This window comes from Heloderma suspectum, chromosome Z (genome assembly GCF_057233095.1).
Source record: "Heloderma suspectum isolate Gila_16-S chromosome Z, 16-S_ref, whole genome shotgun sequence".
In the NCBI taxonomy this organism is placed as follows: domain Eukaryota; kingdom Metazoa; phylum Chordata; class Lepidosauria; order Squamata; family Helodermatidae; genus Heloderma; species Heloderma suspectum.
Window position 1 is genome coordinate 8,592,355 of NC_139476.1, and position 223,867 is coordinate 8,816,221.

The 223,867-nt window shown below is 45.9% G+C and overlaps 2 protein-coding genes across 4 annotated transcripts; both read left to right on the plus strand.

Moving 5' to 3' along the window:
- The first annotated feature begins 7,600 nt into the window (after positions 1 to 7,600).
- UNC13A (unc-13 homolog A) lies at positions 7,601 to 197,437 on the plus strand. The gene is made up of 44 exons (XM_084825659.1): positions 7,601 to 7,622; positions 39,540 to 39,569; positions 41,270 to 41,369; positions 45,448 to 45,565; positions 46,654 to 46,777; positions 48,054 to 48,127; positions 49,246 to 49,279; positions 59,060 to 59,095; positions 64,731 to 64,941; positions 67,049 to 67,174; positions 76,977 to 77,753; positions 84,429 to 84,549; positions 87,646 to 87,695; positions 92,074 to 92,152; positions 99,608 to 99,679; positions 101,691 to 101,910; positions 107,593 to 107,820; positions 108,892 to 109,033; positions 110,985 to 111,154; positions 112,707 to 112,822; positions 113,403 to 113,566; positions 118,346 to 118,496; positions 126,330 to 126,398; positions 128,692 to 128,781; positions 129,580 to 129,714; positions 133,090 to 133,223; positions 134,150 to 134,235; positions 139,000 to 139,126; positions 141,122 to 141,218; positions 142,021 to 142,164; positions 143,086 to 143,169; positions 146,345 to 146,422; positions 152,106 to 152,194; positions 153,909 to 154,061; positions 156,004 to 156,127; positions 168,549 to 168,587; positions 172,575 to 172,604; positions 179,802 to 179,858; positions 182,255 to 182,335; positions 183,500 to 183,647; positions 185,438 to 185,494; positions 193,707 to 193,799; positions 196,249 to 196,408; positions 197,146 to 197,437. The coding sequence occupies exons 1-44, from the start codon at positions 7,601 to 7,603 to the stop codon at positions 197,435 to 197,437; spliced, it is 5,532 nt and encodes a 1,843-aa protein (XP_084681785.1).
- Positions 197,438 to 205,448: 8,011 nt separating this feature from the next.
- On the plus strand, positions 205,449 to 221,007 carry DOHH (deoxyhypusine hydroxylase). 3 transcript variants are annotated; one of them, XM_084825975.1, is made up of 5 exons: positions 205,449 to 205,673; positions 212,165 to 212,497; positions 213,862 to 213,938; positions 217,960 to 218,197; positions 219,432 to 221,007. In XM_084825975.1, the coding sequence occupies exons 2-5, from the start codon at positions 212,224 to 212,226 to the stop codon at positions 219,746 to 219,748; spliced, it is 906 nt and encodes a 301-aa protein (XP_084682101.1). In that variant the 5' UTR covers positions 205,449 to 205,673; positions 212,165 to 212,223; the 3' UTR covers positions 219,749 to 221,007. The 3 variants fall into 3 exon arrangements, with proteins under 3 accessions (XP_084682101.1, XP_084682103.1, XP_084682102.1); XM_084825977.1 differs by having other exon boundaries at positions 212,206 to 212,497; positions 219,432 to 221,001; XM_084825976.1 differs by lacking the exon at positions 205,449 to 205,673 and adding an exon at positions 211,751 to 211,897 and having other exon boundaries at positions 219,432 to 221,001.
- Positions 221,008 to 223,867: the final 2,860 nt, after the last annotated feature.

Sequence of the window (223,867 nt, forward strand, 5' to 3'; positions counted from 1 at the left end):
ACCAGTTTTGATAAGACCAAATTTAATAAACTGCAGCTGGTCATTCATGGAAGGCTTCCCGAAATAAAAATGTCTTCAGGAAGCACCGGAAGTGACACAATGTTGGTGCCTGCCTGACCTCCAAAGGCAGGGAGTTCCACATGAAGGGGGCCACCACACTGAAGTCTCTTTTCCTGGTGGACTCCAGCCGGGCCATGGGTCCATGGTGAGCCACCAGGAACATGCCTTTCGATGACCTCAGTGACCGGGCAGGTTGGTAAGGGAGAAGGTGCTCTCTCAGGTATCCTGGTCCCAAGTTGTTTAGAGCTTTGTGTACTAGTACTAATACCTGTTTTATTCAATGTTTTCTCTCAGGCCTCTGATGCAAATATTAGGCCTGTGGCTTCTATTTTCCAGGGACTCAAGTCTCTCCTGTAAGTTTGCATGTGATCAGGCCGGGCTTGTCAGTGTCTTTTGATGTCTGATCCCCAGATCTAAGGCCTTGCTTGCTGTCGATTACATTTCTGTCAGCTTGTTTCCTACCTCATCCACTTTTTCTTTTAGCGGTTTGATAGCCAATGACCAATCTTGCCAGTTGATTAAACTGGTAAGCTATATTAGCCATTCGATTTGCTGCCCCTCCAAGTTTTTGGCACATTTTTCCCCATTCACAGGTGGTCACCGTCTTCCTTGTCTAGGCCCCAGTTAGTGGTCTTGTTTTTAAGGTCAAAAAAGGAGGTAAGCTGGCTGGCTTTGTCTGATGTTGTGCTCAGCTGCATCTCTGAGATCCTTCTGTTATTAAAAGTCAGGTTTTGCCACTCTTTAAGTTCGTTTGCCAAGGTTGTATTTTTAGATGAGACAGAGAGATCCGACTTGGGGCACAATCTTAGCCCGATAACATCTCCCCCACCCCCATTGTGCTTTCTCAAACAAACACCTCTAGCTGAAATACGCTTGTGAAAATTCTTACACTCCTATAAACATTCAAATTAAAATAATAAGAGGCTTTTTACTGAGCTCTTTTGGTTGTGTTTTTTTATTTTTTATTTTTAGGATGGGATGTAAAGAAGTGAAATTGGCACACCAGTGCACAAATTCTGAGGCACTAATGCAAGGGTATGCAAACTTTTGGGGGGCCAAGGGCACATTTGGCAATTTGAGAAACTGTTCCGGGTACCCCCACAAAATGGCTGCCGTGGGAGGCATGGCAAAGGTTTGTGAACCGCCCAGAGGTAGTATAGACATGGAACAAACAAACAAACAAACAAACAAAAATAAATAAATAAATATAAAGGACAAGAAACTTGCCTCAAAGACGAAGTACAAAGTAGAGGTGTAGGTGTGAGCCTCAACATGCCAAACAACTCATTCTGAAACCATAGCTTTTGATACCAACAGAAACCTATTTCACAGCGCCCCAGCTACCCATAGAAAATGTGTTAATTTTTTTTAAAAAAAGAAAAGCGGGAGGAGTAGGGCACCTTGTAGGGTACTGTGGAAAATAACTAAGGCAAGGCCATGTTGTCCCGGCTTTTTTTTTTGTGCCAATGTGGTAGATTCCTCAAAAGCCTATAACTATTGTCTTTGTTTCTTTCGTACAGAAGAAGAAACTGTTAGGACAGTAGAGATAAGTTATCTTGTCTCCACAGCAACTCACCCCAGACCTAAGAATCATCGTCCTTGCAAAAGTTGCAGGGCTCTGAGAAGAAGCCGAGGGTGGTGGTTCAGTAAAAGTGCAGTTCATAATGAGCAGACATGTGCGCTAGGCTTGGCTGATGTCACTTATGTAGCCACGCTATGATTATAAATATAACTGGTGAGTGTTGATCTGGGCTGCCTCTGAGTTGATAGAGCTGCCTTCATTGTGCACGAATAAACTCGAGTTGAATCTTACTCGCGTGTCCAGAGATTAATGGGAGGGCAGCTGGGCACGGACCTCCAAATTAGGGATGGCAGAGAATTCTGCCACGGATTCCAGTGAGGATTCCGGGGGGAGGGACGGAGTGCCTCCCCCCCCCCATGAACACAATCCACGAAAAGGTAAGTGACTTTTGTACATCCCTACTCCAAGTCCAGTTTGGACTTTTACCACAGTACTCAGGAAGGTGTCCATGTCTGTGGGCACATTGGTGCCCATAGACATCATATTGCCTGCTTCTGCACTATCATGGAGGCATTTTTAAAACCTGCAAGTATCTATCCAAACTGTTGCAAAACACTTTAAACTTCAGCAGTTTATGTCGAAAGTGACTGTCTTGGATGGTCACCCCAGTACCTCACTCGGAGAAATGACCATTCTCGAAGGGAGGCATTGTGGGTCGAGATGACCCTGGATAGTGCCCGCACCACTGTTTTGCCACCATGGCAAAAAAGTGTTCATTTATAGTATTTTTATTCTGCTCAGGCAAAAAGGCTCCTGGAGATGCTTATATATCATCAGTAAGTCTGTGCCTGCAAGCGTAAAATTGCTACCACAAGACATCGTGACAGCCACCAGCTTGGATGGCTTTAAAAGGGAGCTAGACAAATTCCTGGAGGAAAAGGCTATCAGTGGCTACTAGTCCTGATGGCTATGTGCTACCTCCAGTACCAGAGGCAATCTGCCTGTGTTGATGGGGAACATGGGTGGGAGGGTGCTGTTGTACTCATGTCCTGCTTGTGGGTTTTCCATCAACAACTGGTTGGCCACTGTGTGAACAGAGTGCTTTCTATGACCTTTACAGGTTGTTCCACAATGTTTAAGTTTTTAATCTCATGTTATGACTCCCTGGGGGGATTCCTCATCAGAGGAAGAGCTTGAATTTTGGAGCCAGTTGTCACCAGGGATTAGGCTGCCTCAGAGAACCCCAGGACTGCCCTAGACATTCGTAGGCCCCCCAGGGTGATGCCTTTAGATCTGCCTCCTTGAGAGGCAGAGAGCTCAGCTTCTGAGATGGAGAGAGATGCTGCACCACCACCCAGTCCCTGAGAACACCTAGAAATTCAGGCGAAGACAGTGGCCAGATGAAGGAGTGCCTACTTGCTGAAGAGGCCTCTTCAAGAGTAAAGCCCTCCTCGTAAGCAAAGCTCTCTTCGGGAACAGACTTCTGACAAAGTGCCTCTGATGTGCTGCAGCTGAATCTTGGGTGGGGCTCTGGAAGATCCATCTTATAAGCTGGGATCTGCTGCTTTCTGAAACAAACCTTATTTCAGCTCCTACTACCTTGAAACTTTGCTTCCTTGGTCTTGCTTCTCCTTGGACTGGTCTCTTGTGCTGCTGACTCCTGGCTTCCTGATAAGGCCCTGACTTTGACCTGCCCCTTTTTCTGGCCTGGTAGTACTGTGCTTTAGACCTTTTGCTTGCCTCCCAACCTTGCTAAATGGATTTGCCCCTACTTTGCCTCCAGACCAAGCCTGAACTAGCCAGGCAGGACATCCAAGAGAAACAAGTGGATTTTTCATTTATAACTCATTTATTTGAATTCCTATTCATTTTTATAACTGAATGAACAGAACTTCTTTGTTTAGTATTTCATTCATTAGGGATTAATGATTAGGAATGTCGGAGTAATCTGTCCAGGGGATGAAGTTCACTGACCTTTCATCAGCTCGGCCCACTGGACTTTGGCTTGCTTACCCATGAGCTGGCCTGACTCAATCTGCATTGAGTCAGGCCACCTTCCAGATTTTCAGGTTTTAGTTTTTTTCTTAAATTGGCATTTATGCAAATTGTGGCTGCAATTTGTATAATTTGTGCAAATTGCAGCCACAGTTTGTGCAAATTGTAGCTTCAATGTGCTTCGTTTGTGCCAATGGCAGCCATACGCTGCTTAGTTTATTATTTATTTATTTGTTACACTTATATCCTGCCTTTTTTCCTCTTAAGGAACCCAAAGCAGGGTACATTATCCTCTTCCTCTCCATTTTGTCTTCACAACAACAAGCCTGTGAGGTGGGTTGGGCTGAGAGTCTGTGACTGGCCCAAAGTCACCCAGTGAGCTTCCATGGCCGAGTGGGGACTAGAACCCGGATCTCCCAGCTCCTAGTCCAACACTCTAGCCACTACACCACACTGGCTTTCACGCTGAGTTGCATAAAAGAGATGGGGTCCTTCTCCCCACACACCACCCTTTTCTTCTTGCTTGTGCTTGGCATCATCCAATGGAACTGGTTGGCAGTGGATTCAGGACAGGCAAAAGAAAGGACACCTTTGCACAATTTGTAGTTAACTTATGGAACTCTATGCCACAAGATGTGGTGATGGACTCTGGCTTGGATGATTTTCAAAAGGGTGATGAGGCAAATTCATTGAAAGAAGAGAGGTCTGTCAATGGTGATTAGTCATGATGGCTAAATGGAACATCCACATACAGTGGCAGTATACCTCTAAAGCCAGTTGCTAGGGAACAAGCAACTGTGCGGGAGGGCTGTGTTGCCTTCATCTACTTTCTGTACTTTATCTACATACTTCTGTACTTCATCTACATACCCGTTGCCATGATCTACTTTCAGGTGTTTGGGATGGAGGCATCTGGGGCCACAGTGGGAAGCAAGACTAGTTGGATGTTTCATTTCATCCATCAGGGCTCTTCTGTTCTTTACATTGTTGCTGCTTGGTTTACTGTTTGCTTTAGTTGCTATGTTTTTGTGGATTTTATACTGATTTTGTATACTGTTTTTTTGTTTTATACTGTTTTTGTGGATTTTATACTGATTTTCATTTCTATACCTCCCAGTAGCCAAAGCCGTTGTGGTCAGTTCGCAACCATTAAACCATAATATACAAGGAGATGTGCTATAGAAGTTTAAACCTCAGTATAACATAGAAGCGAAAGCCAAAATAACACCGAGCAGCAATACAAAGAAACCGAAAACGAAAGACTAAAATGCCTGGGAAAAGAGGGCCTTCATCCTACGCCAGAAAGAGGACAACATAGGTGTGAGGTGACCCTCTCTGGGAATATGTTTACATGTTTTTTAAAAAATATTGTAATTATGTTGTGTGAAACAAACAGAGGGCTGTTTGTTTGTTTGTTTATAGTATTTTTATCCCACTGCTCAGCCCCCCCAAAAGGCTCCTGGAGCGGCTTACAATCAATGAACAAAGAAGACAGTCCCTGCCCCCAGGCTTACAACCTAAAAAAGACACGACACACAAGGAAAGGCGATGGGGAGGGAAGATGTGGGGGGGATTATGTAGACTGGTGGGCTGCCCCCGCTGCCCCCTCTCATCTCCCAAAGGAGGGGCAGTCCAATGATGTTCCCTTTACCTGCTCCTGTTTCCCTCACTCCTTCTTCTATGTATAGCCCATAAAGGAGCATCTTCTCCCTTACATTTCTGCCCAAATGCTAGGACCATCTTCAGAGACTCTTTCCTGGGTGCTGCCACCCACAATATTGCAATGAGTGGCTACCAGGTAAAGAGCCTTTTGAGGGGTGGCCCCCATCTGTGGAATACCCTTCCCACAGAGATCTGCCTGGCACCTTCACTGTATACATTTAGATGCCAGGTTAAAATCTTCCCCTTCCAGCAGCCATTTAATCTTTAACCTGTTGTTCTGATCATTAACTTTACTGCAGGCTCTTTGATGGTTTTAATGTTTTAGGGTTTTAATATGTTGATATTTTTTATTGTATTTATTGCTTTGGTGGTGATTGTATTGTTTTGGCTTTTATGATTGTAAACCTCCCCGAGAGCATCAGCCAGTTGGGCAGCACATAAATAAAACAAATGCAAATACTTTAAATGAATAAGAGTTCATGAAACGTGGTTCTTCGGGCAGGCATTTGGGGTGGGTTAGGGTATTTTTAGAAATATGATGTTTTAATGTGGAATTTTATTGCTTTAAACTGTTGTACTATTGTACATCGCCCATAGTGGCTGGGTGACCAGCCAGATGGGCGATTAAGAAATTTAATAAATCAAAAAATCAAAAAATAAAATCAAAAAATAAATTCACTTAGCTGTGGATATCAGGGCCGGCCCATCCATGAAGCAGGGTGAGGCGCTGCATGAGGTTGCGGAGCTGGAAGAGCGGGAAATTGTGCCACTCCCTTGTCCCAGCCCAGCCTGGACAGCCCACCACCACTACCCGCAGGTGCTCTAGAGAGCCCTGACAGCTGCTTTTCTGCCACGGTATTTGCCACAGTGAGAAGGTGGCCAATGGGGCTGTTCAAAGCACCCTTTGTTGCTACAGACTTCAGGAGCTCTCACGAGATATATTGGCCATATCCCGTGACATCTTGGCCATGTGCTGAGATCTTGCGAGAGCCCTGGAGCCAGAGAGATCTCATGAGAGCCACCATATGGCAGCAAAGGAAGGGCAGTCGGCTCTGTGGGTAGTGGCAGGAGGGAGGATTGCTGGCGGTGGAAGCAGTAACACCAGCCATGCCAGCAGGGGTTTTGTTTCAGGCTGCAAGAGAGCTCACGCTGGGCCGGGTGGATAGCAGCAAAATGCAATTTCTGTTTCTTCATTGTGTGGCCATCCAGATGTTGCTGGATTCCTGACTCAGCCCCACTCAGCATGGCCAATGGCGAGGCATGATGGGAAATCTCCTCCAACAGCATCTGGACAGCCACAGTTCCCCCACCCTTGTCCTACAGTTTACTCAGTGAATAGTCCTGTACTGGAATTGACTGGACTGAGAAGGGCTTATTATATTGCACGCCCAGGCAATCAGAAGGATTGCATTGGGAGCCATTCAGAAAATTAGAAGTTGCTGCTACTGGAGGAAAAACATTGAGGACAGCAGAATACTTTCCAGTCCTCTGGGTTTAGGGATGAAGAGGTTCCTCACCTCTCACCTCGCATTCTGTTCCTTTACCATTTGGGCATTCCATTCTATGTTGCTGCATTCCACTAGTTTAATCAGGAGAGTTTCTGAAATTAATGCCAGCCTGCGTAGTTTGTTGCAGCTTTTAGTTAATTTGCTTCTCCTCTCCCACTAATATGCATTGATGAAACACCGCAGCAAAGCAACCTCAAGGTGACTGCATGTACGATTGCATCAAGGTCTTTTAGTGCTGTGTCTTGCTGATGTGCACTGGTAAAACACTGCATGAAAAGTACCAAGACTGTGATGTGGGGTAGCGTTTTATCAGTGAATGTGTACACATAATTCACGTGGTGATGGGAAGACAAAAAGGAATGCGTGGCAGTTTGTGCTAAATTTAGAAACTGTGAACAAATGATGGAGGATTCCCAATGCACCGACAAGATAATTGGGAACTCCAAAATCTGAGGTGAAATTCAGAGGAAGAGAATTTTGGAAGCCTCCCCGATTAAATCGATGTTTGAGCAGCAATCCTTGGAGAGGCGTCTACCCAGCCACAGAGGGTGCCTTTAAGATGCAAAATCTCAGCTGATCAGGTGGTCCTTATAAATCCCCGCCTTCTTCTTGCCTTTCTCTCCCTCTCTCATCATCCTGACGTCAGGAGCTGTCCACGGGCCTTGGTGCTGGAGCAAAATGGCTGGCTGCTAGACACAAGGGCCAGCAGCCAGCAGTGATTCAGAGAAGTATGCAATTTCCCAGCACGCAACAGCGCACATCCTTCCTTTCTCAAGTCACTCCCCAGCTGAAAAGCCACACTGTCAAGCCAGATTTGCAAGAAGAAGACGGGGCTTGAGAGACAGAGAATACCATGTCTTTACTTTGTGTTGGAGGTAAGAGACCAGATCCCCAAAAGAAAAGAAGTCTGTTTTTTTTAATAGCTAATGCAGATGCGCCTTTCATGTTTGTGCACCAGATTCCTTGATTGTGTGTGTATATATAGTCCATGCCTGTGTGTTAATTGGTAGGTTCTGAATGAAGGTTTTGTGCTATCAGTGTCAGTAGAAAAGAAGGTCTGGGAAAGAGACAGTAAAGCCAGTATGTCTGTGGTGTGGATATATTCTGCCATTGTCGAGGAAGACTTGCCTTGTCAGTATACATTTATAGGCAGGGCGCTTGACAACGTGGTCCCCCTCTGTCTATCAGTGGAACAGAAAGCAAGATGCTGGGGTTATTTGGGGGGCATGTGAAAGGAAGGCTTCCCTCCGCCCTCCAATTTTTTTCTTGAATGGGTGCTATTTTAGTAGAGCAGGTTGAGGGTGTGGTGCATTTGTGTGTGTATGTGTGCGCACAAGAGAGAGAGAGAGAGTGTGTGTGTGTGTGTGGTGGAGGAGACTCATTCTGCTTTGAAAATCTCATTTAGATTTTGCAAGGAGCTGGATTGCCTGAAGGGATCAGGGTTAAATCTTTCACTTTTGCCAGCTTATCCCTTGGATCATTTTCACTCTCAGTGAGATGGTGAATTAATTCCACCCCTCCTTTTTCCCCCCCTCTCACTGGTGAGGGAGGAGGGGCACTTTTGCACCTTTTTCTTTTCCAAATGCACTCATAAAAATGAACAATTGGTCAGCCCTTTGAATCCTTTCCCACACTGCCCATTTCTCCTATTTAAGGTACATGTTTATTCCTTCTCTGCCATCATGAAAGGAGGCTTTATTATTGTATTTATTTTTTAAAGCATTTTTATCTTGCTCCTCACCCAAAAAGGGTCCTGGAGCGGCTTATGTCAGTAAAACAAGACAGTCCCTTCCTGCAGGCTTTCAATTTGAAAAGACACGACACACAAGGAAAAAGGAATTGTGAGGGAAGAGGGGGGAAATTTACTCTTTCAGAAGGACTGGTGGAATGGGAATCTGCTCATCTGACTCAGTATAGTCTCAGTTTAAGAAGCAATTCTCCTCCCATATATATACAGCGTGATTGTATGTAGGCTTTTGTGTGTGTGCACATTCTCTACCTTTAAAACAGTACTAGCATTAACACCCATTCTAATTAATTGTATTATGTTATTCATTGCCACCAGATGTTGTGGCAGTTCCTAGCTTATATGGAGTTAGGATAAGGATTAAATCTACTGTGGGAGAGGTCTGTCAATGGCTACTAGCTACGATAGCGACATGGAACCACCATGTGTAGCAGCAGTATATCTATCGGAGCACCAGATGCTGAGGGCTGAAACAAGGGATGGCCGTGGTCAGCTTCACACTCTGCAAGTGAGCTTTCCTAAAGGCATCTGGTTGGCACATCGTGCTTGCCCTGTCTGAGTGAAACCATACCCACCGGCACCCCTAGCCACAGGCCTGGCATTGGTGTGTCCCTCTAGCCCCCTGAGGAAGGGGGTGTGCCCACTCCATTCCCTTGAGGCAGGCAGGAATGAGTGAGAATCCATATTATTCTATCTCTCAGCCTACTGATCCCCCCCGGCTTCAAACTGTATGGGCTACAATGCCATGTGCTGGTTAGGGATGTCTGCCCCCTAGTCACTGAAGTGGGTACTGCAGGCTTCATGGACACGTTAAAATTAATTAATGCATTTAAAAAAAAACAAAATAACCCTGCGGTGCACACCCCTAGGGTGTCTTTAGTATGCATTGGCATGCATGCCAAGTTCCAGGTGGTTAGGTTTCATGGTCTTGGTGCTATGGCATGGACGGACAGACAGGCACCCCCCCCATTGTTATTATAGAAACTGAATTCTCTACCACAACATGAGATGACAACCACTAGCTCACATGGCATTTCAATGAGCTTGGCAAATGTATGGAAGAGGGGTCTATTTATTAGCCATGAAAACTGAATGGATCCCCCATATACAGAGGCAGTCTACCCCCGAATACCAGATTTATTTATGTATACCCTTCCTCCAGGACAGCATGCATAGTTCCTCTTCCAATTTTATCCTCACAATGTCATGTCAGTGACTGGCCCAAGGTCAGCTCATAGCTGAGCAGGGATTTGAATCCCTGTCACTCCAGCCTTAGTCAATACTCTAACCACTACCCCACACTGGCTTTGTGGTGATCAATAGTGGAGGACAGTTAACACCCTTGTGCCTTGCTTGTGGACTTCCTGGAGGCATTTGCTTTGTGGTTTTAATATTTGTGAAGTGAACTGCCCAGAGAGCTTTGGCTGTTGGGTGTTATAGAAATGAAATGAAATGAAAGAATGAATGAATGAATGAATGAATAAATAAATAAATAAAATTCTGCCATTGCTGAAAACAGAGAGGCTGGACTGGTGGACCTTTGATCTCATCCAGCAAGGCTATCCCAAAATATTTAGCACAAAAAAAAGGGGTGGGGAGAGGATTCAGGGCAGGAGCCTGAAAGGCATATGTCAGTTAATCTCGTTGAACATTTATATTTATTTATTTGAAGCATTTTTTCCTGTTCTTCACCCAAAAAAGACTCCAGAGCAGCTTACAAGAATGAATAATTAGGCAGTCCCTCTCCTCAAGCTTACGATAAAAAAAATCACAAGACACAAGGATTGGGAGGAAGGGGGGGAGTAGCATGATGCTGATGCTGATTCATTTGCCCAGATGTATGGGTACAGAACAACTGAACTCAGGTTTGCACTGCATCTATTGTCCTTCAGGGCTGGCCTGTTCTTTCCTGGCCTGTTCCTCTTCTCTTCTGTGGTTTCTCTTGTCCTTTTGAGTTCAGGCTTAGGGCTTCTCCACACAGAGGTGTTTATCAGGGCTTCAGCTTCCAGATTCTTCCAGGATTAAGCTCGCCCTTCACATGTGCTTCCCTTCCACTCCTTTCCCCCCCTTTATCTGCAAGCTCTATATGTTTCATTTATACAACCACTAGATGGCACTGTGGTCTAGCTCCTCTTATTGCAGGATTTCCTCTTTTCATGGAGAAATGGAAAATGGATGTTTTTGTTACCACGTTATTTCTGTTTCGAATTAAGCTGCGGAAATGCTTGGAAAGTACGAAAGGGGCACTGGAGGTTGACGACGTCATGTAAAGGACCCGCGAACTTCCTCAAATGACCAATCTCAATCGCAGGATAAAAGCTCCATGTGGAGAAGCTCTTGCTCTGTTTCTCCCCTTCCCCTCGGGGCAAGATGTTTCTTCAGACACCCTTCCAGAAAGTTGCAGTTACACAGGACCTGCAATCTATAGGGGAGGGGCTCTAATTCAGTGGCAGAGCACATGCTTTGCAGGTACAAGGCATCTCCAAGGTTGTTTGTTTTTTAAGAATCCTGTAGTGGTGCGAGTATAAGACCCTCCTCTGCCTAAGACCCTGGAGGGCTACTGTCAGAGTAGGCAGCAGAGGGCTTGGTGAATGAAGAGCTTGACCTGGTATAAAGCAGCTTAACTATGTACCTTCCATTCGGTTGAAATATTTAGCTTAGTATTGAATATATGATGTAAGTGTATGTTTTAAAACTGAGTCTGTTGAAAGCCCCGCTTCTCCATTAACATGTCCTCCACATTAGCCTGTCTCTTCAGAGCATTGCATTCTATGCTCCGCTCCCCACCTTACCCAGATTCTCCAACTACATCATCTTCATTCACAAGCTGGGCCTATTAGGGAACAGCCATTGGCTTTAAAAAAGAAAAAAAAGGCAAGCACACATAATCAATGGAAACCTGCTGTTATAGAAATAGCAAAGAGGGAAATATAAGGAAACCTGCAAATGCTGCTCACAAGGGACCCATTGCAAGCTTGGGCTAAAATCCCCCCCGCCGCCCCCGCCGCTGCTTTCCGACATGATTCTAGTTTTTTAGCCTTGTTTCCTTTCCTTGCTACTGATTACAGACAGAGGTAGTATAGGAAGCAGCATTTATATCACGGGAAGAAAGGTCGGTGCGGGGGGTGCTTAATGAAATGCACAAGCCCCGATTCCATCCTAATTTTAGTCAAAACGTACCCCTCCTAAAAACAGATGCAAAAGGCTCTGTCACTAATGGTACGTGGACCAGTTCTCCTCTTCTCCCTCCACTCTTATAATCTGGGCACTGGTTTTCTGATCCCTATTCTCCATGGATGATCACCCTGAATATCAGGCCTAAAGAATTCTTCAGATCCATCCAATCCATAAGATGGCGAAAGGCTGGTGTAAAGGTTTGAACTGGGAATGGTCTTCTGCAAACATGAGTTGGACACAGTGTGCCCGCCTCATCTGAGTGAAACTGTGGCTTGCTGAGCCATGTGTATTTGTAAGAGCCCCGGGGCCAGGCTTGCAAAGAGAAGCTCTGTGTGAATGTTCATCCTTGCTCCAAACATATAAATCTGAGCTGCTGGACAAAGACAGGTGTGTCACAGCCTCTGGAGACAATCGCTTGCTGGGAACAATTTATGAATGAGCTACAGATGGATAATTCCAGCGAGTTGGTGGCAGGGATGGCACAGTCGGTGTGGCTATTTCAGTGGTACCCCTTCAGAAAAGGTGGTTCTATTTTGTCCCTTTTTAAAATGCAGTGAATTCTGGCCTGTATGTTGTTTATCTCCCCCAGTCTAAAACCCTAAGGAGGGATTTTTGCAGGGATTTTCACTTTAGGAGAAATTGCTCAAGACGTTCTGAATTTTATGTATTTATTTGGATATTTATAAACCACCCTTCATCAAAAGATATCAGTACACCAGCCTGCTAAATATCTGCGATTCCGCACAACAAGGGGGCAGTAAGTTCCCTGTTACACACTTTGAAACTGGTCTTGATTTCACTTGTATAGATTTTCATACTCGCCCTAAGCCAGAGGTGGGGAACCGGAGGCCTTCCATGTGCTGGATTCTAATTCCCATCTGCCCCAGCCAAGTGTGATGGGAATTGTAGTCCAACATCTAGAGTGTCTCAGGTTCCTCACTCCTGCCCTAGGCAGTGAGGCAAAGTGCATTTCTGGAGTCAGAGTGACGGTAGCAAGCTTTACCCTCCATGTTTTAGACATCTGAAAGATAAAAGTTATATTTCACAATATTTGTGTGCCATCCTAAATGTATCTTCTCTGAAGTAAGTCCTATTCAGATAGAGTCCATTTTCAAGTAAGCATGCGATGCCACCTTATTTTAATTTCCAATTGATTACATTATAGCTCAATTATAATATGCCAACTGCTGACAGAAGTGCATGTGTTTTCTCACTCATGAAACATAGTGGGAAACCAATTTCATTTGCCTGTGAACAGGGCTGTTTGTCATCTTTCCCTGTCCCTATCCCACCCCCGCCAAATGCCTTTAGCAGTTCTGTGATGGCTAGAAACTCAACAGATGCAGGTTTCCCTGGCTTGGTGGTGAAGTAATGGGGGACTTCACGTGGTAAGCTCTGCCTGCGCCATGATGCTGTTAATAGCTCAAGGCCTTTATCACAGGGCTTTTCTATCACAGAAAACTGGCACTTGCTTGTCACTGGCCCAGAAAGGAGCCTATTGTCTTGCTTCAAGCTCTGAAGTTCTCTTCCCCACCCTAGTTCCATCACTGGCAGAAGAAAGTGAACTTGATAGAAGCAAAGGAAGTTGTCTTGTATGGAGTCAGATCATCAGTTGATTTTATCCAGTGTTGCCTACGCTAACCGGCTGAAATGGTGTTCCAGGGTCGCGGAAAGGGCCTTTCTCAGCCCTGCCAGGAGATGCTGGGGATTTATTATTATAAATCAGAAGCTGCCTTATACTGAGTCAGCTAGCTCAGGATTGTCTATGCCAGGGATAGGTAAGCTTCTGGGCCTGTGGGCACATTTGGAAATTTGCAAAACCGACCAGGGCACAACCATAAAATGGCAGCTACAGGTGGGTAGTCACAAAGGACAAGTCACCAGCCCAGAGGCGTAAGAACAGTCCTGCTGGATCAGACCAAAGGTCCATCTAGCTCAGTATTCTTTTCACACAGCGGCCAACCAGCTGTTGACCAGGAACCCACAAGCAGGGCATGAGTGCAACAGCACCCTCCTGCCCATGTTCCGCAGCAACTGGTGTGCATAGGCTCACTACCTCTGGTACTGGAGGTAGCACACAGCCATCAGGACTAGTAGCCCTTGGTAGCCTTCTCCAGGAATTTGTCCAACTCCCTTTTAAAGCCATCCAAATTGGTGGCCATCACTACTTCCTGTGGTAGCAAATTCCATAGTTTACTTATGCACTGTGTGAAGAAGCCCTTCCTTTGATCTGTCCTGAATCTCCCACCAAGCAGCTTCATGGGATGACCCCACTAGGTTCTAGGGAGAAAAATGTCTCCCTCTCCACATCATGCATAATTCTATACACCTCTCTCATGTCTCCCCTGATCCTCCTTTTTTCCAAGCTAAACAATCCCAGTGGTTGTAACCTTCTCTCATAGGGGAGATCTCCAGCTCCTTTCATGGGAAATTAAGATAGCAGCAGCTAAAGGCTCCCACTTTGCTTTGAAGCAATCCCTGCTGCCAGTAAGAAAATATAAACATATTTTTAAAATCAACATTGGGAGGGGTAGAGTGTCTCAGTGGTTCACCCACAGAGCTGCAACACGGGGGGGGGGGGGGGCTGCCTGGCCAAACAACGTCAAGAAAACCCTACTGGATCAGACAGAAGGTCCATCTAGCACAGCATCCTTCTTCCCACAGTGGACAGCTAGATGCCTCTGGGAAGCCCACAACCCAAGCCCTCTCTCGTAGTTGCTCTCCCCAGCAACTGATGCTTGAGAGGGAATTTGCTTTGAACTTGGAGGGTGCATAAAGCCTTGAGGACTTACTTACTTACTTACTTACTTACTTTATTTATTTATTTATAACATTTGTATACTGCCCGTCATATTGCTTGGATTTCAGGCCAGTGAACTACAAAATGTATATCATAATCAATAACAATAAATATTATTAGTAGTATTAATTATTATTATTATGCAAAATATATCATAATACAAGATCACAATGAGAAGACAGCCGATAAAAACCTTAAATGCAAATTAGGATTTGCAACATATTAAAATGCCTGAATAAATAAACATGATTTTGCCTGGTAAATGCAAAAGCCTGGTTGACTGGTGAGCAATGAACTGAACTGATTTTGCCTGGCAACCAGAAGTTTGCAATGTTGGCAACAGGTGGGTCTCTTTGGGGAAGACACTGCATAACTGAGACACCACTTCTGAGAAGGCCATTTCTCCCTTGTAGCTGAAAGATGTGTTGGGGGTGCTGTTGTGCTCATGTCCTGCTTGTGGGTTCCGGGTCGACAGCTGGTTGTCCACTGTGTGAACAGAATGCTGGACTAGATGGACCCTTGGTCTGCTCCAGCATGGCTCTTCTTATGTTCTTATGGTGTACCTCTGATAAAAGGGACATGTGGTGAAGGACTTCCACAGAAAATCTCAAAGCATGGGCATGTTGGTATGGGAATAAGTGCTCCTTCAGATATTTGGATCCCAAGCCATTTAGAGCTTTAAAGATAAGTACCAGCAACTTGAATTGGGCCCAGAAGCAAGCTGAAGTTCCTTTCATAGAATAGTAGGGTTGGAAGGGGCCTATAAGACCATTGAGTCCAACCCCCTGCTGCTCAATGCAGGAATCCAAGTCAGAGCATCCCTGACAGATGGCTGTCCAGCCTCGTCTTGAACACCTCCAGTGTGGGAGAGCCCACCGCCTCCCTAGGGAATTGGTTCCATTGTCATATTGCTCTAACAGTCAGGAAGTTTCTCCTGATGTTCAGCTGGAATCTGGCTTCCTGTCACTTGAGTCCATTATTCCGTGTCCTGCACTCTGGGGTGATCGAGAAGAGATCCTGGCCTTCCTCTCTGGGACAACTTTTCAAGTCCTTGAAGAGGGCTATCCTATCTCCCCTCAGTCTTCTCTTCTCAAGGCTAAACATGCCCAGTTCTTTCAGTCTCTCCTCATAGGGCTTTGTTTCCAGTCCCTTGATCATCCTCGTTGCCCTCCTCTGAACCCTCTCCAGTTCATCTGCATCCTTCCTAAAGTGTGGCACCCAGAACTGGACACAGGACTCCAGATGAGGCCTAACCAGTGCTGAGTAGAGGGGAACTAGGACTTCATGGGATTTGGAAGCTATGCTTCTATTAATGCAGCCCAGAATAGAAGTATAGTTTCCAAACCATGTGACATACTAGTTTTTAAAGTTGGTGTGATATGCATTCACCTGGTTATACCAATAAAACATTCTGGCAGACGTATTCAGAACTAGTTGAAGGTTCTAAGTGATCTTCAAGGACAGTCCCACGCATACTGCATTGCAGTAATACAGCCAGACTAGTAGCCATAGATAGGCTTACCCTCCATGAATTTGCCTAATCTCCTATTAAAGTCGCCTAAGCTAGCAGCCATTAGGACATCTTCTGGCAGTGGTGATGCATTCTTTCACGTAACCAACATTGTGATCTGTAAATCCGGATTCTGCAAGGCTTCAATACCCTCCAATGTTTGCAGATGAAAATACGGACATGCTTGTAACATCCCTCTTCTCTTACCAAGTCCCTGTTACATGATGCTGAAGGCTGTCTTCTAGCTCCTGGATGCCATGTTGATTTACATTTCAACAGTCTTTGCTGCGCTATTTTTAAAACCAAGTCGGTATTTTTTCTTTGGGTAAAACTAAGAGACGCTAAGAAAACACAACTTGTCCTACTAATCTGTTCTCAGCAACTGAAAGCGACTGTAAGAAATGGCAGTACATTAGTATTCACATGTGTTCTTTGACATTCATGTGCATTAGGGACAAGGTACATCCCCCCCTCACCGCCCTCTTCAGCAGTTTAACTTCTGGAGAGCCAGAGGAAGAGCTGAGCTCTGGAGAATGCTGCAAGCAGCTCACTCCCGACATTTTCTTTTAACAGGTCATCCCTTAAAAGCAAAACTTGGTGTAGTGGTTTATTGGAAAGGGGTCAGGCCATATCTAACCTGCCATTTCTTGCACATTCATGACCAGCCACTCACAGAAGTTTGTGGTCCATCACACGACATCGTCATCCTCCAGTGATTTTCCTGCCATTTCCCCCTGCCTATCCCGCGTTATCCCCAACCAGAAAAAAATGTGCCATTTTTTCAGCCCGCACAGCAGGAGTGCTATCGCCTGCCTGTGTACGTCTCCTGCAAAAAAAACTCTTTGTTTGGGGTTGTTTGGGGTGCAGTCATGATGACAAGGGCAGTGATGTCAGGAATGGTGGGCATGTCAGAATGCTGACCTGCCGCCATGACTAAATGCAATGCACTGACTTGCTCCCGACTTCAGTTGCTTACCCCACAACACAGAATGGCCGGCGTGCCAGCATTCCAGCAGTTTGCCAGGAAACCAGTGCCTGCAAGGGCAGCATTCAGGGAGTTCGGTGGCAGTTCCTGTCCTTCCACATTGCGTGTCAATCACAACCCAGCCACCAATAATCTGTGAGGAGAGGGAAAGGGGCAGGAGCCAGGGAGGAAATTTCGCGATGCCCCCAGTGTGTGTAATGGCTTTTCGCGGAAAAGTAGTCAGCTCGTGAAAACGTAAGGAATGGAATATAATGAGATAGAAGCAACTGTGTAAAGGAGCTTGATCTAATCCTGCAATGAAACTAGATGGAAAAAGCCCCGGTATTGAAGCGGATTTCTGCCCCCGTGTGATGAACCCACAAGAAATAGGGGCTGGACCAGGTTCATCAGGGCATTTGAAATATACGGCTTCACCCCAATCTCGCCCAGGACATGACCTTCTAGATATTTATTTATTATTCATTTTATTACATTTCTATACCACGCAATAGCCAAAGCTCTCTGGGCAGTTTACAAAGATTAAAAACATTAAAAATGTTGATTTTTAACATCCCTCATCCCACTGCTGCCCCAACCCATTGCATTATGCTTTCTCTCCACGCTGTCTGCTATAGCTTTGCTGTCTGGCCCCTTGTATTTGAAATGGAAAGTCAGCAACTTTAGCTGTGGAGGTTAAACCCAGTCCACTCTGATTCTGTTTCCCATGTGTGCTGCAATCATGGCCTAACTGAAACAGGTCAGTTGCTGCTCTCTGCAAGCTCCTTTCCTTTTCCTGCTAAGCTTGGAGGGCAGAAGGGGTCCCATTCTCCAGGCTGAAGTTGAGGCTGCTTGGATATCATCTCCTGTCAGTCTGCCCTCTCCCAAGCAAATGGCTATTAAGCACTGGAGAGCTGCCCCCCCCCCCAGACCACAAATGTCTGTGAAATAAAAATGCATTTAATCAGCTTTGTAATACACGCAGGGTGATACATTTAGTTGTTGCAGTGTTCTGAAGTTAATTGTCAGTGCTATTTTTGTCTTGTTAAAATGTTTTGTCAGTGGGAGATGCTAGAGTTGTTAGCTTCCTCTTCAGAGTCTCTAGAACAGGGGTGGGGAAGCTGTGGCTCACCAGAAGTTGCTGGACTCCAATTCCTATCAGCATAACCAGATGCCAGGCAGGATGGGAGTTGGAGTCCATCAAGATCTGGAGGGCCCCAGATTCCTCACCCCTGCTCTAGAACTTAACAGTGTGATCATCTTAGGCATGTCTAGTTAGAAGTAAATCCCATTGAGTTCAATGGGACTTACTCCCAGGTAACTCTGCATATGATTGCAACCTAAATCTCTGAGTAAGAGAATGGATATGCCTTACTTCTAGTTGCACATGCATGTCTTGTACGCACCCACTTGGCTTTTAAAGCAATGGGAGAAAGGCAATTCTTGAATAAACGAATGCAGCCTCTGTCCTTGGGTATGTGCATGAATGCCTTGGGACTTTTGTGTGGGCTGGCTTGTCTGATTCTTCCTCCCCCCCCCCCAACTCCTTGCACACACTTGGCACTCATGATTTCAAAAGACAGTTTATTCGGTTCCCTTCTCTGTGCAATGTGGGTTGTTGTTGGAATGAAAAAATGTACTTCGAAGAAGCGCTTTTGTGTGGATCGCTATTACGGCTGCTGTTGTTGTGACAACATGCACAAGGATGGATTTTGAATGTTCTGAGAACTTGCTGCCAGCACTGGCTGTGTGTGTGTGTGTGTGTGTGTGTATGTTGTTTGGCTGTTGAGTCTAAACGAGGCAGTGAGTCAATCTATGCCTCTTTCTTGAGTGTGTGTGTGCGTCTGTGTCTGTAAGAGCTCCTCCATGTAATTTATGTGTCTGTGTGCTGTAAAAGGGGAAGCTTGTATTTGTATTTGAGTTTTCTACCATGGAAGACATAGAAGTCTTTTGCTTCCAGGAAAGCATGGAAGATGATTTCCACTAAAATATTTCTATTTATTTATTTATCACATTTATATCCCACCTTTTTTCATCCTTAAGGAACCCAAGGCGGCTTACATTATCCTCCTCCTCTCCATTTTATCCTCACCACAACAACCCTGGGAGGTGGGTTGGGCTGAGAGTCTGTGACTGGCCCAAAGTCACCCAGTGAGTTTCCATGTCTGAGTGGGGACTAGAACCCGGATCTCCCAACTCCCAGTCCAACACTCTTGCCACTACGCCACACTGTAGTGCAAAATGTTTTTGCAGTATTATTGGACATTGGTGACTGTGTGTGTGAGTGTGTGTGCATTGTGTGTGTGTGAGCTAAGTATTGGGGGCACAGTAGGAGGTTCATTGCAGACGGCTACCCCAGGACCCAACACAGCCTTGAGCTGGCCCTGTCTGTGTGGTTCTGAGAATATCATCAACAGTGGCAGCATCATGATTTTGTGTAGTTGTGTGACACCCCACCCCCCCACTGTTCATTCATGATTCTCTGTGGAATGGGAGTTGTTTCTGGAACCAAAGAACGTGGGTCCACAGGAATTCTTTTGTGTGGCTGTGTGATTTCCCCACCCTCTCCTTTACACGTAGAATCTTAACATTCCTCTGCCTCAGTTCTTCCTTTCTGTAGAATGGGTTGCTGGCTGTTGGGGATTCAAAGACTGTTCTGTCTCCGGGGTCCCCTTGGCTCCACTTCTGCTGACCTGTCCTCCCCCTGCCCCCAGTCAGATTGGCTGCCAGCCTCTACTGCAAGCCAAGTTGCCTCCATCCTAGACTTGTGCTTTTTGTACTTAAATGCAAGACTGTGAAGGTTTGAGGCCTACAGAGACAAAGGGAAAAACGGTCAGGCTTAGATGCCTGGAGCTTTCTGTTGGGAGGGAGTAACCCTGGGAGGAGGAGTTTTATTTCTCTGGTTAAGTTTCTGTTTCAGTTCCACTGTAAGTTTCATTTCTTCCATTTGAAGCAGCACTTTCAGTTTTAAGGGAGGAGGGTACATAAAGAGAGGGAGAGAGGGAGTAAGGGCAGAGACAGCCAGAGCCTGAAGAGAGAGCAGAGTCTGAAGAGTGAGCAGGAAGAAGCAGCCTAGAAAAGGCTAAGAACAGCTAGGGTAAAGGAACTTGCATTTTACAAATTTTATTTTCTTTTAATGCCTTTTGTATCACTCAGCTCTATCGTGTAATTACCTTTAGTTGTAATTTGCTTTAAATCTACTAGTAAACTGTTGTGGTTAAACCCTGTGTCTAGAGTGTCAGTCACTCCCTGTCCACAGCCTAAACCCCATGTTACTGGGCAGGGGAAGGTAAAAGAAGGAAGGTGGTATACTTAAGGAGGCAAGAGATCCTTAAGGAGTTGCTCAAGGGGTCCAGCTCATAAGGAGAACCCTGACAAAGGCTTTTATTTCTGTAGAGTATCCTTCCTAGCTTTGTGTCATCTGCAGATTTGATAAGCAACCCCTCTATGCTCTCATCCAAGTCATTTGTAAAAATGTTGAAGAGCACAGGGCCTAGGACAAAGCCCTGCAACACTCCACTTGAGACCACCCTCCATGAGGCTACCCAGCCATTAATTAGCACTCGTTGAGTACAGTTGCTCAACCAGCTGTGGATCCACCAAATTGTAATATTGTCCAACCCATATTTTACCATCTTGTCAGCAAGGACATCTTGGGAAACCTTGTCAAATGCTTTCCTGCAATCATGAGATAGTCTATCAGTGGCAAAACCTATGGTGATTCATGAGTTATGGTTGAACTGAACACACAATCATTTTTCCAGCTGCAACGCCAGACCCCTTGCAAACCACAATGTGCCACGGGCAAAAGGACCAGCACGTGTGTGGCAAGTGACAAAGGGCAGGAGCCCACTGGAATGCAGACGTGGCTGTTGAACCACAAGGCTCCGGGACCTACCAGGCAACAGCCTTGACCTGTGAGATATTATGCCCACCAAGTCAGAGTTCCCCCCTCATTTCATGTGGATTAAGAATTTCTGAGTTTCTGCTTCTGTAGCCTTCTCTCTACCTGAAAATCAAGCTGCCTATAGTCTTGGAGCAGTGGAGGGGTTATCAGCCTGAGTGATAGTAAAGTAGCCCTTTTTATTGTTTTTAGCATTTCTTGCCAGCCTCTGCTCATTCTGAGCCTTCACCTTCCTGACACCATCCTTACAGATCTGGGCAACTCTATTGTCCTCCTCCTTGATAATATGTCCCTTTCTCCATATCCTATACTTGACCCTTTTGAGTCTCAGCTCATCAGAGAGCTCTCTATGCAGCCCCACAGGCTTCTTTGAAATGTCCCCTGTTTTTCTTTCTTGTGGGAATAGTTTGTGATTGTGCCTTCGGTATTTCAGTTTTCAGGATCTGCCATCCCTTTTGCACCCCTTTTTCCTTCATGACTTCTAGCCATGGGTTCTCACTCAGCTGCTAACTGACCTTTTTGAAATTGGCTTTCCTGAAGTCCAAGGAGCACATCCAATGAAGCTCAGTTTTCACAGCCCCCTCTGTCACAAATTCCAAGATGACGTGGTCACTTTTCCCTAGGTGACACAGTCACTTTCCCCTACCATTTCTTCCCTCATGCTCCTTCTTCCACCTTCTGAGGGATGAAGTTGTCAGCAAGACAAGTCAAAAACTTATTGGATGTTCCATTCTTTGCAGAGTTAGATTTCCCATTTCCAGCAGATGTCAGGTTATTTAAAATCCCTCATTACTGCCATTGCTGGCCTCTGTGAAAGTTTTGTGGAGAATGTTTGGATGTCAGTAGCATCCCTAATTGATGGCAAGAACCTCAGAAACCTTTGACTGCAGGTCTCCTCCTAGTCAGTTCTCGTACAGCTATCCTGGAGCTCAATAGTTAAGTTTAGATCAGCATTTCATATCCAACAACCCGTCCTGCTGCTCATTCTTCTTTTTTAAAAAATAGTGTGGATGTTTTATAACAATTTGTTCCAGGCTTAAAATGGATCTAACATGTTCCTACACCAGGAGGTTTGTTTTGATTTGGCTTTGAAATCTGTCCAGACATTAAGTGGAGCATGTGACTTGCAGAAAAAGGCTGGATGGTATCAAAGACTAGCAAAGGCTTGTGAGGTTAAACACACACACACATGTTTTATTATCACCATCATCATTATCAACTGGTGCTGTCGCACATTTACAATTAGGATGCATTGGTCCAAAAGAAAAGAAAAATCCATAGTTGAGCAACATCTGTATTATGACCAAGCAAAATGTCACAAAATAGTGAGGAATGTTTTTAGTTCACCAGAACTCTTCATCAGGGTGGATGTTAAGCAAAGCAGGGGTTGGGAGAGAGAAACGCTGGCTTGATGTCGAAACCCCAATTTATTTATTGCATTTATATCCCACCTTTTTTCCTCCTTAAGGAACCCAAGCTGGCGTGCATAATCCTCCTCCTCTCCATTTTATCCTCACAACAACAACCCTGCGAGGTAGGCTGGGCTGAGAGTCTGTGACTGGTCCAAAGTCAGCCAGTGAGCTTCTGTGTCCGAGTGGGGACTAGAACCCGGATCTCCCGACTCCCAGTCCAATACCTTGCATTTGGTCTCTGTCTAAAGATGGAGCATAGGAGGAGATAGCAGACTTAATCGAATTAGTCTTCAGTAGGCGCTATGCAAATTTCAAGTCACACCTAGGACTGCTGGGACAAAGAAACACACAATTTGAAAAAGCACCCTCTGACCTGGAAGTAGTTTCCTCGAATGACTGATGTGTGGGTCTCTCTCTCGTCTAGTTCCTCTGGGAAATACTTTCTGTTCAGGAATCCCATTCAGGTATTCTTCAGATGTTACCAACCAAATGTTCCTGGTGAAGAGCAGATTCCATCACTGTCCCCATTATATTCCTTTGCCACTCCTCTTCCACTTGCTTAAAAAAAAAAAAAAAACAATTTCCCTCCAGTTGTGAGCTCCAGTTCTTTCCCCATGCTGAGTGGTTGGAGGCTGGGAGGGCTTTGGATTTTTCAGATCCAGAGTATTGCATTTTTTGCATTTATTGCATTTATACCCCGCCTTTTTTCCTCTTGCAAGGAACTCAAGGCGGCTTACATTATCCTCCTCCTCTCCATTTTATCCTCACAACAACAACCCTGTGAGGTGGGTTGGGCTGAGAGTCTGTGACTGGCCCAAAGTCACCCAGTGAGCTTCCATGGCTGAGTGGGGACTAGAACCCGGATCTCCCAGCTCCTAGTCCAACACTCTTGTTCAGTTCACATTTTAATGCAAATTTGCCTTATTTCACACTTTCGAACCATAATGTGAACTGATACCCAGTTCTCCTTTAAAATTCACAGAACTGAATTCACACAAAAATTTTCAAACAGAAATTCACACAAAATTCTCCAAACTTTTCAGAGTAGTTTTCTGATCAAAAAGTGTATACAAATATATGTATTTTAGGGAAAATACCTTTAAAATGCATTAAATTACAAAAACTGCTTGCAAACAATGTATATATTATGCAAAAATTCATGTATTAGGAGAAATGTGCACAAAAATGCTTATGAATTTTCATGCAAACTTTAAAAAAAAATTCCCAAAGTTTGGGACGAACTGGACTTAAAATTGGAAAAATGAGAAATGGAGAGAAAGGGATATTGGCAGATTCATACATCCTTAATCCAGAGCTTCCCCTGCTCCACTCACACTGCACCCCCAATCCTCTCCCTTTCCCTCCTCCCCAATGTTGGAGCTCCAGTGTCGAAGAGTTGCGGGGCATGGATCTTTCTGCAATGGCATGGTTTCTTTCCCCCCAAGATTGGACTTCCTCTGAGATTTAAACTCTGTCTCCAAGATCAGAGGGGAATTTCTGATCTAACCTGCAGCCCCTGGGCTGTTACTGTTTTGGAATTCCACTCTTCCTGCATTCCCATTTAACAATTCCAGTGGAACTGGAGCACACACAGTTTGTCAGAGTTGTCAGTTAATTTGCATACCCCCCCACCGATTATTAGTGTGAAAATATGCACAGATAAAACAATGCAAAAAAAAAAAAGAATCTTGATGCGATTGTATGTATAATTATTTATTCTATTTTTATCCCACCCTTTCCCTTATTTTATCCTCACCACAGTCCTGTGAGGTAGGTGAAACGGAGAGACAGTGACTGATCCAAAGTAACCTGATGAGCAATTTTTGAAAAAAGGCTAAGTGGGGACCCACACCCATGTCTTCTTGCTCCAAATATAGTTGGCTGGTTATCTTGGTAAACAGGATACTGACCTAGATGGATCATTGGTCCAGACTGGTATGTTCTTCTGCTTAAAAGTTCCAAGTGAGAAGAACTATCAAGTGTAGCTTCGTAAAATGGCACCACAAAAAATACCATGTGTCATCTTTGATTTAACTGCTTTGTGTATAGATTCATAGAGTTGGAAAGGATCTCAGAAATCATCTAGGCCAGAGATGGGTAACTTGGGGCCCTCCAGCTCTTTTGGCCTACAACTCCCACCATCCCTTATGACAGTGGCTAAGCTGGCTAGGGCAGATGGGAGTTGTAGGCCAAAACAGCTAGAGGACCAAGTTACCCACCCCTGATGCAGTCCAACCCCCCCCCCCTTCAATGCAGGCTCCGCACGTTAGGGTTCATCTATAGTTTCCCTGACAGCTGGACGTCCAGTTTCTGCTTAAAGACCTCCAGTGAAGGAGAACCCATCAGTTCCTGAGGCAATCTTCATACAATCATAGAATAGTAGGGCTGGAAGGGGCCTGTAAGACCATCAAGTCCAACCCCTACTCAGTGCAGGAATCCAAGTCAGAGCATCCCTGACAAGTGGCTGTCCAGCCTCGTCTTGAATGCCTCCAGTGTGGGAGAGCCCACCACCTCCCTCGGTAATCTTTCATTAACTTTCTTAGCTGCTGCATCGCTCAGCTTCTGATCCACTGTGACACCTAGGTCCTTTTCATATTTACTGCTGCCAAGCCAGGTCTCCTCCATCCTATACTTGTGCCTTTTGTACCAAAATGCAATACATTTAGATCAAAGAATCATAGGGTTGGAAGGGGCCTCCAAGACCATCAAGTCCAACCCCCTGCTCCGTGCAGGAAGCCTGATTCCCAGGTGGTCTCCCATCCAAGGACTAACCAAGGCTGACCCTGCTTAGCTTCTGAGATCAGACAAGATCAGGCACATCCAGCCCTTTGCTCATCTCTGTTGATTCTAATCTTGTTAGATTCTGCCTCATGTTCCAACCTATCTTGATCCTTTGGAATCTTGATCCTGTTTTCTATTGGGTTGGCTACCTCTCCTAGCTTCGTGTCATCTGCAGATTTGATAAGCAACCCCTCTACACCCTCATCCAGGTCATTTATACAAATGTATGCGTGTGTTTCCCCATGCCAATGGGCATACACCATGGAAGCAAAACTCAAATGGAAGATTGAAAATAGGTCAGCAAATGTGAAGGACAGAAACTGGCAGAAAGAGGAAAACTGAACAGAAGGAGGGGGTATCAGAATGAATTCATTACATTTATCTCCTGACTTTCATCCAAGGCACTCAATGTGGTATTCATGGTTCTAAGTTCTTCCAGAGATGACTTAGTGGATAAAGTAGCAGTTACAGAAACTCTGGGGGAAAGCAACCATGTTATACTTGAGTTCTTCTTGGTTCTAAGGGAAGCAAAAGCCGAGTGTAGTCAAATGCATACCCTGAATTTTAGGAAAGCTGATTTTAATAAACTCAGAACAATGATCAGGAAGGTCCTATGGCAAGCGACTCTAATGAGAAAAGGAGTCCAAGATGGGTGGGAGCTTTTAAAAAAGGAAATTCTCAAGGCACAATTACAAACAATTCCAACAAGAAGAAAAGGTGGAAGACAACAGAAGAAGCCAATGTGGCTTCACAAAAAGCTTAGGGATGACCTGAAAACAAAAAAGGACATGGAAAGAAGGCCAAGCAACAAAGGAAGAGTACAGGCAGGTAGCACAGAATTGCAAGGATGGCTTCAGGAAGACTAAAGCTGAGAACGAGCTGAGGTTAGCGAGGGATGCTAAAAGCAACAAAAAGGCTCTCTTCAGATATGTGCATAGTAAAAGGCAGAGGAAAGAATTGGTGGTTCAGCTATTAAATAAGGATGGCAAAATGATAACAGATGATAAGGAAAAGGCAGAGGTGCTCATTTCCTACTTTGGCTCAGTCTTCTCCCAAAAGAGGGTCTATGACCCCCCGGGCAAAGGCAAAGTACAGGCTGAAGAGGCAGGATTGCAGCTTGAGATAGGCATATGGTCAAGGAACACCTAATTACTTCGAATGAGTTCAGATCTCCAGGGCCAGATGAATTGTATCCTAGAGTAATAAAGGAACTGGCAGAAGAACTCTCAGAACCGCTGTCTATTCTCCTTGAGAAATCATGGAGGACAGGTGAAGTGCCAGATGACTGGAGGAGGGCTAACGTTGTCCCTATCTTCAAAAAGGGTAAAAAGGAGGAACCTGGGAACTACAGACCAGTCAGTCTGACATCAGTCCCTGGGAAAATTCTGGAGCAGATGATAAAGCAATCCATCTGGAAGCACCTTGAAAACAATGCAGTGGTTACTCGAAGCCAGCATGGATTTGTCAAGAACAAACGAACCTGATCGAACCTGAACAGACGAACCTGATCTCATTTTTTGATCAAGTAACCTCCCTTGTGGACCGTGGGAATGCTGTAGACATCAAATACCTCGACTTCAGCAAAGCTTTCGACAAAGTGCCCCATGATCTCCTGATAAGCAAACTAGCTCAAAGTGGGCTAGATGAAACAACGATCCGGTGGATCCACAGAATCGGACTCAAAGAGTGCTTATCAATGGGACCTTCTCAAACTGGGGAGAGGTAACGAGTGGGGTACCGCAGGGCTCAGTCCTGGGCCCAGTGCTCTTCAACATTTGTATTAACGACTTGGAGGAGGAGGTGCAAGGAATGCTGATCAGATTTGCAGATGACACAAAACTGGGCGGGATAGCTAATACTTTGGAAGACAGAAACAAAATTCAAACTGATCTGGATAGACTGGAGCACTGGGCAGGAAACAACAGAATATAATTTAACGGGGATAAATGCCAAGTTCTGCACCTAGGAAAAAGAAACCAAATGCACAGTTACAAGATGGGGGATACGTGGCTCAACAACACTACAGGCGAGAAGGATCTTGGAAATGTTGTCAATCACAAGCTGAATATGAGCCAGCAATGTGATGTGGCTGCAAAAAAGCCAAATGGTCTTTTGGGCTGTGTTAACAGAAGCATAGCTTCCAAATCCTGGGAAGTACTGGTTCCCTTCTACTCAGCACTGGTTAGGCCTCATCTGGAGTCCTGTGTCCAGTTCTGGGCACCACATTTTAAGAAGGATGCAGACAAACTGGAGAGGGTTCAGAGGAGGGCAACGAGGATGATCAGGGGACTGGAAACAAAGCCCTATGAAAGAGACTGAAAGAACTGGGCATGTTTAGCCCTGAGAAGAGAAGACTGAGGGGAGATATGATAGTGCTCTTCAAGTACTTGCAAGGTTGTCCCAGAGAAGAAGGCCAGGATCTCTTCTCGATTATCCCAGAGTGCAGGACATGGAATCATGGGCTCAAGTTGCAGGAAGCCAGATTCTGGCTGAACATCAGGGAAAACTTCCTAACTGTTAGAGCAATACAACAATGGATCCAATTACCTGGGGAGGTGGTGGGCTCTCCCACACTGGAGGCATTCAAGATGAGGCTGGACAGCCATCTGTCAAGGATGCTCTGACTTGGATTCCTGCATTGAGCAGGGGGTTGGACTCGATGGCCTTGTAGGCCCCTTCCAACCCTACTCTTCTATGATTCTATGATTCCCCTTCCTCCTATTTTTTTTCTCACAACCCTGTGAAGTAGGTCAGGCTGGGAGAGATCAGTAACTGGTTAAAGTACAGAAAGCAGAGCATAGGAATAAATGGTAAATTCTCCCAAGTAAATAGTGGGGTCCCACAGGGATCTGTATTAGGACCAATGCTTTTCAACCTGTTCATAAATGATCAGGAATTAGGAGTGAGCAGTGAAGTGGCCATGTTTGTGGATGACACCAAATTATTTAGGGTGGTTAAAACAAAAAGGGATTGTGAAGAGCTCCAAAAGGATCTCTCTGGGAGAATGGGCATCCAGATTGCAAATGCAGTTCAATGTAAGCAAGTGTAAAGTGATGCACGTTGGGGCAAAAAATCCCAACTTCAAGTACAGCTTGATGGTATCTGAGCTAGCAGTGACTGACCAGAAAAGAGATCTTGGGGTTGTTGTGGACAGCTCAGTGAAGATGTCAATTCAGTGTGCAGCCGCTGTAAAAAAAGGCAAATTCCATGTTAGGCATAATTAGAAATGGGATTGAGAATAAAGCTACCAGCATCATACTGCCCCTATACAAATCTATGGTGTGGCCACAGTTGGAATATTGTGTACAGCTCTGGTCACTACACCTAAAAAAAGATACTGCAGAGATGGAAAAGGTGCAGAAGAGGGCAACTAAAATGATCAAGGGGCTGGAGCATCTCCCCTATGAGGAAAGGTTACAGCTAGGGATGTCAGAGAATTCTGCCACTGATCTCGGTGAGGCCAAATGCACCCCGAAATTTGTGGTGGAATGGCCTGCCACCCCCCCCCACCCCCCCGTGGATCCCCCCCAGGACGAGACTTACCTGGGGTGGATGTTCCGGGCAGCAGGGGCTCCGGTGGCACCTTTGGTGGAGGTGGCTGCGGCGGCTGGTCTTCTGACCGGCCGCCGCCATTTGCAGTCTTGTCTTGTAAAAAACAACAACAACAACCGACGTGAGAGGCTACGTAAAGATTTACGTAGCCTATCATGGCTGGGTTAAAAAACAAACAAACGACGAGATAGGCTATGTAAAGATTTACGTAGCCTATCACGTCTGGCTTAAAAAAAAAAAAAGCGTGTAATTTGTATTCCCCTTATTTTCACCGTCTTAGTCTATGTAAATATTTACGTAGACTAAGACGGCCAAAAATAAGGAATGCAAATGGCGGCGGCCGTAGCCGCCGCCATTTGTGTACGCGCATTTGTTTGTTTTTTTAAGCCAGACATGATAGGCTACGTAAGTCTTTACATAGCCTATCACGGCTGACTTCAGGGACGCAAACGGCAGCGGCTATGGCCGCCGCCATTTGCGTCCCTGCTAGCCAGCGGCCGGATGTCCGGCTGCTGGCGGAGCTGGCCAGCGGCTCCGCGGAATCCCTGCAGAGCGGAGCCAGCCAGCCAGGATTCTGGGGGGGAGGCTCGGAGCGCCTCCCCCCCCCCGGTGAGGATTCCGGGGGGAGGGACGGAGCACCTCCCCCCCACAGCAGAACCCGGTGGAGCCAGGTAAGGGGAGTTTCGTACATCCCTAGTTACAGCAGCTGGGATTGTTCAGCTTGGGAAAAAGGAGGGTCAGGGGAGACATGGTAGGGGTGTTCGTGTACAGAATTATGCCTAGTGTGGAGAATGTGGATAGGGAGACATTTTTCTCCCTCTCAAAATACTAGAACCCGGTGGGGTCCTCCCATGAAGCTGCTTGGTGGGAGATTCAGGACGGATAAAAGGAAGGGCTTCTTCACTCAGAGCATAGCTAAACTATGGAATTTGCTACCACAGGAAGTAGTGATGGCCATCAGCTTGGATGGCTTTAAAAGGGGGTTGGACAAATTCCTGGAGGAAAAGATTATCAATGGCTACTAGTCCTGATGGCTACATACTACCTCCAGCATCAGGGGCAGTGAGCCTATGTACACCAGTTGCTGGGGAACATGGGAGGGTGCTGTTGCACTCATGCCCTGCTTGTGGGCTCCCGGTCGACAACTGGTGGGTCACTGTGTGAACAGAATGCTGGACTAGATGGACCATTGGTCTGATCCAGCAGGGCTCTTCTTATGTTCTTAAGCTGCATTATACAACTTCCTTTGCACCATGCAGCCTCCTTCCCTCCCGGAAGCTGTGGCTAGACAGCCAAAATTGGCTGTCTATCCAAAAATGCAGGGTGGCCAGAGCACAGAGGTGAGGATTGCCTCCATGCTATGGCTGCCCTGCATTGGATACTCAGCAATCTGACTATGTTAATAGGATTGCACCATAAAAGACTGATATTACAACATTGGAAGGATAAACCTTTACCTCCTACAATGCAATGGACTGAGGACCTAACAACACTTTCAACTTTTGAATGGGTGCAATATAGACACCACTTGCGAATGGGAACTTCTATGGATATTTGGTCCACTTTTGTTGAAGTTTATGTAAAATTCTTAGAAAGCCATGTTTTTCATTCATAATCATGTGTGTGTGTGTGTGTGTGTGTGTGTATACACACATACACACACACATTTCATGTGCATGCCTTGTGTCAAGGGCTCCTTGGAGGCCTCTCTCAGTCTAATCCAGTAGCCAAGTGCAGACACAGACAAAGGGATTCTTTTAAAAGCTTTATTCCTCTTTTACAACTTAACAACTCTACTGTTAGCAATTAGCTATGAGCAGCAGAGTACCTATGCCCCAAGTTGGAACAGTTGGTCCCCGTTTGAAAGGGAATCACTGGCAGACCCTGAACTTAAGGGCTAGGGAGAGTCCCTCCCCTTTTCCCTTGGATCCTCTGGGCGCAACCGTTGTTTGCGTGCCAACCGGGCACTACGCCTCCTTTCCGTGCCCTCCATTTGGCGCCGCTGTCTGTGTCGGCGTCGCGTGTCCATCAAGTCTGCTTCCCGCGCTCTGTCACTCCCAGGACTGGTATCTAAGCTAGGAATGCTGGTGGGAGGAATCTCTGTCAGCTGTTGGCCTTGGGAAAGAGGAGCGTGCTCCTCTCCCAGGAGCAACTCCTCTTCCTCAGAATCAGAACTACTCTGGGATTCTATGGGCTCAGTGTCCACCCTGACACCTTGAAATTGATGTATTCAGACTTATGTAGCTACATTTTTTCGTTCCCTCTCTTTTGTTTTATTGAAATTTCACAACAAAATTTAGTTTTAAAAACAGAAAATTTAAAAATGGAGCAAATAGAGGTTTCCTAATATGTAGTTTCTACTTTGGAAAGAAGACCCATTAATTCAGAATGCCAAAATGCTTCAGTTGAGGAGAATTTTAGAAGCATCCCAGATTGTCCCATTAGAACATTACCTTTAAAGCCCTGAGACATAGATGTCTCCCCACCACTGCTTCTCCGTGTCTGTGTTAATCACTCACGCATGTGCGCATGCACCCCCCCCCCAATCCCAATAAATGGAGCTGAACTAGGGTGTAGTAGGGAGGAGCTGGTGGTGATATTTTCTGATGTACACAGGATGATGTCTCACCATGTCAACAGAGACAGTGTTAGAGCTAGAGCACCTGTTTCGTAGGTGGCTGCTGATTTCTCTCTGCTCCTGACTTCTCGCTTTGATATCCTTCCTCCTCTTGAGAAGGAAAAGTGGTAGGAAAGGGGGGAACATACACACACAGGATGTTTTCCTGCTTTCTGGAAGCAACATTACTTTACATTTGTCAGTTGCTGTGGTATCATGTGCTCATGTCCATCTGCTGGGAGGCCTGTGGCAGACAGAATAAAGATGGATCCAAAAATATTCAAATGTCTCCCCCAATTTTGGATGTTTCAATTAGCAGGTCTTACGTTTGTGATCCTTCATAGTTCTGTTTTTCAGTTTCCAATTTTTGTACAATTTTTGTACAGAGCACCGTGCCAAAGCTGAAAGGACGCTCAGCTGTGGATGAGTCTGGTGGTGAAAAGAAAGTCCGATGCTGTAAAGAACAATATTGTTTAGGAACCTGGAATGTCAGATCAATGAATCAAGGTAAGCTGGAGGTGGTCAAACATGAGATGGCAAGATTGAACATCAACATCTGGGGCATCAGCGAACTAAAATGGACAAGCATGGGCGAATGTAATTCAGGTGACCATTATATCTACTACTGTGGGCAAGAATCCCTTAGAAGAAATGGAGTAGCCAACAAAAGGGTGGGAAAAGCAGTACTGGGGTACAATCTCAAAAACGATAGAATGATCTCAGTACGAATCCAAGGCAAACCATTCAACATCACAGTAATTCAAGTCTATGCCCCAACCACTGAGGCTGAAGAAGCTGAGGCTGATCGGTTCTGTGAAGACCTACAATACCTTCTAGAACTAACACCAAAAAAAGATGTCCTTTTCAGCATAGGGGATTGGAATGCTAAAGTAGGAAGTCAAGAAATCACCGAGATAACAGGCAAGCATGGCCTTAGTGTACAAAATGAGGCAGGACAAAGGCTAATAGAGTTTTGCCAAGAGAACATGCTGATCATAGCAAACACTCTTTTCCAACAGCACAAGAGGCGACTCTACACGTGGACATCACCAGATGGTCAATATCGAAATCAGATTGATCATGTACTTTGCAGCCAAAGATGGAGAAGCTCCATACAGTCAGTAAAAACAAGACCTGGAGCTGACTGTGGCTCAGATCATGAGCTTCTTGTTGCAAAATTTCGGCTTAAATTGAAGAACATAGGGAAAACCACTAAACCATTCAGGTATGACCTAAATCATATCCCTCATGAATATACAGTGGAAGTGAGGAATAGATTTAAGGGATTAGACCTGATAGACAGAGTGCCTGAGGAACTATGGAGGTCTGTAACATTGTTCAGGAGGCAGCAACTCAGTCCATCCCAAAGAAAAAGAAATGCAAGAAAGCCAAGTGGCTGTCTGATGAGGCTTTACAAGTAGCTGAGGAAAGAAGGGAACCGAAAAGCAAGGGAGAAAGGGGAAGATATATCCAACTGAATGCAGAGTTCCAGAGAATAGCAAGGAGAGACAAGAAGGCCTTCTTAAATGAACAATGCAAGGAAATCAAAGAAAACAATAGAATGGGAAAGACTAGAGATCTCTTCAAGAAAATCGGAGATATTGAGGGAACGTTTTGTGCAAAGATGGGCATGATAAAGGACAAAGAAGGCAGGGACCTAATAGAAGCAGATGAGATTAAGAAGAGGTGGCAAGAATACACAGAAGAACTATACAGCAAAGATCTTAATGTCCCTGATAGCCATGATAGTGCGGTCACTGAACTTGAGCCGGACATCCTAGAGAGTGAAGTCAAGTGGGCCTTAGGAAGCATTAGTAACAACAAAGCTAGCGGAGATGACAGTATTCCAGCTGAGCTATTTAAGATCCTAAAAGATGATGCTGTTAAAGTGCTGCACTCTATATGCCAACAAAATTGGAACACTCAAAGAGTGTTCAAACTACCGCACAATTGCGCTCATTTCACATGCCAGCAAGGTGATGCTCAAAATCCTACAAGCTAGGCTTCAGCAGTATGTGAACCGAGAACTATCAGAAGTACAAGCTGGGTTTCGAAGAGGCAGAGGAACTAGAGATCAAATCGTCAACATTCGCTGGATCATGGCGAAAGCAAGAGAATTCCAGAAAAACGTCTATTTCTGCTTCATTGACTACGCTAAAGCCTTTGATTGTGTGGATCACAACAAACTCTGGCAAATTCTTAAAGTGATGGGAGTACCAGACCACCTTACCTGTCTCCTGAGAAACCTGTACGAGGGTCAAGAAGCAACTGTAAGAACCAGACATGGAACAACCGATTGGTTCAAAATTGGGAAAGGAGTACGACAAGGCTGCATATTGTCGCCCTGCTTATTTATTTTATATGCAGAGTACATCATGAGAAACGCCGGGTTGGATGAATCACAGGTCGGAATTAAGATTGCCAGGAGAATTATCAACAACCGCAAATACGCAGACGATACCACCCTAATGGCAGAAAGCGAAGAGGATCTAAAGAGCCTCTTGTTGAGGGTGAAAGTGGAGAGTGCAAAAGCTGGTTTGAAACTCAACATTAAAAAAACCAAGATCATATCATCTGGCCCCATCACTTCCTGGCATATGGAAGGGGAAGAAATGGAAGCAGTGACAGATTTTATTTTCTTGGGCTCCAAGATCACCGCAGATGGTGACTGTAGTGTAGCCATGAAATTAAAAGATGCTTGTTCCTTGGGAGGAAAGCTATGGCAAACCTAGACAGCATAGTAAGAAGCAGAGACATCACCTTGCCGACAAAGGTCCGTCTAATCAAAGCTATGGTTTTCCCAGTGGCAACGCATGGCTGTGAAAGCTGGACTATAAGGAAGGCTGAGCGCCGGAGAATTGATGCTTTCGAACTGTGGTGCTGGAGAAGACTCTTAGGCCTCCCCTGGACTGCAAGGAGGTCAAATCAGTGAGACCTAAAGGAAATCAGCCCTGACTGCTTATTGGAAGGACAGATACTGAAGCTGAAGCTCAAACCTAATGCGAAGAGAAAAGTCACTGGAAAAGACCCTGATGCTGGGAAAGATTGAAGGCAAAAAGAGAAGGGGACGGCAGAGGATGAGATGGCTAGATAGCATCACCGATGCAAAGAATATGGACTTGAGCACACTCCGGGAGAGAGCGCAGGACAGGAAGGCCTGGTGTGCTATGGTCTATGGGGTCATGAAGAGTCGGACATGACTGAACGACAAATATATATATATATATATATATATATATATATATATATATAATAAACACAGTTGAAAAAGCAGTTTGGGGATTATGTTCTAAAAGAAAATAGGAAAGGAAAATATAAGGGGGTACCCCTATGATCTGCTCAGTTGCAAATTCTGATTTAAGTTTCTCCATTCTAGTCAATGAGTTAAGATCATCTTTGCAAAACGTTGCCCTACTGGCAAAGCCTTGGCAACCTTGCAAAGCAGCTGAGGTCTTGAAAGGGGCCTCAGATTCAGTCCAGCAGTTCAGGTTCTGCAAAGGCTATTTCGATGCACTCACATGTGTGGCTTTGAAACTTGAGGGACCTGATGATGATAATGCCATCTGGTGAGACAGCTAGTCATGCCTACTCATTAATAGCACCTTCTGAGATGGGGAGGGGGTTAACGTGAATAGCAAGCACAGATTTTTGTTTTTTAAGGTTTGTGCATGTGTTAAATGTCTGGAACATCCATTAAATGAGATATGCAAAATATGCAGGGGGAAAGAGGCTGGTCTAAACCAGTTCCTGAGTCACTTCAGAGCGTGGGAGTTCAGCAGAGCTGGGGCAAGTGAGGATCCGTCCTCCCCCATCTCTTCACTTCCCCGAGGCTTCATGGCAGCACAAAAAGCAATGTCACTCCAATGGCTCAGAATTAGGTCAGTGTTTTTCTGGGAACAAGAGAAATGGATTTAACTCAGTTTCCTGGCCAGCTGGCAGATAGCATATGCAAATAGCGCAGGATAGTTCTGAGCCAACAATGGAAATTACCGTTACATTTTGCTGGGAGTCACTATCAGTTTCCTCTGAAGTAGGGATGGGTGAGGATTTTGTCTCAGTGCAATTTTGATAAGAATTTACCAAAGTTCTCCATATTTGGGACAAATAGAATACGAGATTTTTTAAAAAAAAAATGAATGCAGGAGAAAGAGGAATTGACAAAGTCGTCCATCCAGGTTTAGGGTTTTGAGTGCTTAGCTCTTAAAAGTCTGGGTTTTAAGTGTTCGTGCTTAACCATGTTAGTGGTTAATTAGAGTTGTCAACCCTTTTTTCTGACAGGTTCCTCATCTTTATCAGTTATATGGCAGGCAGAACATGGTTCTCTCCATGCTGGGAATAGTTGTATCTACTGAATTTGGCTGGTGCAAATGAGTGACACTTTTGTTCCAGTTTGTTTCTGATAAGAATTCACCCATTTGTACAAAGTTCATGTTTGGGAGAGAAAGAGCTTGAAATTTTAAAAAATCTGAATGCAAGAGAAAATGGAACAGGAAGATTCACCCATCCCTATTCTGAAGGTGAACTTGGAGGCAAATTTTGAGATTTGAGGAATTCCAAGCTACTTTTGATAAGATGAACAGCATCAATTGGGCTCTTCTCAATTCTGCCGAAAGTAACACTTTGGGGCCAGGATTTGGGAGGGGAGGAGAAGGTGGGGTGTGGATTGATATATATATATATTTTTAATCTTTCCACAGACCTCCTTTGCTGGGCAGAAGACATGCCTGATCTTAAGAGGGTTAGGTTTAAAATCTTTTAAAATCAGCTTTTTGTGAAGTTAATCAACATAGAGGCTAGTGACTGAGTTCCCCCAAGCATGACTGGTCTGCAATAAAGTGAGCTATTTCTGCTCCCCCCACACACACTGAGAACTACCTCTGCTAATTCCAAACCAATTAAAATCAGTTTGGGGCGCAGTGGGTAGTATCCATTTAAATCTTGCCATGACAGAATTGCTTCTGTCAGTAGAATGGAGGGGGTGTGGTTTTCCCTCCAGCTGCCCCCCCGTGCCCCCCCCCAAATCTGTTGTGGTGGATTGGGACACGCACATACCAAGCAGATTTTCGGGGGTCTGCAAGAGGGAAGAGAAAGTCCTGTCACACAAGCAGACTTCTGTCCATGCCATGCTAGATTTCAGCCATTATGTCCATGTGAAGATTTGAGGCCTACAGAGGCAAAGGGAAAAATAGGCCAGGTTTAGAGGCCTGGAGCTTTTATTTGGGAGGGGGTATTCCTAAGAAGAGTAGTCTCATTTCCCCAGTTAGGTTTCATTTTGTCAGATTTGAAGCAGTACTTTCAGTTTTGGGAGAGGTGGGTATAAAAAGAGAGATAGAGAGCCAGTAAGAGCAGAGTCAAGAGATCAGAACCTGAAGAGGGAGCAGGAAGAAGCAGCCTAGAAAAGTCTAAGGTCAGCTAGGGTAAAGGAACTTGCATTTTGCAACTTTTTTTCCAGGCCTTTTGTATCACTCAGCTATATTGTGTAAATACCTATTGTTGCTTTAAATTTACCAATAAACTGTGCTGGTAAAACCCAAGTGTCTGGTGTTTCAATCACCTGACATTTACAGCCTAAACCTCACATTATTGGGAAAGGGAAGTGGCTAGAGTGTTGGACTAGGAGTCGGGAGATCCGGGTTCTAGTCCCCACTCAGCCATGGAAGCTCACTGGGTGACTTCGGACTAGTCACAGACTCTCAGCCCAACCTACCTCACAGGGTTGTTGTTGTGAGGCTAAAATGGAGAGAAGGATTATGTACGCCATCTTGATTCCTTAAAGAGGAAAAAAGGTGGGATATAAATGTAATAAATAAATAAGGAAGGAAGGAAGGTGGGACTCTTAAGGAGGCAAGAAGAGATCCTTAAGGAGTTGTTCAGGGGGTCCAGGCCATAAGGGGAACCCTGACAGTCCATAATTGGGGATGCAGTGAGGGCCATTCCCTATTTTAACCCCAAATCCTGTGAGCCTCCATGCCACCTTTCACACCTGCAGGCATCTTCACCTTCCCTTCCATCCACCAACAAGCCTCCAAGCCCCTTCCACCCATTCAACTTGGTCGCTGCTTTGGCCCCAGCAATCAAAAAGGGAGAGAGAAGAGAGAGACAAGTGTCTAAAAAAGCCTTTCCCCTGTGAGCACCATGGCATGTGGTGGAGGTGGGGCCATGGGGCTAAGTTGAATTCTTTTACAGCTCAAATCAATATCAGGCTGGAGACAAGCTATGGCCATGCCAGGCTTGCCTCATACCACTTTGAGGTAGGCGTTATGTCCCCGGAAGGCACAGAATCTTGAGCTAGGGCAGAAGAAGTCTCAGTGGTATCTCTACAAGAGACTTAGCTATGAATCAGAATGCTTCCCTCTCAGCTCCAGCCTGTAATATGGGGATAATAATGCTGGCCTATCTTACAGGTTTCCTGTGAGGAACTCCACAAGCACATGGACAGTAGGGATGGGAGAATCAGCGATGCTCTAGCTCAGCGAGGTTCTCCAGTTTCCACCTCAAAGCTTCGTTCACCTCATTCCAGTTCCTGAATGTGTTTGGGTTTTTGTTCAAAATGGAAAAGTGCACATTTGGGTGTGAATTTTTTTTTAAAGTGCGCATCCAAACACATACTTTCCCACCATTGACTGAAGTGTGAAAATACTTCCCCCCCCCTTCAAAATGTGCATTTTAGAGGGCATTGTTTTTCTGTCGTATGCATTCTGCAGACATGATTGCAAGCTCAAAAAATGCATGCACGTTCACATTCAGGGTTGTGAACAGGGCAAGTTCTGACTTGTAATGAACTGAAATGAATTTCTCATACGTTTCTAATGGATGGTGGGATCTGCTTTCTGTATGCAAAGTGCCCCTTCTCTGCCCAAAGTGGTTAGTGGAAGAAGGAAAGGAGGGCTGTATGACAGAACTCTTGGTTCGTCCTGGCTAGGCATGGGGCCTAGAGAAAGCAGACTCCACAACAATGTTCACAGTCTGTTCTGGGTCATGCTAAGGAAGGCGGAACTTTGGAATGTGCTGAAGTGTTGCCCTTTCTAGCATGCAGCTCCTTCGCTGAGGGAACTGCACTGGCTGCCTATTTGCTACCGGGCCAGGTTGAAGGCATTAGTACTAGTGTACAAAGCCCTAAACAACTTGGGACCAGGATACCTGAGAGAGCGCCTCCTTCCCTACCAACCTGCCTGGTCACTGAGGTCATCAGAGGGCTTGCTCCTGGTGGTTCCACGTGGACCTATGGCCCGATTGGAGTCCACCAGAAGAAGAGCCTTCAGTGTGGTGGCCCCCTTTCTCTGGAATTCCCTGCCCCTAGAGGCCAGGCAGGCACCAACGCTGTGCTGTTTCTGGTGCCTCCTGAAAACAGCACTGTTCAAGGAGGCATTCCTTAATTGACCAGTTTCTTTTGGTATTCTGTTTTTAAAATAGCATAATTTTAATCTGGTGTTCTAATCTTTTTATCCTTTTGCTGTTTTATCTCTTGTGTTCACCACTCCGAAAACTGTTGTAGATATTGAGTGGCATACAAATATTGCAAATAAATAAGGTGTTCTAATCTTTTTATCCTTTTGCTGTTTTATCTCTTGTGTTCACCGCTCCGAAAACTGTTGTAGATATTGAGTGGCATACAAATATTGCAAATAAATAAGGTGTTCTAATCTTTTTATCCTTTTGCTGTTTTATCTCTTGTGTTCACCGCTCCGAAAACTGTTGTAGATATTGAGTGGCATACAAATATTGCAAATAAATAAGGTGTTCTAATCTTTTTATCCTTTTGCTGTTTTATCTCTTGTGTTCACCGCTCCGAAAACTGTTGTAGATATTGAGTGGCATACAAATATTGCAAATAAATAAGGTGTTCTAATCTTTTTATCCTTTTGCTGTTTTATCTCTTGTGTTCACCGCTCCGAAAACTGTTGTAGATATTGAGTGGCATACAAATATTGCAAATAAATAAGGTGTTCTAATCTTTTTATCCTTTTGCTGTTTTATCTCTTGTGTTCACCGCTCCAAAAACTGTTGTAGATATTGATTGGCATACAAATATTGCAAATAAATAAGGTGTTCTAATCTTTTTATCCTTTTACTGTTTTATCTCTTGTGTTCACCGCTCCGAAAACAGTTGTAGATATTGAGTGGCATACAAATATTGCAAATAAATAAGGTATAGAAAAGGTACTGAGGGATCCCTTGAAGTGGGGTGACAAAAGTGACCCATGTGAATCAGAGTTCTCAGGGTATTGTGGAGCCTCAGAACCAGGGGACATGACATAATTCTGTCCAGCTCAAAGACTGCAGAAACTTTCATCTTGGATTAACCGCCTTGTTTTTTCTTTCTTCTTCCAGTCAAAAAAGCCAAGTTTGATGGCCCCCAAGGTGAGTCATATTCTCCTATTCTTCTTCTCCTCCTCATCTTACATGGGAAATCATGCAACCTAGAGCTTGGTTTCCTAAATAAGATTGCCCACCAACCAGTAGCATCTCACCGGTGCAACCAGAAAACAAGTGTTCTCTCAGTTTAACTAGGACTGACTTCTGGGAAGTCAGTGAAGCTCACATTTCATATCTGCCCTGATAGACTAGGTTCCATTTTAGCTTCACCGTTATTGTCAGAGCTGAGTAACAGGCAGCTCTTCAGGGGGAACCAGGAGTCAAGTCATATCAGGGATCAGAATCAGGAATCAGAGTGACGAGGTTGAGCCAAGGACAAGCCAAGAGCTGGAAGAAGTCAAGAGCCAGGAATGGTTATAGTTGCTATGGCAAATCCCAAGCTGAACAAGAAGTATCCTTATACCAGGATGCAGAACCTCAGGCTCAGGGGCCAAATGTGGCCCCCCGTGGATCCCAATCCAGCCCTCCAGGGTTACCCAGATGGCCACATCCCCTTTCTGCCAACTAACAATGGTTTGGTGTTTTCTCAGCTCTTGTGCAGTCTTTCCCCATTCAAAAAGATCAAAATGCCTCTCCTATGGCAGTAAGAGTGTTAAGCTGAAATATGTTTGATCATTTTGGATTTCCCCCCACCCATTTTGCCTTCTGTCCCACGCACCACGGGAATATGCCACACACACCCCTCTAGCTTCTCCAAAATGGAATTCAGCCCAGGGACTGAAAGGGGTTCAGCATGCCTGCTTTATACCTACTTCCAGCTGGGGCAGCCAGGTGGGTGGAGTCACTCCAAAATCTGGGAACCTATCATTGCCCAAGGTGCAGCTGGGCACAGGGAGATCGCTCCCCGATTTTAGCCCTGGAAGCACCTAACCCATCAGGTCCTTCTATGGCTCCACTCTCTGGAATTTTTGTCTAGATCGACAGTGGACCAGTCTTTTTCTGAAGGATCACCTGTTCACTTGCGATGCAAAGTGCAGAAAAGGATAACCCGAAAAGGAGAAAAGCAAGTAAGGGGGGGACATAGCAGAGGTGTGCAAAATTATGCATGGTGTGGAGAAAGTGGATAAGGAAAGGTTTTTCTCCCTCTCTCATAAAACTAGAACCGGGAGCCATCCATTGAAGCTAAATGGTGGGCCAGACAAAAGGAAGGACTTCTTAACACAGCACGTAGTTAAACTATGAAATTTGCTACCACATGACATAGTGTTGGCCACCAACTTCTACGGCTTTAAACAGGGATAACATAAATTCATGGAAGGTATAGATATCAATGTCTGTACATTACCTCCCATAGCATCAGAAGCAGTATGCCTCTCAATACCAGTTATTGGGGAACACGAACACGAGTGTGCTATTGCACTCGTGTCTTGCTTATGGGCTTTCTATAGGCATCTAGTTGACCACTGTGGGAACAGAATCCTGGACTAGAAGGGCTTTCTTACATTTTTATGCCACGGAGGTAGGGATTTCTAAGGAGAACAAGGAATGGGGTCGAAACTGAAGAGGGAGAAGCAAAGAGAGGACAGGATGAATCCTTCTTGAAGGCCAACTGGGATGGTGGATTGAAGAGTAGTTTCCATTCTGATGGAGGGTGCTGTGTGTTACTCAGAAGCTTGCATGCACTTTCTTCTGACAAATGTTGCTCCTGCCCACCATCTTATGTATCACTCTCTCTTTTTTGGTAGAAAAATTCAACACATACGTGACCCTCAAAGTGCAGAATGTGAAGAGTACGACTATCGCAGTGCGAGGAAACCTTCCCTGTTGGGAGCAAGACTTCATGTTGTAAGCTGTGTTGGGCAACTGTTGTTCTGTCAAGGGCTACTTTTCCTCAGGAGTAATCTGTCAGGGGGGGCTACATGCTGGAAAAGTGGGTGGAGCCAAAGCAAAAACAGGGCAATTCTCTATCTTTTCCTGCCATCCCTTTTCTCTTTGTCTCATTCTTTCTGCCACTCCCCTTCTCTCTCTGCTCCCACATTTCAAATTTGCCGTCTTGTAACCCATTGGGTCAGAGGGTAATATAAGACCAGTACAAAAGTCCATAGAGTCCAGTTTTAATTGAAACAAATCCATTCATTTATTGATTCAAAATGACTGAAAATAATATTATTGTATTATTGTTAATGATTGAGATTAATTAGAAAAGGACATAAGGAAGCAATCAATAAAACAACAAAACAACATAAATGGTTTAAGAATGGCATTAGAATGGCATTGACAAAGCAATCAATGCACAACAGAGTTATCAGTTAAAAGAATTCTAACCTTTTAATTGCAACTGAGGATCTAGCTTCTTTCTCCTAACTCCTTCCTACCCATCTGGTTTTTCAGAAAGCATTTCTAAATTTCCTAGCAATTGTAGAGTATTTCACTATGTAAAGCAAAATTCACTGCTACCAATCGGGTCACGGATCCTTTCACCTCCACCAAAGCCAAGCAAATTTCCAGTTGTCTCCAGTCAAGCCATACAGGAGGGGAGGAAAGGGAAAACATCCCAAAGTATCCCAGAGATTAAGGGAGAAGTAGCAATTTTTTATGTAAAGAACAAACTTTTTTGTGCACAGAACATCTTTTATATTGATCAGAGACAGGAGCAATTACCCCTGTGACAAATTTGTCCTTGTCTAAGGATATTATGATACGGGATTTCTGTATTTAGCTGGATCATCAGGTAATGTATCCCATGCCATATTCCCAAAGGGTGACCATGGAATTTGTAAGTTTACAAAATTCCTTGTACTAAAATTAACACTGAATTTTTAAATACAGGACTCTGAGATCAGACGTGTCTTTTCATCTTTTACTTCAAAATTTTAAGCAGTTTTTACATGACTCACATCTAATATAAGGGCATTAAACACAGACAAAAATACAAATTTGTTACAAACAAAACACATTTTCAAAAGTGTTTTAAAAATAATTTAGGAGCATTTCCTTTAAAGCAGTAATATTTCACTCAATAATATTTCTGAGCTTGAAGCAAAATGGAGTGAAGAGGAGTCTGTGAAGACCAATGTTCTGTCCTGTAAAAACAGGTGGAATGTCCTGGAGTTTTTGCATTTTGCCATTCCTGTTTATATGATTTCTCATCAACTTGCTTAGGTATGTTTCCCACAAAACAGAAATTTCTTTAACAAGTAAATTTCTTAAACAACAAAAAGGCTTTCTTCAGCTACGTGCATAGTAAAAGGCAGAGGAAAGAAATGGTGGTTCAGCTATTAAATAAGGATGGCAAAATGATAACAGATGACAAAGAAAAGGCAGAGGTGCTCAATTCCTACTTTGGCTCAGTCTTCTCCCAAAAGAGGGTCTATGACCCCCCTGGCAAAGGCGAAGTACAGGCTGAAGGGGCAGGATTGCAGCTTGAGATCGACAGGCATATGGTCAAGGAACACCTCATTACTTTGAATGAGTTCAAATCTCCAGGGCCAGATGAACTGCATCCTAGAGTAATCAAGGAACTGGCAGAAGAACTCTCAGAACCGCTGTCTATTCTCTTTGAGAAATCATGGAGGACCGGGGAAGTGCCAGATGACTGGAGGAGGGCTAACGTTGTCCCTATCTTCAAAAAGGGTAAAAAGGAGGAACCTGGGAACTACAGACCAGTCAGTCTGACATCAATCCCTGGGAAAATTCTGGAGCAGATCATAAAGCAATCCATCTGGAAGCACCTTGACAACAATGCCGTGATTACTCGAAGCCAACATGGATTTGTCAAAAACAAGTCCTGCCAGACAAATCTGATCTCATTTTTTGATCGAGTCACCTCCCTTGTAGACCGTGGGAATGCTGTAGACATCATATACCTCGACTTCAGCAAAGCTTTCGACAAAGTGCCCCATGATATCCTGATGAGCAAACTTGCTCGAAGTGGGCTAGATGAAACAACGATCATGTGGATCCACAGTTGGCTACAGAATCGGACTCAAAGAGTGCTTCTCAATGGGACCTTCTCAAGCTGGGGAGAGGTAACGAGCGGGGTACCGCAGGGCTCAGTCCTGGGCCCAGTGCTCTTCAACATTTTTATTAATGACTTGGAGGAGGAGGTGCAGGGAATGCTGATCAAATTTGCAGATGACACAAAATTGGGAGGGATAGCTAATACTTTGGAAGACAGAAACAAAATTCAAAGTGATCTGGATAGACTGGAGTGCTGGGCAGAAAACAACAGAATGGCATTTAATAGGGACAAATGCCAAGTTCTGCACCTAGGAAAAAGAAACCAAATGCACAGTTACAAGATGGGGGATACGTGGCTCAACCACACTACGAGCGAGAAGGATCTTGGAATTGTCGTCGATCACAAGCTGAATATGAGCCAACAATGTGATGTGGCTGCAAAAAAGGCAAATGCTATTTTGGGCTGCATTAATAGAAGCATCGCTTCCAAATCCCGGGAAGTACTAGTTCCCCTCTACTCAGCACTGGTTAGGCCTCATCTGGAGTACTGTGTCCAGTTCTGGGCACCACACTTTAAGAAGGATGCAGACAAGCTGGAGAGGGTTCAAAGGAGGGCAACAAAGATGATCAGGGGACTGGAAACAAAGCCCTATGAAGAGAGACTGAAAGAACTGGGCATGTTTAGCCTTGAGAAGAGAAGACTGAGGGGAGATATGATAGCACTCTTCAAGTACTTGAAAGGTTGTCACAGAGAAGAAGGCCAGGATCTCTTCTTGATCATCCCAGAGTGCAGGACACGGAATAATGGGCTCAAGTTACAGGAAGCCAGATTCCGGCTGAACATCAGGAAAAACTTCCTGAGTGTCAGAGCAATACGGCAATGGAACCAATTACCTGGGGAGGTGGTGGGCTCTCCCACACTGGAGGCCTTTAAGACGAGGCTGGACAGCCATTTGTCAGGGATGCTCTGACTTGGATTCCTGCATTGAGCAGGGGGTTGGACTCGATGGCCTTGTAGGCCCCTTCCAACCCTACTATTCTATGATTCTATGATTCTATGATTCTAGTTGTTATTTTTCCCCAAAGTTCCCAGCTATTATTTGGAGTGATATATTTACTTCACAGCTTTTTTGAGGACATTTCCTTAAGTTCCCTGAACAGGATACCACCTGCTTCTCTTTCGTAGGACTTGTCTACTTCTCACAATGTTTCATGTTCATTTATTTGCGTCATAACTACATGTAAGCAGATATGTGGACAGTAGTCCAGTAAGCAGTTATCCATTTCCCAGCTTTCTTATCTGATGCACCTTTTCCCTGACTTTAGGTGGGAAACCTTGCTTTTCCTGAGTTTAGCTGGGAAAATACTGCTACCTTGCTTGTCATGTCAGCAAATTTAGAGGGCAGTGAAAAGTCACAGCATGTCAGCAGAAGTGTTTCTGTTTAAATGCTTTGCTAGAACCAAACAGTTTCAAACTTTATTTAGGAATACATCTTAATATGTCATTTGCTTCTCTATGAAAATCAGCTTAGAAGAGTTACCGCTTATGAGAAAAATGTGGAAGACCAATAACTTTATTTTGGATAAATATTTGCAATGCAGGTTGGTTCAGGAGTCTTGCAAGATGCAAAGGCTTCTCAGGCAAATATTTGTCACACGCTGTCCTTGGTCTTCTACATTTTGATAGTTCTTTATCTAGAGACGATAATGAGAGTTATTAAACAATTTTGATGCTTTCAACTTATTCAGACTTATTACTCTTATACAAGTACAACATTTCCACAACTTCTAAGTGGATCATACACATTAATGGTATTAATCTTTGCAATCCATCCAAATTGCTATGGGTATTTGTTGGTAGAGAAATTGAATGAAACAAAATCCACATCTTTTTTTAAAGATCAGTCTAATCCTGGGAATGGACACCCTGGCACAGGCTGAGGGATGTATGCTTCTCTTGCAGCGAGATTAACCGACTGGATCTTGGCCTGACAGTAGAAGTGTGGAACAAAGGTCTTATCTGGGATACCATGGTGGGCACAATTTGGATCCCCCTAAGCACCATCCGGCAATCCAATGAGGTGCGTATGGAGCCTCTGTCTATGGAGCCTCTCTCCATAGTTTGGACTTGGGACTTTGGGGAGAGAGAACCTCAGTGAATGAGTTCAGTTACTGAGTGGCTATGTGAGCTCCTCGGTGCACATGGCTGATTGTATCCTCACATGTACAAAATGTACAACAGTTTTCCCCAACGTGGTGCCTTGAGATGTGTTGGAATACAACTCCCATCCTCCCTAGTCAATTTCCATGCTGAACAGGGATGATGGTAGTCCGCAACATATCTAGTGGGCACCAGCTTGGGAAAGTGAAGTGTACAGGTTATATCCTGTGTTTTAGTATCCCCGTCTCAAAAAGGATATAATCGATGAGCTTGAAAAAGTAAGGAAAAGAGCCTCCAAAGAGAAGTTGCTGGAGCTTCTCTGCAAAGAAAGCCTAAATAATTTCAGACCCTTTCGTTGAGGAAAAAGGCAACGAAGTGGTGGAAAGGAGGAAGCACTTTCTCTGCTGGGAGAGAATTGGCTGGCTTTGCAACTGCCTGGCTGAATTCAAACCTTCACGGAGGAGAAATCTATCAGGAGCTCTAGTAACAATGGCTATATATTACTTCCAGTACCAGAGGCAGCATGCCTCTGAATACCAATTGCTGGGGAACGTAGGTGGGAGGATGCTGTTGCCCTCATATCCTGCTTGTGGGCTTCCTAGAGGCATCTGGTTGATTGCTGTAGGAGCAGAGTGATCAACTAAAAAGGACTTCTTAGGGCTTCTTCACATGAAGCTTTTATCCTGCTATTGAGATTGCTCACTCATGGAAGTTTGTGGGTCCTTTTCATGACATCGTCAACCTCCAAGGCACATCCGGAGGTATTTCCTGGTTGTTCCATCTCAAAAAGATCTGGAAATAATGAACTATTTAAGTCAGGTTGTTATGCCATTAAAACAGCCACTAGATGGTGCTGTTTCACAGATTTCTATGGAAACTTGAAAATTAAAAACTTCCCCTCTCAGCAATCATGTGGTCGCCGTCTGGGAAACCACTGTAAACGCAGAAAGGCTCCACAATGGGAGGACAGTCTTATGTTCTTAAATCTCTTTTCTCTCTTCTACCCAGGATGGCCCCGGGGAGTGGCTGACCCTTGATTCCCACGTCATTATGACTGACAATGAGATCTCTGGGACAAAGGACCCCACCTTCCACCGCATCCTTTTAGATACCCGCTTTGAGCTTCCACTCGGTATGGCAGCAGCTAGGGGTCAGGGCGTTTCCTCCTCGCCCCACCTAGAAGATTTTTTTTTTTTTAATGTCCATATGCATAATGTACATACTCTCAGTAGTGGAAGGCGGCCCTGCTTTACATGCTAAAGGTCCCAAGTTCAATCCCTGGCATCTCCAGGTAGGGCAGGGAAAGAATCCTGCCTGAAACCCTGGAATGCCACTGCCAGTCAGTGTTGGCTAGGGATGTACGAAAGTCACTTACCTTTTCACAGGTGTGATTCGCGGTGGGGGGGAGGCACTCCGTCCCTCCCCTCGCAATCCTCCCTGGCCGGCTCGGCTCTGCTCTGCGGCGGCTACACAGAGCCACCAGCCAGGGCCGGCCGCAGCCGGAGTTCTGGCCGCAGCCGGGCTGCTGTGGACGCAAATGGTGGCCGCCGTAGTGGCCGCCATTTGCGTCCTGCCAGGCTGCCATGATAGGCTACATAAGTATTTACGTAGCCTATCACGGCAAAGAGCAGGAACGCAAACGGCGGCCACTACGCCGTTTGCGCCGCTGTTCTTTTTGTGATAGGCTACGTAAGTATTTACGTAGCCTATCACGGCAGCCTGGCAGGACGCAAATGGCGGCCGAAAGACCAGCCGCCGCCGCTGCCGCCGCCTCTGCCCCAGGTAAGTTTCGTTCCGGGGGGATTCTGCGGGGTGGCGGGGGGTGGGAGGCCGTTCCGCCATGGGTTTCGGGGGGCCAAATGCCAGTGCATTCAGCCTCACTGAAATCTGAGGCAGAATTCTCTGCCATCCCTAGTGTTGACTGTACTGGCTGCATGGACCAAGGGTCTGACGCAGTATAGAGCAGCTTCCTGTGTTCCAGTAATTTATTAATGTCATGGAATTCCGCTTTTCCTGGTGTAGAATTTTGCACACCTTGATGCAGAATTTTTGCATAGAGGAGTTGTACACACAGACAGTCCATGCAGCTTCTGATACAGCAGTAGCGCTTAGCATCTAAAATGCCACATTATGAAAGAAATACGGGGTATCCCACCTTATTCTCACCTCATCTTGCTATATGTGAACACCATGCCTAAATCTAAGGTGTCTCCCTTACGTGCTGCTCCTTAGGCATTATGGAGCAATTTATTTTTCTTCTTAACACAAGGAAGTATTCAAAAATGCAACCTCCCAGCCATAGCCTCATATGGTACAGTCCAGGGAAGGCCACACCAGTTGATTCTGTTGTTTGATATTATTATATCAATCCCCTGAATTGCCCCCTCACCCTTTCTCTCCCCGTGCAGATATTCCCGAGGAAGAAGCACGATATTGGGTCAAGGAGCTTGAGCGGCTCAACGCCATGCGAGACCAGGATGATGTAAGTGTCCTCATGCATGGGGTCTGTGATTTTAAAATTGCATTATCTCTCCTATCTCAAGTATGAATTCTTCCAAAAATGTCCTTATCCAAATTTCTCCCTAGATTTTAGGGTTCCTAATTATTTGTTCTTGTTTCCAAAGTGGAACCAATGTATTAGGCGCCCTCCATTATGCTATTTTTTCAAATTCCATTTTTTTCCTACAGACTACAGACTGTTCATATGCTCCATTTGCAGCAGCTTTCAGTTCCTTTATGTATTCCACATTCTCTTGACACTAAACATGTAATGTGTATGTTGATAAACCACTGTAAAAAAAAGCAATCTTGGTGTGATTGTACAATTGTAGGAAGATTCTTTTTGTGCAGTGTTTTCTTGGTGCACATGAGCACTTGTGTGCATTGATAAAACCCTGCAAAAAAGCAGTCTTGGTGTGATCGTACAACTGTAGGAAGATTCTTTTTGTGCAGCGTTTTGCTGGTGCTCATGAGCACTTGTGTGGATTGATGAAACCTGGCCTCCAAAACCCCACCCCGAAACTAACAAACAAAAAACTTGATTAAGATTGTATATACAGTTGTATCTAGTTTATTTTTGCATGGTGTCTTCCCAATGTGCAGGAGCACATATGTGGATCAATAAAACAGTTCAAACACATTAAAAAAAAACCCAAACCTGCTGAATAATTTTAAAGGTCAATCCAACCCATCATCCTGCTTCTGACAGCTTCCAGGAAGGCCCCAAGCAGGGCATGAAGGCATCAGTCACCAACACCAGTTCTTGGTATTGAAAGGTAGACTGCCTCTGAACATGGTGATTCTGAATACTTCTCCTGGCTAATAGTTGGTGATTGGCTTACCCTTTATGAATTTCCTTCTCATTCTTTTCCTCTCAGACATCTAATCTGGGGCCATCGCCATGGCTTGCGGTAGCAACGCCTACTCCAAATTAGGTGAATTTTGCTTGAATCCCTGTTTGAGCTCTTGTTGTGTACCTCTGGAATCAGAAAGGACCAGACAGGGCTCAGAGATTGTGCTATTCTCAGATAGAAATTGATGGTTTGATTTTTCTCTCTTCTCTCCCCATAATCCCAACATTATTCATTCTGGGATGACCAGGAGAAACCACTTCCAGTACCCGGCTCGCAGTGCTGTAAGTTTTGGATTTGGTTGTGAATCTTGTGCATGTGATCCCACTCTCCCCACCCCATTATAACTAGGATATGCCTATCGAGTGGCCCCACCCACCCAGCACCATGGATTTGCCCTCTGATGTCCTCCCCCTTTGGCTAGAACATTAAGGAATTGTGTCTCAGTCAGTTGCCTGGGAGGGTTTGGCCAAAGGAGGAGTTGTTAATATTTTGGCTGCTGACAATTCCATCCTTGTTTCTTCTCTCTGTGTCCTCCTATCCCCATTTCTCCCTCTATGTCTCCCCACCATCTTTTGGACTTCAGAAAAGGTGTGAAAGTGTGGGGTGGTACAAAGTATATTGGCTAGAAGGCACTGTTGTTTGTCAGAGACAAAAAGCTGGAGGGGAGGGACAGAGGGAGCTAAAGGGGAGGAAGTTCATTTTAGGCATGGCCCAGTATTGGCCCTACTTCAAAGGGTAGACTCCTTAAAAAAGAACCCTGACAGTTAAACCATTACAACACAGTGTAAGGACATAAGAATAACCCTGCTGGATCCAAAGAGATCCATCTAGCCCAGTATCCTGTTTCCAACAGCGGGCAGCTAGATACGTGACAGGGAGGGAAGCCCACAAGAAGGACTTGAACGGAATCACCTTCCCAGGTTGCTGGTTCTCAGCACTGAGTAATGAGAGGTAGGAATGGGCAAACAACAAGCAATGTTTGAGATAACCAGGATTCTCCAAGCATCACCTGCCGCTCATCTCGTACCAGTTTCCACTTCCTGTTTGCAGTCACTGCCCGCTATATGTGAACAGGAAATTTGCACAACTCAACTAGGGATCGAACGGGAGATTTGTGCAAGTTTCCACAAATTTGCACACATTTCCTAATTTGTGCAACTTTCCTCCACAGAGTAAAGTGGGGCTGATTCCTACAGAGGAAATTTGCACAAACTGAATTCGGAGTCAGGAACAAGGCGAATATGAGCATGTTCAACCATTTACAAATATTTTCAGCAGACACATTCCTGTGGTTGCATCCAGAGCACTGAATGGGGCATGGTCTCACATTTTGTGAGCTGAGCAAACACAAAATTCTCATACATCCCTTATGGGCGGTCATTGCCCCTGTGTATGGCGTTTCTGTCAAATGTTCTGATTAACAGCCGTTGACAGACTTCTCCTCCATAATATAAAAGAACAAAAAAGCCTGCTGGATCAGACCAAGAATCAATCTAGATCCCCTTCCATCCCTGCACCCAGCCATTCCCAATGTCTTAGCCCTCACCGTGCGGCAGCTTATAAATTACCTATCCACCACCATTTTATAACTGATGGTGCCATGTTTCCACCATTCCCTTCTGCAACTACTGCTTCATGGCATTAGTTACATGGGTGATCTTACACAATCAGAGATCATCTTGTGAATGGAATGATTTCTCAGTGCTACATAGCCAGTACATTTTTTTTGTCTACACAATGATAAAGATATCATTGGGCCAGTGAGAGCAAGTGAGAGTCAGGGTTGTTTAAAGAAATAAAACACACCAGTATCCTTATCAGCTCCAAAGAACAATTCCCAAGAGCACTACAGCATGTAACAGTTCAGTCTGTAGAATTTATCCATTAAAATTTTGTTAGTCAATTAAAACGGCATACCCAATTAATCGGGCAACACATTTTAAAAATATATACTATTTTTAGGGTTGTCCCAAGGATTCCTTCTCTCCCTTCCCCTGGCTTTGTTGGATCTTCCTTTGCAACAAAGATTAGGGTGACAGCTTCAGGGGCATTTGGATGAGTGAGCAGGGGTTTGTGGTGGAGGCCCCTTTGAAAACTTATGCTTCAAGGTGGTCCAGGCTCTTCCTTTAAAAGAAAATCCATCTGTTTTTGAAGGTATTCGCTTTTCCGAGTGGTTTGAAAGCCCAGCTATTGCCATGAAAGCCACGTGTATGTCCAAAATGGCTACAAACGCGCCTAGGAGTGATGACACATGATAATGCAGGTGGAGCGGCCATTTCCCGCCCTGTACAATATCCCTTTGGGGTATGGCACATCATCATGTGCTCCCAGAGGCATGTACCGTTACACTTTGAGTGTGTGTGCTGTGGTTGCAACAGCAGCTAAGCTTTCTAGCTGTTTGGAGTGGCTCTTACCTTCCAAAATAGATGTGTTTTGTTTTGTTTTGTTTTAAGGGGCCCTCAGACTACCTCAGAACTGTAAGTGTTCAAAGTTTGCCATGAACCTTTGCCCTGCACACCCAAATGTTATGCTCCACCTCTTATTTATTTATTTATTCATTCATTTATTTCATTTATATCCCACCTTTTTTTCCTCTTGCAAGGAACCCAAGGCAGCTTACGTGATCCTCCTTCTCTCCATTTTATCCTCACAACAACAGCCCTGTGAGGTGGGTTGGGCTGAGAGTCTGTGACTGGCCCAAAGTCACCCAGTGAGCTTCCATGGCTGAGTGGGGACTAGAACCCGGATCTCCCGGCTCCCGGTCCAACACTCTCAGCACTACACCACACTGGCTCCCGGTCCAACACTCTCACCACTACACCATACCTCTTGATCTTCAGGAGGCTTCAGGGAGACCCCAAGAACACACCAGATGCAATTGAAACCATTCAACTACATTCACTCGGGATAGTCCCAATTATTTTTTTTAAAAAATATATAGTTATCAAAACTGAAGGTGGCAGGCACCATCTTAGAAGAGGCATTCTCCCTCCACTCTCACACAGGTGGGAATGCCTCGTTCCAAATGGTGATATTTACCCACCATCTAAGAAAACAAAGTGTGTGTCTTTTTCTTCAAAGTTGTTATTGTATATACACATTTCTGTGGATTTAACTGATTGATCAAGTAATTCATTAAAACTCATTTGTGTAATTTTACCAAGATTTTAGATGCTAGTCCTAGTTTCATGTCCCCCATTAGGCATGGCCCTTTGCCACTTGCCTGATGTCTGGCATCCCTAGTACTGCAGAGTCCCAGGAACTTAATGTCCCAGGAATTAAAACAAGGAGGAGTCAGGTGCAATTTTGCTTCAGGTGTGTTCCATTGGAAGGCTTCTTTATTTATCTATTACATCTATACGGCCCAATAGCCAAAGCTCTCTGGTTGCCTGGAACGGGCAATCTCTATCTTCATGGAGGTTGTGTTTAGTTATCACAACTAGGGTCCATCAGTACATGTCCTTCTCCTCCTCATCCATAAATTTGCCTCGTCTCTTTTTAAAAACTGTCTCAAGCTAGTGGCCAACACCACGCCTTATGACAGAGCGTTCAACGTGTTTTATATAATTTAGAAGCCTTTAAAAATAAGGCTTATAATTTTATACAGCTTAGACCAAGGGAGAGCAGAAGGTGGATCAGGATCTACTAGTAGATCTCTGGGTGATTTGCAGTAGATCAGCAAGGGTGTCTGATTCCCAACTGTTCAATAGCAGCAACTATTGTTGTTTATTTCTGTGTATCTTTCTTTTGCACCTGGCTCTGTTTGGTGAAACTTCGATGGCTTTTTGGGGGGAGGGGGCAATCCCCAACCTTTCTAGGCTGGTGGACCTGTTTAGAATTTTGAGAGAGTTGTGGTCGCTTTCACAAAATGGCTGCCATGGTGGGCAGGGCCAGTCACAAAATATCTGTTTCCCAGGAAGCTAAAAGAAAAGTCACTTGCCCAGGAATCCTAAGTGCAAGGTAGACGTGACGTGAGAGCTGAACTCCAAAACACAAAACTACTCTTTTGAACCCACAGTTTTCAGCTCCAGCACAAATTTCACAGAAGGCAAACTGATCAGGCTCAGAGATAAGTAACTTGACCAAGAAGCTGAGCACAAGGCAGAGGTGGGTTTTGAGCCCCAAATGCCAGATCACATATTTGCCCCCACATAGCACAATAAAATACCCATTCTCTAGAGCCTCATGAAGGCCATTCCTTAACTTCGGGATGGTGCCTCCCTCTGGAGCTTTTAGGCAGAGCCAAAAATTGCTTCCTCAGGGAGAGGAGCTGTCCTACCATCCCAGACCAGCTCTGTCTCCTGAGCTAAATGGTCGAGCTCAGCTGGAGCTCTTAAAAGCCCAGCTCTAGTTGCTTTTCTTAGAGTTTTGTCCTTTCTCGTTGGTTTCTTTTTCTCTCTTCTTTCTCCCCACCCCCTGTCCAACACATCCCAGCAGGGACCGTGGGGGGGGGGGATGCTCACTACAGACAGGGGAGGTGCTTCTACTACTAGGAGAGGGCTGCTTTCTGGGGCCACACAGTGTCCTCTCCGATTATCTCTCTGGCTCTGGCGTACCAGCAGAGACCGGGAGGGACAGGTGGCATCAGGAGCGGCCAGCAGAACTGGCCATGTCACCTCTGGAAAATCTGTGGAGGTCTCTCTCCTCCCTTGCCCAGTGTACCAGCTAAGGCCTTGGGTGCTTTTTCTGGCAGCCTCCAGCCAGTTGCATTCCACGGCTCTTCCGCCTTCTTTCCGCACGCAAGGGGGGAGGAAGGCCTGCAGAGCTCTCCCCCCCCCCCGAAAACGGTGGGAATGAGTAAAAGGACCCACAGCAGCTCAGAAGCCTTCGGTGGCCTAGAGGAGGGGCCTTCGAAAGACTCCAGCGGCGTGGCGACAAAAGGGATGTGCGCCAAACGCAAGGAGGGGGGAGCGCCGTTCCTGTTCACAATGTTCCTGACCTTTCTGGGGAAGGCAACTTGGCAGAGTTCAGCTCCTGGGTCCAGGGCCTTGCCACGCAGCAGATTAGCCAAGGCCTTGCAAAGCCATGGTGCAGGGAGCAACACTTCATGGGGGGCGTTCCCGTTCCTCTTCTCGCTCTACCCACAAAAAGAAAAAGGGTAAGAAGGGCGAAAAGGAAGGCAAACGGAGGGGCTGGTCTAAGCACAAGTGCAGTAAAGACCATGGAAGTAGAGACAGGTCCTCATCTCGATCCCCTTGCTGCTCAGAAGGCTCTCCTTTCTCAGCCTCTCCTTCTAGGCACGTTGCAAGTCCCCTCCTTTCACCCTGCTCCTCCATTTCAGGAAGAGAGAGGGGCAAAGGAAAAAAGAGGCAGCATGCAGGCAGTCAGGCCCTCTTGCTCAAAGCCAGAGATCAACTCGCCCTCTGAGGCTAGTGAGAAGGAAACGGGTGAACTTTCAAAGGAAGACCAGGAGGAGGAGGAATACCAAGCCCACCAAGGCCAACTCTTTCAACCTGATCTTTCCCCCATTTTACCAGCTAAAGCTTCCCGCAGACTTCAGCGAACAGAAGCCCACAAACCTGACAAGGCAGCTAGAGATCAGGCCCAAGATGGGGACAGGGCTGCCTTTCCCCAAGAACCGGCCACCCCAGTCTGTGTCCCCTTTCCCAATTATTTCTGTAAAGTCTAGAAGTCAGAGTGGTCCAGTGCTGCTAAGACAAAACCCATCTCCAGGCTGGTTAAGAAATGTTATACTCTGCCAAGCTAAGATGGTGGAACTTCCAAAGGTTCTAGTAGTTGATGCCCCCGTGACTGCCCTCTCTTCCTTGGCAGTTATCCCGGTGGATTGAGAAATTGGACCTAGGGATCAGTGCAATAAGAAGGTAGACTTAAGGACGTCCAAGCATCAGCGGCAGCCTTCAGAGGTTCTGCCAAGAACTCGTTCTTTTCAAGAGCCATCTTCAGGTGAGCAGAGAGCAGGTGATGACTCCACTCCCAAACCAATGAAAAATAGCTTTAGGAAAACCACTCATAAAGCATCACTTTTGGTGGACTCAGCCCTTGATGCGCTGCAACTCAGAGCTATGGCTACCAACACCCTCACTGGGAGCAACATCTGGCTGCGCAGCTGGGATGTCGATCCAGGCTTTCAGGCCCATCTGGTGAATTCCATCTTCGAAGGCACCAACCTGTTTGGTGGTTCCTTGGAGAAAGTGTTGATCAAGACCAAGGACAACACGTTTTCCCCCAGAGGCTGCCCGGCGGCGGCATCCAAATCCAGATGGAGACACTCCACTGGGACCTCTACTAAAAGGAACTCCACTGTATCCTCAATCCATTCATCAGGCAAAGATCCAAAGAAGCACCAGTCGGCCTGACACCAGAGGAGCTCTGACTGGCTTCCAGATCATGGTATACTGGCTTCCAGATCATGGTATACCTGCTTCACTTCACTCAGGCATGGAGACCTACCACGGTGGACCTCTGAGTGACGGAGGCAGTGACCAAGGGCTATGCTCTGGAGCTGGCTTCCCCATCCAGGGACACATTTGTGGCATCCCCCCAATCTCGGGATCCTTTCAAACATCAGAATTTCTTGCAGGTTATAGATCGTCTCCTATCTATCAGGGCCAGAGAACCTGCTCCAGACAAGGACATCTGCTGTTGGGTTTATTCCATCTTTTTTTTTTGGTGTCCAAGAAAAATCGGGATACCAGGGCCACTTCTGAATCTCAAATGGCTGAAGAAGTGGTTGGCCAACAAATGTTCAAGATTCCAACATTCCAAATACCGGGAAGTACTAGTTCCCCTCTACTCAGCACTGGTTAGAGCTCATCTTGAGTCCTGTGTCCAGTTCTGGGCACCACACTTTAAGAAGGATGCAGACAAGCTGGAGAGGGTTCAGGAGCATATAGTCACCCAAACACACATTGAGGTGAAGATCTGAAGCTCACTCAAGAGGGAACGTTGCTGGTGGCTGGAACCAATGAGACTTGAAGACAGCCAATCTGTGATGCTCCTGGCGAGCATCACAACAGATGCCAGCCTCTTTGATTGGGGAGCCTATCTGGATCACAAGGTTGCACAGGGGGCCTGGTTGGAAAGGGACAAATCAAAGGGCATCAACTGGTTAGAACTGAAAGTTGTCTACATAGCACTTTGGGAGTTTGCAGAAGACATTTCAGGAGCCCACGTATTGATCAGGTTGGACAATACCACAGCCAAGGCATCCATGAACAAGCAAGGTGGGGCCTGGTCTTCATCGCTGAATCATTTGGCAAAAGAAATGCTGTCCTTGGCAGAAACACATCTAAAGTCCATACAGGCAGAACATCTAGCAGGGATATCCAGTCTGACAGAGGATTGGCTCAGTCACACATCCATAAAGGAGTCGGAGTGGCAGTTCATCCCTCAGGTGTTCCTTTGGGTGACATATCAGCCCGCTGGTGGATCTGTTTGCCAGCACAGGTAATACTCAACTACCACGCTTCCTCTCCAGGTTTCACTGTCCTGTGGGCGGCAGAAGGGGAAGATGCATTGGAATGTCCATGCCTGGGAGGTCTCCTATATGCTTTCCCATCCTTTCCACTCCTACCCAAGGTGATACAGAAGATCAGGTGATCTTCAGTGGAAGTGATTCTCATTGCACCTCATTGGCCAAGAAGACCCTGATCCCCGGAGCTTGTCGGCCTATCTCAACAGAGTTGTGGAGCCTGCCTGTTCGAAGGGATCTTTGCTGTAAGGGCACTGTCATGTGGAGTTCTTGAGCCTGGAGGCTGAGAGGCAATGGGTAGAACAGTTGGGAGACTCACCAGAAGTTTTGCAAACACTCCTCTCATCCAGGCAGGCATCTACAAACAAAGTTCACAACACAACTTGGAGAACCTTCCTGAGTCGGTATAAGGCTAATGGTTGGATGCCTTCTTCAGAAGGGTTCACAGAGGTCTTAGAGTTTCTTCAGGCTGATCTTAATAAAGGATTGAGTACTAACATTTTTAAGCGCCTGGTGGCGACTCTGAACAGCATGCTGGGATGTGATGGCAGGGGGTCTCTTTCATCTCCTCCCCATATTAAGAGGTTTCCTAGGAGGGGTGTCTCTGATTAATTCTCTGGTAGTGCACCTTTTCCCACGTGGAATCTCAATTGGGTGTGCACAGTGGTCATGGGGAAGCCTTTTGAACCCATGGCGTCTTGTTTCTTGAAACTTCTCACTCTCAAGACGGTGTTTTTAGTTGCAGTTACCTCGGCCCACAGGGTTTCCGAATTGAGGGCTGCATCTGTGGAGCCATCTTTATGCAGTTACCTCGGCCCACAGGGTTTCCGAATTGAGGGCTGCATTTGTGGAGCCATCTTTATGCATTTTCCATGAGGATAAGGTGATGTTGAGAACTGACCCTTCTTTCCTCCTGAAGGTTAATTCTTTGTTTCACAGGACTCAAGAGATTTCTCTCCCATCTTTCTGTCCCAAGTTGGTTCACTCACAGGAAAAGAACTGGCATAGACTGGATGTAAGGCGGCTGTTACATTTTTATTTGGACAGGACAACTGCCATTAGGAGATCTTCATTCTCTCTTCATCTCCTTCCAGCCTAGTGTTGTGGGACAGAAGGTGTGAAAGGCCAGAATCTCACATTGGTTGAAGGAAGCCATTGGGGTAGCTTACCAGGCATTGGACAAATAACCCCCAGGAGGGATAACGACCCACTCCGTAAGGGGGCAGTGGCTTCTGCAGCGTTTAAGGGGGATTTCCCCAAAACTGACATCTGCAAAAGAAGTCACTTGGGCATCTGTACGTGCATTTACCAAGCATTAGCAGAAGGTCCTGGTGGGTTAGGGCTCTGATCCCTGTTGACCCACCCTGAGAATTATGTACTGCTTTGCTAAGTCCCAAGGTTAAGGAATGCCCTCCGTGAGGCTCTGGAGAAAACAGACATTTGTTTCTTACTGTGAATTTCTGTTCTCAGAGCTCACAGAGGGCATTCCACCCAGCCAATTTAGGGACCAGTGTGGTTTTCAGTGGGAGTGGGCTGTTATGGCTTCTGCCGCTACTGCCGCACATGTGTGGGAGATCGACAGGGATTCCTGGGTTCATTCCTCCCTGTCCGAGTTGTCTACTGTGACATTTTAAGCCTGGGATTTAACCAGATGTTGTTCTTTTAATATCTGTTTTCACGCCAATTCCGGGCGTAGTTCTGTTTTTTTGTCTATTTGCAGGGTGGGGTTGAAGGATTGCTCCGCCGATCCAGTCTGAGATGGTAGGGCAGCTCCCCCCACTGAAAAAGAAGCAACTTTTGGCTCTGCCCAAGCTCCAGAGGGAGGTGCCATCCTGGGGTTAAGGTATGCCCCCCGCGAGGCTCTGAGAACAGAAATTCATGGTAAGAAACAAATTTCTGTTTTTCACAGAAGGTGAACTCATAGTGCTGAGTCCAACACACAAATGAAACATCCACCCACACCAAAAAAAACCCAGGTCAAATACATGCATGTATGTGGACATGCAGGCGGGCAAAACACACGCCACAGATGACCTAACACACGCGTACACAGTACACATACCCCACACAAAAAAGTCAAAACACACACACAGAACATAGGCAAAGCACTCCTTCTTGCACCTCACTACCCCTCTAACTCCCCATCCCCTCTGGCCGCACCCTGGATGGCGCTGGGGGCCAGCACTTTGCTTGGCAGCATGCCAGCCTCCCAGGTTTTGTTTGCTTTATTAAAAGCATCTAAAAATATCAGGAGGGCCAGGGAGTTTGGTGGGCACCAAGGGATGTGTCTGCAGGCACAGTAGTGCCCACCGTATTGGGGACCCCAAGAACATTAGACAAATCTGTGGAGGACAGGTCTGTTGAAAGACTGTTAGCCTTGACTGCTAAATGGCGCCTCCACGTTCAAAGGCGTTCTGTCTCTGAAGATCAAAAGATAGGAACAACTCAACAGGGAGGGGCCATTCCCTTCATGCTCTGCTTGTGAGCTTCTGGACTGGAGTACATCTAGCCACAGGGTTCCCCACCACCACCTCCAATCTCCTCTTCCCTTTGGGGCTAATATTACTGACTATATTTAGAGTTGGCCTGTCTCTTAAAGGGACATGTCTTCTTGGTTTTTTTTTTGTAGGCAACTGGAATTATTTTGGCTGGGGAGATCAACAAAGTAAGTATGCGACCCCCACCCTGTCCCCAAAACTGTGTACAGTTTCCTCCCTTCTCACAATATGGCCTTCTTAAATACCTTCCCTTTCCCTCCTCCTCCTTGGGGTCAAGTCTTGCATTGTCCCCCTTTTTCAGAAGACACACTGAAAACATCTGAGACCCAGAGGAAAGGCAGGTGTTCCCAGAACAGTTAGCAATTTGGGAGCATGCCATCATTACTACTACTACTACTACTTTTACTATTGTGTTCAAATGCTTCACATGCATTATTTAGTAAGTCATAGAATAATAAAATAATCGAGTTGGAGAGGCCCTGCTCAATGCAGGAAACTGAGAGGTACAGCATCCCCAACGAGAGGCTCTCCAACCTCAGCTTGAGGGCCTCCATCCAGAGTAACTAACCAGTTCCATTGTTGAACTGTTCTTACCATCAAAGTTTCTCCTAATGTGAACTGAAATCTTAAGCCCGTTAGATCTAGTCCTGCTCCCTGGGACACCAGAGAAGAAATCTTTGCCTTCATTATTATTATCCTTCCCACCCCCATATTGCAGATGAAGGACTGAGCAGAGAGTGAGTGGCTTGCATAAGGGCACATAGTGAATTCATGGCATGGTTAGATTTGAATCAGGGACTTCCTGGTTCACAGCTCGCTCTCTTAGCCACTATGCTATAACAGCTCTATACCAGGAATGTGATGAATGCTACATAGGGATGTCAGAGAATTCCACCATGGATCTTGGTGAGGCCAAATGCCTGTGCATTCGGCCCCCCGAAATCCATGGCAGAACGAAGCCGCCTGCCCCCCCGCCCCGCGAAAGGTGCGCGAAATGGAGCACTTACCTGCTGCTGTCCACGCTGACTTGCAAATAGCGTAGTGGCCGCCATTCGCATTCCCTTTTTTTTCGCCATTTTAGCCTATGTAAATATTTACGTACGCTATTACGGCGGGAAAAAAAGGGAACGCAAATGGTGGCCACTACTGCTGTTTTTTTTGTTTTTGCCATGATAGGCTACGTAAATACTTACGTAGCCTATGACGGCCTCCGCAGGGACGCAAATGGCTTCTTCATTATAGCCGTGATAGGCTACGTAAATAATTACATAGCCTATCATGGCTAATGCAGGGATGCCATTTGATGCAGGGATGTGTCCCTGCGGAGGCCATGACAGGCTACGTAAGTATTTACATAGCCTATCACGGCAAAAACAAAAAAACCAGCAGTAGTGGCCACCATTTGCGTTCCCTTTTTTTCCCGCCGCAATAGCGTATGTAAATATTTACGTAGGCTAAAATGGCGGGGAAAAAGGGAATGCGAATGGCGGCCACTACGCCATTTGCATTCCCCTTTTTTCCCCCGCAGTAATAGCCTACGTAAATACCAAACAAATAGCGGACGCAAATGGCGGTGGCTACGGCGGCCGCCATTTGTGTTCCCTTTTTTTGCTGTTTTAGCCTACGTAAATATTTACGTAGGCTAAAACAGCAAAAAAAAGGGAACACAAATGGCGGCCGCCGTAGCCACCACCATTTGCGTCCGCTATTTGTTTGGTTTTTTGCTGTGATAGGCTATGTAAGTATTTACGTAGCCTATCACGGCAAAATACAGGGACGCATATGGCGGCGGCTACGGCCGCCGCCACTTGCATCCCTGCAGGCTGTCCAGCGGCCGGATATCTGGCTGCGGGCGGCTGCGGGCAGCCCCGGCCAGCGGCTCCGCGGAATCTCCGTGGAGCAGAGCTGGCCGGAGAGAATTTTGGGGGGAGGGACGGAGCGCCTCACCCCCACCGCGAATGTCACCCTTCGAAAAGGTAAGTGACTTTCGTACATCCCTAATGCTATAACAGCTCTATACCAGGAATGTGATGAATGGATTTGAGTGCTTCCTTGGCTGGTCCTTGACAATGTTCAGTTGTGTCCCCATTGATGGCTGGCCAAAATGGGTGCATATGTGTGCTAAGAATGTCTGGGGCAAGCGAGGATGTCAGTAGGACAGAAGTAGGATCCCATTGTCTGCATAGAAGCCACTCAAAGGTGCTTCAAACAGGCAGTATCGGTCAATGACTAGAATGCATATAGAGGACATCATAGACCTAACACAATAGATGAACTTCTAACATAAACCCAGATTTCCAGTGGAGTCAAGCCACTCATTCATCCAGTGTTGAGTAATGAAGCGATGGTCATAGACGTGTAAGCGAGCCCTTAACTGATTGTGTGGATTGTCTCCACTGAAAAGGGCTGTGTTTGAGTAGGTACTGGGTGATACAGAAGTTTTGTTGTGCTAGCTGTTAATCTGTAACATCTCAGTCATGCAAAACCCATTGATTGATGCTATAGTCAGTGACAGACCATACATGTAGGAAATGCCCCTTGGGTCAAAAAGGAGATGTTATTTATTATTATTATTATTATTATTATTATTATTATTATTTATTCAATTTATAACCCGCCTATGTACAAAGTATAGAGTATGCAAATCCTCTAGGCAGCGTACAATGTTTTAAAAAAAACATTTAAAAAAAATCCAGCAATAAAAACAACACAGCATAAAAACAGTATATAACACTCAACAAAAGGAAAGAGAGTTCTAAAAAGGGAAGGCCTGCCAGAATAATAACTTGGTTCACAGGGTTCACCCCTCCTCTAGGGTATGCTCCCATACCAACCACACAATTCTCCAGTTTCTGTGGGGATCAGTAATTGTTCATAGCTAACCTACAGTGCTTGGAGGTTCTTGAAGCAACATGTTGGTGTCCCCACCCCCAACCCAATCCATCTGAGATTGCTTGCATTCTTCCATTTTGGGGTTGAAAATTGTCCTCTTTCCAGTGCTGCAACAACAGAACAGCTAGGAATTAGCAAGGTCTGAAGGCAGTCTAAGGTCTAAACACTGAGAGTTCCAGAGAAGAGCTAGATAGTCAGGGGAAAACAAGGCAGGAGTCTAGGAGCTGCTGCAATCAGTGTTCCAGCAATTTTGCCTAGAACTATAAGTGCCCCTCCCAGAGCCCCTCCCAGAGCACAGCCGCAGGCCAGCAGTGTCACCTGAGGAATGGTCTACTCACAAGGGAGTCTTCCTTATGAGTGTCCCTTTACTGATGCTGACGCAAGAGTGCCCACCTGAGAAATAAGGACTTGTCGTGAGTAATGGGATATTTGTGAGCAAGACTTTGGGGTTGCTCAGCATCCGCCTTTGATTCAGAGAGAAAGCTATCTGCATCTTGCGGGGAAAGTTCAGCTGCTATTTCCCCCGAAGGCTCAAATTCCCCCTCGTCTGCCTCGAGCTCCCTTGACACAGGTTGTCAAGGTTGCCTCTGAGCATAGAGCGTGGCACAGTAGCTCAGATTCTGAAGAAGAATTGCAAGGCGTGGGGGAGGAAGTTTCCCAGGCTTGTCCAGAGATGGAGACACAGACTCCACAGGCTTCAAAGGGCCAGCTGAACGGAGAGGGCCTCTCTTCTCACACACACATGCACCCACACACCCTGTGAGAGCCAGTGAACAGGGAGAGGTGGGGCTTGGAGAGCCTGAATTCTTAGATGCCAGGCACAGACGCAGAGCCAAGAGAGAGATAGGCATGGCAGAGCTTAGGCGGCCTTCCTGATTGGCCCGGCGTGAACAGCAGCACCTAGAGGCTTCTCTCAAGACAGTGAGATCCCCACCCACCCCTTAAGTTAGGATAGTAGCCCGCCTTTTCTTCAAACGGTGGGCAACTTTCGTAGCTTTCCTTTGAACTCCCTGAAGGCATTTCCTTTGTATACTGGAGTCACTGACAATTTGCATCTGTATGACCCAATGAAGTAAGTGGATTAAAGAGCGTGGATTGAAGCCTTTTTGTCTGTGTTTTGATTTAGCTTTTGAAGTTTTCAGCAGGGGCAAAGGGAATCCTGACAGCAGTTGCTCTTCCATGATGTTTGGCTTGGGGAGCTCTGGGTCATCCGAGAAGGAGGATTCCTCCAGAGCAGGCATGACAAAAATAGCCTAATTTGATGCACTGAGATGTCCTCTGCCTAAACACTTAGACTGGGGAAACGTTCGCCTTTTAGAAAATAATAATCATGTATTGTACAAATTTTCCCTCCCTACTTTGTCCTCTTCCTCGGATTAATCATAAGGCAGATCCCATCCAATCAGGGATCACTGCGCACATACACACACACACACACCCAGCACTCCCTCCCAGGGAGAACTAGCCTGCAGCTTATGACTGAAGAAGTTCCCAGCTTCCCTGTAGGCACGAATCCTCTGGTAGTGTAGCTCAGTGGTCAAGCATGTGACAGATGGTAATCTTTTCCTTAGACTTGCTTAAACATTTACACTCCCAGACCTTCAGTTGAAATCAAGAGAGAACTTGTATTAAAGAGATTATCCACACACAAAAAACCCTGAAAGGAAAGCAAGAAAATAAAACTCAAAGTAAATAAAACATCTAGCTAGCCAACACTGAACTCTTGGGAGAGCTTACTTATGCATAGAAGTCACTTTTGCATAGCAGTACATCCTCTTAGGCTAGAAGAGGCACATGGGTTTTAGAGAGGCAGCATGTCCGGGTGCCGATGGGCCCCAGTTGCCAGAAAAACAAAGGATCCCAGATTCTTTATTAGGTTTGGGCTGGGGCGGGCAGATGGGAGGGAGGGATTGACAGCTCTCATGTAAATCAGTCAACAGGCATTCAGTTACATAGACGGTTTTTTTATCTTACTGGGGCTGAGAGGTGACCTACCAAGGTGTTAATTAAAGAAGGCTTTCCCTGCTCTGCCCCGCTCTGATGCATATTCAGAAGTTTGGGAAAGACATGCTAGGCTAGGATGCAACTCATAGAGGTTGTTACCTCAGCTGTTTACAGGGAGGCTGAACGGACAGCTTGGCCAAGATGCCCTGGGTATTGTCACACTTAGATTAATCATGAGGCAGATCCCATCATATCAGGGATCGCATAGTGAATGGAATGGCATCTCAACCCCACAAAACCTATCTGATTTGGCTGCAAAATAACATCACCGAGGGCAAATCGTTGAGGACAAGTGGTAGTGACAATGAGTGACGGCAGTTTAAATGGATAAGGAAACATTTTCACAAGGGGTGACACACAGCTGGCCAAGGGAGATGGTTTTTCAACGCTGCTGTAAACCCAGAAATGCTAATTATTCGGCTCAGCCGTAAATATATGCAAACTCAAAATGGATGATTGATTCAAAGCTTGCCTGGACTGAAAACAAGGGCCAGTGAACGCTGCTCAAAACTGATCTTCTAAAATTAAAAAGTGACCCAGCTTTGTGGAGGAAGAGGAGAGGGAAGTACAGATAAAAAGGTAACTCTGCGACCACATAAAGGATCAAGTTCTACCTTGCTCCTGGGCATGGCACGGTGCAAGAAACAAGTAGGGATTAGGTTTGCATGCTGAGGGTTTCTCCAGTCTCCCACCTGTACCCCCTCATGTACATTCCCCATGACCCTCCTTTCCCTTTCCATTCCGTTCTATTTATAGCCAAAACATGGGATACACACACACATTCAAGCCCTCCCAGCCTGCGCGCACACGCACACACACACACACACACACATTATAACCCTCGTTATAATAACAGGCTTTGCTGCTTCTCAATCTCACATTGTGGTCCTGGGACCCCCATTTCAGACGACGACCCGGACAGCACCGTTGATGACCGTGATAGTGACTACCGCAGCGAGACCAGCAACAGTATCCCGCCCCCGTACTACACCACCTCCCAGCCTAACGTCTCAGTGCACCAGTACCCCCTACGCCACCAGCAGCGACCCTCCCGGGACTCGTACACGGATTCCATGCAGAGCTACGAGATGGAGTACTCTGACCATCAGCCGATCAGGTAGAGTGGGTGGAACCTGGAACCTTCCTGGGGAGGGTACAAGAACATCCGCTAAGCAGGAGTGTGGCCCTTATTCTGGAAGGGAGGATTTGACTAGGAGTATGGTTTGGATGTTGCAAGGGGCTTGGGTGTTGAGACAGGAGCACCCTAAAACAGGCCATGGCTTCTGGGTGGCTTGTTAACCACCCCAATAACCCACCCTCGCCAGATTCACATGTAACCCCACCGCAGCTTGAAATTCCAAAATGCAAAATGGCAAGATCCACGGGGAAATTCACCCATGATGGTTTGCCGTTACATGTGAACATGGATTATTGATTAGGTCAGAGTTAAAGGGCTCTTTAACGCCTCCCCCACAGTAAAAATGGCAGGAAAGGCTTTGGTGCAGTTCTCCCCTGCAGACCTCACTTACTCGATTCCATGCAGTGGTGCAGTTAGGGCTGGAATGTGGGGCCGAAGTCCTGGATCCTAGAGCCCTGAGACCCCTGAAATGGCCACCCAGAAACGGGTGACCAGGGCAGCAGAAGGCAGCTCCATTTTATTCCTGTAGTCATGATGGTGCTATGACTTAATTGAGTTTAAAATGCAACATTGCACATGTTCAGAGTATCTCTTTTTAATCGGGGTCGGCAAACGGTTTTGGTTTTTTGCTTTAACATATCAGGAATGTAACAGCAGTTGTAACGCATGGAGCGGACGGTGGGGACAAAGAGAAATGTGAGTTGTGTGTTTCACAAGTGAAGTAATACACGTAACCGTCTAGAGCCCACCCCACTCCTCGACAAACCATTAGGTCTGTGGTCTGAAATTCCCTAAACTGCACCACTGTTTCCATGGTTCCATGTTTTGGCATTTGTCTGTAGACTTACGGGAAGAGCTCTGCCACTACTTGCCTTGATGTTCATGCTGAGGAGGAAGGGGTTTAAAGAGCCCTTTGGTGCTTGTCTTAGCTGAAAAGGAAACAGCTGACATGCATAATAAAGTGGGAGAGGGTTGTCAGGGGTAGAAGCTGTGCTGGAGGCCAAACAGGAATTGAGACACTTTGGTCCTCTGGACTGCCAATGGCTGTTAAATTCCTGATCTAACTGCATCCTTTAAAAAACAACAACATCCTACTGCACAGCTATCTATTTGGAACTTCGCTCTTACAATCCTGCACAGTACTAGCATTTCTGACAGTGCTATCAAGATATTCAAACTCCTACTGTTTGTCCTTTGCATGGTTTTCAGTGCCAAATTACTTCCCTGCCTTGGAAGCCACCGTAGATTATTTTTATTATTTATGCATTTCTTAGAAAGGTGGGATAAAATCTAAAGACGTATAAGGAGTTCATATTTGCTCGCAAACTATGCAAGCATGCCCCGTTGAAGCCCCAAACAGGAGTGTGAGCACATGTTTGCTGAAATCATTTGCAAATTCTTGAACGCGTGCTTGCGTTCATCTCGTTCTTGAACATGTGCTCATGTTCGCCTCATTCCCAATTCCCAGCTTGAGTTGCGCAAATTTCCTAATTTTGCACAAATTTCTTCAGTAGGCTGAAATAGTCCCACTTTAGTCTATGGAGGAAATTTGCACAAATGAGGGAATTTGCACAAATTGCAGGGGATTTGTGCAAATTTTGGAAGATTTCTGCAAATCTCCTGTTTGATCGCTTCTCGATTAGTGCGGATCTCCCATTCACACAAAGTGACCAGCGATCGCAAATGGGAATCAGGCATGTGACGAGCAGCGAGGCAGCATTCAGAGAATCCTAGCAAGCTCGAACATCACTTGTTCGTCCATCCCTGGTAAAACCCTACCACCAGCCCGGTAAAGAAACAGTATGATCGTCCTGTTATATAAACTGTCACCTGCCGTGCTGCGCCCTGCTCTGGCCTACAGCATGCACAGCCTTGGGCTGAATTTGTCATGTAACTATTTTGAAAGCGTAGCTCAGTCCGGTGCCCTGGCACCTGCTCCGTGGGTGGCAAATTTTTGTGTGTCCCCCCCGCAAACACACATACACACCCTCTAGAATTCAGAGTGATCTCTGGATGTGACAGGAAGGTGGTCTTGTCTATCTGGCGTTTCGTGTGCTGACCCTGTTCCTCTTCCCCCCTCCGGCAGACGCTATGGTAGCGTAGATTCTGCCGCAAACGGGCACAGCGACGCTGAGTCTGCTTCCGGGTCAAGCAGGCGCACGAGCCGCCAGCCCTCAGTCGAGAGCAGGCGCTCCCTAGACCTATCTGATAGGTGGGTCTCTCTCTTGTCTTTCGCTATGTGCCTTTGCAAAGTAACGTGGTTCTTGGTTTTTTTGCAGCCTGGATTAGGCCGTTAGCATCCTTCCAGCCGTTAGGTTCGCTCCCCGCTGGCCGAAAAAAAATATTTTCTCAAATAACATGGAATTCAAAATCCAGATTTTACAAGGGCTTAGCTTCCCCTGGACAATTTTTCAGTGCCATTTTTTAAGAGTATTTTGAGACATGTGCAGAGTGTTTTCCCTCATTACTGAGTAACCAGAACCAACCACAATGTATTGGAAGGATTCTGGGGCACAGCGCAGGTTTGAGCTCTGCGCTCTCTTTGTTTCTCTTATTTTTATTATTTATTTATTAAATTTCTTAATCGCCCATCTGGCCGGTCACCCAGCCTCTCTGGGTGATGTACAATAATACAACAGTTTAAAACAATAAAATTCCACACTAAAACATCGTATTTCTAAAAATACCCTAACCCACCCCAAATGCCTGCCTGAACAACCACATTTTTAATGCATGGCAGAAGCTCATCAAAGAGCTTTCTTTCTCTCCCCATCTGTGCTCCTGCCTTTGCTGATGCTGAGCCCCTCCCTGAGAAACTGTTGGAGAATTTCTCCTCCCTTGGAGAAATTCAGTGAAATCCCGCCCCCCAGTATCTCTGCCCACATATAGGGTGGAGAATTTAAAGATGACATCTGTGCACAGCTTTAGACTGCTTTCTGACCGCTGTGTTTCAGCTTTGCTACTCCTTCTCGTCTTCTATAGAGCTTCCAGCAGAGCAGGCTGGTGGCTCATAGGGCTGTGAATCCATTATGGGTTGTAGTCAGAACCAGCCAGAACTCTAAAGGAGCTATCCAAGGTGCTGAACCCTGTGGATAGCTTCTTTAGAGTTCTGCTGGTTTGTACTAAAACCAGAATGGATGTACAGCCCCACCAGCCTCCAATGACTTCAAATATATTCCCCGGCAGTCTCCCATCCAGGCAGCTGCCAGGGCTAAAGCTGCTTAGCTTCAGCAACATAATCTGTGTCAGGATGTGAGGAATAGGAACGAGCGCCTTCCCCCTGTGTCCCCCCTCTTCCATTCCTTTACTGTTTGGGCATGTCGCCCTGTGCTTCTGCATTATTTTTGAAATTTATTCCAGTGTGTGCAGTTCGCCATGGTTCACTTCAGTTTACTTGTGCCTCTCGTCCCGCTAACGCATTGATAAAGCTCTGCAACAAAGCAGTGTCAAGGTGCTTTTTGTGTTGTGTCTTCACGATGCACGGATGTGTTCTTGAACACCGGTAAAACACTGCATAAGAGTAATCTTGATATAATCATACATGCAGTGGCATGAACCTTGCTTCTTTGCAGTGTTTCATCAGTGCACATTAATGAGAAAAGGAGAAAACACACAAAGAAACTGAATGTTGTGGAAAGCTGCACATGCACAGCAGCACTCTGTACAACGTTCAGAAATTTAAAACTGGAACAACGGAGAATTCCTAACACACCAGATCCACTTTGAAAATGAGACCGGGTCATCCGGACCTCCAAAAACTGGTGAGAAATCTGGCTGAAGAGAATGTCAGAATGTCATTTCTAGTTGAGAGAACTCACTTGCTCCTCTTGTTTTCCCCTGCCCTGCTCTTTCTTTTCCACCTCTTCAGCACCAGGCCTGAGGCGGTGCAGATGGGCAGCCTTGTACATTTATGAGGGTGCCCTCCCTTGCCCCCCCGCATCCCCAATGCTGGAGGTGTGGTTTCGGTCTAATCCAGCCGTGTCCAGTATCATGTCTGCATGTGCTTCCCATAGTCTCTGCACTTGCTCAGAGACAGTCTGGTTGATCTGCTGTTGTGCATCTTTCACGATCTGAGGCCTCCTGCCCACAGTAAATCCTCTCGCTCCCCTGTCCCTTTTGTGAATCCCTCCCCAATCGGTATGTCCTTTTCTTCTGCAATGTGCTGGCCCCTGTTCGGAGAATACAGAGCATCTGAGAATGACTTAGGAGTTAGGACTCTCAGAGTATGGTGGGAACCCTTTCTCCCAACACTCCCATGAAACTGATTGGAGGGCCAGAAAAGGATTGACCAGAAAATGGGTTGAACAGCTTTGGAAGAGATTTCTGAGAGGAAGATGACTTGTGAATCATTGAGCTGGAAGAGTCTTGTGGTGGTAGAATGAACTGTTAGGGATGCTTTGACCTGGATTCCTGCATTGAGCAGGGGGTTGGACTCGATGGTCTTATAGGCCCCTTCCAGCCCTATGGTTCTATGATTCTATGAGGCTGGACAGCCATCTGCCAGGGATTCTCTGACTTGGATTCCTGCACTGAGCAGGGGGTTGGACTCGATGGTCTTATAGGCCCCTTCCAGCCCTATGGTTCTATGATTCTATGAGGCTGGACAGCCATCTGCCAGGGATTCTCTGACTTGGATTCCTGCACTGAGCAGGGGGTTGGACTCGATGGTCTTATAGGCCCCTTCCAACCCTACTCTTCTATGATTCTATGAACTCTACCGCTCCATTTTAGGGTGTGTGTGTAAGGAAAAGCTGAGATTTGCCCCATTCTCCCTGACATGCTAATGATCTACGTGCAGGGAATTGTACCGGGGGCAGGGGGGAGCATTCCAAGATGGAATGCCCAGTACAGTCTGAAGGGGTGCAGTTCACCCTATCACCGCGAGATTCTACAATCTCATTCTGATGTATGAGTAGAACAGAATGGCTTGGAGAGGGGTGTAGGTGTCAAATCAGTTTCCCTGCACACAAAGATAGGAAGATTATAGAAATGAGGCAATTCCATTTTTTAAAAAGATGTCCTTTTATGATACTTCTCCATAAGTAAGGGCTAGTCTCCTTTTATTTCCCAGTTTGGGGGACTGGCATTTTGGGGTGAGGCTTGGCACGAAATGGAGGGGGGCATGAAAAGGTGATGTGCCATTTGGGGGGCTGGGGTTCTTCACCTTTTTCTTTCTTTAGGTTTGCCATTTAAAAGATGCCACTGCAGCACCTGATAGGTCTGACCATTGAGGCCACCTTCCTGCCCAGTGGCACTCTGGGAAAGTCCTAGTACCTCCATGCTAGGGCCATTCCAGCATGGAAAGACGGGGGCAGCCATCAGAGCTCTGTTCTTCCTGCCATACCACCAAAGTTGCCTGCTGAGCTGACATCTTTTAAATGGTAAAAAGAAAGGAAAAGGCAAGGAGAAGAAGTCTGCCTCCTGCTACCATACTACACTCCCTCCCCTCTCCTAAAACCATTCAGGGCAGGGGTCAAATCATGACTCCCAAACCAGCTGCTCCAATTCGCCACCTGTGAATAGAGTGGCAACTGTTTCCTGGTGCTGCTAGTCCTATACTAGGGTGCAGAACCTCTTTCAGTCCAAGAACTAAATTCCATTTCAGAAAAGCTCTGTGGGACCACGTTCATAGAAAAGAATCATGGAATCATACAAAAGTTGGGTTGGAAGGGGCCTATAAGACCCTTGAGTCCAACCCTCTGCTCAATGCAGGAATCCAAGTCAGAGCAACCCTGACAGGTCCAGCCTCATTTTGAATGACTCCAGTGTGGGAGAGCCCACCACCTCCCTAGTTCCAGTGGTGGGTTGGGCAAAAAATACCCCAAAATATGAAAATACCAGCATATTTTTGCTTAAAGCTGTTACTACCAGTAATTAACCATTAGAAGAGGCATCTCACCCTTTTAGAATGGGGGAAAACTGCACCCTTGTGGCATGCTATAGGGTGGCCTTCCCCAACCTGGTGGCCTCCAGATGTGTTGGGCTACTGCACCTATCATCCCCAGCTAGGGATGATGGGAGTGGTAGTCCCACACATCTGGGGGCCACCAGGTTGGGGGAAACTGCTGGGGAGCAATGTGATATAAGGCCTACCATGTCTTAATTTGAGCCAGACCCATCAATCCAAGGACATTGATATTATTATCAAATGAGCCCTACCAGTGAGCAGATTTCTCCCATTCCATGGATTTGATCTTCTCTGAGTTCCACCTCTTCCTATATTCCCATTTCAACAAGTAGAATGTCTAGATATAAATTCTGGGATAGGGGTGTGCCACATTTCAATTGTTTCTCCACCCCTCCACCTCCATGAGCACATCTATCTTGATTTAACAAAAAAAAAAATCTTGCTCCCCTGAAAAAGTCTTGATGTGATGTGATGTAATTATATTAAGATTCTTTTTGTGTGGTGTTTTATTGAGGCATGTGTGTGCTTTTGAACTTTGGTCAAATGCCGCACAAAAAGGGATCTTTATACAGCAGTGTGTACAACCACATCAAATAATGCTTTTTTTGTAGTGTTTTATCAGCACGTATGCCTCTGCACCATTAATGCAGAAAAAGACAGAAATGAACCGAAGGAACTAAAAGTTGTGGGAAATCACCATGCGTGCACAGCATTTAAGAAATTTAAAAAATAGAATAATGGAGGATTCCTAATGCACTGGTTCCACCGTGGAAACAAGACCACGTCACTGGGAATTCCAAAACCCAGGGAGAAAGTAGGATGAGGAGAATGTCACAAGCAACCTCTTTGAATCCTGGGAAATCACTAACTGGTCTTGGAGTCTTGGAACTATGGTCCCACTTATGAGTTGGTGGAGCCTCTTTTTCTTGGGTGCAAACAGGACTGGCACCAGACTTTAGTGGGTGCTTGGCATGGTGTCGCCTGTGACCCAGTGCCTGTCAGGTCCCCCACCTGGAGCTGCTGCCAAATGGCTGCCATCAGAACACACCCACAGTGCAGCTGCTTGTTGCCATTGCTTGTTGGGTGGCAATGGCCCCTTCTGAGCCCCTGGTCTCTCAGCAGGTACCCAGCTGTGTCAACCTCTGCTGCCAGCCCTGAGGGCAAATGAATGTGGTAGACCTGTCTATGACTGCAATGTCTTTAAAGAAGCAGGGCGGTGTTTGTAGTGCCGTGTTTCTGTGTTCATGGCTGCTTTCTCTTTGTGCGACTGATTGCTGCTGGTTGCTTGGCTGAGTCTGTGGGACCAGCAGAGGGCAGATGTGGAAATGGTGGCTATTGGGAATGGGGTTTGGGCAGTGTGGAGGGAGAGAGTCTAGCATAGCCCTCCCAAAGATGGCGCCCACCAGATGTTTTAGACTTCAACTCCATCAGCTCCTGCCAGCATGGCCAGTGATCAGGAATGCTGTGTCATCTAAAACATCTGGAGGGCAACAGGTTCAGGACAGTGGTCTAGGCATTGTGAGCTGCTCTCCTGTATGTTTGCCATTCATGTATGTGTGAAGGCATAGGCGTGTGCAGCACATTTCATTAGGGTGTGCACCCAGGGTTTTTTTTTTAAGCGAACATTTATTGAAGTCTCAATCATAAAGGGCGTTATTTTCATTCATCAAAAAAACTAAAGGAACGAAAACTTAACTACGTTTTTTAACATTAACAACTAAACTTTAAAAACACCAACTTAAATAATGAGACACAAAATACGAAAAAAAATGTGGCTGCTTATATAGGTCAAAGGATTTTCTAGAATGGTTATCAGAGGGGACGGGAGGACCAATGGCAACGTGGTGCCACAGTAGCGGGGATATGTGCTACGAGCGAACACGGGCTTCCTATACATTTCTATGGCATCGATATTATGCAATTCGGCGCTTATTGCATAATACAGCAATCCATACTTTAAAACTAAAATAGTGTATCATGCAATTAAATTAAAACACAATGCCAATTTTTTTTTTTTTGAGACACCCTGTATGCACATCTGTGTGTGAAGGGATCCCATTCAAGGTTGGTCAGCGCAATCGTTGATCAGTAACTTGATTTACTGGAAGGCTACTTTGAGGATGGGATTATTTTTTTGTTAAAACATGTTTAGGCCGCCTCTAAAGTACCCTTGTATCAACCCTCTCAAGACCATACAGAAGCTAAAAAAACCTTACAAAACAGATACAATAAAAATAACAAAATATGTATTCAGTAAAAGTTCCATAAAAACAGAAATTACCAATAAAAATGCAATAAAAACAGGAGTTAGCAATAAAACTTGCAGCCCAAGAATTAAGGAAAGGCCAGTGAAAACAGGTGGGTCTTCGGAGCTTTCCTGAAGACCTGCAAAGAAGCAGCCTGACAAACCTCTAGTTGAAGCTGATTCCAGAAGTCTGGGCCCACTACCGAGAAGGCCCTCTTCCTTGTACTCACCAGCGAAACCGTCTTGGTCGTGTGCAAGTGACAAGGGCCTCTACTGATCACGTCAGAGTGCAGGCCGGCTGGTGCAGGAGAAGGCAGTCATTCAAGTGATGTGGGCAAAAAGCATTTAAGGCTTTAAAGGTTAAAACCAGTGCTTTAAACTGAGCTTGGAAAGGCAAAACACCATCGATCCGTCCCCCCTGCCCTAGGAATAACAGTCCACTGCCTTGGCCACAGCTACTGTGAATTACAAACCCCCAAGGGCATCCTGACTTTCCCCCCCTCCCACAGCCACCACTTTCCCCGCTGTCTGTACCCTCCAATTCCTCCCCCTAGAGATATCGGAGGAACCCATCCAGGGGTGAGGTTCGTTGGAGCCGGCCCCCTGGATTCTAGCTCTCCTACCTGCAAGCTGGCCTGACTTGCTCTGTATTGAGTCAGGCCAGCTTGCAGATTTTCAGGAGGTTTTTTTAACTGCCATTTATGTAAAATTTAGGCATGATTTGCTGAATTTGTACAAATTGTGGCCGTAATTTGCTTTTAACATGCACTAACTACTGCTGTAATTTGCTTAATTTGCACAAATTGTGGCTGCAATTTGTTTAATCTGCACCATTTACGCCTGTGGTTTGCACAAATTGCAGGTGCAATTTACACAAAAGTAAGCCTATCATGGCTTCAATTTGCACAAATTAAGCAAATCGCGGCCAAAATTTGGGTAAATAACAGAAATTGCAGCCATAAATGGTGATTTAAAAACAAAACAAAAACGAGAAAGTTCCCAGATTTCGGGGGGGGGGCAGCAGGTTGTCTCACAAATGTAAGATGAGCTGGGAGCTCCGGGAAATCCGGCAAGCCCCAAAAGGGCTGGATTTCCCCTCAATGGCTATCCTTACCTCTCCCAGAGATCCTCATACAGGCTGCTCTTTTCCTGATGCAGCTAGGAGAGAGGAAAGAGTAATTGTATCACCATCTGTATCCTCATTTAGGGCATGCATGTGTGTATGTCTGCATGCATGCATGTACACACACATATACAACCCCCTGAAAAGGTTGCACACTCCTGCTTTACTGCTTTGGAAGTTCCCTCTGCACTGCATTCCAGCCCTACATTCCAGTTTAACTTGGAGAACATCCAAAATCAGTTCTGAAATCGGAGCAAACGTATGTCGTTGGCTGCAGCTTTCAGTGAGTTTGTATCTCCCACTGCCCTCCCTCTGTTATCTATGTGCACACATTGATAAAACACTACCAGCAAAGCAATCTTGATGTGTGATCATATGTACAACTGTATAAAGGTCCTTTTTGTGCAGTGTCTTACAGATGCATATGAACACCGCTGCACATTGGTAAAACACTATAACAAAGAGATGCAGTCAAACATATGGTTGTATCAAGATTGCTTTTGGGTAAGGGGAGTGTTTTTTTAATGTACACACATGGACCAAAAGGTAGCAAACCATGCCTGAAAGTACACAATTCAGAAATTTAGAAATGATCCAATGGCAATACAGCAAGTGAAGCATTTTCCTGGTATGGAGATAAAATGATAGGACAAGCGTAACCAAGGGATGGTGCAGGTGCCCGGTTGGGTCTGAAAATCCATCAGACCCCCCCCCCCGCCCCCAAACTTGGCTCGGTGAGCCACCGCCCCCACCCGGTGAGTTGCGCTAGCGACCAAGACTTGCCTGGTCTGTCCACTTGTGCCCCGCAGCTGCCCATCTTCCATGCAAGCCTCTAATTTAATGCAAGATGGGGCTCCATCTTTTTCGTAGCTCTAACGCGGCACACAACAGCAGCCATAATATTGGGGAAATGGCCCTTTTGGACACCATTCTGCTCAACTTTAGATCTACAAAAAAGACAGAGCCCCATCTTGATTTAAAATTGAGGCTCGCATGGGGGATGGACAGCTGCAGGGCATGAGAGAACCGCTCACCGAGCCCTCCAGGGATTTGTGCTTCCTGGCTTGTGCAGACAGGTGGCAATGGCGCCCCTTAGAGCACTCCCCGAGCTTGGACCGGGGTGTGTCCATCCATCCCTAGTCACCTGCTCAACGTCACAGGCCAGACTGTGGTTAAAGATATGAGGGGAGGGGCCATTGCTCAGTGGCAGAGCTCATGGTTTGCATACAGAAAGTCCCAGGTTTAATCCCTGGCATATTGAGGCTGAGGAGCTGGGAAAGAATCCTGCCAGAAACCCCAGAGAGCCGCTGCCAGTCAGCGTCGACAATTCTGGCTACATGGTCTGAATCAGTATGAGGCAGCTTCCTATGTTTCTCAAAGCGCAGGAGCGAGGGTGACCTTATTTCCAGCTAGGAAATGTGAAAAGCTATGAGGAATGCCATATTGTTTGCAGGGTTATTGTCACTGGGACTGCGCAGTGTGCCCCGTTCAGGGATATTCCAGGCCCCTTTCCTTTTAAGAAAAATAAGTCTCTAGGCCCTTTTATCTGCAGAGAGATGGAGGGGAATGTGTTGCCAGTATTCTCCTCCATATATATAGATAGATAGATTAGGCTACCTATATTTATGTTCTGGCTTTGCTACACTTTCTCCATCCTCGCTCCCTTAGACCCACTCACCAGGCTTTATCTATCGTAGGCAAAGCGAAATAACACAGGCTTCAGGGTGGCCTGAGTTTTAGGAATACCATGTGGAGGGAACATAAAACAGTTTGGTGGGGTGTCTGCCTCCATGCAGAGGCCATCATATGTCCCATAAGGCTCAGTTCCATTAAGTGGAGAATTTTCACAGCTCTGGCAAATGTGACCAGACTTTGGTGTGATTGCTGTAGTTCTCTAGCATTAATGACATGGTTGTTGTATGTCTTTATCTGAAGTTATGATGGTGAGGTTGATGGGAGTTATGGTTTCTCCCTCAATACCTCCTCCCTCCCTCCCTCCCTCTCTCTCTCTCTCTCTCACACACACACACACACACGCACACACACACAGAATGGGTATGTTTATACTACAACTCTGAACCAGTTTCAATACATTTAATTCTTCAGGCTCTTAATTAAGGAACTGTCAAAGTTATGGAAACAGGCTTTAATCCCTGTGTCTCCCACTGAAATAACAGCAGTAGCTCTAGGAACAGGCTTTAATCCCCATGTCTCTCAATAAAATAACAGTAGTAGCTCTAGGAACAGGGTTTTACTTCCCATGGCTCCCAATGAAAGAACTGTAGTAGTTTTGGGAACAGACTAGGGACCTTGCATAAAGAAATTCCCAGTACACATTCATAAAAGTGCATTTCCCAGGTCCCTTTGGGGAAAGCTGCGTCAGTTTTAAATGATTCCAAAATGGTTTATAGTTGTACCTGTAATCTCGCAGTGCATGCACCGCCCACATTGCATCTCAACCACACATGTCCCTGTACCAAAATTGGGCTAGGATTGAGGAGGCCTGTGCGTGTGTACGTGCGTGCGTGTAAATTGCACAAGCCCCTTTTCGGTGATGGAAGGGCAGTTGATGTACATCAACCACGTCAAGAGCCATTTTGGTAAAAGGTGGGGTGGGGACCCACGGTGACCTCTGTATGTCCATTTATAAGCCTCTGTGTCTCTCACTCTCTCATTCTCTTTCTTGTTGTCCTCGGGTGCTCTCTCCCTGCTCCCCCAACCGCTCCCCACCCTTGCAGCCCCACGGGGAGCAGTCGCTACGCCTCGTCCGCGGAATTGAGCCAGGGCAGTTCACAGCTGAGCGATGACTTTGACCCCGATGATGTTAGCTTAGATGAGCGGGATGGCGATTCCTATCACTCATGCCACAGCTCCGTCAGTTACCATAAAGACTCCCCACACTGGGATGGAGAGGAGGAGGACGACGACCTCTACCTTGAGGAGGATGAATTCAACGAAGAGTACAGCGGCAACGAGGAGCGCTACCCTGAGGAGGAGATAGCGGAATCCGAATTTGAGTCCTATCCCAGGGACACTTACGAGCAGCAAGAGCAACAGCAGAAGGGCCCGCCCTTGCAGCAACCTCCGCAGTTTGCTCCCTCCCAGCAGAAGCCGCAACAGGCCCAGCAGCAGCAGCAGAAACCGCAGCAGACGCCTTTGTTGCAGCAACAGAAACCACAGCAGGAGGTTCAACAAAAGCAGCAACAGCTGCAGCAAAAGCAGCAGCAGCAGCACCCCGCGCAAACACCGCAGCAAATGCAGCAAAAACCGCAGCTGCAGGAAGCGCAACTGAAGCAGCAAACACCGCAGCAAATGCAGCAAAAAACACAGCAGCTGCTGCAGCTGCAAGAAGTGCAACTGAAGCAGCAGCTGCCGCAGCAGAAGCTGCAACAGCACGAACAGAAACATGAGAAGTTGGAAGAGATTCCCGCAGCCCAGCAGAAGGAGGCGGCCATGGAAGAGATCCCAGCCCAGGAGAAAGCCCCAGAGGAAGAACCCCCTACGGCAGAGGAGAGGTAAGAAATGTGAATGAAGGGGTGGGGCAATTTTATCCTTGTCACTGACACTCTTCAGTCACCTATCACAGAATCGTAGATCTGGAAGGGGCCATTTAGGCCACGGAGTCTGACAGATGGCTCCCCAGTCACTGCTTGGATACCTCCAGCAGCAGAGAGCCCACCACCTCCATAACGGTTTCAATAATTATAATAATTTAATAATTATTATCTTATTATTAAAACTGAGAAATTGTCTTCCTACCAAACTGAGGCTAAACGCAGCTCACAATCAACAACCAAATTGTACACTAGTCAATTTCTTCGTATCTGCTCAAAGCGGCAGTTCACAGAACAACCTGCTCAAATTTATCTGCTCAAAGCAGTTCATAGAACAATCTAAATACAATAACCCCAGATTTTCTCAGCTATGGGTCAGGATCCACCTGTAGATGTCACTGTAGGGATGCTGGAGAAATTCGAGACAGACAGACTAAAGCGAGCTCGGATTTCTAAGAATCCGACCTGCGGAATCCGCTGCAGACCAACCCCCTCAGGCCGCATGGAGTCCATGGATTTCCAGATGAGTTTTTTACTTTCCCCAAATTCACACATATTAATTTTTGGGAAAATATGTACGCTTCTGCTGAGGAAACATGGAATGGAACGGGGGACAATACGCTAAATGTTACTTGCTGAGGTAAATCATGTAAATACTTACGTAAATATTTACGTAATTATTTGCGGGGGGTTTCCGCACAATGAAAAAAAGGCATTCGCATCCGTCTGTGGGCGGACGACGGAACAAAACGCGCCTGACAATCCGCAAAACACAGATGCAGCAGATTTTACACAGTCCGTACATCCCTAGATGTCAGCATCTTCAGATGGGTCTCAATGCTGCAGACTACCCTGTACTTCTTTGCTTGACCACTCTGTGCCATGGCTGCACCATGCACACGGCATAGGCAGATGTGGCAGCAGAAGTTGGTTAGAGAACAAGCTAATATTTGAATCATCATCACCAGGGAATAAAAAGAAACTTGATAAGAGAGGGAAGTTGTTATAGGAGGAAGTGAGTGTACTGTAAAAGCAGCAGGAGGGAGGGATGAAAGAAACGGGCACCTGGGGATATGTATGCTCACATACATACATGCATATGTACAAGTTAAGTGTGAAAGAAGGGGAGAAGAAATGACAAGAGATGAGTAAGATGCATGTCAGGGGCAGAGAAAACCCGCCCCTCACGTGCCTTTATATTGCAGCATAAAACAATATAAAAGATGAAAGCTTAAAGCCGCAATATAACAGTACAACCAGAATAAAAACCTACCAGCAGTGCAGACATTTAAAATAGAGGTTTAAAACAACAGAGCTAAAAGACTAGGAAGCTGAAATGCTAAAATACTGGGAAAACAAAAAGGCGCCGAAAGGAGTACAACATAAGCACCAGGCAAACCTCTCTAGGGAGCTCATTCCACAGCCAGGGTACCACAGCAGAAAAGGCCCTCCTCCTGGTAGCCACCCACCTTGCTGCTTTTGGCAAGGATTTACAGAGAAGGACTCCAGAAGATGATCTTAGAGTCCAGGCAGGCACATATGGGAGGAGGCGATCCTTCAGGTAACCTGGCCCCAAGCTGTTAAGGGCTTTGAATGTTAATATCTGCACTTTGAATCGGGCCTGGAAATGGACTGGCAGCCCGTGCAGCTGGAAAAGTACTGGTGTAATGTGATCTCGTTGGCCAGTCCTTGTTAACAATCTCGCTGCCCTGTTTTGGACTAGCTGAAGTTTCCGGACCGTTTTCAAAGGCAGCCCCGCATATAACGCATTGCAGTAATCCAGATGAGAGGTTATCAGAGCATGGATAACTGTAGCTATGCTGTCCAGATAAACAGTTTTATCCACTTAGAGCAGGGGTCCCTAACTTTTTTTGTGTTGGTGGGTGCATCTGGAATTTTGAGGGAATGGCATTCTCGCAGAAAGGGTGCCATGGAGGGGCTCATTCTTAAAATGGCTGCCATGGTGGGCATGGCCAGTCACAAAACACTCATTTCCCAGAAGGCAAACTGGTGAAACTAATAGAAAAGTTAGCCCAAGAACCAAAATAGAAAGCAGAAGGGGGGGGGGATCTGAGCTTCAAAATACTGAAGCTGAAGCTCAAATATTTTGGCCACCTAATGCGAAGAGAAAACTCTCTGGGAAAGACCCTAATGCTGGGAAAGACTGAAGGCAAAAGGAGAAGGGGACGGCAGAGGATGAGATGGGATAGCATCACCGATGCAATGAATATGGACTTGAGCACGCTCCGGGAGAGAGCGCAGGACAGGAAGGCCTGGCGTGCTATGGTCCATGGGGTCACGAAGAGTCGGACACGACTGAACGACTGAACAACAGCAACAACAAAGGACAGCACTTTGTCACGGCGCAAGCTCCCAGTTAAAAATAATTTAAAATAACCTTAAGAAATTAAATTAAAATCTGGCGAGGCTGGGACCCTGGGGGTCTCCAACAGAGGGGTTCATTGGCACATTGGAGCCTATGAGTACCATGTTGGAAACCAAGACTTAGAGCCTCCGGATCAGCAAATCCTTCCTGAAATGGGGAGTGGGAGTAACGATACCTCCAGAGCCACTGTCTGTACTTAAGCTGAGGAAAGCTGAATTCTGGAACTCCCTGCTACAAGGAAATATTTTTAGCCATTTGGCCATTTTCAAAGAAGTATTAGATATCAATATAAAATGACAGCAGCAACTGCCAGCTGATTATGCCAAACTCTGCCTCCATCTGTCACCATTTTATGACCGGTGAGCCTCAGTTATTTTCAGGTCTGTCCAGTGGGCCATGGGGGTATAAAGTGTGAGATAGGGATGGACGGACTCATCTCCGTCCGTTCCTATTGGGCGATCGACAAGCCGCTGTCACCACTTGCCTGCATGAACTGCAACGCAGGAGCTACGCAACAGCTCAGTGACCAGTGACCACTGCTGTGAGGCCATCCGTTGCCTTACCGAGTTGCCATTGTCCACAGAAAAGGACCCTTTATGCCTGTAATGTTGAGTCATTGCCCCTTTAAGGCAGCCATAGATTCAACATTAGATTTGCGGGAGGAAACGAGCTGCAATTTCTGCATGCGATGGTGACTTGGTAAGGCGACATGGCCTCACAGCACTTCCCTCTAGTCTCCAAGCAGACAGGTGAGCCCCCTCAGTGCACTGAGCGGGGTCCGTGTGCTTGGGCGAAGAGGAGTTTGTCAGATTCCACCCACTCCTCAGACTCACACACCATCCATTAACTGCAGAATCCTAATGTCCTTCCATTGCCCATCCTGCCCAGAACACGGTAGGTCAGCTAGATAGGCCAAGAGGCTCATCTAGATGAAATGGGGGGGAAAGGGAGAATGGGAGGCGTTTTTGCCTCCATCCTCCTTCTGCCCTGCCTCCTGAGGGCTCCAATATTGGATCTCTCTGTCTGTCAAATAGGGAAGTCCGTCATGGGGAAATCCAGCCCTTTTTAGGCTCGTTAGATTTCTCGTTGCATTTGCAAGCTGAGCCGCAAGCTTATTCCTGAAGCCCAGGAATGCTCATGTTCCCCCACACACACTCTACATCAATATTTACGCAAATTGCAAGCAAAATTTGTGTAATTTGCCCAAATTTCAACCATAATTTGCGCAAATTGCAGGTACATTTTGCACAAATTACACATATCATGGCTGCAATTTGTGCAAATTAAGCAAACTGTGGACACAATTTGTGTAAATGTGGTTTTAAGGAAGGAAAAAACCCTAAAATACACGAGCTGGCCCGACTTGATTTGCATTGAGTCAGGCCAGCTTGTGGGTCAGCGAAACAAAGTCTGGGGGTGCTGAGCTGATGAAAGGTCAGTGAACTTCACCCCCAGATGGATTCCTCCAACATCCCTACTATCAAGCTGCAATCCCTTAGGATTTTGCTCTTGATCAATTTATTATGAATGTGTAGTTGTTTATATGATCATATTATGAGGATATATTTGTGGATTTTTCATATTTCTTGATGGTTGTTTAAAACCATTATATATATTTGTTTTAAATGATTCTGCATTATATTATTCCATTGTATTTTGCTCATTTTCATTAGTGCTGTGCCGAAAATTTCTCCCACATTTGTTTTCAAACATTCTCATTCAATTTCATAGAAAAGAAATTGTTTTCGAAAAGAAATTCAAAGGAGGAGAAATTTTGGAGAAATTCTCATGGGTTGGGTTAGTGTTCTTATGCTTACCTTACTTGTGAGGTGGCTGAGGAGTGTGCGTGAGTGTCCTGTCTTTTGTTATGCAGTAATCTCTGTAGCAGCCAGTAGCCTCCCTGGCTTCCCACACTTCAATGAAAGACATCATGACGAAGTAAGACATCATGAGGCAATTCCTCCCATGGGGCTTTTTCAGTTCAGGAAATGCAGGTGGCCTGGGAGGGGGCAGAGTAACGGAAAGATGTGTAACAGAGGGAGAAAGCACACACCGCCCCCTCGGCCACCTCGCGGTGATTCAGTAAGCTCAAAAGTACCACCAAAAGACATTCAAAATTCTGCCTCAGAAAAGTGGAAGCCTCAACACAGTTGATGCTGTTGCCACTTGCAGGAGCCGTGCAAGAAACCAAAAACCCTCAGGAAAAAGGAAAGAAGCTGTGCTGCAACCCCTGCCAGTATTGAGCCCTATCTGTGAGAAACTGCCGGAGAATTTCTCCTCCCCTAGGAGAAATCTGGTGAAATTGTCCCTGCCCACAAATAGTTTCTCTGCCCACACATAGGCTGGAGAATTTTGAGAGGCCATTTGTGCACAGCTCTCATTTTAATCTTTATAAATCATCCAGAGAGCTTTGGCTATTGGGTGGTATAGAAATGTAACAAATGAAATGAAAATCGTATTATGTAAAGCTGTTTGGTGGTTTCCCAGCTTTTGCACAGCTTCCCCCGCCCCCCATTCTAAAAGGCTGAGTTGGGCAGAAAGAGCTTTAAGCTGAAATAGGCTGGTATTTTTGGTGTTTTTGACCCTACCCCCTTTTGGCTTTGGCCCTGCCCCCCGCTGACCCTAATGTAAACAATGTGGTTTAATCGTTTTTTGTTTTTATTTTTAATTAAAAGGAGCCCAAGTAGAAAGACCTGCACATGCCCCCGCTCCGATATCTCTGACAGTCAAGAATAGACAGATTTGAATTATTTATTTCTTTATTTAAAACATTTCCATCCCGCCCTATATCGTTAAGATCTCAGGGCGGCATACAGACAAAATCGGTTTAAACAGTATAAAACAATAAATAATTTAAACAGCTAAAACATTTTAAACCATTAAACAAGCTAATGCCAATTTAAAAACTCAAAAACAATGGAAGTGTTAAAACAGTGTGCAACTTTAGGGAATGCATTTAGCCCCCAAAAGCTTCGCAAAAAAGTCATGTTTTTACTAGGGATGGACGGAACACTTACCTTCCTTTCCGTTCTGTTTCCGTTGGGGGGGGAGGCGCTCCGTCCCTCCCCCCCAGAATCCTCGATGGGGGGGGAGGCGATCCGGTCCTCCCCCCCCAGGAATCCTGCCTGCCGGCTCCGCCCCACGGCCAAGCCGCAGAGCCACCGGCCAGCTCCAGCCGCCCGCAGCCGGACATCCAGCTGCTGGGCAGCCCTGCAGGGACACAAATGGCGGCTGTCGTAGCCACCGCCATTTGCGTCCCTGTATTGAGCCGTGATAGGCTACATAAATACTTACGTAGCCTATCACGACGGGGGGGGGGGGAACCCAGCGTACGCAAATGGCGGTAGCCGCCATTTGCGTACGCTGGGTTTTTTCCCCCTGCTGTGATAGGCTACGTAAATACTTACGTAGCCTATCACGGCCTCTGCAGGGACACAAATGGCGTTCCTGTGATAGCCGTGATAGGCTACATAAGTATTTACATAGCCTATCGCGGCTATGAAGAGGAAGCGAATGGCGGCCGCAGGACGGCCGCCACTCACAAAGCGGCGCGGACGGGAGCAGGTAAGTGCTCTGTTTCACGTGCCTTTTGTGGGTTGGGGGTGGCGGGGACTTTGTCCCGTGCACCTTTTGTGGGTTGGGGGGGTGGGGGCTTCGTTCCGCGACGGATTTTGGGGGTCCGAATGCACTGGCATTCGGCCTCACCGAGATCCGTCGCAGAATTCTCTGACATCCCTAGTTTTTACTTGGCATGGAAATGAAACCAACTTCTGCACCAATCAGGCCTCCAAGGTGAGGGCGTTCCACAACCAGGGTGCCACAGCAGAGAAGACCCTCTCCCATGTCGCACCACAGTGTATGTCTCACACTGGTGGGATGCAGAGGAGGGCCCCTCCAACAGTCCTCAGGCAGGCATATCTCAGTCCTCAGGCAGGCATATCTCAGTCCTCAGGCAGGCATATATAGGGATTAGATGGGTCACTGGTGTAATTCAAGATAAGACAACTTTGTAATTCAGGCTAACCACACACACAAATGTCCTGATCCTGCTTTTAGCCCTTGAAGGTCTAGGCTAATGAAAACTGGGGCAGGGCCACAATACATACAGGAGAAACATGGTTTTGCTAGTCGAACTGTCTCTATTTAGATTCCCTGAGTGTTTAAATACAGCATGGATTCCTGAATAGCTATTTAGTGCTGCTGCCTACTGTAAGTTCTCGGCACTGGGGACTCAGAAGCTGTATATATAGCTCCTTACCTCTGCTTTCTGTTTACAGGGACAGAGCAGAGACTGTGGTCGTGGACCCCAAAGCGCGGGCAAAGGCCAACTGGTTACGGGCATTCAACAAAGTCTGCATACAACTCCAAGAGGCAAGTACCCTCTCCTGCTGTCCCTAACACACGTGAGCTACCTTTGGAAAATTCAGATGAGGGAGATTTGGACTCCTCTCCCTGACTGTGAAGCCCCATCCTTCTTTCCCTGCTACATTGATCCCTGTCCCTCTAGGGACACTTTGGAAGTTTTCTTCATCTGAGATTTTTAATGGATTTTGGAGTTCTGAATTACTTGATTTTTTTTTTTGTAGTAATAGAACTGATGCATCAGAAATCCCCTCGTTATTCCAGTTTTTTCTTTATTTGTTTTTTAAATTGCCAAAGCTTTCAGTTGCTTCAGTTCATTCGTATCTCATACACAGACAGGCACACACATTAGCAAGCACGTTTGCCTTTATAAAACAATGCCCCGCACACAAAAAACATTCCTGGTGTGACTGTAGTATGCATGATGGCATCAGAAGTTTTGTGTGGTGTTTTACTGACACACATGTGCATTGATAAATAATACACCTCCCCCAAAAAAGCTATCTTGATTTGATTGTACAGATGGTTGTGTCAACATTCGTTTTGTGTGGTGTTTTACCAGTGTTCAGGTGCACACATATACACATCTGGAAAACACCACACACACATACAAAACCTTGATGCAAATGTATCAAGATTACTTTTTTGCATTGTTTCATCAAATGCACATGTAATGTAGTGAGGGGAAATGATGCAAATGAGCTGAAGGGACTGAAACTGTAGATGTTCTATTTCCAAAATTAATGTTAAGAAATGTTCCTGCTTAAGCTATAATTGAGGAGTGAATATTCGGATATTTCAGAGCAAATAGCAGGTGAAATTTAAAAAAAAAGACATAAGGGGAGATCTGGTCATTTCTGTCCCTGATGAAAGCCAAGAATGTATCAGATTAAATACTTAGATCATGCCTCCAACAGCACAGTACTATATATGTCTAATCAGAAGAAAGCCCTATTGAATTCAATAGGACTTACTCCCAGATAAGGGTGTATAGGATTGCAGTGTTAATGGGTACTCATTCATGTGCATATACTCTATGTAAAAAAATATCAAACTTCTGCACCCAGACCAAACAAATTCCACAGTCTGTACAAATTACAATACTGGGGCATATTTGCATCTAATTCTGTAGTTCACGTAGCTAGGAGAGAGCTCAGTCTGTTTCCCCATTTGGGGCAGTCCCTTTGTGGAATTGCAGATTACTTACTTGGGAATAAGCCCTTGAACTTACTGTGTTTTGCTTCCAAGTAAACACACATAGGGTCAGGCAACGCATATTTATGATTGGGGGGCGGGGGTTGCTTCTAAATGTTGAACTTGGAATCATCTGCTTACCTTCCTGGCATAGGAACGCAGGGCTAAAGTGGACTCTGTGTTAAATGCATGCCGTCTAGGAGATCCTAACTTTTCCTACTCTAGTGTAAGTGTGTGGGGGCCTGATCTGGATTGGGACCACCATGTGCGAGTAGCTGACCACCCAGCCACTTTCCTCCATAAAGAAAAGAAAAAGCCTACATTGGCACGAAGTATAACTCCCCCCTGTGTGTGGTGGTCGTGATCTGGATCAGGCCCTCATGCTCTTACACTAGAGTAGGGGGGAAGGTTTGGTTTGCCCTAGATGCTACACATTTAACATCACCCTAGGTTTCTCTCTAAGTCAGACTTTGGGTGATGTAAGAACATCTTAGGGGAGAGTTGCACTACCAACCAAAACTCCTATTCAGTTAAGTTAACTCTAATCACTTCCCCTAAAGAACCATGGAAATTGTAGGCTTTCTTTCCTTTTTTTTTTGCAAGGGGAGGGCTTACTAAGATAAATGGGGGTGTCTTTCCATGTGCCCTTTGATATTTTGCCTCTTCCTTTGTGTAGTTCTCTTTGTCGCAAAAAGGTACTTTCCATGCAAAGCCACCAATATTTTCATCAAAGTGCTTCCCGGTAACTCAGCTCACTGACTAATGAGTCAGCCATGCGATAGAAATCCAAAGCATAATGCCTTCCCCCTTTTGCCACAGCTCTATGCTGTGAGTGGGGAAAACTGCATGTGTTGAATTTCTGCCTGAGGTGCCCACCATTTCCATCCCATCAAGGTTATTGCTCTATTGGACCTGACTTGAGTTTGCATCTTCCTACCATCCTGCCTCCTGCCACCTTCCCTTTCGGGCTCCCTCCCCTGTTAATTGAGTTGACCGTCTATAATTTTTTGTCTTGTTTTGTTTTTAGACTCCATCCGCCATCTTTATTCATTTTCTTTTGACCCCAAAGCTGCCCTTCCTGCGACGCCCCTTCCCAATCTTCACTTTTCAGTTGCTCAGAATCACCACCATCTTTGTCTCTGCGTCCCTCTCTGTCCGAGTTGCCGTATGAACACAGGTAAGCAATGCAGCTGTCAGCTGGTCAGAGGCCAGAAATGCCTTTTGCCAGCCTAGGCTGGTTTGCCAGCTGCAACCCTGTCTAGAAAAAGCAGACCTTGTCTCAGTTACACATCACCATCATCATTTCTATATCATTTCTATATTATTCATTATATCCAATTATTATCATTCAATTATTCATTATTCAGTAATAATGGAATAAACATCCATTGTTCAGTTATATACTGGCAGAGATGCGAACAACTATTCAACAAACATAATCTCTTTTTAAAAGCAAATTAGCCCTGTTTCACTTCCATCTTAAACCCTACAGACACTTTGCTAGTAAAAAGGAGATCAGCAGAAATAAAACAAGGGGTGGAGAAAGGGGCCCAGGGGTTAAATATGACCCTTATATCTCTCAAGCAGGGACAAACAGAGAATAAGAATTTTCAGCAGTTAGACCCTAGCTTTCACAAGTTTGGCCCCTTTCATCCTCCCTGAAAATTGCCAAAACGACCCCTCCAATTTTGCAAGATGCAAATGGGGCAGCATTTTTATTTATTTGCTCAGGAACATTTCGGCTCAGCCTATAATAATTTGTGACATTATTAATATAATGTACAGCTAGGCTCAAAGAACTGAAATATTCCAGTCTCTCGTTTCTACTTTTATGAGGCCTGCAGTGGGGTCTCCTGGATGCAAAACCCTATCAGAGGGACTCAACTAACTTTTGCATGTCCTTTTTTGCAGGCTCGAGGTGAAGGAGCTGGGGAATCGAAATCCCTGTGGTTTAAAGGCGGGTGAGTTACAGTTAGGGATGTATAAGAAATTGGTTTTTGTTTGTTTTTCATCAGGACTTTACCCAGTTCACACTTTCCAGACTGAACACAGACTTGGATCATCTGTGGTCGAAGTCTGTACATTTCTGAGCTTGCAATGTGACTCATGGACACACACACCCCCACGCACAAAAAAGTGTTTGATAGCATGCATACATTTCAAAAAGGTGTACATTTCAAAATGAGTACATTTCAGAAATGTGCACAAATATGCTTTAATCATGAGAGAAGAATGCATACATTCCAAAAATGCATACATTTCAAAATGAGTACATTTCAAAAATGTGCACAAACACACTTTAATAATTGGAGAAGAATGTATACATTTCAAAAATGCACACAGTTGATGTGTAGATAATGAAAAATATGCATGGAAATGCACATGGATTTTCATGTGGGGAAAAACAACAAAGCTCACAATCTGATATGGACTCGAGTTGGAACGAGCTTCGAGATGGAATTCGGAGGACTTTAGCAAGCTTGAGTTTTCTGATTTGCATGTCCCTACTTACAGACCTTGCGTGTGGTATAAAAATGAGCGGGGGGGGGCTTTAGATGGGTCTTAGTTTGCCATGCGATTGTGTGCTTCTGGTTGAAGGCTGTTCGTAGGGATGTCAGAGAATTCCGCAACGGATCTCGGTGAGGCCGAATGCCAGTGCATTCAGCCCCCCGAAATCCATCGCAGAACAAAGCCCCCCCCCGAACCCATGAAAGGCACGCGAAACGGAGCACTTACCTGCTCCTGTCTGTGCTGCTTTGCGAATGGCGGCCGTCCTGCGGCCGCCATTCGCTTCCTCTGCTGAATAGCCATGATAGGCTATGTAAATACTTACGTAGCCTATCACGGCTAATGCAGGGACGCCATTTGCGTCCCTGCGGAGGCTGTGATAGGCTACATAAGTATTTACGTAGCCTATCACAGCGGCGGGGGGGAACCCAGCGTACGCAAATGGCGGCAGCTACCGCCATTTGTGTTCGGTGGGGTTTTTTCCCCCGTGCCGTGATAGGCTACGTAAGTATTTATGTAGTCTATCACGGCGGGGGGGGGGAACCCCAGCGTACGCAAATGGCGGCGGCTACCGCCATTTGCGTACACTGGGGTTTTTTCCCCCTGCCGTGATAGGCTACATAAATACTTACGTAGCCTATCACAGCACGGGGAAAAATCCCCAGCGTACGCAAATGGCGGCGGCTACCGCCATTTGCGTATGCTGGGGTTTTCCCCCCTGCCGTGATAGGCTACGTAAATATTTACGTATTATCACGGCTCAGTTCAGGGACGCAAATGGCAGCAGCTACGACAGCCACCATTTGCATCCCTGCAGGGCTGCCCAGCGGCCAGATGTCCGGCTGCGGGAAGCTGGAGCTGGCTGGCGGCTCTGTGGCTTAGCCGCGGAGCGGAGCCAGCCGGGCAGGATTCCGGGGGGGAGGGACAGAACGCCTCCCCCCCCGTCGAGGATTCCAGGGGGAGGGACAGAGCATCTCCCCCCCACCGCGGATTGCCCGGCGCGGAGCCAGGTAGGGGTTTCGTACATCCCTAGCTGTTCATTTGTGACAAGACTGGGTGTGATGAGACAAGACACCCCTCGCTGAGTTTGTGAAGAATTTGTCATTGTCTAGGAATGATCTGAAATGTGATTTCTGTATATAGCTAGCCAATAGACCAACCTTCCCCAGCTTATGCCCTCCAGGTGTGTTGGATGATGGGAATTGTAGTCCTACATAGTCTGGAAGGCGCCAGGTTGGGGAAAGCTGCCATTGACCAATGATTCTGAGCACACTCTGTTGTGGGTTCTGTCCTGCAATATAGACACAGACATTATTTTACAGGACTCAAGCTTGTCTTTCCATCTTTTACTTCAAAATATCCAACAATCTTTCTATGATCATAAGATATGGCAGCAAATGTTTCTGAGTCCCAGTTAGGCTGTTCAAATAACAGATGCTTGAGAGGGAAGCCAAGGCCCAATTTACACTGCCAATTTAGTGCAGAGCAAGAGCACATCAGGGTCGTTCGCAACAGATGATGCCGTCACCAATCTGCAGCAACCCTGCAGCTTCCTTCTGGAAAAGGTGCATTTTTGGAAAGACCTTTTAGTGTGTCTTTTTTCCTTAAAAGCGGCTCCTGCATGGTTCTGCTGCAGTGTGCCCCCATGTATAGAATATATACATAAATTCAAAGTAGTTGTTGTAACAAGCAAAACACATTTCAGAAAAACCTTTCTAAGAACTGATTCAAGAGCATGCCTTTCTTTAAAAAGTAAAATGTCTTCCATGTATAATGTTTCTGAGCTGACCCAAAAGGAGTAGAGAAGTCAAGATGAGGACAGATGTCCTCATCCTGAAGTCTCTCAGTGATATCCCTAATATTTATATGATTACTTTTGAGCTGGCATGTCATGCTTAACAAAGAAATAAAGTTACGCTCAGCGCTATTTAACAATTCACTATTATTTTTTCCCCAAATTCCCAGCTATTACTTGGGAATAATATGTTTATTTCACATCCTTGTTAGTACTGCTGCACAACAGATTTCCTTTAAGTTCCCAAAGGCATTCCATACCCTACCTGCCTGCATCCCATAGCCCTGAGTGGCAAATCTTTGGCCTCCCCCATCACCTTAAAGGTGCCTCAGTGCTCACCATTGTTTTTACCTGTCTGTGTTACTTTTCCCCACACATTCCTACCATTGTGACTAAATAAATTGCCTAACAAATTTAGACACCCTCAATGATGATGATTTACATTTCTGTACTGCTCTGTAGCCAAAGTACTCTGGGCAATTTACAAAGGCTAAAATGTTAAAAATACAATAAGCAAAATTTAAAAATACACACAAACAGACAGTATACAGAAAGGCAGCATGTATCTAAAATCAACTTTGAGCAATCAGCCAAACCATAAAACAAATCCAGGATCGATTAAAACTCATCACAGGCTGCCAAATGCCTGGGAAAGGAGAAAAGATAACAATGTTGGTGCCAGGTGGGCCTCATCGGGGAGATCATTCCATAGAATCATAGAATAGAATCATAGAACAGGAAGGTTGGAAGTGGCCTGTAAGACCATCGAGTCCACCCAGAATTGTGGGGCTACCACTGAGAAGGCCCTCCCCCTTGCTGCTGTCTTCTGTCCCTTTGTACTTCCCTTGGAGTAGGCACCTGGAGGAGGACCTTAGATTTTATTTATTTATTTATTAAATTTCTTAATCGCCCATCTGACCAGTTACCTGGCCACTCTGGGCGATGTACAGTGGTACAATTTAAAACAGTAAAATTATACGTTAAAGCATTATTTAAAAATACCCTGACCCACCCCAAATGCCTGCCTGAATAACCATGTTTTTAGTGCTTGGCGGAAGCTCATTAAAGAGGGGGCATATTGAGCGTAGTGTACACTATGCTGAGCGTAGTGTATGGGTACGTTTGAGCCAGGAGAGGTACTCCATCAGGTATTGTGGTCCTTAGCCATGTAAGGCTTTATAGGTTAAAACCAACACCTTGAATTGGGCCTGGAAACATACAGTGTTTGTCTAATTGTCACTCCCCATTGGGTGGACAGTGTAGAGCAGGCAAAAAACCCTGTCCCCCAAGCCCAGAGTGTAGAAGCTGAGGCTCGGATAGACAAATTCCTGGAGGAAAAGGCTATCAATGGCTATTATCATGGCTATGTGCGACCACCATTTCCAGAGGCAGTGAGCCTATGTTCACAGTTGCTGGGGAACATGGGCTGGAGGGTGCTGTTGCACTCATGCCCTGCTTGTGGGTTCCCGGTCGACAGCTGGTTGGCCACTGTGTGAACAGAATGCTGGACTAGATGGACCCTGGGCCTGATCCAGCAGGGCTCGTCTTCCATCAGCCTGGAAGATGTGGCACATGCAAAATCAGAATTCTCTCCATCTCCCTCTGGCCTTTTCTATGCAGAGGGAGAATGGGGGTGCTGCCCTGGGCAGGTGCCCCACAAAATGCACGAACTTGCCATCTTCTTCCGCAGCCAGCCCTCAGTCTACGGGCAGGATCTGGTGCGGACGGTCCACCAGTGCTTGCTAGCTCAGCCCTAGAAACTAGCCCAAATCCTCACTCCTGGAATCAGACAAGTCAGCAGAGGTCCGTGACTTGTCCCATTCTGGGAGCGCTGATTTGGGCTAGAGATTCTGGTTGCTCCAGCAAGCCCTAGCTCCCTGTTACAGTAGCATCCATTGCTACTGTGCAATGTGTGTCTTCCCCTGCCCCCCGGGTCCTCTCCCGTACCTCTCCCCTCTTTTCACCTCCCTTTTCCACCTTTTCCTCCTCTTCTTCCTCATGTGTTATCTGACTGTTTTTGTCTTTTTTTTTTCCAGGCCTGGTGGCGGTTTGATCATAATTGATAGTATGCCTGACATTCGCAAAAGAAAACCTATCCCCCTAGTTAGCGATTTGGTGAGGTTTCTCTTAACATCTTTCTTCTCTCTCTCTCTCTCCCTCTCTCTCTCCGGCAGCTGCTGGCTTAATCTGCTCTGGAACTGCAGGAATTTTGCTGTGTGTCCCTCTGGAGCCGGGTTAACAGAAGGAGGGATATATCTTTGCTTCCCCCTTTTAATTGAACAGCATCCCAGAGTCTTCTCCCCAGCCATCCCCCAGTGGCTGGAGTTAATCCAATGGTTTTTCCACAACCAGAAATTGAATCAGCAACTGAAACTGAAGTAATGGGATGTGTTGCCTCCATATTTTGTATCCTGAGATCTGGTGTAACTTAGTAGCTGAGAGTGTGGGCTGAAAACTGCTGTAGTTCAAATCCTCACTCAGCCTCAAACTTACTAATGCTGCGATCCTATGCAAACTCACAAGGAAACAGCTGGATGCGCCTGATCTCGTCTGATCTCGGAAGCTAAGCAGGGTCAGCCCTGGTTAGTCCTTGGATGGGGGACCGCCTGGGAATCAGGCTTCCTGCACTGAGCAAGGGGTTGGACTCGATGGCCTTGTAGGCCCCTTCCAACCCTATGATTCTGTGATTCTAAACTTACCTGGGAGTAAGGCTCATTGAACTCAGTAGGTCTTATGTCTGAGTAGACATGCATAAGATCGCACTGTATGTGGCCTTAAGTACATAAGTATTCAACTCAGTGTACCTACAATATCTTTTTATCTGCCTACCCTTCCAGGTTAATCAATCTGCATCCTGTATCTAAAAATAGTCTGAATCTCAAACTATTCATCCTTCCCTTCCTATCAATCCACCATCACCATTCTTTCTCGTACTGAACTGGTGCCCTAAAAATGCTTGTGGTTTCTGGATATTCAAAGGTCTCCCTAGGTATGTGGAGTTATATTAGTTCATAATCTTAAAAAATAGAGATCCGCTCCTCAAAAAAGTGCTCACCCCTGCATGACAAGGACATTACACTCTGTGTTAAGTAGGCCTGTGCATTGCTTCAGATTCGGAAGTCTGAAGCATGGCGGCATTTTGTGCGCCATCCGCCATTTTGTGTCACAGGCCTAAGCAGCAGGGCTCCCCCTAGTGGTGATGAATGGAACTTGCCTACAGTGCCCCTTGTGGTCATGGGGGGCATTGCAGGCTGAGCTCTGCATTCCTTTGCATGGGACTAATATCCCTTGTAATGTCAGTATGTATTGATTAAAAAAAACCTGTAGCATTACTATAAATAGCAACACAATGCATTTCAGCTGACACATTCATACTTTGATACGGCACACTTCAACACCTCCCCTTTTTATGCAAATTGGAAAGTGGGCGGGGTGGATGTGGGGCTGGCATTTGGGGAGAGCAGGGCTAGGGTAAGAGGACTGATTCCAATTCTCCCCGCACACTGGACCACAAGTTCCCCAACCCAACCTTGCATGCAGGGCCAACCCAAGATATTTTGCCACCTGAGGCAGAGCAGGAAACGGTCCCCTCCCAGGTACTATTTGCATATAATATGCACGGCCAGTCCTGTTATTTTGGCTCCCAGGGCAGAAAACACCACAAGCTTTTGTCCCCATTCCTTGGTAGTAAAGATACAACAACAATAAGTTAAATAACTATTAGCTGCCCTTTCATGACACCCCAAATCTGAGGCAGATCTCACTCTGGCTAATTGTAAGGCCAGCCTGCTTACATGGGTTGCTGAAAGGAAAATAATGCATGTGAAGCACTTTGAACCCTCAAAATATTAAAATACTTAAGTGTTAACTGTATATTAAGCATTAAGGAAACAGAGAAGTCTCGGCCCCTGCGCCAAAGTTCAGTTCCCAGAATCCTTCAGGGGATACCATGACAGTTCAAACTGGTATGAAACCAATAATGTAAGTATGGAGTCGAAATATAACTATAGTCACTATGTTACTCCAGATCTCAAATAAGCTGCTGCTGATTATGATTAATTTTTTGATTACCTTTAAATCCAACATCCATAATGGCAGCATAGAATATAAATATTTCTGCAGGTAAACAATTGTTGGGAGAATTTCCTTGCTTAACTCCCCGCACCCTCCAAATTCAGTGAGATACAAAGGCCGAGAAGAGGAGCGGGGGCAAAGACCCTGTCCTCTGTTACCACGGCTCCAGGATGCCATAGTTCATTGAATTGCCTCTGCTTTGCTTTGCTAATACAGCTCATTTTGTTTTTCTTCTTCTATCTTCTTCTCTGTGACGCTGTTCTGCCTATGTTATCCCTCAGGGGAGCGGCGGTAAAGTTTCTGCGCTGTATTGACAGCATGCCTGACATTAAACCTGGACGTAAATCTCTTCCGCTAGTCATCAGTGATCTGGTGAGAATGAGGTTAAAGGGAGAGCACCCTATGAGTCCCTTGCCTTAAGACCCATATCCCATGAGCCCTCTTGGGACCTCTACCGGATTGGTGGTGCAGGGGCATTGGGGTCCCTCAGGAGTTGAGAAATAAAGCAGGCAAGGAAATTCTCTTACCTGGAAAATTTGGAGAAAAATAGGAAACACAGGGAGGGGGAATGTTTTATACTAAGCTTTTCTGAGTTTTGACATCTCTTTCCAGTCTGTTTTGGCAAAAAAAATTGATGTAGTTAAAAAAACAAAACAGCCATAAATTCTGGCTTTATGTTCACCCTCCTCAGGCCATTTGTTTCCCTTTTGCTGGGAGCTTAAGGAATATAAGCCACATACTGGGACCAAAAGATGGAACTCTGGATGAAACTCTGCAAAGAAAGGGGTTATGCAGATGAGGCTGACTTTTTTTCTGAATGGTTCTGGTTGATTTTCATTGGACAAAATAAATTTGCAATCCAGCCTCCAGTGAAGAAGTGTCCCGCTCCCCACTGGGGGAGTGTGCATATGCAATGTGTTTTTATGCATTTACTGTTCAGGGACACGCTGTACCCACGTAGAGGTTCCTTGCTCCACCACGTCTATATGCCATAGTGACGGATATTTAATTAATGTTGTAAAATAAAGGAAATAATATATTTGAGTGTGGGCAGAATGCATTTCCCTTACTCAAATGGTAAACCTCTGTCTGGGCTGTACCAGTTTGGACTGCAACTGGGTGGGGGACACTTGCATACCAGTGTGAATATCATACCATCTTTAGCCTTCCCTTGTCATCCTTGATGATAAGGGGAAGGCTATCAGCACATCAGCAGAGGCAATCTCCTCCCTGTGTTTATGACTTGATTAACCTCCAGGATTGACTCATCCCATGGTTCTGGGTCTAAGACCTGGTTTCGATTAATTATAGCAGCTTTCCCCAACCTGGTGCCCTCCAGATGTTTTGGGCTACAGCTCCCAACAGACCTAGCCAGCATGGCCAATTATCAGGGTTTGTGGGAGATGTAGTCTAAAACATCTGGAGGGCACCAGGTTGGGGGAGGTTGAATTATAGTATGAACAGAGTTTCCCCTTCCCATCTCTGGGAGAGACTGAACTCCTCTCCAAGACTCTAGGGTGGCCTCCTCCAACTTGGTGCCTTTCAAATGTGTTGGTCCATAGTCCAGTACATCTGTAGGTCACCAGGTTGGAGAAGGCTGCTCTAGGGAAAGGAAAGCACTTGGCCATCTGGGCAACCAATGAGCTTTTAAGAGGTTTTGGGATTGGTAAATTGTTGTCATAAGGTGCTGTCGCTTTAAAAGACACTGTACTCTTTGCCCAGTATGGATCCCTCAGTCTTCCTGTGTTTCAGTTTTCCAGCTTTGTCCTGCCACCACCAACACTCCCGAACCTCGCTTCTCCCCAAGAAATAATCCTCCTTTGTTGTGTGAGCCCTTCAACACATGGTTATAGTCATAATAGTATATATCTTGCGCTTTTCCTTGCATGCTGTCCTTATGAAAAAACCCCTTTGTGCTAACTTCACTGAAGGCCATAGTTCAGTGATAGAATACGTGCTTTCTGTGCAGAAAGTCCCAGATTCAATCCCTGGCATCTCCAGTTAAAAGGATCTCATGGGGCAAGAACCTCAGAGACCTTGGACAGCCACTGTCTGTCAGGGCTTTTCTACACCAGCAATTAATTGCATGCTCGTGATTGGTCACTCACGGACATTTGTGGGTCCATTACATGATGTCGTCAACATCCAGGGCCCCTCCCGCACCTTTTCAGGTTTATCCCGCTATAAAAAGACACAGGACTAAATCAGGTCTTTAAAAAAAATGTGTAGAATTGGTAGCCTGTAATGCCGCCGTAGCGCTATATTTCAGCCACTAGATGGCGCTGTCTAAAGGAAAACATAGGGAAAGTGCTGAAACGAAAGGCTTCCATTCAAACCATGTGGTCGCCTGTGTAATGGAGCCAATCGTAATCCTGCAAAGAATCCAGGAGCAGAAAGCCCTGGTAAAGCAGTGGGATTTTCCATTAATGTGGAGAAGCCCTCAGAGCAGACAATATTGGGTTTAATGGATCTGACTCTGTATAAAGCACTTCATTTGTTCATCAGGAGCATCCATAGCTCAGTGGCAGAGAACAGGCTGTGGATACAGAAGGCCTCAGGTTCGGTCCACAACATTTCCAGCTAGGGAGGCGAGAAAAGGCCTGTGTCAGGACTAGGTCGTGGGCAGCACTCTGGAGTGAGTCAGGAGCTGGGAATCAGAAGTCAGGGCCGAAGAGCAACCAGAATCAGAGGGCAAACCAGAATGTGGAACTGTAAAGCAACCAAGACCAAAAGCACAAGGCATGCCAAAGCTCAGATAGTGGAATTCAGCTTGAGCAACAAGATCTGAAACGGAGCCCTTTTATCATCCTTCCTGCCCAGGAGAAGCCAATGGCCAGTCAGTCAGCCCAGAAGATGTTGTAGTGACGTGACTTGTCACATGGGGCAGTTCCTGATGGTCAGCATCTCTTCAAGATGTCAGACTATCATCTTAGACCAGACTTCCCCAACCTGGACTACAATCCCATCATCCTGAGCTAGCATGACAGATGACTGGAGATTGTGGAAGTTGTAGTCCAACATATCTGGACGGCAACCAGGTTGGGGGAGGCCGACTTAGACAATACTTGATAGACCTAATGGTGTTAGACAGCATCATATTGTTCTCTTTTCTGAATTGCCACACTTGTGACCTGTGGCTATACATGAGCCAGATATGACATCCACTCTATGAAGTTAAACAAGAGTCCCAAACAAGGAGCCGTGGGATTCATTGTAGTTCAGTGAAGAAGGCCAAAGAATCTCCTAATGTTATTCTCAGTCCTTGCCTTCAAACTACAGTTCCCATGGCCCTTTGCAGGAACCTGTGTCAGTTATTTATTATTTGTTTATCAGTGATATTTCTATACCACTTAATATAATAAACTCTGCAAGCGGTTCACATATTATGGCATGAAGCAATGAGATGTGTAGCTTTGCATTAATTTGCAAGGCATTAATTCGCCCAAAAAACTCTCTTCTGCACAGTTGTTTGAGGAGGAGAGGTACCCTCGTTTACTACCTTTCGCAGTCAAGGAACCACGGGAATTGTAGTCTCATGTGTGCTAAGATTTCTGCTCTAGAGATCTTGAGCCCTCTAAAGATCTACAGTTCCCAAGGCTCCTTGACTGGTCCTTGATCAAGGAACCCTGGCAACTGTAGTTTTGTGCAGGTGGGCTCGAGAGATCCTGATCAACAGTTCCGAAAGCTTCAGTTCCCAAAGCTTCTTGACTGGGAGCCATGATTAGGCTGACCAGTGTAATAAAGGGGCCCTGGGAAATTTAGTTTAGTGTGACTGAAAATGTCAGGGGTGTTTCTGAGCGCAGGGAGTGGGATAGCAGTTCAGATTCTGAAGGAGAACCATCAGACATGGGGGAGGTGTTTTCCCAAGCTAGTCCAGATATGAGCAGGCCTGCTTCTCAGGTTACAAACATCCAGATAGCTGAGCACGAGGGTCCTTCCTCACCCCACCCCCCAGGAGAGGCAGCGAACAAGAGGAGGCGGGGTTTGGGGAGAATGACCTAATAGATGCCAGACACAGGCGCAGAGCAAAGAGAGAGAAGGCAGGGGTGGAACTTAGATGGTCTACCCAACTGGCCTTGTGTGAAAAGCTGCGCTTAGAGGCTTCATGATAAGAGAGGGACCTCCCCCCCTTAAGTTATGCTAGCGAGACCACCTCCCTCTCCAAACAGTGGACAACTCTCGTAAATTCCATTTGAATCCCCCGAAGGCTGGTACATCTAGATTTGATCTTCCCTCTTCTGTTGTCTGTCTGCCTTTTGGCTGAGCTTCTGCACTTTCCCTTTGGTGCTGTTGCTGCATGCCTCACCCTCTCCCCTGGCACCTTGACTGGATAGTTGGGGGGTTAGGAGATGCTGATGGTTCTATCTCACATGTGGGTACCAAACTTAGGAGTGGGGTAGTTTACAAACCTTGGACTGTGCATTCAAGCATGTAATTATGTGTGATGGTGTTGCCCTCGCTTTAACTGTCCCTGGAGGTATTCTATGTGTCTATAGGAATTATTTTGATTCCAAGTTAGTGGTGGTGGAATTAAGAGTCAACCTCTTGGTCAACCTGAGAAGTTGTGATAGGAATGTGAGGGAAAGGGGCTTAAGTTAAGAATATTTTGTCAAAACCAGGTAGGGCTTAATATGTTTAAGGCTGGGGTGAGGAACCCATGATGCTCCAGATGTTGTTGGAGCCCAACTCCCATTATTCCATGGGGCTGATGCAGTTAAAGTCCAGCAACATCTGGAGAGTTCCAGATTCCCCACTCCTGATTTAAAGGAAAGAGATATGCCCTTTACCTTATCATGGGAAAAGTCTGGAAGGTATTGTTTTCCAGTTTTCCGAGTCATATTAATGCATTTTCCTTTCCTCCCTTCTCACTCATTTTCGGCCACCACATCTTTGCAGGCTATGGTGAGTATTGTCTTTTGATTTACTCCCCCCCCCCAGCCTCTCAAATCTTTCTCCTGAGAAAAATTAGTGGTGGACAAACTCTCCCAGTCTTGATTCAAAATTGACTTGGTTTTTACAAGCTCTTGGTCAACTTTCAGAAAGCTTTTGCCTGTATTCTAAAAAAGTCTCTCCTGGCTCATAAGGTTAGTGCACGAACACTGAAGCACATTACGGTACTGTCCCATGGGAAACTGTAATCTGGTTTCACCTGACCAGTACCCACCCAATAGCACCAGCCATATGGAAAACCACCTGGAAATTCAACTCCCTGTCCCCACCTCACCCCACCCCAAAAAGTGGAAACAAGATAGGGTTTTAGATTTGGATGGGAACAACAACCACATAAAACTTTTGCAAGAAAAATGTCCTTTAAGGATTAAAAAAAAATTGATTAGGTGATATTTTAGTTTTGAAGTGATTTTGAAGTGATTACAATGCCAGATTTTGAGCCCACCCTGGCTAACGGCATGTGAACAAGACAGAATCTCTCCACCACTTTTGGTTCTTCCGCAATGGATTCTGGATTTGATTATTCATTATGCTTCCTTCCAATAGTCCTTGGTCCAGTCCAGGAAAGCCGGGATCACGTCAGCACTTGCGTCAAGCACTTTAAACAATGAAGAGCTAGTAAGTGCCCCAGCCTTTTTAATATATACTGTATATATATACATGAATGTTCTTCTACAGTAGTAGAATTTGGCCTATAGTTGCACTTCAGAGGCCAGGATGAAACTGGACTGGGATAGGATGATGACCAAGCGATGTCGGCAGAAACTAGTGCTGTGCTGAAAATTTCTCCCACGTTTTTTTTTACCATTCTCATTCAGTTTGATACAAAAGAAATTCCTTTCGAAAAGATATTCAAAAGAGAACAAATTTCAGAGAAATTCTCATGGGTTGGGTTTGGGGTTCTTGTCCTCCCTTTACTTATGAGGTGGCTGAGGAGTGTGCGTGAGTGTCCTATCTTTCATCATACCATCATCTCTGTAGCAGCTTATAGACTCCTCGGCTACCCGCACTTCAATGAAAGTCAGCATGAGGAAGAAAGACATCATGAGGCAACTCCTCCCATGGAGCTTTTTCAGTTCAGGAAGCGTGGGTAGCCTGGGAGGCTGCAGAGTAAAGGAAAGATGTGTAAAACCTGGCTGAGAAGACCAAGGCAGTAACATGGGGTGAGATACAATGGTTCAGAATCTACAAAGATTAGAATGGATTAGAATACTTTAACCAAACAATTAGAATTATTCATTGGATCATATTTAGAAGGTGCAATTGCTGTCAAATAAATACTGCTTTTAATCCCAAAGACTTCTATCCTTTTCAACTTGCCTAGGTTGGTTGGTATAACACACACTTACATATTCTCAAGAAGCCGCAGAAGATGCACTTTAAGAAGCAATATAAATAAGATTGAAAGGTTGTCCCAGAGAGGAAGGCCAGGATCTCTTCTTGATCATCCCAGAGTGCAGGACACGGAATAATGGGCTTAAGTGACAGGAAGCCAGATCCCGGCTGAACATAGGGAAAAACGTCCTGACGGTTGGAGCAATATGACAATAAAACCAGTTACCTAGGGAGGTGGCGGGCTCTCCCACACTGGAGGCCTTCAAGGTGAAGCTGGACAGCCACCTCTCAGAGATGCTCTGACTTGGACTCCTGCATTGAGCAGGGGGTTGGACTTGAGGGTCTTATAGGCCCCTTCCAACCCTACCATTCTATGATTTTGTGATTCTAAGATCTGCAGGAGAGGTCCTTTTGAGGGCACCATTACCTGCAGAGCCCCATGTCAGTCACGTGTGAAAGAGCTTTCTCCTGTGCTGCTCCAAAACTGTGGAATACATTCCCCCAGAACTATGATTGACCCCCGTTCTCTTGGCTTTTAGGAAGGGTGTGAAGATGGCATCTTTTTAATTCGGCCTTTAACATTATGTAGTTATTCTCATGTGTTTCCTGTTCTTTATGTTTTTAGTTTTTATTGTGTCATGGCTTTATTGGCAAAGGTGGTATATAAAGGTTAATAATAATAAGTGTCACAGAGAATAGGGATGTAAAGGGTTAAATCAAGATGGGCATCCAAGGGTGCATTGACTCCAGGGAAGCATTTCAGGGGCTGCAGGTAGTGGGCACGCCTCCGATGGCCGTCCCCACCATCCCCTGCACAGCCACCTCCAATCTCCATTCTCCACCTAAAGGATTAGGTGATGGGAAAGATCTCTTTCAGCTTGAGAGATGCTGCCCGTCATATTTGCTATTATTTATTTGTTTATGCATTTATTTAAAGCATTTTTCACCCCGATCTTTAGCTCAAAAGGCTCCCAGAGTGGCTTGCAGATACCAGCAGTGAGACATTCCCTGCCCTCAGGCTTTCAATCTAAAACACAGGACACACAAGGAAAAAGGGATGGCGGGGGGGGGGGGGGGAGGACAAAAGCAAACTCAGGCATTAGTTCTTAAAGTTACTGTTCTTATTTCCAGTAACCTGATGGAATGGCTGCCACTATGACACTAAAGGAGAGCCAAAGACTGCTGGTGTCTCAACAGAGGCTATGCAATATTGGGCTTGAGGGGAAATAGTCCAGCCTGGTATAACAGAGCTTCCCTTGTTCCAACATGTATGTTCTTTGTTCTCTCCCCTCAGAAAAACCATGTTTACAAGAAGACCCTCCAAGCCTTAATCTACCCCATCTCTTGCACAACTCCCCACAACTTCGAGGTGTGGACAGCCACCACACCCACCTACTGTTACGAGTGTGAGGGCCTCCTCTGGGGTATTGCACGCCAAGGAATGCGATGTACCGAGTGTGGTGTGAAATGTCACGAAAAGTGCCAAGACCTCCTCAACGCTGACTGCTTACAAAGTGAGGGTCACCTCATTTGTTCGGAATTGTTTGGAGAATGGGGGACTGGTGTAGGTGGCTGTCGCCTTAAAGCTGAGATAGAGTTCAAAATCAGGAGCTCCTTCATTAACAACAACAACAAAGCAAATATGACCCATAACTCAGGGATGAGGTACCTGTGACCCTCCAGATGTTGCTGGACTCCAGTTCCCATCAGTGTCTGGAGCTGGTTGGGGTTGGAGTGCAGCAATATCTGGGGGGCACAGGGTTCTTATGCCTGTTGTAATTAATAGGGCAAGAATGGCTGTGTGCTGGCAGTGTGTGTCTCCTAGAAGAGATTACTTGTATGGGCTTCTTCACACAGAGCTTTTATCCTGCTACTGAGATTGGTTACTCACAGAAGTTTGTGGGTCCTTTAGATGATGTTGTCAACCTCCAGGGCATCTCCTATGCTAAATGACCTTAATTCCTTAATACCCTTTCTAAAAAGATCAGAGACAATGAGCTATCAAATTACAGCATTTGAGTTCTGCTTGAGTTCCCTCATGAAAAGAGGAAAACTCACAATAAGAGGAGCTAGATCACAGCGCCATCTAGTGACTGTATAATGAAACATATGGAAGAACTCAGATAAGGGCGGGAGGGAAAGAAGCACATGCAAAGGGAGCCCGTTGTGATCCTGCATTTAAAATGGAAGCAGAAAGCCCCCTTTTAAATGCAGATTTTTAGGCTGGTATAAAGATGCTGTAGATGATAGGTTTAGTCCTCAAATTACAGGGGCGCCGGCTCTCTTAACACTTGTTTTTAGAAGGCTATGGGGATCATGATTTGGCTAAAACTGAAGGGAATTAATAAAGCTCATGGACTGGGAGTGAGCAAATGGGAGTTTTGCATAAACCTGCTCTAAGAGGCAAAGGGGTGGATTTGTGGGGTTTTTGAGCTGCATTTGTGACTTGTTTGAAGGTTTTGTTCTCTCACTTCCCCCACCCCTCTAGTTTGGGCATTTGTTCTCTTTCTTTGCCTAGGGTGCTGGCTGGCTCATCTGATTCAACCAATTGTCACTGGGGACAGGGGGAGGAGTGTTCATCTGTTTCTCAAATGTGGAAAAAAAACTTAGAATGGAATTTTGGCTGGTGGGTCACCAAACTCATCCAGCTGCTATAAAAGCCTGTTGCTTGTGGGTGGGGCTACATTGCATAGCGGGGGTGATGGGAACTGGTGAGCTCTGTAGCAAGGGTCTCTGTTTCCTGGGAGTGAGCGTTTGCACTGAGCAAGCAGAGTGAGCAAACCAGAAAGTTTAGTGTGGAAGGCTGAGAGGGAAATGGCAGAGTCGTCTAGATATCCTCAGTGACATCATGGACACCGAGGGAGCTGTTCCGGTGACCTACAGTGTGTGTGCCATGTCGAAGGAGGACTTTGGCAAACTGGAGCATACTGGAGCATGCCCAGAGAAGAGTAGCCAGGATGGTGACGGGTCTTGAAGCCAAGTTCTATGAGGAATGGTTGAAAGAGCGGGGTATTTTTAGCCCGGAGAAGAGAAGGTTAAGGGGAGACATGATAGAGGTCTTCCAATATCTGAAAAGCTAAGACAGAGGAGAATTATTCTCTGCTGCTCCCAAAGGGCAGGACTGAAACCAAGGGTGGAAATTGCAAGGAAGCAGATTTCGGGTAAACATTTTGTGAAGCTGTTGAAGAGAGAGGGCTGTTCAGCAGTGTAGTAGACTGCCTTGGGAGGTGGTGGGTTCTCCTTTGCCAGAGGCATTTAAGCAAATGTTGTAGCTGCATCCTGCATTGCAGAGCCTGCACTGAGAAGAGGATTAGACTAGAAGATCTCCAGAGTCTGTTTACTTCTGCAGTGAGCAGAATAACATGCGTGCAGTATGGCTCTAAGTACATTTACTCAAAACTAAGGCCCCTTCATGGATCACTGCCTTGTTGTGGCGAAGGGGCTTGCGTAACTCAGTGAAGCCATAAGCTATGCCGTGCAGGGCCACCCAAGACGGACAGGTCATGGCAGAGAGTTCTGACAAAATGTGGTCCACTGGAGAAGGAAATGGCAACCCACTCCAGTATTCTTGCCAAGAAAATCCCATGGAACTTATCACAAGGCTAAAAGAGATGACGCCAGAAGATGAGCCCCTCAGGTCGGAAGGTGTCCAATATTCTCCTGGGGAAGAGCAGAGGGTATTTCCAAGTAGCGCCAGAAAGAGTGAAGCGGCTGGGCCAAAGCCGAAAGGACACTCAGCTGTGGATGTGTCTGGTGGTGAAAAGAAAATCCGATGCTGTAAAGAACAATATTGTTTAGGAACCTGGAATGTAAGATCAATGAATCAAGGTAAGCTGGAGGTGGTCAAACATGAGATGGCAAGATTGAACATTGACATCTTGGGAATCAGCGAACTAAAATGGACAGGCATGGGCGAATTTAATTCAGGTGACCATCATATCTACTATTGTGGCCAAGAATCCCTTAGAAGAAATGGAGTAGCACTCATAGTCAACAAAAGGGTGGGAAAAGCAGTACTGGGGTACAATCTTAAAAATGATAGAATGATCTCAGTACGAATCCAAGGCAAACCATTCAACATCACAGTAATTCAAGTCTATGCCCCAACCACTGATGCCGAAGAAGCTGAGGTTGATCGGTTCTATGAAGACCTCCAACACCTTCTAGAACTAACACCAAAAAAAGATGTCCTCTTCATCATAGGGGACTGGAATGCTAAAGTAGGAAGTCAAGAAATCACCGGGATAACAGGCAGGCATGGCCTTGGTGTACAAAATGAAGCAGGACAAAAGCTAATAGAATTTTGCCAAGAGAACACGCTGATCATAGCAAACACTCTTTTCCAACAGCACAAGAGACGACTCTACACATGGACATCACCAGATGGTCAATATCGAAATCAGATTGATTATGTCCTTTGCAGCCAAAGATGGAGAAGCTCCATACAGTCAGTAAAAACAAGACCTGGAGCTGACTGTGGCTCAGATCATGAGCTGCTTCTTGCAAAATTTCGGCTGAAATTGAAGAACGTAGGGAAAACCACTAAACCATTCAGGTATGACCTAAATCATATCCCTGATGAATATACAGTGGAGGTGAGGAATAGATTTCAGGGATTAGACCTGATAGACAGAGTGCCTGAGGAACTATGGACGGAGGTCCGTAACATTGTTCAGGAGGCAGCAACTCAATCCATCCCAAAGAAAAAGAAATGCAAGAAAGCCAAGTGGCTGTCTGATGAAGCTTTACAAGTAGCTGAGGAAAGAAGGGAAGCAAAAAGCAAGGGAGAAAGGGGAAGATATATCCAACTGAATGCAGAGTTCCAGAGAATAGCAAGGAGAGACAAGAAGGCCTTCTTAAATGAACAATGCAAGGAAATCGAGGAAAACAACAGAAAGGGAAAGACTAGAGATCTCTTCAAGAAAATTGGAGATCTCAAGGGAACGTTTTGTGCAAAGACGGGCATGATAAAGGACAAAGAAGGCAGGGACCTCACAGAAGCAGATGAGATTAAGAAGAGGTGGAAAGAATACACAGAAGAACTATACAGGAAAGATCTTAATGTCCTTGATAGCCATGATAGTAATGTCCTTGATAGCCATGATAGTGCGGTCACTGAACTTGAGCCGGACATCCTCGAGAGTGAAGTCAAGTGGGCCTTAGGAAGCATTAGTAACAACAAAGCTAGCGGAGATGACAGTATTCCAGCTGAGCTATTTAAAATTCTAAAAGATGATGCTGTTAAAGTGCTGCATTCAATATGCCAACAAATCTGGAACACCCAGCAATGGCCTCAAGACTGGAAAAGGTCAGTTTACATTCCAATTCCAAAGAAGGGCAACGCCAAAGAGTGTTCAAACTACCGCACAATTGCGCTCATTTCACATGCCAGCAAGGTGATGCTCAAAATCCTACAAGCTAGGCTTCAGCAGTATGCGAACCAAGAACTACCGGAAGTACAAGCTGGGTTTCAAAGAGGCAGAGGAACTAGAGATCAAATCGCCAACATTCGCTGCATCATGGAGAAAGCAAGAGAATTCCAGAAAAATGTCTATTTCTGCTTCATTGACTACGCTAAAGCCTTTGATTGTGTGGATCACAACAAACTGTGGCAAATTCTTAAAGTGATGGGAGTACCAGACCACCTTACCTGTCTCCTGAGAAACCTGTACGAGGGTCAAGAAGCAACAGTAAGAACCGGACATGGAACAACCGAGTGGTTCAAAATTGGGAAAGGAGTACGACAAGGCTGCATATTGTCACCCTGCTTATTTAACTTATATGCAGAGTACATCATGAGAAATGCCGGGTTGGATGAATCAGAGGTCGGAATTAAGATTGCTGGGAGAATTATCAACAACCTCCGATATGCAGACGATACCACCCTAATGGCAGAAAGCGAAGAGGATCTCAAGAGCCTCTTGTTGAGGGTGAAAGAGGAGAGTGCAAAAGCTGGTTTGAAACTCAACATTAAAAAAACGAAGATCATGGCATCTGGCCCTATCACTTCCTGGCATATAGAAGGGGAAGAAATGGAAGCAGTGACAGATTTTACTGTCTTGGGCTCCAAGATCACCACAGACGGTGACTGTAGCCATGAAATTAAAAGACGCTTGCTCCTTGGGAGGAAAGCTATGGCCAACCTAGACAGCATAGTAAGAAGCAGAGACATCACCTTGCCGACAAAGGTCCGTCTAATCAAAGCTATGGTTTTCCCAGTAGTAATGTATGGCTGTGAGAGCTGGACTATAAGGAAGGCTGAGCGCCGAAGAATTGATGCTTTCGAACTGTGGTGCTGGAGAAGACTCTTACGAGTGCCCTGGACTGCAAGGAGGTCAAATCAGTCAATCCTAAAGGAAATCAACCCTGAGTGCTCATTGGAAGGACAGATACTGAAGCTGAAGCTCCAATATTTTGGCCACCTAATGCGAAGAGAAAACTCTCTGGAAAAGACCCTGATGCTGGGAAAGACTGAAGGCAAAAGGAGAAGGGGACAGCAGAGGATGAGATGGCTAGATAGCATCACCGATGCAATGAATATGAACCTGAGCACACTCCGGGAGATTGCTCAGGACAGGAAGGCCTGGCGTGCTATGGTCCATGGGGTCACGAAGAGTCGGACACGACTGAACGACTAAACAACAACAAGGCTCACTAAGTTCAGTAGGACGAACTCCCTAGTAAGTATGTTCAAGGTTGCAGGCTTAGTTTGATTTCAGAAAGATGGGGAAAGAGCAAATTCGATACAGCTATTTGTTTAAAGATGGAATTCCTTAATTTAGGAGAGATATCCCGGTTTGTAGTTATGTTACTACGTTGTTGTTGTTGTTGTTATTATTATTATTACTGTTATGCCATGCATTTATAGGATGCTTCACAATGTATGGGAAGACAAGTCCAAACACAAGGGCCTTGCAATCTAGCAATCAATATAAGGGGGAGAGTAATGGAGGGAGGGGTAAACAGGGGATGTGGGGGTGAAGTTCATAAGGGTAAGTCTAGTGGAAATATTTTATGAATTTATTACTGCTGCATAATGTTACTCACTGCCTCCACTGCTGTTAGAATATAAATATACCCCAAATGGATTTCTGAATGAATGGAATCAAATTCACCATAACAATAATTAGCAATAATATAATAACAACGCCTGTCACAATCTGGAGTTTTATGCCGGTGCTTCTCTCCGTACCCAGGAGCGGCTGAGAAAAGCTCCAAGCATGGAGCAGAAGACCGTACACAGAATATTATCATGGTGCTGAAAGACCGTATGAAGATCCGGGAGCGTAATAAGCCTGAGATCTTCGAGCTGATCCAAGAGATCTTCGCTGTTTCAAAGACCACTCACACCCAGCAGATGAAGGCTGTCAAACAGAGCGTTCTGGATGGCACCTCAAAGTGGTCAGCTAAAATCAGCATCACAGGTACCACACCAACAAACTTCTGTTCATTCTCTCTCTCGGTGTGTGTCTCTCTCTGTCTTTCTCTCTGTCTCTCTCCGTCTTTCTCTCTCTGTGTGTCTCTTTCTTTGTCTCTCTCTCTCTCAGTCTTTCTCTCTCTGTTTCTCTCTCTGTCTCTCTCACTGTCTCTCTCCGTCTTTCTCTCTGTCTCTCTCCATCTTTCTCTCTGTGTGTGTCTCTCTCTGTGTGTGTCTCTTTCTCTGTCTCTCTCTCTCTCAGTCTTTCTCTCTCTTTTTCTCTCTCTGTCTCTCTCTCTCTCACACACACACACATACACCTTTCTTAGGCCTCTGTAGCATCAGTGTTGCATTTACCCTAAAGCAAAATTTACATCTGATATGGAGGATCCTGTAGAGGCAAAATATGTATGTGTAGGAATCTTGTCAGAAGTAAAATGAACTTCAGATGAAATGTGCTAACATTCCTCAGGGATTGTTTTGCACATCTCTATGACATTGCTTCCACTGAATTTTGCAGAGGGGAGTGGGGCTGAAATTTGAGGCAAACTTTGGAGGAGATCAAACACCTGCCAGGATGTTCATATGTTCTCTCTGTATTTATCAGGCACAATCCTCATTTCCTGATAAACCTGCTGTCTTTGTTAACTTGGGGATGTGCCTTGTACTGTGAGATGCTTGGGTCGCAGAATGGTGTGTTTTGGGGGCGATGGTGACTGCCATCCAATCAGGACTGCAAGGTAGCTCTGATGAGTTCCGATCCTGAAAATCATCCCCTCTGTAGTTGACATGCCTCCCCCCGCTCCCCAAGCTCGTAGCATGCAAATGGAGCTGCAAAACTGGAGGCCTCATTTTGGCCCAGCGATTGATCTGAAAAAGAAAAGAAAAAAAGTTAAACTCTTTTTTCCTGTCTATTATCTGCCACTCACTCTTGTTTTCATTTGCTTTCTCTGTTCATGTCTGTTTGTGGGAATTTTCTCGGTGGTGCTGGTTGTGTGTCTGTATGTGCGTGCGCGCATATCAAAATGGCGTGTGTGTGTGTGTGTGTGTGTGTGTGAATTGTACTTTTGTATGGCAGTTGTCTGTGCGCAAGGCTTGCAGGCAAAGGATAAAACAGGCTCCAGCGACCCCTATGTTACTGTTCAGGTTGGAAAGACCAAAAAGAGAACGAAAACAATCTATGGCAATTTGAACCCAGTCTGGGAGGAGAACTTCCATTTGTAAGTACACTTTGCGACTTCCATCTCTAGTATCTCTTATATACGTTTATGCCATTTCTGTCCCCCACCTGCCACCACCGACTCTCTCCAAGAAGTAATTCACACAACCAACTGGTGTGCTGGGAAGCTGTCTTGATAGGGTCCAAGCAACATTGCATGGGCTGGGCTCAGTGCCAGGAACTTGGCTGAGTAACTGCAGAGTAGGGATCAAGTGATTCCTCCCTTCTATACCTTTTAGGTTTGATGTGGTTCGTTTAGCTCTGAGTTCTACTCTTCCTGAATTCCAGTTTAGCTAGGAGAATTGATGGTGCAATCCTATATTTCTACTCAGACGTTTGTTCCGTTGAGGTCAATAGGGTTTACTCCCAGGTAAGTAGGTATAGGATTGCAAGCTAAATCTGGAATTGGAGCACATGCAGTTTGCCATAGCTTTCAAGGGGTTTTGTGGGTGGGGAGGGATGGTTAATTAAACGGGCAGAGGAGATCCCGTTTAGTTAAAATGAGTCACCAAAAAAAGGCTTTGCCATTATAAGCCTCAAAATTCTACTGTTTATTAAAAATGAAACCCAGTTAGCTAATAATGTGAAACTTAGCATCCATGATCTACCCAATGAAGTCTACAGTTGTGCAACATTTCAAAGTGATCTGATAAAAATGGCCACAGCTATGGCCAGTTAAAACGTGCTGAAAATTGACACATTCTTACTTATTTCTCCAAGCTGCAGCTCTGCATATCAATATTTCTTTAAATTTTGGTGAAAACTACTGATGTACTTTGTCAAGAAGTTTGTTGAGGAGTTGTGCTTTTCATTGGTTTGATGAAGTTCTGAGCAGAAGTTCAGAAGTTATTCAGGTTTTTCTGCCCCATGCCTATGACAGCAACTGCTGGCAAAGTTATGTCAGACATGCTCAGTTTCACTCTGAAGCTAGAAGGCTGCCAGTTCTCCCACATTTTGAGAGGAATCCCAGTGTTCCTGTCAGCATTCTGACCAGGAGGGAGGGTTAACAGGAAACTGAGATAAGAGTGAGCTAATTTTGAAGGCTGAATCACTCTCACTGATTGCTAGATTGCTGATGAAGAAGGGATAGGTAGGGGAAAAGGTATATTGTAATCCTGTGCAGGCTTACTCAGAAGTAAGCCTTTCTGGATGTATAAATTTATTTGTACACATCTACTCAGTTAGTGACGTTAATATTTTGGTTTTTAGTTCGTGATGTTGTTCTCAGAACACTGAAATAATACATTTCCTTTTTTTAAAAAAGAGGGAACTTCAGTGACCAAACCCTGTTGGTTTAAGAACAGAGTTATGGCTATCTCATGTTGGCTCAAGCTCTACAAAGCCAGGAAATGAGAAGCTAAGGCTGATGCCTTAACTGACGTGATGTGCAATGTCACAAATTGTGCTTGTTTGTAAGCAACAAATAGGCATGGGTCAACTCACATGATATTCCTTTAGCGATACAGGAAGGCCCATATGCTTCATAAATCAATACGGGACCAGGACAATTAGAAGCAAAGGCTGGTGCTTTAATTGATATCCCTCATAATCACTGGAAATTAGAAGCTAAGGCTGATGGGTGTGTTGCATGCATTGTTGTGTGGGATTTGGGGAGCGTGAAGCCCTTGGTGTTGAGGATGGAATCCAGCTCAATGAGTTGCTACCTCTGGGGGATATCTGGGGATTCCTGGGGAGTTTGAGGCCATTACTGTGGACGATGCCACCTCTTGGAGGAACTGAGTTCATTGTTTGCTATCTCTGGAGGTCCCATCTTAGGGTGTTTCCAGTTTGAGGGGTTCCTGTCTATTGGGTTTATGCTAAGTGTCAGGATCGTGCACCCCTGTACCACTGGCCCACTCACTTGAAGTCAGTGTCCAGGTCACTGCTCATAGCTGGGGTTATGATAACAAACAGATCTCGTTCATGACACCGTCTCCTTCCTCCACCATTAGTGAATGCCATAACTCATCTGATCGAATCAAGGTGCGGGTGTGGGATGAAGATGATGACATCAAGTCTAGGGTGAAGCAGCGCTTTAAGAGAGAATCGGATGACTTCCTTGGCCAGACAATTATCGAGGTGCGGACACTGAGCGGAGAGATGGATGTCTGGTACAACCTCGGTAAGCAATTCCAAGCACAAGGTGCCGTCCAACGTCAGCAGGGCCAGACTCTGGGCTGTCACGCTCTGGGCCTGGGGAGCTGGCCATCCATCCAGCAGGCCACGGGCAGGTGCGGAGTCCAAGCAAGCCAAAAGTCAAGGTCTTTAGAGAAGCCATCGCGAAAAAGGGATCAGGAGCAAGGCAGAGTCCTCGTGCTAGCGACAAGCTCAGGTTGAGGCCTTTATAGAGCCAGGAGCACTGTGGTTGGTGTTTGGGCTCAGCTGATGGAAAACTCAAACAGGCTGCTGTTGCAGCTTCGATGGCACTCTGGAGGCACAGAGCGCAGTCAGCCAGGGTTGCAGTGGATCAGTCTGAAGCAGGCACCCATGCGACAAGGCTGGCCAGTAGAAGCAGCGCCATGGAAAGTTCCAAGTGAGCTACTTGCTCTAACAAAGGCTGGAGGTGTGGGGATGTCGCAAGCGCCTGGTGAGGGGTAGAATCCAATGGACTCCCCCCACCCCCGCACGCTCAGCCCCCTGAACCTGGCTCACTGAGTTGCTGCAACTTTCCAGACCCTGTCTGCGGGCACTGTACGGTCCGCGAGAGGGTCCAGCAGCCCCCCGTGTCCTCCCTGAGCAATGTTTTTTGTGTAAGCATCTGGATTCCCGCCTTCTGTCTGCATGGGGGGAAATTGCTCATCCTCATTTTTATTACGGTCGCCGACCAGACTTTGAACATACAAAAATAAAAGAGTCCACGAACACGTTTAGCAAACATACAATAAAATCAGTTCTGAGGAGATCTTATTCTCATAGCATTCAAAAAGAATTTCGCAAAAGCTTCGATTGTAGCCCTGTCCTCTGTTGCCCTAAAACAATAACGGAGTACATTTGTATCTGATCTAGTATCAGACAGTAATTTCTCTCTAATCTCTATATAAAAGGAACAGCAAAGTAAAACATGGATAACTGATTTGATTTCGTTCCTTCCACATGGGCACAAACGATCTAAAAGAGTAGTTTTCTGAAACCTCCTTTGTAACAGAGCAGAGGGCAAGACATTCAATCTTGCCAAAGTAAGTGCACACGGATATTTGGGAATGTTAAGAATTGAGAGATATTATGCTTCTACCGGCCCATAACTCAGATTTGCACCCAAAACAGAGGATAACAAGTTCTATCCGCTGCAGACCTTAAAGCATGTAGGTCATAATCCCTGACCCTTTGAGAGAGAAGAGCTTTGGCCTGCTTAGCTTCCATCATTAGTACAGACTCTGGGCATAGGCCCAGAGAATTGATCTTATTCCAAAGCAGAAAATTGCACAAATGATCAGGGGAAAAATGACAAATGGTCAGGGAAAGGGGGTGGGGCCAACTGGGGGACATTGGAGGGCCAGATTTGGACCCCAGAAGGGCCAACTTTTCCCCCTCCTGGGCTTGAGGTTCTGTACCCCTGTATTACAGTCTTCATCCTTGAGACATACATAATTCCCGCTCTCCCTCCTAACACAATGAAAAGTGACTACATATGCTATCCTTCATATTCTGCTTTCCCCACCCCTGTACCGTTTCAGACAAGCGGACAGACAAATCAGCTGTATCTGGAGCTATTCGGTTGCACATCAGTGTGGAGATAAAAGGAGAGGAGAAAGTGGCACCGTACCATGTGCAGTACACCTGCCTCCATGAGGTGAGTGGAGGACAAGCTGGTGGTGCTATCACTTTTGTGGCCTGTATCACATATCCCAAACACACACACAAGCAAACATTGGTAGCGATGTGTGAAGTTGGTTCAGAATGGATTGGGAAATAGCTTGGGTTTTTTACAAGCCTGTTCCAAGATTTGGAAGCTCTAGGTGACATTACTTGGAGTATGACATGGCCTGAACATGTCCCCCAACCTTCTCAGCCTCCCACTCTTCCCACATGTCCTTTTCCTTCACCAAAAGCTTACCTGGATCATCAGCAGCCTCTGATTTCTATTTATCTCAGGTGTTTGGAACACTGAAACAGCACCATGCTGGGTGCCAGGGAGCCTGGAAAACTTGGTTTCTGTTCCAAGGCAGAGAAGAACTTCTTGTGGATGTGATGCACAACTTGTAACACAGCCAAGCATTACAATCCTGCAGAAGTTCATATATTTAGCTGGAAAATAATAACACATTTCATTTGACATCTCTAGAGACAGTCTCTGTTCTTCACTTGGAGCAGCCTTCTCCATTTGTGTGACTCTTCTGTTTTAAAAATTTCCCCTCTAAACGATATATTAGAACCTCTTCCATTTTGTGACGGACATCCAAAACAACGGTGTGGTAAAAATCCCAGATGCAAAGGGTGACGACGCTTGGAAAGTGTACTTTGACGAAACAGCCCAGGAGATTGTGGATGAGTTTGCTATGAGATATGGAGTGGAGTCCATCTATCAGGCCATGACGTGAGTGTCTGCAGAAAATATCTCCAAGTAAGAGGGGGGGATTGTGGATTAGAAGATTGTGGATGAGTTTTCTATGAGATATGGAGCGGAGTCCATCTATCAGGCCATGACATGGGTGTCTGCAGAAAGTATCTCCAAGTCATAGGGGGAGATTATGGATTAGAAGATTGTGGATGAGTTTGCTATGAGATATGGAGTGGAGTCCATCTATCAGGCCATGACGTGAGTGTCTGCAGAAAATATCTCCAAGTAAAGGGGGGAGGGGGATTGTAGATTAGAAGATTGTGGATGAGTTTGCTAGGAGATATGGAGCGGAGTCCATCTGTCAGGCCATGACATGGGTGTCTGCAGAAAATATCTCCAAGTCAGACGGGGAGATTGTGGATTAGAAGACTGTGGATGAGTTTGCTATGAGATATGGAGTGGAGTCCATCTATCAGGCCATGACGTGCGTGTCTGCAGAAAATACCTCCAAGTCAGAGGGGGAGATTGTGGATTAGAAGATTGTGGATGAGTTTGCTATGAGATATGGAGTGGAGTCTATCTATCAGCCCATGACGTGAGTGTGCAGAAAATATCTCCAAGTCAGAGGGGGAGATTATGGATTAGAAGATTGTGGATGAGTTTGCTAGGAGATATGGAGTGGAGTCCATCTATCAGGCCATGACGTGAGTGTCTGCAGAAAATATCTCCAAGTGAGAGGGGGGGGATTGTGGATTAGAAGACTGTGGATGAGTTTGCTAGGAGATATGGAGTGGAGTCCATCTATCAGGCCATGACGTGAGTGTCTGCAGAAAATATCTCCAAGCCAGGGGGGGAGATTGTGGATTAGAAGACTGTGGATGAGTTTGCTATGAGATATGGAGTGGAGTCCATCTATCAGCCCATGACGTGAGTGTCTGCAGAAAATATCTCCAAGTCAGAGGAGGAGATTATGGATTAGAAGATTGTGGATGAGTTTGCAGTGAGATATGGAGTGGAGTCCATCTATCAGGCCATGATGTGAGTGTCTGCAGAAAATACCTCCACGTAAGAGTGGGGGATTGTGGATTAGAAGACTGTGGATGAGTTTGCTATGAGATATGGAGTGGAGTCTATCTATCAGCCCATGACGTGCGTGTCTGCAGAAAATACCTCCAAGTCAGAGGGGGAGATTGTGCATTAGAAGATTGTGGATGAGTTTGCTATGAGATATGGAGTGGAGTCTATCTATCAGCCCATGACGTGCGTGTCTGCAGAAAATACCTCCAAGTCAGAGGGGGAGATTGTGCATTAGAAGATTGTGGATGAGTTTGCTATGAGATATGGAGTGGAGTCTATCTATCAGCCTATGACGTGAGTGTCTGCAGAAAATATCTCCAAGTCAGAGGGGGAGATTGTTGATTAGAAGACTGTGGGTGAGTTTGCTATGAGATATGGAGTGGAGTCCATCTATCAGGCCATGATGTGAGTGTCTGCAGAAAATATCTCCAAGTCATTATGTTCATCTTGTGCATCCAGACGGGATCCCGAAGCACATATTCCAGGGTTATCGGTGCAGTGCTTGTGTGTCTGATAATCTGGTGGTCCAAACTTAGCAAAGCACACAGTTAGGGATGTGCAAACCCAGCCCCGTCTGGGTGCCCACCCAGCCCCTGCCCCTACTCGCCGGTTCCCGGACCACACTTGAGCCCTTCCCGTGCTTGGCAATCAGCCCACACTCACCCCTGCATCCTCATTGAGCCCCATAGTTACCATTTTTTGAAAAATAAAATGGCGATCGCAAAATGCACATATTTGTGTATGCGTAAATATGCACATGCACGAAAATTGCACATTTTTGCACACATGAATACACACATTCACAAAATACGCATTTTTGCACATATGCAAATAGGCATATTTTTGCGATCGCCATTTTATTTCTCAAAAAATGGTGACCACAAAGCTTGACGAGGCCACTGGCATGAATGCAGACCATTCACCGAGTGCAGGCAGGGGGAGAGCACGGGCAGGGGCTCAGGGGTGCAGACAGGGGCAGTTCCACTGGATTCCTGGATGGACTTAGGCACCTGCACCATCCCTACACACAGTACTGCTTCTGAAATTCTTACCCTCCAGAACTCACTTAGCATGGGGAGGGGGTAGGAACATAGAGTGCAGTTCCAGTGCACACAAGGACATTGGTGTAGGGACCAGCGTGCATAGCCATGTTCCTATTACTCGTGTTCCTACACCCTATTCAAGTATAAGACCTGGGTAGGGCTAATATCAATAAAGAAAGAAATAATGTAACATAGTTATCCTATCACCAAAACACCCACACACACCCTCACAACAATATTGTGATCCGCTCCTCATATTGTTTCAAAATAATTAAACTTCAAAAATGATTGTCCTACAAAATATTGTGGTTAAAACTATTGTTATTACAAAGTTATTCCATCTCTTCATATAGATTCTATTAGTTACTTTCCTACCTTTCCAGATATGTGGGGCTGCCTTCAGAAACTGTTTAGAAACTTCAGCTGGTCCATAAGGCTGCGGCCAGACTGTTGACTGGGTCCAGTTGCAGGGAGCACAGGACTCCCTTGTTCCAGCAGCTCCACTGGCTCCCGGCCTGTTTCTGGGCAGAATTCAATGTGCTGGGTATGTCCTATAAAGCAGGACCGGAGACGGAAGAAGCACTGTGGACTAACGATGAAGAAGGGGGAGACAGGCTCCACAGCTCGAAAAAGGAGAATTTATTGTGCTCTATGCATTTTGGAGATGTCTCCTGCTTCAGGAGCTGTTTCAAGCTGTTCAGTCTCTTAACTCTGAAATGAACAGTGATTCCTTTCTCTGAAATGCTTGCACACGCTCTGAGAGCGATATGCTCTATGAACACTATGTGAAAGCATTTTGGAGAAAGGAATCACTGTTCGTAAAGAGACTCAACGGCTTTAAACAGCTCCTGAAGAAGGAGCCAACTCTGAAAAGCACACAGCACAATACATTTTCCTTTTTCGAGCACCGGAGCTTGCCTCCCGCTTCTTTGTTCTATCTGACCTATAGAGCCTGTTATGGCTTGGGAACAGGATACCTGAGAGTCCGCCTTCTCCCATACAAGCCTGCCCCAGTCCTTAAGATCTTTGGGAGAGGCCCTTCTTTCAAGTCCACCACCATAGAGATATTTTTGGTGGCGATGTGAGAGAGGGTATTTTCAGTGGCCACTCCCAGGCTCTGGAACTCCCTCCCAAGGGAGGCTAAGTTTGCTCCCTCTCTGTGTCCTTCTGCCAGGAGGCTAAGACCATTTTGTTCAAGAAGACCTTTGGCCTGTGAGTGAGTCTGTGGGTTGGGTGCTGTGTTTATTCTGCGATTGTTATGTTTGTATTGTATGCTAATGAGTTTTATTTTAAAAATCTGTTTCAGCTTGTTTTCATAAGCCGCCTTGAGTGCCCTTTTTGGGTAGAAGGGCTATGGTTCTGACGTTTAACACAGTGAAACTAAATTCTCATGCATTCTTAATTACAATTAGGTTGTTAACTATCTCCTGGTACTTACTGTGCTCAGAGGGAGCAATCCTGTGTCCCCTAGACAGCGTCTGGGGGACGTAACATATTTTGGATTCCTGGATCCGAGGCTAGAGACAGTGCTTGACCTCAGAGACAGGAAACCAAGCTCCTGACCCCCTCGCAGCCAGTGTGAAGAGCTGCGCAGCCAGTGCGAAGAGCACCAGCTGCTTTTACAAGCTCACAAATGCAAGCTCATAGAGGGGTGAAAGGGGGCGTGTCGGTGGGCGGGGAGGGGAGGAGACTGGGGATGCGGGGATCCACGCTATCCCCAGCTGTCCCAGCCTCCTATCCTCCCCAGAGCCTCTGCTAGACAAACAAATATGCCCATCTAGCTAAAATGCAGGGCGGGAGGTGCAAATTTGGAGGCTTACAAGAACTCAGGGTGGATCTGATAGGACTGCGCCCTAAATCACCTAAATAAGAGAAACCTCCGTTGTGTTCAGGACAATATACATAAGGTCATAGATCTAAAATGGCTTTTTTTTAACATGTTTTGTCAAGGTTCATTTGTAAATTGATAACAAGGTTCATTTGTAAATTGATAAGTATTCCAAACGCTTTGCACGCATTACCAAATTGTAAATCTTGTAGCAATACTACAAGATAAGTCAGTATTATTATCCCCTTCCCCCTTTAATAGCCCTCCAAAAGTTAGTAAAAATGTTTCCTTTCTAGGAAGGCATTTGGCTTGTTTTATTGTTTTCGTTTTAACTGTCTTTGCTTTTTCACAACGTCTACCTCTGCAGTTGGTGTACTGTGGTTTTTTCCCTCTACTGTTGGTTTATATTTTTGGAATTGATCTTTTCAAACTATTAACATGGTTTTACTTTTGTCTTTAGCTGCCTTGAGCTTTTTTGAGGAAAGATGGAATATAAATGTTTTAAATAAATAATAAAAATATTGCAGATGGGGATGAGGCAGAAAGAGTAGCTTGCCGGAGTCACTAAACCGTGAGCTCGTGGCAGAGGCGTGATTTGAATTGGGGACGTCCTGATTTGTAGCTCAGTCCTTAGCCGCTTCATTATACCAGCTCTTAACACAGACACCGGAGGACAGGGAGAGATTCAAATTAACTGAAAGCTGGAGCGCGCTGCACACATTGTAATTTTGGAATTAATTTAAGTAATTCTAGTTGAAATGGAAGCGAAGGAAGAGTGAAAGGCAGAACAGAGTGAAATTCTGAAACAATAAAGGACTGGGTTAGGGAAAGCTCAAATTCTCTTTTCTCTTTGATCTCATCCTCCAGGCACTTTGCCTGCCTCTCCTCAAAATACATGTGCCCTGGGGTGCCGGCAGTCATGAGCACCTTGCTGGCAAACATCAACGCTTACTATGCCCACACCACTGCCTCCACCAACGTTTCTGCCTCTGACCGTTTTGCTGCTTCCAATTTCGGGGTAAGTCCGATGGTGCGTAGAACACTCATTTCTTACTTTTACTCCCTCTGCTTCGGGGGGTCGGGGGAAGGGGGTGCATGGTGGTAGAGAGGGCCTTACCAAACATGTCCCCACAAAGTGGCAAAGTCATTGTTTTTGTACACATGAAAGTGTCAATTCTACATGCAAATCTCATGCAAATCACTAATCGTTCCTCATCCCATCCCAGAGGAAAATTTGGAGATGGCTCACAATTTTGCCAAATGATTTAGAGTGGAATTTGGCTCATCTGTTTGGGCTGGAATTTGCCTCGGGACCTTCTGTATACACATCACACATGTCTCTCTGAGAATCACAGAAAAGAACTGGGTGGTATGTCCTTGAAGACGACTGTCTTCATGACTATCGTGACTAGGAGCAAACCATGATGCAGTGTGACTGAGAGTAAAACCAGTCTTCATATAGGTCTCCTTTAAATAAGATAAGGACAATAGGCCACAGAAGAATTGCGGGAAATGTGTGGGCTGTAATCCTGGGGTATAATCTCAGGGATTCCCTCCAGGGGCCCTGAATCCCCCCAAGAAAACCCACGGTGCAGTGGTGGTGGAGTACGAGTTCTTCGCATCTCCAGTTAATGGTTTCAAGTAGCAGGGCTTGGGATGACTTCTCTCTTCCTAAGACCTTGGCGATCAGCATATACAGGATTGGACCAGATGGACCAATAGCCTGATTCAGTATAAGCAGGTTCATGTGTTCATACGTTGTATACTTTGACTGCAGTATACAGTCATGGTCTAAACTTAGTTTACAAAGGTGGTCTAAAGACAACAAAACCCCATGATGCAGTGCGACCGGGGGCAAAGTCCACACACACAGAAATATTGGAAAGGACAACATCAGTATGGATTTCATTTCTAGTTCTGGAATACCGTCCCGCAGTAGCAGATCTCTCACTTTAATCCTGACTTCTGTTACTGCGGTGTGTGGCAGGGATGATTCAATGAAGCACCATGCCCTGGAGGAAGTGACTTTGAATTCTGGGCCCTCTCAATGACTCTGCCACTATGTTCTAACTTAACAGGATTTCTTAAAACAGGTTTTCTCTTCACACTGTTTTGTTTCGTTGTATGGTTTGAGGCCAAAGAGCATCCATTACTAATGTATATGGGATTAACAAGTTACATAAATCAGTGGTCTGTGTCACACACACACAAACCCTTGCTCTGAGTATAGAAGACCACTAACAACCCTATCATGGCAAATTGTCTCAAACAACCTGACAGCAAGCATCACACGAATTTGGGAGGGGAGGGGGGAATGTGATACTCTTGACCGCTGCCATAATGTGTATTTAAAAGCCTCCAATTGCACTTCTGTATATAGTCGATTCTGTTCTGTGGTTAGCGGTATGTGCAGGCCACAGCAGAACTGTCTCTTTCTGTTTTTGTGTCCAGCTGCAAAGGAAAAAAAAAAATCATTTTGATAAAGCAAATGTTAGGCTTTGTACAAATCTTGTTTCTTTCTTCTTTTTTCTCTCAGAGAGCCTAAACATTGGGTGTTTTCCCTCCCCCCAAAAAACCAGACTGTGTCGCTTTACCCTCTGTGTGCCATGGCCGGTGCTAAGGCGTGCTACGGAGGCTGTGTTGTGGCGGATATGCATCTGTGTTCTTTTTTTGCAAGGATCGCTTCTTGTTGTCTCTTGTGCATCAGCAATAGAGGAAGATACTGGGGGGGAGGGGGGAGGCGGGCGGGGGGGGAGGGAAGTGGAACACAGCCTGGATGTGTTGGCATTGGAGGGGGGGCAGGCAGGAGTGCAGGACAGTGGAGTTATGAGGCCCAGTGGGATTGGAGCAGAGCTTAGAAGGAGATGGGGTGATTGAAGCAGGCTTAGGCAAGACAGACAGAGAGGCTAGGAATGGTGGCAGACAGACAGAGAGGCTAGGAATGGGTGATATAACTAGGAAGCGAGGGTTTATAAAGTATCTCATGCATTTATTATTTAACATTTATATCCCACTCTTTCTACGAGGAGTTCAAGATAGCATGCGGTGTTTTTCCCCCTTAATTATAACCACTCAACAGTTCTGTGAGGTAGGTTAGGCTGAGAGGTAGTAACTAGCCCAAAGTTATTCAGTGAGCTTTATGACTGAGCAGGGAATAGTGATAGAAGAGAACGCAACATGGGCTAATACACACACACACACATACACACCACTTTACCTAACATTTTATTTATAATAGTTTTAGCAGTGGGCAGTTTTAAAGCATACACAGACCATCATAATACGTAGACAAAATACAATCTTACTATAAAAAAAATAGAACAGTAATTAAAATATATATTCTTGTTACATACTTTTTTCTGACACTTTATTATAGTGTTAACAAGGAACATTAAAAACACACATAACTATCATAATTAAAGACCATTTTAAAAAAATATAATTTTGTTATTAGGAATAAAGTGTCATTAGCATTCACAACACTTGACTGAGTTTCATATTTATTAATTTATTTTATTGCATTGCATTTCTATGCCACCCCATAGCTGAAGCTCTCTGGGCGGTTCACAGAAGTTAAATCATTAAATACAATATAAAAAGTGTAAAAGCCATTTACAAAACAGCACATAAAAGCACACAGACAATATACACAAACAACGCTGAACTAAAAAACAACATTGAACTATCAACTAACTATCAACTATCAACTAAAGACGCATCCAGGACCGATTAAAATTCATAAGCAAAAACATAGCTCCCTGCCCTCCAGGGAACTTACGAACTCAAATAGCCAGTGGAGAAGCCAAAGAAGAACGGGAAAGGATGCGTGTGAGCAAATGCAGGCACTTGGAAAAACACATAGGAAACCAAAGTGTCAAGATGGAATCAAAGACCTAGGCTGGAGGAAACATTTATAGCCAGCAAGGGTAAAGGGAAACCAATGGCCTGCCCAAGCAAGCAGACCTAGAACTCGCAACCTTCTCTCTGTATAGAGAGCAGCCTGGAAACATTTATAGCCAGCCAGGGTAAAGGGAAACCAATGGCCTGCCCAAGCAAGCAGACCTAGAACTCGCAACCTTCTCTCTGTATAGAAAGTAGCCTGGAAACATTTATAGCCAGCCAGGGTAAAGGGAAACCAATGGCCCGCCCAAGCAGGCAGACCTAGAACTCGCAACCTTCTCTCTGTATAGAGAGCAGCCTGGAAACATTTATAGCCAGCCAGGGTAAAGGGAAACCAATGGCCCGCCCAAGCAGGCAGACCTAGAACTCACAACCTTCTCTCTGTATAGAGAGCAGCCTGGAAACATTTAAAGCCAGCCAGGGTAAAGGGAAACCAATGGCCCGCCCAAGCAGGCTGACCTAGAACTCGCAACCTTCTCTCTGTATAGAGAGCAGCCACCTCCTGGTTAATACCATGTGACATGGAGACCAACTATCCTGGCTCACTTACAAACACAGTTATTTAGAGGTGTATTTATTTTTTTAATGTATGTTGTAGCACACTGGGCTCAAAGCAGCCATTAAGCACAAAGGTCCCTCTTCACAATCATATGTTTGAAACAGGGCTGAACAGGGACATGTGTATGCACCTAAGAACTTCCACTAGCCTAACTGAAGCTCATTTTTGCTTCCCTGAGAAGTGCTCAGCTGTTTCATCTGAACAGGAACCTCCAAATTTGCCGCAGAATTATACAGTGGGAGAACTTCAGTAGCTGCTTCGCCCTTGTCAATGGTGCCCACTGCATTGAGAATTTCTTTGCCAAAGCCAGTGAAGAGGAGCAGATTTATTTATGTAAGAGATGTATGTCAGCCAGAGCTGGCAAAATGCCTAGCTAATTAAAAAAAAAAAAAAAGTTAAAATTATTGATGCTTTTGAAATTCTCCTCATCCAGATTTCTTCCTTGATCCTGTAGTGTTCAGTTACCTGTTTCAGAAGTCGAACTTGATGTATCAGGAATCAGGCATTCCTATGCTGTTGTTTTGATTTCCAAGTTTGCACAGAACTCTCCATGTCCGCACAATTTGCCTCAGCATTCAGTTCCTTCATGTCTTTTCTGCTGCCCTACATGAAAAATGTGCATGTTTGCATTGATAAGTTTGCCATACATTTAGGTTTTTCATGTTGCAGCAGAATCTAAATAAATCTCAATGCAGTCTTTCCCCCCGCCCCCCCCCCACGTTATTTAAAACATTGCAAAAAGGGATCTCTATGTGAAACAAGATTATTTTTGTATATTGTTTTCCTGTTGCTTGGAAGCATACATCTGCCTCAGTAAAATACAACACAATAAGATTTTTGATGCAACCATATGTATAATCATCATATGAAGGTTGCTTTTTTGCAACGTTTTATCTATGCGCATAGTTAACACAGAGATGAGGGAAACATGCAAACAGAAGGAAAAGTTGCAGCAAACTGTGCATACTCCAATTCAAGGATTACTTTTAAAAACTCTCCTAGTTAAACCAGAATCCGGGAGGAATGGTGTGAAAAACAGCTCAAACCAAAGGAACAATAAAGGAACAGAATGGGAGAGATTAATCTTCTCTTCTTTAATTTACAGAAGAACATCTGAGGACTATTTCTGAGATGAAAGGTTGAGGTGCCTCAGCTTTGTAGCAAAAATTGGGGTGGGACTGGCGGCATGGCTATAGGGCCCCCAGGTATCCATCACGATGTAGCGTCTCACCAAAGGTCCATCACGATGTAGCGTCACACCAAAGGTCCATCATGATGTAGTAGCATCACACCAAGATTGTGAGGCTGTGCAACTTGGAGGCTGGCTTGCCTCTCAGCCACCCCTCGCTTCTATGAGGCAGTGTCTTCAGGCAAGGTTCTGGGTTGAGGGCTGAGTTGAAGGCAGAATGTAGTTTTCACCACAGATGCTGGGGGTAAAAGGTCAATATTTAGTTTCTCCCCTCTCCCACCACCTCACTTGCATCAAATATAGCGATTTATTTTTCTCTCCCATAGAAATAAAGTATTTATTTATATTATCTCTATATAACTCTGTCCATGGTACTTTACAGAGAATGAGAAGACAGATCCATCCCTGAGGTGCTTAAAATCTAGGAAAACTTTCTCCAGCTTAGTCCCCTCAAGATCACCTTCCAGCTATGGATGGGCCTTGTGGGGAAATTTAGCCCTTTTTAGGCTCGCTGGATTTCCCCGGTGCCCCCAGCTTGGCTTGCAAGCTGAGCCATGGGCTTTTCCCCAGAATCCGGGAACTTTTCTCCAGTTTTTTTCCCCTTAAAGCGACATTTATGCAAATTTCCATAATTTGCTCAAATTGGGGGTGTAATTTGCACACATTGCAGGTGTAATGTGCTTAATTTGCACAAATTGTGGCTGTGGCGTGCTTAATTTGCACACATTGCAGGCGCAATGTGTGCAAATTAAGCACATTAGGGCTGCAACTTGCACAAATTAAACTACAGTTGTAATTTGTGCAAATTACAGAAATTGCAGCTGACATTTGTGTAAATGTTGCTTTAAGAAAAAAAAAGCAAACACCAAAGAATCTGTGAGCTCCCCTAACTGGAACTGCATTGAGTCAGGCCAGCTCACAGGTATGCAAGTTGAAGTCCAGGGGGCTGAGCTAATAAAAGCTCGGCAAACTTTACCCCCTGGACAAATTCCTCCAATATCCCTACTTGTAGCGTGGCTTTTTACCAGGAGCGATGAGAGCTGTAGTCCAGAATATCTGGAGGACCCCAAGTTGGGGAAATGGACACAAAGCAGCCATCAGAGAAAAGGAGAACTGAGGCAGAGGTAAATAGGAGAAGAATATGCAATTTATTCCATATGAATGTCTGCCATTCACACTTATGGAGAAAAATTAAGTGCTTATACATGGAGGTCACACAGACAAATGGGAGGAAAAATTCATTCCCACCCTGTCTTGACAGTAGGTGTCCAGTCTCCATCCATGGAGAATCCATTTGCATAGAACAAGTCTATGCACGCTTACAACATATACAACTTACAATACATGCCCTTCCTACACACATGTCCTGCTCATCATAATATCTGGCATGGTGCTAGTTTCTTAATATCACCGTGCAGTGTTAAGACTATACATATACATTTAGCACCACTGTACGTTTTTCGCACAATGTGGCCCTGCGTTTTGCATTGTGCAGGTGCGCGCACGCACAATGCTATTGAGGAGCAGGGCAGCATCCAGGATCAGGGACGAGGCAACCAGATATAGAACAGGAGATACGTGTAGGGAAAAGCAGGAAGCAGCTAGAGGTCGGGGCTAGCCTGCCCCATAATTTGATAGGGGGGAAGTTCTGGGATTCCCTCGGGGAGATTCCCCCATGGGTGAACTTTTTCTAAAGGGCTGTTTTGCTGTTTGCATGCAGTGTTGCACCAACGCTAAGTCCTTTGTCCCTTCTGCTTTGCTCAAGAGTCTTGGGGGAAGGTGGGTGGTAATGGTGGCAAAAATGGCTTGAGCAGGGAACCTTGCCTAAGGTGCCCAGTAGCTTGGGCCAATCCTGATGGGGTAGGTGAGGTTAGAACACAGGATGAGATTCCCCTCTTCCTCCTCTGGAGTAACTGTAATGACACTGAATTACTCTGGAGTTTCTAGCCATAGCCAAGGATGTTAACAATTGTATCTCTGAGCCCAGCTCTCTAGGAGGGAACGGCCCCCAATCAAACCAGGCCATAAGCATGGATACCTCTCCGATTTCGCTGAGTAAGGTCAGATCAGGTTCATGACCTGAAATGCATACAATTAACCCAGGAGTTATTCTCAACAACTGGAGATTAGGTCACGTTCTTTTTTCCTGGGAGTCCTTATCAAGAATGTGCTGGGTGCTCAAATTCAGCCCTGGAACTAGCATGGCCCCCCTTTTAATCTAGCTAGCATTCGTTCTGGAGTACAGAAAGCCACAGTGATTTTCAAGCATCCAGTAAGCGTCTGGGCTGATGCCTTGGATGCAAAGATGAGCCATGTGGATGAGCAGATTCCAGTGTCACCTAAAAGGCTATCTAGGTGTGTTGAAACAAGATAAGCAAGCTGAGCACGGCTTTATATGGCCAGATGAAACACCATTGCATACACACACACATGCGCGCACACAGAGTTCGGTCATCTGACAATCCTCTGCAATACCTCCTTCTGGTGTCCCAGTGCAGTGGGTAACAGAGCACACAGCTCCCTTTTTTGGTGGCTCAGAAAGAAGGTTCTTGCACCTGCTTTCTAGAGTCCCCAATTCCAGATGTCTGGTGCCATCAGCTTTTTCACTGGGACTCCTTAGATCTATATTCCCCAAACGGAGGGTGAGATATAGACAAAAGGCCCCTTAGGTGACCTCTTCGGTCCCTTCCAATTCTTCTCTGAGTCCTTGCAGCTAATTTGGAGAAGATCTCCCTGAACCGCAATCATGGAATCGAGGGCTTCGTGGCCTACCATCTGCTCCAGGGCCTATTGAAACTGTCCCTTTGCCCCTCGTTTGCAGCAGGTATTCCACCCCGGTTTAGGGCACCCCTTGTGAAAAGAAGGCAGTGATGGGTGGTTAGGAGGGGAGAGAGCATATGGCTCCACAGACTGATGCCCAGAAGAGGATAGCAGGGCACTTCGCCAAGAGGCACTCACAGGTGCCTCTTGGGGAAGGAATCTTCTAGCTTTGTGCTGCATAGCCTCTTCCCTGCCCCAGGGTGCATGCAGCTTTTAAATCCAGGATGCTTTCTTAACTGATAGGTGGTGCTGATGAAGCCATGCTAGGGCTGGAGCAACGTCAGGGCACTGGGTGGGTTGTGCATGCCTGGGGAGGGGAGGGGTTAGAGCTCTCTCTTCTTTAATGCCATTTACCTGTGTCTGGGGCCTTTTTCTTTCTGCAGAAGGAACGGTTTGTCAAACTGCTGGACCAGCTGCACAATTCCCTCCGCATCGATCTCTCCATGTATCGGGTAAGGGACTGCCAACTGCAATGCTTTACCGGATTTTTTTACCGTTCCTTGGATAGAGGGTTCCTGTTTATTTATTGCTGGCTTTTATGAGCTGTATTTTGTTTATTGTGCTATGTTTTATCTTTGGTGAGGCGAGGGGCTTCCCCCTTAAAGGAGGCCTAAAAGTCTTTTAAATAAGTAAACTGAGAAGCTGCTTCCTGAAGTTCAGTAGCTCACAGGACCGGGCAATTGCACACAGAACCAGCAGGGACTCCAGGGATCAGAAGATGCTGCAGGTCCTCAGAAAGGCTGCTTTTTGTAGATTGGCATCTTGACAGTCAGCTCCTGTCACTCCATCTTCTCTCTCCTTTCCTCCTGAGGGAAGAGTGCAATCTGGACGTATACTACCAAAAGATAGAAGAGACTGCCACCAGCACATCTATGTATCCCACTTTTTTGTGGATTTCTTTGGGAACCAATATTGATTGCAACATTGTATGTGTGTGTCTGTGTCTGTGTGTGTCTGTGACGTGTTTCTCATTTTTCCTTTCTTAAGTTTGGTTTGACTCGAACTTTAGGAATTTCTCCAGCCTTAAGTATGGTTTGTCCTGAACTTTGAGATTTTTTCTTTTAAAGCTCGCATGAACATTCATGAGCATTTTTGTGCACATTTCTCCTAAGATGTGTATTTTTGCCTAAACTACACACTTTGCAAGCAAACTTCTTAATATAACACATTTTTGAACATTATTTCCCTAATATATGCATTTTTCTACACGTTTTTTGAATAGAGACCTCCATTGCAAAATGGTTTGCAAAGTAGTTTGAAAGTGCACAATTAGGTAATTTTGCATGAAAATACAAACAGAATGAATTTCTCCTCACCCCATATATAGATATTAGGGGGCGGGGTGAGATAACTAGACAGATAGAAAGGAGAGGGACCTTCACCCAGTGGTAGAATACATGGCTTGCATGCAGAAGGTTCCAGAATCAGTCCTAGGTTTTATCAGTATCTGGTAGCCAGTGATGGGAAATGCCCTTCTCTGCCTGAGACCCTGGAGAGCTGCTGCCAGTTAGAGGAGACAATCCTGGACTAGATGGACCAGTGGTCCATATACAGCAACTTCCTGTGTTTGGGCAGGGGTGGTGGGTGTGGCTGTCACCCAATTAAAGAAATTTTATTCTATCCGTTTTGAATGTTAATCAATTTATTCAATGTGCATACATTTGCACTTGGGTAAAAACAGTAGTTCTGAAGGGAGGAACTGTTTTGTTTGATTTCATTTTTAGATTATTTATGCAAGTGTTAAAGAAAGCATGGCCCCACCTTAAAAGAGGCATAGAATCGTAGAATGTTTGAGTGGGAAGGAGCCTCAGAGGTGATCTAGTCCAGCCCATCAGCATGGCCTGAAAGTCCAGCTCTGTCTGTGAGAGAGGGAGGAATGCCTCTTCTAAGATGCCCCCTGCCACCTGAGATTTTTGTGCCTGTATTAAAAATAATTAACAGTTTACAAACAAAGAAGAAGAAATCTGGTACCCAGTTAATCAGGGACACCTTTAGAATGTTTCAAAAGTTTTGGAATCAGTGGGTGTAACTAATTAATCGCCTAAAGGCTAAACTACACACTACATTAAATATGTAGCATTCAGCTGATCCTCGCTCTTTTTTTTACTTCCAAGTAAGCATGCAGGGCCCCAATCTGGATAAGTAACACAGTATGCAGGTAGGGGTGTTTTAAACCTTTCCACCTAGCTATTTCTCTCACACAACAAGTTCACACTCATGTGAGGCCTAAATTTCTCTCTCTCTCTCTCTCTCTCTCTCTCTCTCCCCCTCCCCCCATTGGTACTAATGGAGGCTTTCGGGGGGGGGGGGAGTGTGTGGGTGGGAATGTTTAAACCTCTCCTACCCATGCACAGTGATCCTGACCTGGATTGTGAAAACTAAAAAAGTGAGATCAGCAGCATACTACACATTTAAGGCTGCAATCCTGTGCATGCTTACCTGGGAGTAAGCTCCTGGCACTTTATTCCAAGTAGACATGGATAGGTTTGCACTTCAGGGCTGCAGTCCTAAGCACGCTTACGTAGGAGTAAGTCCATTGAACTCAGTGGGACCTCCTTTCAAGTGGTCAACCATTGGTTTGTGTCTTCAGAACTGAACCACTGCTGAAAGGCAATGCAGGCAGGAGCGGGAAGGATCCATACATGGAAAGGAAGGGGAGGGGGCTGAGATTCAGAAATAACTCTGGCTTGCATGATTTGGGAGTGTTGGATGACTGCTGCTCTGTTTCCCTTTTTCCCCTGGTAGAATAACTTCCCTGCCAGCAGTCCTGAACGACTGCAGGACCTCAAATCGACGGTGGACCTCCTGACCAGTATCACCTTCTTCCGGATGAAGGTTCTTAACATATATAAATATATAGATCCACAGATGAAATACTGAAATACAATAAAAATTTCACCTGTCAAGTACATACATCAGTTGATAGAGTACACAAATTTTAGGGATGTACAGACTGTGTAAAATCCGCTCCATCTGTGCTCTGCGGATTGTCAGGCGCCTTTCGTTCCGTCATCCGCCCACAGACGGATGCAATTTTTTTTCATCATGCAGAAAAATACAGAAATAATTGCGTAAATATTTACGTAAGTATTTAGATAATTTACCTCAGTACGTAACATTTAGTGTATTGTCCCCCATTCCATTCAACGTTTCCTCGCAGAAAGTTACGGATTTTTCTACGGATTTATATGCATAAATTTCAGGAAAGTAAAAAAACCATCCGAAAGTCCACGGACTCCACATGGCCTGAGGGGGATGATCTGCGGTAGATTCCGCAGGTCAGATTCTATGAAATCCAAACTCATTTTAATCCGTCTCAAATTTCTCCAGCATCCCTATACGCAATTCCCCAAAGTGCCTGTAAAGCAGGGAAGGGGAACTTCCAGCCCACGGGTATTCCCCATCCATCAAGACATCTTTCCCCCCTTCTGCCCCACTTTCATAGGGTAATTGGGTTCAGCTGCTATTCACATTACAAAAATGTAAAGGCACAATACACATTATGTTTTCTGCAAATGAACCTAGGATAGCAGCTGAACCCAATTACCCTATAAAAACCTTTCACTGTGCCACATTTGGCACAGTGGGGCTGGTGCACATAATAATTGTGTTTCGTCCTTTACCCTTGTGCAGGTCCAGGAGTTGCAGAGTCCGCCACGAGCCAGTCAGGTGGTAAAGGATTGTGTGAAGGCCTGTCTCAATTCGACTTATGAATACATCTTCAACAACTGCCACGAACTCTACAGTCGCGAGTACCAGACTGACCCAGTGAGTGGGTTTGTTCTCTTCCATGCATGTCATGGGAGGGTCTTGAACTGGGGACTCTGACAGCCAAACCCCAGTATATCAGCTTAGGCCAATATACCAACTACACCCTTATCTGGACAGCGATAGCCTAGCTATAGTTATCTGTGTTCTGATCACCTCTCATCTGGATTACTGCAATGTGTTCTACGTGGGGCCACCTTTGAAAACGCTCCGGAAACATCTGCTAGTCCAAAACAGGGCAGCGAGATTGTTAATAGGGTCTGGCCAATGAGATCACATTACACCAGTACTGTCCCAGCTGCACCAGCTGCCAGTCCCTTTCCGGGCCCGATTCAAAGTGCTGGTACTAACATTCAAAGCCCTAAATGGCTTGGGGCCGGGTTAGCTGAAGGATCGCCTCCTTCCATATGTACCTGCCCAGACCCTAAGATCATCTTTTGGGGTCCTTCTCTGTGAGCCCCTGCCAAAGGAAGTGAGGAAGGTAGCTACCAGGAAAAGGGCTTTTTCTGCTGTGGCACCCTGGCTGTGGAACAAACTCCCTAGAGAGGTTTGCCTGGCACCTATGTTGTACCGTTCCCAGCACCCGGTGAAGACTGTTTGATTTTCCCCAGCATTTTTAGCATTTTTTAGCTCTGCTGTCTTAAATCTGCTATTGCGTTTTAAATATCTGCACTGCTGCTACGTTTTACTCTGGTTGTATTTTTATTCTGTAGTTTTAATCGATTATATTTTATATTGTGTTTTCTGTTGTATTTTTGTGGTTTTAATTCTGTGAACTGCCCAGAGAGCTATTTTATACCCAATTGGGCAATTGGGTATAAAAATGAAATACATAAATAAATGCATACATATCTTCTTGGCTAGTTTGCTAGAAGAAGAGATGCTTGCCATGACCTGCTTTTGAACATCACGAATGCTAGTTGAAGGCAATACTGCAACCTGTTATTTGATACTTCCAGGAATTTTTCGGGTGACACGAAGCAGACAATGGGATGTCACCATGTCCTATGGATCCCCAGAATCTGGATTCACCCCTTAGTCTGAGCAATGTATTTCATTTATTTATTACATTTATTTCTTCAAAGTTGCTCAAGGAGGAGTGCATAGTTACACACACACACACACACACACACACAAGCCCCATCTATATGAGCCCTTTACTCTGGGGCGGCTGCAAGTTGACCACTTTGCAGCCATCCGTGGTTTTCTCCCAGAAAATGCGGATTTCCAATGAGGCGTTTTGCTGCAATGTTTTTCGTTTGCTGTGGGTTTCCCCGCAGCTGCAAGCTGTCTGTATGTAGGGAAGTACGAAAGTCACTTACCATTTTGCGGATCTGTTTCGTGGGGGGGGCGCTCTGTCCCTCCCCCCGGAATCCTCGATGGGGGGGGAGGCGCTCCGCTCCTCCCCCCCCCGGAATCCTCGACCGGCCGGCTGTGCTCCGCGGTGGCTCCGCAGAGCAGCCAGCCAGGCCCAGGCCAGAGCCGTCCGCAGCCGGATTTCCAGCCGAAGAGGGCTCTGGGTAAAAAAAAAAAAAAACGCGTACGCAAATGGCGGCTACGGCTGCCACCATTTGCATTCCTTATTTTTGGCCGTCTTAGTCTACGTAAATATTTATGTAGACCATTACAGCGAAAATAAAGGGGAACGCAAATAGCGCCCGCTACGCTATTGGCGTTCCAATTTATTTTGGCCGTAATAGTCTACATAAATATTTACGTAGACTAAGATATAAGATGCTGGAGAGACGATTGTGCAATGAAAAACAGGACACTTGCACACACAAGTAAGGTAAGCACAAGAAAACCAAACCCAACCCACAAGAATTTCTCCACAATGTCTTCACCATTGAATTTCTTTTCAAAAGGTATTTCTTCTCTATCAGGTTGAATGGGAATGGTTGGGAAAAATTGTGGGAGAGATTTTCGGCACAGCACTAGTTGAAATCAGAATGCTTTTGGTTTCTGTCTCAAAGATGGTACAGGAGAGCTTGATAAATCTCCATTGGGAGAGTATTCCAGAGCTTCAGCTGCCACTGAGAACATACCGTCTCTTTTGCTAATTTTGCCTAACAGCCTGAGATGATGGTGCAGGGACCAGGACTCCCAGGGCAAATCTTAAAGCCTGAGCAGGTCCAAATGGGAGCAGACAGCCTTTGAGGGAACCCTGTCTGGGCTTTAAAGGCTGAAGCGAGGACTACGGGGAAGGGCTGTAGCTCAGTGGTAGAACAGCTGCTTTGCATGTAGGTTCATTCGTGTCTGGAACCCTGGAGGGTTTGACCTTCTAGTCATTGTAGTCATGACCTTCTAGTCATTGTAGACAACACCAAGCTCGTTGACTTGTTACATGGCAGCTTCCTATGTTCCTTTTAAAATCAGCCCTTCATTCAGAACCATGAGGACAAAAATCTTGCTTTACTTTTCGAAGGAATCATAGCTCAGTTGGACAGCATTTGCTTTGTGGGCAGACATGTCCAAGTAGGGTTGGCAAAGGCTCCTGTCTGAAAAACCCTGGAGAAACCAGCCAGTATAGAGTCTATATTGTAGACAACACTGAGCCAGATAGACTAAACATGGTTGGACTCGGTCCTAAGGAAGCTTCCCATCTTCACCTTAAATGGAGCCCAGAAACAAATAACTTGTCAGTACTGATTCTGAGCGCAGGGAGATAGCAGCTCAGATTCAGAAGAGGAACAGCCAGAACTGGGGGAGGCATTTTCCCAAGCCAGTTCAGATATGGGTAGGCGTGCTTGTCAGGTTACCAGCTCCCAGATGGCCGGGCCTGAAGCCCCCCACCCCTTGCCCCCCTCTGTGAGAAGCTGGAATGAGGAGGAGGAGAGTCAGGGCTGTGACCTAAGAGATGCTAGACTACGGTGCAGAGCTAAGAGGGAAACGTCGGGGTGGAGCTCAGACGGTCGACCCGGTTAGCGATGCGTGAGAGGCGACGTAGGGAAGCCTCACTGGAAGGGCGGGACATCCCTCCCTAAGTTAGTCTAGCCAGCAAGCCTCACGTCAAACTGCAGGCAACGTTGCTGTTCCCATTTGAGTCCCTTGGAGGCATTCCTTTGTAGTCTGAGAGTCTGGGAGGATTTGCATCTGTCATGAACCTGTTGATAATGAATTAAAGGCCTGAGACTGAAGCCTCTCTATTTGTGTGTGTGAGTGCATCGGGAAAGTGGGCGCCCAAGGGAAATGTGACATAACTAAGCGATGAAGTTGAAACGAGATCGGAGTTATATGCTCTGATCTTTAGGCACATGACAACTTCACATCTGCCCTGGGTGCCACCAGTTTCCACAAGGAGATGTCAGGAAATAATGGAGGAGTCATACCAATGAGTTTCTTAGTCTAATACCTCTTTCCCATTGGGTTTCCTAGACTAAGAAGGGTGAACTCCCACCAGAGGAGCAAGGCCCTAGCATCAAAAACTTGGATTTTTGGTCCAAACTTATCACCTTGATAGTGTCGATCATTGAGGAAGATAAGAACTCATACACACCCTGCCTCAACCAGTAAGTATGCAATGGGGGTGACTGGAAAGGGGGTGGGGGGGAGTTTCTGGTCCTGAGGAGAATTCAGTTGTCTCGCCAAATTTTGCATTAAGACACAAAGGGTGTCTCTGCACCAGCAGTTTATTGCACGCTTGTGACAGGCCACTCACCGAAGTTTGCAGGTCCTTTACACAATGCTATCAACCTCCAGGATGTCTCCTGCTTTCAAAAAGATCAGAGGTAAGCTGGAATATTTAAACAACAACACGGGATATCAGCAGTGTGAAATGCCGGCGTAGTGCTCTGAACTTGCCGAGGAAGGACTTTCTTCGATTCAGACCACCTGTCTGCCATATAAATGCTTGAGCAGATTTCTCAATCAGAGGGAGAAGATGGTAAGATGCCTCCCTGCAATGAAGGGAGACTGATCTGATCCCCAACACCACCACGCTCAGAATCAATATCCTCTGTTGAGTCAGAATACCTCATTAAGTTCAATGGGGCTTACTCCCAAGTAAGTGTGCAGAGGCTTGCAGACTTACAGCATGAATTTATGTCCACTCAGAAGTAAGTCCCATTGACTCCAATGGGGCTTACTCCCAAGTAAGTATGCCCAGGATTGCAGACTTACAGCACAGTCTTACGTCTACTCTGAAGTAAGTTGTAGCTTTCCTGGGGGCTGTAAGGAAACAGTACAGCACAAGTGACAAAAACTAGGCTCCCCACACCCAGCTCCTTTGCACACAGGCCAGGGAGGGAGGGAGGCACTCTCTCAATTCAAACCACGTGTCTGCAGTGTAAAGGAGCCCCTCCTAATCCCTCAGAGAAACGGAAAGCAGAAAGCCTGGTAAGGATAAGGGGGTTTTGCGGAGTTTTTGCTGATGTAGAGACACCTCAAACCATCTTCATCCCAAGGAAATCTAATTTTGTCTCTTCCTTCTTACCAGGTTCCCTCAAGAGCTGAATGTTGGAAAGATCAGCGCTGAGGTGATGTGGAACCTTTTTGCTCAGGACATGAAGTATGCAATGGAAGGTGAGTCTCCCCAGAGTCTCATGGAACTGCTATGCTGCCTGGTCTTATGGATCTGTTGCACGTTGGAGTGACTTCTCCCTTTATCAGTGGTTTCCCTGCACTTCTGATCCCCTCGGACAGAAATTGAAAAGTCACAAGACATATGCCCCAAGCTGAGTATATTCTGGAATCCCACTGCACAAGCGTGAAACTTCCTTCTTTCTTTCTTTCTTTCTTTCTTTCTTTATTTATTTATTTATTTATTTATTTATTTATTTCATTTCTATACCACCCAATAGCCGAAGCTCTCTGAGCTTCCTCAACACTTCCTAACTTCCTGAACGTATCCACTTTCCCTCATTCAGTTCCTTTGTTTATTTATGTCTCTGAGCCGCTCTGCACCGTGTTCCTGAAATCCAGTTTAACCAGTGCCCGGTTTGGCTGAACACAGGTCAGCTAAAAGTGTGTAGGGGATGAGGACATGCGTGCGAGCCCTGCTCTCAGGTTGCAGGCTCCTCAGCATTCAGCTGAATGTGTTTAGAAGTGTAACTGGGAATCTTTGCGCTCAGCGTGCAAATCATAGAATCATAGAATGGTAGGGATGGAAGGGGCCTACAAGGCCATCAAGTCCAACCCCCTGCTCAATGCAGGAATCCAAGTCAGAGCATCCCTGACAGGTGGCTGTCCAGCCTCGTCTTGAAGGCCTCCAGTGTGGGAGAGCCCACCGCCTCCCCAGGTCATGGGTTCCATTGTCATATTGCTCTGACAGTCGGGAAGTTTTTCCTGATGTTCAGCCGGAATCTGGCTTCCTGTAACTTGAGCCCATTATTCCGTGTCCTGCACTCTGGGATGAATGTCTGTAGAGAAGCCCACATACGTGGGGACGTAGGGGCTTGCATGCACACCCCTGGCCCTGCACACTTTCATGCCACCTGTGTTCAGGTGAACACCTGAACAGGGCTTCCGGGAATACCTAGACTTGATTTTAGAATCAGCGCGTTCACAGCTTGCTGCAATTTTCATTTTCTTTAGTCCAGGGGTGAGTAAAAGGTCGATCAAGAGCTACTGACATTTCTCTGAGTGATTTGCCGTAGATCAACAACAGTATCTGACTCCCAGTTATTTAACAATAACAACAACAAAACATTTGGCACCTAAATTAGACTGCTGAAGTGAACAAAGCTTGTGGAGAGGGCGATGGATGAACCAGGAGTGGTAGACTTTTGCATGCAAGTACTGTTAGCTCAGCGGAGTTCTGGTAATGAACACAAAGGCAGTGTGCTCACAGGCACCCTCTTCTTTAATTTCAACTGTATGTATTTTGTACCTGGCTTTGGTTGATGGTTCTAATTAAAAAAAAATCAAATTAGATCTGGTAAGCCTGAAGTTTGCTCACCCATGTTTTAGTCCATTTGCATCCCTCCCTGCTTGAAATGATCAGTGCATTGAGAAAACCCTGCAAAAAAGCAACCTTAATGTGACTGTATATATGCTTGCATCAAGATTGTTTTTGTGCAGTGTTCTACTGATGTGCACATGGGGGAGGGCATTTAATGAGCATTGATAAAACACTGCAAAACAGCAGTCTTTATGTACTGCTGTGTATGATTCTTTTTGTGTGCTGTTTTACCAGTGTGCACGTGCGCTCCTAGACGTGGTTAAAATGTCACACAACAAGGAACTTTGATTCAGCCTTGCGTTCACCTACGTCAGTATTCCATTTCGGCTGTCTTTTTGCCAATGTGTAGAAGTGGGAAAGGACACAAATGAAGGAACTGAAAGCTGTAGCAAACTGCACATGAATGGTGTTTTGTACAAAGGCTGGAAATAAACCACTGAGAATTTCTAATCCATCATCTCCACTTTGGATACAAGATAGATGAGGTAGTCTGAAACACCCAATTCTGTAGAGAAATTTGGATGAGAAGCATTTCAGACACATCCCTAAGCTTTCATTCATTCTTCCGGTGAAGTACTGGAGGAGGGCAAATGTCGTTTCTATCTTCAAAAACGGTAAAAAGGAAAATCCAAGAATTATAGACCAGTCAGTCTGACATCAACACCAGGGAACATTCTAGAGCAGATTATAAAGCACTCGGTCTGTAGGAACCTTGACGCTAATGCAGTGATCACTGAAAGCCACCATAGCTTTTTCAAGAACAAGTCCTGCCAGACCAATCTTATTTCATTTTTCGATCGGGTATCTTCATTAATAGATCATGGAAATGCTGTGAACATAATGGGCATTTCTGCACCACCAGCCTAAAATCCTGCATGTAAAACGGGGCTTTCTGCTTCCATTTTAAATGCAGGATCACAATGGCTCCCTTTTTCACATGCTTCCTTTCCCCCCACCCCTCTCCCCCTCCTTCTCCCCGCATCTGAGTCTTCCATTATCTTTCATTGATCTCGCTCCTCTTCTTGCCGCTTTTCCTCTTTTCACAGAGGGAACTCAAGCGGAACACAACAGGGTAATGATCTGCGATCTATTTAAAAATGGATCAAAGGTCTTTTAGTGCAGGAGACGCCCTGGAGGTTCACGGCATCATTTAAAGAGCCTGCAAACTTCCGTGAAGGAGTCATCTCAATCTCAGGATAAAAGCTCCATGTGATGAAGCTGTATATATCTTGACTTCAGTGCCCCATGATATTCTGATTTCTAGTTAAGTGTGGGCTGGATGATGCTACTACTAGGTGGATCCAAAGCTGGCTGGAGAAAAATACTCAGCGTGTATGTCAGTGGTTCCTCATCTAATTGGAGGGAGGCATTAAGTAGGGTGCCACACGGCTTGGTCCTGGTCCCGTCCTCTTCAATATTTTTATTGATCACTTGAAGGAAGTGTGGGGGGGGGAATCCTTATCAAATTTGCAGATAACACAAAATTGGATGGGATAGCCAAAACCTTAGAAGACAGAAATTAAATTCAAAATCATCTTGATAGGTTAGAAAACTGGACAGAATTTGATAGGGACAAGTGCAAAGTTCATTCAGGAAAAAGAAATCAAATGCCCGGGTTTATGATGGGGACACGTGGCTTGCCAATATTACATGTGAAAAGGATCTTGGAGTTGTATATCACAAGATGAATATGAGTCAGCAGTGTGATGTGGCTGCAAAAAAGGCAAATGCAATTTTAAGCTGCATTAATAGAAGTATAATTTCAAAATCACAGGAAGGGATAGTTCCACTCTGCTCTGCACTGGTGAGTCCTCACCTCAAATACTGTATTCTGTTCTGAACAACAAAGATGATCACAGGACTAGAAACTAACTTTTATGAAGAAAGACTGATGGAACCTGGTATGTTTAGCCTTAAGAAGTGAGGACTGGGGGGGGGGGGCTTGAAAATAGCACTTTTCAAGTACCTCAAGGGTTGTCACACAGAAGAGGGCCGTAACCTGTTCTCTATCATCCAAGACTGTAGGACATGAAATAACGATATTAAGCTATACTGTTACAGGAAGGCAGGTTTCAGCTGAACATCAGGAAAAACTTTCCAATTGTCAGAGCAGTCAGACAATAGGCCTGTTCTCACATCATGCTAAGCCATGGTGGGTTAATTAACCCCTGGGGCTTAGTGGCACATGCAGGCAGCCTTTTTGCATATTCAAGCTGGGACTGAAGCTTTTCATGTCATGTGAACCTGGCAAGGGTGTGTTGTTTGGCGTGGTTAACAAACCACCCGCAACCCCTTGACTATTTTACAGTTGTTAACCGTACCAGCAACCCACCCTTGCTGGGTCCACACAACACGGCAAGCCACGGTTGGAGCTTGAATATGCAAAAGTCGCCCAGCATGCACCACACCCCCGTGGTTTAAATAAGCCACGATGGCCTGTGGTGATTGTGCAAACCATCACCAAATGTCAATAGGACCAACAGTCTAAGGAGGTGGTGAGCTTTCTGTCATTGGAGGTATTCAAGCAGAGACTGAACAACCAACTGTCAGGGATGCTCTAAAGTGGATTCCTGCATTGAACAGCAGGTGGGATTCTATATCCTAGGCTAAAGGGTCAGTTCCAAGTCTGTGGTTCATTCATTTGGATTTCTAGGCAGTGCTTGTCAAAATTAGCTACATGGCCTAGAGGGCTTCTCAGCTATCTAGGAGGTGGAGGAGGAACAGGAGATGGGTGACTGGTGTACACCACAAAAAGACACAGCAGAGTTCCTCCTTGACCCTGGATTCCAGAGCACAGTATATATTCTCATCTTTCTACCCGACCCTTTCCTCCTCCCAAGGAGCTCAGGGTCATGAACATGCCCGTTCTGCACCCTTATTTAATCCTCACAACAACCTTTGAGCTAAGTGGAGTGAGTGTGTGAGTGTGTGTGTGTGTGTGTGTGTGTGTGTAAGTGGCTCAGTTATTTTGTTACTTAATTATTATGCTTTAGGGCAAGTGGGGAATCGAATCCAGGTCTCCCAGGTCCAACCCCTGCAATAACCTGGATCTCATATGACATGGAGCTTGGACAGTGTGAGCTGTTTCTGACTTTGCCCAACCTGGTGCCAATGAACAGCTAAGAGGACAGCGCCACTAGGCCTTGGTCGGTGGGCTTTTGAATGCACGTGCATATCAGCAACTACCTGACCCTGCTGCTTACCAGAAACTGCAAAAAAAAAAAAAACCACATCTGTCTAAACGTGACACCAAGGACTAGACCAAAGCAGACTCCATTTTGAGTCCCCCAAATCCTCCTGCAAGGTGGTTCGTCCCTCAAAAAAGATCTCCCATTTTTTCCCTCTCCTCTCTCTCTCTCTCTGTCTCCCCTCCCCTTACTCTTCAGAGCATGACAAGCATCGGCTGTGCAAGAGCGCCGACTATATGAACCTGCACTTTAAGGTGAAGTGGCTGTATAATGAATATGTCACGGATCTCCCTTTGTTCAAGAGCCGTGTCCCCGAATATCCCGCGTAAGTCCCAAGTGTGCCTCCCCATGCTTAAGCCTAGACCTGAAACAAAATCTCTTACAAATCCAGAGCTGACCTTGAGAAAAACCTTTCCCAACGTCACCTGCTTCCAAGTAGGTAGGACTGAATTACTGTTACTGTACTGTTTCAGAATTTTGTTCTGTGCAGCGTTTGGAACTGGAAACATGAGCAGATCACTGTTGGAAAGTCTGGTGTCACTTACAGCAGAGTTGCCTTACATAGAGAAAGAGTGGCAACACAGCATTTAGTGTTAGAGGCAATAAATGAAGGCTAGTGCCGGTTTAGAAGAAATTCAAATCAAGTTCTTTTATTAGTGCTTTTAACACATCATCAGAGAAGGCTATCTAACACTGTTTAAGTACAAGCACCCCGTAAAGTTGCGTGTGTGAGAGTAAGGAAGCGAAGGCATGAGATAACAGTTATTTTCTTCCTTTCTGGAAAGAGACCACATGGCGCTTGTTGCAGAGGCAAGAGGAGAAGGAAGAAGAAGGGGAGGGGAGCTGGAGAAAGGAACTGATCAGACAACAAGGGGGATGAACAGGACAAACCACTGTTGATGCAATGTATTCTCTATCACCTCCTGGTGTCTGGAAGCATGCGGAGCTGTTCCTATTATCCAGCTATCACTACAAGGTTGCTTTTTCTAGGGTTTTATGAAGACATGTCTGTAAATGGGAAAAGAAGAGAAAGAAATGAACTGCTAGCTGTGGGCAATGAGACACACACAGCACGCTATTAAAAAAATTAAAATAAAGCAAATAATAGAGGATTCCTAATCCAGAAACCAGACCTGCTGATTCAGTACTCCAAAGTACAAGTGAAAGTGGAGGGTTTCAGCAGTATCCCTTCTAGTGCTGTGTTGAAATTTTATTCTGATCACTCTGATTCAATTTGATGGGGGGTAGGGGAATTGTGACTGAAAAATAATTTAGAGGAAAAAGAAAATGTCAGAGAAATTCTTGTGGGTGGGGTTCTTACCTTAATTATGAGGTTGTCGAATGGCGTGTGTGAGTGTCCTGCCTTTCATTACGCAATCATCTCTCCGGCGGTCTGTAGCCTCCCCGGCTTTCCACACCAGTTAAAGCCCAAAAGAAGCTGTCTTGAAGTAATTCCTCCTATGGAGCTTTTTCAGATCAGGAAGCACATGCAGCAAGGGAAGCTGCAGAGCATGGAGGCATGTGCAACAGAAACGAAAATACACAGACGCACACACCACACTCAGCCACCTTGCAATGATACGGCAAGTTCAAAAACACGGACACAAGAAATTCAAAGGAAATTCTAAGGCATGAGTAGGGATGGCACGAGAGTCCGGGAAGGGGGTGAAGTCCAGCGGGCTCCCCCCTGCTTGCTCCCCTGGACCCACTCACCGATCAGCTGCACACCCGTCAAACGGGTCTGGCAGCCGCCTGTCCTCTTAGCGAGCCACCATTTTCCATAAAAATGGCAGCTCAGGGATTTCCATAAATCTAATGTTACATAAATGGCGGCCATAAAGGACCACTGACACAACATAAATGGTCCATTCACAGCTGCAATGTTATGTAAATGGCCCCTTTACAGCTGCCATTTATGCAACATTCAATTCCTGGAAATCACCAAGCCACCATTTTTATGCAAAATGGCAGTTCGCTAAGAGGATGGGCAGCAGCTGGACCCACTTGCCGGCCATGTGGCTGCTTGGCAAGTGGGACTGGATGAGTGTGGAGGCTCAGTGAGCGGGTCCAGGGGGGAGCGAATGGTGGTGACGGCTCAGCGAAACCAGATGGTGGAGAGTCCATCCATCCGTAGGAATGAGGCAGAAAAATGGAAGCCTCTTTCATGGGGGCAGACAACCTTCGGGAAATTGGAAGACAGATTTCAGCACAGCTCTAATCCCCACTTCCCAGTTCTCCTATGCCAGCTGTGTTTGTGATTTAAAGCTGAGACAGTTTTCTTGGCTTCAGTCTTTCTTTTTTCCTTCTTTCAATCTTCCAGATGGTTTGAGCCTTTCGTTATACAGTGGCTGGATGAGAACGAGGAAGTCTCGCGGGATTTCTTACATGGAGCATTGGAACGGGACAAGAAGGATGGGGTGACGTATCAAGCTGGAAAAGGGACAGCCTCAGGACTGGGGTGGGACACTGGAGGCCCCTCCCCACCCCATGACAGCAGATATTTATTTATTTATTTGTTACATTTATTAATCACCCATCTGGCTGGCCACCCAGCCACTCTGGGCGATGTACAACAATAAAAACAGTTCAAAACAATAAAATTCTACATTAAAAACATCACATTTCTAAAATTACCCTAACCCACCCGAAATGCCTGCCTGAACAACCACGTTTTTAATGCGTGGTGGAAGCTCATTAAAGAGGGGGCATGGCGGAGTTCCCTAGGGAGGGAGTTCCAGAGTGGGGGCCATCACAGAGAAGTCCCTCTCCCTCATCCTCACCAGCCTAGCTGTCCTGGCTGATGGGACAGGGAGAAGGCCATCTGAGGCTGATCTTGTTAAGCGGCCTGTCTGGTGTTGCTGGAGGCATTAAACAATAAAAACATAAACACAATAAACTAGCAAAAAGGCAACAATAAAAGACGACAATAAAACCAGCAACAACAGCAGTCATATCAAGAGAAGGCCACGGTAAAATAATAGATTTTCAAGGCCTTCTTAAAAGCCTGCAATGACGGAGCATGGTGGACCTCTGATGGCAACTTGTTCCAAAGGTGCGGGGCCACTGGAGAGAAGGCCCTCTCACTCACCGAACTGCTCTCATGGGTGGGCAAATGAGAAGGGCCTCCTCATTTGCCCACCTGTGAGAGGTGGGCAAATGAGAAGGGTTCCACCTGTAGGAATTTACTTTCTCATTCAACCTCTCTGTGCTTCCCTCCAGTTCCAGCAAACATCAGAGCATGCCCTCTTCTCCTGCTCCGTGGTTGATGTCTTCTCCCAACTCAACCAGAGCTTTGAAATCATCAAGAAGTTGGAGTGCCCTGATCCACAAATTGTGGGCCACTACATGCGCAGGTTTGCCAAGGTAAGGAGGTGCCCTGTTCACATTCCCACTGCTGCTATGTGGCTTTGATTGCTGTCTTGCCAGTGATACCAAACTTCATCCAGCAACAGGACAAGGAATGGGGGGGGGCATCTGTAACCTAGATCACCGTTTCCCCACACTTTCCAGGTGCGTTGGATTCCAACTCTCATCATCCCAGGCCAGAATGATGGGAGCTGTAGTCCAGCACATCTGGCAGGTGCCCAGTTGGAGAAGGCTGAACTAGATGGAACTTCGGTCTGATCCAAGAAGTTAATTGTTATGTTCTTATAACATATATTTATGGTGGATAGACCTATGAGCAGCCGTTATGCATATTAGCTAAGAATGGAGACTCCATGTTCAGGATCAGTCTACCTCTGAGTTTTTGGAGACAAAGAAGAGGGGAAGGACCTCATCTTCATGCCCTGTTTTTGTGGACAATCCTGGAGACATCTGTGTAGCCACAGTTGGAAACAGGGATACTGGATTAGATAGACCAGGTGTAAGCACTGTGGTGCCCCCCGGACGCATTTCCTGGCACCCATGAAGGTGCCCCACTCCTTCCACTTAAAAAACACACAATCATTTTCTTACTGGCAGTTGGACTTGTTCTTAAATAGGTTTCTGTTGGCACTAAAAACTGTGGGTTCAAAGGAGTTGTTTAGTGTGTTGGGGCTCAAACCTCACCTCTGCCTGATACTCAGTCTTTGAGGCAGGTTTCTTGTCCTTTTGCCATGTCTCCCATGGCAGCCATTTTGTGGTGGTGCCCAGTACAGTTTCTCAAATTTCCCAATGTACTCACAGCCCAAAAATGTGCCTCCGCCTTAGGTAGACCCTTGGTTTGATCCAGCAAGTCCATCCATTGGTTATAATGTCCCAGATGCTCTTTTCTCCTCTCACGGGCCCTACTTTGCTTTTCAGACCATTAGCAACGTCCTGCTGCAGTACGCCGAGATCATTTCTAAGGACTTCGCCTCCTATTGCTCCAAGGAGAAGGAAAAAGTGGTGATATATCCCACCCACCTGCCTTCATTTTTGATCTTGTTGCCTTCTTTCCCCTGGTATCTCCCTGCAGACCTGGATTACCCAAAGAGGCCCACTGGGGTTGGAGGTGGGGTTTAAGGTGGACCAAAGGAAGTAGTATACGCAGCTGACATGGTTTCGCCCACAGAGAAACCAGGGCACCCAATCTGTGACCCCCAAACCACTCTATTTTGGGCTGATCAGGGCCAAAATAGTACTTTGTGCAGTTCTAGGTGCCACTTTTTAAGAAGGACATTGGCAAACTTGAACATGTCCAGAGGAAGGTGCCCAGGATGGTGAAGGGTCTCGAACCAAGTCTAAAATGAAGAATTAAAAGAGCCAGTGTGATAATCCTGGGGAAGAGAAGGAGAGACATGATAATGATCTTCGGATCTGAAGGGCGGTCATGCAGAACGTGGAGCAGACTTGTTCTCTGTTGCTCTAGAGTTCAGGACTAGAACCTAGGGGTGGAAATTGCAGGGGAGTAGATACACACGAGCAGAAATGTATTAATAGTGAGAGCAGTTAAGCAGTGGAAGAGATTGTCTTAGGAAGTGATAAATTCTCCTTGCTGGAGGTACTTAAGCAAAGGTTCTAGGCCAGCTCTCAGGGATGCTATAGATGCAAGATTCCCACAATAAGCAGGGGGTTGTACTGGGTGACCTGTAAGATCCCTTCCAGCTCTAAAATCCTACGTTTGTTAATTTTCATGGAAATTAGGGCTAGGGATGGGATGGCTCCAGAGATTTGCCCGCTCACAGCTGGGGCTACCTAAGGCAGCCTTCTCCAACGTGGTGTTGGAATGCAACTCCCATAATTCCCAGCCAGTGTGGCCATTGACATCTAGGTGGCGGGATTCAGGGGGCCAGCCCCACCTTTCCAGATATGTGGAAAGTGTGGATGGTGGCTTTTCCGTATTCCATTGCTTTATTGTTTCAGAATTTTGCTTTGCCCAGTGTTCCACTCTCCCTGAGTTCTGGTTTAACAGGCTTCATTTTTAAAAAATAATTCATTCTGAACTGGGAGCATGTTCAGTCTCCTGAATATTTCAGTTATTTTGCATCTTCCTCTCCATACGCACATGTACATTGATAAAACACTGCCCAAAAAAGGCCATTTCAATGTGATTGCATATATTATTGCATCAAGATTCTTTCTGTGCTCTGTTCTACGGATACTGTGCTGTATTGCATCCAAGTTTGGGTTGCATCCAAAATGTCTCTGTATCTGAACTTCTCCCTGGACTATTTGGAGTTCCAGTTTCCCTGGCCTTGTTTCCAAAGTAGAATGATTGCATTCAGAATTCTCCATTTCAAAACATTTTCTGGTTTTTGTACACAATGCTGAACATACACAGTGTGCCACAGCTTTCAAGTCATTTGTGTCTGTCCCCCACACTCCACGTTACCAGCGTACATCGATGCAAAAACTGCAAAAAACTAAAACCATCTTGATATGATTTAGTATATATGGGGAGGGGACAGACGATATCAAGATGGTTTTGCTTGCAACCTTTCTGTAGCAGAACAATTCCTGGTGCTAGAGGAGTGCTGATAGACTTTTTAAGTGGCTGGGCAGGGCTTTGATCCCAGCAGCAGTGACATGTGTACATTGTTTTAAACTGCTGCTCTTTGTAACTGGATTGTGTCATTTGTGTTTTAAAATATTGATTTATGCTTTTTAATTGCATGTCATACCTTTACTAAATAAATCAATTAAAATACAGTCACATACAACTACATATGAACCTGCCCAGTTTATAAGATCTTTGGGGAAGGCCTTTCTCTCAGTCCCATCAGAAGCACATTTGCTGGGGATGTGAGAGAGGGCCTTGTTGGTGGCTGCCCCCAGGCTCTGCAGCTCCCTGCAAAGCAGGGTGACCAGTTAAACATTAGGAAAAAACGAGGACATGCGTTGCCAAAAAAGAGGACCAAAGAGTCCTCTTTGGAAACAGGGTTGCATAATAATTACATGCTAATTTATATGTATAGAAGCACACTTAGAAATACTTACTATAATTTAAATAGAAATTAAATACATCTCACCATAGTACGGTAAATTGTGACAAGGTGATCTGTATGTTTGCTCAGCCTCCTGACCTGGTGGTAACTCTTAAAGCCCCCTACTCTCCTTTCTTATGGTTCTTTATCTTTAAGCCCTACTTGGACTGGACAGCCTTTCAAATACAGGACATCTTCAAATAGAGGACTGTCCTCTGTAAAGTAGGACATCAGGCCACCCTACTGCCAAGGGAAGCTAGGTTGGCCCCATCTCTGTTGTCCTTCCACTGGCAAGCAAATATGTTTTTATTCAGGTATAGAAGCTGGTCTGTTGCCAAAGGTCTATATAATAGGTTGGGCGTTGCGTGTTTATTTATTTCATTTCTATACCACCCAATAGCCGAAGCTCTCTGGGCACCTCACAACAATTAAAACCACAAAGTACAACATAAAACAATATAAAACATAAAAGCTTAAAACTACAATATAAAAGTACAAACAGAATACAACCTAGCAGCAATGCAGAGATTTAAAATATAGATTTAAAACAGCAGAGGTAAAAGACTGGAGTGCTAAAATGCTGGGAAAATAAAAAGGTCTTGACCTGGTGTCGAAAGGAGTACAACATAGGTGCTAGGCGAACCTCTCTAGGGTATTGTTGGATAGATGTTGTTTATTTCTTTTATTGTGTGTTTTTAATTTTGTTTTTATTATATGTTTTAAACTAAGATTTTGTTTTAATTTGTATTTTCTTGCCTTGAGCACAATTTTTTGTGGAAAGGCGGGATATAAATAAATGATAGATAAATAAGTTTTTTGTGGATGGCTTTTTGCTGATGAATATGTATGTATTGGTAAACTGCTGCACAAAAAGGATCTTGATGCAATGACACAGTTTGCTTTTGGAGGGTGGGGGCAGTACCTTATCAATGTGTTAATGAGCATCCACAGCATAGAGGCAGGGAAGAAAAGATTCTAATCAACAGAAGGAAGTGAAAAGCTAAAACTACATGCAAATGCTCCTAGTTAAAGCCAAATCAAGGAGTAGAGCACAGCAGAACAGAGCACAAATTTCCAGAACAATAAGGGAAATGTGCTCATCCCCAGGAACAGCCATCCTGGCACTGTAATAACTTACTTCTTCTTTTTCTGTCCAGCCCTGCATCCTGATGAACAACATTCAGCAATTGCGTGTGCAGCTGGAGAAGATGTTTGAGGCTATGGGGGGAAAAGAGGTTTGCATTTCTATACTATCTTACTCAGCTGAGCAGGTAGACAGGCCTGGTATGTAGATGGAAAAGTACCCAGGCTTAGGGCTGCTTAGACATTGAAACATGCCACTGGCATGTCCATGCTCAGTGGTGGTTGGTACCCACAGGAGCTAACTAGGCAGAGCTGAGGGCTCACAGAGATGGAGCAGTCCCCAGAAGCCCATACTGAAGAAACTGAGGCACATGAAACTGAAAGGGGAAACTGAGGCACATGAACTTTAAGACCATGAGTGCAAAGCAGGGGGAGATCCCCACAGCCACACACAACCACTCTTTTGGACCTACATTCCAGCAACAACTCCCCTTGCACAGAGAACCAACAGACTTAAGAACATGAGTACAAAATGGGCAGGGTGGAAGGGGATGTGTCAACATCACTCTAGTTGATGCCCCACTTATTTAATCTCCCGGAGCTCCCTGGAAAAGCAGCAAGCCCATTTGGCTCCACTTCCATGGGAGAGAATGCCCAGGAGTGATCAAGTCAACAGCCTGGGCCATTTCTCCATTCCAGAGATCAAGCAGAATTGCTTGCAAAGGTTACAGGAAAATCCTCGTGAGCCATCACAAAGTCATCCGGACACATCAGTCTCCTGGGGCAGACCATCTTAATTGCCCCCACCCCACCCTTGCAAAGACTCTGAGCCCAGCAAGTCTAGACCCCACCAAATTAGGGACGTCAGAGAATTTCGCCACGAATCTCGGGGAGGCCGAATGCCAGCGCATTCAGCCCCCCGAAATCGGTGGCAAAATGGTCTCTCCCCCCCCCCCCCGGGACGGGTCTTACCTTGGGCGAATCTCCCTGGCGGCGGCGGCGGCTCCGGCGGCAGTGCGGCAGCAGTGCGGCGGCGGTGTGGCGGCGGCAGCCGGTCTTCCAACTGGCTGCCGCCGCCACCATTTCCAAGTTTAAAAAAAAAAAAAAAACGTGATAGGCTACATAAAGATTTACATAGCCTATCACAGCTAGATTTTTAAAAAATACTGTGATAAGCCACGTAAATGTTTATGTAGCCTATCATGGCTGAGTTTAAAAAAACCACGCGTACGCAAATGGCAGCGCCCATGGGCGCCGCCATTTGCGTTCCTTATTTTGGCACGTCTAAGTCTACGTAAACATTTACGTAGACTACGGCGAAAATAAGGGGAACACAAATAGCACTGCCATTTGCGTACGTGCGGTTTGTTTGTTTTTTTAACTCAGCCGTGATAGGCTACGTAAACATTTACTGCTATTTGCAGACCCGGCCGGCCAGGATTCGCGGCGGAAGGGACAGGGCACCTTCCCCCTGGCCAGAATTTTTTTGGGGGGAGGACGGGGTGCCTCCCCCCCAGCCAGAATTTCAGGGGGAGGGACGGAGCGCCTCCCCCCCCCCACGAATCAATTTTCGTAAAAGGTAAGTGACTTTCGTACATCCCTACACCAGATAGTGATCTATCCATGACGATGGAAGAATGGAAAGTTCCTCCAATCCCAAATCACCATCATCCCACCCTATGCAGAAAACCAGATCCAATGAGTGCCCTGTCGAATTAGTGGGGCCTGGTTTTAATTGGGATGGAGCCACGGTTGCCATGGAGGCCATGAAGTCCTGAGCCACTCCCAACAAGGTGGTCTCAGCTTGTATGTTGAACAACAAGCTCAGAGGACTCCGGCGCCAACCCTGAGATCACCCAGCTGGCTCAGGAAGGGAGACTGTTGGGAAGCGGGCAGGCAGTACACCAACAGAATCCCTCTACTGTCCTGAACACCCACTTCCAGATACACATCTTCAGAACTGGGAGGCTGTGGGATAAGGCACCTGGACAGGGGGATAGAATCACGATGGACCCCTGTGACTACCACACACACCCAGGTTTTGCCTGCTGCAACATGGAAAACTCAAGTGGGCAAAGCTGGGAGAGATTTACTCCCCCAGTCTCATCCAACCAGGTCTCTGTGATATATAAGACAGGTTGGTATGCTCACCCTGGATTATGGCAGTTGTTTTCCTGTTCACCGGCCTGGCATTCATCAGCAGTACCATCGACCCAGGGGCACTCAGCTCTCTGATACGAGAGACATCTTGGTAAGAGAGAGCAACCAACACCCTGTTGTGTTCCCTGCCCCCATACTGACATAACTGCCTCCCACCGCCATATCTCCATCTGCCATATCTCCATCTGTTCCAGTGGCTGCTTCTTCCTTCCCTTCTGTACCTTTTAAAAAACACATTTTGCCTGCTAGCAGGCAATAATCGTCGCTCTAACAATATAGAGAACAAGCAGGCAGAAGTTTTAAGAAGCCAGATTCCAGCTGAACATCAGGAAAAATGACCTGACTGTGTTGGAGCAATACGACAATGGAACCCATGACCGAGGGAGGCGGTGGGCTCTCCCACACAGGAGGCATTCAAGACGAGGCTGGACAGCCATCTGCCAGGGATGCTCTGACTTGGATTCCAGCATTGAGCAGGGGGTTGCTCAATGGTCTTGTAGGCCCCTATTATTCTATGATTCTATGTGGTTGAAGTACACTACTGATCAGGAGGTATTGTGCAATTGTTCTGTCTTTCCCTCCTTAATTTTCAGCCAGAAGCCAGATTCCGGCTGAACATCAGGGAAAACTTCCTGACTGTTAGAGCAATGTGACAATGGAACTGATTACCTGGGGAGGTGGTGGGCTCTCCCACACTGGAGGCATTCGAGACGAGGCTGGACAGCCACCTGTCAGGGATGCTCTGACTTGGATTCCTGCACTGAGCAGGGGGATGGACTCGATGGCCTTATCGGCCCCTGCCAACCCTACTATTCTGTGATTCTATGTACAGGCAATCCCTTCTGTCCTCCCCTCTGTATAACAGGCAGGGTGGCCCTTGTCCTTGTTCACTCTCCCCCAGTGTATCCAGTTTATGCATGTCTACTCAGAAGTAATTGATCATATGGTATAGCCATGTTAGGCTTTTGTTTACAAATTTAAAGATTAAGTGTAGCATGCGTGTAGTCTAACTTCTTTAGTTGCTGAGATGTTTTAATAAATTCGCCTGGGTTTTCATAGGTTACAACCCACTTCATCAGATGCTGTAAACGAAACTGGTGTCTTTGAGTCTGAAAAGACAATTAAATGGGTAGATTTTAAGCAAATGTTCTATTATCTTAAAGTGACTATAACAAATCATAAAATGCACTAGAAATCTTGATAATGTGCATATAAACCATAGTCCCTATTGAGTTCCCAAAGCACACAATCAAATTTCCTTATCATGTCTTGTTCTGCAATGTCACGTTTAAGAAAATAAAATGTTTGCTGCAAATCTGCTTGTTTAACTTGTCTTTTCAGACTCAGAGCCTCCAGTTCTACAAATAATAATAATAATAGATGGTGATAATACTATTACTTATAATAATAATAATAATGAATACATTGATGATAATGATAAATCAAACACACACAATAGTAAAAGAACCTAAGATGAATTAATAGAGAGCTTGATTCAAAGGAAAACCTAACCTAAAATCAGGGGCAAAAAATTGGGATAGGCAATGTCACCGTTTATTTTTTAATTTTATTTATTAAAGTTCTTAATCACCCATCTGGCCGGTCACCCGGCCACTCTGGGTGATGTACAATGGTACAATTTAAAACAGTAAAATTATATATTAAAACATTATTTAAAAATACCCTAACCCACCCTAAATGCCTGCCTGAATAACCAAGTTTTCACTGCATGGCAGAAGCTCATTAAAGAGGGGGCATGGCGGAGTTCCCTAGGAAGGGAGTTCCACAAAGTGGGGGCCACCACAGAAAAGGCCCTCTCCCTCGTCCTCACTAGCCTAGCTGTCCTGGCTGGCTGATGGGACAGAGAGAAGGCCATCCGAGGCTGATCTTGTTAAGCGGCCTGTCTGGTGTTGCTGGAGGCGCTCCTTGAGATAGGCCGGGTCGCAACCGGATCAAAACCAACACCTTGAATTTGGCCCAGAAAACAACTGGTAACCCGTGCAACTCCTTCAGCACCGGAGTGATGTGATCACGCTGGCAGCTGCCTTTAATCAGGCGAGCCGCTGCGTTCTGCACCAGCTGCAGCTTCCAAACCATCTTCAAGGGTAACCCCACGTAGAGCACATTGCAGTAGTCTAGACGAGAGGAGACCAGGGCATGTACTACCGATGGGAGCAGATGGTCAGGAAGGTAGGGGCACAGCTGCCATATCAGATAGAGTTGGTACAATGCTGTCCAGCTCACAGCTGACACCTGAGCCTCCATGGACAGCTGGGAGTCTAAGATGACCCCCAGGCTGCGGACCTGGTCTTTCAAGGGTAGCCGTACCCCATTCAACACCAGGTCGACATCCCCCAACCTACTCTTGTCTCCCACTGCCTATACAATTAAGTTCTAGAAGACAAACTAGAGAGGCTAACAAAGAAAAGCAACCAACAATAAGTGGAACAAATTCTACAGGTAGGATCAGGGTATAATAAACGGGTTGGAATTGAAAAGGAAGGATTGCAGACCCAAAGACTGGGAAGTAGGGATGTACAAGAATTTTGGTGTGATTCATTTCCAACCAGATTTTGCCCAGTTCACAACCCCAAACGCAAACAGGAGTGTTTTCTTTCTCAAGAAAAGCTTGCACATTCCTGAGCTTGCATTCACAAAATGCATATTTTAGAAAAATCTGCCCTTTAAAATGTGCATTTAAAAAACACACACACACATTTTTCCAGCAAGAATATATTGTTGTGATCTGTTCCTATTGTCATGCAAGTATTTAGGGGTAGCTTGGTCTAGGTCTTGAATTAAGACCCACTGTTTACAAAAGACCTACAAAAGAAATTTAATACACACATATGGGGGGGGCATCATACGAGGCTTTTATCATGCACTTATGGTGGGTCACTCATGGAAGTTCGCGGGTCCTTTTCACAATGTCTCCATCCTCTGGTGCCTCTTGTAGCAATAAATTATACTGCCATTAAAGAGGACATGTAATTCTGAGAACATGCGATATCGCCGTAGTGTTGCAGCACCATGTACTGGCTGTGTAAATAGAACACAGGGAACTTCTTCACAAGGGAAATGGCCCAAAAGAGGGAGGCCCCATCCCAACTAAAATTCCAAAAACCTTTGCTTCAGAATCCTCATTCTTAGCCAACTGCCTTACTCTGCACCTTTCCCTCAGACTCTGTGCTTCTGCGATCTCCCTCTTATTTATTTTCATTTATTTGTTAAAAATATTTCTATTACCACCCTTCACAAAATATAGTTCCAGGCTGGTTTACAAAATTAAAGTATCAAGAAACAATAAAACAATAAAAACAATCATCAGCTTGGGCAAGGGGGAAGAACAGTCAGCAAGACGTTGCTTTCCGAACTCTTGGGACCTCTGCCATTCTTCTTTGTAAGATTTTAGTTCTAGTCGAACTGGCAATTTCCCTTCTGTTGCATTAGGTGGACTACAAACTGCTTATTTCCCTGAACAGCCGAGCATTCTATGGCATCATACCAGTTTAACCAATTGGTGTCAGAGGCATCACCACTACCAGCTCAATATGGTAGAGATGCAATTTTCTACTAATTCTTCAGCTTCAGACTATTTGGGGGGCTACCCAACATTACTAAAGGAGTGCAATTTCTATCACTCTTAATGACCACTGTTACTTTCTGTCTTCACAGCTGGACACAGAGGCCAGCGACATTCTCAAGGAACTCCAGGTGAAGCTCAACAACGTCTTGGATGAGCTGAGCCGAGTGTTCGCAACCAGGTAAATCTAATGGGAGTGTGTGTTGGGGGCGGGGGGTGTTACATGGACATCTTCCTTTGGACTTTGATCCAGTTGTAGCTGATTTGTCAATCAGTCAGTCAATGAGAACATGCAACCTGCTGGATCAGATTGAGAGTCCATCTATTCCAGGATCCTGTTTCAACAGTGGCTAGCCAGAAATCAAAGGGTTCGACAAATTCATGGAATATACAGCTCAGTGAAACTCCCATGTGCAGAGGCAGTCTACCTCTGTGTACCAGATGCCTGGAGGACAGACAACAGGCTTCAGCTATTATCTTTATGCCCAGCTTGTGCACTCCCCAGAAACAACTGGCTGTCCACGGCTGGAAACAGGATGCAGGATCTGATGGCTGTTTGGTTCCATCCAGCAATGCAGTTCTTAGGAACATAGGAAGCTGCCTTATACTGACTCAGACCCATGGTCCATCTAGCCCAGTATTGTCAACACTGACTGGAGCAGCAGCTCTCCAGGGTTCCAGGCAGAATTTTTTCCAGCCCTGCCTGGAGATGCCAGGGATTGAACCCAGGACCTCCTGTTTGCAAAGCAAGGGCTCTACCACTGAGCCATAGCCTTTCTTACATTCCCAGACTCTTGAGGGATACTCCATTTGAACCATTTCACACACACCCCGATGCTTTAGCACAAATCTTTGGCAAAATTTCAAAGCCTCTCTGCAAGCAATGCATTCAGAGCTCTGGCAAGAGCGATCTGTCTTTCTCCTGGAATCCCACTGGGTGGGGTGGGGTGGGGTAGGGGAGAGAGAGAGAGAGAGAGAAGGGCACAGAAAGAAAAAGAGAGAAGGAATTGGAGAAAGGGGAGAAAAAGAGAAGGGATTGGAAAAGGAAGAAGGAGAGAAAAGGGGAAGGGATTGGAAAACAAGAAGGGATTGGAAGAAGGAGCGGAAAAGGGATTGGAAGAAGGGGGAAAGCCCATCTGAAAAAGAGAAGGGATTGGATGAAGGAGAGAAAAAGAGAAGGGATTGGAAAAGGAGGAAGGAGAGAAGAAGAGAAGGGACTGGAAAAGGAGGAAGGAGAGAAGAAGAGAAGGGACGGGAAAAGGAGGAAGGAGAGAAGAAGAGAAGACTGGAAAAGGAAGAAGAGAACAAGAGAAGGGATTAGAAAAAGAGAAGGAATTGGAAGAAGGAGAGAAAAAGAAGGGATTGGAAAAGGAAGAAGGAGAGAAAAAGAGAAGGGACTGGAAGAAGGAGAGAAAAAGAAGGGATTGGAAAAGGAAGAAGGAGAGAAAAAGACAAGGGACTGGGAAAAGAGAAGGGATTGGAAAAGGAAGAAGGAGAGAAAAAGAGAAGGGACTGGAAGAAGGAGAGAAAAAGAAGGGATTGGAAAAGGAAGAAGGAGAGAAAAAGAGAAGGGACTGGAAGAAGGAGAGAAAAAGAAGGGATTGGAAAAGGAAGAAGGAGAGAAAAAGACAAGGGACTGGGAAAAGAGAAGGGATTGGAAAAGGAAGAAGGAGAGAAAAAGAGAAGGGACTGGAAGAAGGAGAGAAAAAGAAGGGATTGGAAAAGGAAGAAGGAGAGAAAAAGACAAGGGACTGGAAGAAGGAGAGAAAAAGGTGGCCCCACCTCCTTTTGGCTCTGGCCCCGCTCACTGCCAGCACACAGTCCTCAACAGAGAAAAGTTTCCCCACATCTGCTTTTGTTGAACGTCTGGTAAGTCCTCTCCTCTTTTGCTCCAGTTTTCAGCCTCACATCGAGGATTGTGTGAAGCAGATGGGGGACATCCTGAGCCAAGTGAAAGGTACAGGCAATGTGCCTGCCAGTGCCTGCAGCAGTGTTGCCCAGGATGCTGATAACGTCTTGCAACCCATCATGGATCTTCTGGATAGCAAGTGAGTGCAAGCCATCGAGCGGAAGGGAGTGGGGAGGAAAACAGCCTCAGTTGCCAGTGTCCTATGTGTGCATGTGTGGTTTTTTTCCATTTCTTTTTAAAACTTTCTGAGAGTTATAGATCATGAACAACTCTTGGTTCTCATATAAGATCCAACTATCTGTGAGAGAGCCTGTCAGGACATTGGGGGGGGGGGGTGTTGGTAGCATGTTATCAAAGTGCATCACGGCCCAGCTGGAGTCCACCAGGAGAAGAGCCTTCAGCGTGGTGGCCCCCTTCCTGTGGAACTCCCTGCTTTTGGAGGTCAGGCAGGCACCAACGTCATGTTGCTTCTGGTGCCTCCTGAAGACATTGCTATTTTGAGACGCCTTCCTTGAGTGACAAGCTGCAGTTTATTAAGTTAAGAATTTGTTTCTTTTAAAAATGTTGTAATTGTTTTATTTATTATTTATTTACAACATTTATATACCCCTCCACATCAAAGATTTTGGAGCGGTGAACAGCAAGATAAAATAATAAAATCCCATAATTAAAACAATTAAAATACTTTAAAAGAACAGATTCTGAACATAATAATCCACGGCTGGTCACTCAGGGAAAGCCTCTTGGAATAATGTCTTCAGGAGGTGCTGAAAGCAACACAATGTTGGTGCCTGCCTGACCTCCAAAGGCAGGGAATTCCACAGTCAGGGAGCCACCACTCTGAAGGCTCTCTTCCTGGTGGACTCCAACTGGGCCATAGGTCCATGTGGAACCATCCCAGAGCAAGTCTTCTGATGACCTCAGTGACCAGGCAGGTTGGTAAGGGAGAAGGCACCCTCTCAGGTATCCTGGTCCCAAGTTGTTTAGGGCTTTGTACACTAGTACTAATACCTTAAAACTGGTCCAGCAGCGAATGGGCAACCAGTGCAGTTCCCTCATCAAAGGAGATACGTGCTGAAAAGGGGCAGCTCCTGACAACAGCTGAGCGGCTATGTTCTGCACAACTCCGGCTTCCGGACCAGCCTCAAGGGCAGCCCCACACAGAGCGTGTTGCAGTAATCCAGTCTTGAGGTCACTAGGGCCTGTACCACGGTGGCCAAGCTATCCCTGTCCAGGAAAGACTGTAGCTGGCGAACCAGCCGAAACTCGTAAAAGGCACTCAGAGCCACCATGGCCACTCGGGCCTCCAGCAACAATGATGGATTTAGGAGTACCCCCAGACTATGAACCTGATCTTGCAGAGGGAGTGCAACCCCATCAAGAACAGGCAATGTCCCTATCTCCCAGACTTCACTTAATATTTATGTATTTATTTATTCCATTTATATCCTGCCATTTTTCCTCCAAGGAACCCAAGGCGGCTTACATTATCCTCCTCCTCTCCATTTTGTCCTCACAACAACAACTCTGTGAGGTAGGGTGGGCTGAGAGTCTGTGACTGGCCCAAAGTCACCCAGTGAACTTCCATGGCCAAGTGGGGGCTAGAACCCGGATCTCCCGGCTCCCAGTCCAGCATTCTAACCACTACACCACACTGGCTCTCTAAAACGTGATGTTTTATTATTTTATCTTTGTTGTTCACCACTCCAAAATATTTTGATGTGAAGCAGTATCTAGATATTGTAAATAAAAAACAAACAAACATAAATCTAGAAGAGAAAAAAAAAGACACCTGACGAAATGGAAAACTGTAGAAAACTGCACACACAATATATGAAAGTCAGGGCAAGGGTAATGGAATAATGGACATTCCACTTTGGAAGCAAGATCGGGTGACTGAAAAGTCAAGCATTCCAGGAGAAACAGGATGAAGACAAATTTGGAAGCATCCCTAATTGGGTTTGGTTCACTGGGCAGCAAGGAAGCTAGTTCTAGTCTAGACTCAAAGAAATGAATATGCTCACCCTCTTTTTCCTATAAGATGCTGACCCTCTTTCTCTTATTGACTGTTTTTCTTCCAGCCTGACCCTGTTTGCTAAAATTTGTGAGAAGACTGTCCTGAAACGAGTTCTGAAGGAGCTTTGGAAGCTGGTCATGAACACCATGGAGAAGACAATTGTGCTTCCACCGCTCACTGACCAGACGGTGAGTCCTGCCAGTATGTAGGCTTAGTGGGATGGGCTCTTTCCAGGACTCTTTCCCTCCCCTCCAAACCCACTCCCCAACACTCTAGCAGTGTGGAAAACCTGAAAGTTTGGGAGGCCAATGGAAGTGTCTTGCTATCCTCACAAAAATACATACTGGCTGCACAGTTCAGCATCTCCAAATTCTCACGTTTCGTTTTAAATAAGCAGACTTCTAACAATCATTGTTTTGTTTGTTTGTTTTCATGAAAGCAAGTCTCTAGCTCCTGTGGCTGTTAAGATGTGCTTGAAAGCATATGAGCCATGCCTAGCCAAAGCTCAGAAGTCAGAGGGTGGCTCCAGTTCCCAGTATCACCTCCGTATGGGAGAACCAGGGATACTGGAGTTCACGAAGATTCTCCAAATTTCACTTTGTAGCTCGGTTTGTCTCGTTCCTATTCCCGTTTGCAACCTGTTTTACTTTTTATTCAAATGGGGAAAGTGTGCCTTTATGTGCATGTTTTTCAGAAGTGCACACTTCTACTAAAGTGTGAAAATGTGCATTTTCTGAAAAGCGTGCATTTTTCAAAATACACATTTTTCGAATGCCATCGCAAGTTCAGGAACTGGCAAACTTTTTTTTGAAAAATATGCGCATGTTCGCCTTTGGGATTGTGAGCGCAACGACTTCGAATGATTTGCAAACTGAAACTAAATTCTCATGCATTCCTACTCCTTATGCCCCAACACAAGATAAGTGGAAGCAGAATAAAATTAGATGAAATATGTGCAAATGTGTTCAGTTTGAAACAGATACAGGATATAGATTACAGCTTCTGCTGAGGCACAGATTGAGATGTTTTAGTGTGGACTGTGGACCAGCCCTCCCCAAGATTGCTCCCTCCATATGTGTTCAACTATAGCCCCCATCATCCCCCTGCATGGTCATGATGGGAGTTGTAGTCCAGCACACCCAGAGGGTGCCATTTTGGAGAAGGCAGCTATAGATTATATATGTTATTATTAAGTGCAGAGTATATCCCATGTTGTTTGTGACCTGTGTGAATCAACCGGAAGAGTGAGGGTGCTAGTTTCTTTACCTTTTATACCATTCCCCTTACCTACTGTATTTAGAAGACTGGACAGGGGTGAATGTGAGAGATTTAACTAAATTGAGGGAGTCTAGGAGTGGGACTTGTGGGCTTGATTAAGACCTCACCCACCCACCATAATTTTACAACCACGGCTGAGTACGAGTAAGTTTTCCAAAATAATTCCAGGAAAGACCGGGTTGTTATCATGGGAGGTGTAGCCGTGTCTAAAGCCTCATTTTTACAACCAGCAGATGAGATCAACTTGTTTCTTGACTGTACTATTTCACACTGCAAATGGGGGCTCACATGACTGAATGGTCCTCCATTCAAATTCAGATAGATAGATAGATAGATAGATAGATAGATAGACAGACAGACAGACAGACAGATGATAGATAGATAGATAGATAGATAGATAGATAGATAGATAGATAGATCTCTGCCCATAGAAATTTTACTTGTCACGGACAAGGCTGTACCTTTGCTTTCTCTCTGACATGCTAATTTGTATTCGAACAGGAGACTTAAATCCTGGGAACCCCCGTCTCAAGTCAAGAAACAGGATGACCACCTCATCTCCTTTTTGTGAGGGCGAAGCCAAACGTTCTGTGAGAACAGGCCATTTTGAGTACTTGAGTAAAGTTTTCTCTTGTCTTCTGGGCCTAACTCACAATGCTGGTTTTGATCTGTAAAAATTGAAATAGGTAAGGCTGAGACAAAAGTTCTCAAGAGCTGAAATTGGGGACCACCATCACCCACCCCCAACCCGAATTCCTCAGTTGTAGTCTAGTGTGGCTATTTATTTTATTTATTTATTTATTTATTGCATTTATACCCTGCCTTTTTTCCTCTTGCAAGGAACTGGCTAGAGAGCCAGTGTGGTGTAGTGGTGAGAGTGTTGGACTGGGAGCCGGGAGATCCGGGTTCTAGTCCCCACTCAGCCATGGAGGCTCACTGGGTGACTTTGGGCCAGACTCTCAGCTCAACCTACCTGACAGGGTTGTTGCTGTAAGGATAAAAGGGAGAGGAGGAGGATAATGTAAGCCGCTTTGGGTTCCTTGCAAGAGGAAAAAAGGCAGGATATAAATGCAATAAATAAAATAAATAATTTGGGAGGAAACAAGCAACTGAAAGTTCTAAAAGGCACACAAATGATATATTTCCACACTCCGATATGTGTGCAAAACATCATGTGTGTGTGTTTTATTACAAAGTGTAGTCATATGTATCTCTCTTATGATCTAAACATACAGTGATTACAATTCTTGAAAGCTAATGAACGTTATACCCCACTAGAGAATTGGGCAGGATGGCAGATGTTACAAAAACGGCAGCTGCCATTTCCCCCTAGATTCTGTGGAACAGTACTACATCTGGGGCGTTCTTGGGGTGGGGTGGAACCACCAATCAGTGGCCATTGAGAGGAGCTCTTAAGAAGAGGGATTGCTATGCTGTACCAATAACCATAAAACAGCCCCCCCATCTTTTTGAACAATAGCCGCCAAAATGCCCCCACCAGCCTACAAATGTGTTGGGGAGGGGAGGCATTTTTCAAAGCCCAACCTTAGGCCCCAGCTATCAAAGCTGTGAAAGATATGGATTTGGAGATAGGGGCTGAGAGAATGATTGGTCTTGCTTCGCCTATTAGAAGTTACTAATGTCTGGCGTACAATATAAGTATTCCCTCCCAAGCTCTGTTTTGAGTTCTTCTCTGATACAGTGCTCTTACTAATTGCTGCTCTACAGGAAGATTTAGAATGATGAATGTCATTTCTCGCTCTGGAACTAGCCCCATAGGTGTATATTATGAGCACAACAAGCCTTCCATCATTTCAATTGCAAAATTAAGGAAAATTCTCATAACGTTGGAATTGTTTTCTAACAAGGATTATTAACTGAAGCCCTACATTCTTGGAAGCTCTGCCCCAGCTGCTGTATTACTTTAATCTGCAGAGGCCCTAATTTAAAAGCAAAGAGGACATTTTTCTTTTGCTTAAAAGTAGACCTGTAATTGTCCTACAGTATTTTATCACTCATTCAAAACAGACCTTGGGAGCGCATGGTGTCTCAGCGTTCACGTAGATGTGTTTGTGTGTGTGTGTGAGCTAGTAGAGACAGTATCTACCCAGTCTGAGATTTAACTTTCACAGACCCTGCTAAGCCCTGAAGAAACACTAGCAACTAACACAAATATTAAAGTTGTTCTCCAACTGAGAAATCAGGACCGTGATTTACTTGGGCCAAAACAGAGAATAGGGACTGTCCCATGTAGAGGTGGAACATAGGACATACAATTCAATCTCCAGATTTTGTGAAGTTTAGCTTGTGTGATGCTGGGAATGAGGGTATTTATTTATTTGATTGATTTGATTGATTTATTTGATTTATTAGCCGCCCATCTGGCCGGCTACTCGGCCACTCTAGGCGGCGTACAATACTAATAGGATAGGGAGTATGAAGCCAGGATTGATAAATGAGGAATAGTGGTGGTTTATTGTTTTCGTGGCCTTGCGTTTTTCATCGACAGCCTTTTTATGGATGAGTTTGCACATCATGATAAGCCATGGCCATCATGGGTTGGTTGGTTATTTGCTTGCTTGCTAACCAATGTTCTTGACAGATGATCCAGTTTGCCATGACTTTTTCCCCTTTAGTCCTTCTGCTCACTCCCAGCACATATCCCCGGGTACTATGTGGCACAATTTCTCTTTTTTGCAGCTGCTGCCTCTCGAGATAGACTTTTCACTGCTCCCCCCTGCCCCTTCTGATAAGCAGCCCCTGTCCAACATCCCCCTCTCTCTTTCCTTCTTGAAATGACACTTGAGAATTACCCCTCCGCTTTGGCACTTACCCTGAGAGCGACCTCCTTTTTTCTTCTTCTTATTTTCCCCCACCACACTTGTGCAAGTCCACAGTTTCATAGAATCATAGAATAGTAGGGTTAGAAGGTGCCTACAAGGCCATCGAGTCCAACCCCCTGCTCAATGCAGTTTCAAAGGACTACTTCATCGTGTGTTGTATTTTTTATATACGTATATTTACATGCTTGCATAGAACAGTTGTTTTGTAAATTGCCTCATCAGAAATCTGCTTCACAAACTCCTGCAGTAATTGCACCCACCCCAACAGTTCCTTCTCATTCAGCCACTTTGGGCTTCCCCGCACCCTCGCCTGTCTGATAAGCAGCACAAATCGGCTTTGCAGACTCCCACAGTAATTACACCCACCCCAAAAGGCCTTTCTGCTGATGTCAGGGTTGCTTCTGAGCACGTGGAGTGGCTCAGTGGCTCAGAGACAGAGACACAGACTTCTCAGGCTTTAAAGGCCCAGCTGGACAGAGCGGGCCTCTCTTCACATACCACTGTGAGAGATATCCAACAGGGAGAGGTGGGGCTTGGAGAGCCTGAATTCTTAGACACCAGGCACAGACGCAGAGCCAAGAGAGAGATGGGCAGGGCGGAGCTTAGACAGTCTGCCCAATTGGTCCAGCGTGAACAGCAGCGCTTAGAGGCCTCACGAGAGAGAGGGAGATCCCCCACCCCCACCCCTTAAGTTAGGACAGTAGCCCGCCTTTTCTTCAAATGGTGGGCAACTTTCGTAACTTTCCTTTGAACTCCCTGAAGGCATTTCTTTTGTGGACTGTGAGTCACTGATCATTTGCATCTATATGACCCATGGAAGTAGTGGAGTAAAAGCCGAGAATTGAAGCCTCTTGTCTGTGTCTTGATTTGGGGTCTGAAGTTTACAGGAGGGGCAAAAGGGAATCCTGACACCTTCAGCCACCGCCCAGCATATTCCTTCTTGTCTATTGCCTTGTCAATTACCCCCTCCACTTTTCTTTTCTCCCATTGCTCTTGACAAGTCCACAGGTTCGCATGTCTGCTGCTAGGAGGTAATTGACAAGGACACTGACAAGCCCAGTTTCAAGAGTGAAGCAACAAGCAGGGGAGGGGAGAAGTAATTACATTCCCACAGTAATTACATTGCCACAAAATCTCTTTGAGTGCTTCCACTCCACACTTCTTTTTGGACGGGCACAGGGCGTGGAGGGAGCTGAAAGCAGTGACTGAATGAAAAGTTTTGGGGGTGGGTGTAATTACTGTGGGAGTTTGTGAAGCTGATTTCTGCTGAGGCAGTTTACAAAAGAACTGTTCTAAGCAAGCATGTAAATAAAAAAAGACAATGTGTACTGTGAAGTGGCCATTCAAACCTTCAGACTTGCACAAATCCAGCAGGGGAAAATAATAGTTTTAAAAGGAGGTCACTGTCAAGGGAAATGCTGAATTGGAAAAGGTAATTCTCAACTGTCATTTGAAGATGTAGGAAAGGGAGGAGGGATATTGATGTGCTGGTCTACTTTACTAACAACTGCACTAATGAAACATGCAAACAATGGACAGACAAATGTGCACACTTACAAAGGACTGAAAAAAAATAAAAGAAAAAACAGTTCTGTCACGTTCAGGAACTTCTCTGATGCCATTTCTTAGCATGAATGAAGATACAAAATCTCAGGATGTTGAAAAAAAAATGAAAATATGAATCCTGTCACAAGATTCATCTTGAAGGCCTCTTTTTTCAAGATATCTGCAGCCATTTTTAGAAATATTGACCTCTGAAGAAGGCCCATATATATCATACAGGCCTGAAATGCATTGGGCTACTTCAAAGAATAAAAGTATTGTTTTTTTTCAACATTCTGAGTCTCTTCATTCCGCTGGGTCTGAAGCAGCTTAGACCTGGCCTCCACAGTTTCTTGGAAGCCAGGTTTGTTGGTAGGAATAGGCCTCTTTGGATGATGGAGGAGGGTCCTGCATGAGGAACCGATGCACTGATGCTTTCCACATTGCGGGTGGGTGCAAAAGTGCTCCTCACATGAGGGGTGTGCCTGACCGCTGAGAGAGACTGGTAAAACCTGGACCAGAGCGAACTGAACTTTATAGAATTTCCCATCCCTGGTCCCGCACCCTCCCAGCCTCGGTGGACAACAGCTGCCAGTAATTCTAGGAGCACTGATGTTTAACAAAATAAATACGCATTGTGAAGTGGAAATATTTCAACACATTGAAATAGGCTCCTGTTCTGCTGGCAGTTACGCAGGCTTGGTGAGCTTCAAGATGGCAAAGAAGCTGATGTGCCCACAATATCAGAGCCTATTTATACACCTTTTACAATATTACTTCATTGCTAATAATGATCTACCATTCCATAAATTTGGGCCTAAACACATATCTTTTAGGCTAGATAAGATTGATTCTGAATCATATCTTATCTAGAAAACAACTCCTAACTCAGAATTTGCTACTTAAACCTAAGTGTATAAACTTTTCTAGACATCTGTATATCTGGTTGTGTAGTGTTTATACATTATATAGTATCTATTTGCCCGTTTGCTATTTGATATGCAAAAACTCTAAATACTCCTCACATGGATTATAAAATGTTACTGTTTTATTACTCAAACACTCGTCAGGTACACTTTGACTCTAAACATTAAGTTTTAAAACTCTTTGCCCCTCAAATAACCCTCTGACCTTGAGCAATGGACTTTAGCTCAGCATTCTATTTGTAGATATTATCCAGACCAACTTGCTAATTAGTTTTTGATATCATCAGTTACTTGGAATTCCTTGTGACTCTCCTTGTTTTGTGTCTTTGTGTGTCTGCTCTCTAGTACAATCATATCTTTACTTATCCCTTATTATGTATCATTAAGCATTAATTTCTTCATTTGGGGTTTTATAACAAGACATCTTATGTTGCTTTGAGAGAGGTGGGTTAACCATTTCTCAGTAGGTTTCCCAGCAATTCTAATAAAGCTATTCTTTTAAAACGCTTGATATTTTTAAAAAAATTATGATAAGTTAGGAAATGCAATCTGAAATGAGTGTCAGAGTTTCAATCTATAGCCGTGTTGTTCTGTTCTGTTGTTTCTTTGAACATTGTGTCAAACCATAGGATTGGGGTGTGGAGGGAGATGTTAAAAATTATGGGTGGAGCCTAAATCTTCCAGTTTCTAAAACTGGCAAATTTTAATGGTGTGTCTGCACACGCACACGTGCACATATAAATCAGTGTTGTTGTTTTTGTGCGTAGTGCCTTATAAGGAAGGTGTCTTGTGAACTGCGATTGTGTATCCGGTAGGGATGAATGAATCTGTCAGTTTCTCTTTCTCCCACATCCAAATTTTTATATCTCAATTTCTGTCCATCCTATTTATGAAGAAGTTTGCTCATTTTGGTAAGTTCTTATCAAAAGTGGCCTGAACAAAATGCTAACACATTTGCACAAGCCAAATTCAGTAGGTACAGCTATTCCCAACAGAGAGAGGACCATGGTGTACCTGCCATATAGTTGTTAAAGATGAGAAGCCCATCAGAAAAAAGAGAGGTCTCATTTCATCAACATAAATATGGTGACATTCATTCATAGGGATTCAAAGGCAGGCTATTAAGACCTAAGTACTCAAAGCCTGGATGAACAGACCTGTCCATTTCTGTCCAGTTTAGGAAGAAATTTGTGACTTCTGGTAAGGTCTTATCCAAAAAGGAACCGAATGACATTGTCACCCACCCCTAGTGTCAGGAGGGTGTGTGTTTTGTGTGGAGGGGGGCAGGTTTGGAGGGAGCACGGGGGATTGAAGGTGATGGCCTACTCATGTGATGGTTGTTCTTTCTAATTGCTCCGCACCCCTCACCTTGGCAGATGATTGTAAGTACGGCAGGTCACCCCTGTCTCTCGTGTTTGTCTCTCTCTCTTTTCCTGTTCATGTGCCTTGCGTCTAGTACCCCCCACCCCACCCCCAGTAACTCAAGCTGGTTTTTCTGTCGTTCTGTGGTGGCTGCCCTACCTTCTCCCCTGTGCCTTCTCTTCCTGCTCCCCCCCCCCAATGCCTTTGCCTCTTCTTGTTCTGCGACACCCCCATGCCCATGTTGCTGAGCTGCTTCATGCCAGCTATAACGTCTTGGTGGAACGTCTGCTCTCCTGTCAGATTTCTATTCCTGGGTTGCTTCCTGGGGGGTGGGACGGTCCAGGGGGGGTGGCTGACTTCAGAGGAAGGGCATTCTCTGAGTTCAGCTTCCCCTCTCTCTTGCAGTCCTTTCAATGGTGAAGGAGCCATTTCCTCGTGACAGAAATGATCCTTGGGGAAAGGTTGGGCTTGGAGGGTCTGGAAGACACCAGGTTGAGGAACTTCACTTTGGGACCCCCAGCTACTTTGCTTTGGGACCCCCACCTACTTCCATTCTTGGACATGACTGTCCGAGGGCTCATACTGACAGCGTGCAGGGTGTGCATCCTGTGAGGCCAGCTTCCCACCGTTTGAGACCACAACCACCCACATTCCCAGGCCTGACTAGCCAAGAGCTCACATCTGCACCATTCCCTCTGCTTCCAGAGATGTTCTGTAGTGGCTACTGCACATGCAGAAGCCCAGGTCCTTTGCCAAATTGGGGTGGGGGGAGAAGTACGGACCCATACCATTTTTCTTCAGGGGTAGGGGCTTCCTATCATCGCCAGGCATTTAGGCATGGTGGATGTTTGCTCACAGATACTCACACGGGAACTGAGAACACTTCTTAGTGTTTATAGAAAGCTTTAGAGCAGGGGGAGGCAACTTTTTTTGGCTGTGGGCACATTTGGCAATTTGAGAAACAATTCTGGGTACCATGGGTGGCATGACAAAGAACAAGTCACTGCCCCAAAGACTGAGTACAAAGCAGAGGTGAGGTCAGAACCCCAACACACTAAACAACTCCTTCGAACCCACAGTTTTCAGCACCAACACAAACCTATTTCAAAGCAACCCCAACTGCCGGTAAGAAAATGTGTAATTTTTTTTAAAGGTGGTAGGGGTAGGGCACCTTGGTGGGTGCCAAGAAAGGCGTGGGTCCCAACTCTCCTTTAGAGCATCAAAAGTGCTTACTTCATGTGCATTCTCTTGCAACCTTTACGCAGTCCTGCAAGGTAGGTCTCTGTTTTTATCAGCTGCTGTATTGTAGCATGTGGGTTGGCCAAAGGCTACCTGGTGAGGTCATGGCAGAGGAGAAATTTGAACCTGGGATCATGACATTCTGATTCTGGCTGAATCTCTGAAAGGCACTCTACTAACAACTCAGGAGGTGATGACCTCTGCTTCACTGGAGGTTCTTAAAGAGAGGCTGGACAGCCATCTGTCAGGGATGCTATAGTTGCAAGATTCCTGTCCTGAGCAACAGGTTGGACTGGATGACCTCCACATTCCTTCCAGCTCTATGATTCTATGATTAAACTCATCAAGGATCTCATTTTTTTTTAATGGTTTCTGGCCTTTACATTATTTATTTATTTAAAACATTTGTATCCCGCCCAATATCATTAAGATCTCAGGGTGGCGTACAGATAAAATCAATTTAAATGGTATAAAACAATAAATAATTTAAACAGCTAAAAGCATATTAAACCATTAAACAAGCTAATACCAATTAAAACATCTAAAATAATAAAACAGTTAGAACAGTGTGCAGCTTTAGGGAATTCAATTAGCCCTGAAAGGCTTTGCTGAAAAGCCGTGTTTTAACTTGGTGCCAAAATGAAACCAACGTCTGTGCCAATCGGGCCTCCAAGGGGAAGGCATTCCACAGCTGGGGGGCCACAGCAGAGAAGGTAGTTTATCACAAACTGAGCTACTTGGTAGCTCAAAAATAAATGTGAACAGCTGGGGGCTAACAGGGCCAGCTCAAGACAATTTTCTGCCTGAGGCAGACCTGCAAATAGTGCTTCCCCCAAGTCAATGTGCATAGTACCCAAGGCTGGTCAAGTTATTTTGATACCAGCCTGAGACAGAAAATCCCATAAGTGTCTGTTCTGGGAGTAAAAATACAATCATAAATAACTAACCATTTGCTTCCCTTTCACACTGTCCAAAATCAATGCCTGAGGCGACCACTTCTCTCTCAAATGGTAGGGTACTACCTTCCCAGTTACAAATCAGTAGTACCGGAAAAGGTTTGTACCCTAGGGAGATAAGTCATTTCCTAAATGGTCATGGGCATCGTTGGTGATCTTCTAATCCAGACTTCCCTAATCTGGTGCCCAGATTTATTAGACTACAACTCCCTCCATCCCTAGCCACTATGACCATCTGGAGGGCACCAGATTGAAGTGGGCTGTTCTAATTCAATTGTACTTAGGGGAATTCCTTCCCAAGCAACAGTCTTGTTCTCCTTTAGTGAAGGGGCTCCTTCACACTGAGCTTTCATCCTGCTATGGAGATTGCTTGCTCACAGAAGTTTGCGGGTCCTGTACACCATGCAGCCCACCTCCAGGGCACCTCCCGCTCTTTGTGAGCTCTATTGCGTTGTCTTCCATGACGACGAAAGTCCGGCATTTTCCCTCTTCCCGCCACGGAGTCGACGTAAATGAGGGTATACTGTTTAAAGTCGCCTTATTGCAAATTAAACAACACTGCCACCTAATGGCTTTGTAATGAAACACATAGACCTTTAAAGCCACATGGAAACGACCCGGTCTAATCCCACAAAGATTCCGGAAGCAGAAGCCCTGGTAAATTGCTGCATAGGGATGTACGAAACAGCCTTACTTTCAGTCCGCCGGGGGTCCGCAGGGGGGGAGGCGATTTGTCCCTCCCCCCCTGGAATGCTTGCCAGCTGGCTCTGCTCTGCAGCGAGTCCACATAGCTGCTGGCCGGCTCTAGCTGCTGGCAGACTTCCAGCTGCTGGGACGCAAATGGCATCCAGCATAGCGGACACCATTTGCATCCCTGTTCTTTGCAGTAATAGGCTACGTAAATGTTTACATAGCCTATTACTGCAAAGAACAGGGACGCAAATGGCATAGCGGACGCCATTTGTGTCCCTGCCCTTTGCCATGACAGGCTACGTAAATATTTGCGTAGCCTATCACGGCTAAAGCAGGGACGCAAATGGCGTCCACTACGCTGGACGCCATTTGCAGCAGAGCAGCGGATGGTGGCAGCGGATGGACCCCACCAGCCAGTGGCACACAGGTTCCATCCCAGGGGGATTTCGGGGGGATGGCAGGGGGTAGTCTGTTCCGCCACGGACTCTGGGGGGCCAGATTCTAAAGAATCCGGCTTCATTGGAGTCCGTGGCGGATTTCTCCACCATCCCTAAAATTGCAAGATTTTTAGCCTTGTGTGATAAAGCTCAAGATCTCTTACAGATCTCAGATTCCTTCATAAAAGGAACTAGAATTTCCCTGAGCCCAAACCTGCCTTGTGAAGAAGCACTGTCAATTTCTACAAAAAGCTCCTTGTCTTCTCAGTCCTCTTTGGTTCCTCTGAAACAGAGGAAGGCAGGAGGGGACACACGCAAATAAGACGTAAGTGATTCACGGACCCCCTTTCCACATCTCTTCCAAACTGTGTTCCGATCCCCTGGATTCAGTTCACTGCTGGGAATAAGGGCTAAGCTGAACTCTCTCCCCCACCCCAAATTGTGCCATTCCATTCATGGGCGGAAAAGTGGAGGGGGCTTCAGGGATTTGTGGAGGGGGGCTTCAGGGTGGGAGCACAAGCTTTAGGAGTGGCACTGTTCTGAGGCCAGGCCACCACAGCAAAACAGGTGGCAATGTGAAAAGGCAAAAGGATTGGAATTATTTTGCACACACACCCTTTTTGCTCATGAAGCACACATACAAATCTGGTTGTTTCAGCCCACTGTTAATTTCGGAAGCAGCCCTAACAGAAGGCTACTCTTCCCTTGCCAAATGCTAAACCAGCATGGGAACAGTTGCAAGATCCGTGTTTTTCATGTCACCAATGCCGTGTAGGAGCCAGCAGGTAACTAAATTATGCCTCTCCATGGAGAATATTTGAGTGTAACCTGCATGTCAGCCTTTAAAATAAATAGGATGACCAAGGGGGGGGGGGTGGGAGGAAGAGAGATGCACCCATGCTGTACGTGACTGCAAGATTTAGGGTTTATTGGGTGATTGAGCATTTAGGTTGACTGTTGGGGTGAATTATAGGGTAACTACATGCTTGCTGCAGGATTTGGGGGTGGGAGGGCTCATATACCCTCTCCACTTTTGGGTGTGCTAACAGAGAAGTCGCTCACATTTTTTCTAGTTCTGACTTTTTTTTTTGGTGCTGGCCTTTTTTCAGTGACAAGAGATAGTTCTATGGGGGTGATCCAGATCAAATAAACTCCAGATTTAGTTTAAGTGTTGGATTGTCAACAAATTTCTGATCTTGCTGCTCTCTGGACAACCTTAGTGTAGCAGATCTTGAGTCTTCCTCCCTTCCTTGCAAACAATTCCTATGCCTAGAAATTTTTGTCCAACATCCTCCCATTCTGCATTGATGAATTTGTGATATTGTTTCTACAGGGCACTCTCTTAAGAAAGCATGGCAAGGGGACCGAGAAGGTAACTAGCTGTTATCACTCTTTGACTGTCTGTCTTTGGCAACAGGCCAAAACTCACATCATTCCCACTACCTGCTCAGACCAGCTTAAATGTCCAAGAGATACAGAGGAGGCAGCTGAAGCCTTGAGACCAGAGAGGGCTGTTCAGAGGCCTTCCTAGTTTGTGCCGTCAAGATGTGTGGTGTTATGTACCGTTTTTCGTCTCAGCTAGAGGATGGCGTGTCCAGTGATGTGTGTAGCATGGATTTTGGCTGTGTATTTGTGTCCATGCTGTGTAAGAGCTCAGGGGGTGGGAGTATAATGTGTAGGCGTGGTGAGTGAGGGTTGTGTATATCTACTAGGGCTGTGCTGAAATTTCTCCCACATTTTTTTTGGCTGTTCTCATTCAGTTTGATAGAAAAGAAATTGCTTTTGAAAAGAAATTCAAAGGAGGAGAAATTTTGGAGAAATTTGCATGGGTTGGGTTAGCGTTCTTGTGCTTACCTTACTTATGAGGTGGCTGAGGAGTGTGCATGAGTGTCCTGTCTGTCATCGTACAATAATCTCTCTGGCAGCCCTGTAGCATCCTCAGCTTCCCACACTTCAATTAAAGCCATCATGAGGCAATTCCTCCCATGGGGCTTTTTCAGTGCAGGAAGGGCTGGTGGCCTGGGAAGGTGCAGAGCGACAGAAAGATGTGTAACAGAGAAAGAAAACGCACACTGCCCCCTCGGCCACCTTGCAGAGATTAGGTCAGCTCAAAAACCAAAAGAAATTCAAAATTCTGCCTCAGAAAAGTGGAAGCCTCAACATAGTTGATGCTGTTGCCACTTGCAGGAGCCGTGCAAGAAACCAAAAACCCTCAGGAAAAAAGAAAGAAGCTGTGCTGCAACCCCTGCCGATACTGAGCCTTCTCTGTGAGAACCTGTCGGAGAATTTCTCCTCCCCTAGGAGAAATTTGGTGAAATTGTCTCCCCAATTTCTCTGCCCACAAATAGTCTGAAGAATTTTGAGACACCATTTGTGCACAGCTCTAATATCTACATTATGAGTGCCGCCACCTCCTAATGGAGGTTCTTAAGGAGCGTGGTGCATACTGGCCATATCGAATCCATGTATAGGGCCCTTTGCAGCAGAAATACAACAGGCGGATCGTTGCCCAATGGCACTTGCAGTCCTGAGTTTGGCAGAGGACAGATAAACAGAGGCCGGAGATAATAATCGCGGCTATGAAGGAGTAATTGTAACCAATGATCTATACACTCCTTTCTCTTACAAATTTCTGCTAAACATATCTGGCAAGTTTGTCTTGTATTTCAAGAAACAGCCAACCCCTTTTTAAACAGAGATGTCAGCACGACCAAAGAAGCCAAGCATGTACTCTGCACTCCAAGGCTTGAACTAGCGTTGGGACAGATCTTTGGAAGCCCAGAAATTTAGCCCAAATTTGGTGGGGAGGGTGTCATAATGAAAGAAGGGGCAACCATTTCTTCCCTGTTTTGCATTGAGATGGGCATGTTTTAAGGGCAGAAGGTGCTTAACTCATTGGCATTCTTCCTGGCTTCTTGCTGTTGCCAGTCACCATGCTGAAATCCCCATAATGCCCCTCAGGAAGATGCTGCATCATCATATCATTCTGGGAGTATTATGTGGCTTTTAAAATGGCAGTATTCATAAATTCCCACGCACCCACCTTGAAATTCACCCCATCCCATGAAAATTGCCCCCCCAAATCCCTATTTTTGTGGACTCCAAATGGGATTGTGGAAGCAGAGGGAAAGGAAGATTTTGCATCAGCCCTAAAAACCTCATGGCCAAAGGGGAGGGCCTGGAATGGACTTTGTGCACTCGATGCAGCACCTCCTTTAGTCACAGGAGGGGATAAGGATGTGCAGTATTTGCCCTTGCGATTGGCAAGTAATAGAAAGCCTCTTCATTGACCAGGCCTGGTATAAATAGTCCAAGCTCAATCTTCAGCGCTTGCTTGGAGCAAGTTCTGCAAGCTATTGCGTGTCAAATTCTCCAGCTCAAGCTACTGACCTCAGGGATGGTCCCATTTCAGCTCCAGTGGTATACACCCTAGGGAATGATACTCCTATCGTACTGCCTTCAGCTTTCTTTAAAAACAACAACCACCTAGCTACGGGGAGGGAAGGAATGAGAGGAAAGTGACAGCAGTGAGCTAATCCTGTTCCACATGCTTAGAGTGCAATGCTGTACCTGTTTATTCTGAAGTCCCGCTGAGTTCAGTGAGGCTTGTTTACAAATAAGTGGGCACATCCTTGGGCTCAAGACAGGGGTCAGGGAGAGTTAAGCGAAGCCCTTTTCAGTTGTGGTACCTCCCTTGTGGAGCTGTCTCCCCAGGAAGTCCTGCCTGGTGTCTGGCAAAGACCTTTCCCCACCCTCCAGGCTCTGAACCACTTGTGTATTGTTGTTTCTGCTGTGATCGTGGATTTTTGAGCATTGCCTTTTACTGTTGTAAATTGTTTTATTGATTATTGCTGCTTTATGTTTCTGATATGCACAGAGGCACTGTTAAGCACTGCCAAAAAAGCAATCAATACGATCGTAAATATGTTTGCATAGGGATTTTGTGTTGCAGTGTTTTACTGACACGCATATGCTCTCCTGTGCATCAGTAAAACACCACAAAGAAATAATCTTACTGCAGTCATACAAAACATCCGATCAAGATTGCTTTTTTGCAGGATGTTTTTTCAGTGTGCATGCCACATGGTAATTTATTTATTTAAAGTGTTTTTATCCGTCTTCTTAGCCAAAAAAGTCTCCTGGAGCAAGTTACATGCAATCAGTAAAACAAGACAGCCCCTGCCCTCATGCTTACAATGAAAAAGACATGACACACAAGAAAAAGAGATGGGAAGGGCAGAGGAAAAAATTAAGTAACCTTTCAGCAGGGCTGCTGGAATGGGACTGCTTCCTCTATCCTCTCCCTCTCTTATCTACCTCTGTACGCCCTGCTGGAATAGCTGCTGGTTGTGACAGTTGAGGAAGGAAGAGCCTACATGGGGGAGGGGGGAGGGTCTTTCAGCAGGGCTGGTGGAATGTAGAGGGGTGGGGAGACACAAATGAACTGAAGAATCTAAATGTTGCATTAGAGGGAGAGATAGGAAGCAAGGTCATTCCACTAGCTGTGCAGAGAGACCAGCTCCATCACACCTCCCTCCCTTGGCTGTCACCTGGCAGCCGCCATTCCAGCAGGCTGCAGCAGAGGGAGAGATAGGAAGCACGGCCATTCCATCAGCTCTGCTGAAAGGTCAGCTCCATGGGCTCCTCTTCTCCCTGAACCGTTTCCATGCCAGAAGCCCATAATAAGAACTACTATTTATGACAGGTACTGGAGTTTGCTTGTTTTCCTCTACCCTCCTCTTCACTTTTTCCTTTTGTGTTGTTCCTTATAGATTCTATGCCTATGGGCAGCAACTCTCTTGTTTGTTATTAATCGTATGTATTTAAGCTGGTCTGGGAGCCGTTTTCGGCTGAAGAATGGGGCAAAAATGCTAATAAGAACATGCTGTAGATAACTGTGTGTACAAAATAGTACAAAATTCAGATTTTTTAAAAAACAACAACAACAGGAAAACAGAACAGTGGAGGATCCCTAATGCATGGGTTCCATTTTGGAAATAAGACCAGGGAATTTGAAACCCCAGAAGCATACCTAGAAAACCCTTGACAGTTCAGCTAATAGAAAACTGATATGTGTAGAGTAGATGTAAACCTCAAATAAAATTGCCAGGTTTCTTCTTTGAGGGGGGAGGTGTTATGATAAATATATTACCAATTTAATCCAGCCTAACCTCCAGGTAAACAAGTTTAATATTGCAGTGCAGACTGATGCAGCTGGCTGGGGCTGATGAGAGTTGTAGTCCAACCCTTATGGTGATGGGAACTGATGTTTGAGTGGTGATGGGGCGGGGGGAGTTTGTGTTGCCAAGGCAGTGTTGCATATGCCATAATTGTACAAGTACTGCTGTTCTTTTTCCAGAGTAGGGTGAAGCTCCCCAGTCACACTGAAGTAAGGACCTTCCATTTCATTCTTAACCTGCTTGGTCTATTTTTCCTGCCCTCCACCCTTTTGTCTGTAGAGCTCGCATCTCCTTTTTTCCTGTGGTCTTACAAATCCGTTTGTCCACCTTTCTCTCTTGTCCTTCTTTCTTGCCATGTGTTGCTACCTGGAACTGGCTGTTGTTTTTAAATTCTGTGCTGAAATTGTGTCTGTTCTCTCTTTCCAAGCAAAATATCTCCCCCTAAGCAAACCCTCCTATTCTCCTTCTAAGTCTGTTTCTCAGCTTGCTTCCCTGCCTGTCTGCATGTGGGTGGTGGGGGGAGGCACCAAGGGTGTGTGTGTTAGCAACAGAACTGTAAGGGCAGGGATGGAGGGATGGGGATGCAGAAATAAGATGCAGGAGTGAAGATGAGCAGATCTCGGACAATTCTCATTTTTCAGAAAGGGTGGGGGAACTTTGTTTAGAAACCGCAGGATAGAATCTGGCATTCTGGGCTTTCAATTTTTTGCTTACAAAGTGGTTAAAATGTGTACATTAGGGTTACCCCTAAGCATTTCCTCATTCTCCTCCTTTATCTTTCCAAAATTTTAACTCATGCTCTGTTTCACTCCGAAATTCTGGTTTAGAGAGGATAATTTCTAAAATAAATTCCGGCATTGAAACCTGTGCCGCTTACTTTGGATTCTACAGTTTGCAGGGTTTTGCTTCTATGTTTCTGAGGTCTGTGCACATCACTGCACATAGCACTGCAAAAAACAAACAGTAGTCTTGGCTTGTTGCACTGAGATTCTTCTTCTGCAGATACACAGGTACAGGAAGTAAAACACCACACAAAAAGAGTCTTGATACAGCTGTGCATACTAGCATGTCAAGACTGCCTTTCTTGTAGTGTTCTAATAAGGGGGGACAGAGACACAAATTAACTGGAGAAATTGCAATTTCCTGCAATTTTCAGCCCCTCCAGTTCACTCATATCTCCCCCCTCCTCTGCATTAATGATGTGCTTTGATAACAAACACTTCGAAAAAGGCAATTTTTATATAATCGTAGGTATAATTCCATCAAGATTCTTTTGGGATGGTGGTTTATCAGTGCTCAGGGGTGCATGTGCACTAAAACACACAGCACAAAAAGAATCTTGATGCAATTATAGTTACAATCATGTTGCTTTTCTTCCAGTGTTTTATCAACATGCTCATGCACATAGTTAATAGAGGGAAGGGGGTGGTGGTTGCAAATTAATTGGAAGCTGCACACGCTCCAAATCTAGAATAAAGCTTAGACATTCATTTAGTTATGCTAGAATTAAGGAGGAATTGAACACAGCAGAGAGTGAAATGCCAAAAAAATAAAGCAGACTTCCTCAACTTGGTGCCTTCCAGATGCATTGTGCTACAATGCCCATCATCCCCAGCCAGCATGGGAGTTGTAGTTGAACACATCAGAAGGGCAACCATTTAAGGAAGACTGAAAGAAAGGAATGGAATAGGGGAAGTCTGCTTGCCCCTAAAAGAAATAATCCATGCACTGTTGATTGGACAGCACTGACAAAAACTGAGAGCATCCACCAAATTTTGTCCATATCAGAGTCTTGAGGTGAATTCAGAAGTTTTGTCTCATAAGAAATGCCTGATGAATTGTAAGGGAAGCGCGGAAAGCAAGGAACATAGGAAGCTGCCTTAAACTGAGGGAGACAGTTGGTCCATCTAGCCCAATATTGTCGACTCTGACAGGCAGTGGCTCTCCAGAGTTTCTGGCGGGATTCTTTTTTAACCCCACGTGGAGCAAAATTTTAGCTTTTCTACACAAGGCATTTGTTGTGCGCTAATCATTCCTGCTCATGGTTGTTTATGGGTTGTTTAGACAACGTGACTCTCCACTTTTGCTTCTGTTTGTGAACAGCACTTTCCGCAAGTTTTTTCAGAGCAGAGGAAATGGTGTAGTATTTCTGATGTCAAAAGAAACCCCCATTTCCTCTTGTGTATTACTTGCACTATTCGTCTACACCACAGTGCCACCTAGAGGTTATGTAGCAGAAAAACAGGTAAGGAAACACTCCTCATGTAGCGCTCAGATCTCAGTTCTGCTACAACACTGAAAGTAGATGCAGTGGATTAACAGCCTTGTGTAGAAAAGCCCATTGTTTGGGGGGGTGCCCTCCCATCCTTAATGGGAGTTGGATTCCTCCCATATACAGACACAGATTCCAGAAGGAGAGAGGAATCTAAGGCAGCTTTTTCCAATGTGGGTCCCTCCAGATATTTAGGATGGTTGCAGTTCCCATCAGCCTCATCCAGCATTGCCAGTAATCAGGAATGGTGGGAGTTTTAGGCTGGGGGGACCCAGATTGGGGAAGTCTGATCTAAGGAGACTCAGGAACCAGCATTCATGTGTTCTTCTTTTCCCCACTTGAGAAGAAAATAATAGCTAGGTTTCTGCTCTCGGATTCTCTCATTCAGCGGATTTAAGAGTGCAAGAGGGTACATCCAGAGGGTGTTTTTGTTGGAAGGGGATCTGGTGTTTCCTGGGTGTATTCCACAATGTTGCAATCACACTGTGCAAATGAAGAAGGAACTGGAACTGGATGCAGAATTCATCCTCTGAAGAATTTTGCTCTTGTTTCTTTAAAACACAAGAGCCTGTAGTCCTCAAGTATGCAAAGAAAGGGTCAAACATTCTTGAAAGGGAACTTTTGGACAAAGCTGAGAAGGATATTTCAGGTCACGCAAGGGCTAAAACTACCTTCCCTCCTTTTACATTTTGGGAGGTGGGTGGGACAAAGTTTGGAGGTCTTCCCTGGTGTTTGTGCCACTCTGAGGCTGGCAACCATCTTATGCTTTCCCTAGAATGCATCTTGGAATAACACTAAGTTGTGCTGTCCCAGGGCCATTCTGGGCAACCTAAAATAGCAGCCTACCGACCAGGAGGAATGTTGATGAGTTTCGAGTCTGTCCCCTACCCCAAGGTAGTCAAAACTCCCCCTTCTGTTGCCAGCGAATGGTGCCATGTAATTATGGGGCATTCCATCCCAGTACAAGTGAAAGTGTATCTATAGGGGCCAGGGAACTTCTGAACTAGTGATGGGCATTTATGTTGAGGTGCTAATAACAACTAAATATTTGAAATATGCAGTCTGGACTGAGGCCAGCCAACTCTGTAGGATGCAAGTAATACCGTATTTAGGGCTTGTTATTAGCAACTCTGGGATCATAAGTTGTTCTTTATTTGATCTCTCACCACTCGGTTGGTGATTCGCAGCTAGATGTGTGAACTCCCCTAGTAGGAATGGTTTGCCTTCCAGGTGCTAAGAAGCCTCTTCTCTGTTTTACGTGCACACACACATTGTCACTTCTACCACTGACCACTTGATGTTAGAGTCTTAAAGAGCGGAGTATGTAAGTGTGAAGGGGCTATAGTATTGAAAGGAGGTGTCAGAATGTTCCAGAAACCCATGGAAGTGGTTCAGAAGCAATAGTGTTCAGAACTTTATCCCAAAAAATATCATTAGCCTTGTGGAATTCAGTACCACAGAGTGTGGTGATGGCCACTAAGCTTGGATGGCTTGGGGAGTCGAAAACAAGAAAAAATTGTCAAAATCGTGGAGGAAAACGGGCTATCAATGGCAGTGCTGGATAGCCAGGAAAAGGAGAGCAAGGCTGGATGTGCCCGATCTTGTCTGATCTCGTAAGCTAGGCAGGGTCAGCCCTGGTTAGTACTTGGATGGGAGACCGCCTGGGAAATGGGAATCAGGCTTCCTGCAGGGAGCAAGGGGTTGGACTTGATGGTCTTAGAGGTCTCTTCCAACCCTGTGATTCTATGATTCCATTTCAGAGGCAGTAGACCTCTGAGTACAATGTGGGGAAAGACATGGAAATGAACTGGCTACTGCCACACGCAAAGGGCATGTTAGAAATGACTTGTACCAATTTTCTGTTGCTTGTGGGCTTCCCAGAAGCCTCTGGCTGGCCCACTGTTTGAGCCAGAGTTCTGGAATAGATGGACCTACCTTGGTCTGATCCAGCATGGTTTTTCTTGTGTTCTTATGATACCAAAAATGGAACCTGCATGTTCAGAGGCCGTCTACATTTAACCAAGAAAACAGAAAGATGTGAGCATCCAGAGTAGATCACAAAGAAGAGAAACAGGTTCTCAGGATGCAAGACAGAATTTATTGTAAGAAGCCCAATGTGTTTTGGTCTTTTTTCTTATTTTAGGCCTTCTTCAGGGGGCTGTAACATAAATGATAATAAAATGTACAAATAGGACAACACATAGTTAAAACATTACTGCATTAAAAATGGCCACAGAGGCTAATCCATGCCAGCATGGATGCCAGCAGAATGACACAGGAGACAATCTTTTGCTGAAAAAATTCTGCAGATGTTTTTCTTTAGTAAGTGTGTATTTCTATGTTATTTTCAGGAATAAAGTAGGTTTTATATGGTTTTTAAAATAATGTTTGTTTATTTATTATTAAATTTATTAATCGCCCATCTGCCTGGTCACCCAGCCACTCTGGGCGATGTACAGCATATAATAAAACAGTTTAAAACAATAAAATTCTACAATAAAAACATTTTCTAAAATACCCTAACCCACCCCAAATGCCTGCCTGAACAACCACGTTTTTAATGCATGACGGAAGCTCATTAAAGAGGGGACATGGTGCAGTTCCCTAGGGAGGGAGTTCCACAGAGTGGGGGCCACCACAGAAAAGGCCCTCTCCCTCGTCCCCACCAGTCTAGCTGTCCTGGCTGATGGGACAGAGAGAAGGCCATCCGAGGCAGATCTTGTTAAGTGGCCTGTCCGGTGTTGCTGGAGGTGCTCCTTAATATATGCATGTATTAGCCTCTGTGGCAATTTGTAATGCACTAATGTTTTAACTATGTGTTGTCCTATTTGTAAATATTATCATTTATGTTACAGCCCCCTGAAGAAGCCCTAAAATTTAAAAAAGGTCAAAACGTATTGGGCTTCTTACAGTAAATTCTGTCTTGCATCCTGAGAACCCATTTCTCTTCTTTGTAGTCTACATTTAACCACCAGATGCTGGGACAAAGAACAGAAGAGGGCTGTTGCTAATGGCCCTCCAGAGGTTTTGGTTGGCGACTATTGGAAATAGGGTGCTGGTCTTAAATCAGGGTGGGAAAAATGTGGCCCACCAGATGTTCTTGGATTCCCAACTCCTGCCATCCCTATCCATTGGCAAACATCAACCATGACAACTTGGCCTAGATCTCAAAGGAAAGGGTCCTCTCTTTTACCTTGGCCTAGATCTCAAAGGAAAGGGTCCTCTCTTTTACCTTGCACAGGTGATGGTCTTCTCCTTCCTCGCACGCTTTCTTGCTGGACAAAAACACCTCCAGTTGGTCCACCACACCGCAATGTCCCTTGCTCTGTTTTGCTTCTGGCAACCAGAAATGCCCTGACTTTACCACTTCACTGAGATGCGAGCAGGCCTCGTTGCCTCCTACCTCATTAGATTGTCTCTGGAAGCTTCAGCCGCTGTGGTACTGGAGAAGTGGTGAGGTCAGCTAGCTGGAGAGGAAGGATGCTGAGCAAAGGGCTGGATGTACCTGATCTTGGAAGCTAAGCAGGGTCAGCCTTGGTTCGTACTTGGATGGGAGACTGCCTGGGAATCAGGCTTCCTGCATTGAGCAGGGGGTTGGACTCGATGGCCTTGTAGGCCCCTTCCAACCCTATGATTCTGTGAGGCTGACCGTGGTGTACCATGTATTTCTCAATCCCCAAAACTGGCATGAAGAGGCCATGGGGTAGCAAGGCTAGAGAGGAAGGAGACTCTCGCATATTTTTTCGAAATAATCCAGCAAAGCAGTTTTTATGTCTCCTTCTAATCTGAAGACCAATGCTTATTTTCTAAAGTAAGAAATGTCGGCTCCTTAGCCTTTCTGGAAGTCATGGGGCTTCTCCACATGGAGCTTTCATCCTGCTATTGAGATTGCTTGCTCACGGAAGTTTGCGGGTACTTTAGATGACGTCGTGAACCTCCGGGGTGTCTCCCTCACTAAATGATATATATTCCATTTCTAAAAAGATCAGAGATAATGAGCTCTCAAATGACAGCACTTGAGTTCCCTCTGTGAAAAGAGGAAAACCTGCGATAAGAGGCGCTAGACCACAGTGCCATCTAGCGGCTGCATAATGAAACATATGGAAGACTCAGATAAGGGGGGAAAGGTGTGGGAAGGAAGCGCGTGTAAAGGGAGTCTGTCGTGATCCTGCATTGAAAACGGAAGCAGAAAGCCCTGTTTTAAATGCAGGATTTTAGGCTGGTGTAGAGATGCTCGTGATCTTTGACCTGGAAGTGCTTTCCTTTCATTCTAGATTGGGGGGGGGGTCAGAACTGAGCTGAAGAGAAATGAGCTTTTCACATGGTTTAAAGTTCCCCTTCAAATATCTGCTTGCCTTGAACCCTGTAAGGAGTTGTCCAGGTGGTGAGTAGTGGAAGGCCAAAAGTGTACGCCTGGATCAGCTAATCATACCAACATGTAGGGTGCGAACTAGAGATGACTTCCACCATTTTCTTCTGTTTATGGGCTTCTCAGAAGCATCACTCTGGACGCTCTTCAAGATAGAAGGCTGGAATAACTGGCCCCGCCTGGGTCTGATACAGCAGGATTTTTCTGGTGTTCTTTTGCCTCCATCTTGAGAGTCTTGAACGTGGCTCTTGCACAAGATCATGAAATTCAGACGAAATGCCTTTTAATTTACAACGGGAAGTCTGGGGGTTCTTTTTTTCACTTGGGTACAAACCATGAAATGATGTAAAGGATGCGTTGTCTGAGATTCTGTATCTCTCTGGTTTTCCTTTCCAATGTACCAGACAGATGAACAGTCCCAAACAAATGTAAGCTTTCTGTTGGTCTACAATTTGGAAATGAGATCAGATAATTCAGAACTGACAAACCAAAATCTGTGGATGGCATAAACTATGTAGAATCGTTTTGCTAGACCCTCACTGAGAAGCTTTAATTACCAGCAGAACTCCTGCGTGTGGCAAAACAGACACTTCACACAATGAAAACATCACATGTGAAGCCTCCCCCAATTGGCGGTTGCCTGAAAGTCATGCCACAAGGTTGTCGCAGGTTCAATATGAAAATACTCCTTCCTTTTTAGTATTTTCTTTCTTCCTTCCTTCCTTCCTTCCTTCCTTTCTTTCCATTCCTCCTTTTGCACTCCAGGGCACACAGATGATCTTCAATGCAGCCAAGGAATTGGGACAGCTTTCAAAACTCAAGGTAAGAGATATAGCATGTCGGCCACAGAATTTGGTATGTGGGTAGCAGGGACCTTGGAGAAGGGCGAGGGCCAATGGGCTCACGGAAGACGTGTCTGTATCACTGGCGTGAGCAATTGAAAAATGACAGTAGGAAACAGCTATATCAGAGGTGGTGGGGAGGGGACCTAAATGCGTTCACCAAGTAACTACAACTTATCATAAAATAGGGATAAGTAGCTCTTCCCCATTAGATTATTTGATTGCAGGGACCGACCTCTTTCAGCATGAGGGCCAAGTTCCATTTTGGAGAAACTCCCAGGGGCCACATTTCAGTGGTAGATGGGGTTCAAAGGCAAAAGGGGTGTGGCCAAAGGCAAAGATGGTGAGCCCAAAATACCAGCATATTTTAGCCTAAAGTTGCCAGTAACCAAGCCTTAGCAGAGGCATTTAAACCTTTTCAAATGGGGGGAAGACTACACAAGAGCCAAGAAACCTTCAAATGATGGGGGGTTGGGGGGTGAGGTCTGGGGAAGGGAGCATGGTCATCTGGAAAACCTTGGCGAGTTGGATTGGGACCCCAGGTGGGCCTAAAGTTCTGCACCCTTATTTTATTGTTTTGGAATAGTGCTCTGTCTTGCATTCCACTCTTCCTTAATTCTAGTTCAACTAGGACAGGCATGCGGGAAACACTTTTCGGTGCCCACAGCTCAACAGGCTAACCACTTCTGTTAGCTTGTTGCCCCTGAGAAGCAGTCACACATTCACATGCTGTAGTAGATTCAAAAGGGTACAGGAGGTTGATATTTCCTGGCTGTAGATCTCCTTGGGGTCTCTGACAAAATCTGGGGGAAGAGGTCTAGATGTAAAATCCTCCATCCACATTGATAATCTCTGATGCCACCTTGTTTCCACTGCCCACAGGCTCTTAACCATTGGCTCTCACCCTCTGGCTCTCAACCTTTGGCTTGTACATCAAGCAAGCCTGGTGGCAAATACACCTGTGAAAACGGATGTAACAAACTTTCTGTCGGGAGCTGATTGGTTGATTCCAATCTCTTGGGTTAAAAAAAAATAGCTCTATTCTTCATCTGGTGGTTTGTTGTTGTTGTTGTTGTTGTTGTTGTTGTTTTTAATGTACTGCTTTGTACACTGCCTTGGGGGCTTTGTTAGGGCCAAAAGGTGGTTTATAAATATTTTAATTAATACATTTTTAGGGTGAGGAACTTTCAAGGGAGACTCACTGGAGTGCCTCCACACCTCCACGTTGCTGGCAGCTGTGATACTTCACCCCAAAATGCTCTGTTTTGAGGAGCATTATGGGAGGAAAAAGATGACCACCAACCAGTCAGAACAGTGGAGGAACTCTGATGAAGGAGCCCTCCAGAGAGTTGTGCACTCTTCACCCCTTGAAACTCCCCAACTACTTGTTTTTGGTCTCTGTGCATTCACATACATGGGCTCTGGGAGCCCTGTTTTGGGAAACTTCTATAGCTGAGGTATTTTGATGGGAACCCTCCTCCAACTGTTTCAATGCGCATATCCCTAGCAGGTTCCCACTTCTTCCCTCAGTTCTCTTTCGACCGCCATTGTGGTAGCCTCATATGGGACCTTCCCTGCGTTCAGTCAAAAATTGGATTATTGCTGAGATTTCTCTCTCTCTCTCTCTTTCTCTCCCTCTTCCTTCTGTCATTTTTCTCTTTCTTTGAGTTCTCTGTTGTTTATTCTGTTATTTATTTTCCGCGATCTTGAGATCACCCATTGGGTGTATGGCCTGCCAGACGCCCTTCCAAAAGCCGTGGGAGTAAGCTGCTGCCCACAGAAACTTACTGGTTACTGGTCTTCTGGATGTGAAGTCCTCTACTACAGGAGGACACTGACCCGCCTCCAGTAAGCCAGCTTGCTGTTTGCCCATGTGTGTGATGCACAGAGACCACAGAGAAGAAAGACAGGATGCTTGCCTGTAATTGTAGTCCTTCTTGTGGTCATCTGTGCATCATACAACCTGGCCCCTCTTCAGTGTTATACTCGAGTTCGATGTGGTACTGAAGATCCAGCTACGATGGCTACTATGTCAGTCTCAAGGAACTGAGGGAAGTTGTGGGAATCCGTTAGGGACATGTGCATTGGGATGGTGGGGGATGGGTTCTTGCCAACATTCCTCATCTGTAGAAGTTTCCCAAAATGGGGCTCCTCACAAGCTCAGAGCCTGTGTGTGAGAATCCACAGATGACCGGTCCAAGAATTACAGTTACAGGTATGCAACCTCTCTGTGACCTTCCTTAATTTCTTGACTTGCAAATGTGGCCTCGAAGTAGAGGGAGGGATATTAAGGCCCAGCCTAGATGTGTTTAGAAAAGGGGAGCTGTGTCCATCTTGAGCCAAAAGATATTACTTGACAAAGCTTGTTGCTTCCAGGACCACATGGTGCGTGAGGAGGCCAAGAGTCTGACGCCCAAGCAGTGTGCTGTGGTAGAGCTTGCCCTGGATACCATCAAGGTGAGAAGTGGTATTTCCTCCACCCCCATCCCAGCCACATTTGGGGACTTGAGTACAAGCTAAATTCCAGTATGGACACAGTCTCTAGATTTGAATTCCAGTGTTCATGACTGGGGAATCTTAGAGCTAGTGTAGTGAAAGCTTTGGGTATTGGGCGGTATATACACGTAATAAATAAATAAAAATGCACAAATAAATAGTGGGGAATTGGGAAGTTCTGGATTTGAATCCCTCTTTGCTGAATGGCCTTGAGCAAACCACATGTTTGCTTGCTTTCTCTCCTAGCATTAATCCATATTAATATTCTTACTTATGAAGACAGGTTCCTCTAGTCCTATGAGATCTAGGTTGCAATCCCTACTGTAAGGCCTCAGGCCTGAACCAAGCTTTCAGTAGTTTTAGAGAGGTTTAGATGATCCATAATGCTTTCTGACTGTGGTCCAGTTGGCTGCTGTTTTCCCTAACAGGCCTCTTGATTTACCAGGATCTGTCAAAGGTGGATAGTGCGGCCTCAGCACATTCCATACTAATGAGCTGGAGTGTCTTATGAGGATGTGCCTGGGAAGTAAAGCTTGTTTGCCTTAAAGCTGCAGGTGTCTGTGCTGGGAAAGTTCTGATGGCTTTCCCTCTGCACAAGCCCGGTTAGCCTATGCTGGGAAAGTTGCAGATGAACACTAATTAACGCTTGCTGCTGTCGTGCTGCCTCACTGCTGCCATGTATGGCATAAAACCCATCATACCCCTTGGCTCTGGGTTCAGAGAAGCTGTCTGATCCAACCCTTGGGTACGCCTGTGTGCTGTAAGTACTCAATAAAGGCTCCTTGTAAGTAAACCTGGATCTGATTTATCACTGTCTTGGCACCTCTAAATTAAGAGGCCTACTGCATGGGCAATACACCTACATGGCCACAAAGCTCATAAGGTCACCATCTCTTGGCCTAACCTACCTCACAAGAGTTTTTGTGCAGACAGAATCAGGGAAGGGAAAACTGGGATTTTAAAAATGTAAGGAATACATAAAAATACAGCCATTTAGATGGCAACCATCTCTCTAGGATAATGTCCCATCTGTGGATAATCAAGTCCCACCCATGGCCTTGACAGATATGGAGCTGGTTTTGATCATATCTCCTGCCATGCTCTTCCCTCTCTTTCCCCTCTCAGCAATACTTCCACGCGGGAGGCGTTGGTCTTAAAAAAACCTTCCTGGAGAAAAGCCCAGACCTACAGTCCTTACGCTACGCGCTTTCACTCTACACACAGGCCACGGACCTGCTCATCAAAACCTTCGTTCAGACACAGTCCACCCAGGGTAAGCAAGATCGATGGACCAGGGCGGGGACGGGGGGGGAGTATACGTGCTTGGAGACTGGGGGGAAATTCCTAGCTAGGTAGCTCTGGCCTAGGCTTGGTTATGGCCATGAGGCTTTCCCAAGGAGACCAAAAGCGTTGACCTTATGGTGCTCTGATCCAGCAGGGCTTTTTAATGTTCTAAATTATAGCTAAATGGAACCTCCATGTCCAGGTCTACCCCCTGCATTACCAGCTGCTGAGGGACAACCATTAGGGAAGGGTGGTCGCCTTCATGCCCCACCTGTGGGCTTCCCACTGGAGCATCTGATAGGTCACTGCGTGAACCAGGATGCTGGCCACCGTTGCAGAGCAACTGCATAGGGAGAGCCTGTCACTGGCTACCTGGCAGGATAGCTCAATAGAACCCCCATGCAGAGCCTCCATTTGTCTGTGAGTCCCAACGTCAAGCAACATAGGAGGGCTGCTGACATCATACCCTGCTTGCAAGGAGACTCTGGTCAGCCACTGTGGGAAGCAGGGTGCTGGACTAGACGGGCCCTTGGTCTAATCCAACAGGGCTCTTTTTATGGTCTTTGACTGATTTTCACACACACACACACACAGCACCTGATTATTAAGAGAAACTACAAAGCCTGCTCAACCGGAAAGGTGAAATTCCTGGGGGCTGCCTAGAGCTTGGGAATTAGTTTGGGGGTGCCAAAACACCTTTCTGTCCCCCACCCCAGTTGTTGGAGTTTGTTATAACCTCTCTTTTGAATTCTCCAGCTGCATCTCGGAGCCAGTGTGTGCACGCGCTGATCTTTCTTTTCTTTTTCTCCCTATTTCTTGCCTCTTTTCATTCCTCCTTTTTCACATTTTCTGTCTCTTATTTTCTTACATGTTTAACTTTCCTACCTCTCTCTCTCTCTTTCCTTTCATTCCTTCCTTCTTTACTTCCTCTCTCTCTTTCATTCCTTTCATTCTTTCCTCTCTCTTCCTTTCCTTTCATTAATTTCTTCTTTACTTCCTCTCTCTCTCTCTCTCTCTCTCTCTCTCACCTTTCATTCCTTCTTTCCTTCCCCTTCTCTCTTTCTTCCCATTCATTCATTCATTCATTTATTCTTTCTTTCCTTCCTCTCTTTCTTTTCTTTCATTCCTTCCTCTCTTTCTTTTCCTTCCTTCCTTCCTTCCTTCCATCCTTCCTCTCTCTCTCTTTTCCTTCCTTCTTTCCTTCCTCTCTCTCTCTCGCTTTCCCTCCCTTCCTCCCTTCTTTCCTCCCTCTCCCTCCCTCTCTCTCTCTTTCTTTCCTTTCATTCCTCCTTTCCTTCCCCCTCTCTCTTTCTTTCCTTTCTTTCTTTCTTTCTTTCCTTCCTTCCTTCCTTCCTTCCTTCCTTCCTTCCTTCCTCTCTTTCTTTCCTTTCATTCCTTGCTCTCTTTCTTTTTCCTTCCTTCCTTCCTTCCTCTCTCTTTCTTTTCCTTCCTTCCTTCCTTCCTTCCTTCCTTCCTTCCTCCCTCCCTCCCTCCCTCCCTCCCTCCCTCCCTTCTTTCCTCCCTCCCTCCCTCCCTTCTTTCCTCCCTCCCTCCCTCTCCCTCCCTCTCTCTCTTTCTTTCCTTTCATTCCTTCCTCTCTCTCTCTCTCTTTCTTTCTTTCTTTTCATTCCTCCCCCCTCTCTCTTTCTTTCTTTTCATTCCTTCTTTCCCTCCTACTCTCTCTCTCTCTTTCCTTTCCTTCCTTCCTTGCTCTTTCTCTGTCCTTCCCTCTACCTTTCTTTCTTTCTTTCTTTCTTTCTTTCCTTTTCCCATTATTAGTTCATGGTGGAAAAGGTGTTAGGTTCACTCTTAGTGAAGAAATCTATCCTGAGAAGGGTACGTGTCACACCACCCTCCTGACACTCCTCCCCTTCCTGAAATGCACCTATCCCAGACCCCCAATCCCTCTGCCCTGGCCAGGGCTAGTAAAAGTCCCAGAATTTAGTCCCCTATGGGGAGCAGATCTAGGGTAGGGATGACCAACTTTGTGGCTGCCTCTGGCCTCCCACTTCTTCCTCTCTCTCTCTCTCTCTCTCTCTCTGCAAAGGAACTTTTACCTAGCCCTGTTCCAGGTGCTTGTACCCTCACGCTCTGCCCTCCTTAATGCAAGTGCATCGAATGCGTCAGAATGAAACTCCTTTGCAAGCACATCACTTGGGGCAGGGAGCTTTAGAGGGGGCTCTGTATGGGTTTGCACCACTGGCTTGTCCATTTCTGTGCTTTGCATTTGGCACTTGGAAATGACTGGTTTGTTTCCAGCCTCGCAACCTTGGTTTCTAGATCAAGCGAGTCTCAGCATGCGACTCGAGGTGTGTGCGTGCGTGTGTGTGCGTGCGTGCGTGTGTGTGTGCGTGCGTGCGGCCCTCTAGCTTTTATTGGCAAGAAAAGACCAAGGCATGCTGGGGCGGGGGGGGGGGGCGGGGGAATCTTTCGCATGTAGTGGGGAAAGGCTGCAGATCCAGACAATCACCAAAGGCTTGCCCTGTATTTTCTCTTCTTTTATTTACCTGTGTATAATATTTTTATGCCTCCTTCAAACCCTCTAAAGCCAGCTCACCATTTACCTCTGAATAAAATTCAATTCAATAATAAGCATCAAATTCAATTCATAATAAGCATAAAATTCAATTCAATAATAAGCATCAAAAATGGATAAATGCCTGCAATGTCCTTGCAAAAAATGTCTAACTGCTGCATATGTTGGGTTTGGAGAAGAGAAGATTAAGGGGAGACATGATAGCTGTCATATGGCCATTCATATGGCCATGAATGCAGAAATGCAGAAGATATAACAGACTTGTGGAAATTGCAGCAGGGAAACAGATTTCAGCTAAACGTGAGGAGAAATGTCCTATTAGTACAAGCAAATCAACAGGGAAACGAAGTACCCCAGACGCTGACGGGCTCTCCTTCACTGGAGGTAAAAAAGGCCAAAGGAAAAAAAGTCCTGCACTGATGGTGCCTGATGGACCCCAGATGGTAACATATTTGAAAGGCATGGGGCCACTGCAGAAAAGGCCTCTCCCTCGTACCCACCAACCCGACTCACTCTCAAAGGCTGGCATGCCAGAAGGGCTTCCGTTGCTGATCTTAAAGTGTGGGCAGGCTGATAAGGGTGAAGGCGAGCCTTCAGGTAACTCAGGATACTTCCAGAGTGAGGGCTCCTAGCATTACCAATCCAAAGGAATTGTGCCGCTCTTCCATCTTTCTATCCTTAACGGATATTTTTGCGGCAAGAAGATGAAAGAAGGGGTGGGAAAACGTGGGAGGGTTACAAATGGAAGATGGCCATGTCTGGAAACACCCCCACCCCCTCTGTTCAAACTCTCTGTATGAGGCTGAGGCTGTCTCTACACGAGGCATCAGCAACTCTTTGGAGCTCTTCACGTAAACATGCTGAAGTGTTGGTTCTATGTTCCTAGAGGGAGAAGGTTTATAGCTGCTCTGAGACTTGATAGGACAGGGCACAAGGTTTTTTTTAGGGTGCAATCCTATGCCTGTTTAGACAGACGTGGCTCAACAATACTACAAGTGAGAAGGATCTTGGAACTGTCATAGATCACAAGCTGAAGATAAGCCAAAAATGTGATGTGGCTGCAAAAAAGGCAAATGCTATTTGGGGCTGCATTAATAGAAGCATAGCTTCCAAATCTTGGGAAGTACTAGTTCCCCTCTACTCAGCACTGGTTAGGCCTCATCTGGAGTGCTGTGTCCAGTTCTGGGCACCACACTTTAAGAAGGATGCAGACAAGCTAGAGAGGGTTCAGAGGAGGGCAACAAAGCGGATCAGGGGACTGGAAACAAAGCCCTATGAAGAGAGACTGAAAGAACTGGGCATGTTTAGCCTTGAGGAGAGAAGACTGAGGGGAGATAGGATAGCACTCTTCAAGGACTTGAAAGGTTGTCCCAGAGAGGAAGGCCAGGATCTCTTCTCGATCATGCCAGAGTGCAGGACACGGAATAATGGGCTCAAGTAACAGAAAGCCAGATTCTGGCTGAACATCAGGAAAAACTTCCTGACTGTTAGAGCAATACGACAATGGAAGCCATTACCGAGGGTAGCGGTGGGCTCTCCCACACTGGAGGCGTTCAAGACAAGGCTGGACAGCCACCTGTCGGGGATGCTCTGACTTGGATTCCTGCATTGAGCAGGGGGTTGGACTCGATGGTCTCGTAGGCCCCTTCCAACCCCACTATTCTATGATTCTACGATCATGCGCTGGTGATTGGTCACTCATGGAAATGTGTGGGTCATTTACATGAAACCGTCAACCTTCAGGCCACATCCAGCTGTTTTTGATCTTTATCCCACCAAAAAACCGCAAACACTCAGAGGTAATCTACTATTTAAATATAAATCCACTTTAATGGCTGTGTGTAAATGTGCAGTTCCAGAATAACCACAGCCTGAGAAGATAAAGCCACTGAGAAGAGCAGGAAAATCAAAATTGCTCTCCCCACTCCCCTCCTGCGGCGTGTCTGCCTGTTGACCTGGGCTGGGAGGAGAGTTTTCTTGGCTGGCCTACGGGAGGCTCAAAGCCAGCATGGAGCTGGCTGGGGGAGGAAGAAAAAGATGGTGACACCACCACCATCCTGCCATGTAAACAGCTGACAGCAACGAAGCCACACACACACACACACACACACCCTGCACTGCTTTGAAGAGCAAGAGAGCAAGCAAGAGATACTTCAATCCCTTGGGAGACCCACTGATTCGCCGCTCATTCTCTCCACCCTGAGGCTGCAGCAAACTTGCCTGTGTGAAGAGCTGATCTTGCTCTTGCTTTGATTGCGGAAACAGACACCGCAGTAAACTGCAAAATAAACAGCCTTGTGTGATGAGGCTGTGGGTGATGGCACAAGAAAAATCTCACCTGGCAGCACCCTTGGACCCAAACCAATTTAAGTGATTTGTGTTGGAAGATCAGTCCTCGCTCCTTTGAGGCTGAACAAGAGTGTTGACCTGTGGCGATCCCCATTTACAAACTGCTGTCCTGGTTTTTGTCTCTTGGCCAGGGCTTGCCAGTTGCTACAGGCCATCGTTGCCCAGGGTCTCCAGGAATGATATCTCTAGAAAGTGGATGCAGCTTGGCTCTAATGCAGGGGGTGCAGAACATCCCGCCTGTTGAGCACCCCAGTCTGACCCATGGAGAGTCTTGGGGTCCTTCCCGGGAGCAGGGCTTAGCCTCCAAGAGATGGCCCCTGCTGTTATCTTCCATTTCAAATCAGAGATAACTGCGGGAATACGGGCTAGCGGGACCTGCCTGTGCTGGGAAAGCAGCTTGCAGCTCCACCAGTCCACATCTTCACTGTTGTCTCCAATTGGAGATGTCGGTGGGGGATGCAGGGTGGGGTGGGGTGGGGCCTCGCCTATGCTTGAAGAACTTAGGTGAGTCCCCCCTCCTGCCCCACATCTGAGATCGGAGATGTGGAGCAGGAGGGACGTGGGGTGGCCTAGCTTGGCTCTTCCTGGCTGAGTAGTTTGTGCGGCACCCAGGGGGGTGCTGGGAGCTGCGTATAGCCACGATCTCAGATGTGGGGTGAGGGCTGCTCCTCCTGGCACCAGCTGCATTCCTTTCTCCTTGCTCCAACTTCCAGCATGGAGAGAGAAAAGGGGATTGGGTGATATCAGGGGGTGAGGCCACAGAAACCCTTACATCATCCGGCCCTCCACCCTAAAATAGGGGAGCGCAGTTTCCTTTGTGCCATGTATGTGGGTTTTCTGGAGGCATCTCACTGGCCATTGTCAGAGACATGTAGCTTAGCTGTTCAGAGCTCTGCGCCTGTCGTTCTCCGGAAGAACCTCCATCCGCAGAGGCCATTTACCTCTGAATAAATGATGCTGAGGGCCAAACAACTGAAGAGGGATATTGTCTTCATGCCTTGCTCCTGAATTCCCTGGAGGTATCGACTTGGCCGCTTTGAGGAAACCAGGATGCTGGACCAGCGTCCATCATCTGGTCCAGCAAGGCTTTGTTGTCATTCCCTTTGTAAAAGAACACCTGGGACTGTAATAGAACCAGGCGAATGATGAGAGCTCTCCAACCCAGAATATCCTTGCCAAATTACAATTCCTAAGATTCTTTGGGAGGGAAGCCACAACTGACATAAAACCAATATTGAGAGTTTCTGTTGCATGTTCAAATTACAAGAAAGGGGATTTCCACTAAACATTAGCAAGACTGTCTTGATGGTATGCGCTGCTCAACAATGGAGAACATATTATCTTGGAAGGGGGTGCACTTTCCTTTGTTGTATATTTATACAACATTCCACATCAGAGACTTCGGAGTAGTGAACAGCAGAGATAAAAGAATAAAACACCATGTTAAAACAATGAAAACACTTTAAAAGAAACAAATTCTGAATTTAATAAAGCGTGGCTGGACACTCAAGGAAGTCCTCTCAAAATAATGTCTTCAGGAGGTTTCAGAAGCAACACGACATTGACATTGACACCTCTGAAGGCAGGGAGTTCCACAGGAGGGGGGCCACCACACTGAAGGCTCTTCTCCTGGTGGACTCCAGCCGGGCCATGGGTCCATGTGGAACCACCAGGAGCGTGACCTCCGATGACCTCAGTGACTGGGCAGGTTGGTAAGGGAGAAGGCGCTCTCTCAGGTATCCTGGTCCCAAGTTGTTTAGGGCTTTATACACTAGTACTAGAACCTTTTTGCAGCCAAAGATGGAGAAGCTCTATACAGTCAGTAAAAACAAGACCTGGAGCTGACTGTGGCTCAGATCATGAGCTGCTTTTTGCAAAATTTCGGCTTAAATTGAAGAACGTAGGGAAAACCACTAAACCATTCAGGTATGACCTAAATCATATCCCTGATGAATACACAGTGGAGGTGAGGAATAGATTTCAGGGATTAGACCTGATAGACAGAGTGCCTGAGGAACTATGGATGGAGGTCCGTAACATTGTTCAGGAGGCAGCAACGAAATCCATCCCAAAGAAAAAGAAATGCAAGAAAGCCAAGTGGCTGTCTGAGGAGGCTTTACAAGTAGCTGAGGAAAGAAGGGAAGCGAAAAGCAAGGGAGAAAGGGGAAGATCTATCCAACTGAATGCAGAGTTCCAGAGAATAGCAAGGAGAGACAAGAAGGCCTTCTTAAATGAACAATGCAAAGAAATCGAGGAAAACAACAGAATGGGAAAGACTAGAGATCTCTTCAAGAAAATTGGAGATCTCAAGGGAACGTTTTGTGCAAAGACGGGCATGATAAAGGACAAAGAAGGCAGGGACCTAACAGAAGCAGATGAGATTAAGAAGAGGTGGCAAGAATACACAGAAGAACTATACAGGAAAGATCTGAATGTCCCTGATAGCCATGATAGTGCGGTCACTGAACTTGAGCCGGACATCCTAGAGAGTGAAGTCAAGTGGGCCTTAGGAAGCATTAGTAACAACAAAGCTAGCGGAGATGACAGTATTCCAGCCGAGCTATTTAAAATCCTAAAAGATGATGCTGTTAAAGTGCTGCATTCAATATGCCAACAAATTTGGAACACTCAACAATGGCCGCAAGACTGGAAAAGGTCAGTTTACATTCCAATTCCAAAGAACGGCAACGCCAAAGAGTGTTCAAACTACTGCACAATTGCGCTCATTTCACATGCCAGCAAGGTGATGCTCAAAATCCTACAAGCTAGGCTTCAGCAGTATGCGAACCGAGAACTACCGGAAGTACAAGCTGGGTTTCGAAGAGGCAGAGGAACTAGAGATCAAATCGCCAACATTCGCTGCATCATGGAGAAAGCAAGAGAATTCCAAAAAAATGTCTATTTCTGCTTCATTGACTACGCTAAAGCCTTTGATTGTCTGGATCACAACAAACTGTGGCAAATTCTTAAAGAGATGGGAGTACCAGACCACCTTACCTGTCTCCTGAGAAACCTGTACGAGGGTCAAGAAGCAACAGTAAGAACCAGACATGGAACAACCGATTGGTTCAAAATTGGGAAAGGAGTACGACAAGGCTGCATATTGTCACCCTGCTTATTTAACTTATATGCAGAGTACATCATGAGAAATGCCGGGTTGGATGAATCAGAGGTCGGAATTAAGACTGCTGGGAGAATTATCAACAACCTCCGATATGCAGACGATACCACCCTAATGGCAGAAAGTGAAGAGGATCTCAAGAGCCTCTTGTTGAGGGTGAAAGAGGAGAGTGCAAAAGCTGGTTTGAAACTCAACATTAAAAAAACTCAGTTCATGGCATCTGGCCCCATCACTTCCTGGCATATAGAAGGGGAAGAAATGGAAGCAGTGACAGATTTTACTTCCTTGGGCTCCAAGATCACCGCAGACGGTGACTGTAGCCATGAAATTAAAAGACGCTTGCTCCTTGGGAGGAAAGCTATGGCACACCTAGACAGCATAGTAAGAAGCAGAGACATCACCTTGCCGACAAAGGTCTGTCTAATCAAAGCTATGGTTTTCCCAGTAGTAACGTATGGCTGTGAGAGCTGGACTATAAGGAAGGCTGAGCACCGAAGAATTGATGCTTTTGAACTGTGGTGCTGGAGAAGACTCTTACGAGTCCCCTGGACTGCAAGGAGGTCAAATCAGTCCATCCTAAAGGAAATCAACCCTGAGTGCTCATTGGAAGGACAGATACTGAAGCTGAAGCTCAAATATTTTGGCCACCTAATGTGAAGAGAAAACTCTCTGGAAAAGACCCTGATGCTGGGAAAGACTGAAGGCAAAAGGAGAAGGGGACGGCAGAGGATGAGATGGCTAGACAGCATCACCGATGCAATGAATATGAACTTGAGCACACTCCGGGAGAGAGCGCAGGACAGGAAGGCCTGGCGTGCTATGGTCCATGGGGTCACGAAGAGTCGGACACGACTGAACGACTGAACAACAACAACAACTAGAACCTTAAACCTGGCCCGGTAGTGAATAGACAGCCAGTGCAGTTCCCTCAGCAAAGGGAACTACACTTAACATTAGAGGTTTTAAGTAGAGGCTGGATGGCCTCTACTGTAGCAACAGATTTCCTGCATCGGTAGGCGGCTGGACTAGATGACTTTTGAGGTTCCTTCCAGCTCTGTGGTTCTACATGTGTAGCATAGGTACTCCAAAACACTGCACAGCTGAAGACAAAGAAGAGGACAGCTCGGATGACGGAGCAGACTGCTCGCAGGCGAGGCCAGTTTTTGTGGAAGAACTGTTTGTTATATAACCTATTTTGGAGGTGTGGGGGAGGCAAGGAACCTCTTGTTTTCCCCTTGCTCTGAGATCCACAGCCTTGGTCCCCTTAGCCCAGGGTCTTACCTTTGGAAAGCCGCAGAATGCAAAATGCCCTCTCGGTTCTTCCCCTATCTGACCCTTTTGCCCTCCCTCCCACACCCCCTGCTCCAGCCCTGCACCTCTCATCCTCCCCTCTGCCTGTTCCCACACTGGACTGAAGTCTCTTTGGTGCGATCCGACAACACAGCAAGGTCCCCTCCCACCCTCTTCCAGCTTCTGTTTTGCCTTTGCTGCATGTGGAATTCCTCAGTGGAGGAAGCCTGTTTGAATGACAAACCGATGCCCTGCTTCTTGGACTACCAGCAGGGAAACAGTGGGAAGGGGAGGGAACTGCTACTGATTATGGATGTAAAGAAATGGTCTACGTTGCTGTTTGGCTCAGGCTACGGAAGCTCACTAGCTTGGAACTTACTACTATGAGTTATTATTGTTGTTGTTGTTGTTGTTGTGGAATTATGTAGTCTCCTACTTTGGCCAATCTACCACAGAAAAGATCACTCCCCCCCCCCAAATAGGGTTCACCTCCAAAAATGGGGGTTGTTCTGAAGCAAGGAGTACACCTGAGCCCATTTTCATGTCCTCTAAGCCTGCCTTCCCCAACTTTGTGCTCTCCAAATGCATTAGACCCCCCCCCATCTTGCTCAGCCAGCATGACTGGTGACAGGATGTGTAGTTCACATCTGGAGGGCATCAGGTTGAGCATAGCTGGCTTAGAGGTAAAGCCGCCAGCTAACCTCCCGTACTACATGAGTGGGAGTTCACACCTCCCTCCTTTTGCCACACAGGTTCTGGAGTGGATGAACCTGTCGGAGAAGTCTCCATCCATGTGGAACTATTCACGCATCCTGGCACAGGAGAGCACAAAGTAACTGTCAAAGGTCAGTGTGCGACAATCACTGCTAGCTTAGAGAGATCTATAAATTGCTTGAGTCACTGACACGGAGGTGAATGAAACCTCCATTTGCAGAGGCAGTATACCTTGCAGTAACTTTTGTTGCCGGATGAGGACACGCTGTTGCCCAGTCACAGATAAGTTCAAGTCCTAGATTAATCTACTGTTTTATATAGACATTTCTCACCCCTGGAGGAGAGCAGAAAAAATGATGTCCAAAGCCAGACCCAGTGTGCCAGCGTGGTGTAGCGGCAAGAGTGTTGGATTGGGAGCCGGGAGATCCGGGTTCTAGTCCCCGCTCGGCCATGGAAGCTCACTGGGTGACTCTGGGCCAGTCACAGACACTCAGCACAACCCATCTCACAGGGTTGTTGTTGTGAGGATAAAATGGAGGAGGAGGAGGAGGAGAATGTAAGCCGCCTTGGGCTCCTTAAGGAGGAAAAAAGGTGGGATATAAATGAAATTAATAAATACATAAACCCGGAATCTGGGCACTGAATTGTGGCAATATGGGGATGATAACACTGGGCTCCTTCACACGGAGCTTTTATCCAGCGATTGAGACGGCTCCTTCACGGAAGTTTGCGGGCTCTTTACATGATGCTGTGACCCTCCAGGGCATCTCCTGCACTGAACGCCCTTTGTTCCGTTTTTAAATAGATCGCGGATCATGAGCTGTCAAATTACCCCGCTGTGTTCCGCTTCAGTTTCCTCCGTGAAATGAGTGAAAGCGGCCAGAAGAGGAGCGAGATCAGTGAAAGAGAGTGGAAGACTCAGATACAGGGAGGAGGTGGAGGGGGGGAAGGAAGCACGTGGAAAAGGGAGTTGTCATGATCCCACATTTAAAACAGAAGCAGAAAGCCCTGTTTAAATGCACGATTTTAGGCTGGTGCAGAGATGCCCACTGTCTTACCAGCTCAACTTCATTTTGTCCCCATGCTCCCATCCTGTCTCTCAGTCTCCATCTTGTCTATAACTGCTACCTGCCAGTAGCTGGCTATCCAGAACTGCGTTCTGCAACCCTCTACACTGACATGGAAAAGCGCATACCCGGGCTAAGGGGCTCTTGGGTGTGCCAAACCAAAGATCCCCCACTTTCTAATTCAATGGGGACAACCCCCTGCTCCTTGTTAAATGATAATACCAAGAGCCCTGAGCTCTTTTGTGACCAAACACACCTGGCTGTCCTCTTTTCAAGAGGGCCTTTCTTTTTGTTGCCCTGCAAAGCCCCTTTCAACAGCCTCCCTGGTTTTTGTTTTCTAAGGCTATAACTGGTCTTGGAACCCTGAATTCTGTGTGGTCTGAAGAGAGCAGTTTTGCTGATATACACGCAGTCTGACTGACCCTTGGAACTCCTGGCTTTGACTGCCCATCTCCATGTCCCATCACCTCCTGATCCATAGCTGAGCAACACCTGCTCTCCCTGCCTTCTTTTGGCTTTGCTCTGTCATTGAGGATTCCGCTCCCCTTACCCCTGATAACCGATAGCAAAAATCCTTACCCTGATTTTACCCTGATTGACCGATAGCAAAAATCGGTCCCCCTTGCTCACTTAGTTTTCACCTCTGCACACTGCACAGCTACTGTGAGCCCACTACCACTTGCTTCTCTCCCTCCTCTTCCATCTGGGACAGCCTTCAGTAGTAGAAGTGCAATCCTTTAATTTTGTTCTCTCCCCTTTCTGGAAAAGCTCTGATCTCATCTCTGTTTCTCCTTTCAGCAAGGGCAGTCACCTACCTAGATCAGGGGCAGGCATTCTGCAGCCCTAGGGACTAATTTCTAAAGACCTCTGCAAGCAAGCAGTTCCGACCTCTGGCAGGAGTGATTTGTTCCTTCCTTGGCAACCTGATGGCTTTGGAGAAAGAGGTGGCAGGGAGGAAGCAGGAGAGGGAGAGAGAAAACGGGGTGGTAAAAAGCAAGAGAGAAAAGGGAATAGCAGAAAGAGAGAAAACCAGATAGTAGAGAGAAAAGGTGTGGGCCAGCATGTGTGCCCCCAACAGATTATGCACAAGGGAATGAAGCCATTGATAGAAAAAAAGGTTCCTCACCCCTGATCTAGTCCAAAGTTCCTTAATATACCCATGCTGTATCCTGTGTTTTTGATAGTTTCTAAGCCACCTCTACCACCTGGTAGCAGTCTGGACTCCAACAGGAATAAAGCCCCGAAATAAGTTCCACTTCACCCAGAGGAATCCTACCCCCAGCAAGTCATTCTTGTTCTTAATGGGCTTATTTCCTGGACATGAAAAAAATATGTTTCAGAGGTGTGTCCCAAGCAAGTGTCGTTACAAGGCTGTTGTAAAATTTCTGTATGTGAAACGCTTTGAACACAGAAAACAATATATAATATTGGGGTTGTAATTCGATCACTATTAGATGGTCTCCTTCAACTTGAGCTGGTATTTCATCACCCCTCTTTCTCCTCTCTCCCCCAGTGGTGGCCGCCAATGATCTGAAGTGGCAAACCTCCGGCATCTTCCGGCCTTTCATCGAAGTCAACATTATTGGGCCACACCTCAGCGACAAGAAGAGGAAGTTTGCCACCAAGTCCAAGAACAATAGCTGGTGCCCCAAATACAATGAGAGCGTCCAGTTGTGAGTGGCTCCGTTTCTCCTTTCTCCGCCTTGGACTGAGGCAGGGCTGTATCATTTCGTGATTCCAAAGTGCGGAATTTGGTCCATTTCAACGTGAAGGGGGGAAATTAAAAAGGTAGCACCATCTTGTGGAGGAATTGCATTCCCTAGCAGCTACAGGTTAAGTGCTGGGAAGGTGCAGTTATGGGCTGAGTCCAAAGAACACATTATGAGGTATGAGCTAGGAAGTTGCAATTGCAGGCTGGGTGTGGGGAAGGTGTGATTGCTGCCTGCAAAGATGCAGCTGTGAGCTGCGAGCTGGAAAGTTGGAGTTACAGGCTGGGAATTTCTAAAATACTCAGTCCCACTGACAAATCATTACGCAACAATCCTGACCGATTTACTGACAATCTGTCTGAAGAAGGAACAGCGAGCCAGCAGTCGGAACAATAACATATGTCCGTTCCTGTCCTTTAGTCATGCAAAAGCATGACCAAGAAATCATTCCCAGTGTGAGGCCAGGCACGTCTCTTAAGATGGGGCAGTTCTTGGTGGCTCTCCGTGAGCAACATGGGAGAAAGTAAATGGGCAGCAATCTGGCAAACAACTACCACAGACATCAAGGTCAAGGGAGCAAATTAGCCCCTATAGCTGGGCTATAGTTTTATAAGTTTTAATAAATGTACTTTAGAGAGAGAGTGTGTGTATGTGTTTCTGAGTGACCCCTTTCCACTTCCTTTCCCTCCCCACTTCCGCAGCACGCTGAGCACTGAGACAGGGCCGGAGTGCTATGAGCTGCAGGTATGCGTGAAAGACTACTGCTTCGCCCGGGAGGACCGTACGGTGGGCATCGCCATCCTGCAGCTTAAGGACATCATGCAGCGGGGGAGCTGTGCCTGCTGGCTGCCGCTGGGCCGGCGCATCCACATGGATGACACGGGCCTCACGGTGCTGCGCATCCTCTCGCAGCGGAATAACGATGAGGTGGCCAAGGAGTTTGTCAAGCTGAAGTCGGACACACGCTCAGTGGAGGAGGGAAGCAGCAGCTAAGGCCCTTCTGTCCTGTCTCCCTCCCACGATCTGCTAGAATTGCCATCCCTTCCCATCCTAGTACTTCCCCTCTTTTATACAGCCATGTCAAAGCCATAGTTTTCAAATTTGTCCTTTCTCCACCCCCCACCCCATTCCTCACCCCTTACTTTGGAAGCTTTGCTCCCACTGCCAAGAAACACCCACATGCCCTTCCAAACACATTCACATTGCCAAATCCCCCCCATATAAGCCACCATGGGGCAGGTGTCTGTGGGGAGGGGGGGGAGGAGATGCTTCTAGAGATACTGACAATGGTCAAAGATGGTACCATCTATACCTCAGCACAAACACCCCACCATCACCTGTTTCCTAGGCACATTTCTTGTTGAGGCACATCAGAAGTTCCCTAAACACCAGGTCAGACTATTTGTCCTTCTAGCCCAGTATTCCCTGCTCCAATTGGCAGTAACTCTCTTAACTGCAAACACCAGGGATTGAACCTACAACTGTCTGCATCCAATAGTCCCTGGCCAAGTAAAAATAGGGCTAGACCCCCAATCTGCAGTGCTGGAAAAGAAGCAGGCCTCTGACCCCCCTCTACCTCCAATGAATCCTGGGAATTACAGTTTGCTGGGATGGTCCACTAGAAATGGCAACTCTCTGGTGGAACACCCTCAGCCAAAGTGTAAGAGAAAATTACTCAGACTAATTTAAATCTATAGCAAAGATCTGCCCTCTCTCCAGAACCTTCCCATGTTCACTTCCAAACAGCGTAAACCCAGTTTTGGAACTGCTCTTTGAGAGCTCTTCCTTATATCCTTTCCCAAGATACATTAGTCAGAACTGTCTCCTTTCTGCCCTCTCTCATGTCTCTACACACCATGCCCTTTAAATAATAATAATATCTATTTCCATATGATTTGCCTGGGACCAAAGTGTCAGAATTTGAGTTGAATGTTTACACACACATGCACAATCCACTGAACTTTTATAAACTGTATTGACTGGAAAATTAGGACAAAAACAATTGCGGGGGGGGGGGGGAGATATCTTCTCAGAGATTAAGGTGCTTCCAGACAGAGGCCTCGTAGTGTTACCAATCTTACTCTTCTTAACAGATTTTCTGTGGGGAAACCATGGGAGGGTTACAAATGGAAGATGACAACGTCTCCTGACCTGTCAAATTCTGTGAATGTGACAGGGTGATTGCACAATAAAAGCCCCATCTTGGAGCATCCCGAGACAGCGTTGGGATTTACAGCATAGATTTCCATTCCTATCCCCACTTCCCAACCCACTTTTGCACAAACAGACCTCACACCATCCCTTATCTACAGGGTATGATGAGAAGAAGCCCTGTAGATGGCATCCCCCCACCCCACCCTACCCTACCCTACCCTACCCCACCCCACCCCACCCTGTCCAACTGCCCCCGTAAACTGGTCCTCTCAATAATTTCTGTTTGGCATGTGGTTGAAACAAACAAAATGGAGCTTAAATAAATAAATAAATTGAAACCTAAGTCTACTCGTGCAGCACACGTTTTGGGATATGTTTTCATGTCGTCTGTTCTATACATACATACCTGAAGTGAATTGAGCAATGGTTAAACTAACAATGGATGCATGATATTGAGATGTTTTGCACTATTTTGAAATTTTGGGGCTCTATACAAATATTTTATTAACTGACATTAAAAAAAATGGGAAAAGGATGCCTCTGCTTCTGCTTATGTTTTACCTCTAACCACCCTCCAAACCTATATTTTATTACAGTTTTGTGCTACAAATCCTTTGTTGTTGTTCTCATGCCACTCCAAGTGTGTCCCACCTGCATGCAACAACTTTTTGGTCAAGGTCAAAAGGAGCAGTTTGAGAAGAAATTTTATTTGTAGGTATGGATCTCTAGGGGCACATCAGTTAAAAAATAAAATTACTAACAATGTTCACAGTCACTAATAGTCAGGAACTAAAAACTCCTACTTCCGCCCTATGCACCCATTACGCCCACCCCAGGTGAAAAATGGGAAGAAAATTCTGAAGGCTGGAACTGTTGGAAAATCTGGTGTGACTTACAGCAGAGTTGCCTTACGTAGAGAAAGCCTGGCAACACAGCATTTAGTATTAGAGGCAATAAACACATTACAGCCAGTTTAGAAGAAGTTCAAATCAACTTTATTAGTGCTTTTACACACCTCGTCAGAAAAGGCTATCTAACATTGTGTAAGCACAAGCATCCACTAAAGAGGTTGGACTCGATGGTCTTGTAGGCCCCTTGCAACCCTACTATCCTATGATTCTACGATTCTATGAAAGCTGGGCGCCTGAGCGTGAGTAAGCGAAGGCATGAGATATGGTTACATGCTTCCTCTCAGGGAGAGAGCCACATGGCGCTTGTTACAGAGGGAAGGGGAAGGGAGCGGGAGAAAAGAACGGATCAGATAACAAGGGGGATGAACAAGAGAAGTGACTGTTGATGCAACATATTCTCTATCACCCCCTAGTGTCTGGAAGCATGCGGAGTTGTTCATATTATCCAACATTCCCCTTCACGGTTCTGCATGCTCCAGAGTCTATGAGACCTAGTTTCTCTTGCAGACTAATCTTTGGTTAATGGCTTGGTAAGTATATCTGTGGTCATGTTCCCTGTACGACAATAGCATAACTCAACAAGTCCCTGTTCTGGAAGCTCCCAGAGAGCCAGCAGATGAAACAGAGGAGCCAGAGGTTGTTGTGGAAGTAGACGATATTCCTGAATCCAATCCCAGGTGCTTGTCACAATCCAACAAAGGTGTTCCAGCCAAACGACTCATCTACCTCGCAAGGTTGTTGTTACCGCAAGAACCTACATCATGGAAAGACATAGAGATGTCCTCAGCAAAAGCAAGCAAATGGAAAAGAGCAGGACATAATGAATTAGAGGCACTACACAAAAACAAAATGTAGATTCCTACAAAACTGCCAGTAGGCAAAAAGGCTGTAAGTGGGTTTTCACAGCCAAGAAAGGTGCAGAAAGGGAGATACAACAATACTAGCCCAGGCACTTTGCGTGGTGAAAAGAAAGTTCGATGCTGTAAAGAACAATATTGTTTAGGAACCTGGAATGTAAGATCAATGAATCAAGGTAAGCTGGAGGTGGTCAAACATGAGATGGCAAGATTGAACATCGACATCTTGGGAATCAGCGAACTCAAATGGACAAGCATGGGCGAATTTAATTCAGGTGACCATTATATCAACTACAGTGGGCAAGAATCCCTTAGAAGAAATGGAGTAGCACTCATAGTCAACAAAAGGGTGGGGAAAGCAGTACTGGAGTACAATCTCAAAAATGACAGAATGATCTCAGTACGAATCCAAGGCAAACCATTCAACAACACAGTAATTCAAGTCTATGCCCCAACCACTGAGGCCGAAGAAGCTGAGGTTAATCGGTTCTATGAAGACCTACAACACCTCCTAGAACTAACACCAAAAAAAGATGTCCTCTTCATCCTAAGGGATTGGAATGCTAAAGTAGGAAGCCAAGCAATCACCAGGATAGCAGGCAAGCATGGCCTTGGTGTACAAAATGAAGCAGGACAAAGGCTAATAGAGTTTTGCCAAGAGAACACGCTGATCATAGCAAACACTTTTTTCCAACAGCACAAGAGCCAACTCTACACATGGACATCACCAGATGGTCAATATCAAAATCAGATTGATTATGTACTTTGCAGCCAAAGATGGAGAAGCTCTATACAGTCAGTAAAAACAAGACCTGGAGCTAACTGTGGCTCAAATCATGAGCTGCTTCTTGCAAAATTTCGGCTTAAATTGAAGAACATAGGGAAAACCACTAAACCATTCAGGTATGACCTAAATCATATCCCTGATGAATATACAGTGGAGGTAAGAAATAGATCTCAGGGATTAGACCTGATAGACAGAGTGCCTGAGAAACTATGGACAGAGGTCCGTAACATTGTTCAGGAGGCAGCAACGAAATCCATCCCAAAGAAAAAGAAATGCAAGAAAGCCAAGTGGCTGTCTGATGAGGCTTTACAAGTCACTGAGGAAAGAAGGGAAGCGAAAAGCAAGGGAGAAAGGGGAAGATATACCCAACTGAATGCAGAGTTCCAGAGAATAGCAAGGAGAGACAAGAAGGCCTTTTTAAATGAACAATGCAAAGAAATCGAGGAAAACAATAGAATGGGGATGACTAGAAATCTCTTCAAGAAAATCGGAGATATCGAGGGAACGTTTTGTGCAAAGATGGGCATGATAAAGGACAAAAGAAGGCAGGGACCTAACAGAAGCAGATGAGATTAAGAAGAGGTGGAAAGAATACACAGAAGAACTATACAGGAAAGATCTGAATGTCCCTGATAGCCATGATAGTGCGGTTACTGAACCTGAGCCGGACATCCTAGAGAGTGACGTCAAGTGGGCCTTAAGAAGCATTACTTACAACAAAGCTAGCGGAGATGACAGTATTCCAGCTGAGCTAGTTAAGATCCTAAAAGATGATGCTGTTAAAGTGCTGCACTCTATATGCCAACAAATTTGGAACACTCAACAGTGGCCACAAGACTGGAAAAGGTCAGTTTACATTCCAATTCCAAAGAAGGGCAATGCCAAAGAGTGTTCAAACTACCGTACAATTGCACTCATTTCACATGCCAGCAAGGTTACGCTCAAAATCCTACAAGCTAGGCTTCAGCAGTATGTGAACCGAGAACTACCAGAAGTACAAGCTGGGTTTCGAAGAGGCAGAGGAACTAGAGATCAAATCGTCAACATTCGCTGGATCGTGGAGAAAGCAAGAGAATTCCAGAAAAACGTCTATTTCTGCTTCCTTGACTATGCTAAAGCCTTTGATTATGTGGATCACAACAAACTGTGGCAAATTCTTAAAGTGATGGGAGTACCAGACCACCTTACCTGTCTCCTGAGAAACCTGTACGAGGTCAAGAAGCAACAGTAAGAACCAGACATGGAACAACCGATTGGTTCAAAATTGGGAAAGGAGTACAACAAGGCTTGTATTGTCGCCCTGCTTATTTAATTTATATGCAGAGTACATCATGAGAAACGCCGGGTTGGATGAATCACAGGTCGGAATTAAGATTGCCGAGAGAATTCTCAACAACCTCAGATACGCAGATGATACGACCCTAATGGCAGAAAGCGAAGAGGATCTAAAGAGCTTCTTGTTGAGGGTGAAAGAGGAGAGTGCAAAAGCTGGTTTGAAACTCAACATTAAAAAAACTAAAATCATGGCATCTGGCCCCATCACTTCCTGGCATATAGAAGGGGAAGAAATGAAAGCAGTGACAGATTTTATTTTCTTGGGCTCCAAGATCACCGCAGACGGTGACTGTAGCCATGAAATTAAAAGACGCTTGCTCCTTGGGCTAGCAAACCTAGACGGCATAGTAAGAAGCAGAGACAGCACCTTGCCGACAAAGGTTTGTATAATCAAAGCTATGGTTTTCCCAGTAGCAACATATGGCTGTGAGAGCTGGACTATAAGGAAGGCTGAGCACCGAAGAATCGATGCTTTCGAACTGTGGTGGTGGTGAAGACTCTTACGAGTCCCCTGGACTGCAAGGAGGTCAAATCAGTCAATCCTAAAGGAAATCAACCCTGAGTGCTCATTGGAAGGACAGATACTGAAGCTCAAATACTTTGGCCACCTAATGCGAAGAGAAAAGTAACTGGAAAAGACCCTGATGCTGGGAAAGACTGAAGGCAAAAGGAGAAGGGGACAGGAGAGGATGAGATGGCTGGACAGCATCACCGATGCAATGAATATGGACTTGAGCACACTCCAGGAGAGAGCGCAGGACAGGAAGGCTTGGCGTGCTGTGGTTCATGGGGTCACGAAGAGTCGGACACGACTAAACAACAACAACTCCCCAAAATATGGTGAAGAAGACTATGATGAGACTTTTGCATCAGTTGTGAAACATGCTGCAATAGGAGTGTTCTTGAGCCTAGCAACTTCAAGAAACATGCACGTAGAACACATCGATGTAAAGACTGTGCCTCGTTATGTGCTGGCACATACCACACCACTTTGCAACAAGGTTTATATTACACTGGCATAATCCAAAAACTATTTTGCAAGGCAGAAGATCAGAAGATGTTTACATAGTCAGAGAGGTGGCAAATGACTTTGTGCCTGACAGCCAGAACACTGGAGGGAGGAGAGGGGAAAGGAAACTAAAGCCTTGATGTAAGCCATACTCAGAAGTAAGCCTTATGCCTCTGGAAATAGAAATGAGAGGCTGGAACTACAGCTGCTATGAACTATAATCCTATGCGGGTTACTCAGAAGTAAGCCGTACTGACAGGGCTGGACAAGTTCCCGGAGCCACTTACCACCCCATATTTTCTTATTAAATGTATGCTGAATTTTGTTTAATGGTATACTTTATATAGGCCGTGGTGGCTTAGCGGTTAAGACGCTGAACTGCAGACTGGAAGGTCGGCAGGTCAGCAGTTCGAGACCCGAGTGCCGCGTGACGGAGTGAGCTCCCGTCTTCAGTCCCAGCTCCTGCCAACCCAGCAGTTCGAAAGCAAGAAATTGCAAGTAGATAAATAGGTACCGCCTCGGCGGGAAAGGTAACAGCGTTCCGTGCACCTCGGTGTTCAGTCATGCTGGCCACATGACCATGGAAGCGTCTTCGGACAGCGCTGGCTCTTCGGCTTAGAAACGGGGATGAGCACCGCACCCTAGAGTCAGACACGACTGGTTGGGGACACCTTTACCTTTAATATATCATATGTCATATATATATGATATATGGTGTGTGTGTGTGTGTGTGTATATATATATAATATGGTATATATCATATACTAGGGGCTGCGGTGGCTTAGTGGTTAAGACGCTGAACTGCAGACTGGAAGGTCGGCAGGACAGCAGTTTGAGACCCGAGTGCTGCGTGACGGAGGGAGCTCCGTCTTCAGTCCCAGCTCCTGCCAACCTAGCAGTTCGAAAGCAAGAAATTGCAAGTAGATAAATAGGCACCACCTCGGCGGGAAAGGTAACAGCGTTCCGTGCACCTCGGTGTCCAGTCATGCCGGCCACATGACCACGGAAGCGTCTTCGGACAGCGCTGGCTCTTCGGCTTAGAAACGGGGATGAGCGCCGCACCCTAGAGTCGGACAGGACTGGCTGGGGACACCTTTACCTTTTACCTTTTATACTTTATACACTTTAAGCAGTATAAAACAATAAATAATTTAAACAGCTAACGGCATATTAAACCATGAAGCAAGCTAATGCCAATTAGAAAATCTAAAACAATAACACAGTTAAAACAGTATGCAGCTTTAGGGAATTCTATTAGCCCTCAAAGGCTTTGGCGGCAAGCTGCGTTTTACCGTGGCACCGAAATAAAATCAGCATCTTGCTCTCTGTTTTATTTAATTACTTTTATTTATTAAAATTATTAATCGCCCATCTGGCTGGTCACCCAGCCACTCTGGGCGATGTACAGAGTGTATAATCAAACAGATTAAAACAATAAAATTCTACAGTAAAACCATCTTATTTCTAAAACTACCCTAACCCACCCCAAATGCCTGCCTGAACAACCACGTTTTTAATGCGTGGCGGAAGCTCATTAAAGAGTGGGCATGGCAGAGTTCCCTAGGGAGGAAGTTCCACAGAAAGGGGCCACCACGGAGAAGGCCCTCGTCTTTCGTAGTTTATATTCATATTTCATATCGTTTTACGCCGCATTTTGCGGTTTCAGTTTTTGTGACCCGCCCAGAGAGCTTTGGCCATTGGGCAGGATAGAAACGAGATAAATAAACAAATGAACAGTTCTGAAAAATAAAAAGGTTAAAACTTCTTTTCTCCTTTCGACCCCAAGGAGGAAGAAGGGGGGAGGGGGAGGAGGAGGAGGAGGTTCCTAAAGCGAACCCTGAACCTGAACGCTGCGCGCGGGTTTAAGCGTTCTAAGTCTATGGCCACCACCAGCCGACGACCTGCAGGAGGAGCGAGAGCGGCCCCGGCGTGCGCATGCCAACACGCATGCGCGGCAGCCATTTTCTCTCTCAGGCAGAATCCTCGATTTCCGGCGGCGGCAGAAAGAAGAAATTACCGTTTCAAGGCCGGCCGCTCCTGAAGGAGCCTTCCCCCTTCCGTACGGCGAAGAAAGGAGGCGCACACAGGCCAGCGGAGCCTGTATTCACGTCCCCCGCGCCACTCTCCGGTGACCTGAGAGGTCGTTAGCCCAACGGCCGAGCGCCCGGCCTAGGCGGTGAGTGCGCATGCGCCGGGGCTGCTGCGGCGCGCGTGAGCCTCGCTGAGCGGCGGCTCGGAGGGGCGTGTCCGCCTCCCTGTTGGCATGGGAACAGGACGGCGGCGGCGATTGTCCCTGATTGGTGGAGGAAACTGGGCGGTCCTCGGTGTGTTGGGCTGGGGCTGATTTGCAGCGCTTTGCACGTGTGTTTCGCCCGAGTTCTGTGCGTGTTGTGCCAATTTGCATATGTTTACACTTCTGCGTTGCATATATTTCTTTTTTTGAACGGTGAAGTTTTATTTTATTTTTTTATTTAGGATCGTGGAAGAGTAGGGTTGGGAGGAGCCTACAAGGCCATCGCGGCCTACCACCTGCTCCATGCAGGAACCCAAGTCACGGCATCCCTGACAGGTGGCTGTCCAGCTTCACAGAATCATGGAACAGTAGGGCTGGAAGGGGCCGATAAGACCATCAAGTCCAACCCCCTGCTCCATGCAGGAACCCAAGTCACAGCATCCCTGACAGGTGGCTGTCCAGCTTCACAGAAGCATAGAACTGTAGGGCTGGAAGGGGCCGATAAGACCATCAAGTCCAACCCCCTGCTCCATGCAGGAACCCAAGTCACAGCATCCCTGACAGGTGGCTGTCCAGCTTCACAGAAGCATAGAACTGTAGGGCTGGAAGGGGCCGATAAGACCATCAAGTCCAACCCCCTGCTCCATGCAGGAACCCAAGTCACAGCATCCCTGACAGGTGGCTGTCCAGCTTCACAGAATCATGGAACAGTAGGGCTGGAAGGGGCCGATAAGACCGTCAAGTCCAACCCCCTGCTCCATGCAGGAACCCAAGTCACAGCATCCCTGACAGGTGGCTGTCCAGCTTCACAGAATCATGGAACAGTAGGGCTGGAAGGGGCCGATAAGACCGTCAAGTCCAACCCCCTGCTCCATGCAGGAACCCAAGTCACGGCATCCCTGACAGGTGGCTGTCCAGCTTCACAGAAGCATAGAACTGTAGGGCTGGAAGGGGCCGATAAGACCATCAAGTCCAACCCCCTGCTCCATGCAGGAACCCAAGTCACAGCATCCCTGACAGGTGGCTGTCCAGCTTCACAGAATCATGGAACAGTAGGGCTGGAAGGGGCCGGTAAGACTGTCAAGTCCAACCCCCTGCTCCATGCAGGAACCCAAATCACGGTATCCCTGACAGGTGGCTGTCCAGCTTCACAGAAGCATAGAACTGTAGGGCTGGAAGGGGCCGGTAAGACCGTCAAGTCCAACCCCCTGCTCCATGCAGGAACCCAAGTCACGGCATCCCTGACAGGTGGCTGTCCAGCTTCACAGAAGCATAGAACTGTAGGGCTGGAAGGGGCCGATAAGACCGTGAAGTCCAACCCCCTGCTCCATGCAGGAACCCAAGTCACGGCATCCCTGACAGGTGGCTGTCCAGTTTCACAGAATCAGAATCATAGAGCAGTAGGGCTGGAAGGGGCCTATAAGACCGTGAAGTCCAACCCCCTGCTCCATGCAGGAACCCAAGTCACAGCATCCCAGACAGAATAGAATAGACATAATTTATTTACAATAGTTATCTACTGCCCCACATGGAAAGGTTTCCGAGTCGTGTGCAACAAAGATAAAAGAATAAAATGCCACATTTTGGAGAGCCCATGAGGTGTAATGTTGGAGTGGGAGCCGGGAGATCCAGGTTCGAGTCCCCACTCGGCCATGGAAGCTCATTGGGTGACTTTGGGACACTCACAGACTCCACAGACCAACCTACCTCGCAGGGTTGTTGTTGTGAGGACAAAATGGAGGAGGAGGACCTTGGAGGAAAAACGGAAAAATACAAATACAATAAGTAAATAAATAAATGTTAAAACAAAACGTTTTTAAAAGAAGCAAATTCTGAATGTAATAAACCACAGCTGGTTACTCAAGGAAGTGAGTGAAACAAGGTTAACCTTTACACATTAGTTTTAAAACAAGGTTCTGTAAATTACATGTGTTCTATAACTTAGTTTTCATATGTTTATGGTTTATAATTTGAAAAAAAGAAAAAAAAAGCTGAGGGAAATTCATCAGGATGACATTATTTTCACCTAGAAAGGGGGAGGGAGGGAATTAAGCTGGCACTCAGTTATAGTTATATCTGCATGTAATGCAGTCATCAGGTGAGGACAATGGGATTGTATGTGTATTTTCATATATTTAGCAGCTTCCTGCTAAATATTATAATTCGCACTAAGTTTAACTTGTATGTGTGCAGACGCACACACAAAGAAAGATAGTATTAGGGAGATGCTTTCATTAGGAAGCAGGAGTTTTTTTTCTGCCGGTGCTGCACAGGCTACAGGGGAATGCATGCAGCTCCAGGAGTGGATTAGATAGATCCTCAGTCTAAATCCAGTAGGGCTGTTTTTGTGTCTTTATAATATACATTTATGAAGGATAGATTTGTCAGTGGATATCGGTCATGATAGCGAAATGGAATTTCCATGTTCGGGGAATGCCTCTCAATATCAGTTACTGGGAAGCCCTTCCCCCTCTCTGTTTCCTTTATACCCTCCCCTGGTTGCCATCTCCTTCCTGCCCCAGATGCAGGCATCTTGGTCCATTGGTTAGTCTTGGAAACTGAATGCTGGACTAGATGGATGCTCAGTTCTGATCCGACAGGGTTCTTTTGTTCTCAAATAGAATTCTGGCTACTGGATCAGACGGCCTTAAAAGGGGATTAGACCAACTCTCCCCAACCCGGTGGCCTCCAGATATTTTGGACTTCAACTCCCATCAGCCCTAGCCAACATGGTCAAGGGTAAGAAATGCTTGGACTTGTAGTCCAAAACATCTGGAAGGCATCTGGTTGGAGAAGGCTAGATTAGGCAAATGCCTGGGAAGACGGGGTCTTACCAATGGCTGTTGCTCATGATGGCTAAATGAAGTCTCCATGTTCAGAAGCAGTCTACCTGTGAGTAGTAGATGCTAGAGACAATCCACAGAAGAACACTGCGTCCTTCTTGCTCTGCTTGTGGGCTTCCCAGGGGCATCTGGATGGCCTCCATAGGAAACGAGATGCTGGACTGGGTGGACACTGTAGTCTGACCTGGTGGGTCTGTCTGTATGTTCTTCAGGCTTAAATTTCAATTCTGTGGTTCCATGAATAACCTCCAAATGTATTGATGGAACAAACGTATGTAAACCTTTTCTTAATTATATGCAATGGACTAGTGTTTAGAAATACCATTTTGTTCTTGGTGGAAAGAGTGCTTTGGAACATGTACTGGCTGCCTTCTCATGCTCAAGTTACTGCAGCTCTCTGACGGATGTAACATTTAGGATAGGAGGGAAAGACTGCTTTGGGGTGAGTTTCATTCCACCCCCATCCCCCTGCCTTGAAACTCTCCCCATGACCTGAGTTCGATCCCAGCGGAAGCTGGGTCTCGGGTAGCTGGCTCAGGTCGACTCAGCCTTCCATCCTTCCGAGGTCGGTAAAATGAGTACCCAGCTTGCTGGGGGAAAGGTAGTCACGACTGGGGAAGGCAATGGCAAACCACCCCACTATAGTCTGCCATGAAAACTCCAGCGTAAGGGGTCAGTAATGACCCGGTGCTTGCACAGGAGGAACCTTTCCTTTCCTACAGTCCCCAAAATGTCAAGCTACAGAAAACTGAGGGTGAGGTTGGAAGGGATTGTAACTTAGGGTGCAATCCTATGCACGTTTAAACAGAAAAAAGTCCTAGAAGTCCCAGCATGCCCCAGCCATGCTGGAATTTGTAGGATTTTTTTTCCTGTCTAAACATGCATAGGATTGTGCCCTTCCCCTGTAATTTTGCAATACACTTGCTTGTAACCTGGGAGTAGTTCGCCAAAACTCTGTTCAAATGGTGATGTGTGTGTTTGACCTATAATTTATCATCTCCCAGAGTGAAATAATAAGAGACTTCCCAGGCTTAAACAAAACTACCTACAAGTCAAAATGTATAGGGGTATCTATCGTATTAGGAAACTTGCAGGTGACCAGGAAGTTAAACTTTAGCAATGATGTTGCTTTTCCAGAAATGTTTTCTGCTACCTTAAATCAATGCAGATCTGTTTGTGTATGTTTATTTGACTTTTACATTTTGTTAACAACATTTCTTTAAAAATATGCAGTGTGAATTTTACTGAGGTTTTTCCAGTAGCCAGAAGTCATTGAGTTGAAATATTTGATTGGGGGGGGGGGGTGGAAATGAAGTCCACCAACAGCACTCCTGATCCTATACATGTCTACTCAAGAGTAAGCCCCAGTGACTTCAGTGGGACTTGCTACAAGGTTGGTGTGGCTAGGATTGTAGCCTCAGTTTCACTTATACGTTACATTATGTATTTTTATGTAGACAAGTGTTGTACAAGTAGTTAGAATAAATAAATAGTGAACTTACAGAAAAATATAGCAATGGAAAACATACCACCCCACATCACTAAATTTTACCCCCCACCATTGTTTGGTTCCCCCCACACACACACACTCGTTTACACCAGAAATGGATGATGAGGCTAATAGAAACTTAACAGAGTTAGGGCGCAATCCTAGGCCACTAGTCAGTGGCTAGACGGCCATAGGATAGGTCACTTCTCTGAGAACCGACCTCCACCCCCAGCACGGAACGGCCCCACACTTGGAAGAGGGGCACGGAATGGCAAAAATGGGGCAGGGAGGGCAGGAGTGCCGTTCTGACACTTCCTATGCATCATCCAGCATGTCGTTGTCCCCCCGCTCCGCCCTCCCGCAGCAAGACAGCCAAAACCGGCTGTCTAGCTGTGAGCGCAGGGTGCCGGAAGCTCAGGGTGCCTGAAGCGCAGAGGGGACAATCCCCTCCACGCTTCTCCTGCCCTTTATTGGGTAGGCGGTCACCTCCGAGTTCGGAGGTGGCCGCTTATCCTGAGAGGATTGCATGCTTATTTATTTCTATATTTAATGAGCTTCCGCCACGCACTGAAAACTTGGTTATTCAGGCAGGCATTTGGGGTGAGTTAAGGTGTTTTTAAATAATGTTATTGTGTAATTTTACTGTTTTAAATTGTACTGCTGTACATCGCCCAGAGTGGCCGGGTGACCGGCCAGATGGATGATGAAGAAATTTAATAAATAAAATAAATAAATACGTATTTTGAACTGTCTTGCAAAATTAAAAGCAGGGAGAAATATTATGCCCATGTTTAACAACCCAGTACATCTCTGAATGCTCACTCGGCAGCCCTGGATCATGTTAGTTTGGCTCCAGCTGTATCGTAGCTGGAGCCAAAGTGTTGTATTTTATTGTTATGATTTTACTGTATGCTATTTTAGAGTCTTTTTAAGCCACTTGAGGAGCTCTTGTAGCCAAAGGCAGGGTAGAAAATAGAAACCTCTAAATAAATAAACGAAAATGCTATTCCTTTTGCTGGCAGACTCCTTGGTTAGAGTGGAGGTCCTGTACACTCAGCCAGCGTCAGCAGCCATGGGCATGACGACTTTCAGAAATGCGGTGTAATTACTGTGGAAAGACTTGGCATTCAACAAAGGAGACAATTCCAGTTGCCCTGGATTGTGTATGTAAGGCAAGCCATGGCATTATCTTACCAAAGCTAGGTTTGAAATTAATATGCCAAGAACCAGTTCCGAAATGATTTCCCCTCTGAATAGACAGAACACACCCTCCAGGTGCAGGTATGAAACTGAATCAGCTGAAGAGGGTTTCATAAATAAGGTCCTTCCGAAACCCATCTGCTGGACATTCGCACCTAATATTCACCTATTGCCCCATAATTGTACTGTTTAAATTCCCGTTTGTGCTTCTCAATAAATATTCTGATCCCCCATTGTTTCGAAGACGCGCACGCGTGTGTGTGTGTGTGTGTGTGTGTTGTTTTGGGTTCTCCTCTTTGCCATAGGTGCCCTATCACCAATGTTAAAAGGCCCTTTGTAACAAAATGCAGTGTGCTACCCCCAGCTTTGTATTGCATTAGACTGCAGGAAATGTGTATGTTTTATAGTGAGTAGAGAGATCAAGGATCTGCTAGCCAGGCCTGCTGTAGCTGGATCCTAGCAATCTGAGATGAACTAGTAGAGGCTTTCTGTTCAGCCCAGCCAGCAAAGAAGCAGGAATTCCAGAAGACATGGGAAAGAAGTCTCTGTTTTTAACAGGCCTTTAACAGCATCCACCAATAATTTCCCACTGACCCAGCCCTCATTTGTGACAACCTCCTTATTTCCTGTGGACTGTGAGTTATTATTTCTTTGTTGTTCCACTAAAAAAGACTGTTCAATAAAGAATTGTCTGTTGGATTTAAAGAGAGGCTTGAGTTAAACTGTCTGAAAAGTGTCTGTACGTGGGGCACCATAGGCATGGAGGCACCATTTGCAGGTATCCTCGAATATGTGCAAGTTTGTACACGCATGTAGGGGAGCATATTCGGGAGCAGTTTGCTTTCCAAAAATCAGGCCTCTTTTCAGAGAGTACAGAAGTTCTCCTTTTCTCTCTGGTTTAGGTCCTTCCAGTGTTTTGAAGGAGGTGCATCTGTCCCTCCAGATCTGTGAGCCGCACACCATGGTGACTGAAAAGGAAGTCGAGCTGATCGGCAAGATCCTGGTGGACTCCAGTCAGCCCTTGAAGGCTCGCTTCCGGGCACTCTTCACCCTGCGTAATCTGGGGGGGCCAGCAGCCATTGAATGGATCAGCTACGCCTTTGGTGACAACTCTGCTCTCCTGAAACATGAACTGGCCTACTGCCTCGGCCAGATGCAGGATGAGAGAGCCATTCCTGTCCTCATCGACGTGCTCCAAGATGCCTCTCAGGAACCCATGGTCCGACATGAAGCAGGTGAAAAATGCTGCAGCAGTGGTTGCGGGCGGGATATCTCCCTTGCTGGCCAAGTTACGGGAGTGCTAACCTATGCTGCTTCTCATGTCAGGACCTCTTTAGCATCAGCCAGATGCAGCAGAGCACTAATATTTAACTGTTTGTTCCTCCCGAAGCTATTCATTTCTTCCCCAGTTCTGGCATTCTTCCCCTTCCCAAACCTCAGCCAGCCGAGGCACCAACATTATCAGGGTAATTATGGTCTCAAGAACTGCATCTATGAAACGTTTAGCCTGACTGGCATTTCCTCACCAAGTAATCCCAAAGAAAGTATTTTATCAGGGGTGTGATTGCATGCCTAGAGGTGCTCATGCAGCCACCGCCATCCTCCTCCTCTGGCATCATAATTGACTGGAGGGGAGCTGGGCATCTGCCACATTTTATACACCTCAATGCAATGCCCATAGCTTTGGCTATGGGGCGGTATAGAAATGATGATGATGGGTGGATCCCAGTGTCACCCACTTGGTGAGAGTTGCTACTACCTTTTGAACTATGTTAGCTAGGACTGTTGTCAAAATCTTTACACCTACGTTAATTAATAAGATTAGTCTATAACTGGAACATCTGCAATGGTGCTTGCCAGGTTTAGGAATAACTGAAATATGTGCATCATATGAAGACACGGGTAAGGGAACATTTTCTAGAGCATCCTGATATACATGAAGAAGTTTGAGAATCAAAAACTCTGAATGTGCCTTATACCACTCAATGGGAGATCCACTGGGGCCGGGCGTCTTTCCGTTTTTCATATATTTTAACGGCCTTTTCAATCCCCCTTTCCTGCAGGGATTGTTACGGTTTAGGGACTTTGAGCTATTTGTTTATAGTTCAAGTACTTTGGAAGCATTTAGCTACCTGTTTACCCCTTAATAGCAGACAAAATGTTTAGAATTCTAGGATTGTTTCATGGGTTGCAATCCAGGTTTTATACTAACAAGAATTAGTACAGGAAAATCTTTTTTGATCCATGAGGGGGCCCTGGATGTCGACGATGATGTGTAATGGACCCACAAACGTCCGTGAGTGGCCAGTCATGACCTTGCAATAAATTGCTAGTGTAAAGAAGCCCCGAGTTGAAGAGGATCAGTGCAGGCTCCAGAGCTCACAAGACTGGTGCTGTTAAGCCACCATCTTGGCCAGAAGTCCCCAAGTTAAATGTTTTAATGATCTGGGAAGTTTGCATGTTTATGGTTTAGTGTATTGTTTTTATCCTCATGCTGCAAGCCACTCTGGATACAACAGTAGCAAAGGGTTGTTATTATCACGTCCCATCTCTTAACCACCTTTCTTGAGGTTTCTCATTCTGTTCCTGCTTTCTACAGGTGAAGCTTTGGGAGCAATTGGGAACGCAAAAGTGCTGGATATCTTGAAGCAGTATTCCAAAGACCCTGTCATCGAGGTAAGTAATGGGCTAGGGGGAATTTGCAATTCCTTTGCAAATCTTAACAAGGTAATTCCAAATGCTGCACCAGCAATGATCGATTCTATAACCTCACTATTCAGCAGCTTAAAGAGAAGTGGTGTGCGTGCGCGCACGCGTTATCATTAACTATCCTGCATTTTAAAACTTTTCTGCATGACTTCTTCCAGATTTTATTTTATGTTTATTTATTTTCAATTCAGTTATAACATTTCTATACCGCCCCATAGCTGAAGCTCTCTGGGAGGTTCACAAAAATTTGTTTATTTATTACCCTGCCTTTTGTCTCCAGTGGGGCAGGGCATGGAATCCCCTTCTCCCTTAACCACTGGAAATCTTACTCAGTGCCCACATGCACATACACACACCCTCTCCCGGCATCTGTGATTTCAGTAGGCTTTGCCTACAGAAGGGGTGGGCGGAAGGTGGGTTGAGACCTGCTGCTATTTCTCTGGGTGACTTGCAGTAGATCAGCGAGGCTCTCTGCCTCCTGATTGTTTAAGAGCAACAGCAAGCTGGCTGAGCTCCAAGACAAACTTACTTGCATGATGCATGCAAATTGTATCTCTCTGAGCTTCAGCGTTGCCCAGCTGTAAAACAGGACTTTATGCTTGAGTGCTGGCACAGCTTGCTGTTTCATGACATTGTTCGCTTTTTGTTGCTGTTTTAAATCTTCACATCTCTCAGTCTTGACGTTTCTCGTCTGTAAAGTATGACTATTGATCGGTTGCCTTTGGCAAAGTCTTGATGCAGCTCTTCTGGCCAGTTTCAGAGTTCTGTGTTAGAAGCAGTAATCTGCAGTCATTTGCAGATTTGTACTTGCAGCAGGACATGGAGGTCATCCCAGTGTATAACTCACGGGGTGCAGTTGGGAATGGACTCCACTCCCCCATGAACCGCTGTTGCATGTCTGGCTCTGCCCCCTAGTATTATTTTGCACTTGGCTCTGTTTTGTGGACCGTCCTATTTAAATAAAAATGAAGTAGATCCCACAGACCTGAAGTCTGCTTACCTCTGTAGCCGAATGAGGGCTAGAACCGTGTGTGTGTGTGTGTGTCCGTCCGTCCGTCTATCCGTCCCCAGATGAGCTGGTAGATGACAGGGCCAGCTGATGGTAAAGAGGTCGCTCTACTTTTTTTAAGAAAAGATGCTGCAGAACTGGAAAAAGTGCAAGAAAAGCTCCCCTTGCAAGGAAAGCCTCAAGCATTCAGCAGTTTATAATTTTGAGCTGGGTTCTCAAACATGTTGCCTGTAGGCTTCAGTGTGCCCATGAACACCTGTCTTGATGCTGCCAGGCTCTCTGCCCCTCCTGATTTTTATTGTATTTTTTTTAGAGTTCCAAAGGGGGAAAAAAAAATTTTAACTGTCGTGCTGCAAAGTGAAGTGCCTCCAGCACCATCTTTAGTTCCAAGAATCCCTCTGGGCCCCACAAGGCGTTGATAGGAAACACAAAGGGTGGGTGACTACAGCCCAAAAGTTTATTTTGAAGCATGCCCAGCCACTCAGAAAAAAGAAAAGGTACACTGGATGCGGTAGGGTGTGTCCTGTGGAACTAGAAGGGTGTTGGAGGGTGGGGGGGTTGCCTGTGCTGTATGTTAGCTAGTTGGTCTGTTTTGACATGTTGTGCGCTTTGCCCGAGTTTGTGTGTGTGATTTGCCTGGGATTCGTATGTGTGCATGGTGTGTATTTTGCCTGGTGTTGATGTTTGGTGTTTTTCCTGGGTTTAATGTTTCCTCTGAACATCATTTCTGAGCTTTCTGTGAAATGAGTATTTTGTTGTGTATTGTGGGGGCCAATACATGATTTGATATTTGAGACTCGGACCCCACTTCTGCCTTGTATTCAGTTTCTTGGCCAAGTTACTTGTTGCTGAGTCTCAACAGTTTGCCTTTGTGGAATGAGTGTTGGAGCAGAAAAAAATGTGGGTTCAAAAGAGTGGTTTTGTTTTGAAGCTCACCCCCCACCTCTGCCTTGTACTTTGCTGTTTCTTTCTTTTAGTCTTGCCAGTTTGCCTTCTCGGAAATTGATGTTTTGCCATGCCCCCCACAGCAGCCATTTTGTGAATGGGCAAGCCTAGTCGGGAAACTATTAAAGAGCACCTTCAGGAATTATCTGCTAGTCTGGACCTTGAAGCAAATGGGGCTTCTAGATTTGCAAATAGCTTTTTCCTCCATAAGGCTTTTACAGCCCTGCATTTTCTTAAAATGAAAACCAATTTTCAGAAGGGAGATACAAGAAAATCCCCAAAGAACAGCATTTCTGTATCTGTGGATGCCAGATGGTTGAGGATACTATACTGTATATGTAATACCATACATTCTGTGATACTCCAAGGGAAAAATACCTGAAGAAAAGTTTAGAGTCGATAGCCACTCATAGTATCTGCTTTCTAGCACTGTTAGGTCTGTTATGTTTAATACAGCCAAATTTGTGGTGAAAGCCTCCCAACTAAGGCAAACCTATGAGGCTAATGTTTTGGTCTAAAGTCTTTGCTTCTTGTATATGATCTCCATATTGTAAATATTTGATTTGTTTGGCTGTAAATTTCCTATTTGGATATAACCTGTAATTGGTTGCCTAACAAAGTTGATTTGAGACACTTAAACATTCTGAGTGTGCCCACTGACTGAAAAAAGGTTGGAGACCCCTGATTTGGAGAAAAGAAGTTTATAAGGTTATGCATGATGTGGAGGAATTAGCGGGTTTTTTCTTCCTCTGTCATAATACTAGAAGTTGCAAGAAGGGAGTTTTTCTTCACACAGCACAGAACTGACTTATAGAACTTGCTGTCACAAGACGTGGTGTCAACCACCCACTAAAGTGGCCTTGAAAGGAGGATTAGCCAAATTCACGAGGGGGATAAATCTATGAATAGCTATTAGCCATGATAGCTAAATGGAACTTCTGAACATCAGCTGCTGGGGAAGAAGATCATGGAGGGCTGATGCCTCGAGCCCTACTTGTGGGCTTTCCAGAGACATCTTGCTGGCCAATGTGTAAAGACTTGCAGTATGTGTCAGAAATAGATCGTCCTTTCCCTTTGCATTCAACACCGCAATAGACAGTTAGCTTCAGGCTAGCACGACTTCATTGCGCTAGAGACTAGCCTCTCTACAAATGCAGATTCAAGGAAACTCTCAGACTGCCCCAAGCCCTAACAACTAATCAACCACCTCTAAGCAGAGGAGATGAAACAAGGGGGTGGAGAAGTTGTCAGCAGTTTGGATATGAACCTCACAGCCCAGCTTGTTTCATAGTGATGACCCTCCCTTTGGGTGGCTCCCTCCTATTTGGCTTCCAAGAGTGGCTGTTCAGGCAGAGCGTCTGAGCCCTACCCCTAACTTTTCCTGCGTAGCTTTGCGACGCATCCTAGCATCTCTCAAGTCACGCCCTCCTCCTCCTCAGAAACTTGGGTTCGAATGGTGGAGTGAGGGGGCAAGGACTGATCCTGGGCCATCTGTTGGTCAGGGGCTTGGGAGGACTCTAACTTTTCCCATTTAGGTTTGCAATGTGCCCTAGCGTCTCTCAAGCCACACCATTTTCCTCCTCCTCAGAAACTTGGGTTCGAATGGTGGAGGGAGGGGACAGGGACTGATCCTGGGCCATCTGTTGGTCAGGGGCTTGGGAGGACTCTCTTCCAGTATCTAGGCACTCTAGTGAGGATCTCTCCCCTTGCTTTGACCTAGCAGCTCTAACTCTGACTCAGAATCAGAGCTGTCGAACATCTGCAAAGGATGGGACTCATCCCTGACAGCGTGGTTCTTCTTGCATTAAAGCACCAAGCAGCCTCTCCCATTAATATGGGAGTTGAATTGAGTTGGCAGTGCCGCCACCGCCACCCTAGTACAGTCTGGGCCCAGAACATTCTAAGACAACTTTCCCCAACTTGACGTGTTGGCTGGGCATTAGGGGAGCTGCTGTCCAACACATCTGGAGGGACCAGGTTGTGGGAGGCTGTTACAAGATGGGGAGGACGTTCTCCTTGTTCCCTCCTGCGTAGGTCGCAGAGACGTGCCTGCTAGCTGTGAAGAGGCTGGAATGGCTTCAGGACCACCAGGCTAGGCCTGCTGCCAGCCCCTATTGCTCTGTAGACCCAGCGCCACCAGCTGAGGAAGAAGACGTGGAGAAGCTGAGGCAAGTCCTCCTGGATGACTCGCAGCCACTCTTTGAGCGCTACCGGGCCATGTTTGCACTGCGGAATGTCGGGGGAGAAGCCGCCGTCCTGGCCCTCGCTGATGGTGAGTGGCTACTTTCGCTTTTCCAGGCCAGCAATGCGGGGTGGGAAGTTTTTCACTGCTTACGAAATTATGCCTGGCGTGTAGAAAGTGGAAAGGGAGGCAATTTTCTCCCGTTCATGATACTAGAACCCAGTGGGGTCATTTCATGAAACTGATCGGTTTCTGAGTTGCCCATCTAGTTGATTCAGGTTTCTAGTTGCTCATAAACTGGCAGAGTAGGGGGCCCTTGTGCTCCTCTTGCACGAGGCCAAGTGTGATGCCAAGTATGCACTTAGCATCACAATTTGCATGACGCCTGCTCTTTTGTACCTGGGAAGAGAGAGGAGTGGCTGGTCACCAGTTGACAGACAGATGGGGGAAGCAACAGAAAGGCAGCAGTCCCCACCCCAAACACACAATCAACCAATAAAGAAAGTAACACTTTCCCCACCACCTGCCCTTGCTCCAGCAAGCTAACCAGGCGCAGGAAGTCTCCCCATGGAATCTCCCCACCACCACTGCCGCCGCTTTAGGATTGTTCTGCCCTTTTCTGAAACAATGCACTTCATAGAAATGGGGCATTTTCTGCTGGAACAGGAAAGTTTTAGCCCCATTCCCTCTGGAAAATTTGCTGCTTTGCCATCTCTGCCTCTGCTTTGACTGTCCTGAGTGTATTTAGTCTGAGTCCTTCAACATCCAGGCTCCCGGGGGGTGTGGTGGGGGGCTTACAGTAAAATACAAACAACAATAAAATCACTACAGTCTTGCAAACCAAAATGACCATAAGAAAACCAACAATAAAGCAGCAGGTTTAGGACACAGAATGGGAGGAAATTATTTTGTTGTGTGGACTTGACTCCTTCCAAACTGCCTCTGCTGGGGGCTGAGCAAATTCTGTCATGTCTTTACTTCAGGTGCAATTGGATCATGACTTCCACTGCATAGATATGGCATGGTTATCTGCCCTCAGAAGAGGCTCTCCTTTGCATCTCTGCATGAGTCACTATTCTGGGCTTGCAACACACACAGAAACATAGAGGTGAACTCCTCCTTGTGGGCTGGTCATTTTTACCCTCGCACAACCTGAAAGTCAACATTTGAGGGGTGTAAGAGCAAAGTGTGCACACCTGTATGACGGGGGGGGGCACAAATGTGTTGGGCAGCAGTGGCCCCATCCACGTTGGGCTAGATTGGCACATATCAGACAAGCTTCTTCCCTGTGTGTTGCTATACACTGCTTATTCTCTTTCCCCAGGCCTCCGGTGTGGCAGCGCCCTCTTCCGCCATGAAATTGCGTATGTCCTGGGCCAGATGCAGCATGAGGCCTGTGTCCCACAGCTGACAGCATCGCTGGAGTGCGTGGAAGAGAGCCCCATGGTGCGCCACGAGTGTGCCGAGGCCTTGGGGTCCATTGCCAAGGCCTCTTGCCTGGCCACCTTGCAGGCCTATGCCCAGGACAAGGAGCAGGTGGTCCGTGAGAGCTGTGTGGTAGCCCTAGACATGTATGACTACGAGAACAGCCCTGATTTCCAATACGCTGATGGACTGAGCAAACTAAAAAGCTTGGACTGAAGGGGCCCTGGCGGTGCATCTCTCCCAAGCCCTGTCGTGCCTCCTGCATTGTTGTTGCCTGCGATGTCAGCATCATTTGTCTCTCTGCAGCTTCAATAATAGCTCCGGAAGAGGGGCCAGGGGAGACCTTGTTGCCCTGGTCACTAAGTTATTTTCCGTTCCTGTCTTAGTGGAGGGTGATATTACAACTGCACTCAAGAATTTTGCATTGTATGGTAATGGTACAGTTTTGCAAAAAAAACCTAAACTTTTGTTTGGAAACTGGCTGCTGGGGCCCTCCTCATGCCAACTGCAGCATGTAGCAGCTACTGAGGCAATTTATCCATCCATCTGTGCTCAGGGAGCTCCCCCCACCCTACCCTCCCATTTTCAAGCAAGTCCGACACAAACTTGTGAACCCTCAAGCCAAATACCTGGAGCCCCATTCCTCCCCTGACCCACACACACAGTGTGGCCAACATTTTTTCATATGATTTCCCTCCTCGTTTATTTCCAGGACAATAAGGACTAGAAGCTTAGAGTGTTAATCCCTTTGGGCCTGAAAAGAGGCAGACAGGCAGCAAAGGTGGGATATTGTATCCGAGGGCTACATTCAGCTCTCCTTTGGGTGATGTTGCCAAGGCTGCCAGTGTCAAAAGGGAGATCTTCTGGGAGCTGTTCTCTGCTTCCCTCCCTCCTCTCTGTTGTTCAGAAAGGGACAAGGATAGGGTCATCCAACAACCTCCCCGTTTTTCAAGCATCATTCCCTTGGCATAAACTTTTATTTGCTATTTAGCTGCCAGGATTGCTCTGAAGCCTGTAACTTTTCAGAAGTGGGAGCATTGTCCCACTCACCTTATGGGGCCCACGCAAGGTGCCATAAGGAACCATCAGAACCTTTTTTTCTGCATTGTAGGGGCCTTCCTTGGGAGTGTTTTAAACCAGCAGCTGTTTGGAAATGCATCCTGCAGGTTGATCCCTTTCTCCTTCTGTTGCTTTGTTGGCAGGGCATGCTGGGAGTTTTCCTGGTGGGTAGAGGGGTAGCAGCACTGGGGGTGGTGGACGTATTTTCCTTGGCAAACTGGGTTGCTATGCACACTCATCAGGGACTACTGTTCTTCCAGCAGATACCATGAACTACTATGCTAGTTCGGCGGGACTGTCTTCCGTGGTTCCCTCTTCGGTGGTTCCTTTGAGAGAAGCTGATTGTAAAAATCCTGTTTTGTGTTTAAAACTGGAGAGCAAGGTGCTGGGAAATAAAACATGGTCTCATAATCCACTAGGTTTCTCTTGTTCTGTTCAGTGGGAGGAATCCGATCAGATCCTGTCTCTCTCAATGCAATTTCTAATACCAGAGAAATCCCCGTTTCTGAATTAAAACGGGGTCTGCTCACTTCTTAACACCTAGGAAAAAAGTTTAGTTGAAGCATAAAAGAATCACTTGCCCTTATAGGAGTCATCCTTCCCCTCACCCATCCTGTATTTCTGTATGAGCTGCTTGTGTCTGGGTGTGCCTCTTTCCAGTAACTTATGCAGAGATGCATTAGAATGACACCTGCCCCACCCCCTCCTCCAGAGGTAGTCACTCACTGTGGTTGGGAATTTTAGGTTGGCAAGCGCATTTATTTCCTCTGGAATATTAGCAGGTGTGACACCCACAGAGGCAAACCAGTCCATGGCATAGGACAAAAGTTTTGGGGCTGTCTGCCTCAGCTGACTAAATTGAGAGCTGCTGTCTGCACTTTTACAGACAGAGGCCATTTTAGCAGCTCCTTGGCTGCATAACATCCTTTGGATTTAAGGCAGATCTGGTTCATGCATAACGACAACTCCTGGGGCCGACCAGCAGCAAGCAAGTGCGCCGCTCCCAGGTGCTCGTCGCTTCTGCTTTCGATCAACAACCCAGGAATGCCCCTTCCCTGCATTGTTACTGTGATGTCTGAACCTGGAACTCTGGGTTGTTTGGGGCTTACTCAAAAATTATCTATGGTTTACGCAACCATCACCCATAGTTTGCTGTTGGGTTAAACTCTCGGTTGCTTAATCCCTAAACAACCCACAGTTCCAGGTTTAGACGTCACAAAAGCGGAAGCAACGAGCATGGAGGAGGCAGCACACTAGTTTGTTCCCACTCGACCACAACGATTCCTGGATTAAACAACTGAGGAATTGTTGTTACGTGCGAAGCGGGTTATCGTGAGGGGAAGAACCTTCTGATTTCCACATACTTCCCGGGCCATAAATGACTCACCATTTCTCCCTCGCTACCCCTGGAAACCTATCCTTGAACTCTGTAGATTTGAACACACCATGCCAAAAATACGCAGTTTGAATCTATCGCAGAGGGTGGGCACAGTTGTTTTTAAAGCCTTCGTGTGCCTTGAGCTTAAGACGAAGAGGAAAAGCATGCCAGCTCCCGGGGAGGTGTGAATCTGCCCTGCCCCCTCTTAAAAATAAATTGGTGATTTAGCTGGTCTGGTCTGAAAATGGTTTTTCCAAAAACGGGCAAAAGCAAACTCCCAGCCTACAAATACGTATATGTTTCCCTTGTAACAAAGCAATGGAGAGATGAAGCACAGATATTCCGTGCCAGCCACAATCCCTCCACAGACACACACCCACACACACTTCAGTCCCCAGGGCTTGTACCTTGGTGGATTCAACACCATCTGTTTGCCCAATTTAAAGATCAGCTCAGAGGATGGTTTTGCCCTTGCTGGATCAGGGAGAGAGGTACTCTAGCAAATGAAGATATTTCTTGCAAAGGTATCCCCAAATTCTGGCACACCAGATGCAGCTGCAGAAAGATGTGCCATCTTATCTGTTGGCACACACAGACACTGGGAACTAAAAGGCCCAATGCCATAGACCACAGGCATCTTCGATTTTCATCTGAACATACCAACGTCTCTACATTGCAATCCAGCTCTCCCCCATATTCAGGTAGGTTTCCATATGTTAATCCAGAAACAAGCCAGATTTTACTCTTTATGTTAGAGGATAGCTGCGGGTTCTTTTTTCCAGAGGGTTGAAGCTGGCACAGCAGAGGCATCGTTGCCAGTGATGCATATGCTTCTCTCTTGTCCTGGCTAATCAGGTGTAGTAGCTTTTGGGGCCCTTCCAAAACCTATTTAACCAGAGGTGATGGTGAGAAAAAAGGAGTGATTGACTGGGTTCGCACAACACTCCAACCCACTGTGCACAACTAGCCACAGTGGGTTGTCACGCCATCTGAACCCAGACTACATCCCGCAGTGTGGCTTATTTGGGGGCAACAAGCCACCCTGACAACCCACGGCTCATTCCAGGGGTTGTTAAACACACATGGGTGGTTGTGTTGGGTTGCAGCAAACAGCTACAGAGCCACACGGCAAAAGGGGCAAAAAGCCCTGCCGTTCTTGGCAGTCATGCCCTCCTGTGCCGCCTCAAGCTTCCCTTGTCAGTGACTGTGACTCCAACTATGCCCAAACAGCACTTTGGAGGGGCTATCACTCGTTCGCCCCTTTTTTTCCAGCCCCACAAATGTGAGCAAATGGGGTTGTTACCTGTCTTTCAAAGGTGTGGAAGTATATACCCTTGCCTTTTCAATGTCTTTATATTTTAGCCCTCAAAGGGAACAAAGTGCAGTGGGAAACATACAAGGAAACTGACAAGGCAAGGCTGCATAGAAGCTAATTTTTGCACAGGGTGACAGGTTGGAGAAAGAGGAAAGATGGAGAGAACTCCGTGCACCGAAAGGGGAGGGGGACAATACCACCTACTTAGCAAGCTGATCCTCTGGGTTTCAAGTATTAAATTGACACTTGTTAGCGTCCTGCTTCCATTCAACACTTCCCCAAGACTTCAGAAAGGGAAGATCTAGGCTGTTGTTGTTGTTGTTCAGTCGTGTCCGACTCTTCGTGACCCCATGGACCATAGCACGCCAGGCCTTCCTGTCCTGCGCTCTCTCCCGGAGCGTGCTCAAGTTCATATTCATTGCATCGGTGATGCTATCTAGCCATCTCATCCTCTCCCGTCCCCTTCTCCTTTTGCCTTCAGTCTTTCCCAGCATCAGAGTCTTTTCCAGAGAGTTTTCTCTTCGCATTAGGTGGCCAAAATATTTGAGCTTCAGCTTCAGTATCTGTCCTTCCAGTGAGCAGT

Excerpts from the sequence above, each read along its gene's own strand:
- UNC13A (XM_084825659.1), top strand. The coding sequence starts at position 7,601 with ATGTCTTTACTTTGTGTTGGAG. Across the intron at positions 64,942-67,048 it reads TCTGACCATCAGCCGATCAG|ACGCTATGGTAGCGTAGATT; the intron begins GTAGAGTGGGTG and ends CCCCTCCGGCAG. Across the intron at positions 142,165-143,085 it reads ACATGCGCAGGTTTGCCAAG|ACCATTAGCAACGTCCTGCT; the intron begins GTAAGGAGGTGC and ends TTTGCTTTTCAG.
- DOHH (XM_084825975.1), top strand. The coding sequence starts at position 212,224 with ATGGTGACTGAAAAGGAAGTCGAGCTGATCGGCAAGATCCTGGTGGAC. Across the intron at positions 213,939-217,959 it reads CCAAAGACCCTGTCATCGAG|GTCGCAGAGACGTGCCTGCT; the intron begins GTAAGTAATGGG and ends CCTCCTGCGTAG. Across the intron at positions 218,198-219,431 it reads CGTCCTGGCCCTCGCTGATG|GCCTCCGGTGTGGCAGCGCC; the intron begins GTGAGTGGCTAC and ends CTCTTTCCCCAG.